This window comes from Corvus cornix, chromosome 1A (assembly GCF_000738735.6).
Source record: "Corvus cornix cornix isolate S_Up_H32 chromosome 1A, ASM73873v5, whole genome shotgun sequence".
Classification (NCBI taxonomy): domain Eukaryota; kingdom Metazoa; phylum Chordata; class Aves; order Passeriformes; family Corvidae; genus Corvus; species Corvus cornix.
In genome coordinates this window covers 3,593,188-3,881,545 of record NC_047057.1, presented here as the reverse complement: position 1 = coordinate 3,881,545, position 288,358 = coordinate 3,593,188, and the positions used below count along the sequence as shown (strand labels likewise).

Here is a 288,358-nt window from a genome sequence, read left to right as displayed (position 1 = left end):
CAGGGCTACAAACCAGCTGGTTCTTGCCAAGATCTCAGACTCATCCCAGCTGCTCTTGTGTCACTGTGCTGCACACACAAATTCATCCACTGCACCTTTACATTTTCCCTACTCATGAGTCAAACTACCAAAGGCACAGAACAAAAGAACAAGGAGGCTGCTCCACCTTGCACAAGCTGCAAAAGAAAATAAATGCCAGCCACTCTCCCATCAGCTGAGAAGGGGAAATACATTATTTTCTTTCTTCAGCAATGCTTCTCCTGCCACTACAGATCTTGCTATTCACCACTGGGTAAAAGCTGTTCCCAGCAGCAGAGACAAGTTATCCAACAGCCCCCAGCCAGCTGTGCATTTCCCTCATAATAAACCTGGTAATAGCTGAGGGTCTGGCGAAGGATGCTGACCTCAGAAAATTCTTTGCAAACCAACCTGTACAATGGCAGTGATGTATTGCTGGAAGTGCAGTTTTGTGTTTGGGAGGAAGTCACGACTACTAAAAGCTCTGACACCTGATTTGCCTGCAAACAATGCAGCTCCTTCTGCAAGGAATGTCCCCGTGCCTGTGCTGGAGGGGAGACAGACAGGGGGAGAGCTGTGACACAGTGAGCAAGCTGAGGAAACCAGCAAGGAAACCGAGAGCTGGAACATGAAAGAGTTCGAACAAAGGACAAGGGCTGGGCAAAATGCCTTCAGAGTCGTCAAAACCAGGCAGCCCCACAGGACTCCTCACAGGCTCCGAATCAAATTGGGAAAGGATCATTTCAAAGTATTTTAATTTTGTTGTTGTTCTTCTTTGTCATTTTCAGATGGGGTTTTCCTATCAAACTGGATGCAGATATTTATTTGTGATTGTTATTAAATATAGCATTCAGTTGTTTAGCATAAATACACCGGAAAATTTCCTCATGCTCAAACTGCATGTCTGTGGGTTGAAGACCCAAGCACTTTTCACTTCCTTTCATCTCATTGACAAAAAGCACTAGTTTTTGTTTGAGATTACCTGAAGGTGATTCTTAGAATAATCTGGTTGATCTATCCCCTCCTACCAAATTTCTTTATTCATACATTTTAGTAATAATTTCTGGTGGTCTCAGAATTCATATCTTTTGCTTTGAAAATTTTTACCATCTACTTCTAGGAAAACTGCCTGTAAACTACTAGTAGACAAGATCACAATGAGATGTTTCCTTCTCTGGTGTTTCTTTTTTACATTTCCTACAGTACCAGTAATGCTGCTTCCTTTTGGGTCTGTGTCCTGAAAAAACAGTACAGCTAAGAGAAAATCATTTTCGAAAAGGAAGTGAAAACTGTTTCCCATATTTAAACCTGGAGCTGAGCAGGATAATAAAAAGAGGACACAACAGACTATAAATAAACACTCAGTGCTATTCTGATTAGGCCACTCATGCAATTATTTCTGTATCCTGTTTGGGATGTTAATAGGAATAATTTGTGAATAGGAACTAATAGAAGGTTAATAAGACTAAAGGTTATAATGATGGATGCAAATAATTGTAAATTGTTCAGAAATCTTCCATCTTTGTTCATTAAGTAGAAATTTGCTTATACCATCAATTTTTTATAATCTTCCTAAATTTATTCTCTGTTCACCTGTGTGTCACCCTTGCCTCAGATAATAATGTGAAGAGCTTTATAAGAAGTCATCATGACTTATGGGGTAGTAACCATTTTTCTACTGGGGAAACATTAGCTGAGATTTGGTATCTTAAAATAGTCCCATTTCTTTCCCCTTTAAATCACAAAAGAGGGTTCACTATTTGCACCTCAACTGAGGCCTCTTGACTTCTGGCATTAGCTGGTCAAGCTTGCAGTAACACAACCTGGTTTATGAAATAATTATTTCTTTGTGGCATTTAGTTTTCATTTTATTCCTTCTAGACCTTGGTCTTTGTGAGGAATATGACTCTTGGTCTCCAGGAGGAATAGGGCTGGGATAAGAAGTCCAATGTCCATCCCATCACATGGCTATCATGTGACAGCTCACTGCAGAGAATATATTTTCTTTGATCTATTTTAAACTTTATCCTTTTTTTTATTATTATTTCTGAAAGTCCCCTTGTTTAACTGAGGTCATAGAGGAGACACAGCTCACTTTGGTTATCCAACACCTATCAGACATGATTGCCTCTGGGCATTGACAGATGGGTGAGTGGATAATGTCCAGGACTACACAACCAGAGAGGGATTAAAGGAGGAGAAACAGACAGGAGAATGTAGATTCCCATGTCAGACCTTCCCTGGACATGACCATCCCAACCCATGGCCAAAGACAGCCAGATGAAGCTGGCCAGTGGAACAAGCTTTTGGGGTCAAGGACGTAGGGAGATCATAGACGTGTGCCAGAACACCATGAGCTCTCAATTTGGCTGGGGGAAGATATGAAGCTGGATATTTATGTGGTTATGAGCCTCACAGAACTTCCTTTGTGTAATTTCATCTGAAAACACAAGTTCTCATCTGAAAATGCAAGAGCCTGTATGAGCACTGCAGAAGGGCAAGCAGAGGACTTATTCTAATGAAAGGCAAGCCAGCGATTATGCGCCAGTCTCAGTTTCACTTTGAAGCCTAGAAACACACTGAAAGACATTGCTCCCTGAACCATTTGTAAGCGAGCCAGGTAGTAATAAGATAGAACATGAAACATGAGTTTGTGAAGAACAAGTCATGTCAAATCAATCTAATGCCTTTTAATGCCAGGATAGTTGGCATAATGGATGGAGGAACATAAAAATCTGCTATAACAAAACTATTCTAAGGTTTGTAGCACATTCCCATGAGTCATTCTTATCAGCAAACATGCTTCTGAAGCCTGGGTATGATCACTGAAAAGCAGGTGCAGAACTAGTTGCAGAAAGTACTCGAAGTAGTGTGGCAGAGATGCCCAAGAGTTTGAAAACCACTCAATGACAGACTGCGCAGTAGCTGTATAGAATCAGCATACAATGCTATTGAGAGAGAGCTTTCAGAAACTCCAGAAAAGATCAGGATTCATGTTTTCTTGGTAAACTGAAGAAATGGTCAGCAATACCAAGAAATTCTGTTTAGCCCAGGTAAGCATGGAACTGGCCTGGTAGGACATGGCCTTGAGCAACCTGGTCTTGTGAAAGGTGCCCCTGCTTATGGCAAGGGTGTTGGCACGAGATAGTCCTTAAGGTCTCTTCCAACCCAAACCATTCTATGGCTCTATGAAAAGTATACTTGGGAGCTCAGAGACATAAATTCCTAACGTGGGAGCTTTCCAGCAGGCGAGGTATAGATGTACTGAAGAGAGATGCCAGTAGAAAGCATCACCTGAAGGGACAGTTTTCAGGAATAAGATTTCTTTGGTCAAGAAAGAACGAGGTTAATGAGAACAATCAAGCTTTCCTCCCATGCAGAAAAGGCTGTTTTAGTGATGATGGTAATCTTTGTTTCCCAGTGGCACTGAGGATGGGACAGGGAAAAAAAATTGTTCAATCTGCTGCAGGAAGGATTTTGGTTATCTATTCAGAGTGCATGCTGAATAACAAGTCCCATAATCACAGAGTCTGGATATTAAGAGAGGTTGTGGAATCTTGCTCCATAACCTTTAAGACCACAGTAGATGGCTATCAGATGGATATCAGCCTAGGTATGTCTACCACCCACTTTTGAGCAGAGTGGGACTAATGTCATCTTGTCTGCCTGGACAAAAGCACAAACCATCTACACGGAGGGAAGACAACACACCCTGTATTTAAATTATCCACTTTTTCTCCAGCATGAAGATGAGGCTTTGCTTCAGATTCCTGTAATATTCTAACAGCTTTCATATTAATTTTGTTCATGTTAGACAAGTTTCATCAGGAACTATGGTGATAGAACAAGGAGTAGTGGGTTCAAACTGAAAGAGGGGAAAATTAGGTTAGATATAAGGAAGAAATTCTTTACTGTGAAGGTGGCAAGGCCCTGGCACAAGTTCCCCAGAGTAGTTATGGATGTCCCATCCCTGGAAGTGTTCAAGACCAGATTGGATGGGCTTGGAGGAATCTGGTCTAGTGAAAGGTGACCCTGCTCATGGCAGAGATGTTGGCACTAAGTGAGCTCTAAGGTCCCTTCCAACTCATTCTCTGATTCTATGATTCTATTAAATTGTGCTTGTCTTTTGGATTTTTACTTAAAAGCAGTGGGAAAACTAGAGGTAGTGGGGCCCTTACAGAATTTATTCGTATATGAGCTCTTTTGAATGGTAGAAGGGAATTTTCATTACTCCTATCCCATATAAACCTGTGAGAAATCCACCTCAGCACTTAGTCCAAGTTTGTTAGGTGAAGCATCATGGATTTCAGAAAGGTATTTAACCATATTATGAGAAACATGAGAAGGAAAAAAAATACTTTATCAATTTAGCAATTTGTGCTGAAGTTGGTCTCACTGACTAAAACACAAGTGAGATTTGTGAGGCTTCATTTTTCAGCTGTGGCTTTTTCTTATGTCTCTCTCTGCTGGGCTGCTTTAGAAGACTTTTTTCCTACAGTCAAATTCACCTGGGAATCTGCTAGGAAAATAAGTTCTCAAGACTTTGTTGGTCTGGGATAAGGGCTACTGCAACCTCAGAAGTATAGTTACATTAATTTTTCATTCTTGGCTGAGGTTCTATCTAAGTTGTAGTGGCTGGAGGCAAGTAAAATTCCCTCCATGTGTTCAATGAAAAGAATCCATTGGAAGACTGTCACTCCCTTGGCACATGACTTTTTTTTTCACTCTGTGATACCATGAGGTCTTTCGTTCCATTTCACTTCACAGTCTCTCCATTGAGAAGCTGCGATTTATTGGCACAGGCAAACACAATATAAATAATGCCTTTATGCTTTCTCATCTGACATGTAACTGAGAAGTTTGATATGGTGCTTAGAAATTCTGCATTTTCACACCAGATCACCCAACAAAATGTTCCCACGAAGTGCTGGAATGTCATTTAAACTGAGTCAGTGAAAGACAGAAAAAGAAGAGGAGATGAGAGGAGAGGAGAGGAGAGAACAGGACAGGACAGGACAGGAGACTGGTGCACCAGAGGTTGGTTGGGCACTGGAAGAGATTCTCCAGGGAAGTAGTCACGGCACCAAGGCTGCCAGAGCCCAAGGAGTGTTTGGACAATGCTCTTGAGCACATGGTGGGATTGTTGGGGTGTCCTGTGCAGGGCTAAGAGTTGGTCTTGATGATCCTTGTGGGTCCCTTCCAACTCAGGATATTCTGTGATTCCATAATGCTACAGATTTTCCCTTGCTAATCAAAAAGATAACCTTTTATGTTCTTTGTGGATATTACAGATACACAACAGTGTATGTATATATATATATATATATATATATATATATATATATATATATAATATAAGAAATGGCTATTGCATATGAAGTCTGGATGCCTGTAACAAACAGATTATACCTGTGACATGCACATCAATCTGTAATTTGAGTTTACTTTTAGAATGTCTTGTCATTCTGAGACACAGCATGAACTTCTCCAGAACCCAGGGGATCCCACCATGTTTTAATGGAATGTCTTCATTACATTTTGGTGTCTTGAGAACAAGGGATAGGGAAAGGGGGAAGAATGGGCCCACTGATGATTCCCAGAAATGGTGTATACTATCTATGACAGAAGCATGCTACTTCCTCGAACTGAAAAGTTTTAGGGAAAAAAATCAATTCATCCTGAAAGAATTAATACTAAGGGGCAAATCTGTTATTTCTGGTACCATTTCTGTGGAACATGTGTTCCAGTTACTTTTCTGTGTCATTTCTGGAGTGTGAAATTGAGAGCACGAAATGATTAGTTTGGTGGCCTGCGCATCAGGAAAGGGATGAAATCTGCATGATAACTGTCCAGAAAATTGGCCTCTTTCACTATGAGGTTGTTTGTAGAGAGGAATTTAGAAGGGTAAAAAAAAATTCCAGACTGCCAATTAAATCAAACCTTGAAATCAAGATGCACTTACTGCCAATGAGGGTGAAACCCTCTCATTTAATTTTGCTACACTTGCAGGGTTTGGAAACATGAATGAGACTTGAACATCTTTGGAAACGAAGTGGGAAAGATAACAAGGGAGCAGGAGGGATGTGATACTTGGGGTAAAGAAAATCCTGTGAGCTCAAGCTCAAGTTGGCTGACAAAGTAGTGGTGTCCATTGGTGAGGTTCTACAAGGTTCATTGGTTCATTGGTTCTTCAAGGCTCATGCACAGTTATTCTCCGCTGAGATACAGCAGCCAAGGGTCCCAGCTCTGCCCTCAGCCACACCACCCAGTGATTTAATAAGAGACCCAAGAAATGACCTACAGGCCTGTGAGAGGCTTTGTTTTCAAAAGAAAGTATTTCAGGTGCTGCTTGTATTTCTGGTGAAAATGGAAGCTTTGAAGTGTGAATAATTCAGCTAGATTGTGACCTGCCGCTGTCAGGGATTTGGAAGGGTCTGGAGATCAGAAATGTAAGCCCTGGCTGGACCAGCTCTCTCAGGGATTAAGAGTGATGCCTATGCCCTACACTACAGGAGTTGTACTCAGAGTTCTGCACTGCAAACCCATTCCTAAGTGGCACTTTGCATGCAAAGGGCTCAGTCTCCCCAGGACACCCCATGAGAACTGTGTCCTGGAGCCAGTTCTCCGTGTGCTTCACACAAGGACGGGCATAATCGGACTGTGAGTAATTTAAAATACAGAAACAAGCCAGGAGCTTGGCTAGCCTTGGCTTCTGGGGCTCCTTCAGAGCAAGAGACCTTAATGCATGTCTAAATCCTCTGGTGCTCCAGTCTTTAATCTCCATGGGTCTCTTTTCCCCACCCATCAGATGAAGATGCCTTTGCTCTTCAGTTTATCTATTTAAAATTTAGTCCTTATGTATCTCTAGTGCTTGCTCTGGAATTAGTTTCATTTTATGCCAGAGCTAGAAGATAATTATACTCTACCTGTATTTGTCTACCTGGTTATGTATCCTAAATACTTATCCCTCAAAGAAAGCTTGACAGCTTCTGCTCTCCTATCTTCTAGTCAAACTAAGGGACATAAATGTTTTCCTGTCCTTTCTGTTTTCTTTTTCTTTTTTTTTTTCAGCCTTTCATTCTGAGTAACAAAGAGAGAAGGAAATGATGACATCCATACCTTCAGAAAAGGACAAATGAGCATTTCCTGCCTCAGAAAATCACCTTCTTCACAAGTTCTGTTTAAGCACCCATTTGACAGCTGTGAGTTGTCTACATAAAACAAGAGAGTTGGAAGAAACAAATATATTCTTGGTCTTTAGTGGTGTGGTATTTATACACAAGAAAAAATATCTGGTCATTTATGTTGACACCTACAAAAACTGCAATTTCCTTGTTAACAAATGACATGAGAAGAAAAAATTGTGAAATACATTAAGTAGCAGAGAAGTGTCCTTACGTAATGCTTCTTAAATGTTTTTGAGTCATAAATACCTACTAGTAAAAGTTTAAAAAATACTCATCTTTAATTCAGGTACAAGAAACTAAACCAGATACCTTTGGATTTCTCTTTTTCTATGAAAATGACTAAGAAAGAAGAAATATTTCCATCTTAGGGACAAAGTTCAGTACAGAGTAATGTCAACATAGTCACCTGGAATTGTTCTTATTCCCTAATGGGTCTTGGCTGTGTAATTAGCCAAGGCTATTTTAACCTCAATTGCTTAAAATAGCCTGCCAAAACCAGACAATGAAAACTGTAAAGTAACGCTGATATGTAACTACAATTAGTTTCAAGGGAAGCTGTAAAAACAAGGGGAGAATGGAGCTCTGGCCTAGTTTTGGCTGAGATAGAGTTAATTTTCTTCCTAGTAGCTGGTTAAGCACTGTGTTTTAAATTTAGTATGAAAATAATGTTGATAACACCTTGACATTTTAGTTGTTGCTTAGTGCTTACCCTAAATCAAGGACTTTCAGTTTCCCAGGCTCTGCCAGTGAAGAGCTGCACAAGAAGCTGGAAAGAAGCATGGCCAGAACAGCAGACCCAAACTGGCCAAAGCGATATTCCATGCCATAGACTGTCATGCTCAATATATAAACTGGGAGGAGTTGTCCAGGAGGGGCCAATCACTGCTCAGGATGGACTGGGCTTTGGTCAGCAGGTGGTAAGCAATTGTGTTGGGCATCACTTGTCTTACTTGGATTTTATTCCTTTTTTTGTTACCTCCCTTTTCAGTGTAATTATTATTATTGTTGCTGCTATTGTTATTATGATTATTATTGCTATATTGTACTTTTTTTTCAATTATGAAACCGCTCTTATCTCAACCTGCACATTTTACCTTTTTCTAACTTTCCTCCCCATCCCTCCAAGGGCCATTGACTGAACAGCTGTGTGGTACTTACTTGTTGTCTGGACTTAAACCATGGCAAGCTCATCTTGGCTCTCATCTCCTGTCTGATAAAAAGAAACATAACTATCAACTAGGCAAGCTACCAGCCACAGATCTTTCCCTACTCTAATATTCAAAGAACCTTGATTAACAAGAGAGGTGGTAGAAACAATACCAGCAGCAGAGCTGGTGAAGTATGATCATGATCCCTCTGTATTCAGCAGAGCCTTAATGGAAAGCTGTAATGACACCTCTGATCATAACATCCTTACCACTTCTCCGGCAGAAATTTGCCTCCTTCCCTGCAGACATACACATTTCCCACTGTATATCCCTTCCAGCACTTTATAAGCAAGATGACATTACATGTAAGATTCACAGCCTTTGGTTGATACAGAATTTAGTTATCTAGTCAAAACCATTTCTGTGGGATCTGTCTAAACTTAGAGAAAGAAAAGGTCATTCATGCAATCAGTAGGTGTTTCCCACAGAAGAAAGAATTTCCCTACTGAAGTGTCTGAAGTGTCTGAATACAGGAGGTTAGTTTCCCTGCTGAAGAGCTTGACTGTGGGAGACAAATATGCTTGGACAGGTTTGTGTAGTCAGAGACTGGGTAGACACTGTGTGGCTCAAAACTAGGGCCCGAATCCTTTGATTTAAACCTGTGTTTCATGGGTCCTCTAACTTGAAGCAGTTAATCAGAGGTAGATATGAACAGGAAGAGCACGGTGATGACACTGCACAAAGGTGACAATTCAACAGGAACTATTTCTGCAGAGCAAGCAGGTCATGAAGCACACCATCCCACAGTGATCTACAGTACAGAAGTCTCAAACATATCCACCAATATTGTTGATTAGGGTGTCATGGGGTTTGTAAAAAACACTGCGTGTTTCGTGCTCTGAGATCCTAAGTTCTTTTCAACCATTATCTTTAGTTCTGTAATAAGTTTTCTAGAATCATTACCCATTTAGACTTTCAGGACTGGGGTTCCCCTGAGGTTGGATTTGTCCTCTTATCTTAAAGCATCTATAACACAGATGCCTACATCTAAGCTAGTCATCCTCAGTTCCCTTTACAGTGAATAGAGAGGAAGAGGCATCTGGAGAAGGTGATTCATCTCATCCTAATACAGATATCAAACAAGTATCAGATTAATTGCTCTCTAGAGATACCTGTTTATCTCTATTGACAATAAAAGCAGCCTAGAGTGACTAACTCAGACTTACCTGCCTATATGTTGGTTGCCTACAGTTAGCTGAGATAAATCCCAGCCAGAGCTTCCTTTGATCAAGCAATTCAACCACTATCATGAAATGTAACAGATAAGAAGGGCAAGAGTGGATGAACAGGAAGGACAGAGTAATTGTGTGTTACGTGATCAGGAATAAACACACCAGTGAAGGGATTCAAAATCTTACACTAGCCTGAAGATATCTTCCTTTCCATTTGTCCGAAGTGAACCTGAGGGGAACGCTCTATCTGTGCTCCGGAACATGCTCCTATCTCTTCATGGTAGCCTGTTTTGTAGATCAGAGCTGAGGATTCCCTCAGCTGACTGGACTCATCAAAGCCTCTCTCAGCAAGTGTGAACATTATGAATTACAGCCACCTGAAGACCTCACCCTTGACCTTCTGCTTCAGGACTTGAGTGATTTGCTCTTGCAGTTCAGATTTCATCGATGATCCAGCCTCATTGTACTGTTACTCAGATGAGGGAAAAAAAGAAATCTGAGAAATATGGAGACAGAATGTGGGTTTCCCCTTCTTTCGCTTGTTTTTACACCAGTATTTTCCCTGCCACGATTTGAAAATGATGCTGCACCAAAACAGGATAAAGCTAATGCTCATTTCACGTAGTTGCTCCTAAACTTACAAGTTACTCTGTCCAGTCTTGGACCAAACCAGATCCAAGATCAGTGAGAATCTCTACTTCAAATGCTTTTTCAGCTCTCTAGGAAAATCTGCTGTTTACCTGTCTTTTCCTGAATTTGATTTTTTTTTTAATTTCTTCTTATCCTACAAGAAAAAAAAAATCAAACCAAATACCCTCAGGCTGTGTTGGCTGTTAGAAAGAAGGGAGAAGGAATAAATCTGGCTTCAAAAATTTTTTACAGTTGGCGTGGTAATGAGCCCATTCTGACTGAAATGACCTCATTGCTGCTCAATTTTCCTGGCTACCAATCGATTTATGAAGCTCTTTTAACATCTAGAGAAGTGTTAATGAATCAAGTGTTTAAAAATAACATACACCAGGAGGTTGTAAATAACAGCCCCAACATCCTTTGAATGAATTCACATCCCACATTGCCAACACTCACCTGGTACCCGTCTGCTGCAGCATGGGTGTTCATTCAAGGTCTGAATTTATTATCCACAAATATGTGTTTGGGGTTCCACCAAGCCTTGACTCATCAGCATCCAGCTCAGCTGTCAGTTCTGACACAGCAGAAGAAGGGGGAGAGAAAACAATGGTCATGAGGGGGTGTCATTGCCTTAAGGAAATGAAGCAGATGGAGAACCAAGGCCAGCTCTGGCCATCCTGAAGGAATGTTAGAGGAATAGCACAGTGGTCAGTGCTGAATCAGTGCACCTCACACATTTCAGGCTCTCTTTGGAGGTGGATCAGGTACCATTTAGTGTGGTTAACTAAAGCACCACCACTGGCATGGTGTTGGTATGGACTTTTTCTAGAGAATTCAGTTTGCCTGGCTGTCAGCAGACCTAAGGAGAGGTCAGCTCACAGCCTGAGACATCAGTAACTTGATGTTGTAGCAAAAAAGAATATATTTTTTCTGGACATCAACATGCCTGTTGTGTGTAACTGAAAGTAGCAGCAATGCAACTGTACTCAGGCCACAAGACTTGGGGTTTTGCTTTCAGGCTGAGCATCATTCTTCAAAAATAACACTGACAGAGAGGAAGGAGTCAAGAGAAGAACAAAAAGAAAGGTTAAAAATTAAAAGAACCAACCATAACAAAGGTTGATGGGGCAGAGTTTCTAAGGCCCGTGGTCATCTCACCTATTCACCCTGTAGCTGTGACATGGAGTTGCAAGTGTAGGTTTCAGCTGGGTTTAAATAAGGTCTGGGCACAGCCATGTGGAACACATTCTTTTCACCCTGCTTCTCCAAGGGCTCTTTAGGAAGCAAATTTTATAAATAGGAACAGTGTGATGCTTGAAAGCCAACTCTTGCCTGTCCTTCTGTCCCATCAAACTAGGCAAATCTTATGGGTTCAGCCCAGCCCAAAGTAAGGATAAATCAAGACTGAAAAATTATTCTGTAGGACTCCTGGGAATGATCAAGTCAGTCCTTCTCCTAATGATGTCAATGGTAAAGCACGCAATGACTGAGGTGCCAAGGAACTAGGCTTTAAATCTCTTTAATTAGAATATAAGAGTAATTTTTGTTAACACTTTTCTTAGTAGTGTATATATATATATATATATATGTGTCTACTTCTTAATGAAGTAGTTGCATTCCCATTCAAAACCAGCATGCTGGCACTCAGGAAGGCAGAATACATTAGAAATGTTACCAAGATTAAAAAACAAAACCAAATCCAAAAAAAAAAGAACAAAAAAAGAAAATGGGTAACAACTGAATTTTGTGATTCAGTGATAACATTTACACATCTCATCTCTTAGCCCTGAAGATTAGTGCTTTTTCTCCCAGCAGGCACTTTGTTCCATCTTAAAATGTAATGGTAATCAGGGAGTTGAAGCAAACGGCCATCACTCACTCATTTGAGTTGGAATTCCCTTGGCCACCAAATAAAGCTCATGCTATTGAAATATCCAGAAGATCTAGGATTGCATGTAAATGAGTGAGGAGCCCAACACAAACCACTTTATTGTTCTCTGGTTCATACCTGAAAAACTCCTGGTTCCAGACTGTGAGCAAAACTCTTATCTCAAAGAAAAATAATTATTCCTAAGCCCACAAAAAAGAAAGGAGATCTATAAAAACCGGGATAGACTAGATTCCATGCAAAGTGTCAAAAGAGATTTTGTTTCTGTCCAAAAGAATCTTCTGCTTTTGTGCAGATAGGTGGAAATGCTGAAAAGTTCTCTCTGTTTTCATGACTTTACTCCAGGTTTACAGAGGTGTAGTCAAGGACTGAATTAAACTCATCGTGTTATTATTTTTCAATCCAAACCACTCTTAGTAAAATAAATGCATTGAAAATCTCACTGTGGGACAAACATTACCTGTCAACCAAAAGGGTTTTCTGAAACGTAAAAAAGGGTCTTACGTTTTTTACTAAAGTCGACAAAATTTAGGTCGTTGGTTAAAATGCCAAGACATCTTCGATAACACATTTACACACCTATAAAAACAAAAGTTCACTCAAAAATTCCAATAAATGGTCCTTAGGTTGTATAAGAGCCATACAGCTGCAAAAACATCAAATATGTCTCTGATAGATTTTAAAGCAACAGTCAAAGAAAATTCTTGTATACAACTTCTAACTCAGTTTTAATTTGTCCTTTTAAATTTGAACTCCTCATTAATTAAAAAACAAATATTCGGATTTTGAAGGGGAGACATCACTCTGTCCTCAGTCTGAAGTTTCCATGTAGATCCCAAGATGTGCCCAACTAAATTTCTTCTTTAACTAGACAAATACGAGACAGAAAAAAGAAATAAAAGAGGGGGAAAAATTATGGGTGAAAATGGTCTAAAAACACATCCTCAGCTGATGTAAATCTGCTTGGTGCTAATGAAGTGTGCAGGGTTACATCAGCTGAGGGATTAATCCAGGTCTCACACTGAACGCAAATTGAAAGCTGAGAAATGCCAAATGCCATCATGATATGAACACATTGAGAAAATAAAAAGGTAAACTGAAATAATGAGGGAAATCAAGGCTCCACATTAAACAAGGCCCCATCACACACTCTGTGAAATCCAAGCCAAATAATAGATTCCAACACAGCTTGTTAGGTGCACAACAGTTTTCCAAACATTTACATTCACATTTTACTGGACAATGTATGGCCGGAGTTTCTATTAAGCCATTATTACATTTTGCAGACATCATTTTGACACATTTTTGAGCGGGCTGGAAGCCCTTGTTTATTCAGCTTTACCCTTGGGCACTTCAAGAAGTTATTCTCCTGTAATTCCAGTTCTGCTTTGCCTAGGTACACCTTTCACAGTCACAGTTGTGTTATTAACTCAATGACTGACTGACAGAAGTGACTGGATTTTGAAACCTTGCCATCAAAGCCACTCCGTCCACACAATGATGACATACAAGTCCATATAAGGGAAATGTAAAGGGCACAAAAGACTTTTTAAGCAAGGGTGTGAATTTGCCCACACCTTCAAAACTAATTTCTTGTCAAAACAACAAAAAAAAATTGTAGATAGACTACCAAAAATCTCATCAGTGTTCCCACATAATAAGCCTTATGTTTTCTCTCCTTGGTGCTTCTTTGTGCCTGTATAATGGAGATAGACTGACCATCAAAGATCACCTGACTTCCATAGACCTCAGTCAGATTAGAATTCACAGTGTTTAAAATATTGATAGTCATCCAGAGGATTTATTGTCATCAGTAATAGCTCAGAGGGACTTATTGTACAAGCATGCTGTCTGGAATAGATGAAGACAAAATAATAAAGTGTCTTCTAGGGTTATAAGATTTGAACTAACTTCAGCATGTGTACACAAGGCGAAAGTCTTCTTGAAGGCAAAGACAAGAACATGGCATGAAAATGGCCATACCATGTGAAACCAAAGGTCTAGCTGGTGTTAACCCTGTCTTCAGCAAAGTTCAACAGGAAGTGCCAAGCAGAAGGTATGAGCAAGAAAAAGTGAGACCTATATTCTTAGAAGACTGTTTTCTGTGCTTCTAACAAACTGGTTCAAGGCCCTACCTGGCTAGAACTAAACAACCTCAGAAGGACTTTGATCAGATTGTGAGTGTATCATCTGCAAGGTCCTGTGGAGGACACTCCCATGGTTCAGCCACATGTTGTAAGAGTAATCTTTTCTTTCTGTTTTTGTTGTGGTTGGCACTAACTCATTTTATTTTACACAGTCTGCTTCTTTTATTGGAAAAAAAAAAAAAAGAGATAAAAAGATTCCTTATTTTGCTTCTCCAAAAATGGAGAAGTAACCTCTCTTACATCAGCTCTTTTGACAGGTGAACAGTTTTTGCCTAGTTGTTCTAGTTTTTCTATTTTCTTTTTTCAGTCCTGTCATATTTTCTTTGAAATGAAGAAAACCATCACTGCACACAATATTCAAAGTGTGGGAACCAGACTGGCTCAAGGCCAGGTTGGACAAGGCCCTGAGAAACATGATCTAGTGAGAGGCATCCCTGCCCATGATGGGGTGAGAACCAAATGATTTTTGAGGTTCCTTCCAACCCAAATCATTCTATGATTTTATTCCATGATTTTATTACTATAGATTTATTCAGAGACATATTGATGTTTTCTAGTTTGTTCTCTGTTGTTTTCTTAGGAGGTATCAAAACTTAAATTTTTTTTTGACATCTATCAAGCTTTGATCTGATATTTCCATCAAAATACAGCTCCGAGTTCTATATTTCTGAGTAATAAAAAGTCAGTCTCAAGGTGGAACCTGAATATAAATTTTCATCATATCCCAAGACCTGCATTTAATGCAGCTCTGAATTTCTCAGAGGAGCCATATCCACCTCCAGAGACAGAAAACCAAAATCCTGGATACAAAGCCCAACAAATTAGTGACCGAATGCAAGATCTGCAGAGCTACAGATCTCAGTTTAAAGGCTCTTGTCAATATTTAAAGAATATTACTGCTGTCCTCTTGTAAGCTAAGACACAATATTAATATTCAATTAATGACTGACAAAATATGTATTTCTCCTCAAAAACATATAAGCAGAAACTAAGTAAAGTTTCAGAGTGTACAATTTAATTTTTACCTTTATTTGTCACCCTCTCTCAGCAAAGCCATAGAAAGAAGCTTCTGACTGACCTTTTCCACAGGAAGATTCCAGCTTCTGGAAAGAATCATTAAAGACTATTCCTCACTATGCTACAAATGCTGGGCTCAGTTATATTCACACTGTGTCCTTTATGATACATGTCTGCAAGAAGGCCTTGGAATGGGTATAAACCTGATGGAATATTTCCCTTTCAAACTGAACACTATGCAAGGCAGAACTTAAGAGCATGTAAAACAGGACTTTTTAATGTTTTCTGGGTTTTTTTCTGAACTACATAGCAATACTTACGAAACACTTTGATTCTTTTTGTGCCATGAAACCTATTCAGAAGTATGTGTAAAATTTTCCTTACCATTGCTTAAAGAGATTAGAAAGAAACTTGCTCCTTATATTATAATACGTTTTACTCTAACATTGGTCAAGTTTTGCTGACTGAAGTGGAATAATCTTATAAGTGGAACTATCCTGGATGGTGCATATTCATTTTGATATCAAGGCAAAAAGATAAAGATGGCAAAAGATCCTGAAATATGAATTAAAAGGGCTATACTCAGAATTAGGCTTCACATGGCCAGAAGAAAAAGTTTACAACAGAGGTATCTATAGCCCATCTGGAGTGTCTAGTCTCCCTAGTAAATCAATGAAGAGAAGAGAATTAGGCACTTCCAGGCTGAAATTCACTGCATCATTCTAAGCAAGGAATATAAAATTAGTGATATGAATCATGCTCTAAAATTAATTTTTTTTATCCAGTCTATATAAAGAATCTGAAAGTGATGAGCTCAGATGAGGGCTCTACTCCGGAAATACTTCAAGTTAGCTAGGATGATTTCAGTTCCTCTTTTATTGCTATCTTAAAATATTTTAGATTGGCAGCATCCTGATTTAGGGAGTTACATAAATAAAATATTCATGACAGATGATGTGATTGCCATCTAAGTCATTGGAATTGCTGTCTTTGACTTTAAAGGCACAGGTTTCACCTGGGATGGAGCCTCTCCCTCCTCAGTGTAGCTGACTAAAGGTTCGATATTAAGCAAAACTTGTAGTCAAGGTCCCTGTGAAGTCCGTGGAGTGGCACAACCATGGTTTTAGTCACTCTGTACTGAAAAGCCATCAAAGGAACACAACTGCTGGCACCCATGTCTCCCAGCAAGAATAGCAGGCGTCCAGAGAATTAGTTTATATCAAACTCCTAATTTTTAGAAAGCTAAAATTAATTGTGATGAATTCTGGTCTCTGTTTTATTCACTGCATTTCTTCTTTTTCTAGTTTTAGAGAAAATAAGTAATAATAGTTGTAATATTTGGAAAGAAATGGAATCATAAAACCACAGAATGGTTTGGGTTGGAAGAGACCTTAAAGATCATCTCATTCCATCCTCCTGCCATGGGCAGGGACACCTTCCACTAGATCAGGTTAGTCCAAACCCCATCCAACCTGGCCTTGGACACTTCCAAGGATGGGGCTTCCACAGCTTCTCTGGGAATCCTATTCCATTGCCTCATGACCCTCACAGTAAAGAATTTTTTCCTAATATCTAATATAAACTTAGTCTCTTTCAGATTGCAGCCATTCCCCCTTGTCCTGTCACTACATGCTCTTTATTGGGAAAATGTTTCTCTGTTTCCACTGAATTAAATTGTTTGAAACTGAAACAGAAAGTCTCTATAACTGTTAATTTACAGAATGTTTCCCACTGGGTTAGAAAGTCACCCATTAAAGATACTCTCTTGTTCTCTTGGCCTTTAGAACTCTATGTCAGAAATAACAGCCCAGCCCAGTGCAGCAACTGGTTCAGAAAGCTTGATTAGACATGTACACCTCTACAAATCACTTCTCCTTCTTCCCTAAGTCATGGACACATTTGAAGAGCTCTACTTCCTAAAGAAGTCATTCCAAGCTGAAAGATCGGTCTTCCATTTTTTTTCTATTTTTAGCCTGTTTTTTTTTTTTCCTGTGCAAGTTTGGAGCAAAACCTGGAGGGTAACATACACTACATGTAATATTTAGTCATTTTGTCTTCTCCCCTCACAGGCAATATATTCAGCAAGGCACTTCTTCCCTCTGTCTCTTATAGATCAATATTTTCACTAATGCTAGAATTATTTTTTCCCTAGATTCAATAGCAAAGCTAAAGCTCCCTCGGGACTTCTTGGGACACCATGAAATTTTTATTACTCTTATATTATGAATATATTCATTTATTACACCGATGCATTTCAAGATAAAGGTCAATATTTACTGCAGGGAAGGAAGAGAGGAGTATCACTGTAGGAGTGCAGTTTTTACTGAGAAAGTATGTTTCGGGTTTTTTTTATTTGGAAGGATTTTCAGTCCTTTGTAAAGACTGTTAATCTAAATTCTTAGGAAATATTTTAAGGGGTGTTAATTTGATTTCTTTAAGCTCCTTAAGAGAAAATTAAAACCAAGAAAAAAAGAAATCAAAGATTTCAACAAGAGGCAATACATAAATGATGAGCAAATTTAACTTCACAGTTCCATTAGAAGGTTGTGGCATTAACCCAGGAAGTTGTGTATGAAGGATTCATTTTCAGGCTCACCACAGACATTTTTGTGTCCATAAATCTTCCCTGTCCTTATGTAAAATGAAGATAAATGTGCTTTGGTCCTTCCTGGAACCTGAAGTTAGCAGTTTTTTCAAGTATTCTGGTGAAGAAGAACACGTTACTCTCTTAGATTTGAGCTATTCAATGATTTTCCATTGAAATTATCTTCTGATGGAAGATACATGTTTTGTTAATGTTAAAACACCACAACTTCCTTACGAAGCAAAATTCCAAATTTCTTCCATCTGTTTGTTTTAGTCAGATGTCAACCCAGATTTTTGGGCCTTTACTCCCTTTTCAGAGGTTTCTAATAAATCAGCTACACAATTGTAATCAATATATGAGGCACTTGGATAATTCAACAAGCTTCAACAGAGCAGACATTTGTTTTACACTTCCCCACATAAGACAGATGGTTTATTTGCCATTCTTGGTTAGTGGCCATCCTTTAGTTAAGATAATCCAGAACAGACCCTCCTATAGATGGGATGACCAGAGACTTCAAAAATGCTTTCAACAGATACAGAATTAGAATAACACTGCACTTCCCCACATTTGTAAGGGTAAGCAACTGGAATGTCATCATTAAGTGGGCATTGGTGGAAGTCGTGGAAACATTTCCTTGGGACAGATCCCATGAAGTCTCCAGTGCAATGCAAGCAGCTGCTTGTCCCTGAAACTTCCCATGTTCAACAGAAAGACTGAAGCATCACAGCGAAGCAGTTCCACATTAAAATCACAAGACCACCTCTGCAGTCCCTTCAGACTGGAAGCACACTGCGTCAAATGTTCCCATTTGCCTCATATTATTACAGCCAGTGGAGTAAAGCCAAAATGGGAATTTGGCCTAGGAACCGAAGCATATGGCATTGTTCTATTACACTTGCACAAATCACTGGATGTTATTACTGAGAACGTACCAGGCCCTTATTTGAGTGCTGGAGGAGAAGGGGTTTGAGCACAGGGCTATGAGCCAAGAATTCCTGAGTTCAATGCTGGGCTCTATCAAATAAGCCACACAATTCCTTGTATTTCCTTGCATGTGAAATACAGGGGTAGGAGGATGAGAGTACCCAAATTATTCACAACATTAATTTTGGCCTGGAAAAACCATCACCCTGGATGTTTTCCACAGTCTTTGGAGAAAGACAGCCTCCACCATAGCAGGCCTCAGCGAATTACCAGGTGTTGATATACCCTCAGTGATCAAAAGAAATGATCCTGTAAAGGAACATATTTGTCCTATCTGGCTAACTTTGAAAACTGATAGCATTCATGTTCAAAGAGCCAGAATGGCAGGATTTATATACCAGCACATTTCCACGTTAGCTTGAAGCTAGAATTCCTGTGAGAATGTGTAGGTGATCTTGCTAGCAGAGTCAGTATGAAAGCTCAGTTGAAATTTGTACAGCTCTTGAAAGACTGGAGACATTACTTAATGTCAGAATTACTGTAGCCACACGTAGGATATTCTTAGAGGTCACGTAGGATAGTGAGTGCTGGAGCATTAGCCAACATATTCAAGAGGTTTCCAAGTGCTTAAGGCCAAGCAGAACCACTAGAAGGGCTTGTGGAATCTCATTTCTTGCATCTTCCTCAGTTTTTTACAGTTGCCCATAATTAAGGCAAACAGATTCCAGCCTAGAGGGCTAAATGATGCTGTGGGTTACATTTCACACAACCAGACAGTGAATGTCATGTTTGACTCACAGGTCGGATTCCCCATTGCTCCCAGTGTCTGACGTGGCAAAGTTCAGGGATGGCAAAGGAAGCAGCTGAAATTTCCAGCCTCAGACACCTGCACAGCCCCGGCCCCAGCACAATCTGCAGCAGCTCCAACGTGGTGTGGGTGGAATAGTAAATAGCAGAAGAGAAGGGGGTGAGGCAGCATCTGCTGAATTTAGGAGTATTTTATTTGAGCAGGCCTGGACACCTACCCCAGGAGTCTGACAGGAACAAGCTAAATAACTTTTTGAAGTACTACTGTTATTTTTTAGGAAGTCTGAGAAAACTACAGAGTCTCAGATAGCTGGAAAGGTAGCTCTAACATCCTTTAGAAGATCTAGCATTTTCTACATAAGACTGTCAGAAATTTTCTGGCAGAGGCTCAAAGGCTCATTTTTGCAGGTGTCAAGGGAATAGTCATTCTGTGAAGCCCCCCCAAAAACTCCTCTTCCTTTATGTGTCATATGTAGTATAAAAATCTGTTCTTTGCCCTAAACATTTTACCAGATTTTAAAGGTGACCACATGGTAAAGGATCAATGTGCAGAGCTTCAGTTAGCTGACATAAATAGTCATGAAGAATCAAAATCCCCACCTTTTTCCTGATTTACCTGGGATGAATTGAAGGAGTTCCCTTCTGAAAATATCCATCTTTCTGGAAAAAAAAAAAAAATCCAGATGTAGACAGACCAGTCAAGTCAGGTGCCAGGACAGCCACCACTCTGCCTTTCTGTCATGTCCCCAGGTCTCCTCTCCCATTCTTCAAAGCACGTTGGCTGAAGCAAATTCCCCAGTTATTGAGGCTGAATAAAGTGTAAACACTCCTTGCAAAGTCTGAGAAGAGGTGTGCTGACACACAGCAAAGAAAGCACATTTCAGCAAACACTTTTGCATTCAGCATTGCTGGTGTGGGCCAAACATGCCCAACAAACACTGCAGATGACGGTTCTCCAGTGTTGAGGAGCCATTTGTTTTATTACAAGACAATTATAGAATTGTTTAGGCTGGAAAAGACCTCTAAGGTCATTGAGTCCAACTGTTAACCCAGCACTGCCAGGTCCAACACTAAACAATGCTCCCAGGTGCTACATGTACATGTTTTTTGAACATTTCCAGAAATGGTGATTTCACCACCTCCCTGGGTAGTATTTTCCATTGCTTGATCACTCTTTCAATTAAGAAATTTTTCCTGACATCCAATCTAACCCTTCCCTGGCAGAACTTGAGGCCAAAGACTCCTCCATGCAGTGTGCAAGGACAGTGTTGGGAAAAACAAAGAGGAGTATCACGTTTATAACCATCCAAGGGTCCTATCCTATTTATCTCACCTCTACCTCTTCACTTGAGCGTTTGGACCTGCTCAGAGTGAGGTACTGGCTACTGGGCCAGCCATGAGGGCAGCACAGGGCAGGTCAGGAGCAGAAACAGGTAGCAACCTGAAACACCAGCTGGTTTTGTTACAAGATACAGGCTCACTTTCATCTTGGGAGAAGAGTCAATTCACCCTAACTCAAACCACACACACCTGGCAAGCTCCCAGTTGGTCTTCACCCGGATACCCCCAGCTCCCACACTATGCCTTACTAGGCAGTTTCGCTGCTGCAAACTATCTGATAAGCCTTCCTGATCTTCCCACATGCGCAGCTTCTGGTCCAACAGGCAGCTGCCAATGTGCTCCATCTGCTCTCCATGGCTCCCTGCCTGCTCCAAGGAGGATCTGCAAGCAGCAAGTAGAGCCTGGAGCAGCTGGGGATGGGGAGGTCTTGCAGCATTTCTTTTGTTATTCCTAGACCACCATGTCCTCCCCACAGATAACCTTCATGCCGCTCTCCAGCTCAATCTCCTCAGTCTCTTGTGGCTCTTCTCCAGTAGTGTTATATCTGTGCATTTGAGGGGCTTGGGAAATTCAGACCTTTGAGATTTGGGGTTTCTCAGAGGTGGGTGACTTGCAGCTTGCCCACCCAGGAGCACGGCAGCATGGTGACCTTCCCACTGCTGTCTCCAACATCTCCCCCACTACCCACATTTTTCCCCACTCCTCACCTCAGACTCACTCCAACTCCAGGGAAAATTCCCTCTGAAGCCAACAGGAACATCACTCTAGGGAGGGCTACAGGGCTTCATTAATTATTTGTTAATTGCTGTGGAAGGCACTGGGGTGACAGATAACTATCCGTAAGTGGGATGCAGGTTGCATTTTTTCCCCTAGTCTTCCACGGCTTTGTGAGACAGCTTGGATGCCCCGAATGTCAGCCTAGCCTCCAACAATGGGATTTGTGAGATCCCTTTGTTGTCTAAATTCCCTTAAGTGGAAATATGTTTTCTAACAGCACAGAAACTCTCCCCAAGGCTTCTGTTGTACCAGGTTAATCAACCATACATGACAGCAGAATTAGAGGTGCTAGTATTTTATGTTCTGCATCTAAAGTATGTTTCTTCGTGTGTACTTAACAGGCTTTAATTTCATAAAACATTGCGCAACAAGGCACCTTGGGGAAGAGCAATTAACTCAGATTATGTTTTCGTTTCAGTGAATACCAAATGAGAAACTCAAATACTGATTTATGTAGCCACAAAGTCAAATCATGCTCCTTAATACTGCCTGATTTTTCAATGTGGCCGTCTTTGGTCACAGACAACCCTTTTAGTCCTGACATGCAATTAAGAAGTTGCTCAAACTGAACTCTCCCTTAAAAATATATCAAGATATGTTATAATCACGATACACAGACAACCAGTCCTGTTTGAAGTTAATTATGAGACTCCTATCATCTTCAGTGAGAGCAGGAATAAACTTACAGAGGACATTTTGGTATAATTTTCCTGTTGATGACTATCACAGCCAGTTTATGTTAATTATGGATGGGGATAGGCACTGCTAAACAATTCGAAGGATGAAGGTACTAATTTAGGATCCAATCTAGCTCTCATTAAAGTCAATGGAAAGATTCCTATTGACTCCAATGGAAGCTGGTTCAAGCCCATAAAGACCGAATGAGCTCATGTGAACCTTCTCATCCAATTTCTCACTACAGAAAAGAAACGATGCATCAGCACCCTCGAACCACTATTCATACAGAGGGCTTAATTTGGTCACCTTGAGTCACACACAGCAGCTCCTTAATGCACTGGCCATTCCCTTGGGATCAAGAGGTCTGTGGACAACATGCAGTGATTTGGGCTGATTCAGGATCCTGCTGCCTAAAGGATTTTCAATTGGAAATGTTCTGCTGTGGGTTGCAACAAGGGTATAGGTGGAAAAGGAAAGGAAAAAGGAAAAAGGAAAGGAAAAAGGGAAAAGGGAAAAGGAAAAAGGAAAAAGGAAAAAGGAAAAAGGAAAGGAAAGGAAAGGAAAGGAGAATTTCCATCATAAAACCAGAAACAGCCTCAGTCACCATTTTCACACCTTTCAGGTGAGATGCAAGGAGCAAGCCCCTGACATTATTTTCCCCAGGGCATCAGGAGCATTCCTCCCCATCTCTGCTGTGGGAAACCAACCTGATCCCAACAGCACAGCAGGAGGGGGTTCATGGACCCCACTTCTCTCTCAGCTCCTCTCCAAGGCAGTCCAGCCTCCTCTGCTCTTAAGCACTGATTCCTTTGCTCCCTCACTGGCAGCTGCCTGCCTGGCAGCCTGAAGTGGGGAGGCCAAACTGATGCTGAGGTCAGGCAAAGCAGAAAACAGAAAATTCTGCCTCCCTGCCTGCAAGGGTTCTCTCAAGAGTCAGGCAGCCAGAGAGCCAGAACCTTCCATTCAATTCTCCCAAAGGGGAGAAAATTCCTCCCCATGCAAAAGATATAATTTTTTTCTTTTTTCTGTGTTATAAATCCTATGAAGTAGGTTTTATTTTTTTCTCTTCACAAGATCCACAGTACCAAGAATACCACCTTTACCAAAAAAAATTTATTAATGAGGTATTTTCTTTCACTACAGTAGAAAAAGAATTAATTCTTTCTGGCCCAATCAGTAGGAAAATGTCATTCAGTGTAAATAAGGTTGTCATTACTGCTTACTAAGAGATAGGATTTCTTTAGACACAAATATATTTAGTCTGTGAAAAGTTCATGAAAATTGAAATGTGATTCCATCAAACAGAAGTAGAGATACATTTTCATAGCCTTTTCCAGGACACCTAATTCTTATGCATGTCCTTCTCTGACAGATAGCTCTTTTACACCCTATTACCTGTGTTCATTGCTCTAGGTTTGGGTTGGGTTTTTTTCCCTTCTGCCTACCCCACTCATTAATAAATGTCTTACTACTTTTAGTTAGCATGCCAGTGTCAGCACAGCTAGGGAAAAGAAGCTGGATTGCCATCTGTGTGCTGTACTTACAGAGGAATCATTAACTAACTTCCAGCTGCAATTCCTACCTACCAATAATGTTCCAGCCAAAAGGAAATAAGATTGAATTTATGATTCCAGTCTGAATCTCTGAGAATAATGATGGTAAAACAAAATAACATTTTTGATACCAAGGAGTTTTGATGTATTTTTTGAAATAGAAAAGAATTGTTCTGGTTTAGGCTCTTTCAGGGCAGAGCTGATGGTTAAGCACAAAATGGAGAATTTGTTGGGCTTTCCCACTCCAGTCTTCCAGGTGCAAAAGGAAAAAAAAAAAAAAAAGCTGCTATATCATGAGTACTTACTTCTCTGCGACAGGATATTAACTGTCAGCCAAGCAGCCCATCAGATAGCTTGGCTTGCCGTCTCTGGGCCAGGAATTAAGATTCCTATGGCCCTTAGTCAGCACTGCTACCAGGGAAGGCAGAGAGAGCCCTCCCCCATTGCCAAGACAGTAGCAGTGCTGGTGAGCTCGTCCCTGACAGAAGTCACTCTTTGCATATCTTCCACCCATCAGTCTGGGAATTAAGAGATAAGGAGCATTTCCGTACATAAATAACCTCTGAGCTGTCTTTGAAAATAGAGCTCTGCGTTTTTCAGCTTACCACTGGCGATGGCATTCCTGCTTATGCAAGACTTGTTCATCACAGCCCTGACTCAGCCTTGCAAGAAGAATGAAGGCCACCCCCGACCCCTGTGCTGCCAGGGTGACTGGATGCCCAGGGCAGAAATCTGCCCTGCTCCTCCCTCTCCCACAAAATGCAGAAAAGTCTGAATTTTCTGCCTTCCCCAGGGGGCTAGGGCTGCTCCCTAAGGAAGGGTAATTCCACCTGTGGGGTCAGTTCCAGATCTGCCCATGTTGGCTGAAAAAAATCTCCATTCTCATCTAGCATGTCACAGTTCCCCCTGTCCTGTGAGTGTTTCCTTCTTCCATCGGCTGACTGCAGACACCCTCCTCTGCTTCAGCCTGAAAAACACCTGCTATTTAAGCTGCCTGCACCAATCTCACTCAGGAAGATCCTACACTGATGGTTTGGCCAGCAGATCATATGGGGCTGTCACCAAAGCGAGCAGGACAAAGAAATGGCAGCCTGCTGTCCCCTTGCAGCTGCCTGCACCTGTGATGTCCCCCCCTGAGATGCTGGGGGAGCCCTGGGGTGCTCTGTGGAGTCAGGAGGGGATGGGTGGAGGGAGAAGCACAAGGCACTGTCTGCTGCAAATTTGAGTTTGCAGTGGTCACACTATTGCAGCAAGATGCAGACCCATGCTGGAGCTGTAAGGAGACTTCTTGGCACAGAAGGTGCCATACCCCTTTCCATAGCCCTCCCATAAATCCTCTCTCCTTCCCCTGGTGCACATCCCCAGATTCCTTTTCTGGATGTAGAGAGGCAAAAGCAAAGGAAGGATTCTAGCATATTTTGTTTCAGTTAGCATATCCTGCTGCATGTGGAAAAATGCAGTGTACTTAGAGCATCATTCCACCTCCTCCTTATCACAGCCCTGTGGCACTTGCACAGACAACCAGCAAGAGAGACCAGAGAAAAGGACCTAATCTGCAATTCTGCAAACTGGCTGAGGACAATGGCCAGAGAGACACAGATATCTTATCTCTCTCTGATTTCCCCCTGGCTGTTTCCAGGATGCCACTCACAGAGTAGCTGTTACCCCCAAAATTGCTGGAGGTCATATTCTGATCTCTGTTGTTTCCCATCTACACCCAGCTCTGCTGGCTGTGAGGCAGATGGTCCCACATTGTGATGAGAGCAGCAAAATAAATCCCCTCACACCCCTGGCCAGGTCACACAGTCCTTTCCACTACTTTGTGCACACAGTTTCCTCCATATAAACCATTTTTTTTTAAATCTCTGGACACATGTAATAATTTCTCTTGGTTTCTTCCCCTGCTCTGCACTCTGGGCAAATGTGGGTTCTTCAGTTGCATCACACCCTCCAGGCATTCCACCAACTTACACTGTCCAAGGATTTTCCTCTCATTGCTGTGGCCTTCATTCCCTGAGACACACAGGTCTTGCCATGCCACCATAGGCCTTACCTTGCGTAAAGCAGGTGTGGACAAATGAAATGCTTCCGCTGCTTTTTCTCAGGCCCTTCTCAAGCCTCGCTGAGCTACTCCAGGACATTGGTTTTCTGTCCTCCCCCCTTCCCAGTCCATTCTGAAAGGTCTCATCTGTTTAGAAATGCCAGCATAAATAAAAGAACCATAGAAACCACTCAAAACACCCACATTCATTAAAAACTAGGGCTGATCTTAGGGCAATATATTGGGCCAAAGACAGGTAACTGACCTTAAACACTCTAGAAGTCTTATAAAATATACCCATGTTCAAAGAAATCCCAAGAAAAATTCTTTCATTGGGAAATATCAACCCTCCTACGCTCCTGTGCTACTCCCAAAGAGAATTTTTTCCTGACCTAAAGAGGATACTCTTTCCTCCCTGCCTCACCCTCAATCAGCCATGTTTTCCCATGCCCTCTGCTATTCTTTGGGGAAGAAGACAGAGCAGCACTCTAACCCAGGTTTATCCTAAGAGAGATACCTCAGTGAGGAACGAGAGGGAGCTCCCACTGGAGGATGGTTTAGATCTTAATTTTATTGACTTGACTCTTTCAATCCATGGCAATGGAAGGATCAGAAGATAAACTACCACCTCAGTGGATATTTTGTTTTCATGGCTGAAGGCACTCTGAGACCATGATGAATGATGTTGAATTTCTGTTCCAGTTTTTGATTTTGGTGAGCAAGGGCAATTTCCAGTTCTATTCCAAACTAAAAATTATATAAATAACCATTATCTTATTATATGTAAAACAGGCAAAATTCAGGGTAAAAAACACAGAACCATTTATAATCTGAATTTAGACTCCACTTCTACCACTTGAAGGTAGAATCAATACTTCTTTAGTTCTCCCACCCACTTCTCTAAAATCCCATGGCTTCAGTGAGTACTTCCAGCACAAACTGAGGTAAATTTTAGGGCAGTATTGTTAAAAAGAAGAAAAAAAAAAAAGTTCTCCTAAAGTACTCCAGTAAGGCATTTCCTTTCTTTCATGCAACACTCCTTGTCACAGATTTTGTTCTCCATATTTTCCATCCCACAGAACCCAGCATTCCCAACATAGCTGAGGAACTGGACTTGGCCATGCAGGCAAAGCTATAACTATAACTATGGTGTGTTCCCAGCTAAGAACAGAAACAACATTTAGGCTTTAAAGCAATCTTGTCAGAGAGGCAGATCAAATAATGATGGCTAACACAGCAACATCTCTGCCCACAAGAGACACAACACACAGCAAGTGTTTGTGAAAAGATCTCCCACTGACTCCCAGAGATATGCATCATCACAGCCAGAGCATGGGTGGGGTGAGAAGGACAAGCCGCATGAGGGTAAATATGTACAAATATGAGGGTAAATATGTGCTATCTATCTCTTACTACCACCAACAGCCAGGATAAAAGAGCTGGAATCATGAAGGAGGAGCAGGAGGAGGAGGCTGAAAAGTCTGGTGAGAAGGATAAGGAATTAGGGAGACAGCCAAGATGACTGATAGATGCTTTTCACTGTTGTTCTGGACATTTTTGGCTGTAACCAAAGAGTCTCCAACCTGCATTGGGGCTTTCTGTTCTTTCACAGTCCCTGAAAGATTTTGATAGGAGGACTTTCCTGAATTTTCTGTCCTTCAAATCACACCAAGAGCACAAGTGGGCATACACACATCTCCATCGCACCCCAGTATGGAAAGAATAAACATTTCAAAACCACAGGCAGAGTGGGAAAGGTACCAGAGGTCAATCAGCCAGGAAAACAGGTTGCAATGGAAAGATTAACTCATGAATGGCGTGACACAGTGAAGGATCTTCATAACTTCCCCAGAAAGAATTTCATCACCTTCAACTGCAAAACATTAATGACACCACCATTCATTTTCCCACCAATGTACACTGTTCCAGTTTTCTTGGGTCGTTTTTCTCTACAGCCACCAATAAAAAGGCCCTGGAAGAGGCCATCTTCAGCAAATGGATACCTTAAAACAGGATCTCACTGTGGCCTTCAGAAGGCCTGGTTTAGCTCTGCTCCTGATGAATCATTGGGAGTCACTGTCAGCAAATTTGATAGTGGAGTTCAGCCAACACTGAACACTTTGGAAAATCCCAGCCCAAAATGCTCTCAGGTGTAAGGGACAGGCTGAGAGGAGATTGGGTGGCTCCTCCTGAAGAATCATCTTCAGCCATGACATTGGGAGATATCACTGACTTCTCTGCTTTAGGAACTCAGGTCATTTGTCATATTTTTTCACATACTTGTGAACATCAGTTGCACCCATGTGCCATGGCCATGTTCACTGCAAGGTATTGAGAGACATCAGAACAAAAATCTGAGGTTTCTGCTGTGGATTAAGACTGGGAAAGTTTTGACAGATTTTATGCTGACAAATATGGCATTCCACATCCAAAATCTTGAAAGTTCTTAGGGACAAGAAATCTCCATGGAGAAGAAAACGAAGGACTTTTTGTTATTTTTATCCATTTCTAAAGAGGGACGCAGCATCCTAAATTTAGGTCCCCACTTGAAAACAAAATTCCTGATTCAAGTGGTTTCACAAACACATTCGCATAAGAAGCCCGGGGGGGAAAAAAAAGTAATGCAGACCCACACTGGAAGCAGGAGATGGCCATTCCACGCCTTTGTTTTGCAATCTTTACTTGTGGCTAAAAGCAAAGCCAATTAAAGTAAACAGGAATCTGGAATCTGCTGTTGACACCAAGGCCTTGGAACAAGAATTTCAGCCAAAACATTATACTGAATCAACATCTCAAGGCCTGTTTCAGTGGAAATAAATTAATTAATTAATTAATTTTAAAAAATTAAGGAGGAAAAAGAAAAAAAAATTTTAAAAGAGGAAGATTCTTAACTTGCATGGCCAACCAGATTCAGTAAAGCAAACAAGAAAATGTGGCTCAAGACGCTCCCAGAAACAAATTCTGGAAACAAAGTTTCTCCATCTGTATCTGGACTGGATTGTCACAAGCCATTCCCATAATCAAACTCTTGGTGGAGGCTTCCAATACAAGCTGGAGTTCTCCATTTGAATCTACTTCTACTTCGGAACTGATCAAGATTGGGGCATTTTCAGATCAACTCTAACAACTAATTCACATTCAGCATCCAAGCCCCCTCTATGTTTTAATCTGTTCCTTCTAACTTTAATCTAGATAAAAACAAAGTTACTATGCCTATATGGATTTTTGTCTGAATTAACTAACTCGAGTAAGTCAATACAAGAGCAAGAAGCACTTCATGTAATCCTACCTCTGCTTTATCAAAGTATTTACATATGCTCCTGTCTTTAAGCTCAACTATAAGTGTATTTCTGTGCTTTCAGGAACTGAGACATACGGTTTTAATGACATGAAATCAGAGACTTCTTCCTATCTGAAATAGCACCTCTACCTTCCCCTGAGCATTAGAGTTTAAACAGTAAATTGCTTTGATCTCAGCTACCCTTTATTTTGGTTGGGGAGTTGCAAAATGAAAACCCACATGACAAGACTATACCAAACAAATTAACACACCTCTCTGCCCGTCTCTGCTGAACCCCCAGCCTGTGAATATGAGACAGAGATTTAGAGTAGTCTAAGTACTACTGAGAGTTAAAATACATTAAATGGAATAGAATATCACGCCCTTAGGCCTAGTGAGACTTTTTTTAGTGTTTTGGTCCTTTACAAGGACATGCAGGGAGAAGAGGATGTGCGAGGTATCTGAGAGTGTTTTCCAAAAGGAGAATTGGTGGAAAAGATCTGATGTTCTTTTCGCATTCCGTGCTACCCAAAATAAAATAGAGCATAGTCTCATGTTCAGAAGGAGTAACAAAGTCAACTATGAAGGTAAAACTCCTAGAAATGATGTGTGAAATTGTGCTGAGGAGATCTCCCTCTGACTCTGCTTCTTATCAAGTTCCCTTCATTGTAGTAAACTGGAGCATGCCATGCTCCACTCCTGGGTGTCCCACCCTGATGCACAGCCTGGCATTTCAAGTATAAGTTTTGCTAAGTATGTCAGGCATCTGGTAGATATTAACTGTCCAGCACACAAGCTGGAAGGTGGGTTGGAGTTTGGTCTTCCACTCAGTGTGCTCCATGGCACCAACGATTTTCTGTTGACTGTGTACAACGAACAGGACTGCCTCAACCACATCCATGGCCTTCTCTCACTCCCATCATCTCCCTCGGACTGACAGTGGATCTCATGTTGACAGAGTGCTGAAAAAATTGAGGCTTTAGGTTTTTTTATTAGGGGTTTTTTGTTTGCTTGTTTGTTTTCCGTTTTTGGCCAACTGAGTTTATGGCCAGATCAGTTCCCTGATCTGTATCAGCATGCAGACCCATGAACACTAGTGTAAGCTCAAAGGGAATGAGTGGCTCTGGGGAAAAGGGAACTCAAAGGACCCTTCCAGTACCTCTTTCCAGCAGATTTTTCAAGAGCTATGCCAGATTAAAGCAATGACTTAATCACAGCATTAAACAGTCAGCCTTTACTCAGGCAAATTTTCCATTATCAAAGGACCATTTATGTTAGTGGGAAAAATACCTATTCTCAAAGGACTCTGGAAGTGCAGTGACAAGAGCAGTGTAAGTATTTATAAGAGTTATCCCAGAATTTGGTTTGTACTGAAAAATATGATAAATTTCATCTTGATTTAGGTTTAAAGGCCCCAGAGCTTTCACCAGTGTCCCTGTTTTGCGCACCATTCTTAGAGCAAGAAATGTATCCTTCCCAGAAGGTTTTCCCAGGGCTGCTATGTACTGGGCCCTCATGGAGAAAATAATCAGACCCAGAAAAATCTGTCACATGCTGCCAAACATCTGAGCTTCACTATCAAAAAGGCTCCCAGCCCACCAAACACAAGGCCAACAGAAATGGGAAAGTGGCTTTTCCTTAGACTCCCAGTGAAGGGTTTTGTGCCGTCCCTGACAAGCTCTGTGTGTGTAATCCCAGGGCAAGTGTGTGTCATGGGACAAGAGGCTGTTTATGCCCCAGGACCATACGCGCTGAACTCAACCAAGGGGAAACTTCCCCACAACAGAGGCAGCTTTTTTGTGGAAACAACAAAACAAAAGGGAGTGCTGGGACTGGCTACCCCCTCAATTGGAGGAGTGGAGGGTGTTGTTTCCAGCAATCTACCTTCATGCTCATATCTGTCTCATTTGCATGCGTTTGTTTAAGCTTTTTAATTAGCAGAAGGCCAGATCCTGATTACATACACACGCGGGTACTACTCAATTGATCCCGACGCTGGCCCATCTTGCTGACCTTACAAACCATCTACCAACACCTTTCATTCAGCCCAGAGACAGAAGACATGTATCAGGCACATCAGAGAGTGAAGGGAGGGAGAGCAGCAGGAGTGGTTCGCTGAGGAGATAACAACAGCTCTCCTCCGTCTCTCTGCACCACTGTGGGATGGGATGGGGCTGGGCATGACCTGGCAAGCCCTGCTGATTTGCTTCATCCCACAGATTACCCAGCAGCCCAGCATTGGTGCAGTCCCACTGCCGATCACATGATATCACCCAGCATAAATGCACTTAAATTGCTCAAGAGCCATATGCAGCCCAAGAGCCCCCATGGGTATAAAGTATCTCTCTTTCCCATGCTGCGAGATCAGAATCAGGCGCAGTATTGGGTTAGGGAGCGGCAATAGCTGTTCCATAATTAACTTTGAAACTGGGTTCTCATTATACCTTGCTTTTCATAAACACCCTTCCCTCCACACATGCCTAATTTCCTACTACTCATCAGGGAGGTTAATAGGGACTGAAGTCAGTCGTAAAACTCCCATGGGTTCCACTAATGTAGATTCACACCCACATAAGAAAGGGCAGTGAACTGGGTGCATCTCTTTAACTATCTTTTTTTTCCTAGATATATGCACAGCACCTTGCAGTGCGAAGAGCAAGCTGGGCTGCTGCTGCCAATGAATGTTAAATACGTGTCACAGTGACACTCTGAAAGGGCAGGATATTATATCACCCTCCACATTGTGCAGAGTGTTTGCTCAGTGTCAGCTCTATTCAAAACTACTGTCACATATCTCTTGGATTTTTTTTATTGTCACTCAGTGCTGTTGTTCCTAGGGCCTGTGCATGCTCCCTCCTTTATTCATGGTGCCCTGTATCTGCAAAACAATAAATGTGGGCAGGTGTCTTGTCGCATACAGAACAGAACTTTTCTTATGTGTCAGGATCAGGCCCATCTTATCTTGTTCTGAAATGGGAGTTTTGCCAAAGCAAAGAGACGGGGAAGGACAGATGCAGCTAAAGCAGAGGTGAGAAAGTGGGAGAAATGGGGGTAGGACACAAAGTGGAGCTCCTCTCCAGGGAGATAACTCCAGCTCCATTTCCTTTTGGGGCGCAGGATTAGTGTCACCATTGAAGAAAGGATGGGCACTCACCCTGAGTGTCTGAACTGGATGGATCTTAGCCCCTTGTTGCAATAGGATGTTTTTCTCCATGAGGTGCCTGTTCCCCCCATCTGCCTGGGGAATGTTCTATAACCCATCTGGTTTTCCCCAGGTGTCTAAAATCAACCTGCTCAACATTAGGCAAGCTTCATCGCACTCCTGGTGCCTGCCCAGTGGCAGGGTGCTACCCACAGGCAGGGAGGAGCAGGAGTCAAGGAGATCACAGTTATGCTCCCAGTGCCTCTCCCCCTCCACCCCAGCCAGCAAATCCACACCCTGCTCACCAAGGGGGAGATTATATTTTTGAGCCTCTTGAAAATTAATTAACCTTCCACAAACTGAGCAAGTTTTACCTGAGGGATGGCTTCTTAGCTGATTTCCAGCCTAAGAACCAGTGAAGGGGGTCAAAAAGCAGTTTGAGAGCTCAGCACAAAGCAGAAATGTGCTCATGAATGGAGAGGGATATCCAAGGCCACATTTCCAAGTCCTTCGGTCACTCATCTCATGGTGCCAGAAGAGAAAAGGACTTTGCCTCACTGCAGTCATCCATGATGTCTCTCCACTCACTAGGTTTTGGGACTTTCAGATGATTCCATCTTTCATTTTCCCATCTTGTGAGGAACCTTTCTCCTGCTCCATATCTGCTGCTCTCCACCTTAGCCCCCCTCTCCTCCCCAGCTGCCTCCTGCTCGTCAGCCTGAAAACCAACCACAAAAATGCAAGGAAAGTTTCTTCATCTAGGTGGTGATGAGCGGCACAGCCAAGCAATTGCCTGGCTGTGGAGGGAGAAATGCAATTGGAGAGAGGCTTCCCCATTCCTCCTGCCAAATCAGCAAAAGGCAAAATTCAAAAGCAAGCTCAGGGCAATTAAGTCTTCTGGCCAGTTTCAGCAGCACTCAACAACTGGGGAAGGCATCATCCCAACTGGGGACATGGCAGAGATGAAAGACCCCTTTTGGCCAGCAGTCCAATGTGTAGAGGAAGAATGATCTCCTCAACAAAACGATGTACTCAACAAGGACAGAGAGGAAAAAAACCCAGAGGTGAAATGACGCCCCAGGCCCTATGGAGAGCAAGTGGCAGAGCCCAGCAAAGCACCAGGAGCTGCTGTACAGTCATTTCAAGCCTCCCTGACACCCCCCAGGAAGTCAGCTGAGGAACCCCAGGAGTGCTGCTCCTGTAGACCTCGGGGGCTTCTTGACCCAAAGGCCCCAGGCCCAGGATCCAACATCACTGTGGGATGTTGCAGCAGCCACGAGCAGGTGTGTTTCTATTGGGCACAGTGAAGTTTCTGTCTTCCAGGACATCTCCAAATTATTCAGTCGAGAAAGCATGGCAGAACTCTTTTCACTTTCAAGGAAATAACTGCGGTATTTGACTTTTGATGAGAACAATTGCTTGGCAAGAACAGATTCCCCTTTTTTGTTGAACCACACCTAAGGGGGTTCATTAGCTGTGCTCCACAGGTCAGCCCAGGACCAGATTTTTGGAGAACTGATGGACTTGGGAATGGGTCCCAGCATGTTTGTGAGGATTCCTTTGGACCAGGAATCTCCAGCTGGGAGGTAGACCCATGGCCAGCTGTCTGCCGGCCCCTGCCAGCTCTCACCTGCCTGGGCAGCAAAGCCTGCCATGAAATGCCACAATTTCCAGCCAGTATCACACCCAAAGGGCCATCAGAACTAGTCAGGGCAAGCCAGAACAACCCTAAGGCTGTTTGATGGCATGTTTGCAGAGTCACTTCACGGTGCAGAGGCACAAGAAGGCAGAGAGGTGGTTTAAAGCATCCCTGTAGTGAGCTAACTCTGGACTGTGGCACTAAGGTGTGTGCACACTTGTGTGTGTGTGAGTGAATGTACCAATGTGAAATATGGCTGATATATGTGAGTGAGTTCAGAGCCAACATTACAGCTTCGGGGGAGCCAATCCAACATTGTTACTCATCTAATTCCAAAGAGCAGTTATTCCTTTTAGTCTAAGTTTTATTTTTATTTCAAATGTGATGTGGTTACAAACTCATTCCCTTGTATAATTTTGCTTTCCAAGTTAATTACAAGATGTTCTAATTAATTATATTTAATGATTAACGTACAAACTCACAAGGAATGAACATAGCTTAGAGAACATTTGCTCTCAAAAGATATGTCTAGACTAGTTTGGTTTATCAGGAAAAGGTTGAAAAAATTAAAATGAGAGAGAGCCAGGGAGAGAGAGAGAGAGCAAAAATACACTGTGGAAGAAAAAATAACAATAAAAAAAGAAATCAAATTATGTCCAAACAAGAGCATATTTTTCTTTTGAGTTCAAACACCACCTTTAACCATCTCCCCACCCAGGATCTGATTACTTTTAATGGGACTCTGCTTGTGATTTAAGTTGTTGTTCATTTGTACAGTAATTAAGTTGAGTTGAGTTGGTGTCTATTACATCATGGTTTATATTATGAATTCACACTGCAATTATGTGCATGTGTGCAAGGGTAAGTGAGCAGAAAAAGGACCTTCTAGTTAAGATCACAACTGATAACTCCGGCAGGCTGGGCTTAGCCAAGCTCCGCCACTCTCTTCTTCTCCAGCCTTAACCATGTCACCTCCAGACACCCAAATGACACATACAGACATCCTAGTAACACATACGCCAGAGAGAAATGCCCATGAGGAAGCGGGATCCTGAGAAGAGGCTGTGAGGCTGATCCTTCACCCCTCGGGCCAGATGACTGCTGACACCTGAGCGCTCATCACTGAGCAGCCATGTGTCTAAGCCCAGCAGGAGCATGGTTTTAAACCATTCCTGCCACAGGAATCAGGGGTTATAACGTGATGTATCCACCCAGTGATAAAGAATACACACACATATCTATTACACACACCTCTGTTTGTGATACACACACACACACCACCTGTGCATGTATAATAGACACCTAATTTCTAATGCAAGAAACTTAGATTTTATATAGGCAGAAATTTGAGTGGATAAAGTCAAAATAAGTTCCAAGTCAGAATTTAAAAGCTTCTTTTTTTTTTTCCTTCTCTAGTACTTTTTCCGATTCAGCAAATTACCAATGGGCTGAGAAACTCCCCTAAATGTTAATATCAAGATGATTGCAGCAAAGGTTTTCAAGCAGAGACCTCCAGCTTGAAGCATGTGGGTGCTCTGTTGGGTTCAATGCTTGTGGTGTCACATTGCTTGGTGAGCTGGCTGGGGACAAGGACACCCCTCCATGAGGTGCTGCACACGGGCTCCATTGCTCACCCAGGAAGCTGAGTGCTCGTGGCAAGGGGTAGAGATATACCAACTTTCATTTTGTGCTATGAGAGTTGGGCCAGTGTCATCTCCTCATATTTATTCTCACCAGCACCACTGAGGTCTTATTACAACTTTCCACCCAGTATTTCACTGGAGAAGATTGGAAGGAGTGAAAAATCTTGTTTCACCACGTTATGACAGAGGCATCAAACACTCCTGACAAGAGCCTGAAGGAAAACACCAGAACACCTTGTTTGAGCTAAAAAATTCACTTCCATTCTAGTATTAAATAACCCTAACTTGCTACCCTCATTGTCCACCTTCATGGCTTTTATACTGTTTTATCCAGGAAGTGCCCACAAGTGAATTGTGATTGTACAAGAAAACAGCAGCAGCAGAAAAGAGCAATGAGGAATCTGGTCCCTTTTGGGATTTCTGGAAATGAAGTTGTGCACAGCAGATCTGCAGGAAGGAACTTGTTAATATTTGCAAAAACCAATCACCACTTTTACCCCCTTTTCTTTTTCAGCGCTAGGATCCCATCTATGCTCCCAAGTCCCTATTCATCATCTCAGGCTACATTCTTGGAAGCATTTAACTTCATCTATTCTAGTAAATAAGACATGCATGGGACTGTTCTCTGGCCCAGAGGCCAATTGGCACAGACCAGTTTGCGTCCGTGCTGATAAGAGTCTTTCCTTCCAAAACTGGGGGGCTGCATCTGAACCGCCTGTGGTGATGCTCCTTGGCCCAGGCTGTCCCTGGACCATGCCCAGGCATTGTCTGGGAGAGTGCTAGTTGGAACAGGACAAAACTATCACCAGGGACCATGCTAAAGGTTGGATAGTCTGGGAGATCATGTGCCAATACCTGGGCTTGAGCCCTGGCCCTGTTTAGTTTATCAACACAGCCATAGATTTAGGTGCATAAGTGTAATTATGTAGGGACCTGATTCCCGTGAATGTCCCTGTAGAATCCACCTCAAAACACATTTCAAAGCAGTCTGCCTGCACACAGTCAGGACCTTGCCTAAATTAACCAATAGAGAACGCCAAGGGGAAAAGAGAAAAAATTAAATGCTTTAAATCCTGTCTCCCTATAGGATACAAGTACCATATTCTGGACAGCAAGAGGACATCTCCCTTCCCAGAGAATTCATGGCCCTGAGTCCTCTCCTGGAGTTAAGCAAAGATTTTTCTCTGAGAAACCAAAGGAAGGGACATGCACTTTCCTCTTCCCCACCTCTTTTATCCATCTTCTGAAGGACCTCACAATAGGTGTGTAAGTACTGAGTGAGCTCAGTCCTTCTTCTGAAAGGATTTGAACTGTCTTTCCAAGACAGTGCATGAAAAAAAAGTGGAAGGAGGAAGTTCTGGGAAGCTGAAGGAGGAGGACAAATAGAAAGTGCTGAGAGACACTAGCCAGGAGGGGTTGTTATTGACATGTGAGATTTTATTATTAATTAATTAGGAGGAGGAGGAAGAAAAAATAAAAAGAAATAAAGATTGGAAGAGAATCTAAAATACTGTAGTAAAACAAAAGTTTGCTTTACTGTTAATCCCACTGAAGTCTCTAGCCTGGTGTTGTCTCAGCAGAACATATTCTGTGAGCAACTTGGGAAGTAATTTGAGCGTCTCTGAAGTCTTTCATTGGCTCATCCAGTATTAAATCATCTGGCAATGAGGAAAAGTGTTTAAAGTTAACTTCCATACATAACAAATTCCCCTGGAAAACTCTTGTCATTCAGCCCGGTTTACCCAAAGTGTGGTAGCATTGATTAGACTGGGGCTGGGTTTGAAATGTTTTATGTGTTCTCATTTTTTCTGTTTAAAAAAAATGCAATTAAAAAAGAGTGCTGCAAACTTCTATGGACTTAGCCTCTTAGTGGAAAACTTAGATGGCAAATGTTTGAGTTGGTGAAGAGGAAGCTGGTGAGAGGCTTGTGACATGCTTGTCTGTCATCCCTGGACAATGAAACTGCTATTGCAGCTTCTCTAGGACACTGGGGATTAATAGCCTTGTGTAGGTGACACTGCAGACCCAGGGAAGAAAGAAGCATCCCTTCTTACTACTGCCGGCTAACCAAGGGCTTTGCAACTCAGAGCTGGTGCTAAAAGTATCTCGATACTCCCACTCCGGGGTGGTGTAGCAGGACCCCCCACCTCCAATTCCACACATGGGGATTTTGCATCCACACTGGTCTTTTCCCCTCTACTTTCTAAATGCCAGTGAGGCAGTGAAGCCTTTGATGTTCCCAGGAGTCCTGCTTCAGTGCCTTTCTCCGTGCACCCTCCCACCAGCATCCAGCCAACCCAAGGAGATCCTCATCTGCAGGCAGTGTGGTGTGTCCTCCCAAAGGGCCAGTGCCGTGTCTCCACACACCCACCCTAGGTGGCTTGACACCTGCCACTTGCTCCCAGCTGCCTCCATCTACTTTAATGCAGGTCATCTCAGCTTTTTTCCCCTGTTTCCAACCCAATCCCCCATTCTCACTAGCTACGCTGACAGTCCTGCTCATCTCTTCCTACCCGCAGGCTTGGGAAGCTGAAACACCCCGTCAAGTAACACACCTAGTTAACTGTGCAATGCTGTACCTATGGGGCAATTCCATCCCAGCACCTGCAGGGATCCTGATTACACCCTAAAACATGATATTTCAATTTCATTATCTGATTGGGCATCAGCAACGAGCACCACTAATGAGTATATTAGTCAGTTCCTTTATTAAACTAGCGGCAGCATTTGATGCAATGACCTCCTGATGTAGCTCTTTGATGCCATGTGATTTGATTTTTATTTCTTCTTTTTTTTTTCTTTTAATTGAGAAAGATACAGCAAAGCAAATAAAAAAAAACTGTGAGGAACAGAATTAGCACATTGGCAAAACAGGCAAATACATGTTCAGCAAGAAGAATAAATTTTATTGTAACTGCAGAAGAGGCAAGTGGCGAGCTCTAGCTAGCTAACATTTGAATATAACCATTCATTACTCCTGCCATTATTATTATGAATTTGTTGTTGTTATTCTGTTACACAGCCAGTCCCGAGGACTGGTTTTGCCATCTGTAACCTGGCGATCTTTCACCCTTAGCAATTGTTGTTTGGCCGTGTTACCACAGGGCTCTTGTGCAAGAGGCTTCACAAGCCCTGAACAAAAAGGGGATACCAGCCCCAGGGCATTTCCAGTGTAAGTGACAGATAAGTGACAACAGGCAGGTGCTAATGGACAGAGGAGCATGAGAAAACAGGGTCACACGTGTGGTTGGATGCAGGGTGAAGTTTTGGAGCAAGCTTCAGGTTCAGCCAGCTACCAACTCCATCAGTGAAGAATTGCATTCAGGCACTTAAATTCCTATGTCCTGGCCAAACTCCAGCCTGGGGAATAATACAGAACATCCTACCAAAACTCCCATTATTGTTTTCACTAGAGAAATCATCACACTTTTTCTTCCAAGAAACTCTGATACCACAGTCACAGCCCTGGATGACTCCTGCAACCCTTTCCAAACATGACTGCATTTTCACAGATTTCATCTCAGGTCCAGTTCTAACCTGATATTTAATCATGAGAGTGTTCAGAGCTCCTTCAGATAATTACTGAAGGTATTAAGCCATCCCAAACTGAAGTATCAGGTGCTTTGCACCCAGGCAAACGGCTTGCATGGGCTTACTTAAGAAGCATTTGCACTGGCCATAGATCATTTGTGGCCCTGCTCTGGCATGTTGTGACATGGAACACCATCATACCACCCACCTGGCTTTGGGACTTTGAGGCCAGCTCGCTCAGGCTGCTGGAAGTAAGACGGGAAGTTCACAGGAGATTTTAACAGAATTATTTCTCCAGCCATTTTTCTTCAGGAATCCAAGGACCAAAAAACAAACTGAGAACATGAGGACAGAAAAAATATCTCTATTGGTATGGTAAGGGTTGGAAGGCCCAACCTGCCTGCTTCCTGCATGATCTTGTATCCAACAGGTTAAAATATTACTGCCACTGTGCCAGGAATGTAGTCTAAACCTAACAGTCATGTGCCACCAAGCTGTTGTCCTCTTCCCCATCAGTAGTATACTTGCTCCCCCCTTCCTTGGAGCATGTGCCTGCATTGGCCCTACTTATAGTAACCAGAGGTGGGTTTCTGCTGGGTCCAGAGGGCTGATTCAGATTTCTCTTCAAGGGAAACAGGGCCCTACATCAAGGTTCAGGATCAAAATCCTGCCCAGAAATAATGCCAAATCCTCAGCAATTCAAGCAATAATTCCATGACTTCCCTTAACCAGGACTGGCAAGTGAGCCCTTCACTGCCCATCTTCATGGTGGCTGGGAACTGGGCATTTTTGGGGGATACCTACAGAAGACCAAACAGGAGCTGGGGACCCCTCTCCTCCCAGTATGCTGGAGTAGCTCAGCCAAACTGGGCCCTGTTGTGTCTTTTTAAGCAGATCCTCTGCCACAAATCCTGCAGCCAAGCTCTGTGTCCACACATCCCTGGCAGGCCTCCCAGCACACCCGGGTCTGTAATGGGCCTGCCTCCATCTGACTGCCCAGTTAACATCCTCCTGCTGCCTCCTTAATTATAATCCCTTTATTTTATCTAACCCTAGTTGTAGCAGTTGGTGAGTCACCAGGCTCCATAACAAGATGATCAGGACACATTTCATATTACACTGCAGTTTTCATTCCAGGGCGTGGGCTGAGGCGTTGTTTATTTATTTTAATTTGGTTCGGTTTGGGGTTTTCTCACAGGTGATGGAGTACAGAGATTTAAGCAGGGGGTAGAAGGGTGGAAGGGGTAAAAAACAAAAACAACCTCAATCCATCTGGATCAATTAAACCTTGTTGAAAAGTTTTCAACCTCAGGGTTGCCTGAAGTAGGTCTAATAGTCACTCTCTTTGGCATTTAATGAAAATGCTAATGATTTCTCCTTTGGAATATATTTTCACTTCTAGTTTGAACAAGATGCATCTCTCCTCCAACCAATTCCACAAGCTCTTAATTTTTTTTCTCCCCATCTATGTTCATGCCCCTTCAGGGCAAATTAAGAAATTATTGCCTCTATCCAAAAAGCAGCTGAAATGTGCAGCCTTATGCTTCATGTCACAGGGGTGGGGAAGAAAAAAATCTTTACATGGGAGCAACAATCCTGTTTGTGTCTGACTTGTGTAGGAAAAATATGGCGTCAAACCTTTTTCATCCTGGTTCTCCAGGGAAAGCTGCAAGCACAGGTCTCAGCCTGTGAAAATCACCATTGATCCATCAGAGTTGCCTTTGGATTGAAGACCTTGCCTACAAGGTTCAATTTTTTTGTTAGTAGTCCATTGTAGTGAGAATAAGAGTGAGCAAATAAAGAGAGGGGTGTTTAAATATAGGACAAGACTTTACCCCCACCCCCCCAGCTTCTAAGGGATCAGAATGGAGATGAGTGCTTCAGGTCATCTATAGACTCTGGAGAGAGACAGGTTTGCCCCCATCCCAAACTAGACACTGAAATTTTTAATGGCTGAAATATGATGGCTGAGACAAAGACATCGAGTGGAAGAATTGCCACAAGTCAAATCCACTTAGAATTTGCAAAGGAAATTCAAACAAATCACAAAAGTTTCCAGTAAAGGATGGGAATGCTGAACACAGGCTTAGAGGCATAAAGGCTAATGGAAAAGAAGGATGGGAGTATGAAGTGTTTTCTTGGAATTGCCATCGGCTCAAGGGAAAAATAAACAATCTCCCTGCAGAGGTCTGAGAAAAGGCACAAAGAATCATTAGTTTTGCCTAAACTAGCATATTAAACAAGTCCAGGACATGTGATTGCCCTGCTCTTAGCTCTGTCCCTAGCAAGTTTTGTCCTGTGGCGCCTGATATGCTGAGGGGTGGTTGAGAAGATATCATGTGCATTATTCCCAGTACACAGTACCCATGGGACAACTCTTTTTTGGTGGGAAGTTGGATTTTAAAGTGTAGGTGTACTGTCTCAAGTCATGCCCTGCCATGATTTTTGGGATCAGGGAATAAACGCTGGACCATTTTATTGACTTGTCTAAACATAGACACAAAATCTGACTGTGAATAATTTTAAAAGGTCTACAAAGTCCTAAGCTGAAGGAGTTAAACCAGAAGATGTGGGCTGGCATCAGCAATAAGTCAGATTATAGAATACATTCAGCAATAAAGAATAATTAAAGGCATGGATGTAAATGAATATTGCAATAAAACACGTGTTTTAGAAAAGATAGATCATTCTGAACTGACCTGATAATTTGCTTTGATAGATCACTGATTTTCTAATGAAGGAAATGTAGTAGATCTAATCTCTCTGGACTTCAGTAAAACCTTTGATATGGTACCTCATGAGAAATTATTAAGTGGTAGAATATGGAGATCAGGAGAGGAATTTTATGATGGAAAGGGGAGTCACTACATAGGAAATTACAACAGGTGGTGTTGAGAGAGGAAGTACTGAGCTGGAAGGAAGTTATGACTGCAGTTCTTCAGAAATCAGTTTGGGGACTGAATTTATTTCTGAAAAGTGGGATGCATGGATCACAGAATCATAGAACCATTTAGTTTGGAAAAGACCTTTAAGATCATCGAGTCCAACCATTAACCCAGCACTGCCAGGGACACCACTAACCTGTATCCCCACACACCACATCTACATGTTTTTTAAATTCCTCCAGGAATGGTGACTCCAGTGCTTGCCTGGGCAACATGTTCAAGTGCTGAAGACACTGGTGAAGACATTTTTCCTCATATTCAATCTAAACCTTCATTGTCATGACTTGAGGCCACTTGTTACTTAGGAGAAAAATCAAACCCCACCTCACTACAGCCTCCTTCCAGGTAGTTGTAGAGGGCAATAAGGTCCCCCCTAATCCTTCTTTATTCCAGACTAAACGACCCCAGTTCCCTCAGCTGCTCCTTATGTGACTTACTCTCCAGACCCTTCACCAGCTTCTTTTCCCTTCTCTGGACATGCTCCAGCACCGCAATGTCTTTTGTTATAGAATTATAGGTTAGTTTATCTTGGAAGAGACTTTCAAAGTTCATCTAATCCAGGAGCCCAAAACTGAACACAGGACTTGAGGTGTGTCCTCACCAGTGAGGAGTTCAGAGGAACGATCACTGCCCTGGTCCTCCTGGCCACACTATTTTTGATCCAAGCCATGATGCCATTGGCCTTCTTGGCCACCTGGGCACAGCTGGCTCAGCTGGCGACCAACGCCTCCAGGTTCTGTTCAGACACTCTTCCCCAGGCCTGTAGCACTGCAAGGGGTTGTTGTGACCCAAGGGCAGGACCCAACATTTTGCCTTATTGAACTTCATCCAACTGGCTCTCAGCCCATGGATCCAGCCTGTCCAGATCCCCCCACAGAGCCTTCCCACCCTCCAGCTGGTCAACACTCCCTCCCCACTTAGTGTCATCTGTGAACTTACTGAGGATGCACTCAATCCCCTCATGAAGATCATTGATATGGTATTAACCAGAATTGGATCAAGCATTAAAAGAGAGCATGTGACATGGCTGCCGAAAATGTGCCTCATAAAGTATTTCCCATAAGGAGAGGGGAGTTTCTGTCTTGTTCTGCACAAAGCACGTGGAGGACAACCTCCAAAGCAACAAAACAGATCCTAGTTACCTGTATTTAGGAGAGATGAACTCCGAGTACAAAGCTAAAGTGCTGAGATGGGTCAGAAAAAGAAGATACAGCTTGGTTTGTTTAGCTGAACAAAGTGAGGACTGGGACAGCAGTGCTGATTAATATATAAATACATCAGAGAGCAAATAGGGAGAAAAAAAGATCTATTTAAACTAAAAGATAGCATGGGCCCAACAAACAGCATAAACTAAAACTAAATAAACACAGGCTGGTGAAAGACCTGAACAACTTCCAGTTGGTGCAGTGAGACCAAAAACATACCAACAAGAAAGTTCCTTCCCTATGAACCATTTTCAGATCATGGAAGAGTTTGTAACAGAGAGAAGAGATACAGCTTAGAGAATCAAGAGGTGCCGTCCAGTTTTACGTGTCTGTATGTGAGAAAGAACAAGTAAACTTCTTGAAGACAGAAAAACCTGTCTGGTATGCTACACCAAAAACTGTCTGGTTGTCGTTTTAGCACCTGGTACTTCCTTTTTCTCACCAGGCTGCTGGTGTTTCACTTGTAACAATAAACTAATTGAATAGCCCATTGACAGATTTGCATGCCACAGTCCTCCAGCTTCTGATTTCTTTGTTGCATTTGTGTACATCTAAGACCAGAAAAAAGAAAAGGAAAAAAACCCAACTACAACTAGCAGGAGAAACAAAGCAAACACACATGCACACAGCACTTCCAAAGTGGTCTTGAGAGCAAACAATAGTAGGAAGGGATAACTACCACTCTCAGGGCTCTCAGATGATCAGGTCAGCCAAGCAGACACAAGGAAAGGGGATTTTGAGAAACAAATAATACCTGCGCCTGAAATGGGAGCTTTGCTGTAAAGAGAAAAGAAACATATGCTTTTCAGCTGGAGTGGATTTCTTATGTTGCTCAGAAGTGACTGGCTCATCTTCAGTGTAAAGGACCGGTGTTGTATTAACCGTTCTGTATCAGTTTCCCTCTCGAGTCCCCTGCCTGAGCCGCTGGGTTATTTCATTTCTGACAGGCAGCACAAACAGGAGCCTGGGGTAACTCAAGTCCCTGATGGTGCTGAGCAGACATCCATCTGTGCTTCCTGGGATGCATATCTATACCCTGTCAGGGCTGGATTGTCTGGGCAGCACTGGTCAGGAGCTGGGACAAGTGGTGACAGTGGACTGACAAATACAAGGCTCTAGTGTTCACAGGGTACCACATCAGCTGGAGGTTCTTGATAGGATCCCTGATGTCCTGCCCCGTCTTCTCTGTGAGCTGACCTTGTCCAAAAGGGAACAACGCAGTCTCAACATCCTTCTCATTGAGAGCAGAAAGTCCCCTGGAAGCACGTGGGCCTCAGGAAGCTCTCTGAGAAGCCTGATTGTCAGAGCACAGGCAAAATGTGTGCTCTGCAAGTAGTTTAACAAATTTTGGGTCCATCATCATTCTCCCTGTTCTCATGTGGTATTGTTTATGCTTAAGCCAGCATTCTGAAACAGGCACTGCCAGGTTCTGCATTATGACGGCAACAGAGCTGGCTCCTTTATTATGTATCCATTCCTAACTGAAAATAAGGCATTTGCCCCCGGGGAAGAGGGAGGTGAGCTACCGTCTGAGTTTTTCTCTGTACCACCCTCTACCTCACATGGTTTCAGAGCCAACATACACACAGTTCCTTTTGCCTTCAACCTACGTACCTGAACACAGTCCCACTCCCAACTATTCCCTCCCTGCAGTTGTTTGCCCACTTCTCGGAATTGTATTTCAGCTGTCTATGGCCTCGATCCAGTGGAAAAAAAAAGATCTCCCAACACCAGAGCTGTTATTTACCATAGACCTAGATTCCTTTGGTACAGCAGGATTTGCTTCCTTGAAAGACCAAGACTCACAGCTGAAAGGTAGGAGATTTTCCTGAAACTAGAGCTGGGAATTATCCCCAAATCCTACATTTAAGCACAATAACGTCAGGGGAGTCTGGACCTGCTTTGATCTTTACAGCATCAGCCCCTCTCTCTCCAAGCTCAAAGCAAAGCAGATTGGGACTTGCCATCTTGGCCCAAATGAACATCAAGATAGATGCTGAAGACTTCTTTGTTCCTTGAATGTCAACTGTAAGTGTGAGTCATTGTAGCTTCAGGAAGGAGGGAACCTCTCAGACAAGGTCTTTCTGAGGGAGAGATGGGAATTGATAGCTGATGCAGAAGATCCAGTTTTAAAGATACAAAGCTAGATTCTCAAGGGCACTTGTCTCCCATTGATTCCTAAGTGCCTTATGACATCCAACCATAATGAGTGAATCTGAAAATAATTAATTTCAAGGGAAACCAAGTGCATCGTTCCACCTTGTTGCAGTGCTTAATAAAACTAAATATCCTTGTATTGCCCAGATAACAGCTTAAAGTTCAGTTGTACTCTTTATCTCCTGATAAACCTTTCCCCGCAACCAGATCAACTTTCTTGGGCTGCAGGTGTGATCATTCCCCTCTCAGTACAGCTCTGTATTTTCTTCTCATTAAGTGAATTCAATGGGGTTTCTTACACGAGGGTGGAGCAACTTAACAATGAACAACTTGGCAAAATTGGGCTTTATGTAATTACTTGAGGATTTGGCCCAACATACTGGTACAACATGAGATGTATCTCATGATCTTTCACTTGCGTAACCCTCTTCCTCTTGTTGTTTATTGTCATCCCTTGCTGGGTTAGTTCCTTGGGGCAGAGACCTTTTATTTAATTAGTCTGGAAAGGGCCTGGCACACCTACAGAGCCATATTAATAATGAGAAACAGTACTAACCTACCCACAAGAAGATGTGAGCTTCCTTGCAAGATATGTGACAGGGTACAACCACAGTGATCAGTCACATTCTGACCCAATAGGGCTCACCTTGGTTTGTCTTGGGTGGGAAACTTATCACTGTCCTGTCTCCAGGCTTTTTCTCCTCTTATATTCGGAAAATGTCATTATGACAGATCACATGCTGATTAGATTTACCTCAAATAATGAGCTAATAAGTGTTTCTTACACCTTCTGGAACTCCCTTTCCAAGCATTAGAAGAGGGAAAAAATAGTAGGTGGACAGCAGGTCTCGTGGAGCTCTTGTCCAAGTGATTTTTATCTGCTGGTTGGTTGACTTCTAACAGGGTAGCACTGAGGCTGCAGCAGGAGCTCCCTGATTAGTGAAAAAGAGAGAAAGAAAAAGAAAGAGAGAAAGAAAGAGAGAAAGAGAGAAAGAGAGAAAGAAAGAGAGAAAGAGAGAGAGAAAGAGAGAGAGAAAGAGAGAGAGAAAGAGAGAAAGAAAGAAAGAAAGAAAGAAAGAAAGAAAGAAAGAAAGAAAGAAAGAAAAAGAAAGAAAGAAAGAAAGAAAGAAAGAAAGAAAGAAAGAAAGAGAAAGAAAGAAAGAAAGAAAGAAAGAAAGAAAGAAAAGAAAGAAAGAAAAAGAAAGAAAGAAAGAAAGAAAGAAAGAAAGAAAGAAAGAAAGAAAGAAAGAAAGAAAGAAAGAAAGAAAGAAAGGAGACAAAGAGAAGAATACAAAGAAGAGAAAAAAGAGAAAAGAGGAGAAGAAGAGAGAAGAGAAGAGAAGAGAAGAGAAGAGAAGAGAAGAGAAGAGAAGAGAAGAGAAGAGAAGAGAAGAGAAGAGAAGAGAAAAAGGAGAGAAAGCTTATGCATGTGTTTGTGATTTATTAGATGCCACAGAGAAAACAGAAGCAGGCAGTGATTTCTGTGGTATCTGATAGGGCATAAACCGATTAAAGCTGTTTCTACAGGTAGGGCATTCAAAACATCATTCCTGTGTGGATTCTCTAATGTCTTACATAAGGGTGGACCTAACATTGCTGTCTTTCTGTCAACAAAATCTCCAGCTCCAGTACAGTACTATTTTCCTGCAGCTTAGAAGAGCTGCATATCTTTAAATCTACAGTCCTGATGTCAAAGATGATTGAATTTGGCTAATGGCTTCCAGAGTTACCAGGCAGACAGACACACAGACGTGCACACACATCCTGCCACACAGTATCGTCTCATGAGCCAAATTTCCATCAGAAAGGAACCTTATGGAAAGCAACATGGCCAACTCCCCGTTGATCACACCCCAGGTGTGAAACACTGGTCTGCAACCACATGGAAGACCAGACTTTGCCAAGAGCCCAGCGATAGGCAGCCCAACAGTCCTCATTTAGCCATGCGTCATGTAGTGCCAAAAGCAGCATGTTTTCCTTTGTCACTGCTTAAGGAAGAGTCTAGAGGTGTCATTGACTTTCCCTTTTTGTCCCATCTAGCAAAGCCAGCATGGCAAAACAAAACTGGAAGAGCATGCTATATGTGTGGTCTTTTGTTGTACCTATGGCACAGCCTGAATTTCAGAGGCCATGTTTTGGAGGCTTTCTCTACTCTTGGGAGAAATGTAGGCACCTCGAAAAGGCAATTTGGATGTTACATGAACTAAACACAGGTTTTTCAGTCAGATGCCAGAAGGAAGAAGAGTTGAATCCTGCTCAGAATGTGGGGGTTTGGCATTTTTTTTAAGCTGAAGAGGGCCCCAAAGTCATCAAACCCTGCCACGTTTCCTCAGCTCACCTGATTCTTTTGATAGCTCCCAGGCTGTGGATGTCAGCTTTTATCAGAGACAAAAGACAATCTGAATGGCAACAAAACTATGCTGGGAATAAAACTTAAGTCTATTAAAAAGAAAAAAAAATACAGGAGGAGGAAGAAAAACCAACAATGCACACTAAAATATTCCATATGCACTTATGGTGCATTGCCCTCGGCACATAGAGAAAGATTGTAACTAGGCACAATCTGATAAGACAGAATGCAACTGCGAGCTACTAGGCAACCACCAAAAAAAGAGGAAGAAAAAGGACAGAATCAGCATACACACAAAAAAGAATAAGGTAGAAGATGGAGGTGAAACTGAGTTTCTGTGCATAAAATATCACTGTTCGTGGAGGACCAGATGTTAATAAAAGTTTGCAGGGGTTTCCAAGTGAGGCCATGACTGAGGCTGCAGTCTGGATGCTGCACAACGATGCCGGTTGTAGCCTAGCTGGTTTTCTTTCCCTTTTCCTTGCATGGTGGAGAAACACACGCCAACCACATAATCACAAGACACCCTCAGCACCTCCTTCTCCCTCTCTTTGTAGGTCTCACCCCACTGTCAAGCCTTGTCATTAATAGAAGCCTTGATCCTGCAATGTGAAGCACGCATGGGATGGCCGGTTGGTTCTCACACAGGGAGCTTCTCTTCACATGGAGAGCAGCTTTTTATCAGGATGTCGAGGAAGGGTGTTGCACTGCAAAGATGTCAGCCAAGGTCTGCAAAGCTAGTTTTGTTCCCAAACTTATGGCTTCCCAATAAAACTCATGTATGTTAGCACATAATTAGAAGCTAAGCTCTGGTGGATCTAGACCTGAGATTGTGAAGGACAATTGCTCTTTCCTAGCACAACAAGTCTGATTGCTGATTAGGAATTTGACACACTACTGCAATGAATATAAGTAATAATAATAATAATATTAATTATAATAATAATAATAATTCACTAGATCTAGGCTTGCAGCTCTGTTTCAAGCAGACTTCGTATTGAAATTAAGCAGACTTCCATGCATCCTGAGAAAGCGTGTCTCCTTACAAAATGGAAATGTGATCCTGCAGTCCTACCCTATGGTAGCAGTCAGGCCCAGGAACAGCGCCAAAAAGCTCAGCAAGATGAGCCTGTACAAGGGCCATTTTACATAAAGCAGGAGTAATCATGGAAACATGGCTCTCTGGATTGGAACCAAGCCCCTGAGTCATGGAGCAGGACCCCCCTGTTGTAGTTTCTGTAGAAACATAGAGCAACGTGGGAGCACAGCCTCATTTGAAGAGACAAAGGGCAAAATCCCTTATTCTGGATTTTTAGGGCAAGCTCTTTCACACCAACCTGCTCTTTGGCTTTGAGCAAATCACTTTGCTTGCTTAAGTTTGTTTTTTTTTTAAATTAGTACCGAAAATGGGTTTCGACACATTTTTCCTCACGGGGGTGTTGGGAGGCTGAGTTAATAACTGCTTGCCAAGCAGTAGGAGATTCTCAGATGAATTTCACTTCCCCTGGATGTGTACCATGCTCATTGTGGCCGTGTCTGAACACTTACGCATGTATAATTAAGAAGGACCATGATAACAGAAAGTGCAAAGTGTTGCTCCTTTCTCACTGCATAATCATGTCTTGGAGGTGGGTGGCCCAAGAGGGAAGCATTGCATCAGGTGCGACAGAGCTTGCTGCTGAGGTATGTTCTGAGAACAGTCAGTTTTTGTCTTTCACTGAATTGGGGCTCAGTATAACCTTTAGATTTTTCACTATATGCTAATTAAACCTTCCCTGGGCACTCAGCTATTCCCTCCAGCCCCTGCTTGCTTTCTGTGCACAAACCCTCTACAAGCCTACACAAGCACCCATCAGCTTTCATTATAATTTACCTGCAAAATCCACACGCTCCTGCTTTCATGTAAAAAAAAAACACTAAAAAAAAAACGACTAAGATATAAAAACCATCGTGAAAGCCAGTGAAATAATCTGTTGCCTACAAATCAGGGCTGTGATGGTAGGAATTAGACCTCCCACATCACATTAGCTTGGAGGGCTCTCCCTTCCCCTTAGCCTGCAGTGGAATTCCCATTCCTACCACCATGGTGGAAGCCAGCCCTGGCCCGGTGTCTGCATACCACCCGTCCTGTAGCTGCAGCATGTTTACTTCAGGTTTAAAAAATCAGGAGTGGGGGAAATGGCTGTGAACTAACAGCAGTCTCTTTGTTGTGTGTGGTATACACAGGGCAGGTGGAAGAATCCCACCTTGGTCAAAGGGCAGGCTGCATGGCCTCTCCGTCTATTGTCACCAATAGCTGGGTGATTTCAGGTGAGGAAACACATTACAAAGAAGGAAAAGGAAGGCTAGATAAGGCAATCCAATGAGATGGGATTAGTACATCCCTGGCTTTAAATGCTCTATATGATACCGTCCCCACTTTTCTGTGATAACTGCTCCACTGCCCCTAAGGTCTCACGGCAAAGAAGGTTCTTTATGATATGTAGGCCCCATCATTAGTTATTATAATACATAGCTGTGTCATTGTATCCTCTCAGTGCTGCTGGTTTCACATTTTGCATTGCCAAAGATAACCCCACACTTGTGTAGACAGCTCTAGATAGTTATCATGACATGCTTGCAAAGTGGGGATAAATCCCAGATGAGTGGTACAATTCAAACCTACAACGTCCTCTCAGAGATGAGGGCCTTGCATGGCCCAGTGGCTGTCCCAATGATGTGAGAAGCACTGGGTTGTTCTTGCCACCTGGATGTTGTTTCCTTTTCCTCATTCATGTCACCAAGATGGTCACCATCCCAAAGGCTCCCATCAGCATCCTCTGCCCTCATGCACCAAGCCTCCTGATGGAAGAGAGGAAGGAGGAAAAAGACCTTGTCCTGAGCAGAGGCAGTACTTCAGGTTCCACCATCTGCAAAAATGCAAGCTTGAAAATTCTGACTCAAGTCAGAGGGTGCCAACTCACCAAATCCTGCGCCGCACCCTCTCTTTTTGGCATACCTGAAGCAAACACCAAGGAGCCTTCAAAATGAGGGCTGTGCAGTCATTAGGACCTAAGAAATGGCTTGCAGCACTCTGCCAAACTGGGTACTGCAGCAAGAGCTTGGGGAAGGCTGGAGTCAGCAGAATGTTTTTGGAGAAAAGGTGCAGTAGGATCTCAGATATCTGGGCGTTTCACACACTGAGCCTTCCGAGGGAGTATGGCAAGGAGTAGGTGGATGGACAGACAAGCAGCTGCCAGAGCCACATGAACTCATTGCCTCCTGCACGTTCATCCACTGCAGATAGAGCTTTGCAACAAAACCCTGAGGCGGGTATTCAGTGGTGAAGCTAATTAGCCCCCCAGAATTCTTGGTCCAAATAGTCCCCCAAATATACAGCTACTTAGATTGCACGGTGAGTTCAGTAGTAGCTTTTTTGCTAGAATCTTCCTAAGTAAAGAAGACTGAGAAAAGCAGAGCAGGAGCACCCAAAGAAGGATAAACAATTCCCTTTAAGATGTGGAATGGGGTACAGAAAATCCAGTGAAGGAAGAGTTTAAACAGCTTCAGGCTCCCTGAGCTAAGTGGGGACCCACTTCAATCAGGAACGGGTCACACAGAGACACAGGTTCCCATCCAGAGCCATCTAGGATCTCTCTAGGGCCTGGAAGGGAATCTTGGAGAACATACCACAAAAGGGATTACAAGTCTACTGAGCCCTATTATGTTCACTAATGCAGTAGTTAATTAAGGAATTATTTTGAAGAATCCCAGAGACTGTCAACAGGATATCAATATGCCAAAATCAGTCAGTTGCAGTCTTCCCACTGTACATGTTCACATCATGGAGAGGAGGACAATACACACCATCACATCTGGGTGAAAAACAAAAGGACAGACCTCCTCTCCTTGGAAACTCCTGGGCAGAGAGGATATACAGAACGTGGCCATGTGTAAAGTCACTTATAAAAATGTCAGACACTTGTGTCTCATGGATATAATGGGTCTACAAGGGCAAAGATGCCTGTCAGCTTTTTTGTGCACAGCTGATGATTTTGGTAACGGTTATGAAGAGTCAAAAGCTGTACTCAGACTTGTTGACAAGGCAAGGTTTTATAGTTCTTCCCATTGAAGATCCAAGTCCTCACTCAGCCTACACTCTAATTCAGAGCTCATATCTCATTGATCTCATTGGATATTCCATAGGGTAAGAGGTCAGAAGGCTGCCAATGCCCAGTGGAAAAGCAGCAATCCCAGCAATGTATCGAGGTTCATGAACCCATTTCACAGCTGCATATTTTTCCCTTGTGGTTTGCCAGCAAAGGAGATACCGTCTCTGTGAACCATTCCCAGCTATGAAATGGTTGGCAGTTCTCTGACAAATCAAGCTCCTCGCTTATAATCCTCCCCTTTTCAGTTATCCAAAAGTCAAATCATTATTTGCCGTAATGGGTAATGGCTGCTTGCCCAAGGGGCAACTTGTGATTACCATGCAACTAATAAGTAATTGGTGGTTTAGGGATACTATGAAGTCTTCTGCTTTTCCTGGGAGACATCAAGCAAGACAAGAGAAATTATATCTAATGGTGAGTGTATTAATTACTGGAAGAGAAGATTTTAAGAACTGCTGACAAAAATCAACCTGTAAAGAGAAGAGCTGACACCTCAAGGAGTGAAGGATTTACTTCCCTCACCTGAGAAGTTCCTTCTCATGTTATTTTCTACATTTTCTATTTTTTTCAGGAAAATATTATACTTCCGTCCATTCTGCTCTCTACACATTCCTGTACCACCTCCATCTGGAGGTGTTCAGATAGCTTTCAATAATCCTGGGAGGACTGTGACCAGTATCTCCCCATTCAGTGGCTTCAGCCAGCAGCAAGCTAAAGGTAGGCAGCAAAGGCAGCTGCCTTCATAGATACCCAGCTCAGCAACCTGGGGGGCTCACATAATCTCCAGCTAGAAACACTGCAGTGCTTCTGAGCCACCCAGGACCTTGTCAGGGTAGGGTTTGCTGAGGGTTTTCTGCGGTCTTTTGCCACCTTGCCGTACATAAATCAAACATAATTAAAGACATAATCAAATGGATTCCTGAAAACAAGCCCTGACTGTAAAGTTTCATTACAACCCCTAACACACCTGCTAGCGCAGCTATTGCCCGGCTATGCGCTATCAAAGGTGTAATAACACGGCCGTATCCTGCAAAAGCTCCAGGGGAAAGCTTGAACAGAAAAGCCTTCATAGTCTTAAGGCAAGGAAAATATTATTGCACTTCTACAAAGCAGCTTCTTTTCCTCCAGAACAACCACCTCAGGACTTTCATCTCAGTGAGCTCTTGCCATTTATTATTTTAGAGCTTTTTCACATCGAGAAATGATTATTTTCTTTCTTGCTCCAAGATCACTCTTTATTGTTAGTTAAATAAATAAAACTGATGGAGAAAAGAGCAAATGCTTAGCAAAAGTGTGTTTCATCAAACTGTCTGATCCTGGGGATCCCAGGTATTTATTCAACATGAAAAACCTACTCAGCTGGATTTATATATATATTATACACACACATATAAATGCATGCTTACACACACATATATATCTCATAAATGTTTGTACATTCATGTGATGGCTAATATCAAGTCTCTCTCTCTTTGCTGCTGAACGTGATCATGTTTCTTGAGTACAGACCTAAAGTCTGTCTCTTTCATAGGTAACAAAGAGGGAAAGTCCCAGAGACTTCCATTGATTTCATTTCCCTTGGGAAATTTAAGTTTTGTCTGCAAGAGTGGCAAGCACTTCACTGGGAAAGGAAAGGAAATGAGATCATGTTCCCATCTGCCTCACTCTGTTCTTCTCTAGCAAAACTTCTCTGACAAAATCTGAGGAGATTTATGTGGATTGCAAACTCTGAAAAAAATAATGATCTTAGGTTTTCAGGAATTTATAATAATCCCACACACATCCCTGGATATACCACCACTTCTGGAGCGTCACTTAGTGCCAGGTTGAAGGCTCCCTGATGCTTTTCAAACCCAAGGGCTGCAGTTTCATGGAGCAGAGGAATCTCTGCTTCTTATTCACCCTTTGATCAAGACCAGCTCCAGCAGCAGCAGGCAGTGGGTTCTGACAGCTTCCCTTTTGGATCTGACCCATTTTGGGTACTAGTTTCTGCAGTAACTATCCATGCATGCTTTAAGGCATGTTTTTGTTCCTCATCTATCTATTCACTCAACAAATTAGCACAGTCTAGTCTTATGCAAATCAGAGGTTCGATTTCCTTGTGTACGTTGAAACTCTTCCTCTGCCTTTACCAGCCAATGCACAGCTACTGCTATTTCCCTGCCCAGATGGGTTTTCATGGCTCGCTGCAGGCTGTAGAAGTTAATACATGGGAACACAATCCAAGTAAGCTAAGCATGTGTTTTACCACATACAGAGAGTAAAACATGGGGACAACAAAGAGACAGAGGATGGGGGGAGAAGAGAAAGGATCAGATTCATTTGCTTTCAGATGACAGAAAGCAAAACATAAATAAAGAATAAAAAATTTGATAGTTGGAGAGGAGAGAGTACTACCAATTACCCACACTCAAATACAAATGCAAAATGACAGCTCCACACTCAATGCCCTTAAAGAGAAATGGAGGGTACCCTTCATAGGTGAGAGCAGAGTAGAGGGAAAACAACATGTAATTTCCTTTCAGTAGCACCTAGAGATCATAGAATCATATAGGTGGGAAAAGACCTTTAGAATCATCAAGTCCAACCACTGCCAATCCCACAAAACCATGTCCCTCCCTAAGTGTCACATCTACATGTGCCAAAATGCCCATGGATCAGTTTTCCAGACAAAAAATAGAAACCTGTTTATGGTGCTCACAGAAGGCCTTGAGAGTGTAGAAATGAGAAAAAAAAATTGAGGAGAATTTTATGAGGGCAAAAGAGGGATTACAAGGAGATTCCCACAGCAGACCATGGACTAGGTCCTACAGCCCCTAAACTCTGTCTCCAGACTCTGACCACTGGACAATAAAACCTGCTGTCCAACTGCTGTTTTAACTTGATTTCAGTCAAGGTAAACTGGGGCCTGACTTCCATAAAACTATAATTGTGTCAAGGGAACTGTAATGTGTCCTTTGCCAGCATAGTTAAAACACCCTAACAGATGTTATTCTGATGACAGACGTCAAAATAAGTAGATAGATTAACTGACAGATAGACAGAAAGAGATTGAAATAAGGAAAATACATACAGGGAGATAGTGAGAGAGATTGATAGATACACAGATGAGCAGGAAGAGCTGGGAATATAAAAGATTATATAGATAGATAGACAGATCTTGGCATAAAGCACTCACATCAAGCTGCAGTTGGCAGCCCTGATTTAATGCATCATTTGCTCAAAGTGCTCATCTCCCTCCCTCTAAGTAAAACGAAGTTGTTTGTTATGTGTTATGGAACAAATCTGTGTGTGGGCTCCCTCAGGGTCATAGGATTGCATGAGGTGAAGGACCTGATCCTGCCAAGTTCCCAGCACCCTCTCTCCTCTCTGAAGCACAGGGAGAAGGGATGATGCTCAGCATCAGCACCCAAAATGCCAAACGCCCTGAGAGCCCTAACTGGAATGTGTTCCAGGACTCGGGGAGGAAGGAAGGAGGGTGGATCATGACTTACCCGCATCATCTCATAACCTGCCTCAAGATGTATTCAAATTATAAATAAGTAGTAAGATTCCTTCTGTCAACACATTTCAATTTAGGACTTCTGGTTTGGCAAACAGTTTCACAAGAAAGCTTCTTACAATACCCAGGACAGTGTGAACACAGAGGACTCATGGCCACTCTTCTGCATCACAGAGCACCCTTTCCAATTTCACCTGAGAAATACTTCTTGTAATTTGTTTAAACTTTGAGGCTCTCAGGAGGCTGCCTGCCCTTGATTTTCATTTAAAGCAACTATACCTTGTTTTTGCACTGCATTAAACCCCAGCATTAAGGCCTTTTTTCCAATCCAAGACTGTAGCCTAACACAATGTTTTAACAAAGACAGCTTTATGCAAAGCTTGGAGCTGGGGAAAAGAAACAATGCAAATAAAAGACTGTGATTCTCCTATTAAATAATCTTGCTTCATTCTGCCTGACTCCTCTGCTGTTGGTCCCTTCTGCTTTGTTCTAAGGTTGGTGTAAAATGTACCTTGATTTCAATGAGAACAGAAATTTTTGCAGCCTCAATAAAAACTTCAGGGCTGAACTAACATTAGCTCTTTACCCAGAGGGTGGTTGGGCACTGGAACAGTCTCGCCAGGGAAGTGGTCATGGCCCCAAGGCTGCCAGAGCCCAAGGAGTGTTTGGAAAATGTTCTCAGGCACATGGTGGGATTCTTGGTGTTGTCCTGTGCAAGGCCAGGAGCTGGATTTGATGATCCTTGTGGGTCCTTTCCTACTCAGGATATCCTATGATTTTGTGATCCTAGTTTAGGAATGATGATTTATTTTGCCCTCTTTGTATCCATAAGCCAGACCCATTCTTTGCACTTAGGACGGCGAGGCTGGGGGAACATTTCGACTCACAGGAAAGGCCCCACCTCCAAACCCACTCATGAACAAGAGCCATCCTGAGCCCTGCCAAAGCGTGCTGGAAACCTACCCAGACCAGGCGGCCCTTTGTGGTATTTCAGCACATCCTGCTTCTTGTCCTACCTTGAAGGAGTGAAAATGAAAATATGAATATACTTTCCAAAACCTCAACATAGTTTTGGTGCAAGGGTGCAGAAGGCAAAGTTGTGGTTTTGTTTGCATTGCACATCCACAGAAAGTTCAGTTGGTTTTTTCTTCTTTATTTTCGCACCAGTGTCTCATTACCCTTTTTGAAATGTCCCAGACAAGGCAACACTGAGGCTTGGAGAGTGTCATTTATTCATAGAAAAAAGTCATAATTTCTTAGCCATAGTTACCTCTGGCTGTATTCTTGACCACTTTGCATGGACAGACAACCCCAGCGGTGATGTAGAATCACCTATTGTGGTTTGAAGAGGAAAGACTCCAAGAATTTCATTTTTACTCCTTGCTTGGAAAAAATGATGGTCCTGATATCTTCAATGGGGTCACATAAAATCTTGCATTCATTTTATGGTAATAGCTTTCTTCCCTTGGCACTGTGTGGCAATGCTTAATTAACAAATGCTCAGAGCTGAGGAAAGACATGAAAGATTGGAGATATTTGAGGTGTATCACCAAAACTATTTTCAAAGAGGTCACCAGTGGTGATTCACTTCAGAGAATTACTGCATTTTCCAGCTGCAGGGCCAAGCATAATAAGTGCAGAGGAAAAAAATTACAAGAGTCAAAGCAAAGCAAAATGGGAAGTTTGAAGGTTTTCATTTGGTTTTAATGAAACAAACAACAAAAAAAAATTGTTTGAGTCAGCTCAAAACATTTTCCTCATCTGAAAATGAAATGCTGAGTACCATTTGGAAGTAATTTAAAAGTTTTCTTTCTTATCTCTTTCTTTTAATATAAATTAGGTCAATCCTTCAAGGAAAATGCCATTTGGAAATGAAAAATGCAGAAAGCTTCAAATAGTTTTTTTTCATAAAGGAAGTATTTTACCCTAAAAATACCCATGTGCCATGATTTTTAAACACTTCCCTTATTTATTTTGGTGACAAATTTCTTCAGCAAATTCAAGCAGCGTTTAGTCCCTGGTAAAAATGTTCTGATTATTAAAATATATATATTGCCCTCCACATCACAGATTACAAAGTGCTAATTGCTTGTCACCAAAAGCTGAATTCAGTAAGTGAGCATGAAACAAGACAGTGATCCCAATCATCACCAGTGCTCTGGTGAAAATACCCAGCAAGTAACAGGCCTGTATTAGACCAGACCAGAACAAGAGTGTGTTTTGTGACCATTATCCTTGGGAAGGGGCTCACAGACCTCATGTTACAGGAATTCAAGCAGGAATTCAGGTTCACCACTGAGCTTGTACAGGTCTACAACAGCATCTGCACACTAAGAAACTGGTCAAGTGTCAAAAGAATGCTACAGCCCACTCCCCTCACATTTTCTCTGGTCATTCTTATAGCAGTAAAGGCTAGAGGAGGTCACAAGGATGATTAAAGGGATGAAACTCCTCTCCTGTGAGAAAAGATTTAGACAATTGAGTTTGTTCAGACTGGAGAAGAGGAGGCTCCAGGTTGACCTTTTTGCAGCCTCTTGATACTTGAAGGGGCTACAAGAGCTGGAGAGGAGCTGTTTACAAGGGCATGGAGTGATAGGACAAGGAGGAGTGGCTTTAAAGTGACAGAGGGCAGGTTTAGATATTGGGAGGAAGAAATTCTTTACTGTGAGGATGGTGAGGCCCTGACACAGGCTGCCCAGAGACGTTGTAGCAGCCCCATCCCTGGAAGTGTCCAAGGCCAGGTTGGACAGGGCTTGGAGCAGCCTGAGATAGTGGAAGGTGTCCCTGCACATGGCAGGAAGACTGTAACTAGATGGTCTTTAAGGACCTTTCCAGCCCAAATCAATCTATGAAAGTTTGGAAATGTAACAAGAATATCTCTCATCCTATGGCCATTGGGACATTGCTTCTAATAGAAGCATCTCTCAGCTTAGTAACTAGGTATTTGCCTACTTAAAAAAGTGGTGATGGGTACAGGAAATATTGGAGTGTTGGGAGGTTTTATCTTTTTCTTGAAACCTTGGGGTCAAATCATGCCTTTCCCACTTCTATACACCATTAAAAATACGACTTTTTTTAATACCAAGTGCTGTTACTCGGAATGTTCCATGCAAGGTAAGGTTTATTCTTTCTAAGGGCTTTGGAGTGCTTTTGGCTGAATGGCCACGTGTGTGTCATGTTGGATGCTGGATATTTTGCCCCCGGGGTAAGGGGCACAACCCACGTATTCATGCATGTGCTAAAGCACAGTAACCCTGACCACCCTATCAGCCTATCTCGCTATCAGCACCTCCATCTGCCCATATATTTTATCTCATCCTTCTCTATTTATTTATATTGCCATGATATCTGAGATCCTGCCTACACTCAGCTGCCAACGGCTCAAGCTCGTGTGCTGCACGGGAGGGGAAGGCACGAGGAGAGGGTGCAAGGCTCAGCCTGGCCAGACATAGTTGTATAATGAAGGCAGATTTGCCTCTACAAAGTGTAAAATCTCTGTGGGTTTGCCCTTTTTTTTTTTTTTTTTGGCTGAGGTGTTGTTTTTTTGCAAGGTGGTCATGTGGGGAGGTGCAAAAAGGTATTCAGCTCACTTCCAAACAAGCTCAAATTCACCCAAGTGGTGTCAGAGTTGATTGGGTTTTTTTTTTCTCTCTGATATTTGTTTTTCAAGCGTTCGTTCCCCAGCCATGTTGTTTGCTCGTCTCTGAGTGTTAAATACAGGGAGGCAACATCTAATTGTGGTTTTCCTGAGGGTGCTGAAACACATAAAATGCACACAGGCTCGAGGTCAGTGTCCTGGAAGTGTCAGCTTTCTCCCTTGGAGGAAACCGGTGCAAGTGGTACCTCGTGAATCACTCTCCCAAGGCTGTATACCTGAGATTCTCAAATTCTGCCTGAAGGAGGGGAGAAACGTGGCTCAAATGCTATTTATCACCCCTGTCTTTCAACAGCTCAAGCAGAGTCATCCAACATCTGCAGCACTGCTGAAAGGCTCCCGTCCATGTTTGCAAGGAAGGTCACGCAGAGGTAACTGAGTACTGCTGCACTTAACCATTTCTCTTGACCTGATGGGTTGTTCCCCTTTTAAATCAAACTTTGGGCACAGCCTGCCTATGTTCCCAAGGGATTTATTCTTTTTTAACAGTGTTTTTAGAAATGGGGGATAAAAGATAAGGTATGAAAAATTTTGTGGGCTCTCCTCTGGGGTTCTCCTGTCAGGAACGCCCATTTCCAGGCTGGCAAGACCCCTGTTAGCAAAACTTAGAAATGTCAGCACTGTTTTTGTTACAGAACATTTGATTCATAGTGTATCTTACTTGTAAGACCCAGATGGCCTTACAAATGTCAGTGAGTTATGCCCCGTGTCTAGTAGGTGGAGCTATTCTTAGTAGTAGAACAAACATAACCACGATATTAGATTGGGATTTACACCCCTACGTTCCTGGATTATAGGGGAGCAGCTGAAGGACTTGTGAAAATACACAGCTTTGGCTCATGTGGGCTGACTTCTCTTTCCCCACCACTACCTGATGTCTTGGAAGAATCTGTTGCATCACAATATTTTAGCATCCTTCCAAAAGTCTGTCCTAAAGAACTAAGACAATGCACATTCCATGAACCTGGCAAGACACCTACCCTTCAGGATGAGGTTTCTGAAACCTTTTGAGACTGATTCCCTGCATTGACAGGAACCTACTGCTGTCCTTGGAGTCTCTGTGTTGAGATATTTAACTTATCTTGGAAAGGCAGTGGAGAGAAAAGAGAAGAGAAGAGAAGAGAGAAGAGAAGAGAAGAGAAGAGAAGAGAAGAGAAGAGAAGAGAAGAGAAGAGAAGAGAAGAGAAGAGAAGAGAAGAGAAGAGAAGAGAAGAGAAGAGAAGAGAAGAGAAGAGAAGAGAAGAGCTTTTCTTACACTGGCTATCTCTATAGGGTGTCTAAAAAGAGCAGTAAAATGTCACGATCCCTGTTAATGATGGGATTTCTGAAGTTGGGCTGTGTTGGCCTGGTTTGATTACTGATCACAAAGAGAACAGATTAAGACCAAGAATAACCTGGGGGTGGAAAAAATTACCCTTTGCTAGAGGCGTCCCTCCCATTGGAGAGATTCCATTTAGAAACTGAATACAAAAAATTGAAGAAGGTTAACATTCATTTTTCATTTTGTGCTGAATTATTTTTAAATGCATTATAGGTCAAGGCAAAATATTTTCTTCAACTAGACCCCAAAATTTTCACATTAATTTACCCTATTAGTATATTTTTTTGGTTGGTTGGTTGGTTGGTTGTTTTTTATGTCAGTCCATTTTTTATGCAAAGTGCTTTTACAAAATAAAATATCAAACTTTTTGCTTTTTAAGCCTGAAAGCAAATACATTTGAAAAGAGAAACATTTTGAAAATGTTGAAATTATATACCTGGGGACTAAATTTTCCCGACAGCTTTTTTCTGTCACCTTCAAGCTCAGTTCTGAAATGAGTCTACATCCCTTTAACGGTTTTTTTTAGTAAAATTAACTTGAAAACAAAACCCAGCTTCAGGGATACTACAAACTTAATTGATTCACCAGGAACTTAGCTCCTGTGAGAAGAACCGATGCAGTGCCATAATCTAACACTGTCTTTAGTAGCCAAAATTGTTTTTCATGCTATTAATGTCTAACTTTTTAAGAGTGACAACTGAAACAACCACTGGTTTGGTTTTTTGTTTTTTTTTTTTTGCACGGCCATTCTTTGTGTGTTGGCATGGTTGCAGATTTAGAAGATCTATCAGGATTTTAATCCCAGAAAACAATATTTCTCAGACAGAGCATCACCTTGCTCCTGCCATGGCAAAGTACTGCAATAGTAGGTTTGCTGTAAAGGGGATTTCAGCATTTCTGAGGTCACTGATTAGAGTTGGATGGGGCTGGTACTATTATGGCAGTGACTTTACTCTTTTCTTTTAGCTTTGAAACTTTTAACCTCACCCTCAGAAGCGTATTGATATTCTTGCATAGTGAAGGAGATAAAGTACTTTGCATCTCAAATGCTTTCACAATGTTTGATGACATGAGGCTAATTAGCTCCATTTTTCAGATGTACAAAAAGATGAGAACCTAATAATTTACAGAAATAGGCATTGGAGCCTAAAGCTCTCTGTCACCTTCCCAGATAAAGTCAAAGCTAATGCGGGCAGGGAAAAATAATTTTTTAAGGGCCACTTCATAGATTTGTGTCTACATAACCATAATTTTACAACAGGTTAAATGAACAAGTTAAAATAGGCCTCAGTAGTCCTGACTTGATTTTAGAGCTTTAACAATGCTTTACCAGTGAAATAACACCCCCTTAAGATGTGTGAAGCATTAACTCTATGTAGCTGAGAATCAAAGTATTTATGTGTTTGTTTATTTACCTACACAATGGCATTTCAAGCTTCTTTAACATCATTGCTGTGTCTGGGTGCCCTCCAAATACATGCTTAGATGTTAGATAAGATAAATATTTTAAATTATTTGTGTCTATAATTATTACTCTTACTGCCAGGAGCCCTTTTGATACCAAGAAGAAAACCTGATTAATGCAAATTAGTTGATCATAATAAACATAAAAACGAATCACTGCAGCACTGAGCACAGTTTTGACATAAAAACATAGACATGCAGATCTGAAAAGGTTTGGGCCTCAGAGACTTCACTGGGATGCCATTTTGGGTGGAAGTTTTTAGAAGAGGAGCAATAGGAATATCTGTCCTAATCTACCTGCTGTATTCCTTGGAAAATCCTTTGCAGTGCAATAGTGCATGGCCACTTCCAAACTCACCAGAAAATCTTCAGTGGGAAGGTCAAAGGCCAGCAAAGTCATCCTTGCTTTGCATGAGGTCACTTCTGGCTGAGACTTATCTCTCTCATTTCCAGATATTGGCAAAGCCCACATCTTCAGTAGAGCTACCCCATGAAAAAGAGTGGGCCTCTCGAGGATGTGGATAGCATCTTGTGAAGGCTGTCTAAAATATGTATAAGATTTAAACTTTTGAACTGCCTTTTTCTCTCTACTTACTGTCGAGAAGCTCCAGACAACTACTGGTAAGTAAACCTTGTATTTGTAGCCTGAGAAAACCTTAAGCCTGAGGACACATATTTGATTAGATACACCTGAAAAGGTCATGTCTACACCTGGACATTTAGCCTGGTCTAAGGACCTAATACCAAGCCTGAGGAGGTAGAGAAACAAGCAAAATGGTCCAGGTAATGGAGCAAGAACAGTCAGAAATTTGTTGCAAGAGACCTCAAGAGGAAACCTTGGTTATTTTCAGTGTCCCCAGTGAGTCACGGCCCAGCTCTCATGAGCACCGATGCAGGTTTTGGGGATCAGAGGATTCTAAATAAAAGCCTTTTCTCAAAACCAGGAATATTGTTACTGGATACTCACTGCAAAGACAGTTTGAACACAAATGTTGCTCCTATTTCACAAAGGGAAACTAATGGCTGTAATTCAGACATAACTTCCTGGATTAAGTCCAGCCTTGGTCTCACAGCTCTGACACCACCAAAATCAATTACCCTGATACAACTGAGGGCAGAGATAGGCTTCTCCTGAACACCTAAAATTTTAAAGGACCAGCCCAAATGATGACTTCATGACAGGGGTAATTCCACTTTCCCTATGTATAAAGGAGGAAAAAAATATATTGGGATACTGGTGCACAAAAAAAACAAAAACAAAAAAAAAACCAAAAAAACAGTGACAGAGAAAGATCAGACAACCCTTTTCCATCCGTTTTTTTCATTGCCTGAGGCACATGTGCTGTGAACATTTGGAAGGAAGACTGCCACCTTCATGAACACCTCTCACTGAATGTCGGCTGAGTGTGGTCAAGATTACATCCCAGGCTTGAATCTCCCCCTGGGAGTTTCTTTTTGAAAAGCCTCACTCTCCAGGGCAGGCAATGGCATCTATTGATCACCTGTGACAGGTTGTCTGTTCCTTTGAGGACCAAGAATGGCTGACAGCCCACGAAATCCAACCCCCACTCAGGGCTCTGCCAAAGCCGACAAATGAGGCAGGAGGCTTTCCATCAACACCTCAAGGGAGAGGAGAGGGGCTTTTCAGAAGCCACCTATTCCATAAGATCAGGATTTGAGTTGATTCATATATTTCTGAATCAACTGCTGAATCAACTGAATCTATCCAGCTGCACTTAATGCTTCAAGGTGCATTGCTGAACACAAGTAGCAAATCTAGCAAAGACTAGAGGCCTTAAGGATGTATTATATGAGACAGGGGAATTCTCTCAGAAATTAAGAAGCAGACACTTGAATTCAGGATCTTTTGAAACAAGACCATGTCTTTTTAAACACAGTAAAAGTTTCTCTTTGGTTTAGCAGAAGGGATGCAGAATAAATTATTTTGAAGGTCAGTCTGATAGATTATATTTGTGGGTGCCCACCCCATCACCTGATATGTTGCAATGTGCTATAGCTCGTGTGTGAGTCTCACACCGCTCTTACTCCCATACTACAGGTAATGGGAACACAAATGTCTCTATACCCATAAACTGTGGGTTTATGTGGAGAAGGCACATCCCCCACCCAGGTAACGTAATCTACCCATGTTCCTAAGCTAAAGTCAGTCACCAAACTGAAAAATTGTCAAAGGTTATGTTTAAAATACATTACAGAACTATCTAAAAGCACCTGGAAATTTTTCTGATAATCCTGCAACAGTAGGAATATGTTTGTATGGATCGATCTTGACCAAAGCACTTATCAAAATCAATAAACTTCTATAGGCATGATAGATGTTTTCCGTTCCATGTCCCTGGATTGTCAGTGACTACAGATTTCCACTGCCTTAAAGGAAAAATGGCTCATGTTCCTAACCCGGGAGATTTATGGTGGAGAAGAGAGAAAATTTTGTTGTCCAATAGCCTGAAGGGAGAACTTAGCCAAAGAAACTCAGTAATTCCTGAGAGTGAGCAGAGAATGAGACCTGGCAATTGATTTTAGCAAAACTGGGATGAAGGTCTGGTGGTCAAAGTTTGAAGACAGATTTGATTTGGAGAGCTATTAACTCTACATGCGCAGTGAAGATGCATGACATCATGTCAGAGAGGTGGATCAAGTAGACCAGAGGGAATGGAAAGAAAAGTCAGTGAAAACACGGGATTTCCTCATCTCTCCAAACATCATAAATCATGTCTGAGCTGCATAGTCACTCTATGCTGATCTATCATACCCCAGTAAAGCAAGCACTTAAATGCTTGAATATCCTGAGGTCTTCAAGAATGCAGGAGGCTTGAAAAGCTTGTTGCCTCCTACCTCTCTTCTGTCTCAATTCTTAAAAAAAACTAAAGAAATCTTCCAGACACCAACTCCTTTCACTCAGACAGGTCAAGAACAGTTTGGGCAGATTTCTTCTGCACCACAGGCAAGCGAAATCTGAGACCCACTGCTAAAGCCAGAAGCCAAGGAAGACCTGGGTGTTGTCCACTCCAAAGGCAAGAGCTGAGAGACAGGACACTGAAACAGCAACTCAGAGCAGAGATATAGAACTTGCTGCTCAAGGTTCGTGTGATAAAGCTTCCAGTCAATTTTCCAATGAAGTGATAAGGAGAGACGTCCCCAGCAGAGCCTGCACTCCAGTTTTACATGCCTTGATGCAAAAGGACAGCTCTGCAGAACAAAAAACAACCATTCCTGTATGACATCCATGAAGCACCTATGCAGAGACAACAGAGACAAATATCCATCATCAAATCCATAGGCTTTCACCTTCCTCTCCCATGACCCCTTTGGAAAAGGTCTCCGAAACACAAATAAGGTTGGCAGGAGTACATGGAAGCATAACTCTTTTTGGATGTCCAGGATTTTATAGAAAAGCCACCCTACGGAAATTAATAGACAAGAATATCCCTGTTCTGTCCATGCATGCAGCACACAGAATGAAAATCCTTATAGAAAGGTTATCAGCGTCCGACAAACTTAATTGGGTTTTCATAAAGGAAAACATCCTGCTTGCTATTAATGGAAAGACCCTGGGTGACTGTTCAGAAATCCATCATATGTTCAGTCCCTCCTTCCTCATTTTTGGCTTTCCCATGGGTCTTGTTCCATTCCTACTTGAGGATCCTCCTTTCTCTGGGCTCAGCATAATTTTATATTCCCCTCCACTTCCTGTTCCATACTGATACTTTAAAAAAAGTCTATTACGAAGCAGCTGCAATCAAGAATAACAGTTCAGGACCTGCGTCTATTCATTGCTGTTTCCTCAGAGTCCCTAAATATAGTTTAAAATTTATCACAGAATCTATAAATCTGCTCCAGTGCGACGCTGCAGGAAGTAAATTCATCAACCATCATTTCTGCATGCATGGAGAACAGGGATGACCTTCTGCAACTGGCTTGAGGTTTTGCAAGGGAGGCAACTTCACCTCTTACAGAGAGGGATCCTCTGCCCTCCCTGGTCATGGGCAATCTTGGGATCTGGGGAAACAAACCAAAAGTGTCAAAAACAGGTCATCAACACCCATCACCATTCACAGCAGTCCATCCTGCTTTCTTCTGACTTTGTAATTTTTCATGATGGTTCCAGCTGAGAGAAGAAGCTCTTCTATGAATGGTGAATATCAGGTAAGAGGGCAATTAAAAGCAGAACTGGAGCTGAAGGATTGTATTCTGACTTGGAATAAAGAAATCCAGGTCTGCAGACAGCAGTGCTACCTGCAACCATGTTATGCACTGGGTGATTTGTGGCTTAGCAGGAAGAGAGTTATCCACTCAAGTGTAAGAAGGTTAATGTGATTTTAACACAGAAACAGTGAAATAAACAGTTGCACTGTAATATTGCAATGCAATATTAATTGGGAATTAAAATGGTCATGGGCTAAGTCTAAATATGCATGCAGGTGGTTCACTAATTATCCACATTAACATGAACACCAGCATGTGAGGCTTGCAAGCAAACTTTCCCTGAGTGTTTCAGTCACTTCTGTCTTCCCAGAGGACAGGTTTTCATTAATTATTTCAGTGCCTCTGGAGTCGACAGTAACCCAGAGTGGAAATGTAAAAGGACAGGTTAAATAACCAGGTGTTTTGTACCTTGAGAGAAAAAAAATGAGTTGAGCTTCAGGTCAAAGCCTTAATTTAAACTTATAACAAGGGAAATATACTTCTAAGATAGAGTGATCCAACATCCACCGGGGAGTCTGCATAGCCTCAGGGCATTGTGTGAAACAGGTATAAATTTGCTATACATTTGTGTTGTGCCTTGGTTTCTGCAGAGCTGTAGCTTAGATATCCACACAGGCACACACACAACCAGAAAAGACAGGCAGGTGACACAGGGGCCCTCCAGGTCTCTGGGCATAAACACACTCATGCACAGGCACAACACACGTTGCATTTCCTTTGTGACAAAGTATGAAGTCCATACCACCCATAAGCACCCACCTATACCTGTATGTTGTATTTCTACAGAAGAATGCAACCAAAAATTTCATTGAAAACAGTGTGAAGATTGAAAAATCAGCCACCAAAATGTTAGGAAACACCAGACTGAATTATTCACCCTTTCTCCACCTCTGTTGTTCCTTCTACATATGATAATCACACCTTTTTATTTTCCTTTGCCTCATTCGGGGCACAGGGAGGACTTTGCCTTTCCCAAGCCATGGCCCTGTATTTTGCTTACTCCTCCCTCCTGCTTTCTTGCAGACCCATTGAAGCTGATGAGTTTTCCATGGTGCTCATCAACCTGCATCCAAGCTCTGCACAAGTGATGGCTTTATCTTCACAACATATCTTTTCTCCAGATTTAGGGTTGGGAGGAAGTGGAAGAAATTAAACACTGGATTTGCAGTTCAGGTTGAGATGAGCATTGTATTTTTGAAGAATTTGATATTTGATATTCTGAAGGATAAATACAGGCATGAGACTCTCTGGCTTTAAGTAGCAGCGAGAGTTCTGCACCCATAAAGGAGAGTTCAGGGTGTGAAATTTGGCATCGTAATGATGATCACACATTTAGTACCTGTTTCCACGTGACAAGACTGGGTTGACTTTTCCAATGCCATATAGAACCTCTATGAAAAGAGGTAGGGGTAAATAGGATATTTTTAAAGGCTTAGTTTACAGGGTTTTTTCAATAAGAACTTCTTTATGTTTGTTATCCTAAACATCTCCTAAACTTTAAAAAAACCAAAATGGGTTCCCTCTTGTCCCTTCATCACTCTCCCTGATTTTTCCCCAGATTAGAACTCATCTAGAGTGAATCAAGAGTTTCAGTGACCAAAACTGAGTATGAGAACATGTGGTCTATGATTCTGTGGACATTAGAAATACAAGTGATTCTGGAGGGGAAAATAACCCATGCTGAGGACTGAAAGATCATATTTTGTGGGGTAACTTCAGCGTAGTTTTATTCTGGCCCTGAGCCTGAGTTTCCATGAGTGTAGTAGGTGGAGGTCCAAGGAAACCATGGTGCATGAGCCAAGATAAAATCTCATCACTCCAAAGTGGAACTACCACCTTGGAGGAAATCAGTTCAAAAACACATTGCTAATCTGAACCTAAATGCAGCTCTAGATGCATCCTAAGTCAACTCATAATTCAAAAGCACAGGATAAAAATTAAAAGTTTGCAGACTGTGTTAATTGCAACATTTCTATTTTCTTCAACCTCAAAGCACTGAGGTTGGTAATCCTAAAAATATCCCTTCAATATCCCTACAACATCTCTGTGCACATGTGTACCACTATGGGAACAACAGAGCTAAAACATTATCTGAGATCCTAGAATCCCAGAATTTCCTGAGTCAGAGAGGACCCACAAGGATCGTTGAGTCCATCTCCTGGCTCTGCACAGGTCAGCCCCAAGAGTTACACCACGTGCCTTGAGAGCATTGTCCAAACACTCCTTGAGCTCTGTCAGGGTTGGTGCTGTGACCACTTTCCCTGGGGAGCCTTTTCCAGTGCCCAAACACACTCTGAGTGAAGAATCTTTTTCTAATATCCAACCTAAACCTGCCCTGACTCAGCTTCAGGCCATTCTCTCAGGTCTTGTCATTGGTCACCAGAGAAGAGACATCAGTTCCGGCCACTGCACATCCCCTTTAGCTGAGGAAGATGTAGACTGCGGTGAGGTCTCTCCTCAGTCTCCTCTTCTGTAGGCTGGATAAATCAAGGTGATAAGGTTGAAAATAATACATAGGATGTCTTGATTCAAGTCTCCTTGCATTACCCATTAGGAGTCTTTCCACTGATGTCAGTGGAGTTTTGCTTGGAGTAAAATGTAGCTGCAATGGACACATCAGCACAGCATCTATTACTCACTCAAATTCCCAAAAGGAATTTTGCCTGCAAAAAGACCACAAGATGTGACCCCACTAATGACTTCCATGGTGTTTTCTGCACAATTTATATTGCCAAAGTGGATCCATGACTCAGAGGGTTTTCCTGGTCCAACCTGCCCATCGTCAGCTCTTCCCTGCAATCTCAGCAATGAAGAAAGGCAGAGTGGCCATTCACAAGGTGTTTGCCCAAAAACAACAGTCCTCAGCCTTTCTGTAAACCAGATTTTACTCATTAAAGAGAAGGAAAGAAGGAATAAAAGCCCACCCAAGCAAGCAAACAAACAAAACAAAGCAAACACAAAACATAAGCACAAACACACAAACAAAACCCTTCAAGACATTAAAATTCTGGAATATTTCCTCAAAGAGAATAAAATTTTTTTTAAAAATTAATTGAGAAATTGATAGAACACTAATGTCAATTTAGCATCTTATGCAGTAGTTGGGGGGATGTGATCTTAGGGATTCTGTTCATCCTCTTCCTGACATTGAAATATAAGATAATTGATGTAAGAAGTCTCTAGACAAAATCTATATATTTCCTAGAGTATATGCAGACAGAGTGTCTCCATTTGTGTCCTTTTCACGATGCTCATTCTCTGGGCTCACCCCAGTCCTGCTGAATTTCACTCAATGCTCCTAAGACCTGTGAAACAACATCAGAAGGAAACTGCAAGAAGGTGTTTCCACTTTTAAGGATAAAAAGAGTTAGAGACAGAAACTCAGGAGTCAGTTCCAGCTAAAGCAAATGGAAAAAATCCCCCACAAAAATTGCCAACTGCAAAATTCTGCCATGCAAATCCCCCTCTAAGTTTTGCTATTTCTGTGGTCCTGGAATCAATATTTTAGTCCAACTGCAATCTGCTGATGAGCAAAAGGAGGGAAAGGTTGTAGCATCGCGAATTAAAAAATAATAATCTCTCAAGCTTAATATCAGCAAAGATGATTATTTCCTTTGATTTGTCAGGCTAATTGAAAATAGCTTTATAGTTCGCAGATGATTAATTAGGAGCCAACAAGATCTCCATTTGCATCTTGGTAATTCTTCACTGTTTTATTTAGACATTTAGTCTTTATGCTTAAAATATTCTTTGAGAAAGCAGAAAGGTGATTAACATAAGATTTTAAATGTGTACCATTTGTTCTGACTTTTCCTCTTTCACACATTTTTGTCAACAGAGAAGAAAGGAAAGAATATACAACATTACAAACGATTACTGCATGTTCCGCTTCCATCTGCCAAATCCTCCTTTATGGTAGACATAGTTTAACTAGGTTCATTTTGAAACGGGGGAGAAAGAGCCCAAATAAAGGTCAATCCTCTGCCCCTCCTCCCTCATTCCCAAATCGCTGACTATTTGACCTCTGCATAACCATCCTGAAAGTTTTGAAGAGTTTTCCTTCTTACATGAAATACCCTCACTCATGTGAACCATCCTGCAGCAAAAGATTAGACCATGCCACTGTTACCCCTCCCTCCGGAGATCACCCAAGAGAAAGAGGGTTCAAACAGATGTGACAGATATGATGATATTTTTCCATCCACCTGGCCCTGAAAAGCAGGAGTACACTTATTTCTGGGTGAAATATTTCACTCAGCATTAAAAAAAAAGTAAAAATAATTTGCAGGTCACGTCTGTTGAGGTTTTTACATTTGGGGGTTGTATTTTTGTTTGGGATTTTTTAAGTATTTTCTCACAGCCTTGGCAACCTCTGTCTTATCACACCGTGCTTAAATCCCCAGAAAATGGAGTGGTTTGATAAGAAGTTTAACTCTTCATTTGGAAGGTGAATTCCCAACCCTTATGATAGTATAAAGAAGCTGGATGAGTAAACTCTGAAAACTAAAAAAAATTATAGATTCTTAAGGATTAAACCACCAGAAATCAAATTATAAGAGCCAAACTTTGTTGTTATCAATATTAATATTAATTAAAATTGCACTATTTCAAAGAGAGCTCTTGCAGGATGGGACTTGCTAAAGGCCTTTGAATTTCTGTGAATTTTCCTCTATCATCAAATCCAGCCTTTCAGAATGGATTCTGCCATTCCTCCAAGCACAAGGACAGACCTGGTCCCTCCTGATTTCACACAAAGATCTCAACTCACAAGGTGTTTGCCCAAGAACAACAGTTCTCAGCCCTTTCTGTAAACCAGATTTTACTCATTAAATTGTTTGATCTACCACTGAGTACCCAATGAGACAGAGCAGAATGTGCTTTTCTAGCTCCTGTCCAAAACCTTTCCTTTTTTTCAAAAAGATGCCAGGATCATAAGGACCCTGCTGTACCTTTGCACTTATCCCAGTCCTGAATTGTCCTCAACACCAGTTTGTCCATGTTGCCTGAGACCCAAAGGGACCCATCCCACATGGGAGCCCGAAATCACATAGGAGCAGCAGCTGGGCTGCAATTCAAGGGACAGGGAGCACACAGCGGACAGTGGGGTTACACTAACATGCAGTCCATTTATTTTTGAGGGTTTTTTTCCTTTGTTCTGTGATTTATCTTTTTTTTATCAAGCCACTGCAAACATTGCTTCGGCTGTCAGCATGAGCGCAGAGACAGACATTCCCGTACCCGTGGTAACTATGCAATAAATACCATCCAAGCAAATGTTAAGAAAAATTAATAAAAAAGAAAAATACTCCTTTTCCCAACCCCAAGCACAAAACACTGTTAAGTCAACAGAATTTAATCTAGTTTATTCTCAAAAAAAAAAAAAAAACAAAGGAGGAAAAAATATGAAAACAAAAACAAAAAAAAAAAAAGCAGGTCTTATCACTAGCAGTAAATAAATTTGTACAACCATTCAGTCTGTATAATAGGATGAAATAAATCTACATCTTTCTTATTTTGGTGCGTTGAATTATACATACAAACAACAATTACAGGAACTTGTTCACAATGCATATAGACCTGGAGAATGGCTATCTGAAACCCCCTTGTTGGCAATGTCCGCATGTTAACACTGATTGCCTGACACCATTGGTACTTCCTATGTAAAAGGCCCATGGCCCAAAATGAATGATCTCCCTACAGGTTTTATTTATTTAGTTATTTAGTTAGTTAGTTAGTTAGTTAATGCATCATCAAAACCGTTCTAGCCAGCCCCCTCCCCCTCCCCGGAAAGAAAAAAAAAGAAACTGGAAAAAAAACCAACCGAAAAAAAACCAAAATAAAAATAAAATAAAAGGAGAAGACATGACTGGCAGTTGGTCCATTTGTTCATAAGACCGCGTTTCCTCTTGGTCTGCATTGTTTGTTTTTCTGGTTTTAAATTGTCGTCCCATCTTCTTTTTTTTTTTTCTTTTCCTTTAAAAAAAATTCTCTCAGAGTCCTTCATGCCTTTTTCTTTACAGCTCCTCAGATGCAATAAAGTCTTCCTCAAATGTACAGTATTTCTTACAATATAAGTTATATGCAATGTTCAGCGTTTTTTATTTTATTTTATTTTATTTTCTCACAGCACTAGAGATCCTGTCCAATAGGGAATGCAAGTTCTGAATGGCTTATTCACAAATGGTATCCAGATTCAGTGGGTAAGAATACATAGACGCCATAGTGAGTTCCTTTAAAAAGTGGCAAACATCACTTTTTTAAAACTTTTTTTTTTACTATTTTCTCTTTTTTTCTTTTTTTTTTCCTTTTTTGTGCTTTTTGTAGTTTTTTTCTGCTTTTTTAAATTTTTTTTCTCTCTCTCTCTCTTACACCTTCAAATAACTTTTTTTTTTTTTTTAATTTTTTAAATTCTTTTTTTTTCCCCCCTCCCATTTGTTTTGGGACGTCAGACCCATAACCACACGCCTGCAAAAATGCAAGTAGTATATAAAGTAAATCTCACTTTGAGACTGTAAGCATTCAGCAGGGGAGTCTCTTGCTAACCCATGGCAGTGACCATACTGGAAGGGTGGTGAGGTCCGAAGGAGAGGCTGGATGGAGGATGCATCGGTGTCGGTGTGGTCAGCATGTGGCTGGAGTGACTGAAAGGTGAAATGTGGCTGATGGAGGACATGTGTCTGGAGAGGGCGGCGGGGTTAAAGGAGCTGCTCTTGGGAAAGTCTTCAAGGTTGTCATGGACCTTTTTGCACTTTTTGGATTTGCTAGACATTTTTCGGTTTCTGGTCTGAATTCCTTCTTTCTTCATAGTCAGGGGTCTGTTAATCTAAACAAAAATCAATTATTTTTTTGTGCTTCCATCCCTTCTCCCCAAAGCACCATGGGATCCACGTACCCCATGCCTCAGCCCAGCAGGACCAGCTGCTCATACCCCCCCTCCTCCCCTGTGTGCCATGGCTACCCAGCCTCTCCATTTCCATCCCAAAATTCAGATCCCTCCAGGAAATCCCAAGTTCAGTTGAGATTTCTGAAGACAAGATGACAGAAAATTGCTGGCAGAGCCACACAGGAGCAAAACATACCCGAATAATTCACAGCAGCTGAAAAATTTCAACTATCTGCACATTAGGTAATTGTACCGTGTTTAGGTATGAAACCAATCATTACCTCCTGGAAATATTCCCCACAGACACCGTCTCACCCTGAGGCTTCCTGTCTGATCTAAAACCATTAGCAGCAAGAACTGCTGGCATTTCAGTGCTATGAGGAGTCTCAAGCTTTCACAGCTACATTAGGGAGCTGGGCAACTCTTCACAAGAGGGACAGGCATTTGTTTTATTTTTCCTCTTTCTAAAGATTTTGCTCTGATCATCCTTTCTGGTTTACTTTAGCTAATCTGATTTTATTTCTAAAGCCTCCCAGTTGTTTTGGGTTTGTTTTTTTTTTTTTTTTGGGGGGGGGGGGCCTGAAACAGGTATCTGTGCTGCCCAGCAAATCATTTTCTACATCCATACAAAAGTATCTGTAGGAAAACTGAACATTAAATTCTCCCCCGGAAACTACACAGCAGAAATGATCATCCATTCTGATGATCAGGGTTAGGAAATGGTAGCAAAAGATCTGTCGGACCTCCTGTAAGAAACTCTTATTACTCTTATTACTTGAGGCTGTCCTGTACAGGGCCTGGAGTTGGACTTTGATGATTCTAGCGGGTCTCTTCCAACTCAGGATATTCCATGATTTTGTGATTCAATACTGCATAGAGAGCCAGCATCACAACATACACTAGCACAGATGACATGAAACCCCTGCAAACCACACTCAGGAAGAGATTTATGCATCCAATGTCCATAAACAACCTTAAAAATCTGGAGCTGGGTGTCTACATGGGTCTTGCTCTGGCTCCTCTGCAGGATTTCACCTATAGCAGAAGGCAGCAAATCACCCTGAGGCTGAACCACTTTTTGTAATAAATGTGAGCACATGATGGTGCTGATGGACATTCTGGAAAAGGGAGAAAATGGAGAAAAAATGGATCCACTGTCTACCAGGATCTACTGTGAAGGACAATGAAAAGATGTCCCTGCAAGGGTCCTGAGCAGGTCTTTGTCCATAAAGCCTTAAATCAGCACAAGGAACAAAGCATTCCCTTCTTCCAGATCGCAGCAAAGTTTCACTTGCTGCTCCTCAGCTCCTTCCTGGGCCCTTTCCCACAGCATGGGAATCATTCCTGGATTTCTCTCTCCAGGGAGGCTGGGATAAAATAGTTCCCTGTTACATGCAAAGATGGAACTATGGGGAGAGGAAGGACCAGGCTCATCTCTGGTTTAGGCATCCCAAAATTTGTAATCCCAGTCTGGATTTGTGACCCCAGGTTCTTTTTACCAGCAGTCACAGGAGTCTTCACCTGACCTGAAAATGGGTGAATAAAAGGTTGATTTCTCTGCCTCTGGATAAAGGGAGCTGGAGGGAGCAGCCCTGCTTGCCAGCAGCTTAAGGTAGGAAGGAAGAATCTTCCCATGAGCAGCACAACAACAGCAGCAACAAGCAAAATTAAAAATGTCCTGGGCTCCAAACACAACATAACCTGTCTCCCTGGCTTTCTGTCCTCACTGAGCTAATGAGGATGCACACACAAGGATGGCCCTCTGCTCCAGATCAACGACTGGGATGGGAAAGCTTTGCCTGGCCTGTTTTAAGTTTTTTACAGGGATGTATTGCCCAGGTTCAAAGCCAGGAAGAAGTCCCAAGTGAGCTCCACCAGGCAGCGATGTTAGAGGAGACCAGGAGGTGTCAATCCCTGATGAATCCAGCTCAGATTTGGGGAGGCATACACAGCCCCAGCCACACCAGCTTCAAATGAGGATCTGTATCATGACACAAAGGCTCAGGAGAAGCCAGACCCAATTTCCAGCTGAAGCAGCAAAGGTGCAAGCTTGGGAGCTGGTTGTGGCAAAGTGATATAAGCCTGGTGGTGGGATTGGGGCTGTGCTGGGTCTTGGAACAAGCACAGGGTCCTGACCCTTGCCTGGGGTCGTGTCCCAGAGGATAGTGAACACTTCCCCAAAGCAACATCTCTCCTGTTTCACTCAATCACTAAGAACAGGTTGGCCCAGGCCATGATTTGATGTGAAACTCAAGGATAGGAACACCAGCTCTGCATCAGGATGGTGACAAAGCCATGGCCAGCCCCACAGCTGGGGTCAGAGCTGCCATCCAAGCTGTTGGCTGGTCACATCATGGCCTCACACTTCAAGCAGGTTACTAACCCGAGAGCCAAACAGATAAGGACTCAGATAAATGTCAGGAACCAGCACAGACAAAGCAGCAAGCTGGAAAATTTTTCCAGTGACTTCAAAGACCAGTCACAGCAGGGTTAAAGTGGTCCCCAAAACATCAAAGCTAAGAACCCATCTCTGTTTCTGGGGTAGAGGAATTAAAGACCCGGAGGGAAGACCCTCTCCGTGAAAATTCATTCTGATAAAAATGACAAACACATGCTAAATTAAAATTAAACCAGCCCAATGCATGTATATGAAATTCATTAATTTCAGATGGAGCCAATTAATTATGGGCAGGAATTATGCTCTTTGTTTTATCATATACAAAATACTGACTGCTCTGCTCTCGGGACACATAGCCCTGCATTAGGGTATTGTGAAAGGGGCCTTTTCTGGTGAATTTTACCAAAAATAATGGCAAATCACTCACTTCTGTGGGCATAGGCCAGCCTGCTCTGCACCTCCAACCAGGTACACTCCCACCCATCCCTGAAGGGTGAGAAGGCTCATCCCACTTCTAAGGACTAAAATAACAAGGATGAGAACCTCATATTCAACAGATCAAATCCAGGGGATAGTCTTAACCATTATAGGTCTGATCTTGCTCTGACTGAAGACAATGGGATTTTGCCATTGACCTCAATAAGGTCCTGTCACTGAAGCGGATTTATCCTTCAGACATAGTCATTACAATGTTGGGTTAATCTTCCAGGCTGGCTGTATCTTAGAAAGCACTCTGGGATGCCACGGGATGAAAGGCACCGTATCAATGTGAAATATTAGTCATTGTTAATACTGCTGTTAATGGAGCCGGCTGTTGTTGAAGTCAGTGGGAGGAATGCCAACAGCTTCACTAAATGCACCCCAAGACTATTATGATTATTGCTTATATCCTACTGACAAATGGGTTTGCTTAAGCTGTGGGAATCAACAGTAAAACAAACTGATATAGCTCCATGAAAAAATTAACACCATGAAAAAAATTAGCCTTTTCACTGCAATCATTCCCGGTGTGGACATAAAAAAATCTGGGTAAGTTTCAACTGCAGATCAATCCATTAAAATATCCTAATGATGTTAAGGTCCCAGAAAATTTCATTAAACCCAAAGAAAAGAAAAAATGGGAAGGGGGAATGGAAAAAAAGCTGACAGCTTAGACTGAAACAGAGTTAAGTCGTCTTCCGAGCACCCAAAGACCTTCCACTGGTACTGGCACAACATCTATGCTGACAGCTGTTTGGGAGGGACATGCTACAATCAGCCTCTCTATTTCTGACCCCTCTCCTGATGGTAATCAGGAGATAATATACACACAGGGAGCAGGACCACACTTCTCACCACAGTCATAACTAAATGCTTTAAGAAAATTAAAAAAAAAAAAAAGGTTCTACCCACTTATATCTGGATTTTAGTCTCCTAGCCTGGTTATGTTGCTACACAGAGGATCTCAGTCCTCTGGAGGTTTCATTTAAGCCGGAACCATTAATGGCGCTGCTCATAAGGCAAGATATTGCTTGACTTTGGTAAGTAGCTGTGCTGAGCTTTTAAGCAGCTGTTGGTGTTTTTAATGAATATAAAAATGGTTCCAATGTGCTCAAGGCCTGCCCCATGTCACAAATTTCACAGCTGGATCGGCATTTCCCTAAACAATGGATCTAGAGGTCAATTCAGGCCAAGTAGGTTTGCAGTGTTAGTGCAAAAAAGAAAAGGATGAGGTCTTGCAGGCACATTTCTGGAGAACCTCAGCACCCAGACACCATTCTAGACATTTCAGGGGGAGATTCCTCCAGTCAGATACATACAGTGGAAGTAGACAAATTGTAACTCATCATCCTGCTATCTTTTGCAGTCGTGGGGAGGAATTACACTGTCTTTAAGGGTACAGGTCATCCCATTGAAACACAGGCATCCACCAACATCAACTGAGACGAGCCTGTTTTCTTCAAAGAGCTTTGCTGGCTACAGGAGGAGCAGCTCCTTAGAGGTTTCCCAAACTACACAATTTAAGTCCTACCACTGGTGGTTACAAGGCCAAAAAGGAAGCAGAGCACAAGCACAGATCCCCCCTTCAATGAAGCTGTCTGACCTTGATCCCTTCTTACTAAGGAAATAACAAACAGTATTTTTTGTGATATTCTCAGAGTTTTCACTCTGGGTCCAACCTGTTTGTTTGCAGTGATCACACAGAGTTTGATGACAATCTTTGCTTGATACATGAGACTCAAAGCATGCTGAGATACCTGCCTACTAAAGGGTAAACACATTTTCCTTTTTTCCAAGAGAGATGCCTCCCATGAAACAGGTGAAAAATTAGCCTGGTTGTTTGTTGGGGTTTTCTTCTACTTAATCCAAACTTGTTTACTCATCCTAAGAAACCAAACAGCTTGAAATAACAAATGGAAGGGACTGAGATACCACAAGGGTTGGATGCCCCGTGAAACCCGATACGTCTTTGATGTGTTTGCATGAGTGGACATAAGGGCAAAACATAGCCCCAGATTTCCAAACCAAACACAAAGCAATCAACCACTACTGGAAAAAAAAATATATCAAAGCAGAGAAATTGCAAGTCTTTTCCTTCTTCTGACATAATAATTATTCTAATGCCACATGTGGAATGAGAGTAACAGGAGTAGCTTTAAGTCTCCTTTATTAGCAGTATTATTCAGCAGAAGACTTTTCAGATCCCTTTAGATCTTTCCCTGGGGCACATATCACTGGTTCCTGCAAGCTGGCTTTGCATGGAGATATTAGATTAAATCTGCCAGCCATTTCATTTCGTTTCTCCTTCCCTTCCATGACAGATACTTTAAAATTCACATCACAGGTTGAGCATACTCTGTCCCCTGCTAACTAAATCAAGTCCTTTTTTGGTTTGGGACTCACTTGCGTCAACCAGGGCAAACACAAGGCCTAAATAAATCATCTTTGGGGACAGGACAAAGGCAGCCACAAACCCAAGAATGATTTAAATAGTTTCTGGCATGCTATTTCTTTTTTTCCAGAGTTTGTATTTGCTGGAGGAACCAAGCTACGCATAGGAGGGGTATCAGCTTGCCGGACAGTGTGTTGTCTTTTCCAACACTCTGAGCCCAATCAGCAGCAGATAATGTCTCTCTGTGTTGATCCACCCATCCTTTCTTGGCTGAGGCATGGAAAAGCTCTAAGATTACCCATGGACAACCTTGTTTTATACCTCCCCAAGTTGGATAGGCTACATTTGAAAGGCTGACAACTCATCGCTCCAAACCCCCAAGGTCCCCAAAGGGATAACAGAGGTCCAGCACCACCCAAGACTGGAAATCCTCAAGTCAAGGAAGAGTTTGGATCATTGAGCACCAAAGTTGAGGCCCCATTATTGAGTATTACAGTCACACTTACATTGTGCAGCTTGTAGTAGAGCCCACAGGCATTACAGACAGGATCGCCGTTGGCATTTCTCCTCCACAGGGTGGTAGTGGTGGTCTGACAGTTTGCACAGGATGTGCCCGCCCTCCTGGCTGCAGACTGTGGGAAGGAGGGAAAGAGAAGGAGAGGAAGAGAAAAACACCCGTGTTAAAAAAAAAAAAAAAAAAAAATTCAATCAGCAAAATTTCTGAGAAAGAAAACATCAACCCTGCAAGACTGACGCACATCAGCAGAGGCCTCCAGAAACTGACTTGTGAGAACAAATAATAATTGTGAAAAAAAATCCCCAAGGTACTTTAATCCCAAATTATATGTAAACTGAATCAGGTGCCAAAGGGCATCCTAAAAGTGAGTGCTAAACCTCTGATAGAACTCATCAAAATTAGCAGTGCTGGCACAGCCCATTCCAGAGGGGAAAATGTTATTTAAATGCCAACATGTCTTTCCATCTTAATTCTCCCAGACCCCCCAGGGGTCTAATTCTGCAGTCAGGGCCTGAACCGACAATTGCTGGAGTCAAGGACGTGAGTCACTCCGGCTCCGGCGAGCGCCGGGTGAGACCCGGGTGGGCAGCTGCTCGCCGGGCCCGACCGCAAGCACAGCCCGGTCCTGTAAATTCAGCTCAGCTTCAAAGGAGACAGGCTCCAGATCGGAAATAACACTGTGGCAAAGAGCAAGAATCCCAACTTTTTAATTACACCCTTTTCTCAGCCCAAACCTTCATGTTTATTTAAGGATTGGTAACAAGCCTGAAAGAAGAATTTACTATTTCATAAAGGGGTAGGAACAAGAAAAAAAATCTACGTGTCAAAGTGAATACAGAAGCTTTTTTTGTTAGCTGTGATAATGACTTAGCAAAGTCAAATTTAGTAAAGTTACCCTTCTTTCACGTGCATAAATTCGTACTTATCATTTAAAAACTGTAACTTTAGCAAACAAATTGTCCTTCTGCCACTGAAGGAGGAACAGTTTTCAGATCGCTGTGTGAGCGCGTATGCGTGTTTGCATGTGTGCAAGTGCCTACAGCTCCTAAAAAAAAAAAAAGACCTTTAGATCCCCATCCTATCTCTTCTTCATCAATATGACACGGTCCCAGAGCTCTGATTTCATCCCAGTGCGTTGCTTTCAATGGGACTGCTCATGTGCTTAAAGTTAAAACATGTGCTTAAGCGATTTGCCAGATCATAGCAATGCTTGGCACCTTGCAGAACTGAGCCTCTAATGCTCTCTTTTGTGCTCTTACTGTTTCAAATTTACCCCTCACCCCACACAGCCGCACACTGTAGCACATCCAGCATTCAAAAAAAAAAAGGAAAATACCACATCTTTGGATACTGTACAACAAACCCAAAATGCAAACATGGACACTGGCACAGCTTTAGCGTTAATACCAACTCTTGTTAGGTCATGTTGCAATTTTAATCATAATTGAATGCGGCGTAGGTGGAGAGAGGACGGGTTGGTTTTGCTTTAGATAGAGGAGGATTTTTTTTTTCTTTTAATTAGACAAAAAGAACTGTCTAAAAAATAAATAAGACAATGCCCATGAGCACTAGGAAGCATCACAGAGTGGCTGATCATACAGCAAGTGGCTCTCTCAGGCTGCCCGTAGGGACAGTTCCATTTTGCCTGACCATAAACCACTGTGAACCAAGTCAGTCCCAAGGAGGCCTTTAGCTGACTTTGTGCTGATGACAAGCAGGACCTGGGGACAGCACATGGGACTTGAAAAAATCCCAGGACCAGCAGAGAAGATGACGCATCCCACCATGAAGAGCAGAGCCCTGAACTGATGCCCGCACACCTCCTAACCACATGGGCCCAAATTTGGTTCCTTTCAAAATCACCAGGATAATGAAATAATGACTGTGTTTCAAATGCAGCATGGAGAGAACAGCTTGCAAAGCCAGGTTCTCGTTAAGAGCTGGAGAAGAGTCTGCAGCTCTCTGCCCCCAACTCCCGCCAGTCAGCACGCGTGGCTCGGAGGGGCACAAGCCTGGATTGAGTCTCTTGGTGGCAGCTTTGCCCTTATCAGACCCAAAAATCAAGCCTAGGGAAATTTCTAAAAACCAGTGATATTTGACTCAGCCCACACAGGGGAAACATCCCCTTTGAAGATATTTGGGGTTTCTACACAGCACTCACTGTAATTTCTCTTACAGCAAGCGCGTTCAAAAGACACGCCTGGTCACCGCCTCGCTGCCTTCAAACAAACTCTGACATTAAATAAGCAAATAAATCACAACATCTACTATCTTCTCAAAAGCTATTTCCAACTACTGTGTTTCATTTACGAAAATTCAGCATCATTAGCTGAATATTTTAAGCTCTTTCGGTCCCAGGCTGTACCTTTTATGCTGTACCAACTTCTAGCAGAGACACCAGCAGCAGGCAGGAAACAATGAATAACAACGCTATTGTAAAGCTCCCAGCAATGGCATCCACTGACGCTAATCTCGGGCCTGGCCATGTCAGTAATGGGATGACTAATTAGTTGCCCCATATAATCTATAGGACCAGAGCCCATGGCACAGCTGCCAGTGAGCGAGGGCACAATTTCAGAAGCGCTAGTAGTGATGAGAAGGTGAAATTGAGGAGGTTGGAGGAACCAAGTACTAATAAAGATGCTTAATTAAGGGGTATTTTCAGTGTCTGGATTTACCCACAAAGCTCCAAGCATCATTTTCCTAAAATAAGATTGCACGTGCATGGACCTGCTGAGAAATTGCCTATAATCCTTCCAAAACCAGCTTGGCTCAACATGGAAACAGAGAGCTCTACATCTGCATGGGCAGGGGATAGGAGAAAATCTAAAGGAAGGTTTTATCTCAGCAGTGATGGGGCTGCCACTGGCTGTGACAGGGACAGGAATGGCCTCCAAGAGGGCTGAAAACTTTTTAGGCAGTGATCGTGCGGTACCACCTGCCTGTTCTTGATCCCCCTGCCAACATCTCCAGGTCTTTCACCTTCCCCCTCGAGAAGAAGGAGAGCTATCTGAGCCCCCTTAGCCGGCAGGACTCCATCCCTGTCACCCAAAGGACACCCTCACGAAGACGCCCATTGACTTTAATAAGGCTAGGGCTGGGTTCTCAGCATCTAAGAACCTCTTTGCCTCCTCTCTCCCACCCATCGAATCCTATCATTAGTTTCAGTGCAGCTGTGATCAGAGCCTACGAAACCAGCCCAAGGTCACGCAGGAAACTTGTGGCAGAGGGAAGGAGCTGGATCCCCACCCTGAGCCTCCATCCACAGTCTTGCCCAGTCCGCCTGCCTTCACAGCAGGAGAGATCCAGTCAAGCCACAGCCACACACACATCCACATCCAGGCACACAAAATGCAAATGCAGGCCCAGATTTGGTGCCTTCTGATTCTTTTTTTTTTTCAAAGGTTAGCAAAGGAAATAAATATAGGTGCAAACAGCATTAGGGATGTTTTTCTTTTTCCCAGGCAGAGCTGGGGGGAGGGAAAAAAGTAGAAAAATCAAATTTCACGTTTAGCAAAGGCTGCATTTAAAGAAGGGGAACTTTTTGTAACTTTAACTAAAATGCCCGAAGATTGGAATGATAATGCAAGACAAGGTCTCTCTTTACTTCTTTTCTTTCTTCCTCTTTTTTTTCCCCCAAGAATGACCTTTTACTATGTATTTATTTATATAGTTCATTTTACATGTGCCGGGCTCAGGGTGACTCGGGACATTCTTTCATGGTTCCATCAGACACTTTTTGAAAGCTCTCCCCCTCTTTCCAGCCGCTTTCCTATTCTGCCTCCCCCTCCACTTGTTTGGATATGCTCAAGCTCCTGTGTGTTTGGACTGGGGAAGCAGAGCTGTTGTTTAGGAGTTATCTCCAGGGCTCAGATATCCGGCAGCTTTTTCCTAGGAAGTTAACTTTACACATAAAGAGAGAACGAGGGAAAAAAAATAAAGAAAATGAGGGCTCTGTGTTTAAGACAGAAGGACCAAGGGGAGGAGGAGAAGAGAACAAGAGAGCTGCCCAAAAAAATCAAAATTCCAGCCTGTACTTCCCTCCCTAGAAAGCTTTTCCTTTTTTCTAACAAGGCTATGAAAGATGAGAGAGGCAAGTATTTTCCTGTACAGGAAAAGCCCATATAGGAGGGCACGGAGAGGTTTCACATGCAGGAAGTTTGGCGGGGTAGAGGAGCAAACCCACATCTTCCCCAAAACTCACACGGCCAGACAGAGCTGTCACCACTGCCCCTTGCAGCGTAGCCCTTCCTGGGAATGTACCCTGCAAATGCTTCCTGGAGCCAGAGGGAATAAAGGTGATACAATTTTATGGGTGTCTCACAGGTGAGGAAGCTGATCCCTACTAAGAGCTGTGGGACAGAGCTGTGAGCACCTTCAAGGGGAACACAAATGAACCAGCTCTGTCCTGCCTGCAGGATCTGGCCATGCCAGGCACAAGCCTCACCAAACTGGCCAGATCCATCCATCAGCTCGGAAATTCCACAGAAAGGCAAGAGCCACTTTTCCTTCACATTTTGAGCAGCCCGCAGGAGTCCTTCCACATCTTTAATCCTGACAAAACCAAATGTGCCTCAATTCAAAACATTCAATAACTTCCCAAGCAGGGACCATAATTTTTTTTTCCCCGCTTGATATATTTTTTCCCCTTGTGGTCTGTCTGATTATTTGCCAAATACACTTCAACACATTTATTAGCCATCGCCACAGCTTCCAGACCTTTTTGTGGCTTCCAGGGAAATGCATGAACAGATCACTGGGGATGCTGTAACATATTGCCTATGCTTAGAACAGTCACCAGTCTTGTAACTATTATTTCAAACATTCACCCACACATTTCATCTTCCTCCAACTTCTGTAGCCTGGGCACATGCTTGGCTTTGCACACTCACCATCCCCTGCCTTGTGTCCTTGTTGGAGACCCAGATGGCACAGGCACAAATGACCACCCCAGGCACCAGTGGCACCAGGACCTGTTGGCTCCAGCTCTTTGCAGGACCAAGGTGACACCTGGGACACAGTTTGGGTCCCTTCTCCATGATACCACCAGCCAACGGGGATAGAGACTCACTTAAGAAGGGGAGGGGAGCAGTTTGGAGATCCCTGGAGAAATCCTGTATTCCTGATAATCTCTTTGGTCACTGGGAAATTATTATTCTGCCCTTAGGCCCTGGAAAGTGTCACTGTCCTCAGGTTGCCATCCAGAAGCACTCTGTGGAGTTGAAAACTCAGTTCTGGTTTGCAAGAAGCCCTGGATCTTGATTTTTAAACCTGTTTTGCAGTTTGCAAGAGGACCAGAAAACTGAGGCCCTCAGCAGCTGGGACCATCTCTCCAAACATCCCTCTGTCCCAGCCCTCTGATGCAGTGGGACCAGCGGGAGCTGGCTGAGGTTCCCTGTCCATCCCGAGCTGCAGATAGAAAGCAAAAGTTGCAGAAGAAGAAGAAGAAAGAATAAAATAGCAGGAGACTCACCAGTCTTCTCTTGGGTTTGATTAGGGGCCGGTTCTGCCCATTCATTTTGTGATAGAGTCCACAGGCGTTACACAAATAGTGCCCAGTGCCATCTCTTCTCCACAGAGGGGTTGAGGTAGCCCCACAATTTACACACTCCCTGCCTTCTGGAAACAAGAGAGCACATAGTTCACTTAGGGAAAGCAGAGGTAAAAGAGGCTGGAGAAAGCCCCCCCTCCCCAAAAAAACCCCACAACCTCCCCAGCCATGCCAGACCCTGGCAGGCCTCCCCAAGCTCAGGATTTCCAATGAAGGGTCCAAAGCCATGACAGAATGGTGTCCCTGGCACAGGTTGACAGGAGTCTGCTGAGGTCTGATCCTGTTCCCCTCCCCAGCAGCACTGCACAGGCAGCATCAGGCCTCTGTCCCAGCAGCAGGGAGGAGGGAAGGTGACAACGACAACCCGAATGCCATGGTGGTTCAAGGGGCTTCCCGGAGAAGCTCTCACTCCTCCCACAGGTCCCTCCTTTGGGGGAGTGAGGGGGCTGATAGTTTCCCCTCACCTTTGGATTAAGGGCTTCTACAACTCTGCGGACCCCGTGTTGTCATATAGTCCAGAAAAACCTTGGCAGGCTTTGCAAGAAGCCTCCAGCCCTCTACACCCAAAGGATACAGAGTTTAAGTCCATGCCCCCCTTTCTGATGTGTATGAGGACCCCACTGTCACTCCTGGAGCACTCTTCCAGCTCCCAGGGGTGTTCGTGAACCTGGGGGGCTCTTCCTCTGGCCTCAGGTCAAACCACATCAAGGACCCCCAAAATAATCACAGATAACCACCAAAACATCTCCCCGGCTTCAGCCAATATACAACAACTCCGACAATATCCGCTATTGATTAATTTGAAATTAAGCTCCCACCACCCAAAACTTTCAGAAACTCCCCTGGTTTCCGCACCACATCTGCAGCCTGATGGTCCATCCTGGTTTTATGGGACAGCAAACAGCCCAAACCTGCCTGAACCCCCATAAGTTCTTTCCCTCCTTCTTCTCCTTTTGGGCATCTCTTTATCCTCTCCCTAGCTATTGCAGGGGAGGATCTCCCCCAGCCCGCCAGTTCCCAGCTTGGAGGAGGGAACTGGGAGGGTGCAGACCTGCGTCTCAGCTACTTTCAGAGGGTTGAGGGGTTTTATGTTGCATTTTTGGTTTACTGGAGGAAGTTTTTACGTACCTAACATCAGTCGTGCCCCACCTGAGAGCAGTGGCAGACCTCAGCTGGGCAGAGCAGAGCCAGCTCAGCACAGAGCTGGCTCCGCGCTGCCCCAGCCCGTGCTGCCTTCGAGCAAGAGGCATCCGTGCCCTAACCACAAACAGCAACCGTTTTTCCAGAGCCTTTGCGCTGAACCCCTCTTCTCTCACACCCCCCCAACAACTACAACAACAACAAAGTACATTTGCAGCAGTTTCTCCCTCTTTTATCCTGCAAAATCACCCCCTCCCTCCTTTTTCTCCAGCTCTAACCCTCTTCGTCTGAGAGCTCCTAGCTTGCTAAGATCAACTTTTAAAGGGAAAAAAAAAGAGAGAGAGAAAGAAAAAAAAATAGGTGTTGCTGCTGGGGTTGGTTTATCACGAACCGCAGATGTCTTTCTAGAAGGTAAAGTAACAGAAAGTGGCAAAAGGAAAACAAGAGGGGAGGGTGGAGGGGGGCCGAGACGGTTTGAAAATACCGCGCAGCCGGTGGGTGCCCCGGCGGGAGCTGCGGCTCGGCGGGCGCCGGGGCGGCCGGGGGATGCTCAGCACCGCCCGGGGCGAGAACAAACCGGTCCCTACCCCGGACATAGCACCCGGTCCGTACTGGGGCCAGGCGGGGAGCCGCTCCCGTTAATACCCAGGTCGTTTTGTTCCCCTCCGGTTGAACGGGGCAGCGGCTCCCGGGCTGTTTGAGTCTCTGTCCCTCTCTTTTGTTTCACTCCATCTCTCTCTCTCTCCTGCTTTCATGTACAAAACATACAGGTCTGGGTTTTTTTGTCACTCTAACCGCATCCGGACTCTATTAAAGTTCCTGGCGCTGGATAAACAATGCAACTGTCGCGTGCAGCAGTCTGAAAATAATTGGATTAGCTCAAACATATCAGCTAAATAGAGACAGTCCCTGCTCAGACAGACAGAGTAAATGTCACCCTGGAAAAACCCTGAAAACTGATCTCATTCATGCCAGGCAACCCTGCAGCAGCCTCCTCGGGGAAAAAAAAAAAAAAAAAAAAAAAAAAAAAAAAAAAAAAAAAAAAAAAAAAAAAAAAAAAGAAAAAGAAAAGGGGAAAAAAGAGTTTTGACTAATCGCCCTTTCCTCTGCTCACAAGCACACTCCCCTCGGCTCACTCGCATCCCTCCGTGCACACAAACGTCCAAGCCCGGTGCGTTCAGCCGTCGGGAGCTGGAGCCGCGCAGCCCCTCGCACCCCATTCCGCGGGGTGCGCAGAGAGCAGGGACCCTCCAGCTCCCCCCGAGAAAGGCGATCAGGGGGACACTTTGGGGACTTTCATTGTGGGTGATCCAAAGCCCCTGGCACGGGGCTGGCTGGGGCTGGGGGCTGCGTGGGCGAACTCTCCTCACCGCCCCGGGGAAAACCCTCTCCGCATCCCCGGCGCCGCATGGGAAGAGGCCCTGGGAAGAGCGAGGCGGAGGGCGGGCGGGGGAAGTTGGCCGGGATTTAGCACCATTATTAAAATACAGAGAGATCACTAATGCTGCGGTTCCCTCGGTTTCGCTTCCTCCCCGGGCGCCGCCGCTGAGCGCACCGTGGGCGCTGGAGGGGCTGGGTCGCCCCCGGGACTGGAGCCCCGCGGCACCGGCTGGGTGGTTTGGGTTCCTGGGCCTGGTTCTATCCCCAGCCCGGGTTGGACAAGGGGGAATTTGGTTATAAACCCAGCAGAGCAACCTGTGGGAAAGGTGAAGTGTCGTGTGTGTCCCCCACGAGGGCTTCATCCCCTGCTTCTCATCACACGGATGCTTGAGCGCATCTCTCTGCGTGCAGAGAGGAGCGAGGGGTCAGCCCCATCACTTTTCCCCCCACTTTTCCCCCCACAGCTTCCTCTCCCGAGCAACGGGGATGAAGAAGCCAAAAGCCCTACCTGTGCTTGACCGTGCTTTTGGTCGTGATTTACACCCAAACCCGGTTGGCGATCCTCCTAAGAGGCTACTGGGGGGAAAAAGTCCAGAGCCATATTCTGGGACATACGGTGGGTAGGTAGTGATGGGGTGATGAGCGGAGGAGGTGGCTCCTCCTAAAGAGGCCATGCTGCTCCGAGAGTGAGAGGACTCCAGCTTCATGGTATCGGCCAGGGACACCTGGTATTTGATGCATTCCTTCTCGTCCTGCCGGGTGGAGCCGGTGGAGCCGGGGGTAGAGATGGACGGATCCGGGGACACATCTTTAGGAGGGGTCGGCGGGAAGGTGAAAAGGTGCGGGCTGGAGTGGCCGGCGGATAAAGTGGAAGAAGAGGCGGGTGGGTAGACGGAAAGGGGTCCCGGTGAGCTGTGATGGATGGAGGTCTTGGAGAAGGGGCTGAGGTTCCAGGGGGAAGCGCTGTGATGGCTGCTCAGCGCCTTGCTCCCGTCCAGCCAGGGCAGCGAGCCGTGCAGCAGCGGGGGGCGGCACACCTGGCTCCCTGATCGGAGAAAACACGGAGACACGTCGGTCACATCCCTCTGCCACCCTGGAAATGCCCCCCGTGGGGGTCCCGGGACGTGTTTCCCCCACCACCACCCCTTCTCCTTCCCAAAGAGCTCAGAATCCGAGGGGAGCAAGCAAAATTACATCTGATGCGAACCCCCGCTCCTCTTTAAAAATTAAGTCTTAAAAGCTACAAGAGCACAGGGTGGCAGCTCCGGTCCTGTTGAGGAACGGTTTTTGGGGTCGGGACCCTCCGAGCAGGGTGCCAGCCCTGTGACACGGGATTTGGCGAGATCTGGTTCACTCTCTCCCTTTTCCAGGCAATCCCGCAAAGACTTTGAAGCAAAGATCCTGCGTGAAATTGCCAAGTCCCAACTGCAGAAATAATTTTTTTTCTTAGCTGGAAAATGATTTCCCGAACAGAGCCGTGGGCTATAAACCCTGGGAATTCTCTGGTCAAACGAAGAAGACCAGAAAATGCCCACAGACATTATAATAACCTTTGCAATAGGGCTGATAAACTTTGCAAACCACTCAGTTTGTCTTTTCTTCTTCCATGAGGCTGCACAGAAATGTTAGACGGCTTTTTCGCGGTGATATGACACAGGCAGAGGGTAACAACTGCCTCGAAAGAAACACTTCATACCCTTTTTGTGACAAGAGACACTTCACTTGTCTTTTAAAATACAGACCTGGACCTCGTGGGGGGAAAAAATCCACTCGATTTCCGCAGTCAAATCTTTTTCCCTTTGGTTATAAATGTTCCTAAGGGCTTGTACCTCATATTTTTAATTAATCCCGGCCCTTGCTAAACAAATAGAAAAATATATCCAAAGAAGCAAATCTAGCCAAATCCACAGCAACTTGGGCAAATGGCTCTAACATGGAAAATACAGTTATTCAGCTGGAAGGGAGCAAGTTTGTGCCTGCTAATAAAGCCCTGGAAAGTCACTGACATCTAGAGATCCTTAACCTCTGTAGGCATCGTGATATGTGTACAGAGATTGCTAAATACACACAAGGAGACATGCAAACGCAGATGTATAGAGGCACAGATAGCCATAGGGTGGACACCTATGTTTGCCTGGGAGCTCGCGTGTGTCTAGAAAAGCTCCAAACTGGTTTTCACCATAGCAGGCATTCGTGAACAATACTGAAAGTCGCTGCTCGAAAGGAAGGGAAGGTGGGTTATACGAATAGAAAGGGTCAAGATTCATTATCTTCTCCAGGAAGTAGCATAGTAAATAATATTCAGGCTAGATCAGAGAGACCGCATTTCCACTTTCTGCTGATATATTGGGAAAAAAAAGAAATGAAAAGGGAAGAAAAGAAAGAAAGGACAAAGGCTGCTGATCCTTAAAAATAATTGTTTTAAAGGGACTAATAGCAGAACAATGCAGTTACTGAGCGGAGCCTAATGCAGGCTCGCACTCAACAAGTTGCTGAGGGCTGGGAGTAGCCTCCTGAACCCGCTCGGCTCCATCTCCACTCCACTCATCCCACTTTCTCCAAGATTTTGGGGTTATTTCCACTGCAAATCTCAGGGATTTATGTTTTGCCACGACAGAGATCACTGTCCGGCTTCACAAACCACCCTCTGTTCTTTTCCCTCCTTTTTTATTTGTATTTTTTCCCTATTTTTTAACCACCCAGGTAAACTCCAGCTATAAATACTTAATCTCTCCACTTCTTCATAAAAGATGGCACCAAAGTACACATCCCTCCGTGGACCTGGGCCCCATCGGCCCCAGGTGTTTCACCTCCTTTCTAAGAGCTGTGACCCAGGAACAAAATTCACATTGTGGCTCATTAGTTTCCTGCAGGACCCTCAGGACAGCACACCATGTCTGATACCTAATTACACTACGGGCTATACTTTTTGAGTTCCTTTCTTATTTTAAACCCGCGCCATGGTGCTGCCCTGGGTATATGTGCAAAACCTTCGTCCCAAGCCTAACAAGCTCACCAAGTGTGAATTAAATAGCCCAAGCGTGAGGACAGCAGGGTCATTTTCACAGCCCTGCTCTCCAGCTTGCTTTGCTTCCCCAGAGCAGCTTAATCGTGCAAAAACTAAACACAGTATGAAAACACTAACTATTAACCTAATTAAAGCGAGGGGGGAGAAACCAAAGCGAAACAGAAGGGGGCAAGAGGAAGAAAACAAGAGGAAGATGAAAAAGAAAGAAATAGAAGGAAGGCGAGCAAGAGCGAGAGGGAAAGACATAAGAGAGGGAACAGGGACGTGAGATAAAAAGAGAGGACGAAAGAGAAAAAGAAGTAGAAAGAAAGAAAGAGAAAAGAGAGAGAAAAAGAAATATAAAAGCTATAGAGAAAGAGAAAAGAGAAAAAGAAATATTTAAAAAAAAAAAAAAGACAGAAAGTGAAAGAAAGAAAGGAAGGAAGCCTGAATTTTTATTTATTTCCAATAAGACAACCCCAAAATCCACCCGTGACGTAGTTTCCCCGCCAGCAGGAGAGGGTCTGCCCGACAGCAGCGGGGGGCTCGGGGAAGTGCAGAGCCACCGGCCCCGGGGCAGGACCGGGACCGGCCAGTGGGAGCCAGGGCTCGGCGTGGGGCTTGGGCACTCACCGTGGTGGGCCGTGGGGTATCTCTGCACCGTGGCTCTCACGGAGTTGCCGTAATACGGTGGGACGGGGTTGCCTTGTCCGTCGATATTAAAAAGTACATCCACTTCCTCGGCGAGAGGATACTGCGTGGGGTCCATGTAGGTATGGCCAAGCGTGGGGTGATGCGAGTCCGGGTGCTGCCCATTGAGCACGGCCGGGTGGTGGTGGCTCACCCACCGCGGCTGGTCCGTGGAGACCTCCATCTTCCGCGCTCGCTGCTCTGCCGCTGCTCTTCCTCCTCCTCCTCCTCCTCCTCAGCAAGGAGCGGAGGGTTTGAGATGGGAGCGGGAGACGCTGCCGGAGTTATGCAGGGCGGGGAAAGGTGCTCGGCGAGTTTGGGGATGTTTCTGGTTAGGTTTGGTTTAAAGTGGAGGGAGTAGGGGTTATGGTGATAAACGATCGATTCCAAAAAAAAAAAAAAAAAAAGGAAAAAAAAAAAGGAAAAAAAAGGAAAAATAATAAAATAAAAAGGGAGAAAAAAAGGGAAAACAAATTTTAAAAAAAAAATCTCGGGGTAAAAATTTCTCTACGAAGCGAGATCCCCCCGTATCTTCCGCTCTGTTGCAGATGTTTCTCTTCTTTGATCACCTGTAACGAGAAAGAGGAAAGGGAAGGAGCAGAGACAGAGAGAGAGAGAGAGAGAGAGGCAGGGAGAGAAACGTACTTGAGAAGTTCTGAACTTTAGCACCTGACTTTTTAGGCAGGAGAAAACCCATCCCATCCCTCGGCAGCCATCCCTGGGAAGCGCCTGCTCTGCCCTGGACCCACCTCTCCCAGCGCCTCTTTCTCTTTCGCTCTCTCCCGGCTCGGAGCTGAGCCCAGCAGCTCCCACCGTGCTCCTGCCGCCCAGCTCTTACTTTTCCTTGGGTCTGGGGTTTTTTTGGCTTTTCTTTTCTTTCTTTCTTTTCTTTTTTTTTTTTTTTTTTTGGTCGTCGCGGTTGTTTGTTTATTTTTTTATTTGCTCCATTTGCACCTGAGAAGCTCCAGTGGCTTAAGCCGGTGAGAACTTGTGCCATTCGCTGCTGCACAGCCCAGAGTCACTTTGATTGCTCATTAATTATTATGCAACCGAGAAAGGGGGGAACAGGGGGAAAAAAGAAGGGGGGGGGAACCGAGGAGGGGGTAAAGTGATGGGAGAAGAGGGTGGGGGTGAAAGGAAGGAGCAAGGAGAAAAGGAGGGTGGTGAGAGGGAGGAAAAAGAAAAATTTAAAAAGCTACAAGTTGCTAAAGAAATTCCGCACAAACCTTGGTGGAGAAGCAGTATGTGACCCAGGAGGGATGAAGCTGAAAGTGCTTGATCAGATCAGATTGTGCTCGCTCGCCCTATTTTTTTTTCCCTACTTTTTTTTCCTCCCTCTCTGTCCCTTTCTTTCTTTTTTTTTTTTTTCTTTCTTTTTTTTTTTTTTTTTTTTTTTTTTTTTTTTTTTTTTACAGGGAAGGCATTCTTTCTGAAAGGAGCAGGATGGCGCCAGCCGGCTCAGTGCTTACAGACAGCTGTGGCGAGACGCAACTTAAGGAGGTTCCAGTGTCATAAGCTCGGGGGAGGCGGAGCCTGAGGAGGGGACAGGCCGGGCGCTCCGGCCGCCCCCGCGCTACCCCCGCGGGAACCCCCGGCAACAACTTCTGTTAATTCCCCCCCCCCCCGATTTTTGTTTATTTATTTTTGAGATTTTTCTACTTTTTTTAAGGGGAAATTAGGTTTTCCCTCTGTCCCAGAAACTCTGCGAGTGGCCAGCCCGGAGAGTTGGTGCGTGGAGGGGACGGGTTGGCTTCTCCGGCGGACAGCCCGGGGGATGCCAGTGGGCTTGGAGCCCCCCGGGAGCGAGGATGTGCCGGCAGGTGCAGGACCTGGGGGGCTCCCCCCTGGAATAAAGCTGCCCGCTCCGGCGGCGCGGCTCAGAAAGGATTTAATTATTGTCATTTTTAAGGATATAAGCGCACCGCAACGGCCAAGTTCGGACACATGATTTGAGGAGGTTTAGGGGTTTTTTTCCCCCCTTCCCGCCCCCACTGGGGACCCAGGATGGGCAGGACGCGGCGGCAGCGCCGTGAGGGGCCGGGGCGGGGGCCGCGGGACGGCACCGACGGGACCCCCGGGCGCCGCGCGCGGCCCCGCCCCCTCGCGGGCTCGGCCAATGGGCGGCGAGCAGGAACCGGGGCGCCGGCCTCGAGCGGCGCTGATTGGCTGCGGGCCCGCGCCTCGCCGACCCCGAGCGGCGCTGATTGGCTGCGGGCCCGCGCCCCGGCAGCCGCGCCGGGCGCTGCGTTGAGCCAGGGCATCCCCTAGCGGCACCCCGGGGTCATCCCGGCGGGAACGGCAGCGGGACACGGGGACGGGGGACTGAGGGACTGGGACAGGGCAGGGGGAGAGGGAGAACGAGGGAGAGCGGGTGGGAAGAGAGAGGGAGAGACAAAAGACGCGGACAGAAAGGAAAGGCAGGAGGAAAAAAAGGAAAGAAGGGAAGAAAGAAGGGAAGAAAGAAAGGAGGAAAGAAGGGAAGAAAGAAAGGAGGAAAGAAGGGAAGAAAGAAGGGAAGAAAGAAAGGAGGAAAGAAGGGAAGAAAGAAGGGAAGAAAGAAAGGAGGAAAGAAGGGAAGAAAGAAGGGAAGATAGAAAGGAGGAAAGAAGGGAAGAAGGGAGGAAAGAGAGGAAGAGGGAAAGAGAGAAAGAAAGAGAGAAAGAGAGAAAGAAAGAAAGAAAGAAAGAAAAAGAAAAATGGGGGAGGAAAAAAAGGGATAATATTAATTTTTTTGAAAGCACTAGAACAAGTCACTCACTGGGTGCTCTGCACGCTGTCTCCCCACGCCGGCCAGAGCGCGTCAGCCCGGGTGCGGGAGGAAGCGCCTCTACGGAGTTTTTATACCGGGGGGTCCCATTAAAATCCGAGGCTCCGCAGCTCCGGGGCCAGTGCCCCGCCGGGGCCGCCTCCGGTCAGCGGGGCTGGGCTGGGATCAACGTGGGGCCAGGAGCTGGCTCCGCTCCTCGACGGCCGGCAGAGTCGAGCCTCCCGTCAGAGGGATGAATGGATGGATGGATGGATGGATGGATGGATGGATGGATGGATGGATGGATGGATGGATTCCTCGATCCTCGAGGGCGCCCGTTTAAAGCCCGGGTCTCAGCCCCCGCTGCAGCCCATCACCGTTGGGCGTGGGGACAGAGGTTTCACGAGTGAAAGATGCGCCGTGGGCACGCTTATTTTTTTTTTTAAAGAAGCCGACCAGGACAGGTACAAGAGCCGTGAACGAGCCACGCGTTAGGGTCGGTGCAGCCCAACCAGGGAGGAACCGGGGAAACGTGCCGGGTGGGGAGTACCGAGGAGGGTGGACGAGCCGGGTTGGGGGTTCCAGGTCGCCCCACCCAGAACTGTCCGGGGGACCGGGCCTCGGCGCTCCCCGGCCCTGTCCAGCCTCGCCGACGCCGCCGTGGCCGAGCGCCGAGCCCGGGGGCAGCGGGAGCCGCTCCCTGCAGCCCATTAGGGGGATAGGGGAAGGGAGAGACAGGAGGGGGATGCTCATGGCCCTCCCCGAGCCGGGGGCTTTAACCCGCTGCGGGAAAGCTCGTGTCTCCTCTCTCCCCTCAGAGGAGTCGCTTTGCCTTCAGGGGTTTTTATTTTGCGGGGTGCTCCCTCCTTTCCGTACTCCAGGAACTGGGGCGCACTGGAGGGGAGAAACGGAGGGCAAAACAGCGCGATCTCTCCCGATGCACATTCCGGGATGCCCCGCCGGCTCCCTCCGCACCGGGAGGCCCCACGGCTGCCCCCGGTGTGTGGGGGCCGGGATGCCCCAGCACCAGGGTGGTCTCCTGCCCACCCCTCCTCCTCCGGGAGTGGGGGATTTCTTTGAGAGGAGGAGGACAGTGAAGAGGGGAGCACCATTCAGGAGCACAAACTTCCCTCTTCCCTCCATCCCCCTCCCGAACTTTAAGCGTTGTATGGATGTGAGCACAAAGGGTCTCCCCGGAATCCCCGGGATCTGCCTCTTTATCCCCGCTCCCCAAATTTCCTCACACCACGAGCACATCCTGCGGGGGAGAGGGGTTTCCAACACTTGGGAAAAGTCACTGTGTCTTTTAACATTTGGGGGGGGTAGGGGGAGGCTTAATGCGAGCTGAGATCTTTGGGCAGGTGAGCTGAGATTCCCACCCCCGCTCCCTCCGGCACTTACAGCCCTGAGACCTACAGCCGTGGGATCACAGGAGGGGAATTTCCATCCAGAGGTCACAAAATTGCTAAACCATTTTAGCCCTGTCCGGAGTTAGTGAGGAAACCACTTTCCTTCTGCTGTTTGGAGGGCAGGGAATTATTAATACAAAATAAAATTTAAAAAGTAAAAAAAAGAAAGAAATGTAAAAATCAAAATAAATAAAATGAAATAAATCATCAGCTACATCAAGTTCCATCAGTGGCAGGGGGGAAAAAGAAATGGGAACAGCCCTGAGGGCTCCGTCCTGCCCCGACAGGGGTGGCACGGCGGGACCCTGTTCCCCTCCTGTCCCTCACAGACACAACCCCGGTTGCGGCAGGAGGACACCCGCTTTGAAATCCAGTTTGTTCAGGCTGTCCTTTTATTTTCAACCCGTCCTCAATGGACTCGATCTTCCTATCCCCCTCCCAGCCGCGAGGAAGTCGTGGTGGGGAGGGCAAAAACACCCCCTACCAAAAAACCAAACCAAACCAAACCAAACTAAACCAAACCAAAACAAGAATATTAAAAAGAAAAATAAAAGAGGAAACCCATCATTTTCCCCGTCTCCTCGGATTATCCTGTGATCCCCAGGGGTTTTGAGAGGAGCGCTGGCCTTGACCGTCCTTTTCCTAGGCTGTGGCTGCAGATCCATCACCTCGCCCCCCCCCGGCAGCCCCCAGCAGGGTTTCCAGTGACAGCTCGGCGTTAATAGGAGCCCATTGTTGGAGCAATTAGCCCCAAGCTCACCACCAGCCGCCAGATAAGGGTCGGGGGTTAATTCTGACGGGGGGGGGGGGGGGAGGGGGAGGGGGCTGCGGGGAGCGGGACTCCAGCATCCTCCTAGCTAGGGAAGGGATGGGGGGAATGGGAATAACTCTGCCTCTAAAAGGTCACGAGGAAACGCTTTGGACACTTTATTGTCACTTAGAGACTCAAAACCGGGGGAATTGGGGAAAAAAAAAAAAAAAAAAAAGCTAAAATCAACATCAAGAAAATCCCAAACTCGGTAGGATGGGTCGGCCACCCAGCCTACCGCTCCCCTAAAAAATGACCAGTCAAAGGGCCCTAAAGCTGCCGCCCCCATCCCTTTTTTTTTTTCTTTCCTTCCGGTCTTCCTGCTAAAATAGGTGCAGGCAAAGTTGTTCTGGAGCCGGGACCCGGGGCCAGTCGCTCCTCCGTCCTCGTTGATGCCCATCGCCGCGACTGGCACCTCGGGGCGGGGACAGGCAGCCTCCCCCTTCTCCCCCCCTTCTCCTTTAGCCCCCTTAAACGACAATTGACTGAAAGGGGATTAAGTTACGTTTGTCGGGCTGGGCCTTTTTTTTTCAGGGTACCAGAATAGTACAGGTAAAGCTGTACAAACAGCCCGGAGCGAGGAATCGGGGGGTTATGGAGAGGACACGGCCCAGGGCAGAGCTCCGAAGATTATTATTAATTTTTTTTTTGCCTGTGTACAGCAACTTGCTCTCTTGCCGAGGGAGAGAGACCCGGGGTTGTGAGCCCATTGCCACCTCCCCGACTGGGGCAGCCCCTCCCGGGGCACGGAGCCTGCCAGTCCCCGGGATGGCCCAGCCGGGAGGGTACCAGGCCCTGGTCAGGCTACTGAGATAATCTCGGGTTAAACAAAGGCGCAGAGAAGAGGGAATATTTTGTTTTCCTCTTTTCTTTTTTTTTTTTTCTTTTTGCTCCCTTCGTGAATCAGGCAGGAATTATGATCCCTTTCCCCAAGGCCACCCCCCCTTTATCATTTAAACGGTAATCAGCATCCCTCCAGCTAGGAGCTGGCAAATTAATAACAATAATAATAATAATAGTCAAAGACAAAGAGAAACTGGCATTTCTGCCTCTCCCTTTCCCATCGCACATGAGTCTCCCCCTCCACTTCGAAACCAACCACATGGGTGGTTTTCCTTTTCTTTTTTTTTTTTTTATCTCTCGCTCTCTCTCCTTTTTTTTTTTTTTTTTTTAACATATGCGTACATATTTCCGTTCTTTTCTAATAATTCAGTTATCTCCCCTTCGTGAAGATCGGGAGGAAACATAAACACGCACACAAAGAAGTGCCGAGCCATGCAAATTCAAAGAGAGAACAAATCATCCGCTGATTACACCGGGTCCAATTTTCTCTCCCTTCGTGCACCACCAGCCACCACAGACGCACACACTTTTTTTTTTCAGAGCAAATGATGCTATTTGATGGAGGGGTGGGAAGAGAGGGGAAAAACCCTGCTCTGCCGTAGAAAAGAAATTCGAAGAATTAAAATTGGGAGGAGAGAAACTGGGACTTTTCTTTCCCCTCCTCCCCCCCTTCTTTGAAGCTGAGAGAAGGGCGACTGCCCCGGGACACTGCAGGAGTAAAAAAAAAAAAAAGAAGGAAAAAAAAAAAGGTCTGAGAAAGATCAAAAACCGGCTCCGCAAGTCCCAGGGGCGACCTCTCCCCCCGACACATTCCCCAAACTGCGCGGCAGAGGCGCGGAGAGGAGCCGGGCAAAGCGGAGAAGGGGAGGGGGACTCGTGTCACCCCTGCTCCGGGTGTCAGGACCCAGGCAGGACCCAGCTCCCTTCCCTCCTTCCTTTCCTACCTCCACGGACAGCCACGGTTCAAGCTCAACCCGGTGAGTCCCTATTCTCCCTTCCCCCCCACCTTTTCCTTTCTCAGACAGCAAAAGTGTACTTTGGCAAGGGATTCTCCTTCTCCCTTTTATTCCACCTCCCCATTTTACCCTATTCTCCCCTTTTCTCCCCTCTCCAGGCTGCAGGAGAGGCTCCCGACCCTGGAGCGGGTCTCCGCCGCGGCACCGGGCACCGCTCCCACCGCAGGGCGCTGGGCAGCCCTCCCGAAAGGCTTCGACCCCACAAATTAAAAAATAAGGAAAGAGGAAAGCCAGCAAACAGCCTGAACAGCCACTCCAAATTACGGAGAGGTTAAAGAAGTGCTCAGTAGGGAAAAATAATTTTTAAAATAAATAAATAAAAAAAGGAGGGAGGAGGGGAGCCGGCTTATTTCGGGTTTCTCGATTTTGCTTTATCTCCCTCGTTTTGAGCGAGAGATTTGCAGGCGAATTGAAGCATCTTGCGGGCTTTAAACCCGGCAAGTGCCGTTTTCCTCGCACTCCACGAAGAAGGCGAAGCTGCCGATGTGTTTAAGGATTCTTTTTTGTCTTTTTTTTTTTTTTTTTTCTTTTTTCTCCGAAAGCAGAAATTACCCCGGGACTTAAAGAAGAAAACACAAATCGCCCGGCGGCTGGCGTAAGAGGCGGCGGCAGAATTAACACCAGCTCCTCGGTGAGACGCAGGGGCAGATCCCGACCTCCCAGGATTAAAACCGGAGCGATTTACTCCGGGAAGCGGCCGGCTGCTGTTAATTTAAAGCCCTCCTTGCACCCCCCAAAACAAATCCCCCGTGCCCACAGACCCCACCGGCTGTAACCCCGCACGACGCGGCCGCCCCGCATGGTGACAACCCACTCCCTAACCGTGGGGCTCGTATTTACCGTCAGAGGCTCCAAAATTCAAATAATGTCGAGGGTGTCGGAGTGTGCACGATTTCTTTCCGACCTAAAGAGACGGCTACCGCACCCCAAATTCCCCTGAGGAGCACGTACAGGCACCCCGAGATGCTGTCCCGCCCCCGTCCAAGCGCAAGGCGATGCCCTTCGCATCCCGGGGGGCGAGAGCAGCCCCCAGCCGGGTGTTCCCCCTCCTCCTCGTCCCACTCCCAACCTGCCCCTGCCGGGAAAAACCTTCTCGTCTTATTTTCCACCTTGAAATTAAAACACCCCCCTCGGCTCTGTAAAAAAAATTCACATCCCCGGGAGAAGGAAGCGCTTCGCCCCAGCCGGGAGCAAAATGCAGCGGCGGGGTGAGGGTAGACCTTCCCTCCTCCCTCCTTCCTTTCCGAGAGCCTGTTTCTCCTTTCCCGGGGCCCCCAGGTTGCCGGGACCCTTTCTTTCCCCCCTGTCTGTCCGGGGACTCCTCCCGGTGCAGCCGGGGAGCTGGGACCTGTGTCCGCCTCGGCGGAGCAGCAGCCCCTGCCCGCGGCACCGACGGGTCCCGGCTCCCTCGCTCCGCACCTGCGGCCCATAAATAATGGAGAAAACAAGCAGGGCCGGTGGTTATTAATTATCCGGTTTCATTAAAATCCGTCACCCGGAGCCTGCTGCCTGTGTACGGACACGTGAAGGTAAGAGGAGCTGGGATGGATGGATGGATGGATGGATGGATGGATGGATGGATGGATGGATGGATGGATGGATGGATAGATGGATGGATGGATTTTCTCCCCTTTCTGTTCTCAAAACGCTCGATGGCAGATAACGTGGATTTTTTGACAGCACGAGCCATTCCCACTGCTCCCTCCCGAAACATCCTCTGCACGGTTTGGAGGGTGAAAAATTCTCCTACAAGGCGGGGAAGGAGGAGAGAGACTTCAGTGCAGGGATGCCGGGAGAGAGAGGAAACTCTCTTCTCGTCCCTCGGCCCCCAGTCCTGCCGGAGCCCACGACGGCCCAGCCCGGCCCGGCCCGGCCCGGCCCGCGGATCTCCGCAGCGGGACCAGGAGCCGCCGGGAAGGTGCGGGTCCGGCCCCGGAGCAGAGCCATCTCCCTCCTCATCCCAGCCTGCCTTAACCACACACCTCTGGGGTAGCTCTGCTCTGCGTTTCTAAGGTAAAAACGGAGAAATATCTGCGGAAAATCGTCTTAAGCAGATTCTGTTAGAAGCATAATATTCTAGTTATGTATTATATACCAGATATTTTTAACCTGAATATACAGAGTTCTACATACACAGTGTATATTTTATATTATGCAGCACAGATCGACCGAACAGAATCAAATCAAATCAAATCGGAGTTATTCGTGGGAAGAGCACAGAACCACAGCCATTGGCACATGCCTGCCCGCATGAATATCGCTGTACACAGAGTGATACACAGAGTATGTGAGTCCGGATATACAATATAAATATATACGAATATATATATTTTTTCATATGCGCATAGGTATGAAGCCAGGCACAGAAAGGCCCCGCATATCCCGCAGATAAATATTCCTTCCAGTCCTGAGATTAATATTTGCTTAATATTTCACATCCCAGCTATGTCAACACCGTGTCCCATCTCCCAGCCCCCGCCGCCCCAGACTCACTCCTTTGCCCCCAATACCTACAGGTAAAACACCTTCTTCTCCCCAGCTTCCCAAAATTCATTGCCTCCCGGATCAGGGGGGCTTTCCCCAAGGTCACCGGGAAAACTCAACTCTTCCTTCCATCCACCCCAAGCAATAAAGGGGGATCGGGGCTGAGTTTCAAGCCCTTTGAGCCGAGCTTCCCATCCTAATGCCCTCCACGTGGAGAAGGAGTAAAAGGAGGATGAATTTTAAAAATAATTTTAAAAAAAATTAAAAGAGGGGAAAAAAAAAAAAAAAAGGAGGAGGAGGGTGGGGTGGGGGACACACGGCCAGACAAATCGGTGTTCACTGACCTGGGCAGATGCTTTTGATTTTGTCCGGTTCCGCTGGAGCGCTCAGAGCAGGAGTGCGGGAGGAGCGGAGCCGCTGCTGGCATGTCGCAAGCTCCCACCGAGGGGGAAAACCTGGGGGAGCCGCATCCTCCGAACGCCCACCCTTGACCTCCTCCTCCTCCGGGCTGGGCTGAAGATCAGAGCTCTTCCGGGTTGGGAAAGGGCAGAGCAGGAGTGAGAGGAATATGATGGGCCATTTCTTTACACACCCATCGATGGGGCGGGGAGGTGGAGGTGGGGGGGACAGGGGCAGGGCCAGGGGGACGCGCCAGGTACAGCGGTGTGAGCGTGATGTAACCCGTCCCGGGAGCGACTGTCAGTGCCGGGAGCCGGGAACGCCGGGAAGAGAGAGGGGGAAAATATAATTAGGCGTATGATCACACAAATAACGCCGGGGCTCGCTCCGCTGCATCGAAAGCTTTCGAGGAAAAGTGGTGACATTAGCGACAAGGGGCTGGTTCTTCTCCTCTGTGCCCCCTTCTCCTCCGGGGGGATTTTTAATGGCCCTATTTCCCTTTCTTTATTTTTTTTTTAATTTTTATTTTGATTATGTATCTGTGTAAGGCTCCACGGTACAGACAGAAAAAAAAAAAATGGACGCGCATCCCCTGGCACTCCGAGAACGGGGTGGGAGGAGGATTGTGCCCCCTGTCTCCCGCTCCTCCTCGGGACGAGGAAGGCTCCCGACCGCGGGCAGCAGCGCAGCACCTCTACAGGGAGGCACCGACCGTAGGGGTCGGTCCCAGCCCTGGGGGTCCCCTGTGTCCCCCTCTCTGTCCCGTCTGAGCTGAACGGGCTTGAACCCGGGGCCGATGCGGAGCGAAAGGGACGGGCCGGGGGGATCTGCAGCCCCCTGCCCGCCCCTCAGTCCCCTTTCCCCGGGAATACCCGGGGAGTTTCGAGGGCTGGGGAGTGGAGGCAAGATAAACACCCCCCCTAAAGCGCTGTAGGGGCAGGAGAAGCCAGGGAGCCGGGCTGTGGCCACGCCGCAGGCTCCGGAGGATGCCCCAGATCTTTCAGCGATGAGGAGGTGGATGAACCGACGGGGGAAGGGGCGGGGGGGGGGCTCTGATTTTCCACATTTAACCCCCCACTCATGTCCCTGCCCAAAACCTAATGCTGCAGCCTCAGCCTTCTCCCCCGCTACCCTTGATCCGTGGACACTTTTACCTTCAAGGAAACTTCCCCAGGTTTTGGTGATGATATTTTGGGGTGGGTGCCCACTTCGGAGTGGGTGGGTGGGTGTCCTGCCACCAAAACCACACAAGACATGGAGGACCAGCCTGAGGGAGGGGGCTTATCCACGAAAAACACGTCCGGGAATGGCCATTCTCGTCTTACCGGGATGGGCAGCCACGTCCGAGTGGGAGAAATGAGAAGGGGTCAAAACACGCCTCACATCCACCCTTGGTGTGAAATGCTCCCTCGGGAATAAATCTGGAAAAAAGCTTTATTTCCGGGGCTAAACAAGGTGCGTGGGGCAGATCCCAGGCCCCACGAGTGGGAGCCCCACTGGTGCTGGGGGGATCAGAGCCGCCCTCCCCAGCCTGGCTCCGCGGTACCCCGGACACCCCGAGGCCGCATCCCGGCAGCGCTGAGTCCCGGCGATTCAGAAAGTGGGGCGAAAATTGGTCACTTGGGGGGGAAAAAAAAAAAAAAATATATATATATATATATGTATATACACACACTCCTGGTCCTGGAGGGATATTGTTGGGTTTTTCTGCTGACGTTGGGAGTTCGCTATCGCTGCTTCTAGAGTGACTCTCTGTGAGGTGAAAGGTAACGCGATCGCCTCCCAATTCTATCTTTAGAAAACACATTCAATTAAGGTAATAACTTAAAGCTCATTAGAGCCACGAAGGGAACGTTCCCAGCGCCAAACACCGGTGCAAACAGCTCGGCACCCCGACGGCGGAGGGAGGAGGGTTGAGCCCATCTACCATCGACAAGAAATGTGCCTTTTGCTAAGAAAAGGCTTCGAAAAAGAGGGTTTTAAAGCCACGAGGCTTGTGTGGTTTGGACTGAGCCGTGTGGACGAGCCAGGGATAAATCCTTGCGGGGTACGGGATAAAAAAATAAAGGAGAATAGAGCTGAAATCACTCGGGGGTGTGTTCCTCATCACAGGGCTGGGAAAATCCCTGCGGAACCTTCTGCTCCCCAAAACAGTGCTGCAGGAGGGAGACGAGATCAACCTGGAAGATGATGCCGGATCCCTCCAAAACTGCTCAGAAAAAGAAAAAAAAAAATAAATAAACGAGGGGGGAGGGAGGGAGCTGGATCTGGGCTGTCTGAGCACATCGTGGAAGTGGGGGGGCGAGGTGGGGAAACGAAAAATCAAGGATCCTCCTGCAAAAACCTCTTGAGAAGACAGCGGAGATGGAGTCCCCGCACTATGGTCTCTGTTCCTCCGGCTGGGGCTTGCTGGGGGGCGGGAGGGGAGAGAGGGAATTTGGGCACAGGCGCAGGCGCATCCGCACTCATCCCCCCCTCCCGCATCCAGCCCGCACCGCGAAGTTCATTTCCAGCCACGGTGGCCGGTGATTCAAAGGTTAAACATAACTAATGAGGCTTTAAATGGCACCCGGGGTTTATCATAAATATCACAGACCCGCCTCGAAGCCTGCGGTTGAGGTCCGAATATACATTCAAAGCAGTAGTCAGATACCCAGAGGTCATTTAAATAAATAAATATATAGGCGGGGGAAAAAATACACACATATTTTTCCATGTGTGTGTATATATATATATGGAATATATCTATGTGGAATATTTATATGGTGTGTGTGTATATATACATATATATATATGCCATATATAAATATATATATGGAATAAATTTTTTCCTTGTGTTTTCCAACTTGCTAGGGGAGCCTGTGATTCTCCCACTGCATGTGCTTGATCCCACCTCTTGCTCTCCTCCTGGCACACATTTAGACGGGTATTCACCGAAATAAATACCTACACATACACACACACACACACACACACACACACACAATCGATTTCGGCTCCGCCTGAACCAAGATTTGCAGTCGAACCCTCCCTAAATAAAATCCATACGTTATTGTTAGGGATAACCGCTCTGCCGGCTGCAGAGAGGAGGTTGGGGATGTTTTATTTGCTGTAATTAAACTGCCTCGTCTGCTCTGGAAAGAAAACCTTCTCTGCCCCTCCACCCCGAGGAAAAGTTGCCAATAATCAATAATTTCCCCCTTCCCCGGCTGTGAAAACACAATCTCAGGGAGGTTATTTTTTAATATCACCGTTGCAATCTACGTTTCAAGGAGGGAAGTAAGCACCCTCCGTCTTGATCTCCCCAAATCAGGCGCTTTGGCATTGATCCTGCGCTTTGTGTGCGCAGAGTATATTCGCTTTAAAACGATTTCCATTAAACGCGGCCGCCTACTTTGGTAGGATCGACCTAATGACTTTGTGGGAGCGCTGGGGAGGGAGAGCGGGGCAGGGGGGGACCCTCGGAAATTAAAAGAATCGCCCCCCCACACTCCTTTCCCCCTTCGTCCCCGTCTTCCATTCACCCAAATCAGGGACTTGGGAATAAAGTCAAAATCAGACCCCAAAAGACAGCCGCAATTGTAAATTCCTATTCGTTACTACCAAGGTGCAAAATATATTTATAAAAATATATAAAGCACGTGGAAGAGGAGAATTTTAATTAAATCTTACTGCGGCTCTAACAACATCGAAGTGATATTTCATTCGGAGCCCGCCTCTTGCTTGTGTTTTATAGCGTTTTCTTGCCTCTGACTTTTTTTTAAAATATTAGACGAGGTACAGAATTATAAATGACTCTTTCCTTATCTGTGCTGCTCACATATCCAGGATCAGAGGAGCTGATTAAGAAAGAAGTCAGAGGCAACGTTGGATTCATAATGATTCGGAATAATGAATCCTTATCTCTGCTTTCCAGATTATCACCCTTTCAGCTCCCAATGTTTTGTTACATGGGATAATTTATTGCATCTAATACATCACAATGAATCTGATGGCGGAAAGCGATGGGCAACGTTGGGGGAAAAAAATTCGTGGGTCCTTATTTTAGTTTAGTTTCATCCTGGGGGCAGCGAAACTGATTTTTTTTTTTTTAATTGGGAAAATATAAGGTAAATCTGATAATAATAATAAAAAGAAGTTGGAGGGGGATGATGAGGCGCTTTAATTAGTGTGTCACTTTCAGACTGAAATTAAGAAAATCGACCGGAGCTTCTCCTCTCGGTGGCTCCGAGATCCTAATTTTACATGATTTATTTTTTATTTAAGGGGGAGATAATGCATCATAAACATTGAATAAAGCACGGAGCCGGCTTAAGATGAAATACAATTTGCATCTTTCTTTTTTTCCCTTTTTTTTTTTTTTTTTTTTGAAAGGGAGGGCTGCCAATAATGTTCTTTTTTTTTTTTCTCCCCGCCCCGTTGCCAAATAAATACATGCACAGCAAAAAATCGATAAGATTTCTGCGAGGAGTCTCTCCCCACTCTCTCCCAGTGTCTCTGCCTCCTTTTTTTTCTTTTCTTTCTTTTCTTTTTTTTTTTTTTAAGGCATTTCTCATATACTGGAGAAACTCCGCGTGTTGCTTTGTATGCAAATGAAGGCTGCGCTGTGTTTCTGGCTGCAGAAATGAAATAGGGGATGGAGGGCGGGGAGGGGGGAAACATTCACCTGAAATTATTGATATTCGTGTGCCTGAGGAGGGGAAGATCTGCTGATATTTTGCTGGATTTGAATGTATTCGTTCGAATCCTTGAAGGGAAGCAGCAGCCGGGCTCTGCCTCCTCACCTGCGCAGGGAAAAGCTGCATTTCAAACATTTTCTGTGGCTAATAAAGCCCTTTTGCTCCATTCTGAGGGATGGGGGGAGGAGGGAGGAATTCCCACAGCCCTAACAACTCAGCCCAAAACTTGAGCTCAACAAAAATCACCGCAAGGGTCAAACCCGATAACGGGTTTTGGGATAACCCTCTCAAAAGCCTGCGACGGGCTGGGGGATGCTCCCGACCCGTGCTAGAGCATCCCCGCCTCTGAGAAAATGGTGCCTAAAAGCCTCTTCGTGGTCAATTTGCTGCGTCTGGATTGGGCTTTTTTGTTTAGGTGGGTTTTTTTCCTTTTTAGTTTCCCTTTGTGTGCAGGCACTCCTGGTGCTAAAATTTCTGGGGACAGGTGCTGGCAGCTCTGTTCTGCCTTGGTTTAAGTTTCTCTGGCTCCCTCTCATCCCTTCTTGGCTCTCACGGCACAGGGACGGTGTTTAATCATTAACCAGGTCTAGCACGGTCCTTTTTTCCAGGAAGCGAGAGCTGTTTCTAAAATGAGGTTGAAAAATAACTTGGTTTTCCCCTTTGCCTAAAGGGAAAGGTTCCCACCTGGGGTCTGGAATGGGGGGGACCCCACGCCGCCCCCTCCCCGCTATAGGTTTTACATGCGGTGTTTCACAAATCCCATCCAGACGCTAATCTCGGCTTCCCTACTCTTCCTCCACCGTATATTCTGTGCAATATTTGTCAAGGAATTTCAAGTATCAATTATAACCGCAATTTTTGATATGCTCCCCCAATCTGAAGTGTAGATGATTCGATAGGAATATACATATATATAATACCGGTTCTCCCTCAGATGAATTTATTGGACCGCGTCCCACCCTTAGCTGAACATTCAATATTCCAGCATTATCTCCACACTTAAACTCGCTTTCTCCATTTCTGTGCCAAGATAAATTTGCATAATATTTGCAGTTGTAATTAGCTGATGAACATCTCCCAGCCTTCCCCTTTGTTTTCCGCGCGTTTGGTCTTCAATTGATGCCACTTTTGATCTTTAATATTACAGGATCCCGATAGAGCATTTTATATCTTATCTGCAGCGCATGAAAGTCGCGCAGAAAGGGAGTGAGAAGGGAAAAGAAATGGGGAGAAAGGAGAGGGAGGAAAAGGTACTGAACGAAGCTGAACTAATCAGAGTTTCGAAAGGTTGTTTCAGATGCCTGCATCCGCAGTTACGGGCCAAATGAGATAAATGGTGAAATTAGAGCCATTTAAAATAATATAGGGCTCGATCAGGTGAGGTACCGCCAGCATCTCCAGCATCTCCGCATCACCCGAGAAGGGCGCTGGGAGCTCTGGTGGTGGAGCCGGGCTGGGGATGGCCGGGGTGGGGGTGGCAGCGTGTGTGTGTCCCCCTCCAGGTTTGGGGACCCCGGCGGGAGGCGCCCTGCGGACTTTTAGGGACGCGAGCACCAAAGTTGAGCTCTTTCTTTTTTTTTTTGCTTGGGCGGGGGGTGGTGAGGGGAAGATGCTTTTCCTCACCCAACAATTGGATCGGGAGTAGCCGGTACCCCCGACCCCCCGCCTCCCGGAGCACCTCGAGCGAGCAGCCCACCCCCAGGGTCACCTCCGCTCGCAGAGCCGGGAGTAAAGGATGTTATCACTTCGGGAGGGTTATTAAACCGTTAATGAATGAGTGTCTGTGAGACTCTGGACGGGCTGGAGAGACTGCGGGAGGGGGGGGTCAGGGGGAGAGGAGGCAGAAAGGCTCGATCTTCATGCCAATCTCTGGAACAAATAGCTAACATTTAACGTTTACACCCTGCTTGGCGACGAACTGGCGCTCCACGGACCCCTGATCCAGGCTAAAATGTCCAGAAAGCCTTTGGAGAGAACAAGTTCCTAGCTATCAGGTTCTTCTGATCTCTCTCCTCCTTTCATAGGGCTTTGGTTTCAGGCTGGACTTGTCCAATGTCTGCTTTACCGCTGCGCGCTCCTAAATGAGTGTCAAGGAGGCGAATATCAAATAGCAGAGAGGTCAAGGCGATTTGGTTAACCGTTGGCTGGGCTGATGGCTTTAAACTTGTGTGGGAGGCTGGGGACGTGGCAGGGGGGAGGGAAGGGAAGGGGGAAGGACTGGGAGCAGAAGGGAAGTAAACCCGAGAGAAAGGAAAGCCAGGAGGGGGGAAGGAAGAGGGTGGCGGCTTGGAGAGCCCCAAAAAAGCCAGGGTCAAGGGTTTCACCATGGTGGAGGGCTGTGGAAACCCTGGGTAGAGGATTTATTGGTGGCCCTGGCTAGACTGGGGTGTCCCTGTCTGTCAGAGGGGATTGTGTGTGTTTGGGAGCACTTGGGAGCATTTGGGCGATGGATGAGTTTTGATGGCATCCACATTTGGGCTCGTGCAGGCTGGATTCCAGGTGTTTCTTCTGTGGGAAGCTGCAGGGCGTGGGTGGGTGCACCCCAGAGGAGTGGGTGCAGCCATAGGGGGTGGGAAACACGGGGGATTTTGTAGTGTGTGTTTGGGGGGGGGGGGTCACACTGAGCTTGTGTTGGGGGAAAACCCACAGGTGTATCTGAGAAGGGGCTGTCACGCAAAGGGTGAGCGAGGGAAGGGCTGAGCCTGGGTGGGGTTTGTGGTCCTGGGGGTGATGTTGGGCACGAGGGCTCTATGGGCAGGTAGGACAATGCCCAGGTAGGACAATGCCATTGGTGCTGGGAAAAAGAGGGATGTGTGGAAGTGTTTGCCTGTGGTGATGGGGGAATGGCAGGATGGGGCAGGAGAAGAGTCCATGCGTGGATGGAACATAAAGGGGAGGTTGTAAAGTGACTGTGGCTGTAGCTGCAGAGTGTGGGATGAGCTGTGAGTGTGGGATGAGCTATGGGTGTGGGATGAGCTGTGCAGGGATGCAGGACCAATGTGAGGGGCCAGGTGTGAGCGGGACATGCTGGGTGATGAGCACAGGGTAAACCTGGGGCTGTGGTGGCCCAGTAATGCTTTCAGGGGGCAAATCCCTTCCCTTCATGCTCTCACACTGCCCAGCATGAGAGCACAGCAAGCAGTGAAGAAACCAGTGAGAAATTTTACTTTGCTTGTAATAATCATCTGCTCAAAAATAAAAAAATACTAGGGGGAGAGAGAGAGAGAATTTCCTGAAAGAAAAACTTTTCTGTTACTGAAGTGGCCAACGAACAGAACAAATACTCAAGGCCTTTTCCAGCCACACTCCTCAGCTGTGAAGCCACACAAGCCCTCCCTTCCCAGCAATCACATTTTGCTCCAGACATTAGCAGAAAACTCACTCTAGTCCCAGGTAATGTAAAGCTCGTCAGCTGAATCAAGGCAAACAATCGCCATAGGAAATGTGTGCACAGCCACACACGGCTGAGCAGCGCCAGCGCTTGTAACCACCACAGAGTTTGCAGTAGCTAAAACCAAGAGGGAGTTAACTGTGGGTTGAGTTCCCATGCCCTTGACCTACAAGTTGCAGAGCTCTGGAGTACAGCACTGGCAGAAGAAATCCAGGTGAAGCCACCGAGGCTCTCAGGATAAAGCTGGAGTCTCCACATTGCCCTGGATTTTGCATTTTGAACGTGTTATAGGGGAACTCATTTCCTTCTGGTCTCCCTCTCAGAGGTGCAAGAGGGACTTCAGGGGGTTCAGCCCCTGGGCTGTCCTACAGGAACAAGGGATGCCATCAGGGACACTTCAGCGAAGCCTGGTGAGGACAGGAGAGAGGATGAGAAAATTTCAGGATCAAATATGCATTTTGGATTATTAAAAAAGAATTTTTTTTGAATTATTATGGGTTTCATTGACTTGGCTGCTTGGGGCAGCATGGAGCCCAGCGAGTGTGGGCATCACTAAGGTGTGTCCCTACAGAGAGGTGCCTCGTGTGTGAGTTTGGACATGAATGCACAGGCAATGTGTGTGCAGGGAGTGCTTGTGCATGTGCACACCAGTGATCTTAGATATCTTGTGTTTTATATACACACACACACACATATATATATAAATATATATATATTCCATAGGAGGCTGAGAGCCATAGGTCTCTCCATCACGCCGGCATACATCCACATACATACACCCACCGAGGTTGCGTTTCCGGAGACATTCTCAAATAGAGCAGTGTAATTTCTCCGCTGATTTTGATTGACATGCTGTCCCTGGGATCATGTGTTAATCCCTTCTTCACTCAAGCCTTTTCATAACTCATTTCTCTCTGCTAGATGGAGACTCTGATGGTTACCGAGGCAACGATGATAGCACTAAGCCATTTCCCTCTCTGCACGGAGACCATTATTCCGCATGCATAGGCCATTTGCAACAAAGGTCGCCACAAAGTCATCCACAACACAGCACACGTTTATTAAACTTTTATTCTTTTTTTTTTATTATTTTTCTCCCTCCCCCTAACAGAGAAACTAGTCAGCATGTGTACAATATCTCTCTTTTTTTTTTTTTTTTGAGATCTTTGTAATATAGGTAATAATAACTGTAGCAGATGTTATTGTACCCAAACTATATATCGCACAGATCAGGGGCTTAGAGTTCCTGGTCTAGAAAGATCATGCTTAGATGGTGAGGTTTTGAACCAATGATTCCTATTTGTCTTTTGTTCTCCTATCAAATAGCAACTTTAATAGCAGTTGGAGGAAAAAACAGCTGACAGCAATGATATGAGAGCGGTGTGAGGTGAATATCTGAATGTAAAACCCACACGGAGCTTTGCCCTGCAGAACCAAACACCTCCCAAAACCGAATAACCATCAGCAATGACCACCCCTTTAAATTTAATTTCTGCCTGGCTCCTTACCTGGGCTTCCTGGCTCTGGGCATAAGTTAAAGGGCGTCTGTCTTGTGGAGCTGGCCCAGGAGTGTTAAAAGCCAGCTCTGGCTCTATGAGGACAGAGGGTTAAAGTGCAGCTGGAAAGGGCCCCCACTAACCTGAGGTGCTCCCTCCCCACCAGCGAGGCTTTGCCCATATGGGGCCACACTGCTGGATTTTATTTCAGCCCCATCCTTCTCCTCTGGAGACTGAACGCGATGCGATGCTCTGGGATGGCTTTTAGCGAGCAGCCCTTTCCCACTGGGAACGGCACGGATGGAGGCACAAATGCCCCTTCATGGATTCACGGATTTAGCGCTGGAGTCAGCCTCAGCAATGTTACAGATCTCTGGAGTCTGTGTTTCCACAGCCCCCCACCCTGCTCTGGTGGGTCTTGCAGCCACGGTGCCTGACGGCAGCGGGGCTGGGCGAGGGCTGGGCGGCTGCTCGGACAGTCCTGTGGCACCAGGGCTGCTTCGGATGTGAAAGAGGAGGAGAAGATGGCCCACGGTGATAAGCTCCCAGGAAATTTCTACGGTGCCTCCTACTCTTCCCTGTCCAGACAGCTCCAGCTCCGCTCTGGGCTCTTATCTCTGTATTGCTGCACCTCTCTGGCCTTCCTCCTACAGTGTCCTGCTCATCTTGGTGCAAACACACTCCTAATTGCACTGGCCTGCCCCAAAGCCCTGATCCCATCTGCCCTCTCTGACTCCCATCACTGGCTTCACTGGTTTTAACACCTATTTAATTTAAATGCTCAATGCCGCCTCTTCAAAGCCCAGCCCTGGATACTCCACTGCTCCTTCCTTTATTTTCAGTTTGGAAATTTTAAAACATTATAAATTGACAACCTTTAAACATTCAGTTTACTCTCTTGGATACATGGAGACACTTAAATGACTGGGAAATCCACAAGAGCCCAACTTCTGCAAGTGCATGAAGTAAGTCCTGTGCTCGGAGATACATCTAAAGGAAAACACCTTCTGTGAGTAACCATCTCCTGGAGACAGCCACTGTGGTTTCCAAACCAGCCCCTGTGCTTGTTTACAAAGTTTCTGTTTTGCAAGACATTCACGTAGTCAGAGACAAACAGGAGTTGGGGTTAAACCTCCCAATCTGCCCTTTATCTGGAGAATCACTTTCCCACTGCGATACAGCCACCGCCGAGCGGGGTGAAACGCCACCAGTCCAGCTGACACACGGGGGGGTGTTTATGGTGTGGGGTTGATGCCTTCCAGTGCAGGGTGAAGTGGCTCCTCTGCCAAGGTGCTGATTTAGCAGAGGTGTTTGGAGAAAGCAGCTGCCCTGGATCCACAGGGGTTGCTGTCCAAGGCCTGTCACTTCCATCCTTTTGAGCTGATGTGGAGCCAGAGTGAGAATTGTTCCACTAGTGCCACATGGCAGTGGGGGGATCTGAAAGGGACTCATCCTGCAGCTCAGGTCCTGCTGTCAGGAGGATGCACTGTCTCATGGCACTCACTGTTCCCTGTACTCCCAAACCACATCCAGCCATTCTGAATAAAAGCCTGTTACCTGTTAGACCCTTTCCCCATCCCCTGCACCATCCAGTGCCTCGGCTGCTCTTGCATCACTCTTTCTAAGGAAAGTCTCCAGTATACATGCCTTGATATCAAAAAAAAAAGGGTGGAAAAAATCTGTTTATCATTATTTCTGCTCATAATGAGCTCTCCTATCCCATTCAGGGGTGCTTGAGGCCAGGAATTGCACAGGGATATTTACTCATGATGCAACCCTGGGACAGTGCTGGGACTTTTGAGCGAAGCGTGGCAGGTATTTCCAAGCCCCCTGCACTAATTGATGGGCTCTCTATATATCATGCCAGATAAAGGGCTCTTGCACAGTAAATGCTGATGTTTAGAACATCCTGATAGCGTTTTGTTAACAAGAAGATAACAGGAGAGCAAGATACGTTTGTTTAGCTGCCTATAGATAAACCAAATAGGGTCTTTGTTAAGTTTTCATGACTGATGGCAGGTACTAAATGCGATAAATAATACCCCAGGTCCTGATTTGAGCTACTGTAGCACAAATTCTAACCCATGGCACTGACCTGTGGGGGGGGGGATGGAGGGGTTAAAGGCTACAGGAGTGAAAACCTGGGATTTTTTTAGGGTGGCAACCCTTTTTTTCTGGACTGACAGTGGCCCGCTATGGCTTTTGCAACATTCCAGCGAAGTGGTACTCACCAGAAAAGCAGGGAATGAAAAAGAGGTTGGTAATAAGGTATTTATGGAAGCAGAAAGGCAGAGACAATACAAAAATTTACAAGGAGAGGGTGGCACTGGATGGCACCAGCCTAAGACCAGTGGTGATCTGTCCTCTGAGGCTCTTCACCGGCTCATCTAGGATGGGATGCCCCCAGAATCTTTGGAAATGGAGGCAAGGCTGTGTTTCAAACCCCACTGAGCAGATCCAGAGCATCCTTCTCCCCCCACCCCAGGAGGACGCTGAGTCAAGGCAGCACCCGCCTCCCTCCCAGGTTTGCCTTCCCAGGGTGCTTATTAGCAGTTCTCCCCAAACCACCTGCTAATTGCAAGGTGGGTCACTGCCAGCCCTCTTACAAAAGACAGAAGTGTTATTGAGAGGTGACGGGGTGGCCCTGAGTCATGGGAGAAGAGGGGCCACGGGGTCTGCCCACGATGCTCCCCAGTGGTGTCCCAGAGGCGTCCCCGTGGATGCTCCAACCTGCCAAGGCCAGTGACAGATTACCAGCAGGGGGAGAGCTGCTCAGCCCGGCTTCCAAAGCTTACAGCTGCAAAACCTGCCCAGGTTTGGAAGCCAGGCCATGAAACACCCGAATTCCTCTCAGCTGTTGAAAAGGGTTATAATTACAGTATCTTCAGCACCACCTTCCCTGAGAAGTCAGTAATTTGCTCCCCTTTCGTTTGTTTTCTTCTTCTTGTCTCATGGTTTTTTTCCTTCTTCTTGTGCCTTTTGGGACAGGAGGCTGCAGGAGCTGCACTGGGTGATGCTAAAAGCACCCATGACCCTCAGGCTCGTGCCTTCCTGGTCCATACTGCTGAGGAAAGGGATGGAGAAGGCTTCGAGCTTGACTCCATGGCTGAAAACCTCTGTGACGCTGTGATTCTCAGCTCCTGTTCTGCCAGAGGTGAAAGCAGAAAGCAGCTGTGGCACCCCTAAGCTGGTGCTGGGTTTGCACCAGGGCTTTGATATCCAGCCCAGGGTCATGGTTTGGCTCCCTAAGAACTGGGAATGAGGAGCTCAGTGTCCTGCTTTTCACTTAAGAATGAGATGAGTCCATGAGGAGGCTGTGCAGTTTGGGTTTTGTTTTTCTATCCCAGCTGCTCACATGGGTATTTATTTGCTGGGGGTTTTAAAAAAAAATTAAGGAGATGCAAAGGGCTGGAGAAGAAAGCACAGAACTGCATTTGTGTGGTGTTTCAAATTATTTACAAAAATACCTGGACTAGCACTGCTCCTCTCCCAGGGATGATCAGAAGATGCTGATTTCTACTGCTTCATGCACTTCTCTCCCACCCAGAACCAGGGCCATACCAAACCCATACTAAATCCAGAAAAACCCTGAAAGAGGATGGAAACTTTGCACTCAAGGCTGGACTATACACCCTTAAACACTCAAAGCTTGAAAATTGATGGATGGAGTAGAAACTCTGCCCCATAACTCATTGGGAAGAGCCTAAATTTGCATTTCACAACAACGGGCAATGTGGGACTCATGCTGTGCTTCCAAGCGAGCGCTCGGCATCAGAGCCAGCCCAGAGCGATGGAGAGATGTAAATGAAAAGCTAGTGGATCTTCCTGAGACAACTTTGAACAGGCATCCAAAAAATGAATGTGTTTTCTTCTAATTAGGAGTGTTCGTTATATCTCGTGGTGATCTACAAAACAAGCCACATGCCAGTTATTGCTGGTACAAGCACAACAATTCTGACTGTGGGAAAAAAGTATTTCCAGGCATGTAGGACACAAAACGTACTAAAGGCATTTTAATGACACTTTAATTAATCTCTAGGCATAGGTTAAACAGAGACTATCTAAAAAGGTGTGTATGTGTGTGGGGGGTAATAACGAAAGTTAGGACTCAAATCAAAAGATGCTTTAGTACCTGCATATGTTATTAAATATAATTATATTCATTTAAAATATCCCCCCACACAAAAAATGGTAAACTGGAATGAAGGTTGCAAGCAAATCTCAGTAAATCAAGGCTGACAAAAAAATGTATCAAAAGAATGTTGTGATTATCATATGAACAAAAACAAACCTGAATAAATTTAGAGTTAAGGTGAGACTTATAAAAAGAAATCCAAAGGAGCTAGGTGTGGAAAATTACCCAGTGAAGGCAGCTAAACCACTTCATCTCAGAGATGGGTTGCAATAACCTAAAGAAAAAGCAAGTGTGGATATAGAAACACATTATCCTGACCCAGGACCACAGAAATGGAAATGCCTCTCTCAGATATCTGTTGGCTGATGGAGTTTATTGCAACCATTTGGGAGACTCTCACTTCCAGTTTGCTCACCAGACCACAGTCCTGTCTGTGTAGACACCTGTGACAAAGCAACTGGGGTCTCTGCAGAGGTGCACCTTTTGGTCCAGGAAGAAATAAACCTGATTTTATCCCAGATCACCACTTCCTGCCCAATTCTTGCAAGGGCTTTGCTGAGCTCTTCTTGCATCGTATCCTGGCTGTGGTTAGAGGTGCGCCAGGCAGCCTCGAGGGGAGCCCATGCACAGACATCTCCCCATGCCTTTGGTCTGGAAGGCCCTCGCAGAGGGATCCAGACTTTTGCACGTCTATTACAGGGAGATCTTGGCAGCTGAGTCCCACTTTTGTGATAAAAACTCAACACAAACTCATGCCCCCACTGACAGGCTCATACAATGGTGCCTGGAAAAGTACATGGATAGGTACCCAAGGATGGAGGAGGCTCAAAGGTGTATTCTGCAACAAATGTCGCTATTAAAGTGGGGATTATCTGCCAGAGGGGACCTCAGGCTTAGAAAGCAGAGGAAAGTTTCCCTTCTTGTACCATCAGGTGACCCCTCTGCAGACACTGACCCCCTTGGCCTCAGACAGCTCCGGCACCAGTCGTCTGCTTGGCGTCGATGGGAGCTCAGAGGTGCCTGTTCCCATCCTGGCTGTGCCCCCGACGTGCTCTGTGACCTGGCACAAATCACGTCACCGCCCTGCTTTGGTTTCGCTGCTCCTAACGCCAGCAGAAAACAAATCAGCCCTTGTTCACAGAAAGTGAGTGACGTTTGCCTGGCCCCAGGGTTTCTCCAGGCACATCTGATGGGAACTGCCACAGCTTTTGAGTCCCTAAGCCATTAAACTCATACCAACGCTGAATAGCTACCTGGTTTTATTACCCTCTTCCAGCAATCACTGGGGACACCCAGCTGCCTTGCCCAAATACATGTACAGGAATGGCAAGGTGGGATGTGCTGCATTGGGATGGGAAATCTGACTGGATATCTCAGAAGGTCATAGAGGCATCAAATTATTTGGGTTGGATCCTGTTCCAAGGCCCCTGCCATGGGCAGGGACACTTTCCACTATCCCAGGTTGCTCCAAGCCCCGTCCAGCCTGGCCTTGGACACTTCCAGGGATGGGGCATCAATAACTTTTCTGGGCAGCTTGTGCCAGGAGCTCACCAACCTCACAATCAAGAATAATATCCTAATATCCAATCTAAATCTACCTGCTTTCAGGGTAGAAAGTCTGGAAGATCCACTTCCAGAAAATGATTGACAGGCACTCGTCTTGCACAGAGGGGAAACACGGTGTCAGATAAGTAAAAGTGAGGGACCCATTGCAAGCAGTAGGGTAATTCTGATTGAGATAAGGATAACTCAAAATGCAAGTAAACAGCCAAATTACCACATTGCTGCAGAAAATCAGAGTTCTTTGGGGGAGGCAACGCCAAGAGCACGCTCAACTCTGAAACTATTTTGCAACTTGTGCATCCAAGGCTGGATTCATACCAGAGGCCTGAGCAATGCGATTTGGCAAGTGTTAACTCCATGACCAGTGCATGCCATCCAGAATCCAGAAGAAAAACAAAGATGTGATGCAGCTCTGCAGCCATTTAAGCACGGCTTTGGTAAACAGAGCAGGTTTAACACTCACCAGAGCCTCGGGCACAGGCTAAGGCAATGGCTCCTCCCTCCACCCACGTGCACACTCATGACTTGTACAAAACTTGGCCTAGTGGGAGTCCTGGAAATTAATCTGGTCCCCCCCGTGTCTCCCCACCACCCTCCTTCCCTGCTACCGAACCAGCACGCTTGGTTCTGCTTGTAAACACCACCAGACCACCAACCAAGACCAACTGAAAATGAGGATCCAGGCAGGTATCCCAAGATCTGTACCCTGTTAAAATCCCAGGGAATGCTTTCCAGCGAGCTGGTGGAGCGTAGCTTTGCCAACATGGGCACCTGGGTGTGGGAAGAATGCTGGCAGGGCAATGAACTCATTAAGGTGGAGCTCTGTCACCACCTCCTGCAGGAATCTGAGATGAGTCCATCGCTGTGCTGGATCCTTGTGCAAGTGGGTGTAGGAAGGATCAGTCACTGGAGCTCTGTGCTGCCCGGCTCCACACACCAGAGCCAATGCCACCAGGAGAAATAGGAGCCCTTTCCATGTAAGTGAACTGATCCTGCTGATATCAAGTGACTCATTAAGGGCTTACAAAACTTAAGTAGACCATAGTGTTGCTCTCTAGTAGTGGGAACTTCTTGGCTTGAGAGGAGGATTTGATACCTGCCAAAAGCTCACCTTGGGCCTCGCTGGCATTAGCAACAGCAGGTCTGCCCTGGGAGGTGCTTGCAAGAAGTTGCAAGCTGCTCCTGGTTTTATTCTAAAGAATTAAGTTTTTCAAAGATCCTGAGCAGAAGATCTGGCCCTGCCCTTGGCAAGTGGTGAACACCAAAGCCTGAAATGGAGGAGATGAGGGCTGAAGGTGGAATTAAGCTCTTAAGATGGAAAAATATATTTTACTCTGTGTTCTTAGTAGCTCAAAACATTTCCCCCTCTGCTCTCGCATTCATCCTTTTCCCATCCAAGCTCTTTGAAAGAATGAAAGTATCTCATGTTGGTTTGATTAATTAGAGACAAATGCACATGCATATAGTGACAGGACATGGGGGAATGGCTTTAAACTAAGAGAGGAGAGACTTAGATTAGATTTTAGGAAGAAAATTCTTGACTGTGAGGATGCTGAGGCCCTGGCACAAGTTGCCCAGAGAAGATGTGGCTGCCCCATCCCTGAAGTGTCCAAGGCCAGGTTGGACGGGGCTTGGAGCAACCTGGGATAGTGGAAGGTGTCCCTGCCCATGGCAGAGGGTTGGAATGAGATGATTTTTAAGGACTCTTCCAACCCAAACCATTCTATGATTCTGTGATTCTATGATCTTCCAAAGAGCCAAATATCCATCTTAAACACATCTGAGTTGGAATCACTGTAACTTGGATGCACAGGGCAAAAATAGCCCATCCTTATGGCCCCCACAGAAGTGTTTTTGTAGCCAGAATTTGCAGATGAGAGAAACCACAGACACAGAGAATCAAATGGATCCACTTCTAAAGGGGTTGGTGTGCAGGAAATGCTTTTCCCAATTCTAAGGGACACAAAGGTTTTCTGAAATAGATCCTTGTGATCTGATTAACATAAGTAAATGAAGTCTTAATAAAGGTTAAGTGGGTGCACAGCAATAGCTGCTTGAGCTTTGCCATGTTTGCTGTGAAACCTCCAGGTAGACTTAAAAATCATCCCAGACAGGACAGGTGTGTGGCACCTGAAGATTAGGTTCAGTGAAGTTGGAAGACATTTCTCCATTGCAAACTGCCCCCAAATTAAAGCATTTTCACGTGACTCTCTTGCTGGTTCAGCTCAAGACCTTGCACAGGTCATGGTGATATTCCCTAAACATCATCTCATGTATTAGAGAGATTCCGTGGAATCCTCAGCATGAAACTGAGGAACATCCTTGCTTTGGGAATCTCTCTTTTTTTTTTTTTTTTTTTTTTTTTTCTGGCCAGCAATGCTGAAAACAAAAAATGCAGCATTCAGCCAGACAACTGCGAGGGCTGGAGCGATGTGGTTCCTCCTGAGCCGTGGCACTGCAAATCCAGCCTTTTAGAGAGTAGGTGGCACTGAGAGCCAATGGTTGGGCTGGGTTATTAGATACCGAGGCAAAGGCGTGGATTTTGGGCTTGACTGAGCATCTGTCTTTGCAGAAAATATAGAGAACAACAGCATCACTTCATCCACAGCATCTTAATACATGGCAGCTCCAAGCACCAACGCAGACATTTCACAGCCCACAAAGCCCAGAGAAGGCAGCTATTGTATGAATTATGAGAGGCGTTTTTTGACATCCCTGAAGTAATTTTAAGCAAGAAGCTGTTTCTCAGATAAACCCCACCAGATATCCCCGGAAGGAAAGAAGAGCTAGTAGGAAAATAAGGTCTTAATGTGAGCTTAGCCTGGCTCCTTTCACAGAAAGGCTCGAAATCAGTGGAGGAAAAGAGAGTTGGTTTCATGCTGGAAAAGTTATTGGAAGAGGGTCAAGTAAAGCCTGCAAAGCCAAAGGATCTCCCTGGATCTGGAGGGTCATCGATGGTTTCCAGCTCCCAACCTCAATGAAAACACATTTTCAGGTGAGGAGCAGGTTCAAGGACAGATCTGTCACTGGGGAAGCTCCCAATGGCTCTGTATTTTATCCAGCCCCTGTGAAGGGTGTTACCATTATTTAACCCGTGGGAAGGTCTGGGCTTCACAGAGCAGGAAACGTTATCCTCCTCCTGTGGATGGAAACTGGGACACGCTCTGATCCTGCACCTAAACACACCACAGCAGAACTGAGAACTGTGCCCAGCTTTCTTGATAACAAGACCAAGTTTCTCCCTTTGAATCCATGCAAAGGACCATGAGGACAAGAAAAACCCGCAAGCCAATGTGTACTCCTAAAAAGACAATTCTTAACAGCATTTACCAAAAAAAGAGCTGTAAATTACAACTCAGTTAAAAATAAACAACTGCACACTATCCCCTGTCCCTATTTCCTAATTAATGTAAAAGAACAATTCTATTTTTTTTTCCAAATCTAGATGCCAAGTTAAAAGAATCCACAGCAAACTGTGTTCAGTTCCACACCTGGGGAGGGATCAGCCTGAAGGAAGAAGCCTGAAGGTCACCTGCACACAGTAAAGCAGTGGTATTGGAGCCCCAGGTGACACCAGGTGTCGGGCTGGTGACACGCCATCACACTTGTCATTAGTCCCACAGTAAGCAAATGACAGGCACAGCAAGATACAGGCTTAGGGAGGAACTGACAGGCAAGACTTTGGAATTTGTAAACCAAATTCCTGCTCATGACAGTTGATGAAACCTAAATTTTTGTATATGTGTTCTAAGTCTCATTCTCCTTCATCCCCTCATTTAGGCAATAAAATCACCTAATTATTTTCTGTTTGGTTTTGTAGAACTGTTTCGAAGTCATTATGGGAGCATTCACACTGAAATCATAACAGGGAGTTGTGTTCATATGAAATGACTTTCTCACTGTGTTTTACAAATTGCCTGGAAAATCTTCCTTCTATCCTGGGTTTACTTGACATTTTGTTTTTTGAAGAAAATTTGCTTTCCTGGTCAAAGCTTGAGATAGCAATCACTGAATAATAGAAAGGTTGGAAGGGACTTTAAAGATCATCTATTTCCAACCAATATCACACCAAATCTCAAGTGTCAGCATGTTTAGTGTCACCATGCTGGAATGGAAATCCCCACTTGCTCAAGGCACCCAGCAGCTGCTGAGCTGTGCTGGCTTTGGCATAGGCCACCAGACACCTGAGTTAAGGGGTCAGGACCCTGGAGCAGACAAGGACTAGAAAGAAAATTTAAGGGGCAACAGCCAAGGGGGAACAAATAGTCTGGAAGCCCTCAGCTCTCCTCCTCTCTCCCTGTGAGAAGAATCACAGGACTTAAAGTCCTGGTGCAAAAGGTCACTCCATAAGCATCTTAGAATCACAGAACCCTAGGATGGCTTAGTTTGGAAGGGACCTTAAACATCATCTCATTCCAATCCCTCTGCCACGTGCAAGGACACCTTCCACTAGACCAGGTTGCTCCAAGCTCTGTCCAACCTGACCTTGAAAGTTTCCAGGAATGGGGCATTCACAGCTTCTCTGGGCAACCTGTTCTAGTGTTTCACCACCCTCACAATAAAAAACCTCTTCCTTACACCTGCTCTGAATCAACCCTCTCTTTGTTTTGTCCTACCACCACAGGCCCTGCTAAATAAAAATTCCGACCCCCTCCTTCACCCAGTGCAAACCTTGAAGAGGCTGAAGCAGCACCTTGGAGGGAAAGAACCCTTGGCTCGGCTGCCACAGCTCACGATTAATGGTTTCTGCTCACAAGAGCCAGGTATGAGCTGTTTGCTGGCTGTAAATCTCCCGTTACAGCCTCCTCTGCCATACAGCACACATGGATTAATAGCAGCTTTCTACTTTTGAGGTTACAGCTGATCCAAAAGTCCCCAGAAGAAAGGGCGAGTTTCCTAAGCAGCATGACTGACAAGACGGCAAAGAGGGAGTTTATTCAGAGCATTATCTAATTCATTCCCCAGTGAAGGAAACTCATCTACTTTCGAGACTTAAAACTTCTAAAGAAAACTGCTATGATCTAAAGAGATTGGCCATAAAACTATTTGTATTGAAAACTTAGCCAGCATGCCTTTAGTGAACTTCATTCATTAACATTCTTCCTGGCAAGGTTTCCATATCTCAGCGTTCATTTTATACTTTAATTTGGTTAGTAGGTCTTTGTTTAATCGTCCTATTGAAAGGAGAACAAAGAAGGTTTAGGTGATACAGTGAAGTAATACACTATATTTTATCTCTGTAAAGCCCAGACAAAGTCAGCAGGCTCTGATACCCTCCGATTTGGTTTTTTTTTTATTCCCTTTCTCTTCCAGGACATTTGGAATCACAAATCAGTTGCAGAGCATAAAGATCCTCACTGTACTTAGCTGCGGACACCTTCAGAAGAGAAACACCTTGTCAAGCAGAGAAATGATGCTCTGAGCACAAAACAGCCCCAAAGGAAGATTATCTCGGGAAAAGTGCATTCCCATTACTTTGGGGATGGATACTCTGCTTTTATATCTATGTCCTCCAGTAAAAATCAGTAGTCAAAGTAGTTTCTTTCCTCTCAGAGCTTTGTGCTTACTGTCTCGATACCAACTTCATGTTTTTTTCTGGGTGCAAAACTCATTAACAAGCTGCAATTCTGCCTAATGACTAACCTGCTTCGCAGCCAGCACCCAGCATAGTGACCCGCAGGCACAGGCTGCCCTGGAGGAGGATTTGCAGGATAAAAAGGATAAAAAACTCTCCAAACAGAGCTGCTCCCCAGCCCCAACACTGGCTGTGCGAGTGGCAGCTCCTGGGCTGCTGTAAACTGACACAGCTCCAACTGACTCCCAACTGACTCCAGATAAAAATCTGGCCCCAGAGTAACGGCAGGATTCAACAAGCTTTTCTCACGGAATAGTTTTTACGCTCTTTTCTTGAATATTTACGACCCATCCTCACTGTCCTGCTTAAATCCACTCCACACGGTGTGTCCGCAAAGGGGGAAAATTGTACCTGTCTACTCTTTATAGTGCAGCAGATGGTGAGTTGTCTCCTCACTGAAAACTCTTTAATTCTTTCTTTTCTAAACCCTACACCAGTTCTACTCCAACCACCCATGGAAACACGTGTTTTCTAGAGGCAGCGCTCCCAATTGATGCTCCTCTTGATGAAGCTGCACTTCAAGGCAGGAAAACCATTCAGAGACTTGGATGCTCTCCCATGACATCCAACGAGCAAACCAACCTGCAGCCCACCCACCGTGCCCCCATCTCATGGATGGTGGTGTCCAAAATCCAAATAAAAGGATTCAGATGAACACAAATCCCAACACTAAAATCAAGCAACGAATCAAGGGAGCTGCCCTAACTGCTCCCTAACTTTCCATACACAAAGTTCATGGAGAAGAAACCTAACCTGTGAAGTTACAGCAGCAATTACAAAGGTCTGGGGAAGGAGCTGGGCTTGCTCAGCATTGGGTGGGGCCAGGGGCTGTAAAGAAGGTCCAAGCCCCATGGCTGCTCAGGGATAACTATTTCTGGAATGATAATTCATTTATGCCACAGATTCCTGATAAACACCAGCATAAGTGGAAGGGAGGCAGGCTCAGCACCAAGCCTGGCTTCAAACTGACGACCCGGAGGTGAAGGGCCCCTTCTCCCGTTACTAATCCCCTCAGCCACACAAGCCTCCTGAAAATGATGCTTTGGTTTTATTGCCACAAGGGTCATTTATAAAACCATAAAAGCCAGGGTAAGAAACCAACCCAGCAGCAGCAAGGCCAAGCATGCAGAGAAAGAGCTGAACAGCCATCGAAAGGGGCAAGTTCAGCCCTCCCATGGCATCCTGAGTAATTCAGTTGATTAAATGTGAGAAGTTCTGATTCATGGAGAGGAGGAGGAAATGCATAAACAACTTACCAAAAGCTAATTTCTTTATTATTGCAACCAGAAATGACCAAAGACGGCGTATTTCGTATGTCTGCACATTACACATGGAAAAAACCCAAGAATCAGCATTGCAACATCCAACAATTCAAAAGAAAATAAAGAATCAAACCCAAGAACTTTCTTGACTGGTAATTAACAGGGACGGAATATAAACGAGATGGCATTGAACAAAGCAGGTAACAGTGCACTTTTAATAAACCAATTTCATCCATATCTCCACTGATTTGCAATTTAACAGTTCTATCAGCAAAGCCTCATTTCCCTAACTAGACCGGTACTTTTTAAAACATGACTAATTCATTCTCATTAATATCAATTTGGATGTGTTTAAAAAATAACTCTTAATATCTGCACAACAGGCTAAAGGGCCGTATTTCTCCAACACCAGACATTCTCACTGCATTGGTTCAAAATACAAATATCCCCAAATTAACCAATGCAGTCTCAAATTGATTAGAAAGAAAAGGCATACATTTTTTTCAAGATTTATTCTTATTTAGCTCTGAGACCCATTGCACTACAACATCTAACACTGACTTTTATTTCAGTTTCTCTGCACTTTCCCCTCACATTTTCAACGGGGAATGCGACTGGGATTCACTTTACTGGTCTTTCCAAGGTGATACACAAAGCAGAGGAACACACCTGCATCTCCTCTACCTAAACACGATCCTTTTGGCAAAGTCACTAACCACTTGTTAAAAAAAAAAAAAAAGAAAAAAAAAAGAGAGAAAAAAGTCCATTCCAGCTACAGATTAACACGCTGTAGCTGCCACCAGAAGTGCAGAGCCCCCCTGGCCTAAGCTCCCAATGCAGAAGGCATTTAAGCACATGTACAACCAAGTGTGGGAACAGGCTCCTTGAAGGCAATAGGATTACTCACTTCTTAAGAAGTTACCACATGTTTAAGTATCTGAATTGAGGCCTAATTACGGTGCTGGCCACCTCCTCGTGCACGCACAGCTGGGGCAGAGCTCACCAATCCCTCATAGCCATGAGGACAGGCGTTTGTCACACGGGCTTTTAGTAGCTGCTAGGTTTGTATTCACGGGCAAATGACAACAAAAATCCTCAAGGCCTAAAAAATAATTAAAAAAAAATTTACTTTATAAATATCAGGTATTTACACGTGTGAAAATCTTTTAATGGGAAGTGTTTTTACACACCGATGAAATGTACAAGCAATGAAAAGGTACGTTGACAAACACTTAAAAAAAAAAAAAACAAACAAACCAAAAATCAAAGTATAAAATATATTACAGGTCCACCGAAAGAAATTCACACGGAAGAAAACAATTGACACAATAGAAACTTTTTTTTTAAAAAATAGAAGATATATCACAAAAGCTTGAACATGTTTATTTTATGTTAGTACTAAAAATCAAGGAAAAAAGCTTCATATATTCTCGTCACAAAAATATTTACCAGCCACTTTTTATTTCCACATTATGATTATCTGGCTCAGCAAGAGTCGAGGCTGAACTGTATCCAGACTACAGAAATCATTCCAGAAGGTTGTCTCAGTTTACAACTTACTGCAATTTACATTTTCTCCTCCTCTCAGCACCTTACTGCAAAGGTTCAAGAGGGATTAATAACAAACCGAGAAAGAATAGGACAGATATCTGTATTTACAACATTCATCCGTGCTGCTGCCGAGCCACAGGAGCGGGAGCGGTCCCAGGAACCACCGAAGTCTTCACAGCGCTCTGTGCAAATTCCCCTTGGCAAGGGAAAGAAACAGCATCAGAATGTACCCAAATCCAATGCCACGGGCTCGGACGGTCCGTGAAAGCCAACAGCCCCTGACTGAGAGCATCTCCTCGCCCCTGAGCCACTGCAGAGACACAGCCCCGGCAGCCGCAGGGGCACGCGGGCAGGCTGGATCCCTCCTGCAGCAGAGTCGGGGCAGGAGCTGCCGTGGTGACCGCACGACTTCAGTCCCCTGCCAAGTCTTCAATGTGCCCTGTGCTTCCTCTTCTTGTGTTTTTTATCCTTCCTTTTGTTGGCACACTTGGAGCAGAACCATTGCATCTCTTCTGGGGGTGCAGCCGTAAGCCCAACGCAAGGCCTGCGAGGGACAGGAAAATATCACATCATCTCAGTGGAGTAACATGGCTTCTGCTTCTTACCCCTAAAAATGCTACTTGTCAGTGGGAGACAGGATCTGGCCTTCAAATTAATATAGCAATTATCACTATCTTAATGAATATAACTATTGAAACTTAAAAAACAATCGAAACCTAAAAACTCTTGCTTTGAAACAAAAGAGAAATATCAAAAGGATACTCAAATAAAAAGTGTTATTTTAGTAGAAAATATGCGTGCACTTTCAGGTGTAATAGACTAGATTTAAAATAATTTCAAATGTTTCTTTAACACATCTGCAAAAACCCTTATGATTTTATGTAGCTTTTAAAAAAAATGCCTAAAAAGTGATTAATTCCCCCCAACCTTTTCATAAGAGCTGACATTTATATTACTGTTCATACAATGCTTCATAATTTGAACTGTCTATCTGTATACACTGTGTTCATAATCCTGTAGTTCTCACAAAATTACCAGAATCAGCAATATTTCCCAGCAGTTTCAAAAACAACCGTTATCACCAATGCCCATTAATTAAAAAGTAACTCTCCTTCACAGTTTAAAATCTGCTTTTTCAAATTTCAGAGCAAAGGAGATAAAAATATCTTCCAGATTATTAAATTGGACACAGCAAAGCTATTTAAATATTCCCAACGTCACAAACTATTAGAAAAAAAAGGCTTTTTACTAATATAGCCCCAATCTGCCAGGCACTGGCAGAGGAGGATGGATGAGAGGAACTCACCAGTGATACCAGTCATCGCAGTCGTCACAACCTATCATTGGACTGCCATCATCTGGCTTGTTACAGCCAGGACAGATCCAGATCTGGTTACCCCACTCGTCTCGGATCTGGTGCAAAGGAAAGCAAAGTTAGCTGGTTTTCAGGGCTAAGCAGGCAGGAAAATTGACATTAAAACAAACAACAACAAAAAAAGGTTCCTTCCTTATCTGGCTAAGCCATTCAGCAGCCCCTGTTGTTATGTGTGAATTCTCTGATCATGAGAGCTCAGTGTTACGTCTTAATTGATTTTCCTACACTGCTCATGACAACAAAATCATGTATTTTTCTGCACTGTCCTGTAAACCAGTAAAGCCAGTTACACCACCCGACCTCAGCACGGGCATTCACACACAGAACCAGGGCTTAAGGACACAATTCCTTCTCTGTCTATACTTTTAAAATTCGACCCTGTTAATGGCAAGCAGGAGCCACGGCAGCCTCCTGCATAAGATAACAGTTCTTATGTGCATGTAAAATATACAGTGCCGTGTGTATATATTGCTGCATTACTTATTAGCCAAAGTCTTCAACTCCAACGAGCTGATAAGATCAGGATATAAAAAAAGTTGTTACTGAGTAACTTTCCATTCCCCTTATGACATTTATGCCACAGTACAATTTACTAAAGGGTAAATGAAACAAGAAAGGCAGCTCACTTACAGTACTGGGCAGCTGCTCACCGGGTTCATCATATGCATTTTTTTAATGTTTATATCCTGCTTGACCCACTGTTTGTATTTTTAAATTTCCAGTGGCTCTTGAACAGCTCTTTGCTAAAAACATACACGTAAAATGTCACAGAATCCACCTAAAGGAGTGCAATTAACAATACAAAGTACAAAATGTCTGGGGCATTACCCTGACTCCATCACTCCTTTATGAAGATTTGCACATTATCACTGAATCTCAAAACCAGAAACTGTTTTGTTCCCTGCTTTTGTGCATTTACACATATCTCAGGCAATAACTTTTTGCTATCTGTACAGCTTATAAACATGATATTAAAAAGTAGCAGATGAAAAGCCCCAAACATTCTCAGTAAAAAAAAAAAGCCACTACACGGTGGTCTGTACATCTTAACAGCACTTCGTGAAAAATCAATAGGAATGTACCAGAGCTGCAACCAACACATCACTCTTCCCTGATTCCTCTTAAAGCCCTGAATGTTTCCGTGGTTTAAAACTAGAAAATACAAGGCCCAGAAATACTAACCAGGAACAATCCCCTTCCCAACAGAGATACAGAGTAGGCACCGTCATAAAATTAACTCGATTTCCAAGCTGATTGATTGCAATAATCATTCCTATCTACCATCTAATCTCACATCTGCAAAGTCATTTTAAGTTGCTGGAGAAGCATCTGCTGCCCAGGTGAAGTGTCTGGGATCAGAGTGAAGAGGTCCAGAGGCATTTTGGTGGGATGCTGGGGAGGGAGGGGATGCTGTGCCATGGTGCTGCAGAGAATGGGTGCTGGGGGATGTTGGGCTGAGGGCTACAAAACCTGCCTGAACACCTGGCTGCACCTCCATCATTCCCCAGCACGGGCACCCCATTTCTGGTGCTGCCTGGTTTGGGCACTGGCCCTGCCAGGTATAGGCAGCACTGCCTGGTGTTGCCCCATCGGAAAATAGACACCCTAACTTTTCCAAACTTAGTTTTTCAGGTTTTCTTTTTCTCCCCTGCAGAATGCCTGCCTCAGGCTCTCAGGGGCTGGAGAGGGGCAGGGTGGTCTATAATCACAGAAACCTCTGCCTGTTTGTTAAACAAGAACTTGGGCTGCTGAATAAATATATTAAAAATATTGCGTAACTTCTCATTCCTCAATGAGCCAAGGGTCGTGGAAGAAGGGATGGAGTGGGATTGCTGACTGCTGTGCTAGTACAAACCACTGAGAGCTAATGAGCAGAGCACATGCACTGAGATGCTATCCAACAGGGAGATGTGTATCCTCTTTTTTTTTAAACTATAAAATCACCCTCCTCTCCTCCCCTGCAGAAGGGAGTTGTGCACCTCTCCCTCACTGGCTCCACTCTTATCTCTAGCACAGCTTTCCCATGTGACCTGAGCAAAATCATGTCATCATTCTGTGTCCTGGATTTCCTTCATACAAGAGGCTAATAGTTATTAATTATTTTCTTCTTCTCCAACCTCTCTCTGAGCATTTTGATTTATAAATGTCTCACATCAGGTGTCTCTCTGCCTGTGCACATAGCTGGGTCCTAATGAAGTAAAGCCTTGGTTTCAACTATAATGTTGTAAACCACCACTTTTCACAAGGGCATGGAGAAATAGGACAAGGGGGCATAGTCTTAAGTTGAAGGTGAGTAGGTTTAGACTACATACTAGGAAAAAAATACAATAAGGGTGGTGAGACACTGTACAGGTTGTCAAGAGAGGACTTCCCATTCCTGGAAGTGTTCAGGGCCAGGCTGGGCAGAGCTTGGAACAACCTGGTTAAGTGGAAGGTATCCCTGCCCATGGCAGGGGATGGAACAAGATGGTCTTTAAGTTTCCTTCCAACCCAAACCATTCTGTGATTCTGTGGTTCTGTGAAAAGCAAAAATAACCTGAAGCCTCCGTATCCTCTGAATTCTCCATTAAGGCGCTAAGAGTGTTACCACTGGAAGTATGTAGGGAAAGTTCTAGGTTTTCCTTCTTAAAACTAACATAATCTCTAAATTATTTCTTTCCTTAATGACAGAAGAAAATGGGCTGTAGTACAGTATTTAGGAAATGTTTCTCTCTTAAATTTGAAACTTTAGGGCACTACTATAGCAATAGAAATAACAGTAATAATAATAATAATAATAATAATAATAATAATGGCAATAATAATAGTGACCAAATACCAAAATACCAAATACCAAAGGTGAGGCTGTGTGTCCTGCACCTTAAGGATATGCAGAGCCTGTGTGATGTTGTCCAGTGCTGTAACTAACTCGGGAGTGAAAAGTAGCAGCTGTTTAAATAGAGACCAGTAACATGATACAGCGGTTTAAGTCCAGCAGGGAAGCACCTTTCCATTAGAAATGCAGGGTAGATCTATATTAGAAATCAATACTAAAACAGAATCATTTAAAAAAAAAAAAAAGTCATGCACAAGTTGCAATTCAAGCATGGCAAACTCTGTAATAAAAGTAAATTTTAGGTGTTTTAAATGGTGAGATTTTTAAACTGCAGCTAAGCAAGGTGTCACCAATCAAGCTGGAATTTAGCCAGGACAGGGAGGATAACAACACTGCTACCCTTGTGCTGCTTTTCAAGGATCAGGAATGCTCAGGACTTCATTTCATACAGCATCTAAAGCAGAAATTCTCAGCAGCACAGCAAGCCTTGCCCTACCCAGACATATATCCACATTCTTTTAGGGAATGGAGTTCCTACACCATGTTACACAATAGACTTTTCCAAAAGAATGAAGAATGCTGCCAGACAGAGGCCAAGTTCAGAGCACGTGTCAAACACGCAAATGAAGCGTAGACTAATGAACAATCTACAGACTTCTGAGATGCACAAATGTCTACAATTTCTGTATGTCGAGGAAACCAGGAAAGAGATTAGTGGACTCTACACATTTCAAATGAGGGCTAAGTCAAGTTCTTGATGTTGTATGAGGGTTTTGTACTTTACCTGACTGACAGCAAAATCTATGGTGAGTTTGACATTTGAGGTTTCAATTCAGCACTTTTGAAAGCACCTATAAAAAAACCTCCACCTCCAAAAATAAGTGCTCTAGCTCAGTTAGCAGAAAACATCATGTGGGATATAATTGGACTTGTTAGAAGGAACTTAAATTTGGAACTGGCAACTGATGAAAAATTCAGTCCAAGTTGTAGCGTTTTAAATAAGTTATTAACCCCTCAAAACACGTGCGTGGAAACAAGGGTTGGACAAGCAGCAGCTTAAAAGAGAGCAACATCAGGAATTCAGGAACCATCAGTTTGAGATCATGAGTCACCCAGGAGCTCATCACTTTCAGCAAGGAATGCCCCTGGCACTGTGACAGAGCACAGCAGTGGCATGTGTTACCTACCACGTAAGTACTGACGGTCTCGGTCACCACGCTCCGAACAGGAGCTTTGGAGCCTCCAGCTGCTGACACAGCTGGGGAGGGTGGTGGGATCAGGACTGGTGAGATGGTGGCCTGTGGAAGAGGAGGAGCTGGAGCCGGAGGAGGGGTGACGTGAACGGGAGCTGGCACCGGTGACGGCACAGGCGGAGGTGTCTTGGGCCGCGCTGCGGGAGTGGAAGGTTTGGCCTCTGGAGCTGACACCACTTTGCTGATGACTCTGTAGGACCAACATTGAGAATCGTTAGAGCTGATGGGAGAGAAAGCAACCATCCATCACCGGTTAGAGAGAAAGAAAATACAGAGCAGCTAATTCACATCACCCTGGAGTCACTGAAGAGGCTGTTTCAACAAGGACTGTTGCTAGTGCTGCACCCATCCATTTACAGGATAAAGCACAGAGCCATTACAAAGTGAATGCCAGGACAGTCTGAGCCACTCTGTACCTCGCTGTCGTATAAATATTCTCTGGGGCTTTACTAAACCTTGTTTCGTTAAGTTTTATTGCATTAGCTCAATTTGTGGGAAATATTAGAAAGGAAAGTTAATCAGCTGTGAACAGGACTGATTTTAATCTTCAAACTGAGAGACGATATCATCCTGTTCAGATCCTACATTAGGGGGTTCTGCAAATATTTGCTAGTTTGGTATTTCTTTCCCCAAATGTTTATGAAATCAGCAGTGGATCTAGTCAGGACAAATAAATGACGCACACTATACACTCAGCAGTTAAAATATTGCTACTTACTCGAGTAGCTGAAGTAGACAGGATGTAGCTCTAGTAAATACACTGTATAGAACAATTGTGCCCAGGAAGGGGGATACATAGAGAACCCAACGTTTATTAATGACTGTTGATACACAATGTTATTGATGTGCATGCAATTTAACAGTCAAGCCAGAAAAAGCCCTTACTACAAGGCTCTAGGTTAGAAACGTAAAGAGAAGGAAAAGGATGTTTTAAAAAACAGAACAAAAAACCCCCCCAAAACAACCACAACCTCAAACAAAACACAGGATAGGTCTATTTGTTCTACCACATTTTGGTAAATAATTTAACTAATTTATTTACATTTGAATGGTAACTGTGGGAGTGCAATTGATTTGTGATGGGACCTTACGAAGAGGGTGATTTAAGGAAAGGTTAGACGTTCCAGGGAGAAGGATCGCTTAAGAAAGCAAAATATGGAGACATCAGTAGAGAAACCACGACAAAAATCAAATTGGATCAAACCCTGAAAACCAGGAATGTCCAGCTCCACTGTCAATGGGAATTTTACATTCAACTTCAGAGCTTATTGCAACTCTTATGATATTCCAAAGGCGGTATCACTACAATTTGAGACACTGTCTGAATTTCAAGTCAATAACCCAAGGATCATTTGAGAAAGGCTTGAAATTATACAGTACGTAATGTCTGGCTGAGATAATGGTGCTTTTACTCACAAGATATGCCACTTGCACTACAAAATCAGAACTATGGCAAGTTATAGTAAAAACAGACTTAGTAAAAGGAAACAAGAGCAATGAGTTTGGCAATCCTGCATCACATCTACAATGAGTGAACAGGAGAAGAAAAATCAAAGAGTGCAGTGGAATCTAAAAGGTGATAGATGATTTTTTCATCAGCAATGCTGAAGACATTCACACCATTTATGTCCCAGTGATTGCTTCAGGTACCTAATGTGGGAGCTAAGGCTTTTTAAGCGTCAGTAAGGTGCTAGACTGTGAGTCAAACTGCAGGAGTCTTAATTTACGTTGTCTGTGACTTGCAGAAGGAAGGAAGCCCTACTATCAGACCATCTTGGGAGCAACCTACGCATGAAAACCAGCCTCCTTCTCCTGTTAGTAGAGAACATCCAAAACCCCACAGTTATTTTCCACCAAGGAAGTTTTCTCTTTGGCTCACGTTGTGTTTCTGGTTCAGTGAAAGTCTCCTGGGGCTCCTGCCAGACTGACCACCCCAACTCAGATGCCTCGTCTGTGTCTTCCTCCTTCCACTGCTCCCACAAAGAGCCCTGGCTCCCAAAGCTGAATGCCCAAGAGTTTGGTTGGTGCCAGTACTTCCATGGTTTGTAAAATCACCCTCATGACTTGAGAGCCAACTCTCAATAAACAAACTCTTAGCAATAATAAAAGTGAGCATAGGGACAGACAGCAAAATATTGGCACAGCAGAAGTCATTTGGATGGTTTCAAACATCACTGCCCCTTCTTTCCCCACCTCTCTCTCCTACCTCCTGCAAGTAAACAAAGTCCTGCTATGAGTTCTTCAGGGAGTCAACCCTCCCCAAGTCTAGACTAGGAAATGTATTAGCTAATAGGGCTTTAAACACAACTTTGCACACAGGGTAAACAGTTTGAAAGAAGTATTAGCTAATACAATTTGAATAAGACTGACCATGCCCAGCTAACACACGAAATTAAATCACAGTTTCTTGGTCTAAAGCCAGGTTCTCCTCCTGCACAGGGTCTTCGAAGCCACTCTGATAGTAACTGCAGAAGCTGCAAGGAACACCACATGTGAAATCTTCCAAAACTACAAATATTCATTAGTGAGCAACACATGCTCATTGATTGGCTGGCATGCCTGAAGTGTGCAATTAGGACATGTTCAGTATATAGGGCAGCTTGTTTATCTTGATTTTAGAGCTCAGTTATCAGAACAGGAGATCGGCATTTTGGAGCACACTTGGTCCTACCACTCCCTTGGGCTAATGAAGTTCAGAGACTTTAGACTCCAGAGTGGAGAAATGAATGGTTTTGTGCTACACCATTAGAGGTGATGGAGTAATCTCAGCAAGAGTGGTTTAGCCTGTCCTGAAGAAGGGGCTGCACACATGGCAATATGGAGGTGGGGAGAAATCAAAGGGAAATAGCAGTCCCACGACTAATAATTACTGTTACTTCAGACTTGGAGAGAAACCTGATATCAAAACACTATGTAAATGATGGCAAGATTTATGAGCTCTGTTTCATAGACAGGAAAATTGAGGCACAGAGCACACTGCAAGTAGGCGGCTCTCACTGCAGCAGAGCCTCGATCCACCTGGTACCTGAGTCCTGCTGGGATTTAAACTCTTCCTCGGGACATCACCATACATATATTGTTACTTTCTTTCCCAAATGTGTTTTCATGTTTCCAAAATCATCACTTAGTCTGCAAGTACAATACTATATTAAAAAAACCATTCACCTCCTTCTCCACACCAATCCAAGAATTCTAAAACTGAGGCTGAATGAGTATTTTTTGCAGAAATCAAACACAAATGAATATCACCCACCACCAACACAATCAGAGTCCTGAGATGAGAACTGCATTTCTCTGGAGGCTGCTTGCCTCGCAGTGCATCACAAACAGATAAAAGGTCAATTAGAAGTTGTTTTTCAATCAAAACAGTTCCTCCAGAATAAAGGGGTGTGAGAAAACCTTTGGAATAGATGTGGTAATAAGAGCCTCCACAAATTGTCACTACAGGTTACCACTCCCTGTGAAAAAGTCCCAGAATTAATGTAAATACCATGCATTTGGTTGTGTCCAACCTAAATTCACTCTGGATTTCTTTCTACATGCCAGCAGGAGCCGTCCTGCTCACAGAACCTCAGTGTATGTATGACTGAAGGCATGTGTTGATTTGTCAGAGAGTGCCCAGTAGTAGCCAAGAAAACATATCTAAATATAATAAAAAGGGAAAAAACCTAAGGGATGTGAAATTTAAAGTGGAAGGACAGAAAGTCAGAAAAATCCTCAAATAGCGTGATTACAAACTAAAAATATTATTTTTCCATGTTGTTTTTTTATGACCCCTTTGCTAAAAGGGCAGAACATAAAGCTTCCTGACAAAGGCATTTTTAAGTTATTTTTCTTCCTCACAATCTGTTCCAGTGCAAACACAACTTCAACCCAATATGAGAACTTAGTAAGATCTTCCACTGCCATTCCTGCTCAAGTACATCAAGGCTGCATTGGGCCAAGACAACAGCGTGTCATATCCAAATCTCAGCTGAGAAGTCAGGCCTCATGGAATCATAGAATGGATTGGGCTGGAAAGGACCTTAAAGATCTTCCAGTTCCAACCCCTCTGCCAAGGGCAGGCACACCTTCCTCTAGACCAGGTTGTTCACAGCCCCATCCAACCTGGTCTTGAACACTTCCAGGATGGGAAGTCCATCACCTCTCTGGCCAACCTGTGCCAGTGTCTCATCACCCTTACAGCAAAGAATCAATGCTTATCTACTGGTGTAAAACTGTGCCCAACACTGCACCCAGGGGAAGGAAGAAAAGAACACTTCAGTGAAGTTTTTCTGTTTCTCAGGAGGGCAGAGTGAATGAAAACCCATTTTAATCATCACTCCAAGGCAATCACTCCATTCACAGTTAATAGTTGCAAACCCAAACAGGATGAAAACCGTCAGCTTGCAGGCAAAGTGCAAATTCTACCCAGATTTGAAGTGTCGCAACAGGTCAGTTGGTTTCAAATCAGCTCTAAGTGGCATGAGCTGTAACATGCTACATCTGGAGCAAAATGAAGCTCCAAGGTGTGAAATAGCTTCCTATCTTTGGAAGTAATTTATTTGATTTCATTCTGATCCTTACGGCTGAAAGCCCCATTGACTGCTTCACATAAACACAGGGGAAAGACGTGCACCAAAAGGAAATGGCTTTTCAAAAATAGGATATGGGCCACAGGGTGGAATGATTGCTATGGGCAATGAGCTCCAAAAAAATGCTGTACCAGTACTTCGAAAGGTCTAGTAAAAAAATCACAGTAATCTTTGTTTCTCAGAGGCAGAGCTCCCAAGGAGCTGTTTCTCTGCCCAGAGGAAAAAAGTAACATTTGAAAAGTCCTAATTCTTTTCTGAACCCATGACTCATTTTTAAGCAAGGAGAAGGAGTTAAATGGGTCTTTGTATGTAGGAAAATGACACCAACAACTGCATTGACATACCTGAAACTGGTGCAATTCACTTGGATTATCAATCATCACATTATCTATTAGCTTTGATATTCCCTTATTGATATAAATTCCTTGAAGCTAGAAAGTGATGTAACTATTTTGTTACTGAAAAATCTCACACCTGGAACTGGGATTGTTGCACCAGAAAAAACCTAGCACTCTAAGACCTATGGGTAAGAGTGTCAAAAACACCTAAGGAAATCAAGAAATTTCCATATGGTTTAGATTCTTCAAATATTAGAGGTGATTGTGAAAATTTTGTTCCAGCTCTGGAGGAGAATCAGTATGATTTAAGCTCTGTAATGTAGGCTAATTCCCATATTACTTTTAGAAAGAGAAATTTATTTGCTGTTTTATGCCTTGCTGAATATTTTGTTCTGTGCAAACAAGTCACATTGCAAACAGAAGCTCCACAAGCACAGGCTGTGACCAACTTGTGAGTTTGTAGAGTGCCAGAATGCACCAAACCTCCAGTGGAGCCCCAAGCAATTTTGCAAGTGAAAAGCCTTCAGCACTTAAATATCACCTGCCATGTGATATTCTTCTGTATCAAGAAAAATGAACTTTGAGCATGTATTCCAAAATAACATCCACTTTTGTGGGTGCCTGCCTGTTCCACGTAAAGTGTGTTGACCTTCACTGGTGCACACGGAGATCAACAGCCCATTCTCCACTTCAACAGAGCTGGGGAAGGGTCCCCACCATCACCCTGTTCCAAAATCTCACTGTCCTGGTGTCACAGCAACCTCTGCTAATTTCCAGCCTACATTCATAGTCAATTAAGTCCCATCTGCTTTTGTGCCAGCATTGCTCTTTAGCTTAAATTGCTTTCTCCCTCCAAAATATTTACTTGTCTGAGGTACTTCTAGCCAGCAATCATAACCTCTCTTCATAAGCCAGACTAAACACACCAAGTTGCTCTCCTCTTCCAACACTGACCCCTAACAGTGCTCCAAGCCCTCCTCTGCACCTGCTCTTCCCCATTCACACCATCCCAGAATGGGTCCAGCTGGGAGGGATCACAGGGGGTTGGTCATCTGGTCCAATCTCCCTGCTCAAGCAGGGCCATGCCAGAGCACATGGCACAGGATTGAGTCCAGCTGATTTTCGAGTATCTCCAGTGGAGACTCCACACTCCCTCTGGACAATCTGTTCCCATGCTCGGTTCGGTCACTGCACAGGACAGAAGTTCTTCCTCATGTTCAGGTGGAACTTCCTGTGCATCAGTTTCTGCCCACTGCTTCTTGTCCTATTGCTGGCATTGGTGATGGAAACAGATACCCAAGATCCATGTCAGGAAAACAGCAGGAAAACCCCATCTCCTGCAGGGACTGTCAAATGGACTATACTAACCCAGAGAATCACTTGCTTTATCAAAGATTGATAAAAAACGTACTCATATGGCACACTTCTGTTTTAATTCCTTCACTTCTGAGCCTTTAATTGGATCTTCATCCAAAATTTGCCTTATATTTATGTATAATGCTGTCACCAGGTTCCTTTCTTCCCTTCTTTAGCACCTCTATTTTTAACTACTGTTTATTAAAATGGATTTGAAAAACATTGCATTTTAAAATAACAATAAATGTGTTAAAAATTTCTTGTCACTGAGTCTGCAAATTTACCATCCAGTTCTTCTAGAACTCGGGAAAAAGTGTATTTCAGTGTATAAAGGTCCCAGTATTTTCCTTCCCAATTTATTATGGCAATTTCCACTACAGTCAACGTGCTGCTGTTACCCATCTTGTCCTAGTCCTCAGGAAAGGACTGAATGCACATGTAACCAGAAGGAATGTGTTCTTTCAGGTCTTGGCTCATACCTGTATTATTCTTCATCATCTCCCTGTCTTCATTTTCATGGTCTTTCTTCTCTTCTCTTTTCCTATTTGCTCAATAACCTTTAGAACATTTAATTCACTTGGATTTCACCTCCACAGTCTTCAGCCTTGGACACATTAACTCTCTTTTTTCCTAGAGATATGATGCTGAATCCTGATATTCTTTCAGAAGGAGCTATTAATACAATTCACTGTAGTCATTTTGCTACAAGTGCCCCGTTCCCACTGTCAGAAAACACCATTTTTGAATCCATTAGGTGTTCAGTCCAGCTGACATTTCCAGCTGACTCCTTTGGTTTATGGACATTTGCACTGTTGAAATTGAGTTACAGGTTTTCTACTGTTTATTTTCCCATTATTTTAAGTGAAACAGAGTTCTGTCCTTGGTCTTCACCCTCTGTATCTGTTACACCCAGAGATTTTCCCCAACAACCATAGACACCTTTCTGTTGATGACTCCTAAATTTCCCTCCCATTTTCTCACCATTCTGACTTCCACCTTTGCATGGTTCACTGCCAGTCTGACAAAACAAAACTGAGCTGCTAGCGTGGCATCTTGGTATCTTTCATCTTTTTTTTTTCTCTCTTATCATCAATAACAAACATCTTCAATGTTAAAACCACCTGGCACCAACTCCTTCTGCTGAGTTCTCAAGAGCAAAACCATAAGCTGGTAAAACATGTTTATGTCAATGAGCTCTTTGCAAACTTTCTCTTCTATGTTCCCTGCAAACTGCCTTTTATTGTCATTTGTTTTGGGAAATGTTATGGGATGCACAATCTATGTGTTATGCTTGCCCATAAACCAGTCCTATATCCACCCTTTTTGGAGGGAACTGGTATAGAACATGAATTTTACTAACTACCAGAAAGTTGTACCAGCACGGGTTTAGAAGATCTTTAAAGCTGTGATTTTCAGCTTGTTACCAAGCTTGTTTTTGAAAGAGACAAGTAAGACAGTCAGTCCTGGACTTGGAGACTCTGTACAGCTAAAGATCAATTGCTAACAAGACAACTTCATTCAATTCAGGTAGGACCATCTGCTCTTTTGAGGCTATTTCTTTATGGTCTTCTTGTCCACATCCAGCTCCCAGGAACCACCCCACAAATCCTCAGGTCTATGGAGTTTCCTCACTTTTGTTTAAAAACCTCAATAAAAGAGTGAATAGAAAGAAGCACCTCTGTCAAAGACAAGACCAAATCAGTGCCCTTCTCTTGCAGTCATCCTCTATGGAAAGTCTATTTTTGAAACAAAGGCCCATCTGCCTTTCTAATCTTTCACACATATTTGATCAGTTTCTGTTGTGCTTCATAAGGGCAGCTGCTCATGGCCATTTACACAAGCAATTCCCTCATGTGTCTAAACCTGCCTGAAGTTGTTTTTTTTTTTTTAAATTGTGGTATACAGTATACATTTTTTTTTTAAACTCTTGAGCAATAAGCAGCAAAATCAAAGTATCTCACAGTAAGTTGTTTTGTTTTCTAATGACTCAAGCCTTTTTATGGATTCACTTTTGGAGTCATCACCCAATGTGGCCAGCAGCAAAATGAAAATAACTTGCCACCAACTACTACCTACCATAAACAGGATGAATAATTAGTTGGGATGGCTGCAGTAATTAAAAAAAAAAAAGGAAGAAAAAAGCTAAGGACTACATCTGAAGTTGTAAATTTAATTCACGTTCAAGGAAGAAAAAGCTGTCCTAAATCACCTCTAGAAATATAAACAAAAATTATAATTTACTTGGTTTGGTAAAAGGGATATGGTATTTTTCACTTTTTTTTCATGTAAAAGCTGCAATCCTGCAACAAGGGAGAGGGTGGGGAACCTCCACCAAAGTCAAAAAGCCTTTTGGATGGATACAGGACCACACATGGGGATTTTACTGCAGGATTTGGGCCAATATGTTACACTACAAAAGAACAATTGGGAAAGGAATATGAATCATAGCTGAGACAGTATCTTCATTAAAATACATTCAGAATTTAAAAAGGCACTAAAAATCAGTCCTCCAGCTCTTATAATTTAAAGGACCACAGAACAGAGAAATGTGGGTATGTCAGTAAATACACTCGCAAAGATTGATGAAAGCTGTAAAGATCACTGGAATTCCTTCAGCACACCTTGGAGAGGAGCAAGATCATTTTTCATTACTCTGTCTCCTCACTTAGGTGGTCTATTGATCATATCAAAAATGATTTCACCATTACAAGCTCTTTTACAGCAGAAGTTGGATCGGCACCCAGAGCAGCAGTTGTGTCAATGCACAGTTAACACAGCCTTTCCCTGCTAAAATAATTGGGATGCCCATTAGCACAGCAATAAACACAGACTTTTACTGCCTGCACTCTATCGTTTAATTTTCCCAAACAGTGGTTCACCCTTCTCCATTTTTCTCCCTGAAGTATCACTTTTTTCCCCTCCTCTTTAATTCCTCAATGAGTTCTCCTCTGGAGCTTTCCCCTGAATAAGGAAGGTCTCTCAGGGTAACCAACACCGCCCACAGCTGTCCCCCACAACAGCCCCATGCTGCTGCCGCTCCGTCTGCCCAAGGCTTTGGTCACGGTGCCTTAACTGCTCCAAACACTGCCCTTATTCATCGAAACGTGCAGGAGGAGGGGCTTCCAGCAGGATTCCTTTACCTGTTTCCCCACCACAAAACAGTGCAATAAATGGAATGGGTCATGAGCTACTTGGCTGGTAATGCAAACCTAAGGCTTGACAAGTCAATAAAAAGCCAATCCTTCCCTCCCCAGCCACACTTAGAGAGCCAAGGCTGGAAGCAAACAATTTGTATATGCCTGTACAGGGAGCTCAACTGATGCCTTTTCCTGGTCTTAAAATCAAGAGTCAAACACGGTTAGAAGGGGAAAAGGGATTTTACCTTGGTATTTATTTTAAGGATCCTTAGGTGCACACGTCCAGGCCATATGCATCGAGATGCACCCCACTGAGTGCGTGTCCCCCCAACATTGGGTGTAACATTATAGGTGTTACTAATTAGCAGATCTATCAAAGATTCCCCAATGAGAGGCTCAAGTGAGCCCCCCTCCCCAAGGAGCCTTCCCCTGGATGGTTCTATCTTGGTTTACAGAATGTGTTCTGGAGAGGACCTTGGGGTCTGGGGCACACTGATCCCTAGCTACCAAGCTTCTAAGATGTTTAGCCTCTTAGCTTGACAAACAAGTCCAAGAATGTAGGCAAAAACTATTAGGAATACAGAAATTGTAAAAAGGTATAACAGGGGTATAAAAGGAAAGGCAAAAATCTTCATGGCATCATAACGAACCCCATTATTCAGCTTTTGTGGGCAAACACTATGAAGACAGTAATGTAAATTATCGAAGTCTGAGTAGTGCTCCACTAAACAGCACCCAAAGTTCAAAAGTCTGTTCACACCCTCTGATTTATCTGTATGAGAACAACCCTATTAAAAATTGAAGCTCCTGAACATACACCAAAGATGATTCTGTAACAATCAGATGCATTCTTGGAAACTGCATAGGGCAGGATTCTAGTTTAACTAGCAGCAAACTCTTGGATATCCAGCTGTTCTTCCACAACTCAAATAGAGCTTGAACAGTTTTAAAAGAACACATATTCATGTTACAGCAGCAACTCTGATCCCCAGTGAGTTTTGGGGAGCACCAACACAGTCCTTGCCTAATTTCTTGTCTTGAGCCAGGTCAATAAGAAGCATATGGATATATTTGTTAAAACCTTCTTCTCTCCTCCCTTGGTGCCATGACCTTTTAAAGTCTGATTGTGCATGTGTGTGTGAAGTTTTCGCAAGAAAGTTCAATCTCTGGAGAGTTTTCAACTCAACTCTTCTGTAAATTAAGCTTGTTGCAGGTAGAAGACCCATCATTAAGACATCTCTTTTTTTGGTGAACACACACTTGATGCACTCTGCATGCTATAGGTGAGATTATATAGTTCTGCAGGATTTCAAAAAGTATGGGTGAAGAACTGCTTTACTGAAATTTTGTGTTGCACTTAAAATAACAAATTCTTGAGCAAATACCACTGAAAAAGGGCAGGGTTAGATTGGATATTGGGAATCAATTCTTCCCTGTTAGTGTGGTAGAAGTTCTTAGATGGATAAACAAGAAACTTGGTGTAATAAACCAGGTTCTCCTGTCCTCTTACTCCCAAAAATATTCTTTTGGGTCACTGATATTACACAGGGAGGTCACATCTATGATCATAGGATGATTTCTCTACCTTGACCCTTGGTTTTGAGATACCCTACACAGGATGTCAGCTGGTTGTGCTGGTGGCTTTCGTCAAGGGGATATCATGCAGCTGAATGAGCCTCCACAGGAAAATAACTTGCCCTTGGACTGATAATATCCTACCAAGTAATAAAGAATTGTAGTGGGGCCAATTAAGTATCTGGGTAACAAAACTTTTTTATCTCTTAATCCTTTTAGGATTTTATCTTACAATCCACAGGTTATTTACTATACATTTTTATAGGCACACATGCATACATATCTGAGCATGTGCATGATTTGTTTTTGGAAAGTCACATATCTGCTCACTTAAAAATTACAGAAGACAAGGGGCAATTTCATTAGAGCAGCAGGTCAGGTTTACCATAAACATTGTTAAAATGCCTGCCTTTCCCCTTCTCCTGTCTGCTTTCCAGGTTCCCTGCTGACGGCAGAGTTATGATACGAGTCTGGAGCAAAAGTCTGAAATTTTAAAGGTAAATTTGGAGACCTGATTTCACAAAAAACATATATCCTGCTTCCAGGGCATAGAAACACTGAAACAGCACCCAGTGAGTAGTACTGTGCTTTGTGTTCCAGCATTAGTGTCAGCAGCCATGTGTTTTTTCTTAAAAGTTGTATTTAAATGTAGAATAAGTTTATCAGAAGTATCAAACATTACAGCATGTAATTTTGCTGAAGTTTATGTCAGCTGTAGTAGCAGCTGGAATGTCAACACCTTATCAATAGATACGATTTTAAAAAACTTATGTGTTTGAAAAATGATAGTGCTTAGGAAAAATAACAAGACAAAAAGAAGCCATGATGTAATTGAATAAAAGTATTAAACTCTACTCATCATTTGCAGTTCATTTAAAATTTAAAAGTCTACACTAGCTGTGTTTTTTGTTTTACTTGTTTTGTTTTGAAAAAAGATAGTATCTCTAGTTCCTTCCTATACTAACTCAGTTAGCAATCTACCTTGATAATACTGGAATGGAAAAAAAAGAAGTGAAAACCCCTTCCAACATATCATTCAAATCATATCTAAAAAGGTGGTCATAAATATTTTAGAACCCAAGCAAACCAATAAGAGCAAGGCCCATTAAGGATAAGATCTTTTACAACAAATTAAATAAAACAATTTATTGAAGCCTGGACTTGAGATAAACTAGATTTACTAGCTGACCTTTTATTCATTTAAAGAACAAAATTAGCTCTAATTGCATTAGAATGGAATCCAGTAAATTTCTTCTAATGTGGCATCCATGCAAGTATTGCTGTAATTGTTTACAACTAAGATGGAAATGGTTTGATAATAATCTTCTTTCTTCTTGTTTTACTGTGCAGTTAAAACACTTGCAAAAAAACTCCTAAGTAGTACCATCTTTCCAATATTGGTTTGTCCATCCTTCAGCAATAGTACATTTTCATGTCTATTAACCCAATGTTATTGACAGCCATTTCTTTTGAACTCATGTGTGTTGTAAGAACGTTTGCACTCCAGACAAGCCTGAATGCAGGTATTACTTTGAATCTGGGAGGAATGTGTACTTTTTTTCACAAACCCAAGAGAGAAGACTTTCCTGCTGCTGACATCACTGCTCTGTATACTGGTTCAAGCAGAGGAGTCAAGAAGTGAAATTATAAAATCATACAATGATTTGGGTTAGAAGGGACCTTAAAGATCATCCAGTTCTAACCCCCTGCCATGTGCAGGAGCACCTTTTGCTAGACCAGGTTGCTCCAAGCCCCGTCCAACCTGGCCTTGGACACTTCCACGGATGGGGCAGCCACAGCTTCTCTGGGCAACCTGTGCCAGGGCCTCAGCACCCTCACAGGGAAGAATTTCTTCCTCATATCCAATCTAACTGTGCCCTCTGTCAGTTTGAAGCCATTTCCCCCTGTCCTGTCACTCCATGCCCTTGTAGAAAGCCCCTCTCCAGCTCTCCTGGAGCCCCTTAGGCACTGGAAGGGGCTCTAAGGTCTCTCCAGAGCCTTGACTTCTCCAGGCTGAAGAGCCCCAACTGCTCACTGCACTGCAAAGGCATTTTCCTCACCACCGCTCTGCTACTCAGCCAATTTATGCCGGGGTTGTGCTGATTTTATGGTGTGATGAGAATCTCTATTCCATGCACCATCAATCTGACACTTTTGCTTCAGACACCTGAAAGCCCCGTGGCCTCATGAAGATCTGTACGTGCTTCCATTCAAGATGTTTTATACCAAGTTCCCCCAAACAAATGAACTTCCAACTGAACAGGTACTTGAGTACCTCCAAAAGCCTCCAAACAGCTCTTCCACTAACAGAGAAATTGAAATAACCAATTTCTCCATCTAGTTTCCACTCATCAAATTCTCTGAATCCCTAAAAATTTTCCTTGCACCTTTCCACGGAGATTCATGGTATCCTCAAACAATTCCATGCCAGTAAACTCTATAGACAGGCTAATTCAAACACATTTCTATATGATAATTGCCAGATATTCAGAACCTCATTACCAACACAGATGAAACGTAAGTTTAACTTCCCCTTACCATAACACATCAAAAAGCTTTTCTTTCTGCCTGTTATGAGGTCCTCAGACGGGGGCCAAGGTGCCGCTAAAGATGCAAAAATGAATCTGGAATAGAAGTGAGTTTCCCAAAAGGCCATGAAACAAGATGTCAGTATCTCAGACCCACTAATGGTGGGCAGGGATGACAATGATGCCCCCACATGATTTGTAGCAAACAGATGGAGTCGGAAGTCCCCTCTCAAAATGTGTATGGGTATGAGAAAGACTGGAGTGAGATAAGCTTGGAAGCAAAGTCAGCTCTTTGGTGCTAAAATATGGCTTCAGAACTTTAATTGACAAGTTCTGCCTTGAAAATCTGAGTTAATTTACCTCATATAAACACTCTAGAGTCCTTGAAAAAGCAGAATTCAAAAGTATCCACGGCTCCTCAAGGAGGAAAATGGACGTGTGGGCTTTCCAGGGACAGCATGTCCAGCCATGCACATTCAAATCATGCTCAGCAGGACAGGCAAGTATTCCGAGAAAGCTGGAACTTTGTACAGCAATATGAGGCACAGAAATTTTAGATCACACTCAAATACTGTGAAAGGCAGAAGGCAAAAATGGTTAATAATTGGGGTGGGGGTGTTCCTTAGACACCAAGGAAAGACTGAAGTCCCCTTAACAGCTTCAAATCACTAAAAGCCATAGTTACCTACTGGGGAGGAGTAGGACAGCAGAGAAAAAGACAATAACCATCAAAATCCCATTTAACTTCTAAAGCAGAAAAATTAGTGATTAGGGGTTTTAATTCATAATGGCTTTATGAAAGAAACAACTGCATTAGCAATATTTAATGTGAGGAATGGACATGAGAGATCTGTGTGGTACTCATGTTTACCATCAGACATGAAAGTGTGCTTTGTGCCATGAAATCAACACGAAAAACCTGATTAAAAGAAACCCTTCACATACAGCACACGACCAGCCTAAGTGATGCATGGTTTCCCCAGCCTCTCCAGCCTTCTGTTTATGCTGGATGATCTCAGGATAGGGATCATCCTACTTATGCTCATCCAGTACAAAGTAACAATTATTTGTACAACAGCACCCAATAATTAGGGAGCTAATGAACCAGCACTTGAAACGCGTTAGGTACACTCATGAATAATCATCAACAGTTATAATAAAACAGATGTGTATAAAGGAATTCCAACTGTTATGTTTTAAAGCATAAAACAACTGTTAGCTGGGGAGTGTTGTGAAACTTAGCTGTAGGTTATACTCAGGAGAGAACCATCCATTACAGAAACCTCACTAAATGTCACTGGAGGCATCATAGCAGTGTAGATGGAGTCTTGTAATCCATGCCCTAGAAAGATATGGAATGGGACACACAGTAGGATGGATGGAAGGTGATGGGTCCCACTTGGAGAACACACTTGGCTGTATAATTTGCTAACTTTGAAGTGCTTTCCACTGAAAAGAAGAGCTCCCACAAGTGCCAGAGGATGGACTGTGGTGAGCATACACCTCACAGATGGATTTATTCGTACTTACATCTTGTCTTGGCCTGCACCCACTCTTAAAGTCAGCCGAGGAATAACCGGTGATGGAGCCGGAACAACTGGTTCCACCTTTATCTGTACAGGGGAACACAATCATCAATCAAAGACTGCAAGCAGACTCCCAAAATATATTAATTACATGAAAGCACTGATGCAGTTAACCAGAGTATATCAACTTAATGAGACAAAACTATGACAGACTAATCACTGCTCTCTCACTCTTCATCCCATGGCGTGGACAGTCTCAGTCTGCTGGAGGCCCAGCCATGACAATTCACAAATACAAACTCTAAGCCAAAAAAACCAACTTGAAATTTTGCTGCATTTGTACCTGCTCATACAATTTGTGAGCATATCTTCCTGATTAAGTATTGTTCTAGAGACACAAAACTTCCCAGCTTGCTTCTAAACAATGACATGAAATGCTTTGACCTTAGTACTCAAACTTGTCAGGCACCCATTGGTGTTTGCACTTTTTTCTGAGATTCAAATTAAATTATTTCCCAGGTTCATCGCATAAATGTACCATGACTCTCTTGAATCAAAAGGAGAGACAAAGGAAGCAAATAAACTCCAAGCTGAATTCACCGACACCAAATACTTTATTAATAAAGTGCTTATCCACACAAGCATAACAGCCACTGCATTTTACCGCAATTAGGCTGAGGTTTTTAATGACTATTTTTCAAGTGGCCTGGGATTCCAATCTTGGTATCTGGTGGAGTTTAGACCACTTGAATGCGTCCTTGAACTTATGGAACTAGTATGTGCCAAAATTACCAACTCCCATTGAGCTACTGGTTTGCAAAACCTGTACAGAATGACCACAGATGCTACAGCTGACACTGTAATGCTTCTCCAGGCATACATTACTCAACTTACATCCATATATGACAAGTGTATATACATTATATATAGTGAGAGATATATATATGAAGAGAGATGGAGACTGATCTCATTTTGTGCATGTGTGTCATCACACTTAATAAAATAACCACTTGGCTGAATCTGCTCCAGGAACTTAAGAGACAAAACTAATATGCAGACACTAAATGGAAACCTGACCAAATCTCCAGTTTCATAAAGCTTTCACAGAAAAAGGAAGGGCAGACAATCAATGCAAAGCACAGAAAGCAGTGGGGGAGAGAGCAGGCCAGAGTGGGAGGGCTCAGGTGGGGCTTATATTGAGAAAGGTAATAGCAAAATCTCTTGCCACACATTTTGGCCAAAGAATTGGACCTGCTCTCCAGTTGATGTCTAGGCCAGAGCGAGGAGGAGTGCAGCATGAGAGGTGTTCCTGTTCTGACACAGTGAACTGTGCTTTGCAATACAGCTTTCCATGGATATGGATTAGCTGATTTCACAGGCCTCTCTCTGCTCTTTTGTTTATGCAGCACCATTTTTTTTGTTACATCATTGCCCCAGAATGATGTAAAAGCTTCCTCTGAAGCTTTTAATGCCTGCAACAATTTCACTGTTACCTTCCATAGGTGAGTCTCTCCTCTGTTTTCCCATCATCTTAACCTGTAACATCACCCATGAGACATGGAACTGAACCCTGGGTACTAGAGGCTCAGGAACATGGCTTTGCACAGGCTATCCTGCCTCTTTTCCTCCAGGTTTCTCCTTCTTCTGTAGTGCCTGGTTTGAATACAAAGCACCTTAGGACAGGCACTGCTGCTGTAGCTTTCAGCACACAGCACAGAGAGATGCCCATGTCGTTTATAAAGGTCCTTGGTACTATTCTAAACAACGGCGGTGTGGGCTCATGTGGCAGAAGCACATAAACCACTTCTTTATGCTCAAATACCAGTCTGCTGGGAGAGGAAAACAGGGCCACACCACAATCCCAAATCTTATCCTTTGATACAAGAGGAGAGGAAGCATCTTTCTACAATGTGGGTTTGTGTGTAGGGTTTACATGATTAGAGCAGTGAGAAAACTTAGGAGCATTCACAGCTATATCCTGTGGAGCTTGGTCTTCCTCTACACTGATATCAGGATTTTGATACAGGAGCAAAAGTAGCTTACTTTGGGGGAGCTCTGGCAAGCTCTGCTCTGATGCAAGGATGGCTCCATTTCTCATGAAGCAGTTCCTCAACTACTTTAGTTTCCAGCTCAGCGTATTAAGGCTAGCTGAAACTGGGTCAGCACTGTTCCCTGAGCTGCTCAGTCACTCCTATAGCACGCCCGGTAATCTCTGGCGTACAGGACGGGTGTAACTGCTCCAAGTGTTTGTTTTCCATTTGGTGGAGCTTGCAAGGCAGTGCCCCAGATCTCCTTTTCTGGCTCTGAGGGCAGCACCCAACACCACTGCAGGGCATGGGGCAGGCAAGCCCTGAGACAAAGCTTCTCCTCCTTGATGCCACCACCAAACACTCCCATCACGAAGCCCTCAGCTTCTGTTTTCTGCCATTTGTGCAGTGTTCTATTTGCTGCTCTGTATCTTTCAGCAGCCTGGGGCAAAATTCCAGGAAAAACTTGATAAAAAGCCTCAATCACGCAACAGGACGGGATGTGCACTTAGCTAATAACTACAAGGCTCAAAAATGGGAACATTACAGCTGAGTCACTCTTTTGTTTAACTATAGCAATATTAGGAATCTGGTATTTTCTCCTGGCCATCAGCAGCTGAAACTGCAGCGAGCCCACGAACTCATCTCCCGGGCTGTGCTTACACCTCCGAGGCGGACGCGCCGTGGCAGATTAAACGTCCAAGCTGTAACTCGATCATTTGCTCTTGCAGCACAACTGCTGGCTAAATAAGTCATTGTGTGATCTAAAAGCTAAATTAAGGAAACATGTACTTTTAGGGGTTAAAACGAAAGAGCAGCATTCGGGAGTAATACTGGGAATTGGGGCCAGCAGAAGAGCATTTACAGTGGATTACTAAGCTTCCCAAATCACCAAAGAGGTAAAGTCCAGCAATATAAGACTCCTTTGTAGCTAACTAAAAATACATTGTCAGTGGATTTGTCCAGTTTTATGTATAAGCAATACTTCTTTCACCTGAACTAATACTAGTAGTCATATAAGCCCCTTATTGCCATGTGCTGCATTTTTTTTGCTAATCTTCAAGGATTTAGCTTCTTTGCCACATACCTCAGGGCACCAACTGATAAAGCTCTAACTCTCCATTTTTCCAGGACACCAGCAGTGCGGCCTTGCAAAAAATGAAAATCGCTCAAGAGATTTAAAGGGGAAATTTATTTTTAAAATCCTGACTTGCAGCAAAGAGGCGGATTTAAAAAAAAGCTTATCTCTCAAGAATCAGTTTAAATTTTAATTCTATCTGGGGACTCTTTCATGCATTCTAGCTTTAAAGTTTATCTTTTGACAGGGACTTTTTGCCAAGGTAATGGGCAGCTTTGTCAATTTAATTTGTCCAAGTTTTTATTAGTGTTGAACTCCTTTTCCTAATATATATATATATATGGTCAGTCTATACTGAAGCTTTACCAGTTTGTATTTGTTTATGTGTCTGTTATATCACTCTAAAGCAAACTCGATACAGACAACTGCACAAGAAATGCAAAACTGAATGTATGGAAAACAAGCAATTCATTGCCTCTGTTTTACATACACCCATACTTAAAAAGAAATCTCTGCAGAAATTCTCAATGAAATACTGCCAAAATAGCTCAGGCACAGGGGGCAGAAAGATAAAATGGGGAATCTGTGGAAGTGCTGCTGCAGTCTAAAACAAGACATGAAACTATCACGGACAACTGGGCCATCACCCTGTCGATCACCAACTCATCCACAGCAGACAAACATTAGTTCTCCACAGCACCCAGATTCTGCATGGAAAAACCATTTGTAAGCTTAAAAAAATATATCAAGTTTTGAAATCAGCACTTTGTTGCAAGTCCAGCAGATAATGTAAGAGTGGCAAGAAAAGGAGAGTGAGGAATGTCCCAAACCTGAGCTTGTACAAATCGAGTATTACACTCAAAGCAGGATGTAAAGACCATCTTGGTAAAACTGGAACTCCCACAGTGCTTCCTAAAGCTAAGAACAGAGATTTAGGAACTCTTGTATCCAAGGTTATCACATAGGAAGACTATCTCTTTCTTTTCTTCTTTCTTTTCAATAATAACAATTTAATGCGTATTATAAGGTGAAGTGACAAAAAAATTAGAGCAAATTCTGTATTAGGGGAGCTGCTTCTAATGGGATTTCAAATCTGATAACATGCAAATATGCTGGTTTCATTTCTTAAATATTAAATGTATTCTCAAGATTAGGTGATATTGGACGGAAGAAATTATCTTTGGCTGATGTAAATCAGCAAGAGTTACAGGAATGGAAGGAGCTCAAACCCCTTGAAAATTAGCTCTCCCCTTCTGTCTCTCAAGCATAAGACTCAAAACGAAAGGTGACATCTGAACACTTAGACCATAATTTGACACTAATTTTCTTACTTCAAACAAATTGGAGCAACAAGGGGACAGATATGCTAAGAGAAGACTCAGCAGCTCTTTTGAGCATCTGAGATAACATTTATTTGAAGGCAGTCTGCTCCTCACTTCTGTCCACCTGGGAATTTCCAGGCTTATACAAACTTTGAAACAGCAGACTTCTAGAAACTAAATTTTAAGTTTTTATGAAAGGTATAGGGTTGCTGCCCTTCTAGTGGAAACCTACAGAACAAACTCTCTGCATCACAACACTGCATCCCTTTGCTGTGTGTGTGCTGTTGTTGAGTCTGAGCCTCAGCTTTTCCAAGTGAAAAGTGAGTTGAGAAAAGCCAGGACAATTTCACATTTCAAATTAACGGAATTGAAATTCCATTGCTTTGTTTTCCAAGGAGGGGGGACAATTCCTGAAGCTCTGGTGGACATCTTCCTTGGAGCTGTTATTATTAAGAAACACCAAACCTGTAACCACATTTCTCCTCAAAGCTCTCAGACAGTGCTCAGCAGCAAACACAGGAATCCACGTGCATTTTTCAAGCAAGTGTGCCATCTCAACTCATCCAACCAGCTTACCTTTTCATGTTTGTGTTTCTCCTTTTCTTTCTCTTTCTTTTCTCTTTCTTTCCTCTCCTTTTCCTTCTCCTTCTTTTCCTTTTCTTTGTCCTTCTCCCTTTCTTTCTTTTTCTTCTTCTCTTTTTTGTCTTTCTTCTTCTCTTTTGGTTTCTCTTTGTCCTCAAACAGTTTTTCAGGTAGCATGGGAGACAAGGAAGGTAACATGCTGGGAAGCCTCATGGCAGATGGTGTGCTGAACAAGGGCATAGACATTTCTTTGGGAGGTAACACAAGAGGTGCTGATGGCACCTTTATCTTATCTTCCTTACCCTTATCTTTGAGTTTCTCTTTGTCCTTTTTATCTTTGTCTTTCTTGCCTTTCTCTTTCTCTTTCTTTTTATCTTTATGTTTTTCTCTCTCTTTTTTGGTATTGCCATCTTTCAACTTTACTTTTGTGTCAGCATCCTCAAAGTCCTTTAGTTTGAATTTATAGGGATCAAGATCCTCTTCTTTGAGTAGTTCCTTCCACTGAAACTTTGCTTCTTTGTTTCCTTCCTTGTCTTTATCTTTCTCCTTGTTCTTTTCCTTCTCCTTATTTTTCTCTTTGTTCTTCTCTTTATCTTTTTCTTTTTGTTTTTCTTTCTTCTTCATTTTAGTTTTCAGCTCTTTTTTCAATTTCTTTTTCACTTCTGTCGATGAAGCCAACTTGGTTTTCTCCTCATAGATTTTGAGAAGAGGCTCAGGAGTTGGCGGTGAAGCAGAAGGAGAGGAGAAGTAAGTGAAGTTGGTAGGTGGATTAGAAGGTGTCCCCATGTTTGCCTTCCGAATGACCTCATCAATTGAGTCATCCATTGTCCATGAAATGTCTGAACTTGAAGTCCCACCTGAGGCAGGTATTGGAGTTGCTCCTGCCTTATTTGCATTATTGGTGGGAACAGAAGGTTTAGGAGTTGTAGACTCTGAAATAGAAAGTCTTTTAGGACTGGTAAAAATTTCTCCTTCTGATTCGGACCCAGAGGAAAACTCGAAGGGATCTGGTTCTCGTTCTGCACACGCACGAGCAATCACAGCATCGATTGAATCATCAATGGTCTTGTCCATGACCGGGACTTTCTTTACCTGGTTGTCCATATTTGGCTTGGGGGCAGGCTCGGGTGGTGTTTGTCCCTGTTTCACTTGAATATTTTCCTTTCCTATCTTGTCATTCAATGCAGGCAGAGGGGTTCTACTCGGTGTTTCAGTCTTCACAGGAGGTTGTGGAACATGAGCAGGAACCTTTGGACTTTTAGGACTTTTTGGGCTCTTGGCGCGACCTGGTGACTTTTTTTCTTTGGATCCAGGTTTTGGTGAACGAATGGGACTCCCAGCTACCACTGGTGAGGGTGTAGTTTTCGGTGATTTTGTCTTCTGTCCTGGAGAACTTGTTTTGGACTTCGTTTTGGGTAAAAACGGCTTTGCCTCTAAAGTTTTGGGAGTCGGCACTTGGGATTTAATGGGAGCCAACATTGGTGGTTCTGGCGAAGGGGGGACTAAGTCTGTACTGTCCTGAACGTGAACTGGAGAAAGCATTGGTGGCACTTTTTGTGTATTTATTGAGCTAAGAGGCTCACGTGGTTCCACAGTTCCATCCAAGGCGTCCCCTTTGGAAACAGACAGTTTTGGCCGTTTCACAGGTGGGAATTCCTCGGCATCGGGACTCTCTAATGGTCTCTTGCTCAAGTAGTTCTCATCATTAATTGCCTCATCGTCTTCCATATCTCCTTCTTCTTCCAGTGGGACCTGCATGGCCTCTGCAGATGTACCTCCATCAGTAGGAACCTGCTCCTCTTCCTCTTCTGTAACAAAGAACATTTAGAAAAGCATTAGGATAATTGAAATGTGTTTTACAGAAACAAACAAGCACCAGAGCAAATATTCATGTGCATCTCAGCCCAGAAGAGACAACTGGCCACCTAAGGGCTTCTTACCGGTCTGCTTGGAAGGAACATGTGGCACCTCCTGTCTCACATCAGCCGCCACTGGAACTGGCAGATGCCCTCACTGCAGTGTAACACTGAACCCATGAGCAAAGGAGAGGAAGGTAGAGCTCTCCAATGGCAGAGCTTGCAGAGCAGGTCCAAAGTGTCAGTTCTACCCAAACCACCAGAATAACTTCTTTATTCATTTTTAAATGAAGGGAAAGAGGTTGAAGCACTTTTTTGCTGTAACACAGTGTCAAAGCAAAGTGTCAAAGTAAAATTAACCAGAACTGTCTTTCTTGCCTATATATCACACAATTTTGATCGCATATTAACTACTAGGAAAACATCTTCCTAAACCTAGTTTATTCTTCCTGAAGCAGCGCAGACTGAAGGTTAAAGCAGAGTTAGACTAAGCCCCATTCAACCTGCCAGGTTCTCTCTCTGATAACCATCTTAAGAGCTGCTGCAGGTGGACATAATCTGCTGTGACTGTATGGGAATGCCCCAGCATTGCGTGTGTGGGTTGGTTCAGATCAGGAACATGCCTCTGAAATACATTTCCCCATCATCTCCCATACTGTTGTTTTGTTTGCATCATGGGACAATCCTGGAGTGCATATGCCGGCTTCCTGCAGCCATGAAACCAAAATGAAGGAGGAATCCACCTAACACACTCCAGAGCAGGTGGGCATTTTAGCTGTGAGACCAAAAACCAGCTTTTGAAATCAAGATAAACCTGAAACCTGCACAGTGTGGCCATCAGACATCAACTGTTTCAAACCAGTATGGATAACACCTGTATCTGGCTTTTTGCTTCATAACAATTTTTTCTTCAATACAACACCATCTTTGGACCCACATATGACATTATGGTGCAGAGAAAGGAGAAAATTCACTTGAGATCTCCCAACAAATCCACAGTAGGTTTAAAAAGAGAACCTCTGATCTCCACAACCACAGCCAAGCACTTTATCCTCTTGGATACACTTCCTCACTTTCAAAATGGAATTATCCGAGCAGGAAAAAGGATTCTTAGTCCTGAATAAGAATATCTACACAGGCATTAACCTTACACATTTATATTTGCAGTAATTACATCATTACACCTATGCTGGTTAACATTCCTGCAAAGACAACCTCATTTCACTTTACCCCAAGTCTCTGTTTACCCACCTGCAAAAATTCAAGACATTTTGTCTACCAGGGTTTCTGAGGAAAGATATCCGGTGCCCCAAGATTCTCGCATGAAATATGTAGTAAAAAACATTTATGAGGACAGTGGCTAAAACCCAACTTCTTAATGAGCAAGTGGTTTTAAAGAAGAAAACACCAAGAAATTTGAAACATTCCACTAAACACTATTTAAAACCCAGTAAGACAGCATCTTTCTGAACTATCTGTTTTCAAGGAGTTTATTTTCAGGTTTTCTGCACTGGTGTTTCTCTACTGTAATGTGTCAATGCTCTGATTTAGGAGAGTTGAGTCAAGAGCCCTGGGCTGCAGCACAAATCTTGCCAGCATCACAAATTAAGTAAAATGAGCTAGCAAGTCTGGTTTTCGCCAGGGCCCAGAGGATTTACAGCAGCCAGCCTAGAGAGGAGACTTTGCCTGAGGATAAAGTCTTAGCCTTCCGTGAAAAACAGAAATGTTAGGGAGTTAGGTTTTGCCTGGCTGGGCACTGACATTAAATTTTTTAAACTGCAAAGTTAGAGTATAACTGAGAAATCAGTATGGACTGAACCTGCACCTGCTATGGGGGAAAAAAATCTGCTTCCCCATCATGGAAGCAATTTCAATCTCTGTTTAAACTGCTGCAGAATTCAGCTGCCTTCACCTGCTCAGAAGGGTTTTCAGGATGAAAAATCAGCATTCATCAGATGTCACACAGTACCAGTTGCTACTGAGCAATTCCCTCCCAACCCCATTCCACCTACTTCACCACTGAGAGTTTGTTTTCATTTAAAAGTAGGAGATAAAATTTAAAACAAACATCATACTTTAAAATCAGGATTTAGAGAAATATTCTGCCTCAGCCACAAGATGAAAAGTGTAGCCAAATTAAAATATTAGGAAAGATAGGGTTTGATGATGCAGACTTCAGAAACAGGAACATAAACCATTTTAATACAAGAAACACAGGGATAAGAAGAGTCAATAAAGTGGAAAATAAACTACCGCAACAGTAAAAAAATTTACATTTAGTAGAAAAATCAGAACATTTATTTGCTAAAGATTTCTGCACGGTGTCCATTTAAACAACCCCTCTCTTACACTGTGTCTCACGGATGGGCAATGCAATATTTCATATTTTTATAACTCCTTCCCATCCCAAGGTGCTTCTCATGTTTTACCTACTCAGGATTGCAGAATACCAGCAGCTGCCGGATCAAAGGCAAAAAAACAATTTCAGAGGAGCTTTGGAGAACAGGGACTGGAGTTCTGTACAAAAAAAAAAAAGAGCAATGCTTATTTTTTTTTTAATAAGGCCAAGTAAAGTTTGCAGCAGGCCCACAAAGTTTCTGTGATCTTGTGTGGAGGTGCCAGGGAAGGGCAAAAGGTTAAAGTGCAGTTTGTAGAGGTGAGACAAGAAATCGGGGTGTCTTGGCTCCAGCTTTCATGCACATTCCTGCAAGCCACAAAGACAACTTAGTAAGGAAGCAGAAGCATTACCATCCCTTTTATATGGACTTGGATTCCCCAAAACATCTGGAAAAAATTGCCTGGGTCAGTCCTGAACAATCCAGGGACTAAGGAAGTTCACGAGCACTTAACTACTGACACACATTCACCACTTTTCAGACATGCTCAGATGACAATCTGGAATCCTATAGTGGTCAAATGAAATCCAAATTTCTCTTGGAACAAGGCCACAGTCTGATCCTTAGTAAGGACTGGTTTTCTGCCAGGCAGTGCCTTTCAAACCTGAGCCACCACAGCTGTGGCAGAAAACAATGAAGCACTTTTTTTCTTTTTTTTTTTTTTTTGGGGGGGGAGGGGTAGGGGAGGAGGGAAAGTTAATTAGAGAAAGTGAAATTTCTATCTTGAGTTCAACACCTATGGCTTTTTTTCCTCCTGAAGTATTCACATCAGAGCAGGAACTAAATATGGGAAAACATCAGCTTTTAAGTGTTTGCTGCCTGACTTGGTGATGAGCATTTACAACCACACGGTCACTTCCTCACCTCTGTCCATCTCATTCACCACCTGGCACTTCTGGGTGCACCATCCTTTGTGCACAGGATTGCTTTTTAACTCTCTTTACTGCCATTTCTCCCTATCTCTGGCCACCTTATTAATGATCCAGCCCAAGTTAGCATCTACAGGTCAAATGGATATCACTTCAGCCATCTGCCCTCATAACTCTCCCCTGTAATGAAAGGAGACTAGAGCTGTTTGGGAGGTTTCTCAAGATAACAGATTCACTTTTTTTTGGTCGTTAGAGAAGTCAGTGATGGATCAATATTAATGCTCACATTACTAAAGCTATAGAGAGCAATTGTTTATTATATCAGTGGGCTCCTGTGCAGAGCCCGGGTTACAGGAGAGCTGAGTTCAGCCATTGCAGCACTGAATTTGTCCATCACTGAAATAAAACAAGCTGAGAGCTGTCAGCATGCTGCCTAGATAGGAGAAATCTGGTTAGTAAGCCAGCATTTCTTACTTGAGAATATTAGGCTGTACCAGGGAAGTGGTGGAATCATTGTCCCTGGAAGTGTTCAAACATGTGGACGTGTCACTCGGGGACATGGATTTAGTGGTGACTTGGCAGCGTTGGGTTAATGGTCGGACTCAATGATCTGAGAGGGTTTTTCCAACCTAAGTGATTCAATGGGTAACAACATCACCTGTGTCTATGTCAGAAGGCAAATTCACTATCATGAAAGGATGATTCTGAAGTTAGGGTAGGAAGGAATCCACTACTCTCTTGACACAGGTCTGCAGAGTGATTTGGGGCAGGTCACTCCACATCCTGCTGCCTTCCCATCTGACAAATGATGATAATTCCATCTCACAGAAGTGCTGTAAAAGCTGAACTTGATAAATACACAGCACCTCAGGATTTCTGGACGTAAAGCATCAGAATCCCAAATGCAAACCACAGGGATCTGTCCCCGCTTCAAATGCTGGAAAATTTCTTAAGCTGAACAGTACAAGCAAGAAACTGAAACTCCTGCACCTTTTTTACAGAAAAACCACAAAAAAAGCTCAAACTCTATTTCTTGGTACATCATGTTCCTGTAGCACAGCAGGGACTCCAAACCAAAGGGTTATTGAATATATACCTTCTTAATTTGGCCACAGCTCAGTTTCAGGACAGCAATACTCAACACTTCAGTAATGAATTTCCAGGTTCACAAAAATTGAGGGACTGTTTGTCCCTAAAACTGACACAAGGGTACAAAGGAACAGAAATTCTGCCTTTATTGAAGAAAAAGAAGTGCAATCACCTGTACCACATTATCATGCTCACCTGGCTGCCTAGTCAGAGGAGGCAGCATAACAGGTCAGATAAAAGTGAAGGCATGAAAGATAGATGCAAAACTCATCTGATTAATTAGACAGGCACCTATGTATGGGCATTCTTCAAGCAAGAAAACCTATCATATATAAATAAATCTATAAAATTAAAATTGTCATCATCTTGTTTGTCACCAGACTTTTTATTTGGTAGCTTCAGTGAGAAAACCATACGCACTGACAGCTAGATGGTGTCCTAGAAAACATGGCACAGACTGGGACAGATGAAATCTCTGCTCAGCTCCTGGCCCTGCCAAAAACTTAGCCTGTCTGTTCGCTGGTATTTAATTTAAGCAAAGTTCCAGTCTCTCTTCTGAAAACTGGATTAATATTTCACTCTGTCACAGGGTGGTGACAGGATAAAACCATCTGGGTAAGACATGCAGATTTAAGAATAAATCAATATTTCTCATGTACAAGATGAAGCAGAGTCAGACATGCTGGCCTAAAACTGGACACCACTTTCTGAAGAAAGAATAACTTGATTTTAGTAACAGCAGCTCTTACCTCCAACGCCACATCTAATGAATTAATTGCACAAAGCTCTGGGAGGTAACAGTTCCTGTGGAAGCCAACTCTTGTTATTATAATAATGCAAGATTTTGGCATTTGGCATCTGATATTAACTGTAGTACGGCAGATAAACAGTATCAACTATCAGAGTAAACCCATTAAGGATACAATTCTCAAAAAGCAGATGTTTCCATGCAATTCATACATACCTATTTTCAACTATTAAATTTCTTCCATAATCCTTTTCTTTTTAAACAGAACTTAAACATTTTCTTCTCTAACAGAATGCAAAATGCCCAAGTAAGATCTGCCTGTAGACCATGGAATTCTTTCACACATAGTTCTGTTCAGATCAGTTTCTCTGCTCCTTTGCACTGAATGGTACCAAGTACCTACGAATGGGAGTTGGAAATATCAGGGTTTTTAAGGAAAATTAGGGTTTGGGAAAGAAAGTGATATGGCAGTGCATGCCCTGAAATCTTCAATCCATCTTTGTTTCCAAGCATATCCTCCTTAGGACCACACAGATACCAAGGCTGATGGTTTTATACACAGCCAGCTCAGCCTCTCAAATGCAAGAAGGAAGGGATCATTCCCACCCAACATATGAAACATTTCAGTGAGAAAAATAATAGAAAAAAACTTCCTGAAGACTTCCAGAATAATTTTCCTATTGTCTAGTTAAAGCATGAGATGAAGCCAAAGATAAGTTTTTGGAAATTTTAAGTCATTAAGTCAAGAGCTTACATCCCTATCATATCCTAATAAGCAGGAGCTTTTGATTTCTGTTAAAATTGAAGTCTTTTTCTTGTGCCATGATATGTTTTATCTCTTTAACTTGTAATAACAATGGCCTTTTCCCAAAACAAACAGAAAGTGTGCTTGTAGTCCATAAAGGAAATTAATGGAAGAGGGACAAAATTCAATCCTGATATCCTACAGGCCAATATCCTGATACCTTAATGCAAAATGAACACACTAAGGTACCTGTGACACATCTGGAGCTTGGAATACTGGATTTTATATAGATACTTGTGTATATGTTACATATATATATATAAAATTGTATATATAATTTCTCTGCTGTATGAAACAACTGATCACTGATGTGACCTGTTTACCAAACAGGCAATAAACCAACAGATTTCTCCTTTACTGTATAAAGATCAACCAACCTATTACCAAACCCTGACATTTTCCAGTTGATAAGTTTCTATGGGAAGAGAGCTGGGAAGAGAGCACCACCAAGGTGCTCATCTTCCACGTCTCAAATTTTTCCACTGACACTGCCAGCAAGTTCATCGCAGTGCCTTCTCAGCATGTTATCAAATGCAGAAAGCACATTACAAACATGCATTAAAAACAACAACATCAAAAAAAGAAGAGCTTTCAGCTATGGCAAGTGATTTTGTAAAACACTGTAAGGAAGATGTGAAAGGTGCTTGAAGTTAAATATCTCAACTTGTTAACCACATTGGAAAATGTTGCCCCAAATGGCTGGGTGGTCCTTACTATTAGCCAGGACTGAACTTGGAGGTGTTCAGCAGGACTGAGACTTGGTGTATACATTTATCAATCACTCTGGAAACCCTTATTAACCTGTGCAAGCAGCTAAAAGTAGTCCACAAAACACTCCTCCATCCCTAATGACATAATGACAATCATCTGGAAATATGGATGATAGCAATAATCTGGTTCTGGACTCAAAAATTTCCAGATTGATTCAGTTACCTCTCCACTCTGTTAAACAACTGCTTCAGCTCCTGATTTGGCATTTCTTGGTATGAAGCCATTGGAGATGAACTATTGAGCACCAGCAGGAGAAGAGAATATTGACAGTTTGCCAGGAGCAAAACATAACTCCTAAACCTGTAGTTCTACATTTAAAAGGAAATTGTCCCATCCTTTCTTTTGTCCTGTTTCAAGCACTTGTGCAGGAGAATGAAGAACTAATCAAGGCTAAACCAAGAAAGATTATCTGCAAGTTTGGGCCAGAAGAAGCCAGAAGAAAGTCCTGCAGTTCCTTTCTTACATCATCATCTTGCCCCCTCTCCATGCTGAAATGACTTAATGGGATAGCACAAATGGAAATATATCTGAGGATGGAAGAAAAAAAAACCAGAGAGAAAGTATTTTTATGTCCAGTTGGCAAAGTAAAAATCCCGCCTCAGGGTGACACAAGCCTAAGGGAGTAGGAAAGAAGAGGAGAGCTGTGAGGAGCATCACTGGGCATCAGATCTTGGCTTAGGGTATAATGCGAGATTTTGACTTCCAGTGCTGCCTTAGGATACCACATGGAATGAGAGTAACACTTCTACGTAGTTACTAGTGGCTGTCCTCATTCTAATATTTTTTAAAAATATGCAATTTTACGAAGCCAAATTAGACAGGATTCTTAAAATGACACAGCCAGGTCCTGCTGAAGACAGAAAAACAGAGCTGGAAGATTGTTATCTGCTACACCCACAATCCCTCTCTGACCTGACAAAATATTAGTCCAGAATTTGTGCTGCTACAGCAAGCAAAAACGTGTTTCTATCTAAATACAACAAGGGAGACTTTATTTTTGCTTTGACTTTTAGGCAGTGGCTCAACAGTTTTTGTAGCTCACACACACGAACACACGGCAGTGCTCGGCTAATGGGTCTGGGGAGTAGAAACAACCCAGAAGCATCTTTAGGAAGTGATGGAATGAGAAATGTGTGGGATCCAGCCAGCTCCCTGTCAGCAGGGCAGCCTTGGCTCAGTCACTTTGGTGTTGCTCTGAATTACTTGTGATGGAGTCTCTCCCCTGAAATCTCCAAAGTGTAATGTGAAAACCACTGCAGTTAGATCAAAACATAGAGCCAGGGAGAGAAAACCTCTACAAAAAAATTTGGCTTTGTCTCCACGCTTTTTATTTCACTTTTTACTCCCTCTGGGGTGTATGATCCTTAACAGAATCGAGAACTTGTCCCAAAGTATGTGTGCAGCCGCAAAGGTTTTCTCTTTAAAGGAACATTTTGACTTCTAAAAAATAAAATTATTAGCAAAGACAAGGTAATTAGGCAATGACAATTCATAGAGTACAACCAATCAATAACAGAGTACATTAGCAAGACTGACAGAGGTGTGAAGCCGATACATTATAAATGGCTCTATACTGACCTGTAAAAATGCAGCGTTTCCCTAACATTCGGCACAATAAAAAACTAAAATGCTATATAAGCAAGCCAACCTGAAATGACACCTAGTATTATAAATGGCCTAATCTATATGTTAATACTGTTGTATCACATAACTGCAGCAAGACTAAGATAACAATATGACTTTGGGGTTTCTATGGCTACATCCTGGGCTAACGTGCCTGAAAGGGCTTGCTGCTGACACCACACAAGCTTTCTGAGTGCTTCTCTTTGGTTATTTATGATATGATTTATGATAACGACAACATCTCCTATTTTCTCCCCTCGTCAGATACAATAAATTGCCATCGTTAATCACCGTTCTTGCTTCAGCTATGATTACAATAGTATAATAGGGCCTAGCTATGGTAATACTGTGTATTAAGGTGTTTTTTCCCCCCCTTTAAAGAAATATGCACAAGTAGATCTTTGTAGCCGATGTCAGTACCTGTAGTATTTTAATAATCTTCCCAGGAGTATTCCTGGATAAGAATTTCTGTTACAACTGAGATTCGGCTTTGCTCCTCTTGCAAAGATCAAATTTACCATCTAAAGACTCAAAATCCACATCATATTATCTGTATCTAAGAATTCTCAAATGTAGTATTAGGGGTTTATATGTATTTTTCTTGAGAAAAGGAAAGCAGACCATCAGTCTTTTCACTTTGCATGTCTGTATCTAATCTTCCTGGCTGAGCTTTCCGAACCAGCTTTTCAAGTATCACAAATCTTACTAAAAACAAAAACACTGAACCTATATAAACATCTGGAAGAATTTTTACAGTGCTTTTCCTTTTCTATACTATGGTCTTGTATAAGAAAATATACTGGTTTACCTTGAATAAAATCCTAGCTTGAAAACCCCCAGGCTTTTACAAATATTTTAGGAAGCAACTATTTGTACCTCCTGGCAAAGGAACAGACTACGTATTTATTGCACTGGGGTACCTGTACTTCTTCCATACTAATAATTTTTACCTGGCACTGCAGATTTTTAGTCCTCCACAGATTTGCAACCTACATGTGCATTTGGGTACTTGGACTCAGCACTGAGAAAATACTGTGATTATTTAATGTCTTATTTTGCAATTGAGCTAAATAACTCCAGAAATAGGAAGGCTTAACTGTCCCATAGACATCACATATTTCTTTCACTATATTACTTCAGATCCCACTCTTTCTCCCCAGAAGCTCAAAATTTAACCCCAAAAAGCTTTAGGCTTTTTGTGTAATGCACCTGTGAGAGCAGAAATATGCTTTAAGGCCCAGGTGTTAGAATTTAAGAGTCGCATTTCTCATCATCATGAGTCCCAGACACAGCAAGTAAGAGACAGACACGATGGCATGATGGGCTATTTTGGATTGTAGCAATAAGCATATCTGTATTTCTATTGCTGCTATAAATAGCTAAGGTGTCCCTCAGCCCAGAGTGACCCAACTCATTACTGGTTTTGTGGCAAAGGTAGAGGAGATGGGAGGGGATACCGTGGCAATTCTGATCAGCACAGAGAAGAGGCTTGGCATGGAAGAAATGGCAACATGAAGACAGTGGCCTCCTATTAAATGATGAGCTCATCTCCAAATTCACAGGATAAACACAGACACTGCCAGGTGTGGCAAAAAATCCACATGGAGAGAGAATTCCTCTGGCAGGCAAGGTCTGTGATCAGCTACAATTACCTGTGTCTGCCTCTGACTCGCTTTACTCCCTCAAAAGTAGACCTGGGCTATTTTGGGTCTTAATCTCTTACATTCTTGTTCACATGAGGGAGCTTCTGCAAAAATGCATTCCCAGAAGGAAGTCTTGGCTCAACACAGCTTAAAGACCATCATCACTCTGGCTATGCAGGACAAAGATGTAATTTTGCTGTCGTAAAAAAAGGCTCTGAGTGTTTAAATCACCTTCAAATAACTTTTTAGTTCAACAACTCATTTGGCCATTAATTGCCTTCCCTCTTCTCCTCTTGTGCATCACTTGAAATTGCAAGGGCATGTTTGAATCCCAATGATAAGCTGCTCAGGGCAAGAACCGTATCTGTGTTTTCCAAAGTGCTTTGGTTACTTCTGGCACTATAAGAAAAACAAACAGAGTACGTATTCAGAGACTCTTCCATCCATCTTTTTGTCTTAATTGGGTAAGAAAGAGAAATACAGTATTTTCTCAACAACTGAAAAAAAAAATTTCTAAAAATGAGAAAGACTGGGATAGGGAGAAGTTTATTTTCAATAGATTAATTGAGAGGTATAAAAAAAGCTAACCAGGCTCTGTGCTCTAGAATAAATTGGAAAAACTCTTGTCTACCCTGTTAGGTGAAATCCTGATCTGTGGTATTGATCCACAGTGGCACAAATTACGGGAAGTCACTGAAATTAGATTAAAAAATAAAAAAAAGGCTCTGCTATTGAATGGAAACTCTCACTAATGCAAATGGAATTACTAAAGAGTAAAAACAAAACAGGCATGTGTTCACCCTCTGCCTTAATAAATGTACACACACCATATACAGAACGGTTTACCAAATATTCCAGCTGTTGGGAATGGGTTGGGAATATTCCAGCTGTTGGGAATCCACTCATTTCTTTAATGATACCAGTGGCAATTAGGAACGCTTTTGCTATGCGGAACAGCGAGTTTATTCTCACAGTTGCTAACTCAGAAACACAACTGCAGTTACAAGTCTGTCCAAACAGCATCCAAAGCCTTCAGGAAGATGTGATGACTACGCACATCCCGGGACTTCAGTGCTCTGAACTGGCACTGGTGTGTCCTGGTACATCTATGAACCCCCCTCTTCTTTGCTGGGATGAATTCTGAGCCACAATACGAATCCCATAACAAATACAATCTTCTTGATCTAGCAGAGAAGGAAATCACTGATGATAAGGTTTTAATAAAGCTTGACAAGCCTCAAAATTAAATTTGCTGGGAAGGGTTCACCCCCGAAACAGATACTTTCAAGCGGTCTTCACGAAAGAAGCCATGGAAAGCCTTAAAGAGAGGAAAATGTTTACTTTAAGAGTTTTTTTTCTTACAGCTACAAATCCAATTAGTGACTCTCTTTGTCTTCCAGCCTCTCTGCTGTATTCCGTACAGGAGCACATGTGTGTCCAGGCCCTGCCTGTAACCTTGCCCTGCAAAAGGTGCCCATAGGCAGAGAGAAAACGAATCAGGGCAGTGTGATCACCTATCCAGCAGCACTTCGCCGGCGACACTCCACAGCCATTTGAAACCGGCTCGGGCGGCCTGACGCCACAGAGGGTTCAAAATGCTGCTGTCAGCACCGCTGGGAAAAAAGTGCTCCGAGAGCATGGGGTGACTGTGCTGAGCAATAATTCTGTGGGCAGCTTCCCACTCCAGCAAGGAGCCTGATTCAGGAGGCCGTAGGAAAATTTAAAGCACATCCAATTAAAAACCTCTGCTTTCTTTCCCGTGACCTTATAATTTTTCAGGGACAGCTGCTAAAATCTATTGCTTCTTTCCATAGGACCTCATGGATCACAACAACATCTTCAAATAAATCTCACTTCCAAGGGAGCTCAGAGGCTGAAAACAGAGTACAGGAGTCTGTTAGATGCTCTCACTGTACAAGAGCTTTTTTGGGGAGACAACCGGAAAGACCTCCTGGGCTTTTACAAGGCCACAGCCACAAAACAATGCTGCACTTCTGAGGTTGCTGCAAGACTTTGTAGGACAATTAAGCTAAGCAAAAGCAGTGAAAAACATCAGAGCAAAAAATAAAAGGGAGATTCACAGATACCAGAGTCCTGCATTTGCAGAAGTAGAGCTGGGCACGGAGGTGAAATGATTGTGATACACTTCTCGTGGTGTCACTTGCAAAGGACACACAGTAAGAGAGGATAATACCCTTTTACAAGAGTATGTAGTGATAGAACAAGGAGGAATGGCTTCAAACTGACAGAGAGTAGGTTTAGATTGGATATTGGGTAGAAAGTGCTTACTGTGAGGGTGGGGTGGCCCTGACACAGGTTGCCCAGAGAAGTTAATGCCCCATCCCTGGAAGTGTCCAAGGCCAGGTTGGACAGGGCTTGAAGCAACCTGGTCTAGTGGAAGGTGTCCCTGCCCCTGGCAGGGGAGTGGCACAAGATGAGCTTTAGGGTCCCTTCCATTCTCTGATTCTTTGACTTTTGTGGAAGCATTAAGCAAGTTTTAGAATATTGTCTCTGTTTAGAAACATTCCAATCCATTTTTTAAAACAAAAACTCACAGCTCTGACAAGGACTTCAAGGCCCACACTGTGTGATGCTGCACTTTAGAGTCAACTCCCTCTTTATGCTGAAGCCTTCATTTGGATGCAAGGGCTGCCCCCTGTGCTCCCAATGACCTTGGCAAGATTCTTAAAACAAAACAAAAACAAAACAGAAAAAACCACACTAAAAAACCTTCAGGACCTCAGGCTCTAAAGCTATTTTAGAATTAGCTTTGAATAATTGTCCCACAATAGGAGTTTTCTTGATTAATTGCTTAAGATAAGGCCTCCTTTTCCTTGCTGGCCTCCAGTGACTCCCTCCACTTCCCATAATCACTTTTGTCTCAGTCTCCTGTTCACTGGGAACAGCTAAGAGAAAAATCAGAGATACACCAACTCCATTACCTGAGGATTAGCCAGGAGATAACCCTATGTATTCCATTACTGACCATTATTTGAGTAATTATTCAATCAAGTTTAGACCATGTGAAAGATGCACTAATTGTTTTGCAGAGCTTGCCCAAGCTGTTTATCTAAAGGGATGCAACTTGTGTCCTTTAACAAAACAAAAATGATGTGCTGATTGCAAAGGAAAATGAGAAGTGGGTTTGTATTGAACTCTGTATCCTAATTAGGTTTAACCAAGAGTTAAGGATCTATTTTGATCAAGTTTCTGCATGAGCTGGATTGGGTACATACTTGATTACAGAAATTCTGCAGCATATTGCTTTTCCATCTGAATTATTTAAAAATTGGTACATGACCACTATTTTTCTAGCAGTTTATGAGATAAGCATCCTGAATACCGAGAAAACAGGGATAGTGGAGAAACAAACAAGCCAGTAACCAGCAGGCTTAATTTAAACAAGAAACTTGTGCACACATCAGTACTAGAGTCAGAGGGCTTGATACTCTGATTGAAACTGAATTAATGCCTTTTAGCTAAGCAATATTTTTCTTGGACACACGGGAGGAATGAAAAAAATCCAATGAAAACAAATTCAGTGAAGGAATTGGCTTCAGTAGGCAGTTTTACGTAACATTAACTTTCCACTCAGACATAAAAAAATATAAAACCCTTTCATTTTAGAGTTGTCAGATTCCCATGTAACCTTCCCGTCTCACGGACCTCAGGCTGGTTCACTACCAGGTGACTCCCTGCTGAGAGGGAACTGCAATTCCCAGGGACACTTTGATGATCCACAAAGACCCCAAGGAACACACAGACTGAAGACAACTTCTTCATCTTGAGATACAAAACTTCCCTTACAAAACATTGCAAAAGCATTTGCAGCTGATGCAGTTCATCTGTAACTATTTATTTGCTCTGCTGCTCATTGCCACTCTTCCTAACCCCCCGTTCCATAAACTCAGGCCTTTACCACCTCTGTTTTTGTGAGTTTTGGAGGGTGCAGGGGAGATTTATCTTCGAGAGTGAGCACAAACTGTTGGTATGCTCGGGATTCAGGCAGAACGAAGTGCGCTCAGCCGTGGCGATGGAGCTCCTTCCAAGCCAGGATTAAAGCCAGTGGTGGGGAAGCTGGAGTTTTAATGGATAAATTGTTGCAGAATACGCTCAGCCAAACATCTTTGCTGATGAAGGGGACTCGGAATTGGGTGGGGAAGGGATTATCGTCCTGCTGTGCCATGTCATTTTTGAGAACACCCCCCTATTAATTTAGTTACGTGCCAAACAGTGAGCAGCAGTTTGACCCAAATCCTATTAGCAACAACAATCTGTTGTTCCCTCCTCTCCCCAAAATGGAATATGCTCTAGGATGCGTTACAGAGAAATAAATTGAAATGGGGGAGGTTTTCCCCATTAATTTCTTCCACTTCCCAATTCAAGCTGTAAATTCATGGGACAGGGACCTGAATTAGGTTTGTAAAGCAGGGACTTCACCCATGCTGCTGCCTGGATAAATCAGGAACAGAAAAACACTTAAGTTTTTCCTTCACATTTCTTTGTTTCTTTCTTTTTGTTCTGATTTTCTGTTTTCTTTCATCCTTGTATTTTTCTCTTTTCCACCTCTTCATTGCAGGTGTCCCTGCCCATGGCAGGGGGTTGGAACTGGACAATCTTTAAGACCCCTTCCAACCCAAACCACTCCAGGATTCTGTGATTTTACAATTCATTAACTGCCCCTTCCAAAACCCAGAAAATAATAGCTTTTCTGTATTACAGATTTTTTCTGCTTTTTCTTGTCCCTCACTCTGAGCTTTCCGGAGCTTTCTCTTTGTCTAGAATTTAGCAGGAAGATAAAAACTAGAAGAGGGAAGAACACATTTGCTTTTTGCATCACTCAGGATATATTCATGAAGGAAACCAATGGCCAAAGGGCAGACTGAAGCAAAAGGCAAAGGACAAAACACCCAGAAAGCCCATGAAACATGGAACTACAAGAAGCAGTAAGAAGAGGAAGAGGAGGTAAAGAGGAGTTACACTAAATGAACAATTTCCAGGCCAAAATAAGGAAGAAGGGGTAAGTAGGTACATCGTGGACACATGCTCGAAGTGGCTGTGGGACAAGCCAGAATGTAAATGGGCAGCAATTGATTGCTGGTTTGGTTTTTGCATCACATGATGTTAAATGCTGCAAGTTTTGGTCCTCAGGGTCTTGTTTAGGCAGAGTCTCTTCACTCCTGAGTTCTTCCATCTCACACCTGTCACTGTAGCTACTGGGGCTTCATTTCTTGTGCACATCCATAAAAATAAAAAATGCCTGAGGATACTCCTAGATAAAAAGCTGCTCAGATGTGACGTAACCCAGCAATTATTATCTCTAACTCTGCAGTATGGCAGAGGATTCTTTTTCCAGCTGTGATAGGAGGTATCTTTATTTCTCTTGAATGGCATCTCTGACTCAGCAGAGATCACTCCTCAATTCACCTTCTAAGCTTTTTCTTTCCCTCTCTTCAGGAGCTGGACTTTGATGATCATTATGGGTCCCTTCCAACTAAGAATATTCTATGATACAATGATTATTTTTACACCATATTATTCCCTAATAAAGTGGGAAATGGCAAACCCTTTCCTCTCTCCCTCCCACCACGAACTGTCACTGCTCCCAGTGGCAAGAAAGACAGCAGAACTTCAGACAATGCCTAGAAATCTCTCTCAAATATGAAACATCACTGAAACGTACAAAAAAGACCTGCCACCACTTCTGCAAGGAGGTGAAGAGTCTTTAATAAGGAATTTCAAATCCAGAAACAGATCTGAATTTGTTTCAAGCACTAAATAAGACTCTGGCAGACATCAGATTCTTGTTGTATTTTGGAGCTTCTCCCCCTCCCTCCAGCATTTCTGGGCTAGAGAATTAAACCCAAAAGATTGCTGTGCTCTGCGTACACCCAGGAACTCATTAAGTTCAACCAAAATGGCCTCCAGAACCCTGGGACTAAGTAACAAGAAAAATGAAGCATTAGAAATTTTAACATGGTAACAACTTGCTTCCTTTTGCCACAAATTCTTTATGGTCTCTAAATTACATCTGCTACCACAGGATAAATATCTTGTACTCTGGCTATTAAAGGTTTCCTACAAAAATTTAAGATTTAGTAAGATTTCCTACTTAAATCTAAGATTTTACTTATCTGCACAGAAAGCTGTTTAAAAAGACTAGGTACCTTACAGGGAGAAAGAAATCTAACCATAAAAAAGCAAGAACAAGGACATTGTCTTAATCCTCCAAGTAAGAAGGGTGTGTTGTCAGGACTTGCATCTGTGCCTTCTGCAAATTAAAAGGGAAAAAAAAAAAGTCAGTGATGGTCAAAAGCATAGGGAACTGGGAGGAGAAAAGACAAGTTAAATTTTAGTCAGGATATCTGAGAAACTGTAAAGATATTATTTCCATTTTCAATATACTACAGCACCATGAGAGAATACTACCCTTGACATACACCAGACATGCTGAATGACAGAGTGGCCAAAAATATCATTTATCATGAGCAATATGATTAACAAGCTCTCTGACTGCTCAAGAACAGCAGGTATTTAGGGATACAAGATATCCAATTCAGAATAAAAGTCTAAATAAATTCATTCTTACTCAGGAGTAAGATTTTTGCCAAGCCACTGTTTGGGGGATTTTCTATTACCAAGACCAGATATTTCAGGACAACCTGTTCAGGGCATGGCCACATACTTTTACAGGCTCTTTATCCACAGAAAGAATTTGCACAGACAACCAAAATCATTGAATCATATAATGATTTGGGTTAGAAAGGACCTTAAAGATGATCTTGTTCCAAACCCCCTGCTATGGGCAGGGACACCTCCCACTACACCAGGTATCTCATCTACAGAGGAAAAAACAAGCAGGGCTCAGCAATAACAAATTATTGATGCATGGTCATTGTCACACAAAATACTCATGGCAAGGATGAAAATTCAAAGTCTAGGATGAGTTTGGAAATCTAATACTGAACCTACCAGATCACTTTTTGCTTTAGAGAAGGTGTAATCTGGCTAATCAGATATTTTAAATATATGGTCAGAAGAAGAAAGAGGCCGTGTCTCTCACTCCTTGGATTAGGAGAGACATCTTGTTCATCTGCATTATGATCCTGCATCTCTCCTTAGGAGAGGTAAGCTCCTCCTGGCACTGAAACTGCTGGTTTCTCCTGGCAGAAAGAGTAGTTCAATTCCTTGTAATGCACTTATGACTGATTTGGGAATGACCATCACTTTATGGCTGATGCGAATCCAGAAAAGGTATAATTTTTAATTTCAAAATAAATCACAAAAGGTCTGAGAGATTTCAACCTTCGGTTTTTGCACCACATCCTCTTCCTTGCCTCCATCCCCGCTCAGTGAGGATTAGGATGGAGAGAGGGATGAATTATCTCTGGAGAACTATGAAAGAATTGATTTTTGGTAAGAACTCCAAGGAAGTTCTTAATACCTCCTTATCTTTTTGAGTAATACAGCAATGTTCCTCTGCTGAGTGAGCGCCTATCTTTGGAGCTATCCTTGCCAATGTTATCTCTACAGAAAAGCAGCTTTGAAGGACAGAAAATAATATATGTTCCCCATTGGTCGCAAAGGAGTTGTGTCAAAACTTGTAATACAGAGTGTAGGTTCTACACCAAGTATTTCCATAACTGAGGGGAATTCAACAAGTTTGCTGCTGTGACGCCAGCATGAGGCAGAGAAAAGATCTGCCCATCTTGCATTGTGAAATTAAATAACTGGGAAGCACTTCAGAGCACCTGCACAAACCTAATGATGTGATGTTGCCCAGACTCACTGTCTTACATGTTAGTATTTTTATTACAGTGCAAATTCGTGAATCTTCTTTAAATAAATTTTTAAAAGCCATCATGTTTAAATATTTCTTGAAGAAAGGCAGCAAATTCTAGGTTTATAAGGGGAAGCAATTTCCTCTCAGACAAGTAAGGAGGGATGGAAAAAACAGACATAGTTTTGGATGCACAAGCTATTTGCCAGGACAGAGGCTCACGTACTACTGCTTTTTTCCTGACCACAATAATTTGTCTAAGAGGAGATCCCACCTTCTCTTACAAACTATCTGATCCTGGCTGCAACATTAACAACATAAATATTGGACTGTTCCACCCCTAATAATTTTGGGTTAGTCCCCTACAACTTCTGAGCTTTTAGGTCAAATGGTTGATTTTCTGAGGAAGTGAAGCCTTGGATTCAAAAGTTCCTATTTCTAGAGAGACGCATTTAAATGTGCATGGATCTCCACACGCCACCTCCTTGTCAGTCCAGGGTTATGTGTAATAATTTCCTCTTTATTTTCAGCCCTTGACACGTAGCAAGGAGAACACATGCAGAAAGCGTCATGCAGCTCCTTTAAAAACAATCCTCTGCTGCAGCTGAACAGCCTCTCCCCAGAGAAAGAAGAACTTTTTGGTCATCTACCGAAGCCAGTAATTCTGTTCTTGGGACTCGCAGGCTTTCTGCTATCTGATGGAATATTTAAGCGGAGACTTCACTCCCCCGGTGGAGCGCCGACGGCTCAGCCACTCCACTCCGGTGTTCAATGAGCTCTTGTGTTCTATTACAGAATAAATGCGATTTTCTGCCCAGCTGGAAAATGATACTTCTTCCTAGTGCAGAGATTTGTACCCTACTCCAACCCGTCTAAATAGGTCACAGTCACATTTTCACAATACTACGAATATATCCCTTCAGAAAATGCAAAAGCTTTGTGCACCCAGGGCAAAGACTATCTAATGTTGAGTACTGCACACTCTCTCCTTAGCAAAGAAAAATAAATCAAACTAAGGAACACGTTATATCTCTCTATAAACCCTCTCCCCGCCTTGGAGGGTTGGAGGAGCCCTTCCATATCTCTCTGTCTCATCAGCTTTCCTATTTCAAGCAGATTTGAAGGCCCTGCTCTGCCAGTGACCAGCTTGGCATTGCTTGACAAGAGACAGCTCCATGCCTGACTCCCACCCTCTATCAAATGAGGATTACTGATATTTTTTCCCCAAGTCCCTTCAGCTCTCTCAGTGTACCAAGAAGGCTTATTTATTCATTTGCCTGCTCCAAATAAAACCTCTGTCAATCCTACCAGCACTACTCTACATGGTGCAAGTCTCCCAAAAATATGGAGTCTGAGGTCGAGTGAGATGACTTGAGAAAGAAAAAAGTGTGATTTTGCTGCTTAATTTCTTCTTCAGCTGCCTCCTGTGCATGCTTTTCTTAGGCTGTTTCACCAGTCAAATGACGGTTGGATGTGAGGATCTTAAAGGTATTTTACAACCTTAACAACTACACGATTCTTTAAAGTAATTAAGCACTAGATAATGTTAATCAAAATCACATGTTTTTTCCAGCCACTGTGGTATAACTCTGGAGTAAGCTCAAAAAAAACCAGGAGAGTTAAACCCTGCATGTGGACAGACTGAAACTTCCAGTGTCAAAATACATTCAAAGTAAAATGAATCAAAATGTGGAGAAAGGAGATGCTCAGAATTGATTTTTCCAACAAGGCATTTCCAGGCACTCCAAACACGATCTCCACTTCAAACATAAAATAGTCATTGTGCTGATTTGTTACTGTACGACTTGCTAACGTATTTGATTCCACATTATCTGAAACTCCAAGTTATCCGAGGTCTCATCTTCTTAATGGAAGGAATGTACAAAAGCGGAGCACTCACTTGAACACACAATATATTATCTATACAAATTGGGACTCATTCAACAGACAAACTTAAAAACCAAATTATGGTTGACTATCAATTTGATACTCTGCAGCAGAAAGCACCACTTAAAGCCTGATGGTTTTTAAAGCCTTTTAACAACACATCTTGGCATTATAAAACATCAGATCTTGACCATGTGCTAGAACTTGCTAGAAAGCTCCCAAGAGAAGAACATTTTGCTAGTTGATTGTTGCAGCTGAGACCTTACCAAATATTAAACAAATGCAGTACTGTGGGCTAAAATATGAATATTCCAAAAATGCTTCTTGGCGTAACACCCCAGTGCAGTGTCAAAAGCAGATTTCTGCTGAAGCAACAAGCTGGGTATCCCAAAGGAAATTCTGAAAGCAAAAAACACAGAAAGCCTGCCTGAGACATCGATCCAGGAGACAGTGAATTTTAACTTTTATCTTTGCTTCACCACAGCTACCTCTAAACTAAGTCATCTGCAAAATAAATTCAGAGACTTGCCTCAGTTTCTCCACTTTTAGAGGCTGGAGAAGCTACTTGAGAATGGTGAATTCAAAGTCAAACACAGAAACATAATCTGCCAAATACAAACGCAGAAATGCAAACTGCTTTTCTATTCAAAGTCAGATGCTAAAGATGTCACTTTTTATTGAGATGTTTCTATGTGGTAATAAATATTTCCTAAAGCACATGGAATTTTTGCCTTCAGCACAGATATTTTTGAACTCGTATTTTCAGCAGCACCTCAAAGATCATCCAGTTCCAATTCTCCAGCCATGGGCAGGGACACCTTCCACTAGAGCAGACTGCCCAAAGCCCCATCCAGCCTGGCCTTAAACACTTCCAGGGATGGCACGTCCACAACCTCTCCCGGCAACCTGTGCCAGGGCCTGACCACCCTCACAGTAAAGAATTTCTTCTTCATATCCAATCTAAATCTACCCTCCTTCAGTTTAAGGGCATTCTCCCATGTCCTATCATTCCACGCCCCCGTGAAAAGTGCCCCTCCAGCCTTCTTGTAAGCCCCCTTTATGTACATTTTGTGGTATTTTAGAAAAAAGCCCAACAAACTTCAGTAAATTAAGAGTAAGTATCCCAACAGCTTTCAGCAGAAATATTATTTTTTATTTCTTACTCACGCAGGAAAAAAACCCTTAATTTGCCAACTCCTTTAATTAAAAATTTTTAAAAGCTCTAACTTGCAATCAGAATTCTGTAACAAAATAGTAACCCCCACATCTCATTCTGCAGCTTTTCATCACATGAGCCAGACTTGAGCCATATAGCACCAGACACACTATGAACAACACAGCACAGTATGGTTCACCAAATAAAAATTCAAGTCCACAGTGCAGTGACAGATACTTGGATGCTACTGGGCAGTTCATGTTATAAACAGAGGCATTTCTCTTGAAAGTTCAATAAGGTTGAAAGCCAAAACAGTGATACGGCATCAGGGATTTATCATCTAATAATAAAAGAGTGTTTGTTCCTCTGGATCTGCTTCGAACAAGTGGAGTCTCATGCTGAAAGAGCAGGTTCAGTAGGCATGCAGCTCTTCAATTGCACTCCTTATTGTATGCTTTATATTAAAGAAAGCAATTTAACTTTTGAGGACAAGAAAATTATCTTGAAACTGAAGTCCTGCCTAAGCTCAAGGCCAAGCTAGTAAAGAACATATAAAATTATTAAAAGGTCTTCAATTATTAAGATAGCTGGAACGCTCGCAACAGCTGTAATTCAGGGTGCCTACACATTTTAATTATATCCCCCAGTGTCAGCAGGTTATAGCTTTCCCTCTCTATCATGCTAAAATTTATCAGGCCTGGCCTGTCATAGCCTTTACAAAAAAAAAAGTTTAGGCCACATTGCTCACTCCTGCTCAAATCAGAGGAAAGCAGAACAAAAGTGGAAGTAACTGCAGTTTTGCTGCACCACTGGTGATGAAGCGGAAGTGGAAACACCCTCTCTTAATGGTGCCTTGGAGATTTTTGGTGAAAATTAGGTATGGTATGACTGAATCCACTCATGTTACTCAATAAAGTACAAAATAATGTGAGAATTTACAAGACTATCAAAGCAATGCAAAACAGAGGGGCACCATCGTCCAAGAATTGTAGAATGATTTGGGTTGGAAGGGACATCAAAGATCATCTCATTCCAACCCCTGCCATGGGCAGGGACACCTTCCATTAGACCAGGCTGCTCAGAGCCCTGTCCAGCCTGGCCTTGGCTGAAGCTGTGCTGTAGCAGGTATATACATAGATTAATTGGCCCCACTTCCACAAACAAACAGGGTTTCCTACTTTAAAAAGTCAAGGCTTTTGGATCTTTGCCTTGCTCCTTATCAAACTCAAGTGAACACAACTGAACTCTGCAGAAACGATCTGGGGCAGTATTTTCTGGACCTCAAATTCCTACTCATGGATTTTGCTACAGCAGTAAACCCCTTCTCCACCCATGCAAGCTTTGATGCAAGGCACAACTCTGGCCATGTACAGAACAGGCAATCTGCTGGTGTGCACCTAAAATTAATACTCTCTCTCTATTTCTTTTAAATATTCAACAAATTTAAAGCAAAACCATCCCAAGACAGTGACAGGGATGTCTACTAACTCTTGAAAGACTGAAGGAGCTTTGACAGTGGATGGGCTGAACTGCTGATCCACTGGTTCTGTATGTCCTGCCAGAACAGAAAAACCAATCATGGCTCCTTCATATGACGTACACTGATTCTTCTAAAATGCTTCTCTGGACTGTAAAGTATAATGTAAATGTACATGTAAAGTATAATATTACAAGTGAGTAAAATTCAAGGAGACAAAAATCTCATATATACACAAGTACCCACAAAACTACACACCAGTGACTAAAGCAGATATTAGGATGTAAATACTAAGCAAGACTAATACAGTGTAGTTTTGTAGATCCAGATTTGCCAAATCAAGCTACAGCAAAACACTGCTCTGAGCGCAGAACCTCATGCACCATCATTTCCTGTTTGCAGAGTTAGGATAAATCAAATATTAATGATGTGGTGCACTCAAAAAATAAATTGTGATGAAACACCGTCATGCAATGACATGTGAGGATTCTATGTCCAACCTCACCTGAACATTTTTGAGCTTAACAAGTGCAACCTCATATGTGTCAATGTTTAAAAGAAGTATACAACATAGTAGTAGCACTGAATTTATGACCGCTTTTATTAAAGAGACATCTTGGAAACCCCAACTAACAACAGAACTCCGTTGTGGTAAATGCTGTCCAGACTTAACCTGAAAAGCCCTCAGTCAGAACAGTTTACAAATCAAATATGGAAGACATACCTAAGCTGAAGGACAGGAAATATTACTGTAATAATACTGATTTATGGAGGAACTGACCTACCTAAGGTCACAAAGCAAGTGTGACCCTCATCTCCCGAATCCCAGTCCATTAACTGCAAACTGTTCTTTGTCTTCCTCCTGAGGTGAGGAGTTGGCACAGCAAGGAAAGCACAGCTCCAACATTCTGTGTAGGATCTCAAAGGACTTTTTAAATGTCTTTATCCTTGGTGGATTAAAAAGGTTTATTCTCACACAATACTTAAGAACACAGTTTACTGTCCCTCCTACACCATCTGTGTTCAGAAAATTTAGCACATACCACTGTCCTACCACCCAACAGCAAGTTCTCTCTACTTAATATTCTATTTATTTGCAGGATACACTGGTGTACTAAGTGCATTTTTAAAGTATTACATCACACTAAGATGTTGAAAACACCCATTTCACAGGTGAACGAACTGAGATTAAATGATACAAGAAGCCTGTTTGCTGGATCAGCTGAAGGCTTGACACAAGGAGCTCTTGAAGTAAGATTCTATTCACAATAATAAACTTCCAAGATGTGCAGAGAAACCCGTTTAAAATTCATTTAACAGTTTCCACCCAACAGAAAACAGTCACTGCAAAGCTAAGTGTTCCAAGACCTCCAACTTACACTGCCTGAAGCTGATGAAGGACAGCAAAACAGGTAATTTCTAGCCTAGTGCAGAAGCAGCTGCCCCTTCAGTGGTTCTAAGCTCTCCTGGATGCTGAAGAGAGTTTTTTAATATTTTAAATACAACATCTGTATTTAAAATACAAAATTCCAAGATACTCTAGGTCAGTCCTAAGGAATTTAAGCAGAGGTTTAGTTATGGTTTCACTGGGAAGTTTTATGTATTTAACCTGCTAGTGTAAATCATCATTATGGATGGTTAAACCATAAGCATCACAATGTCCTTTCAGCAGACACAGTCGGAAAACACCCAGAGCCTGGAAGATGACAGGTGTCCTTGTCTGCTTATTTTTGTCTCAATCTCTCTGAAAGAAAGCAAAAAGCTCCCATTCTGGGCTAGCACAGGACCAATAAAGAATCTATTTTAATTGAGTGGAAGCCAAGCTTTCCTCCAGAGCTCTATGGGTGTTGTATTCACTGGCCAGAGGAATTTCTCCCTTCAGGAAAGTGTGACTCTTCAGGAAAGTTTCTTGTGTGTACACAGGAGCTGGAGAGGCTCAGATGTCAAACCTTAATTGTTAGGCCACATTTTTCTTTAAGATGATTTTTAGGTACCTTTAAACTTTTAATTTAAAGCACTAAAACCAAATAAGAGGTCAACTCTTCAAACATGGCCCATGTTAAACAAGAGCATTTATAGGGTTACAACTAAGGAAACAAGTGCATTTATAGGGCTGCAAGAGAAAAGCAACTTGAGCTTCTGTTAGAGGTGAAAGGGGTGGGAGGGAAGGGAATATAAAGAAAGTTTCAGGCAGTTTTTGCCTGACCTGCATATTTTGACTTCTGATTTTTCTGCCTATGAAACAGTAACACACAGACTCAACAAGTAACACTCATCAGGGATTGAAATCTCTGCAGGAAAAAAGTCCTCAAAGGACCAGCTTGTGTTGGAGCAGCTCGACTAGAAGATGCTGACATGAGGGAGAAGGATGGACCACCAGGGTTAGAAACCCACAGCAAGTAATGCCTCAACCTCCACTTCAGCTGCAACTGGTCTGCAAGCCCCGCACCTCCCTAAACCAGGAAAGCACCAGGACAACCTTCCCGTTACCTGCAATAAACCCATTTTACCTATGACTATTACAGTACAAAACAAGATAAAAAACACAAAAGCAAATGCATTGTTCCTGTGAAATCCACGAGAAGAAGTTTTGCTTTTCCCTCCTGTGCTTGCAGCCTGGCGCCAGGGAACAAAACCCAGGTCCCAAGGATGGATGCTGTCAGAGATGATCCAATTGATGACACACAGCCATGAATGCCTTCTCCTCTTACTGTAAGGAATGAGGGGTGGGTGGGTGGTGTTATTGTTCTCCTCCAATTCCATCCTCAAGCCTGTCATCGGGTACAGAAGCAGCCTTTATGCTGCAGTTGTACCGTCCTGTTTCCTGGCTTCTGTCAAGCTTAACAAAACCCAAGTACTAAACACATTTTATGCCTTGGAGTATCAAATGTTCTTTGCTATCAGTCGAAATGGAGCTCTGTTAATTTTCATTATTGCTTCATATGAAAATGTTAGTTCTATTCATATTCCATATTCAAGATGTTTAACCTGGGTTCACTGTATGAAAAGTCAATCATGTGTGCATAAATTCAATATATTTTCCCTATTTACTGCAGTACAATGAATATCTTACAGAGCGATGTTTATGTCCTGATTCAAAAATACTATCTCTTTCTTTTGCCCAATTTATTTTGTATTTATTTGAGGTGAGGCAGGTATACTTGGGTTAAATAAGCTTTATCATAGCTCAGGGTTTATTATGCTTAGCTCAAGAAAGAAATGTGGTGTAAGAGAAGGAAATAAAAAATCCATCTTCGAAATCATGCCAGCAAGTGGGAAGAAACACTTTTGCTGATAAACAGGAAATCTTTTATTTCTAAAGTTAACATTCTTAAGTAAAAAAACAAACACTTCAGCTAAATTTGTGGGTTTTAAAACAAACCGTGGCAAACATTAAGGGAACTAAATAGAAACCATCTTTCAAGATGGTAAAACTAGGACAACTGCAAACAGGAGGTATTAAACAAGCCACAACAACCAACACACACAACAGCCAATTTTAACACCAATTAAACATATCTGTGATCAAAACCTGGAAAAAACAAACCTAGAGAAATGCCAATCAAATTATTATGTAATAATATAAAGCCTCTACTATTATTTATATTTCAGGAAGTTGCACATACTCCAACCAGTGTCCAGTGTGCTCAATGTACCCTACAACCTCCAAAAAAGATAAATGAAGAGAAACCTTGCTCCAGAAAATGCAGGGCACGGTCCATGACTACAGAAAGTGGGGGTAGAAGTGTGAAAGAACAATTAATTGATTCAGCTCAGCTTGGAAAACCAGCCAATATTGGTGACATTCTGCTGGGGTTCTGCTCTACCTCTGCGAAAGCACCAGTTTTGTGCTGATCATGGGGATTTTTATACACTTCTCTAAATTTAAAAAAAAAAAGTAAAAGCAGAAAACATCAATCCTTGACTTTCTCCCTCTTCCCCTTTCCTTTCTGCAAGTTTTCTCAACAATTTAAATGAGAGATCTAAAGGGAATTTTGCATCTCTGTGCCCTGTGCTGAAAGTGAAAGCTGGGTTTCAGATACTTTAATAGCAGAACGGTAAAGTTTCCTTCCAAAATGAAAAAGCAACTTTGATGTATTTTTTTTTTTTAAACAAAAAAAAAATCCACTACACACAGAGTCTCCTTTCATCAGTCTCTCTGTTCTCTCAAGTTTTTCACCTATTGGGAAAACAGACTGAGCCCAATTAGCAGATTAACACGCAACATGCGGTGACAGCAAGGACTGCCCATACCAGACACAGGTTTCTTATGGGCAAACATGTTTTTTCCTGCAGGTAAAATTAAGATTTTTATAGTTGGTGAAATACAACATGTGCTAGGAGGGTAATAAGCACTGGTGACCGATGTCCATCAGGTTGCTACCCAGCAGTGCACTCACTCCGGGCATGCTGCTGTACAGCAGCGAGTACTGGGCAGACTGGGATGCTGGGGAGATCAGTTAATGCGTGCAAAGTGCTTTGAAGCTGAAAAGCAAGAAGTGCTAAGTATTATATCTTATTTCAGCAGCTGATCAAGCTTATGATAAATGCAATATATCTTTAAAAAATGGCACACGGGTAAGGAAAATAGAAATTCAGCTCCAATATTGCTACCTGCAAAATATTCCACATGATGACACAGACATTGGAACCAGTTCCTACTGTACAGAAGGAATGCAAGCACCCGAACAAGAACTAAACTTTTCTTCAAAATACGGGTTGAGACAGCAGCCCTGCATTTCACTTAAGCGTGGAGCATTAAAAGGAACTTAATATTCCTGCAAAGAGGCGATCTGGAGGAAGCCCTGCTCTAATTTCTCTCTTCTATTTCGATTCATAAACCAACGCCAAAACGCCAACAACTAAATCGACGCCAATATTGGGCTATCAAATTATTTACCTTTGGTGGGGGGAGATAAAGAGTTTTAATGGAGTGAAAGCAAGGAAGAAAAACTCGACTTCAAAGCAAAAACTAATTATGTGTTTTACTAATTACATTTTAGAAAGATACACAGGGCATTACCAACGAACCCTGCAAAACTGAAAACACAACTGTGTCTCAGGCTGCCTTGGCCTGGAAAAGAGCTCCTGAGAATTACCAAGGGATTCCTGCTTCCCGCAAACACAGCGCCACTAATATTCTCCAGATTTGCTGGCCCTGCTACGAACCATCTCAAGAAAATGTTTACATTAAAGTCGGGTTCAGCGAGGAGGTCAGCTAACTTTAAGGCTTTAAGAAATCAGCAGCCGTCTTGTCTCCAGAGCAGTGCAGGGGGATGGGGAAACTTTTTTTTTTTGAAAAGAAAATCATTAACTTGCTACATGGACAAAACCTCAGTTTTTCAGCCTCTTTCATTTGCTGTCAGTGATGTGAAAGTTTTGGGGTTTTGTTTGGTTTTTTTCCCCCTCCATCTTTAGGCGTCCATCAATAAACTGTCAGACACATGGTGTGACTGTTGGGGCTGTCCTGTGCAGGGCCAGGAGTTGAACTCTATGTTTCTTGTGGGTTCCTTCCAACTCAGGACTATGATTCTATGATTTCCAAAGTTTCTGTGTACTCTGAAGCTGCTTTTAGCCCAAGCCACACCTCACATTTTAAACCTATAATGAAAATAACCAGCACTGTCTCACGCAATTAGCCACAATTTATATCAGGTTTCTGACTTGCAAACTACACATGTACATCAAGTAAACAAGATAAGGAATTTATACTGTACGTATTCAGCTTTTATTCTTTAAAAATTGCTTTGATGAGCACTGATTGGCTGTCAGATGATTTTCCATTTCATTCTGTACCACACAAGAATCAATACAATCTGGTTTTATTTGAGCCAGGCTCCTAAGCTTACATCTTATTTGCATCTCGCCACTGATAAATGATAGCAATAAAAGTGTGGCATTCCACAGGAAGAAGGTGAGATTACACTCCATCTAATTGTTTAAAGTAGGAGAAACAGTATTCCCTCGGAAATAAATGCCTTAAAGGCTTCCACTGGTATAATTGTATTGCAAAGGTCTAACAGCTCTATGCTGAGCGAGAATGGCTGCAAATACAACAATAAAGTCAGTTTTTCCTGTTCTTTATTTTTTTATAGCTATGTATACATGTAAACACATCAGAAAAACACAGCCTTGGTTAGAGGTTCTTATAAATAATCAAAACCCCTCGCTGGTGGTTCTGCGTAAGAGACTTTGTGTGCGCTGTTAAATGAAATCAGCTGTGCCGCAACGAAGAGCACGAAGGCAGCTGGTGATATTTGCTTCTCCCACAAAACACGTTTAGCAGATCAGGGTTATACACAGACTACAAAAATCCCAGAACCAGTTCCTAACAGCACACAAACAGAGGGAAGGTAAATACCTGTGCCGTGTTCTGGTTCTGTCTCATTAACTTTAATTTATCTCTGTACTAAGTGCAACTACTTTATCAAGTTAAAAAGCACAAGCACGCACGTGAGAGCTACACAGGGAAAAAGAGAGGTAGAGACAGACAAGTAAAACCCCAATTAGAAATAATTGGTGTAGAGAAATTATTTGATTAAGTTAAAAGTCTGAGTTAGCACAGGGAATGGATGCAGAAAACTTTCAGAAGGGAATTGCTACTGTCCCTTTTTAACTTGGGAAGTCAGCTTTTCTGCAGGGTCTGACTCTTTTGAGCAACTCCTTTTCCTGCTCAGTGAATCCCAAAATGATTTCCAAAGCCTTCACTCATTTTGACACAAAGGATACAGGAGACTGTTTAGACTCCTAATAAGCCTGGAGCCGTTAAAGCTGCACAGTCCTGTTAAACATGGGATGGCGGCAGCCAAGAAAACAATTCCTTGGAGAGGAAAACAGCCAGCATGTGCCCTCATGTAAAAATCACATTCCAGAGGAAAAGAACTTCTTTGGGCTGGTGTGTGACGTGACTGTAAGATGCTTATTGTGCATGGAGGGGCTCCATTTCCCTGGAAAAGGGACATTTAATTCACCCACCCAACCTGGCCATCATCACCTGCTGAAGAGCTCAGTGCTTGGCAAGTGCTGGTATTGCTGTCATCTGGCAATTGGTAATAGATATTAGGGATATATTAACATGGAATCTTCTGAAAATTAGGCAGGAAGTTTTTAAAATTCTGCAAGAAATGTTCATGGTTTTTTTTCTCTTCTACCAGGAAAAGCACCCCTTACGAGCTCCTCACAGGTAAATATAAAAAATATAAAATTACACACGTTAAGTCCAGTAATCTCAAACTATACCATAACAAGGGAAAGAGCACAACTCAGTAATTAACACATCACCACATATTTCTTTCAATTCAGCAAATTTACAGCTGAAAACAATTCCACAGAACCCAATTTAATTACATTAAAAATTATGCAACTTATTTTATTAAAAGGGGATTGATTGCTCTACAAAGAATTTAGATCCAACAATGACCTTCTGTGCTAGTGTAAAAGGTGTTCAGAACCCAATGAACACACAATAAGGCTCTAAACCAGAAACTAATTAGCTCACACACAAAGTATTAAATCTGTTTCACAAATTATGTAAATCATATAAAAAATGAGGTATAATACCAATGGCAAACTTTATAGTGCCAAAATGGAATAAGCTGTATGTATACCTGCCTTCAAATTAACTAAAGCAATTATACTGTAAAATCATTAGCCCAAGACATAGTTTAAAGTCAAGGTTTAATAACTTAATGCTACATGTATTTTCTAACCACAGAAAAAGCATTACATACATTTACACTTCCCACTAAATTTAGAGGAGGTTATGCTGCATTAAACAGAGCAGGAAAAATAAAGTATTAAAAAAAGTCAGGAAAAAAAAAGCGCCAATAATGTTTACTGCAGAAAATATGCACAAAATCAAACCATCATTTCCTCTAGAGCTCTGTCTCCCCATAAAAACAATACATTATTATGCTTTTTGTAACACTAGCACATTTATTCTAACTGTTCCCACAAAAAAACCAAACCAAACCAAACAAAAACCTCTTCTGAACGATGAGAAAATAAAGCATCATTCGACATGATCAAATGCCAATTATCTGGTCTCATGGTTCTGCATTTCCTATGGCCAAAAAAATCTTTTACTACTTCACTTCAGAGTAGGTGGAACAGCTGCTCACGGTCCAAGCGTCTCTCTCCACAAGGAGCGGTGCTGCCTCCACAATCCCAAGGGATGGGCTGAAATGTTGAATTTTTTTTGCAGCTGGGGAGCGCTCAGAGACCCTCGCTGGAAACCCTAATGGGATTTCCAACTTGCTTTTCATCCTTTTTAATGTAACTGCCCTAGGGCTTGATGCATCTATGCAAATAAGGCATAAATAAACAAGTTTTCTTACTCTGCTCGAAAGTTATACTTGTTATTGCCATTTTCACAGCACTGGGGTGTATAACAGAAAATTCTTTGTGCCATAGTGCAGGAGGACAAAGTTTAGGCAGAGGGGTGTGAATCATCTACCTGTTACTTTTCATACAGGTGGCTCTACTGTTTCTTCATGTAGCCTCCTCAGGCATGACTTTTCAGATGCTTTGGGATTCCCTCAGCACAAAACCAAGATACTGTGTGCATGATTTATGTCTGCAAATGTGCACATAAAAAACACCTGCGTAACAGTTCTCCTGGCCTCATGTGAGATGAATGCATTTTTTTGGGGTGAAACTAAAAGATGGAGGACAACTGTGATGCTGTGTGTGTGTTTAGAAATAAAGATTATACTTCAGCTTAAACAAAGATTCAGACCATTTCAAATCTCTCCTAGCTGTGCACAGCCAAGTGTCACTGTCAAACTTTTAACAAACAGAAACACTTCTTGGATTGCTACAATTTATTTTTTTTTAATTTGCATTTAAAGAAAACTAGATTTTTTTGTGTATCAGAATTGTTTGATACATCATGAACTAGGCAAGCTCAAATTTGGCGCTTCATACCCCTTCCGATTAATGCTCTGTCAGAATACACAAAGCCTAAACACTGCTCCAGGAATGGACATGACTTTGTTGTGTCAGAGAGGAGGAACTGCAGAAGATCTTTCAAAAATTAAGTGAGAAAGGTAAGAAATTTTCCTGTTTCCAGAATAACGAGTAATTTAAATGCAACTTTCTGAATTTGTTACAGAACTTCTAAATACTACAAATCTAATGGGAGATTGATCAGCAGCGAGGTCAAGTGGCTAGAGGTGTACAAACAAGTATTTTTATGTGTCTGCATATCTGCAATCACTAATCCCATGTAAACAATACACACAGACTCCACATTTACTAGGGGCTGCTATAATACTGTTTTAATATCACCTTCCTACAAACAGTACAAAAATGATGAGCGTATGCAGGGAAGAATTACTTGGGATGAAGGAGGGAATGGAAAGAACCACAGAAGGTAGAAACTGGGAAAATCTGGGCCATATCTGCGTTAACCTGTGGTGAAAGCCAGTGACATCAAAGCAGCCAAGTGAGAAAGGAGGACTGCAACACAGGATCAAGGATTGAATCTTCTAATAAAATGCATTTGACTGGAAAAAGAATTTCCTTGCCTCAGAGTAGTATTCCCACGGTGATCACACCACGATAGAAATTGTCCCCTAAATATCAGCTGCCTCTTGATGTTGCATGACCACCTCCCTTCCCTCTCCCAAACAGAATGTAACCACTGTGGTAATTAGAGTGACTGATGACATGTAAACATTTCATACAGTTTAGGTTTTGTCTTTAAAATGCGTTTTCGAAAGCAAAGTCAATCAGTCTCCAGATCTGACTCCAGAACTTAGTTATGGAGCATAAGTATTGAAAAGGAGACTGTCAAGGCAAGTCAATTTGTCTGCCTGGAACCCTAAATTTAAGGGAAAAAAATATTTGCTGCTGTAAACTGCATTTCTAATTTGTCAAAATAATTCAAAATTAGATCTTCATCATCAAAAGAGATGCAACAAAGCCAATTCCCTGACATTATTTAATCTGTGCCTTTCTGATTTACTGTTCGAATCCCCACACGTGCCAAACACACAGCACTTGTGAATCACTTAATCTGCTTCCTTTGAAACCTATCATCAAATGCTCATTTCTGCACAGTTAACGGCAGGGTCTTTGTAACGTGTTTTCTTTTTTAAATGTAAATCCAGTGTCTTGGGAAGGTTGGGGATTTTTGGTTATGTTTGTTTTTAGTTTTTTCTAAACACAAACCTATGAAGTCTTGTTCCATGTTTTTAAACAGCAATGCTAAGTATAACATGTTAAAGGGAAAAGATGTCATGGATTTGAAAATTCCTTAGACTGTCATATTTCCCCTTTTATACACCTGTAATTATTTAAAAATATTTTTAAAAGAACAAAATTATATTTCTGATATTTCTGTATGTTGTTTCACCGCCACTAAACCCCTTTTTATCATCAGCTTTGAGATATTTATATTTTTAAGACAAAACAGACAGAGAATGAATTAATGAATAGGTCATAAAATACCCTAAAAACAAACAGCAAGAAAAACATCATTTCAACTGCATTACAGCTCAAATTACTACTTACACCCCACTTTCCTGGGTTAGACTGTATCTTGATCAATGATATCCCAGCTGGTTTTAGTTGAAAAAGTTTCCATTTCTATCTCTACTAATGGTGCCACTGATAAAGAGGGAGAAATCCATCGCGTCTGCCGCAGAACTGAAACTCCATCGAGGGATATATATTCATTAACACATGCAGGAACTGAAACCGTCAGGGAACATATATATTTATGAACCCTTGCCCATACACATACTATTTTAGAAGTATGGAAATCCAAACAGGGAAGTAGAGTGCAAGAAGCATACCAGCATTAAAAAATACGCCAGGGAAAGGACGGCAGATCTTCCATCTCTAAACGCTGAATAAAAGATCAGAGGGAAGCAAAGTTGCATGAGAAACTCTCAGCTTTGCCCTATCACCCTCTACTACCATATTTAATTCCCACTTTTAATTTTATTAAGAGCACACTGTCTGCAGCTACAGATATACCAGTTAGACCAAAAGAAAATAAAATATGCAAGGTTAAGCACCCTCAGAAGTCACTGCTGTAGCTCAGCTGAACCTTGCACTGTTCCTTCCCCTTTTTTTATTGCTCTTCCGATTTATGCTGACGTGCAGGCTTAAAAATGCCCTCAGAAAGGTGGCAGGAGGATATTCTCACTCCCTGCTTCTATACAACTTTGGCAGGGAACGAAGGCACAGCAAAACCATGGCAGCCTGTTTTAAACAACCAGTTCCCCTTTCTACACAAGCTGAGAACACAACTGAGCCGATTTCTGCTGTGCCAGGACCAAAAGCCCAGCCAGGGACCTGCAGCCCAACCCCATGAGTCCCAGCATCCCATCCCCATCCATGAGCCCACAGGGAGCTCAGCACAATTCCCCACAGGCTACTCCAGCTGGAAATTAGCTACAACATTGTCACAGGAAAAAAACCTTAAACTGTAATGAAAACTCATCTGAATTTTGCTCATTTTGCTTCCCTCTGCTTGCATGGAGGGTTTTGTTCCCTTGTTTTGGAGAGGGGGCACAGGGGAAGGCTTGGAAACGGTACATAAACCACTAAAAGATCCCAACACATGCACCAAGGCTGCAAACTTTTTGTTTTCTTACATATTGCTTCTTCATGCTTAAAAGACAAAACAGAGGAGCGTGAAGCAAAGCTCTGGCTAAAAGGAGTAACTGTAAAGCCCAATTCCTTTGATAAGATCCTTTTCAAATTCCCATTCATCTTCCAAGGAAAGCCAGTCTGGCATCAAGGATTCAACAAGTTATATGTTGAATCAAGTTATAATACAAGTTATATGTAACAGAGTCCTTGTGTGTTCTTAAAATAAACATTTCATCTCTTTGCGTGGAAATGGCATCTCTTTCAATTTACATCTCTGGAAACAAAAGGCCCTGAAAAAGTATACAGAAAAAGCTGGAAAAACCCCATCCTAGTTTGCAAAACCGAAGTAAGATATACAAAGGAAATGAACCTGTGATACTATTGCTGTAACACAAACACTCGCTGGTCACCACCACCATTTAATTCACATTACGTGCTTTTTATTAATCCTGGGTTCTTCAATTTAGCAATGATGAGCCACATTAAAAACAAAAACTTAAATAATTGCATTTTTGTAGATTGTGCTGTGTTTAAGGCCAAAACCATCTGCAAAAGTAAGCAGGAAAAAGCCGGGTTTTTTTAGTAATGGATTAGTGTAAATGTCTGTTGGAAGAACAGGGTGGAGAGGAAAAGAAGGGAGAATCCAAGGTATTTATATAATTTTCTTTAGGCACCCAGTTTAGATACCCAGCATTTTGAATCATCTTCCTTGAGGTGTCTGTCTGTCTGTTCAATGGATTTATTGGGAACTTTGATTCCTATTTGTAACTACTTGCCAAACAACTTCAGTGCCTGTGTTAGCCAGTGTAAATATTCCCATACGTTTTTAAAGTGGGTCCTGAACCAAATCCCTCAATTTTGATTTGATTTTTTTTTAATATTTAGACATAAAAGAGCTTAAGTCTGCCTCCATATTAAATTTTAAAAGTTAATGAGATTATAGCCAAGCAACCATAAAAAGGCCTGAAAATACGCTTTGTAGCAGAAATTACTTTGTTCTGGGTTAGTTTTTGAATACAACTGCAACATGAACTCTCCTGTACTGGCAGTACATCCCCATCAATCCATCCCCAGTGTTTTGTGTTCTGTGCACGGCTCTTCCACAGCCAAAACCAGATTTCCAGAGGCCAGTGTACCAAAATCCATATTCATGCTACAACCAAAGCACACAATTTAATTTGTGGACATTTTATGAACTATGCCAAATTAAAAGAGCTACCAAAAACCCAAGCCCGATTTCCTGCCTTTTCTGTCTCTGTATTTCTACTGCACCATGTTAGTAATCAATTTTGCCACTGGACTTCCTCCTGTCTAAGGAAGGGACTGACCTCCTACTGATCAGCTCTTTAGACAGAACTTATTTAAATGGGCAACATGAAATTGGAATGGAGGCACAGGCTACGTCTGAATGTCCTCACACACTGAAATAAGCACAGATGGGGAAAATGTTGGTGCGCTGAGCACTCCAAAACCACACTCCCATTACACTAGAGGGGAAGATCTGGAAGGCTACATAAAAAGCCATCGCTTGGTGAGGTGGGAAATAGGCCCCACAAGCAATCTGTAAATACACAGTTTAGAATTAGTGAAAAGCTGGCTAAAACCTGGGAAAAGCCACTGTTTAGAGCCCCATGCCATCAAAATGCTCACAGAGAGGAGACTTTGAGGTTAATAATAAAGAAGTGGATTTCAAGTGTTCTCCTTCTGCCATTCAAATCAAGTTTTTATTGTCTTAAAAATGCATTGTAAAACAGGGTTCCTCCACCACAGTGACAGAGCCACATTGCTTTGGCACAAGCCAGACAAGCACAGGAATAATGTAACAAAAAAATACTTCAACTGAGTTATCCCAACTCCAAACTTCTGGGAATTGACTGACACTTTGTACTGCTACAGAAAAAAAAGCCCAAACACACAGACATATACCTCTTACCATTCCAAGGTCCATGAAAACCCAATTTTATGGTTGTATGGGTAGCTAAGGTATTTTTCCCATCTCCATTCCCAGGCAGGATGCAGCTCCAACCTGGCTGATATGGAGAACAGCCACACACTAGAGCCATTGGAGGGAAATCTGTGGCAGTCCATTGCTATAGCAACTGCCAATATCATAGAACATCAACAAAGTTGATTCATTTATTATAACTTGGATTTTGTTTGTTTGGGCTGAAGGCTCTGACCAGATGACTGTCCAAATGAAAAATGGGTAATTTTTTTTCTCATTAAAATCCCTAAGAAAATACCAATTATTGTGCTCTTTAACGTCAGGTGAGAGGAAAGGAATGGAAGTCCATGCAGAGAACCCAGGTGAGGAAGAGAAGGCAAAGGAGTCAACCCAGCAACATCACAGCAGCATTTCCAAATGGAAACTGGTTTCTCCTGTGAAAAGCTTTTGCTGTATTAGTGTTTGGCAAAACTCACAATTTCCTGGAAAAAGCCAATATAATTTCCTCCTGCTTTCCCTCCTCTTGCCCTACATGTTTTTAAATGTTTTAGGTTGCTGCTGCAAGTGGTACCAACAAGCACAGCTTCAGAGAGAAGGCAGGAAAGCACTGAAGCAGCTAACGCTCTCAGTAACAACTCTGGAGGCAAAAATACCTGGCATATATATTTTATTTAATTTTCTTCCTCTTCTGGGGTATGGAGAAAGGATAAAATAGCAAGGACCTTTTCTAGCTTTCAATAAACCTCACATAATGGTGATAGTTTAGCATTTAGTTTCCTTAGGAGTGATGAGAAAAAATTCTAAGTGGTCTTTGCTATCTCTGCATTTTAAAGCTGGTCAGAAAATGGTTTTATGCAAAAACTCTTCCCTAGAAGGTCAAAAAAAAAATTCTGGTCTACCACAAAAAGGCAGTTTTCTACAGAAAGCAGAAGCTGTTTCAAGGAAAGTATTAATGCAATTGAGAACTCCATTTTCTGTTCAAGAACAGACTGTAAAATTTTTTAACCAGCTGTTATAGTTAAAACTGTTCAGAATTGGTCAGTGTTTACTGCTTCCTGCATTATCAAATCCAGCATCTGATGCCTCAAGACTAAGGTTTTCAGGGCAAAAACTGCCCCTTTGTGTGCACAAAGCACCCAGCAAAGGCTGCTGTAGCATTAAGTTAGGGAACTAATGAAGTTATGGAAATATGTAGATAATGAACTCTTTCAAGTGCTATCTAAATTTTTTCTGCCATACAAAACATTTATGTATGTTCTAAAACTCTATCACCTATAACTCTACACCAAAATATTAAACTGTTAACATTTTGTCTATAATAGAAGTCAGCTACCTGTAATGAAAAATACACAGAACAGTCACATTTACAGTAACAGTCCTTAAATCCTCACTGAAAGCTTCACCCTCTGAAGAAACACCTTCTGAAATGCCAGTACAGAATATTAGTTTCATGGCACTAACATGCCATGAAAAATACCCACACTGTGTAATCTGATGCATTATCATCTCAGAAGCTAAACCTGGTGTCAAATTTACTGAGCCAATTTCAATCTGCAGGAAACCAGAACATTATTATTGTTATTATTGCTTCATTTTGGTGCACGTTTCAAGCTCTGTGGCATATTTAAGGTCCCCTCATACAGGTGAACAGCAAATGCTTTGGAAAGGAGTCAGTGGCAGAGAGAAGGTGGCATTTTGGTGGTTTCAATTCCCAGGATAAGCAAAGAAATGGTTTAAACCCAATGGAGTGCTGATTTCTTTGCTGAAACACCTGTGTGTCTCTCTTCCCACACCTCCTCTGAGAGACATGGCTCCATTTGGCTAATCACTGTTGTTGTCTGGGCAATTCAAGGGACATGCCAACATGGAGAGAAAGGTAATTTCATTAGTGGCAGCATTAACTTTACACCTGGATCTCCACACATGGATGAAGGAGGTGCATCAATTTACTGTCCAACCTTTCCCCCCCCCGGCAAAGCTTCCCTGTGCTTTTGAAGGGAGCAGAGCAGAGGACCCCATGTCCATGACTAGGTCACTTCTTCAAAAAAGGCTTCTTCTGTAAAATAAACAGTTATCAAAAGCAACTCCAACACATCTCAAGCTGAGAAAATAATTAATTCATGCTACAATTGCTACAAAAATGAAGAGGGAATAAATGACCGAACACAGCTCTGCACATGCATTGCTCCAACAGCTGCAATCGTGAAAAATATTCCTCACACTCCTTAGCCCACCATTAACCAGCAGCAGAAGAGGTAAAATGACAAATATTTCAAGAAAATATATACACTGAGGAAATAGGCTTCACTTACAGTGCTGAGGTGTTCTTATATGAATTTGATGATGTCTCTTTTTATTTGGAGTACAGAACTCTGGTCCCACTGCCAGAGGATCATTTAAATGTCAAATGGAAACAAAACAGTCACAAGATTGTCTCATCTTGGTAACACAAGGATGTTACATGTGCTTATATATAGATGTGTGTGTGTATTTCTGTGTGAACATGTTTTATTTTACCATAAAAGACTGGTTACACCGTCAGCCCATCGGGGAAAAATCAGGTTCAAGTCACTCAAACTTCATATTTGGTATCTCAGCTCCCCTGCAAACACAGCAGGGTACAGCAAGGCCTCAGTGCTGCCTGCAGCCCTGGGCACTGCCCTGCTGTTGTTTTTTAGGAAAGTAAAACAACTGGAAAGTTGTTAATTCTCTTACAATTCATTTTTAAACACCCATGAGGCCAAAGGCCTCTAAACACTAATGCAAAATGCAAAACATATCCAAGCAAAACCAAGGGGAGTTTGACTCAGACTCTTCTACAGAGTTTTCATCAAGGAAACATCCAAGGAGCAGTTTAGTCTTTGGGGTGAGATGCCTGTGCCACCACACCTGGGTGGTTTTAGCAGCTTGGGATCAGAGACTGCTTGGAGACTTAGCTGGAAAATGAGATACAGAGTGGAATCCCGACTGGAGATCTGAACAGCAGAGCTGTGGCAGAGCAGGGAGCAGCTCCCACCTGCACAGCTCCGTTTCACCCAGCTGAGGAGGGAACACGGTGCTGCACTATGTGGATCAGCTTTCTGGAGCTAAAAGGCCAAATCTTGACCCAAACCACAATTATCAAAGAGCAGGGGAATGAAGAATGCTGTGTATGGGTAAGGGGGAGGCGCAGGACTCGGTGTATTTGGGCAAACTTGTGGACCCAAGGAATGGTGCTGACGAGCTCCCTGCTCTCTGAAGCAGCCTGGTGTTTCTTTCAGGCTCAGAGCAGGGGCACAACACAAAGGTGGAAAGGACCAGGAGGGGGAGAGGAGCCTTGAAGTCAGAGGAAATAAGCAAAAAATGAGAAAAAGCCAAACACGTAGGAGTAAACGACGGAGTCACTGAAGTGGCTTCAGTGGAAGGTGATCACCACCTTCTCCCAGCAGCACCTTTAATCATCCCTGATGCAATTTCACTAAAGCAAATTCTATTTAATTTCATTGTGCCTGACCAAGCAGTGCAATTCCTACTAGCTGGACACTTTCTAGCCTTCATCAGGCTTTTGCAATAGCACTCATTCCCTCGAATTTATCAGTGCATTTATCACAGCAGTTCCAAAAGCGCCAGCTCCATGAGGCAGAACCTGGTGCTCAATACTTTATTTGTATTCAGCAGATCGACCTTTGCATTCTGTCCTGGTACGCTGATAATTTCCCCTGTTTCCAAGAGAACTCCTACTGCCCTGCCACACAATCACTCCCTCGTTTGACGAGCAGAGCACTTCCCTTCACATCAGCTTTGGCCCTGCATATTTATACAGCATTTAGCAGCTCAACCAAGTTTAACCCATAGATATTTAATTTGTTTTGCTACAAGAACAAAAAAACCCAGCTTTTTAGTTTAACTCCAAATTTCACAATGTTAGTGATCCTAGTGATCCTTTTGAGAAAAAAAAAATAAATTCAATTATAACAATCAAAGATCAATTTCAGAATCTTTACATACAGGATGCACTTGAAAAAAATTGATACATATATATATATATATATATATATATATATATATATAGTAGCAGTGTGATTTTTACTGTTAATCTAAAAGACATTACACACACAATAAAAATCCAAGAGAATCTTTTCCTTCCAATTGTTTTAGCACATAATCACTTGCTAGTAGAGCAGTAGGAGATTAATGATGAAAGGAGATTATAAATTATACCAATATACACAGAAATAGGTAAAAGTTCTACAAACACAGTTATTCAAGTTCTTCTCATGCGTTATTCTTAAAATATATCCATCATCATGTCAGTTCTTCCTTCGGAAGTCAACATTTCTTGAAGTTTGGGGTTTACACTTGCACTGCTGGATATTTTAACAGTAGAAAATGTGATCTATGTGGCATAATTCATCTTTGGCTTGGACTTGATCCAGGTCAAAGAGCTCCATATTTTCAGCCCATTAGTCATGGGAATTACAAGTATGATACAGTTGCTTTTAATTGGTAGTTCATGCTCAACCACTGCAAACCAGTCTATGATTGCAAAACTAGCTAAATTATATTCTCAATAAAACATCATTCAGCCTGCAAAGAAATAACCAAAACAACCCTGTCCCAAAGCAAATTACATCTCACATGCATAAGTAAAATATAACTAGCTCCACACTCAACGATCATGGGAAAAATGTTGATGACCAGCACCGACTGGCCAGCGGAGCAGAGCTCCAGCCCAATGCCACGTTCCACCCCAGATCCCTCTCAAAGGAAAGTCGTTCTCAATGCTCGAGTGGTCAAACACAACATTAAGTAGCAAGCACTAAAAAGTTAATTGAATGTTTGCCAGGAGACGTATGTCCCATTCTTATATTGGATAATTAATTTCTTTGTTTTTATAAGAATTTTAAAGAGTGACCAACATGCACCCTGAGGGTAATGATCTTCATTCAAGGGAGACTTCTGACTTTTTGTGGCACAGGACTTATTTGTAACGGGAAATGCTCCAAGATTGTTCTCCTGTAGGTGCTCACTTTTAACATTACACAAACTCTTGCATCTATTTTATCTTAAGCAGCTGGTATCTTTGCACACCTTTCCTAAGAGATGATCATTTTAGTTCAAGGATCTCAAAAATAAATTTGTTCTTAACACTGTTTAGAAGCCAGGTGAGAGAAGCACAGGTGAAGCACCTCAGGACGGAGGCTCAGTGGAAGGGACTATCTCTACTTCAAGTCATGTATTTTCAAATTACAAGACCTGTCCGTTCTCATCATGATAGTCTCTAAACCCTATTACACACAGTAGCAGGGCTTTGCTGTTGACAGTGTGAGCTACTCATTAAGATAAACTGCAGTTTTGGGGTTTAAAAATGTTTTTCTTAAGTTACTATCAACCCTGTCAAGATTAATCGCTTTACAGTATACTTAAACTGTCAAAACAGTTCCATATTTAGAGCCAGAAAGGAAACATGGACTATTAGCATCTCACAACACAGGCCAAAGATTCAACTTACCCACAGACTTCTGGTCTACTACTGTTTTGGAATAAAAATCCAGAATTATATTTACCACAATTATGCTTTTGCTGTTTACAATGAGTGTTGCTGTAAGTTAAAACTTTAATCGTTCCCATGCTGTTGCCATCTGTAAGTAACTTTTATTGTCTCTGCAAACAAGGTCTTTGGTCTTTAAACAGTCAGCCCCCTATACTAAAGAAAATACTGACAAGTAAACAAGCAATATTGTGCCTCTCTCTTCAAACCCTCCCTGTGATGACTGCAGGAACTACTGCTGACTATAGCTGTCAGAAAATGTACTGGCTATGTATCTGGCATTTAAGTTCCTTGGGCCTTGCCATTAAACATGACCAACCATCAGAATGACCACAGAAACAAAAAACTCCTGAACAAGTGAACTCTAAAACTTATTACTGTTTGTGCAGTTTTTGGACTGTGGTATTTGACTGTCATTCCAACTGCTGTGTCATCTAAAATTATCTCAGTTAACGTAAAGAGATGTTTCTTATCATCAGTAAAAACAGAACTAGGACAGGAGTCTGGAAGAGTGACAGGGCGATTACATGGTTTAGCTGCTCACCTGGGCTGGTTCCTGCAGGTCTGAGCACATTTCCACTCCAAAAGAATCAACAGGCATTCACTCTGCACAGCCACCTCCAAGCTCCTGACTGCTATCACTACTGTAAGATCTTTAAAGAAGTTTTTTTCACTGCCTAAGTATCTGTATAAGAGCAAATTTTAAACTATCTGCATCGTAAAAGACAACCTGGTGTAAAGGTGAAGCATCTTTCTACTGCCAGCTGGACCTTCTTCTAACTCTCATTTGAGTTGATGGCAACAGGAGAGTGCCAGGAAAACAAATTCTGCCATCCACCTCCCTTCAATCTGCTCACCCTGCAAGTTACCTGCGTGCTGGTTTGGGGTACAAACACTCACACTGTCATGTCACCTTTCAATTTTACTCCTGGACTGCAGTTTTCCTGCTTGAATGAAACTCAAGAGATTCACAAAATAGTTTGGATTGAAAGGGACCTTAAAGATCATCCAGATCCAGCCCTGTTCCATAGGCAGGAACACCTTCCACTAGACCAGGTTGTTCAGAGCCCCATCCAACCTGGCCTTGGACACTTCCAGGGATGGGGCAGCCACAGCTTCTCTGGACAACTGTGCCAGGGCCTTGCCACTGTCACAGTAAAAAATTTCTTCCTTGCATCTAATTATCCTCAACCTAGACACTGCAGCTCCAAGTAAGCTCCACTGGGGAGACTCAGGTGATGGGCACAAAGGCTGGTGTGGATATTCCTATCAGGAAGACTTATCTTTGTGTCCTCCTTTGCATCTGGAAATGCATGTATGCATTTATGTATGTTGAGAGTTTAGGGCTCAGCAAACTCAGCTGAGGGGAACTTGTTTGTCCTCCAGGGAGAGCAGTGGGATGTACTGGGGCACCACCAGCACATGGATTGCTGCCTGCAGCTCATGGACATGTCCACACATCCCAGCTGGAGTGAAGGCAGCGCCTACCCCTCAGAAGAGAGGCCCAGGCCAGGGCAAAACCACCTACAGATCAGATCTGCAGGTCTTCTGCAGATCGATGGAACAGATTTCACTTTCAATCCAAGTAAGGCAAACTAGAAGGAAAACCTCCTCTCTTCACACTAGCAAAATGACAGAGAAGATGTAAAATGAGTGTTCTTTTTGCAGAGCAAGAAAAACCTGCACTCTGCTCCCTCCCAGATCTTTGTTGACATGGTGACTAATAAAAGAGAAAACCTATTGTTTCTTGTGGAAGTAAAAATATGTCTAACAACATGTGCACACACAAATATTTAGGAGCAGACAAAGCTGCAGTGATGATGAGGGGCTTCCCATGTCCTACCAGCAGCCCACAGCAATAACTCACTTTATCATAACAGATCAAGTGGAAAGGCTGGAGAAGCTCTTAGGTCCTGAGAGAATGGCATGAAGATGTGTCAGGAGAGATTTAGGTTGGATATTACAAAAAATGTTGTTCCCCCAGAGGGTGGTTGGGCACTGGAACAGGCTCGTCAGGGAAGTGGTCAGAGCACCAAGCCTGACAGAGCTCAAGAAGCATTTGGACAACGCTCTCTGCCACAGGGTGGGATTCCTGCCCTGTGCAGGGCCAGGAGCTGGACTCAATGATCCATGGACTTCATGATCCCTCCTAACTCAGGATATTCTATGATTTTAAGCTACTGGGCTGGTGACATCTGCCTGAGATTGTAATAAGCTCAGGTTTATACACTCTCTTCTGTTCTAAAATAAAGCACATATTTATTGATCAAATAAGAATTAAATGCAAATTATTTCATAGCTGTAGCCTTTCCAGATCATGTACCACCACACTACAACACTGCCATAGTCAAATTAAAGCCAATATTCCACTCACACTGGCAATTTTCCACTAACAACAAACCCAAGTCTAGTAGATGCAACATTTCAAAACGCATGTAAACTATTTAGATGAATTCTTTTTATTGACAATCCCAGGGGAATGGAGAGAAAATGATTTGTTTTACCCTCAGAGCTCACAGCTCTCTTGGGAGGTAATTCAATTGAAATTTCACATTCAGTCTAGCCAGGCCGTGATAAACAGATGCTTAAATTAGCTGCATTACACCATAATCAAATATCTTAAGACGGGGGAAAAGTTTCCAATAAACAATGGAGGTGGAGGGAGCTTCCCAGTATTTTTAGAAGGAATGTTTTTCATACCTCTCTGAAGCTCCTGCAGCAGCCCCACTCCTACAGCCGCAGAGACATCTGACAATGCAGGGAATAAACACACAAACACAAACCCAAACACAACTGGCATTTCCCTGAGATCTCTGGCATATTAGGCGACCTGCACCCCCATCACTTCCTTTACCTACTACACTTAGAGATTTCTAGTCTGATATCCTGCTACACAGCACCATCCCTTCTCCAAAAATGCTTTACAAAAATGCTGCTCTTGTTTTCATTTAAACAAACTGTTGCATAAAACATCCTCACACAAGGGAGGCAGAAGTAACCAGACCGGTGCTGCCGTTCAGCATTTGCTGCTCAGATCCAAACCCTCCCTATGGTCCAAACAACACCAGGTATCTCCATCCCTTGCTCCCAACACCTGAGCCATTTCCTCTCCCTTTCCTTCTTGGTCCTTCCCTACCTACTAAGCAAAAAGGCAGCAAGAAGCAGAAAATCTGTGTTTTGTTCCTGCTCCAACTGTTGGGAAGGAAAAATTTCTACAAAAATAACTGAAGGTTGAAATAAATGTCACAAGGATTCCTCTGGCTTAAAAAACCAACTCCATGATACCTATTGAAGGTTCAGTCTGATTGAATCACCCTGTGCATTATCACAACTGTAAAATCCAAAGTGTAAATGGCTCCTTGCATTTGTAATGCTCAAAAACCAAAGCTCCCATTTCACAAAATCCTGGGTTTTTTATTGGTCTTCTAGTCTAATTTAAGCTTTTAGTAAGCCCAAATAGAAATACTGGGAGGACATTCTTAAAAAGACAATTTGTCTGTTCTCCAGGTCAGCTACCACCCAAGTTTTTCAAGTACCTTTTTGAACCAAGGATGTGTTTAGTAAATGGATCCTGTAAAAGAGCCATTCCTACAAAGACCAGATTGTATTTTAAAGCAGTATGGAGCACCACAATCTGAAAAATGAGGCTAAGAGCTGGCAGTTACTTAGAGAAAACTGATTTGAACGCTAAGTGAGCACCAAAAACGTATTTGCTGGATCAAATGAAATGTGAAATGTTGCATCAAGTTTTTTGGTCTGTGATAAAAACAGGCTACACGTTAGACACTAACAACTCCTACTGTAAGATAAACCTGGCATGTTTAAACATTTCTCTCTTTAAATGGCATTACTTCCATCACAACAGCTCAGGAAAAGTTGTCAGCGGTGTGAAACGGGAAGGTAAAAGCTCCTTTTGCCTGGAGAAGGCAAAGTGGGTGACAAGTATCCCTCTTCTCTTCCGTGCCAAATGCACCAGGAAGGAGCTGCTTGGAAAACTCAGCAGCAGCATGGGAGCCGCAGGCAGCAGCACGGGGAGCGCCAGCTCACAGGAAAAGCTTGATAGGCTTCACAACAGCCCTAGTGCTGCAGTTCAAGTTTGCCTGACCCCCAGGTTACCACCACACTGCAGGTGATGCCAGGGGCGTCTCTCACTGAAACCCAATGCATCAAAGTTGTTGCGTTTTTTCTTTTTAGGGGATAGCTGACTTTCCAACTTGTTTTTACTTACAGGGTTAAGAACGTACAGTAATTGCAGCAGATTAAAAAGCAGCAAGGAAAGGGTCTTGAATCTGTCCTTCATGTCTTACTTCTTTGCTTTCATAAACTAGACAGACACATCTTCTAAAAAAACAGTAATAAAACCCCCTAAACCCACAGCTTTCTGGCACCCAATGCTTTCTAGTGCTAATATTTTCACATAGAATTCATGGCTTTAAAAGGCTCCATGAATTAGAATGATGCCATGAAATCAGTAATTTAAATAAAGTAGTATTTTAATTGATTCTGACATTCAGAAACATTTTTCAGCATTGCCACCTCTTTCTGACCTTTCACCCCAAGTGGGTTTCACTCCAATGATGGGGACCAGAGATTTATTGCTGTCTTTGAAGTATAAATGCATAGTAGCAAGATCTGCCCCCAAAGAAATAAGGATGACATTTCCTACTGATCTTACAGAGAACAAGATTTGGCCATGAGAAGTGTCATAAAAATTACTCAAAAATACTAAAGTAACATATACAACACACCCAGCGACAGGGCTGCAGAATCAGAGACCACTTCAATTATTGTGGTTTTTCTTTATAGGAGGGTCAGGAAAAAAAAAATAGGTGTCTGTTACATAACAGTATAAAACAGGGCAATAAAACAGGGCACATAACTAGACCTGCAAGGGCAGAACTCCCTGGCCAAAGTTGTGACACAGGCATCTGGTTATCTTACATGCTTACTTAAAAAAAAAGGACAAAAGAAGAGTCGTATAGGTAGAGGTACAGAGAAGATAAAGAAAAATTAGGCATTTAATTCCCAAAGACAACAATATAAAAAGGCATTTTTAACTCCCCACATCCCAAAAGCATACTACTAAATTCAGGAAATGTATTGTGAAAAACCTCTAAAGTTTGTTAAAAACTTGAACACAATTTCAGATATTTAATAAGATCAGCCAAAGCTCTAATAAAAAGAAAATTTCTATGTCCTTATGATTCATCAAGCCTTACAGAGAGAGGTAAGGGAAAACATTAGTTTTATGAGGGGTAGGATACTCTAGAGTTGCCTTCTAAAGGAAGGACATTTCATACTGTTCTGTGATACACTTGGAATTTACCCACCACACAGAGGATAACACAGCAAATCCAACAGACCCAACATTACAACACCCGGATTTCTGCATTCTTAAAAGCTGTTAGAGATTTTTGTCATTTCAGCTCCTGTTGACTCCTATTTTCACTTATGTTAATTACCAAATTCTGAAGAACTTGTTGGCTTCTGACTCATCCTTTACTACTTCCTCCTCCAACCTTCATACAACACACCTTCTTTAGAGCTGTCTAATGATTTATCATTTTTCTGATCAGCTCTCTGGAAAGCACAGAACTATCTATAATCACACACGGCAGTATGAACATTTTAATTTAGTAGCCTGTATGTACAATATTTCAAGTGGTTCAGGTCATAACACAGTACCACCTTCAGCAGATTATTCCTAGAGCAAAATAACCAAAAGACAAATAATATTCCCGTGTTTTCCCAGAGTGAATGCATAAACATTTTCTGAGTGCAGTACATTATTGGGAAATCGGACAACAGGGGCAAGAATTCATGCAACATGCATGAGAGTGTGAAGAATGTGAAGGTCTGTCTGACAAAACCATGAATGCAAAAGAATATGTGAAATGTAAGAAGCTCCATGCAAAGCTTCACAACTCTCCTTTGCTCCCACATAAAAATAAAGATTATTTTGAAAACTTTGGGTTTCTGTACTATCTGTTGATTGTAAGATCAACTGTTTATTTAAGCAACATCAAGTTATAATCCTAAATCATTTATCTGTAGCCATTAGAGTACTTTTATAAACTTATTATTATTTACAGTTCTACTTTGTTTTCTTAAACTTCATTTTCCAAAGCTGTGCAACATACATTTTAAATCAAGCACACTTAGTTTCATGTCAATTAAATATAAGCAGTCCTGAAATGAATAGATGAGCACAGAAACCCTTTTACTCCTACCACACTATGACTGATGTAACCACTGCTGAATGAAGAAGAAAGTTTCTCACCCTATCACACTTCTACCCCGTTTCTCACTGCTTTTTGAGTATCACAAGTTGTTCCATCTATTCAAGCAATATCAACACATTCATTTCCACAAATTTGTGACCCAAAGAGGCACTTGAACAATTTTACTTTATATTTCTTTTATCCAAAACTGCCAGCAGCACACCTTTGAAACACAGGATTAAAAACAACCGTAAAAGAGAAAACAACACAATGTAATTTATTTGTATATCCCATCCACATGACAACGTACCTCCTTTGTCTAATCGAGTCCCAGGGAAAAAAAAGGAGGTCAGGAGGTGAGATCTGAAGAGAGGATGGAGCTCAGTGGGACAGAGGAGAGCAGAAAGCTCCCCAGACCCGGGCAACACAAGTGAGATACTGTGGAACCACAGGAAGGGGAAAAGGAGAGACTAGAGGTCAGATCCTGGTGGTTTTGCACATCAAACTCGCGCCAAGGCTGGTATTTTGCACTACCAGTCTCAGGCTGCAATCCCAGGACACCAGAGGCGAGGCTGGGATTTGAACAAGGCATGGGGCTGTGTTAGGGGAGCCGAGTATCTCGGCGGCTGCCCGAGCCTGGCCCTAAAGGGCTCCGCAGCCAGGGCACAAAAAATGGACGAGAAATCAAACAAGGATGAGAATGGAGAAAATGAAACACAAGAGCAGTTTGGCTCTTGCTTTCTGGCCTCATAAATTCTTAGTTGCAGAAGAGAAGTCAGATGGAACAAAGCATAAATAAAGTAGGAGGTGAGTTTTAACCATTTTTCAGGGCAGGGAGAAGGAAAGCTAAACAGACTGCACCTCTCCACCCTCATTGAGATGCAAACCACACAATGGAGAAAAACTCATCTTGATGCACTGGTAGTTACGCATGTAAATTCCAACGCAGGGAGCAAGATAAGCCCAAAGAATGCAGTTTCTCTCACCAGAAAGATTCAGCTTTGTGCATAATGCTGTAGTCTAACTACTGTAACCATCAGGACAACTCTGTTTAATATCAATAAAGTGAGCAATGTGTTCACCTCATGCTAAACGAGCTGAAAACTCGAAGCAACAAATTCCCACAACCTAGAAACACCCATACGTGAAACAGCATCCAACTTTGCTTTGATACAAAAAAACCCTTCTTTCCACTTCAGTCTCTTCTTTCTTAACCGGAGCAGAGCAGCAGAGAGGAGTCTGAAATGAGAGCCCACCTGAGCAGCGCAATGTGAACCTCAGTCTCCTCTCCTAGTGGAAAATAAAGTTTTATTTTAATAAGACAGGCCTGTGACGTGCCCTTGTAGGAGGCCTGTACGATAACATTGACAATACCACTTGGCATCCTCTTTCTCTTTCCTCTGCCTCATCTCTGGCTAATTTTGTTTTGTTTTTAGTTATTTTGGCAGCTGCAGAACACACAAATCTTCACACTGCAGAACACTAGTTCAGTTATCTAGATGCAAAATTTTTTTTAATTTTAATCATTAACAGCAATGATGAAGCGTTGCTTTTGAAAGGCCATAATTAGGGATGACAGACAAACAGTGGATGTGGCAGGAAAAGATAGTACCACTTCTTTGATAGTACAAAGCAAACCACCAAGGCAGCGTGATAGTACTAGTTTCATTCCTTTTGGAGTTCATCAGTTGCGAGCGATTGAATTCTGCCTCGTGACTGATAAATGCATATTTTGATTTGTTTCCCCTTGAAAGCCAAGTACTCTTTTATTGGCAGGCTGATTAAAGTGGAATTAAAATGTTCTCTGAGGAAAGAGGTGAAAACTTGTCACCTTTTCTGCAATGCTCTTTTTTCCCCCCTTAGTAGATAAGGGTTTTTCAGAGTCACAGACACCGGATACTTGGGGGTAAATTAACCAAACTAGTCATGTTTTAAAAGGACAATTGTTCTATTTTTAAAGCTGTCATTTTCTGAATATTTGATTAGGGCTGCGTTACAAAAGATAACTTTTGCAAACAGTCTGCTCTCCCCCAACCCCCCCCCTTATTAATTTTACATTAGATTTCCACTCTGTTCCAGCAACGCCCGTGGTGACTCCCTGCTCCGTAGAGGATTCCTTCCTACAGCGATCTCTGCAGGATTTCAGCATGGCAGAGTTCAGCTACATCAGCAAACGGGCAGCCAGAAACCTCAGGCCCTGAGCTGAAGTGCAGCTAAGCTTGAAAGAAACACAAATATTTAAAGACAGTGCAGAGAACCAATAAAAAGCAGAAAAAAAAATTCTGCGAAGTATTTACACGACATAAAGCTACTAGACCAAAATAAATGTGACCCTGGTGAATTTGCTATACTAGAAGTTTATGCTTCCCTCAATTTAAAATTTTCAAATAAAGAGACTAAGTACAAAGCCCTGGAGAGAAAAATAGTAGAAAGTAATACAGTTATGAGAGCAACAGCAGCCATTGCGAGTGATATTGTTATTCTCCATCAAGGAAGCAATAACTTTGATGAATAATCCCCTTAATGAACACCAAGATGGGGTTCTGCCTCCCTAATTAAATTAAATTAAAAGTGTCAGGTATCAAACCTCTGCGGTAAAGACGAAGAGAAGCTACACAGCAGCTTCCCAACACGGTATTATCAATTCTGATTTTGAATCTCAAAGTATTAACAATAAAAATAAGCAGTCTCTGGTGCTCTGGAGACAGGAGGGGTAGAAAACAGACCTATGAAAGATGACAGATTAATAAAAGACCCAAAAGTAGGTGACTGTGATAAAGGTGGAAACTTTCTCCTCAACTTAGCCCTTCCCATGGTTGTGTCATGTGGCTTAAAAGATCAACTAGAGAAAGCAGAGAAAGCAAAATGAGTTTAAGCAAGCCATGGAGTCTTATCAACAAATTATCTTTACCAGATAGAAGGCAGATCTTCATTATTACTTCAGCAGGATTTTTTGTGGGTTAATTTTCTTACTCTCTATCTGATGCAACAGAAAAATACAAAGCCTGAAGGAAAATAATCCCTATAATTTGCATTTTTAAATGCCCCTACATAAAATACATATTTAAGCAGATGCATCATAATGGCTGGAATTATTAAGTTACATAAGTATTTAGAGAGATTATGAAATACTTATTGATTTAACTGCATAAATATGTACCTAGGGAAATTTATATCACAAATGATATTGGCCAAAGCCACTCTGTCAAAGCCAAAACAAAGACAATTATCTTGTCAATAAAAAATTGAAGGTAAAATTCAAAAACCCCCCACATTAGTGTGCTAAAAATAGAGTAATTTTATCATCATAACAAGTAAGTAGGGGACAAACCCCATAAATCCCTATACAGACACCCAGGTGAATGGAAAGTAAATACTTTTTTTGATGGTGCCCTAAGAATCTGTTAGGATTTGGGGGAGGAGGAACATAAAGCTTTACCTTGTCAAAAACCATGAAGTTGTACAATTTTTTATTTTCAAGAAGTATTTAATTGTGTAATTACATAGGCCCTGTTATAAACAACCATTTAGGGCATCCTCACTCCACTGACAGAGTCCTCCAAGCTTTAAAAATTCATTAGGATCTTGGCAATAAATATTGCCAATGTATTTTACTGTAACTGTATTGATCCTAATGCACTTGACTTATCTATAGAGATAAAACTTATCTTGACCTTGTCGAATACAAACAGTCTGGACTAAAAACCTGCGATAGCCTCTCGTGGGGAAAACACACAGCAGATAACAGCTACAGGGATGATACAGGAGCAGAACATCAGTATTAATGTTACAGACAAAACAGAAATTTGCCTGAATATTACCCTACCAAGCTCATGTAAGGAGACACTAATAGGAAATGATATGAAAGAAGGCTGTAAAAAACAAATATGTACATTTAATTAGAGTCTTCTTGGGCACTGTATTAGCCCCCTTAGAAAATACATGACAGGGATGGTTATAACCCGCTGCATGGCAGTATTACTGACTATGCTTTTGTTCTTTGAGGCAATCACCTCTCTTTTTGAAAGTCAAAGCCAGTTACCTTGCACTGTACTAAGAAGGAACCCAACCAACTTTTGCCTTTATTATTTAAAGTTGCTGTTTCCAGCTGCAACCCCAGAGGTGACTGCAGACAGCGGCACTGGCCTTGAGACATGAACCCCGCTGCAGGCAGGGACAGACCCTGCCCTGCCATCCCTATGGATCCTACAACACCACCAGGGCACAGAGCCCGCAGCAGAATCAGGATCAGGCTCCAATCCCGGGATTTCCCCTCGAAGCAAACAGCTGTACAGACCCACACTGAACGCTTTCGTTTCAAACTCTTTGGTGCTCCTTCCCTCGCAATCTGCCTGCCTCCAGCTGCCGATAACTTAATTAACATTTTCAAGTAGGGAAAAAAAAATATTCCCCGCTATTTCTAAGGCAACAGAGGTTTTTGCAGAAGATGTCTTCTGTGGTTGATTTTGAAATTAATGCAAGCGTATCCTTCCAGTCGGCAGCAGAGCGTATCCCTCGATCTTTAACGCAAACTTCTCCAGGTTGTTCGTGCAACTCAACCAGTTACGGACAAAGAGGCACTTTCTGAAAGAAACCTACAACGTGGTTTTGCAATTAATGCTCTATGTATTTGCCAATTCAAGAGCCAAACACATCAGACTTCCATCTTCCAAATATCTCCTCTTTACAAGCGGTAAGAGCAGTCTAATGTAACGTCGGTGTTAAGTACTCTAGTACCTCAGAAAATTATTTCTTTCTGACACAATGTTTTGTAGCTGATCCTCATAAATTATAAAAAAATTAGGATGTTTACAGGAATTTGGACAAGGAAACTATTTCTAGGTCACAGTAATTACTTTGCATTTGTAATTAATGAAAAATAACTATGCCTGATCACTCTAATTAATATTTCAATATGCTAAACAGCACCAATACAGGACAAGTTGTTGCAAAGATCCAGAGGAAAACAAACTAAAGAAGAAAACAAAATCTGCCAAATAAAATCAATAGGTTTCACACAGAATTAAATATTAAGTGTTTCATATATATTTTTGACAAACTGCAAGTAGTGACAATTCAAAAATACTATAATACACACTCAGATACAAATGTAAAATTATTGTGGCACATTAACTCTGCTCCTTCCTGAGCCACGAGCAGGAATTTTAAAGGTTTCCTATTTACTCTGAGCAACTAAATGAAAGTAACTCCATAGTTTTCTATTTCTACCTTTAAATATTACTTAGCTTTGGGAGATAGCAATAAAACTTTCTACCTTTTGATAGGCAACAGTATTTTGCATTGACTGAAGGCAAATAGAGACAAAAATAATACTATCCACAGCAGTGGCACAAAGAATAAGGCTCCATTGCTAATTATACAGGGAACTGAATTTAATTACATGGAGAACATTAAACACTTTCCAAACAGGAAAAAAAAAATCAAGAAAAGCTGGAGATGAGCCTTTCAAGTGCCTTTAATGCTCCAACAGTGCCCTCTGCCGAGGCTCCCAAATACTGCTGGATCAGTTCTCCAGCACCAAATACCGCACACAACCAGGCATCACTAGTTTGGGATCGTTTCTGCCTAAAAATAAGCACCTCACAAAACCCAATTAAGCCATCTTCCTGCAGGATGAATATGTCACATATGCAGTGCAGCACTACATTCAGCGTGTGTTTTGCAGTGAGATGGCAACTAATAATTTCAAAGACTGCTGTAGCTCAAAGACATCCAAAAAGCAACATCTGAGGTCTGAATCGCTTTGGTCTCACTTACAAGATCCATCTAACGAGGATATTCCCAAAGATGAATCTGTTTAGGATCCCACACTAAAGCACTGTTATTATTAAAATCCAACTTAGTTTGCTTTTGCATTGTGACAGATAGGACTGGGTGATACCAGAAACATTTTTGAAAGCAAATACGCTCCAAAATAACCTAAAGCAAATAAAAAAAAAAAAAAATCTGTTTCATTACTCAATACATTTTAGTGTGAATTTTTTCAGGTGGTAACTATATCCCAAAATATTGCTGTCTGGCTCCTGAAAACAAACCAGTGAACTAAATGGTGTCCTAAGCACCGAGGAAAGACTGGACGGTATGTTTCAAAACTCCAGTTTCAGGTGACCAAGTGAAAAAGGGAAAGGGCAAAGAAAACAGGAGGCAAAGGATCTTAGCACAACTGAAAAGTATAGCACAGAAATTCCTGACAGCTCCCTCACCGTTCCTTTTTTCTAAAGAAAACACAGTTGTTTTTTTCTTAAGTCACCCTTCAGCTTTCCTACCTTAATTTGTGAGAATAAAAGAGTAAAGAGCTATTTGTTTCCACTTTAATATGTTTTCTTTTTCTTTAACCAATTTTTAGAATTTCCACTAATACAAATGAACCACACTTTTGAAAGTCTGAGCCTTGCCTTTTCCCCAAATTCACAAGTTATTCCATAGCTCTAATGATTAACTGGCAAATAGTTTATCACCTGAAAAAAACCTACAGCCACAAGCACCTAGATATATCAGATTAGATTGTAGCCATAGAATTTAGATAATTTTATGGCTGCAGGAAGCAGACAATGCCAAAATGGTCATGAATTGTATTAGCCCGTTTCATACCAGCAGCTCCCTGAAACTCGGCTCCTCTGCACAGCAGACTGCGCTCTCCGGGTACTCAGAGGAGCACGGGGCAAACAGACTCAGTTAAAACTCACACCTTCCTACCTCAGTGACACCTTTTATAAAACTGGGGGGGAATCTTCCTACTTTCATTTTAAAATTAGAAATTCAAAAAGCTCCCCTATTCTTGAGGTATCTTAAATGTATGTGGTTTAAAATAACGGGGAGCATTCAGTGTAAAAACCAAACACAGGCTGGCAGTCCTGAGGTGAGGGTTTTTTGCACATCCTGCGGATCACAGCAACTTTTCCACCACCTCACAAGCGCCCTGGGAAGTGGCAAACTATCAGATCCTCATCCAGATGGTGATGCTGGAGAACGGGAGCAGGATGCTCGTTCAGCCGTTGATATGGACACCGATTTCCACAACCTTTATCGAGCACAGTGGCTCGAAATCAGGCTGCCAAAACTGGGTGTAAACATTCAGGGTTGAGAGTACCTAAAGGTGCTGCTAATTTCAAAGAAATATGTGAGTTCTTAGCAACCCAATCAGCCTTTTTATTTACTACACACTACGACAAACCCTGAGCTTCCTCCATCCAGCTCTGCCTCTGTTTGGCCTCTGTTTTATGTCAGCAAAGCTGGAATATTTTGTTCAACTGTGTTGAAAAATTAACTGCTTAAACACACTAGTACAGAAAAGGCTGAGATCAAAAGTGTGCCTTTTTCAGGAGTCTGGTACCTCTCCTCACACACCACTTCAATTTCACATCTGTGTTGTGAGCCTAATTTTTATAAATCTCTCTAACCCCCACCAGAGAGACGACTGCACAGATGTAGCAGGTGAGCCTCCACTCACTTCATATATTTAAGTATATGTAAGAATATATAATTTTATACATATATATATATACACACACATATATCAATATATATACTTACAGTAATATACACCAAAGGTTAAATGGAGGTGATAAAATTACTTCAAGCCACATCAGTGCAGTAACAACAATAAAAAAAGCACATATTAATAAAGCCTTATCAAGGATGTGTAATATTACCCTAAGTTCAAGCTAGACAAAAACATTTAACAACATGCTTACTCAAAATACAATGCAAATGATGCCAGATTTACTGCTGCTGTTGGATCCTAAAGGTCCATTTTCTGCCTGTTTAAAACTGTAGCCTTAAAGCAATATCCTGCTTGTAGATGGCTTGTTTTGGCTTTCTAAAAGGAATGCTAATTTTGCAGGACAGTTGTACAATCTAAAATCTTAACTGTTGCCTTCCAGTTGTATTAGACAGGTAGTGCCAGGAGTGATTAACTGCATTAAGTTATTCCTTTTCATTCCCTAAAGGGAGACTTTTAAATTCAGTATGTATTTCTAAGAAAATCCAACACATTGTGATTCACAGAAGTTCTCCAGTATAAACTTATCTCCTTGTCAACAAAACTTCAGAGATGATTGCACAATCTTCTGAATAATCACAATAATGAAGACAGCTCAGGGTGCAAAATACACAGATGCAGCAGGCAATAAAGGCAAAAAGCATTTTCTTCCTCTAGGGGTTAAACTAGGAATTTTGTAAGCAACATGGTAGCTAGAAGTGGGAAGATCTGTCCACCTTTTGTCCCCACAGAGAGTTTAAGCAGGTTAGTAAAATCAAAACAGCAACCAAATGATCAAACAGCAAACACATAATCAATTTACTACAGATCTATCTGTTCACTAATCTGAAAATCCAGATTTTCAGGAATTCTTAATTCAGATGCCATGGAAGGACATTCCCTGAACTTTGAGATCCATCTCGGGAGACACCAGGCTCTCTCCCTTCCTCAATATCCGCTGCCAGTCATTACAATAAGGAGAAAAGGAATTCTGGAGGCAGCAGAGGGGAGGAAAGGGGAAGGAGAATGAAGCAGAAGTGCCTGGCATCCCCCAAATGATCAGTGCTGACCAAACAAACTTGAAGCTATCTGCAAATTCAAGTCATTTCTAGAATGAGGGAGCCCCTTTCAGGAACAATATTTTTCTTTTCCCCCCAACAAACACAACTGGTTTTTTTTAATCAGGAAAAAAAATGAAACCATATTTTACTCAGAAGCAATCCGTCCACAGATTCCTATGAAAAGGCAGAGAGGATGTACAGACGTTAAAGCAAGCTAAAATTGGGGAGTACAAATCCATCTTCCCCTGAGTGCCCCACACGTTCTGCTGTACCTATGGCACAGACTTCACAGCACATAAAAGGCACTTTGCAAAGCAGTTTTCCCCAAATCACAAAAATCCTGGCTTCTGCCCTAAAAGTGTTTTTTTTAGTGTTCAGTCAGGATATTTGTCTCTCTGCTCAATAAAAATGAGAGAGAATGCCTTAATTTCTGTGTGTAAGCTATCCCAAACAGCCAGTTGCCAATAGCTGGGATGTACATTGTAGCTTTTGTGATTAATATTTATTGTGATGGTGAATTCAGGCTTAAATATGAAAAGCAGGGCTTTTTCCAGGAGTAAATTTATGTTTTTACCAGAGATTCATGCATTGCCTCAAACAAAATTTTTAGTTACATCTTCTACAACATGGAAATCAGTGACAGAATACTAGATTTGATCTTCCAGAAACCCGTTTGTACATTCAGTAAAGGAATTTAAGGAACATCTTCCAAAACAGTGCACTAAAAGGAGAACTTTTTACCCACAGATTGCTCCCATAAAAGGTTATGGAGTCAGCACATTTAAACTTTGGTCAGCAAAGGAAACCAAGTTTTCTCTATGCATGTAATTTTAGCCCAAAGAGATGCTCTAAGTTGGGTGATTTAAAAATTATTGAAATGCACTGGAATTTCATCTCTCCTCCCTCCAAAAAAACTCAGCCTAAAACAGGGCACCTAATAAAAAGGAACTAGAAGAGCTTATTATTTTCAAATTAAATTGTTAGCCAAACTCAGGAAATAATGTAACTCCAAAAACGCTCATTTCAGAGTAAAAATAAACTTGCATATATAGACAGAAGATTCTTGCTAAATAGTGATGCCTATCAAACAAATGCAAACTGCATCATTCTTCTATGAAAGATTTCTACAATATCAGAAAAAAATTTGAAAGTTGAGAAAACAGAGAAGAATCATCACAAATATAAAAAAGTAACTGGAAGAGGGAAAACTAATTGTGACTGTGAGAACTTTGTTAAGAGGCACTTACAGGGAACATTTTGCCTTTTGGGTACCTTAATATTATATTTGTCCTTTTAGATTTACACACAGCAGCAACAAACGCTGTTAACAACAGTCTGTTCATCAGACCAAACTACTCTCAGCAATGCAGATACAGTGAGAACAGCAAGAAAAGATGCTCAGGAAGATCATGAGCACCAGGGGTGAAATCGACCTTTGAAGGCCACATCCAGCTTTTTGCATTCTTACTATCTGAGCCTCAGAAAACTCACCTAAGGACCTGATTGAGGTGATTAAATAGGCTGCTCCACTGGCAAAATCATCACATTTTTCTCCCCTTTTACTCATCTGCACAAAAGTTCCTTATAAAAATTAAGCCAACTGTTCATTAAAAAAAAAACAAAAACAAACCAACAAGAAAACAACAAAACCATTTGCTGCTGTAACTTTTTATTTCCAGTAAAAATGACCTCTCAGCATTTTCAGCCATTCTTCCTTATTAGTTTTGTTCCTTGTATCCTCTATATCTCACATGGGGCTGTACTAAGGAAACTGATGAATCTTACTGAAAGGATAAGGGGCACGTAAGCCAAGATAAGCACATTTAATAGGGGAAAATAACAGGCTATAATAGTAAATCTGTTATTTGATTTTTAAAAAATGCAGTTAACACTGATGCAAGTGTCAACATCCATGTCAAAACTTTTTTCATATTAAGGAAACATAAACATTCAAATGTTTTAGACCTGGGCCACAGCAGCCATTGAGTTTGGGTATAAAACCAGCCAGACAAATTAACAGCCAAAGACTCCTGCTCTGTCCAGCTCTGCAAGGAAAACCCTTTTGCCTTTTCAGGCAAACACAAACTAGGGAAATAAAATGAAGTTCTAATGAAAGTAGACTGAAAATTATTTTCTTTTTATTCTTTAGCAAGAACTCTAGGGAAAAATATTTCTGTGTGGGTTACAGCAACACACAGCTGGTCCCAAGTACAAATCCAGGGCAAGCTTCCCCAACAGCAAACACGGATGGAAATACAAACTGCAAACACTTTAAGCCTCCTTCTTTCTCTGCACTTTATGCTGACTTTTTTGAACTTCTTGAACAGCTTCCCTTTTTGGAAGAAAACTGCTTCAGCTCACTTAATAATAGCTTTACATTTCTGTACTAAAACTTGTAGAGAAGAAAAGCTTTCCCAGTGATATAAACCCAACATCTTTTATTTTTGTTTCACCTTTTATTCACTCGCAGTAGTCTCAGATTTTAACCATCACTACCAAATTTTAGAATTATGAACTGCCAGTCGGTATCACATGTGTGTATCCCAAAACAAGAAATATGTACATAGCATGAAACCTTCCTTTAGTACTGAAACAAAGAGCATCTGGATAATTTTGTCTTTCTGTTTGATACAATTAATGTCTCAAACTATTGTGCTGTCTCTATCAGGATTTCACTAATTCCTAAAGCTACTTGTTATTACATGTATCTAATTATTACTATCAGTAAGTCCAGAATATAGACACACTTCAAAAGAGTGACCCTAACAACTACCACTTCTACCCACAACAGATTAGGATGTATTAAGAAAAAAACCCCAGTAGAAGATTACACAAGGAAAAAAAAGATTATTTGATCAATTTTCAGATTCTTCTGAAAGAACTACAGAAATAATCGACAACTGGAAACCATAATAGAAGCTTTAAAGTTCGACATCCGACAATATCACAAAATCTTACTTGGAAAGTCTTGGACAAAAAATTAAACATGCTGAAAGACGGCAGGCAAGTGGTAATGAACAAGTGGGGAGAGCTAGAAAGGAACTGAAAGAATATTATTTAGGCATGGTGTTATTGTGGCATATTCCAAAAACAAGGGTGATCCCACTGAATGGAACTTGTCAGAAAGCATCACACTGCAAACGTGGCACAAATGTTCACGGAAAATGACAGCTCTGAGAAACAGATGTATAAATAAACTACTATGCTTAGAACAATGTAAGCCAATCTTGGCATACAGGAAAGATATTTAGTGTATTTCAAGAAATTTGTTAATTAGGAATAGAATCATGGAATACTTAGGAGTGGGAACTACTAGTCAGAGGCTCTGGCAAAGAAAAGGCAGAGCACATTTGACCATAGCATTTAGGTCAGTCTCAGTATTAAAAGATCCACAACAGAGCATAGAAACAGCATAGAACTGTTTGTCAAAAGCAGCTTCCACTTCCATCTGGGAAAACGGCACATAAATTTGAAGTGGCTTAGCAAAATTAGAAATTCCAGAATGCTGGAAAGACTGAACTTTAAGGGAGAAAAAAAAAATGCTAAACATGCCAGTTTTGCAAAGTAATATATGAGATAGGGGAAAGAATACATGAGGTTTGCAAAAACATGAGTTAATAGAGAAACCAAAACTCACTGAGCACCAACACTATTTAGTCTCTTTAGTCCCCTTCAGTAACATCACAGGCACATATATACATGCTCTCTTTGCATTAGGAGTAAAGCACATTTAAACAGAAAGCCTGTGAGATCCTATCTGATAGCTCCACTGTATCTATTTCATCTCCCCAAATGGTTTAACTCTAGAAAATTACACAGTAATGTGACAGTGAAGGCTCCGATGCTATTTCCATTTTAAATCATTCCTCAAACATTTGTATTCCTCAGGGAAAAAAAAACCAAACACAACCGTATCTATTAGAAATACAACATCTTATGCCTGGATTCCACTTAGAAGCTGAATTTCTGTGAGAAAGTTACCATAATACTTAAGCTATTCGAGTTCACAAAATATTTCCTTCCACATTCCTTTTTTTATTAGCAAAATGCACCTAAAATATCAAAAATGTTTTAAATCAAAGTTAATTGAATATGGTATTGTGCATAATAACCAGACCTTTTGTTGCACGTGAAGAAGTGTTTGAAAATAGCAGAACTTGCAGCTGTCTGAAAATTACAAGTCCAATAGCCTTAAGTCATAACTTCTCTCAACTTGAGGCTTGGAACGATGCTGTAAAATTTCTGCACGTGTGGTATCTGAAGGGAGAGGAGCGATAGAGACCTTTTGGGCTTTTACACCTTGGGATCTTCTAGCTCATATAAAGCTCACCATGCTTTCAAGTTGGAAATTCCTCTAAAAACAGAGTGCAACCTATGCCTTTCTGCAGAGATTTGTAAAACATTACTGTTTAAACAGTGATGTTAAAACTGTGTAAGCCTGAACCAATATGATTATTGAATTTGCATTAAGTAGTTAATGAGATATGATAACTAGGGTGAAAAACCACAGCTGTGTTTTTGGAAAACACCTAATCTCATCTGATTGAGTTTTAAGAGGGAAGAGGAAAATATCTAATTTTCCAGGATATCTAAAAGATCGATGAAGAAAAAAAATAGTGGAACAAAGATTTTCTGTACGACTGGTTCATTAACAGACTCCTAACACTGACCAAATGCCTTGTTTTGCAGGGAGAAAGGACATCTGCAAACCCATTTAAACTGAGTGGTGTCTCTGTAACCCAAATCCTGGCTCAGCTAGCAGCCTGGTATAGTTCTTTAACACGGCACTTCACCTGGACTGATGTATTCTGCTTCTCAGCAGAGATTCCTGCTCTTCCTTAGGTGATCCAGAAAGGAAAATTGAGCAATAAAGCAATAAATGTGGATGTAGCCTCTGAATAATGAAGTCCAAGCAGACATCTTTACATGCGCTACCATAAGTTTTTGGGAAGAGCTTGGCTCTCTCCAAGGCATTATCTCCTGTCACCCAGCATCACCATGTCCTTGGCACCCCAAATTGATTAGGGTGCAACTGGGGACAGACCATGGTCCTGTGCTCCTCCCAGAGCTGCAGCAGGAAGGGCACTGACACTGCCCTGATGGCTCTGGTTTTAACTCGACAGTGTGCATTAGTGCTTCAGTTATTTTTCTTTTCCCCAAACTCTAGCATCTGATACAGCCCCTCTGTGGCTCCACTGTGGTGTCTCTCTTTTTTTTGTCTCCCAAGGACTGCCAGGAGCAAACCTCTGGATGTCGTGCTCCAAACTGTGCCAGGTGTATCACACACCAAGCCCTTGTTCTTCAGTAGAGATTACTGCAGAGGAACTACTAATACCACCTCCAAGAAGATACACCACAAGTGCAGTTACCTGATCTCCACTGCTCAGATCGTCCTGAAACGTTTAATTTTCCTTGCATGTGCTCATTCGGCTCCTCTCGGCTTCCCTCCTGAAGTTTCCATTCTGAGAGCAAGCAATCCCTCCCTCTGGATATATGCTCTTGTGTTTTCTTTTTGGATGCTAGCAAGCAATTTCAAGTAAACTTAGAAATGAACACATTTAATTAGTTTTAATTAAAATATATTAAACATTACTAAATTTTTTGTAATACTAAATTTTTAAAAATGGCTAATAATTTATTAATTGCATATATACAATCATTTAAAATAGTCCACTTGTGCAATGCATTTTATAGCCACATAACACATAGCAATATAAGATGCTATATGGACTCAGATTAGGGTAAATCTAGATTTTTCATCTGTATTATTTCCTTTGCCATATGTAACCAGATTATGCTGTTGTCATTTAAAGAACACATACTTTGCTGTAAATGAGACATGAACATAAAAGGAAAAATAAAAACTGGAGAGAAATTACTTGGGTTTTGCAGAATAAAAGTTGCAACTTTGATACAGCACAGTGAAGGTAGGTAGGTAGTTCAATACAGAGCTAACATTCAAGAAATATAAATCCTTGGTAAGTATAGCAATAATATACCCTCAAATAGAAGTGTGAGGGTAAAAAACCTTGAAATCTCCACTTATATCTCTAACTTTCCCTACATTACATCAGAAGGTGTGATGACAGGACAGCTCAGGTGCCTCACTCTGCAGCAGGAGGCAATGAGGCTCAATAGTGCTCTGGATTTTTGCCAAATGTCATTCTTTGTCAGCTCTGTGGTAATTAGGAATCTGTCTCTTTGCATGAGGAAGCAAGACTTCTCCTTGCATAGTGTTTCTTATAGAAATCAAACTGCCTTAGATATGTTCATGTATCATGTACCTCTGGCCAGGAAAGGTTCCAGGTTTAACAAAGCTTTGGCTCATTAAAATGACAAGGTTACAGCTCCTTCCTAATGCCACAGAAAGGAATGACCTACCCTTCACAGGCAGAATGGCACTAATGTAGCTGTTCAAAAAGCAACCCCGACCTCTGTGGGATGCTGGGACACCAAATGCAGGGAAGGAAACAAAGTCATCTAATTCTGGAGAATAGTGTTTAGGTGTTACCTGATCACTGGCGTGTTCTCCCGTTAATTTGATACTAAGTGGACATGACTTATTGCCGGGATCTCTCCCTCTGGAGTTCGCTTGTTCCCTCATCTCTCTTGTCCTTTCAGAAAAGATTATCAGGGAAAGCCAAACTTACACCAATTAAGGCAGCAAAGAAACTGCAAAACTGGACATGGAGAGGCTTCAGTAACTCTGAGGAGTCTGAGCTGCAGTCAGCTTGAGACAAGCAAAAGCAGGTTTTTAATCCACATCTAAGCTTTTCCTCAGAAAAACAGCATCTAGAGTCTTCCCCTTGAGATACTACCAGTATATTTCATCTCTTCTAAATGACATTAAAAGGTAATAACAGCTTAATGCAAAGATGTGCTGCACTGAGAAACAGATCTAAGACAATGAGGCTCTAGCAGAAAGCTCCTCTGCCACTTAACAATAGAGAGTGAGAATATTTTCATTTATTTTCACTTAAAAAGGAAGTCAGAGTCCTGTGACTGCATTGATAGGAACGATGTACACACACTTCTTTGCCTTGAACTAAGGAAAAAGGAGCTGGTTCTTTCAGATGGAGTGGCAGTGCACAGAAGTCTTCAGCTCTGCCTCCCTTTGCTCCCGATAAAAGCTTGGAGCAACGAACTCTCAGGAGATTAGCGCACACACACGCCAGCTCCAAAAACTTTAGCAGCATACATGTTCCTTTGAGTCTTGTACATGTGTTGTGTATAATGTGCTCTTTTTGATATTAAAAAGTTGCTAAGTTGTTCTCAAGCTGGAAAGGGTTTTCCATTTAGATAAGGCCAAAGCTACTGCACAGCACAAGCACATGTCTAACACTGGAGTCTGAGAGCAGCACAAGTGCTGGCCGTTCCACCAGGCACTGATAAGAATGATTCCATTTTATACAAATCCTACTGGAAGTTATTTAACCCCAACGTTCTCCTGGTGGCACTGTCAGCATCACCTTCCCACATCCCACACCTTTCTTTCATAGCAGATGGTAACCAGTTATCCTGTCCCTCTGTTTGGCTCCTTGCATTTAATCACTCTAAAAGTTCACGTCTTTTCTATACGTTGACTGCTAAAAATACCACATGGACATTACTGTCTGTATTATGCACAGAGTCAGCCCTCACATATATGAGAAAGGAAGAAAACTATTGAGATTAAAAAACCAAACATTTCTATTTGTCTCAGTTTCTCCACTGTCTTGGCAGCACCTTTGGATCAAACATGGTTCTCCCCTCTGCAAACACAGATTTGACACCAGGATGGGCTCTACCCCCTGACATGAAAGAGTGTAACAATCTTGCATTTATTTATCATCATTCACACATACAGGTCCAACACCAAGCTAGAAAACACACATGCACTGCTGGATTTACCCTGAAAAAAATAAACAGAGGCTTGCTGAATGCTTTCAGTGAATGGGACTGGCCTAAGCACAGCATCCCTTCAGCTGCTGCTGAAACACAGGAATTGTGGTGGGAGGATGTGGCGGCTACTCAGCAGCACAGAACAGCATCGAGTGGTTTCTCCTCCATGAATTTGAAACTGCTCAGGGCATTTAAGTTGGCAGAACTCTATAACCCAACTGGAACCATGCCAGCAGGGTTCACATGCTGCTCTTGAAAAGTGAGCCACCGAGGCTTTAATCACCACAAGTGGCAAGGACTTAATTTTTCATCTCATTTGAAATATGCCAGGGCTCAACAGCAGACCGAGCCTCTTACAAAATGCCATCTACTAATCAACACTGTCTCCTGCTTCACTGGATAGCCTTGGATGTCTCCTGTTAGGAGTCCTGCAGCAACCCTGCTAGGCTTAGCCTGTAACCTAGGAAAATCTTAGCCCACCACAGCAGGGCACAGGACACATCCCACACACAGAGCATATGGACCACTGATACCGCAAAATTCAATCTCCAATTTCATCTGACATTCTTCACTTCCCACACCAGTGACAGCATTCTGCCTTTGGCCAGGCAGCAGGGCTAGATTTTAGGACCACAGCTGTAGCCTGGCATCCCATCTGTGTGACATTCCACCAGGAGATGTAGGAGATGTGATGGGAGCTCATCTCAGCAGAGATGGTCCAAACATACCAGCAAGGAGCTCAGCTCAGTGAGCTCATGTCAGAAGGAATATCTGTGTAAAGGAAAAACTCCTTAAATAGATGTGCTCCTTGTAAAACTGAAGTTTACACTGAGGTTTTGAGGAAATTCAGTGTTTCAGCCTGAATCACTGGCAATTTTAAACAGATACTACACATAAACTGTACTCTGTGAAAATCAGCTCATCTAATGGAATTTTGTTGTTTGCAACATCAGTATTAAGATACTTATCACTTTTTAATTCACATGAAGTTTACTTTTCCCAAGAGTCCTAAAAAAATACTGAATTGTGTCAATACACGCAATATTGTGATAAACCCTTCACATGCATTCAGTTTTTAAGTGTAACCGAACTATATAGCAACACCATTACAATAAAATTCCATTTTGTTTTTTCAGCTCATCACAACCAATGTGATTTAATATCATGGTTTTAAGGGCTTTGGAAAAAAAGTAAGGTCTGATGCTACGGGAGGATAAATGAATGCCTAAATCTTACCAAAATCTAAATAGATTCTTACTTGTAATTCTAAAGTTTCTTAAACCACCCCCCTGCCCCCCTCTCCTGCCCAAATATCCCAACTGAAGTTCCCTGGTCAAGGGTATGTGATTTTAACTGTACTTTTTATCTTTAAAGATCCCAAAGAATATATGTACATGTTTTGATCAAGCCGAAAATATTTGTTTGTAGAATATTTTATACACACCCCAGTAAAAGGTAACTGAATGTAAACTTTGCTGTTCTGAAATGTAAAGCCTGTAATACAGAAAATTAAAAATGTATGACAAAAACACATCGATTTTTTTTAACACAGCAAAAGAAATTAGTTATTTCTGAAAGCTTCCAGATGATCTACACCTCCAGCAGTATTGTGATTTAAAATACTCAGAGCAGAGAGAAAGCCTCTTGAGTGACTGTGTTAAAAAGTTTCCCATGCAAAACCAAATGCATCCTTGTTTCATATTTAATTTGCAATAGGATCCCCAGCAGCTGAGCTGTGAGAGCTCTCCTGGCTGGTGCCTTGCTGCCTGCTGAGACAGGCTCCACACGAAGGGAGCACACGATTGAAGCCTAAATTCTCAGAGCTGCACCTCAGCTCCCTTTAAAGTTAATCTGAACACACTGGACTCCAAAGGAAATGAAAAGTGAGTTTCTCTCCCTTCCTATGGCACCGGGACTTCCTGTGTTTTAGCGATTGGTCAAGAACTATTATTTCCTCCATGCTATTCCCAATTGTGACTGTCAGACGTAATTAGCGTTGTCCGCACACAAGCGCAAAATATTTGTTTAAATAAGCTTGGAACCAAAGTCCAACATGCACAGAAACCTGGAGAAACTTGGAGAATATTAAAATTCAAATATGCTGTGCCTGAACGAACATGCTGCTCTAAATATTTAGAAATGCAAAGTTCATTTGCTGAGATGAATATCCATAAAAATCTATGCAAGATAAGGGGTATTAAAATTATTCACTCTCCAGTTCAGCATGGATTATTTGGCCAATCTGTTAAGCTGTACCTCTGAGACACCCAGAATCAGTACCATCCTCCTCCCCTCAGGGAAAAGAGCTCATAACGTTTGAAGAAAAGTATGCTCCATCCCAACCGTAGGAATACACATGAAACACAGAGTCTTCCTTTAACACAACCCTTTGGAATGGGAAAGTAGCAGACATCAACAGTGAGAATGCAGAGGGCAAACAAGTTCACCAGAGAAAATAAATTAAGCAGAATGTTGCAGATTGTACAGTGGCCAGAATAAAGGCCATTTAAGTTGTTCTCGACCTCTTTCAAACACACACATGCAGAGCTGAACTTCAATTTATCTCTCCATATAAAATACCACCCCTGGCAGCGTGGCGTCATCACTTATAACTATCATTGAAACATTAATCTCAAACCAAGTCAGAGAAATTTGTGACTTACTCTGTTACCACCTCAAGACCCACTGTTTTCCAGCCTTGGGCTAAGTACAAGCCAGATCCAGCCCTGCTCAAGTTTGACATTGCTCCTTAAAAACACAGGTATGCTACGGTAGGCTTTGCTTAACCGACCCAAACAATGCACATTTATACACAACATGCACACAGGGTTACATTTTACCCAGTCAAGTCGTTCAAAGAAACGGAATCCAAACTAGAGAAATACAGAAAAATACAGCCTTGTCAAGCCATCAGAAAACCATTAATGTTTCTAATGAGTGCAATTACAAAAATGAAAGATTCTGAAAAAAACACAGCTAAAGATGAAGTTTAATTATCCATGCACCTGGATACATGAACCGGGGTTATGTCTCCAAATGCCTTCGCATTTGAACTCTCCCTGTTATCCATCCAACTTTGCATTTCTCCAAGTCTTGCAGAATTAACTGGAATTGCCTACACACAAAAATGAGTTATCCCTTCCTAATGACTTACCCAGTCACTAGAATTCTCTTTAGCTGAGAGTTGGAGAAAACAGGAGCATGTACCAAAGGCGAAGACTGGAAGAAGATGATCTCTAACGTCCCTTTCAACCCTAATTCCAAGAAGATACTGAAGTCAAGAGCTGTACGGTAAAGTGCTTATCTGTGTGTGGCAAAAGACAAATAATTCAAATGAGCTTTCTTAGTCATAATTTTAAAAATTAGAAGGCAGAATTCCTTACTCTTAACCTGGACTGTACCACATGCAGAAGTTTATAATGAGTCATTCCCCTGATTAATGCAAGGGAGATACGGGGTCCCGTAATCCACTCGTGATCTTTGTCTAGACAATGATTTTTTTCTGATGCTAAGATCAAGGTTAGGCTCAGCCATGCTTGAAAAAGTTCACACAAACACCAAGCAGTATCTATTCCCAAATAGCTCCAAGCATGGGTATTTTTCACAGGAGGTAAGAAACACCTCTGACACTTCAGAAGTGTTTAACTGAGAAAAGTTACTCCGCAAGTAACACTTCTCTGGGCAGTTGTGTAATTCAGAACAACTACCTGGAGGGCCAGCTCCTGGATTCCAGGTGTGAACCATTCCCTGTGTCCACATAAATGCCACAGTCACTAAATAAGCAGCAGGAGGATGCTGGCATTGCTTAAGGATACATGTCTCAAAATCAGACACAAGTATGAGGTCTCAACCAACATATTCTACATCCTAGTACAAAATTAAGGCTTGCTTGGGCTATGAGACATTTCTCCAAAAGTTTGGCACAAATTCCTGTGCAGGGAGGTAACAATCAAATTTGTGGCTTTGCTCCCAGTAGCTAAACTGACTTTCGTTTGTTTTTTAAGTGCCAGGAATTGTTAGCTATCACTAACATTTTCATTAAGTTAAAGCATCCTTGGTGTCAGAAGTCAGAGGAAGAAAGAAAAGTTTGATTAAAGAAAAATATGAAAGGCTCCTGCATGAAAACACTGAAAATATAAAAAGTTACCTTGCAATAAAGTTACAAGGCCAGCCCTTAAAAAAGGCCAGTTGTTCTTCTCTTTTATCCTGCTTAAAGAATCAGCCAGACTTTCCATTTCCCACTCTCCTCCCTCAAGTCCCCAAAACCACTCAGGGCTGTAAGGGAAAGTCTGAAAGGCCTGAGAACAGTAACACCCAGCTATCAGACGATAACCTAATTTGAAACTTATGCTTTCCAAGGCACAAAGGTGTCTGATGATCCAGCTGAAATAAAATCCTTGAGCATAGCTGCAGTAGACAGTGCAGGAAGCAACACAGGCACTAAACAAAGTCACACATTGTCAGAAAAGGGAAAAAAATGATCTGACGTGACGAGTCAAGACAAGTGACAAAAGTTTTGCTGAAAAAGGATCAGTAGGAAATTAAAATCATGACAGCATTTCTGTTCAAAATACACAAGACAATAGAATCCTTTTATCACAAAGTCCCATTTTCTCCTCCAGTTTTATTCTAACCAAAATTGCAATTTGCACATCACAATGCAGTGAAAGGATCCATGACTTTCACTCCCATTCCATGTAAATAATTTACTGCAAAAGGCTGGCTTTTATCAGTCAACTTCTGCATTTTGCTGTTTTTATTTTTGAATCCTTAAGAATCACTAACAACTTGTAAGTTATCTAAACAGGTCAGAAAAACAGAGAAATCTTTGTGGGAAGGTTTGAAAAGGATGATATCCCCTTGAAGTCACATTAGCTTCATTTCAATTGCTGTATGCAGCAAATAAAACTAGATAGCTTAAGAAGCTAAAACAATAAATTTTCACAATGCTGAATTTTTAGAGTTAGTTTTACTAACTTCTTACTATTACTTGTAAAAAAATGGAGGCAGCATCTTTATGAAATTTATTTTCTGATTTGCTTCTTCATGTATAGCCAGGTTCCACCTGGTTTATTTATTTTGAGGGATAAAGCACTTAAAAGACCCCAAAAACAAAAACATGGAAATCCATCACAAGCCTCTCCTACAATTAAAAAAACCCATTTTTAATCTGTTTCCTCCGTTTCCCACTTCCAGCTGCCATTAAGTTTCTTAAAAAATAGCAAGCGTTTTGGGGTTTTTTTCCAAAGACATCAATTATTAGGAGAAGTTAGGTACTAGTCTCCTAGACAATATAAAATAGTGCCTGTCTCTGTCTCCACAGTCTACGGATCCCAACTATGTGATTTAGTTCCTGTCACAGATTAAGTTTTACTATGGCACTTATTACGTTGATTTTTTTTTTTTTCTCCAAGTGCTGCAAACTAAAGAAGCTCTCCTGTGAAAGTCTATTTAACTCCACATTTAAAAAACCCAACTTCATTAAATCCTTACTTGCAGGATTTCACTGGAAATTATGGTTTCGATTATGATACAACTTCTTAAGAAAAGGTGAAGATACAGTTGTCCTCCCAATTACAGCTTTATCAGCACGCCTTCCAGGAAAGTTATTTTTCTGTCTAATGGCAAGATTTAAACCAGGCACATTTTCTGTACACTTTTTTTTGTTCCTGTCTCGTATTTTCCTTTTTTCCTTTGAAACCTCCCTCTCCTATTGGCTCTTTCCCAATGCCTTTCTTCTAGCTGCATCTCAAGCTTGGCTGCTTTTCTCATTTTGTCTGTTTCTCCTGTTGCTCCTTCCTTGCTGGGCTGCTGCAGACGTGAGGATCACTCCTCACAAAAGCAATCAGAGTCTGACTCTCTGAACACACTGCACACACAGCTAAAGGATGCCTGCGAGTATCAGCAACCAGGCACGGTGAGCAACCAGGAGCAAAATCTTCACAGCCTGGCAGGGCTTTAACTCTTCAAACTGCTTGAATACACAGTACCTGTTTGTCGAGGAGTGGTGCTTTCCTAACCACCTATACTGAAAAAGCTCTGTTGAAAAGATCATTGCTGCTTTAAAATCGTCAGTGCAGCTGCTAGAATGAGGGAGAGTTAGCCTGTGGGGTTAAACTAGACCTGGGGAAAGGCAGAAAGGTTTAAAAGTGCCGTCAGTGAGACCTGTGTTACCAAAACGGCAAAGCGGATACCCCAGGATCCCTTTAAAAGCCCATCACACGCTGATTTACAAAGAGAGATTGGCTTCGTTCAACACTTGGAGAAACCAGAGATTGAAATCACTGTGGTCTGAGATCCACAACTTGCTACATTCAGTTCTGGCCACAGAAAGCACCGCCAGACTGAAGGGGCAGTGATAATTCTGAAGTTCTCATCTATTTCCCACTGGAGCTCGACACTTACACTTTTTGTCACCCTGATGCTTAATGCTTTATACAATCACAATTCTAGCACTGGTAGAACCTAGACACAAAAATGTGTTCTTTTGATTAGCACCTGGCTTCACCAGCACCTCCGATTCTCATCAATTCAAACAAGATCAGCAGCTACCATGGCAAACACTAGAGATGTGCTGAGATGAGCTGTAATTTGACAGCTAGGTTTCCATGCTTCCAGATGTCTGGAAACATCAGGTTTTGGTAGGTAACAGGTTCTAACATCACATAAGCAGCAAAGAGGGGAAAAGGCAGGACTGTAAGAAGATCAGCAATTTTATGCTTTGATCTGACAGGGAAATAAAATGCTCTGACAGGAAAGGCTACAAATAAATCTGAATTTGTAAACTGTGCCAAGAACTTGTCCTGACTCAATGATCAGAAATACAATGCCAGTGCTTAAGCACACATTACCAGGAATGAAAGACAACAAAATGTAGTGCCTGGTAAAAATTACATTCATTTCCAGATCATTTTTAAGGGAAAGGAGCTGAACACCTCTAGGAGTGGGAGTGAAGTGGTACGAAGCAGAGGGCAGAAAAAAATGCAGCTGGAACTGAGGAGAAAGTCTGACTCTCTAAAAGCTACCCTTCTCCCCACAAAATACCTAAACTAGTGGGAAAAGACTCTCATGTCTTCTGCCTCATATCCCGCTCATGTGCCCCAGCACAATTACGGTGTAAAAGAGGAACGAGGGTCTAATGCAGACACCACGGACTATGAACAGCATTGCACACACAAAAGCAACGTGCTTTCTTCAGTTTTCCAGACAGAGAAGTAGGGATGAAGTCTGCGACTTCAAAAAGTCACAAAAAGAGAGCAGTTGACATAGAGTGGTTATTTAAAACAAAAACAAATAATTTTTTTTTTTTTAAACGAGGTAATAAAAAGGGGCAGCAAGCACAAGTAGAAATTAATTCCAGGAAGTTTAAAAATAAGGATACTGTGGCACATGCAGGAATCCCACCTCACTTTTCTTTGTTTTAATCATGGAGAATGCTACATGTTCTTACAGCACCAGGACTCAGGGCTCTCAACATTATCACAAAATGTAATTGTGATTATTATTAGCTGTGGAGAAGTATCTGGGCTTTCTCAGCTGGCCTAGTTTCAGCATGAACTGTTTTGCTTCAAATGCAATCAACAAATTCCATGAAGTTGATTTATTATTGCAAAATGTATGTTCTCTTGCATTAAAGCACAAGAAATAAAGCATGACCATCATGTTTTGTAACTAATTTATTTTTTTCTCCTTTTTAAATCTGTCTTACAAGTTTACCATGACATTTTAGTGACAACAGTGCTAAACTAACTCAAAAACAAAAAGGAGACTAATTAAAAATAGGCAGACAGCTAACATCATGATACATTGGCATAAAATTATCCCTTCAGTGTCCTTTGTAAAAGTACTGCTAAAAATCCAACATCTTCCATGGCAATACTGAGTCAGATTGTTTTATAATATACAGAATTATATATGCAGATCGTCACAGCTCCAGCATTTGGTTAGAGTTTGCACTCCATATTAAAGGCAAGATACATTTTCTGCTTTCTTGGAACAAAACATGTATCATTGAACTGAACTCCCGACTGACACAAATTAGAGATCTTGAAAACTTATTTGCCTTCCTCCCTTTTCCCTACAATTTCAGGAATCACTCGGGGCTCTTTCAGAATTTCTTACTACTGAGTACAATGAAGGAGATGGCTCCTCTCGGGCTGGATGGGTTTTTTGCTCTTATGGATTCTCTGGCAATGATAACTAAGACATCTCTTGAGCTGCTGGGCAGCCTCTGCATAGCCTGAACCACCACCAGTTCTGGAGTAAGTGGAAATAAGGAGTTGGTTACATGTGCAGAACTAAAGGACTTTTGGGAAGGAGGGTAGCAACACCTACTGGTCGTGGCGCAGACTGAACACTGCTTTGGTTTGGTTTTTAAATTAACAATACTGAAAAAAGAGCTTTTTTTTTTTACTAAAAGTCGTGGCTACATTATTACTAAAATATATCAGCACTCGTAATTTCTGACCCCTAACAGTAAACAAATACTTGTACCTGAGCTGAGCTTTAGGTTTCTATATAAAATGGGACATAACGGGTCCTGCTAACGACTCCTTTAAGTCACAGAAAGATTTACATCACACACCCTAATGTGCACAAAGCCTTCCTCCATTACTAATTATTGCCTACTCAAAGCAACTCAAATATTATGGACTGCACAATCTGAGCAGCTGCATATTTTTTTTCTACACTATAAAATATTGCAAAGTATTTAAATGGCTTCTGCAATTCTTCAGTATTTCTACAATGCAGTCCTTTAATTTGCAAAAGTAGGTTTTTCTTCCAAATTTTACTTGGAATAACATAGAACAAAACATATACAGCAGTTTTGTAATCCACCTCGTCCCTTTCAAAAACAAACCACAGCACACGAACACCATTTTCAGAAAACACTTAATTCAAAATTAAAACGTCCTCAACTGTAAATCTTTTAAATCAAGTATAACAAATATGCATTCAGCAACTGTTATTTAATGCTTCCTTTAAATTTCCATTAAAAAAAATATTTTATTCATTTTTACAAGTTGTGTGTGTCTATAGGTCCTCTGATATACTACCCTTAGGCATCAGAAGTTTTCCTGGTTCTCATCCAACTTTGGAAATAATATCTTCTTGCTTCAGGTGTTAAAAGGATTCATACATTATTTATAAGGACTGCTAAAATCTAACTCCTGGATCTAACTTGCCAGAGAAAGAGTATAAAAAGTTACATATAGAAAAAAAAGAAAAAGCACAGCTGTCCCCATTTCAATTTTTAGCCTCTCTTTGTGTGTATTGTCAGGCTGAGTCTGTAACTCTCATCTCTCCCTCCCCATGCTCAGATATTTGTCTACAGCTGCTTTGAGCCTCGCTGGATTTGACTTTTCTTGCATATTTTAAAGTATGATTTTCCAAGGGAAAAAAACCTATAACAAGTGCAGAACTGCTGGGCAACTTGTTACACTTCAAAGATGCCAGATTTCTCTGACAGAATGGTGTTTGTTTACTTCCTGAAAAATCAGGCTAAAGAAAGTAGCCAGAACAGGGCAGCTAAAATCCCTATTCACTTCTCAAAGTCTTCTTCCTCTGTACTCTTCTTCTATATACACTGTGCACATATATGATATTTACATTTTGTTTGCCTCTTCCTGGTTTGAGAGAGCTCATTGTTAGATTTTTAAGACAACCCTTTTAACAAACTTCACAAGGGTGAGAATTTAGGATCTCCTTACCAAGTTAAGAAAGTATTTCTGTTTTGAACAGCAGTCCCATTTCCTGGGTTGTATTAAGGCAAGAAACACTGAAATGCTATTGCTCTATAAAACACAACTAAAGGAAACAGAAATCTGAAGTCTACGGAGCCTCAGAAATACTCACCAGGATAAGTAAGTCCTCACCTTGTTACTGGAATAAGCGTATTTGTTCAGAACACACAAAACTCAGTACCTGTTCCTCAGATACCTGTTCCTTATCACAATTTCACTTGGTCTAACTGGAGCATGCAGCAACTGCATCCTTGTAGCTGAACATGATGTAAGAAAGCCTGAACTCACACTTTCTAAATCACTGGAATACTGCCTCGTGCCACATTTGTAGCAGCACAGCAATGGATTTCTTTATTCAATAAGGTGATGTTGTTTATGTTAATCCTTACACCAGGTAGAATTTTTACACCTATTTCAACGGGCAGACTTTGAGACCTTAGTTCTTAAAAAAAAGAATATGCAAATAGAGCATGATAGACGTTCTGTTCCCAAAAAATTCTCAATTAACTATCTTGTGCAAGTTGCACCTGTTCCTTAGACTCTTTCGGAAAATTAAGTTCTTCTGCCTGGGATTTTTATACCCACAAGCTTATATATATTTATTTCCACACAAAGTACAGTTGTGTGCTGTTCACTATTCAAACAGAGAGTCAGACTGGGACATATATCTTAAAGGTTTATCTTATTAGCAATCAAGTCTCAAACAGCTGAAAAATAGAGAAAACAATTTTGTTTTTTCCCCTGCCACAGTCAAAATTCTCAGGTTAGTTCCAGCTCATAGCACTTTTATAGTTGGCTTCACTGCTTCCTCAACCTTTGCCTCTGTGGGACAAGAAAGGGAAGGAGCAGCTGGAACAGTGAAGATGAAACCCTAATCAACATTAGCAATCAGAATTAGAAGCCAGTACAATGCCTCTAAAATACTCTTACTTCCATATTTTGAAGCTGAATTCATTTTAACTTGAAAATGAGGTTTTTTTGGTCGGTTGGTTTTGGGTTTTTTAGTGAAATTTGTTACAAGTAAGGAGAAATAGCTGTCAGGAGCAGGAAATGCTGTGCCAATCTCACCAGCTCTTCCTTTTCCTACCTTTACCAAATTACAGAAGCTCTTGCAGGATGCACAAGGGGGAGGCTAACACATAAAAGGTAATGCAAAGCACTCATTTCTACTGTCATCTGAAAACTTAAAATTTAGAATGCATTATAGAAACAAGGGTTAACACGGTGAATTTTTGGCACAAGTTAATCTGGAAAGTGAAAAGAGTGGAAAACAAACTTGCCACAGCACTGCTATCTGTTTTGCAACCTTGCTTGTGTAACACCCCCCAGGTCCTTCCTGAGCCACTGCCGTGGGGCAGCACAGCTCGAGCTCCTGGGGGATGCCCACAAATACCCAAACACACCAAAACTGAAAGCAGAGGATTAATTTCGCACCTTCTTGAGAGGAGACAATAGGTGGCAGGTAGTCAGGGATGTACTCCTTCCTCTCTTCCGCATCCTTACTTCCCGGCTGGGGGAACTGTAGGACATTGTTCTTGCTGACAGGGAACGAAGGGATTTGATGTGCAAAAGTGACAGGTTCAATATTGTGTATGTAATCTTCCAGCTCATGCAGGTTAACCCCCATAAGCTTGAAAGCATCGCCTACGTCATCCAAAATTGGATCTGTGCGGCCATCTGGAACAAAAAAAACAACAGAAGAACAATATTTTCACAAAAATCGAGGTTAAAATATTTGACCTGAAGATGCTTCGAGACTAGTGAGTCCCCCAGCTCACCACCAGTAAGACAGATGGATTTACCACCCCACAGTTCTACCAGGTTTACTTTCAGAAGGGTTTTGTTTTGAGCCATCACTTTGTTTCAAATCATACCATTAAAGAACTGCACTCCAAGAAGCAAATCAAGCCAAAACGAGGGAACAGCAACAGACAGCTTTACCTGGCAACAGTCAATTAACACTACATGACCCCCATATGCAGAAAGTGCTCTTTACCAGTATGGAACAGATCAAACATTGTTTCTCAACTTACAAGAGGAACAATTTCATTTTTTTGAACTGACTATAGTTTACAAGGAGAAAAAAAAAGTCTTTTGATAAATAAGAAACCTTCACAAAGTATCTTTCCACCAGATGAAATCTACAGGCTTCAGAAACTATGAGCCCCTTTACCTACTGGTTAGCTATACCTCCTGGATAAAAGAGAGGAATATTAAGTAGTGGTCTGATGAGGAGAGAATATTTACACTAAACTTCGGGGGCTGATTTCCTGGGGTGCAACTTAAGTTTGATTCGACAGCAAAAATCTTACTTTCTTCACAAAAAGCACAGTGAAACCTCACTGGCTAGGCAGTTGGGATTCTTATTTAATATGATCTCCAAGAAAACAGTTCAACAGAGGATGCAGTTTGTGCTACACAATTAACTTGGCTCAAAGCTTTAAATTACACTTGCAGAAAGTCCTCCAAGTACCTTAGTTTCCCTGACTTGACAAAGGAAAATCCCTCGAAAGGCCTCTGGAGGGAGAACTGGACACCTGGCTTTGACAGCCAAGGCACCACTTCAAGTCTCTCCTTGACTTTTTGTAACTACAATAACCCAAAACCAATGCTGTAAACCACAAACATGATTTTTAATTCAATAAAATGAGATACTGAATTATTACAATTCTGTAGAATTGGCTTATGAAGCTATTCCATCCCTACATGATGATAAGATGTGATTTACTTCAAAAAGGAATTATGGAAAAGCAGCCTGTGCTTATTGAAGGAACACAATGGCTATTGTGGAGCCCTGGCTTCAGATAACGGGGGGATGCTCTTTTGTTTGTCCTTTAACCTAATCTCTTCTTGGTTTATCTTGAAGCCAAGGCAGCTGAGGGGGCTGGTTCTCACATCACTGCATGAATTCCACCCCCCAGCCACCTCATGCCTGCAGGTACATTTAGAAAATGAGAATCTTGTTCTAGAATTTCCCTTCTTAAGTCTTGTGGTGAAGATAAGGGTAATGCTCAGATTATGGGGTTGATTCTCAGTTCTCCAACACTGGCCTCTTGTGTGACTCTGGGTAAGTCTCGCCTGCATTTTAATTCTTTCCACAGCTAAAAGGGAGATCAGACCAAGTTACTGCCAGTTTTACCCTGCTGTATCTGGAATGTGAACAGGGTGAGAACCACCGCGGAGTTTGTGTTTGGGTAATACCTGGTACATGTGCAATACCAGTTTCCTCTGCAAACTCCAGACCTGTATCCACATAATTACATGAGGATATCACCACTCCAGAGTAGTTGAGATCCTTATAGTTATTAGGGGGGAAAAAAAACATGTTTTATGCTTAAAAAATTAAATTCAGATAGTTGACACCACTAAGAAATTTTGAGTTGTTGTTTTTAGTTGCTCTTCAGGCTATGAAGGAACCTGTGAATTCACTGAAGCATCTTCTAAGGTGTCAAGATTGAACAGGTACAAGTTTGACAGGTGAAAAGAAAAACTTGGGGAAAACTTTTCAAAGGCCTTTTCCTAGATCTGCACATGATCTATCTTTAACCTCCAGAAAAGTGTGCTGACATGATTAGCAAGTGATAAATGCTAAAAAGGAATTCCTTCAACAACTGCTTTTTAAGAACACGTGGCAAAGAAGCAGCTACTAACTGTAACTGAAGCATGGAAATATTTAACAACTGTATCATGAAACAATTATGTGTGTTAGAAACTGGGTTCAAAAGGTGACCAAAAAAACCCCAAAGAAGATTCAATTTTCCCACAGCTTTGACATTTGCCTCCAAAAAGACAATGCCAAGTCATAAGATTGATTGAAAGCTAAAAACAGTGTTTAAACCTGCAACTGTCAGAGGGATGAAAGGATGGAGCAGTTAACCCTTCTTTTCAAGACAGAGTGTCCTCAGTGACAGAAGTGTTCAAAAAAGTTTCAGGTCTGTATTCATATCTGTATTTAAAGTCAAACCTATTATCAATTGGAAATTATCACAGCACAAAAACGTGTTAAATGTAATTCCTCAAATAAAGACTTTACACTCATTTCAACAACTTAGCATTTCTCTTCACTCTCTGGCTTAATAAAAAAATCAGTAAAATAGCAGAAGCCAGACAAATGAAAGGGAATGCTGACAAACATGTAACCTCTCCTGCTGTTTCATTTAGTCTTAGGCTTTTTTCTGTAAGCAAATGATGCCAAGAAAAAAGTTTAATCTGTGCCTACTGAACTTATCTCACTATTCTTCAGATATCTGTGCTATCCTCAGTTTAAAAACTCAGATGCTGAAGCCTCCCAGTGAAATAATTAATCCAATGTCACACCGCAAGTCAGTGCCAGATCACAAGCACTTCAGAGCTTTGGTTTCCAGTCTCTTGCTGTTCTTTATACCACAACGCTTTAAATACTATCATTGTTCAGGACTGGGAAGAGGTGGAAGGAGTTGGGAACAGTTTATCCAGCAAGTTAAAACTCTCCTCCTTATACCCCATCAACAATGAACTAGGAAAATACCTTTCTCACAAGCTTTTAAGCTGCACTGTCTCCCTGAATGGGAACTGAGTGCTCCAAAACTGGTAAAACTGTGGCAGCAGCAGAGCTAAATTAAGACCACTTGGTCTCAAAACAGCTCACCAGAAACCTGTGGGAATGGCTATGCTACTACAATACTCTCAGCTTCCCTGGGCAAGCACCAGCTGAGGAGGAATCTGCACATGGAATTACATCCCAAAAACATACTGGACTGAAATGACGGGCAAAGAGAATCCAGGCAGACAGAGTATGTGTGGAAAGTTATCCAGCCCTGAGCCCCACTGCTCAGCATCACCTGCAGATGAACCAACCTGTCCACAACGAAAACCAAACCAAACAGAAGGAGGAAGATGAAGCACTAAACTCCCCTACAAACAAGGGTTTGGGCTGTGGGGAAAAGGAATTTTCAGAAGCTCCTAAAGCCTAGTTATTTTTGCAAAAGTCACAAGAATTCCTCCAGCAAACAAGCTGGCCAGTGCTCATGTCATCCAAAGGCACTGTGAGGGGGTGTGTGGGAGTTAGGGAACTGTCTTACTTTCCTTAAATTCAGTCTCAGGAATAGCTGATTTCCTTTTGTCAAACTCGCCCCCATCACCTCCTCCTCCCTGGCCGAAAGTTCGTATGAATGAGTGAATATTTAACAGGCGAGTAAGTACAGAACAGAAGAGCTTTTAATTTCATGCCAGGTTTCTTAAAGGAAGCAACTACAGTTCTGTAATAAATATACTGAGAAAAATTAATGAGTCACCACCCATGCAACATGTAGACGTGTTATAAATAGCTCAGCATTCCCCCTTACGGCTGCTATAAAAGAGATTTTTTTAAAATTTTATTTTAACCAGCAAATTATTAGGTATAGCTCCTTGGTATTTTAATTACAGGCTCTATCACAGATTCCTTGTGCTCCAGCACATCACAAGAAGTTACTCCAGGATAACTGTTTCAAGGAGACAACACTGCTTCCATCCAGTAGAGTCCTAACAGGTTATTCAGAAAGTATAGATGCCTTACTTAAATGCACTTAAGTAGGGAAAAAATGGTCCTATTAATGTAGTTACCAGACAGACAAAAGCATCTTCTTTTGATGCTCAGAGTCTGCTCCTTCTCCCAGTAACCTCAGAAACGTCAAGCAAAAAAAAACGTGTTGTCTTTCTTTATATTAGTAGCCAGTAAGAAGTTAATTAGGTCAAAAACATCAACACTTAAGGTTATCAGGACAAAAAATGTACACTTGTAATGAATGTTATGGGCCCAAGATAGATCCTTGTTACGAAGTCATTCAAAGACCAGCAGAGGGAATCAGCTCATTTAAATTGATCACCAAAATCTAACCCTTTGATAGAGATTATTATTGTATAGTGATAAGAATGAAGTAACTAAAAAAAAGAACAAAACCAAAGAAAACATATGAGGTAACTTTGACATTACAAAGAAATAAAAAAATTGGCTGATGCCAGGTGAACTCTCTCCTCTGTGGTAATTGCCAATGAAAATATTGGTCTGCTGTTTGCATTCTCCCTTTGCTATAATCAAGTTTACAGGAGAGACTGTGCAGACACTGAAGCAGTTTTGGAGCCAGTTCTGCCTTGGAAAACATTTTGCAATATCGGCAATTTTTCCTTTCAGTTAAAATATTGTGCTCACCAGATCAGAACCTGCCTTTCAATAAAAATGCAGTTGCATTAATAATACCAATTTCAATATAGTCACTAATATTTTTATATGTATATATAATTAGTATTTAGTCCTGCAAAGAGCAGAGACTTGGACTCAATGATCCATATGGGTCCCTTCCAACTTGAGATATTCTACAATTCTATGTTTGCATAAAAATAATCTTCAAAAAAGTAGTCAAACAATATGAAACTAAAGACCAACTTTTAAACTTTATTTCCTAACTGTCAGCAAATCTCAGGAGGAAAAGAAATATAAAAGCACAATATATCCAAGCATATGCTCAGCACTCAAAATTGAAGGAAAGAGTATTGTAAAATCCACTTCTAGATTCAAAATGTTAATTATCCAGTTTATTACACTTCTTGATTTAGCAGCAGATAATCTAAATCTGTCCTGTTGAAATATGCCCAGGTGCCCTCAGTGATAGAAGCCAAGTAGCTTCTATCTGACTGGTTTTTAGAGCAATGTAACAGGAAAATGAGGCTTTGCGGGGCATGAGCCACAATTCCCCTCCTCATCCCTCCCATGAACTGCACCACCCACATAAATATAATGGAAACTGAACTCCCTCACTGGTATGTTAAGTTAAGAGGTAAAATATGATATATTCTGCATGTCTATAACCCACCACCCCACTGCCAAGCTACAATATCTAAATTCATGGCAAACAAAGCAGATTCTGATCTGTCCTCATGGACAGCTCCCCAGTATAAAAAAACCCAACCTATACAATCCAGAGCAGATAACCCAAAGCACCAGCTCTGCCACACCTCTATCAAACCTGTGAAACAGGAGTGCAAAACAAAGTGGCACCTAACAGGGAGCTTTTCCCTTTTCACCTCTGCTTAAAACCAACAACAACAATGCAGAACTCTGCTCTCAGAAACCACACTACATCAGTTTGTTTTGCAGCCTGATGCCCTAATTACATACTCCAACACTGGTTTTCAAATATTTAATTTAAATTTTAGGATAAAACAGCACCCAGCACATTGAATGGTGCTCCTCTGACAAGCTTTCCACAAATTTGAGCAGCATAATATGGTGTACCTTAAGAGGAAAACCCTGATTTTCTCCCTGTAAGTTCAGCCTCTCCTCCACCCCCAACATAGCATTCAGAAGCATTTCACGGCATCAAACACATCTCAAACCCGCTTTGCAAATCCTTTTGCCTTCTCTTTGCAGCCACAGAAGCTCCCATCAACTACAGCTACTGCAAATGCAAAGAAACAACAGCAGAAAAGTAATGAAAATCTTGAATGCAGCTCTCCTAATGGGATGTAACAGCTGGAACAAAGATCTAACCCAGCTGGGAGAGCCATCATTTTCTTCTGCAAGTGAGAGAACACGTGAGCAGCGATGACAGGCTTTTCACAACGATACCACGGTGTCTCAACTACGTCAGAGTAAATCCATTCAGTTTGGAACACAAAGATTATGTCCCTCAGCTGACAGCCCTGCTAACTCAAACCCCACTGGTTTGACTCCGAGATAACGCCCTGACAATAAAGATGCTACAATTGGAATTTAATTAATTCTACTTATGCAAAACCATGGCAGAATTCAACTCATTCATCCAGAGCTGGGTTTGTGCAGTAACTTATTTTAGGAGCAAAAGGAAACAATTCTGAAATCGCAGGGAGATGTCAGCTCGGTATTAAGATGTCGTTTTACAAACCTTTTTAAAGAAAGAAATACAGGGATCATTTAAAGAGAGGCAATACAAAAAATACCACATCACTGGCATGAAAACAGCATATTCCCCGTCTCTGGAAAAAAAAACAACAACAACAAAAAAACACCAAACAAAAAGATTGTGATACTTGTGATACTTCCTTCCCCATTCCTAGAGTGGAAAAATGCCTTTCCCCACCTTCGGTAAGGAAACCCAAAGCAAGAGAGGGATAACCGAGCTCTGCAAACCTCCAATCCACAGCATCAGAAGGAGAAAGTTTTATTTGCATCATCTCTGTGTCTTTTCTTCTCAGTTGTACAAACATCTTCCCCAATATTTGTACTAACCCTATCAAAGGACAGCTCTGACCAAGCCCACATGAGTTTCTTTTTCACCCCATAACTCCATCCTCCCAAACCCTCTCTGTGGTCTCCTTTAATTGCTTTAAAGATCATTTCTATGTGGATTGGCCTACAAACTTCAGAGCTGCAGCAGCTGCACTTGTGCTGCTCAGAGATACGGGTTAATATTGCACGGTCCCATTTCTGGATGAACTTGCTCTCAAATTTGGGGAAAGCTTGTACAAGTAAACCTATTCAACCTGAGAAATCCAGTTTGCAGCACCAAGTCCCTCCTAAGCTTGGTGACACTGGCAGTGCCAGACTCAATCTCAATTATTCCTGAAATGATGGAGCAGAGACAGGACCAGGTACACTCAGCTCATCACTTGCTTCATGGGAGATCCCTGCAGCAGTGAAAACTTCTCTTCCCTTCTTCAGAGAAGGTACACAACTTCCAGCAACAGCACTTTTAGCCTGTGGCTGCTCCTCTCCTGACCAAGCCACCCACACTGAGCTTCCCAGCTCCGCACACTCTCCCAACTCACCCCTGCAGAGCAATCCAACACACACAGGCCTCACAGTTCCTTGGATCTTGAAGCTGCATCCAACCCTCCACCAGCTTGCCTCTGATTTTCCTCTCACCTGTGGCTGTGACACCTCATTAGCACAGTTCCCACAGCTTGGACAGAAGTGCTGGCAAATGTTCCCACTGGTGCTGCCATCCCTGTTACCTCTCCAGTAAACTCCTGCAGGCCCCAGCACATTCTCTGAACTGGTGGTGGCTATAGCAGCCCCAAATCCACCATCAGTGAGTCACCTTCTCCCTACCCAGCACTTCAGGCAAGCAATCAATTATCCATTCCAGCTCCAACCCCTGCCAGACCCAACTACTCTGACCTCTGCCCCAGGGGCTCTCCAGGACTTTCCCCTCCACAAGTACAGGACACATGCAGCAGCTGCCCCCAATGCCACAGCTCTCCAGCATGCCAAAGGAAGGGGGAACATGTCCCTTTTGGCACAGGAGGCACAAGCAGCCCTGTTTTTCCAGGCACAGGCGGCCTATACCCACCTCTCCAGGGTACCCTTGCTCCCCGAAGTCCCTCTGCTATGGAGATTTCCCTTCATTTGCCTCCTAAAACTTACAGATCCAGCAGGACCTCTCTGCATACCAATCTCTGCCCCATGACACCCTCCCTGCCCCACACGTAGGGCAGCAAAGGCCTCCTCCACACACACAGACTCATGACCCTCCAACCACACTGACAGCCTGAGCCTTGCTCCACATTCTCCACAACATCTCCGGTGTTTACACCCAGCAGTGACCCTGACAGCCTCCCTCTCCTGCCAGACTGCCACCTCCCCCCACCCTTCTGACCCACCAGCACCCCTTCCTGACACTCCCAGACCCAGCACACCCCTACCACCCTCTCATCCCCACTTGCAGCATTACTGACCCAGCAAGGAACTGGACATCCCGTCCTCCCACACCCCATGTTCTTCAAGTACCAGCAGGACATCCAACCCCTCAGTACCTCCACCGCAGGCTCTGCAGGGACACTCACAATCCCAAGGGACACACAACTGCATCCTATACTGTAGACCCAGACCCAGCAGTGGTACTCCCTTCCCAATCTCATCAACACTCACATACCACACTCCTGTGTGACACAGCCAGCAGTCCTTGGCATTGATTCCCAGACTTCTCTTCTTTCTCTTCTCCCACTTGCTGTAAACTTACCCCTTCCACACTCCCACTCCAGCACCATCTCACCCCAAACCCAGTGAGGCCCTGGGCATCCTGCCCCCCACCATCACATCCAGCTCCTTCTGCAGCACCTCAATGGCAGCATTGGCTAACTCCAGTCCCCCACATATGCAGCCAAACCTCTTCCACTGCATCCACATGAGGACGCTCACACCTCATGCCATGTGCACTAAACTATCCCCAGCCGAATCCACCCCTTCTGCACACACATACTCCACACCCATCATGTGCAGCCCTGTCACACTCCCACATCCTATGCACTACAGCTCCACTTCCCCCAAGAAACATGTTAGTGCATCCCTGCCTTCCCACATTCCCCATACACATGTTCCCAGTCCCACAGTACCACTGCTTCCCCCCTCTATAGACACATTCCCAACCCAAAGCACTCCAGCCCCAGCAATAGGACTTCCAGCCACACCTCTCCCTACCCACGCAGGAGGGAGTCCAAACTTTGCACCCTCCAACCTCAGCACTTCCCCTTGTGCCAGAACAATGAACCCTACACACACATCCCCACCTGCAGTGGGCCCCGTCCCCACTGCCCCCAGGGCACAAAAGATAACCCAAAGATGAGCCACAACAACACAGCACCACATCCTCCCATGCACACATCCCACCAGGAAAAGGGAACTGGCTGCCCCTTCTCCCCCCAGTTCACCCCCCTCCCAGATTCAGAACAGCCCAGCAACGGGGCCAACAGGCCCCTCTCCCCCTCCCCAGCACCCTACACACTGTAGCCGAAGACCGGGACAGCAGCCCCATGTCCCCACACCCCAGACCCACAGCCACAGAGCCTCCTTTCCTCCACCTCCAGCCCCACAGTCCCAACTCCTCGCCGATACCCAGACCCACTGCACCACAGTCCTCCCCGGCATCAGGGCTCTCTTGCGCCCCAGCAGTGCCCCACGGCTTCCCTCCCCATCCCCTCAGTCCTGTGCACTGCTCCACAGCCTGGTCCCCCTTCCCCATAGCCCCTAGCCCCGGCCCATGGACTGATCTTCCCCAAATCCACACCTCGCACCCACTGACCCACAGACCCCAGCACTGCCCAAACCCCACCTCCCCGCACTCTCCTACCCTACCCAAATGACCACACCTCCATGACCCTCCCCTGCCAAGCACCCCCAGCTCCTGGCACTGCCTGACAAGCAGCTTCCAGCTGCCCCTCCCATGCCTCCACGGATACCCCACCGCCTTCCCCCACAGACCCCCTCCCAGGGCCCCCAGGACTGCCCAAACCCCCCTCCCTGTACCCTGCTGCCCTGTCCCCCAGAGCCCTGCCCAAATCCCACCTCCCTGTACCCTCCTGCCCTGTCCCCCAGAGCCCTGCCCAAATCCCACCTCCCTGTGCGCTCCTGCCCTCCTCAAATCCCACCTCCCCGTACTCTCCTGCACTGTCGCCCAAACCCCAGCACTACCGAAATCCCACTTCCCCGTGCCCTCCTGCCCTGACCCCCAGACCCCAGCACTGCCCAAACCACTCCCTTGTGCCCTCCTGCCCTGCCCAGATCCCACCTCCCCGCTGCTCCTGCCCTCGCCCGGCAGCCCCCAGCGCTGCTTCCTTGGCGGGATGGCCGAGATTGTCAGGGCTCACAGAGCTCACTCAGTCTGGGCTCTGCTCAGCAGGGCCACTTCACAGTGGCCTCCCAGGACCGGTGTTCCAGCCGCATTCCCCCGGCCCAGCCCCAGCCCGCACTCACAGAAGCTCGCAGTAGCCTGGTGGCAGCCCCGGCCCAGCCCCTGCAGGTACCGCTGCAGCACGTCCGGTGAGGAGGTCGCAGCCGAGACCTGCCACCGAGTCCCAGCCGAGGGCCTGGCAGATCTGCGCCACCGACACCCGCAGCAGCCAGCGGGAGTAGGTCTCGCACATCCCGCCGGGGCCGGGGGCCGCGGAGCTCTCACGCACCGCCCGCCACCGCCGCCATCGCCGCCGCCATCTTGGCGCCGCCCCGCCCCCGCCAGGCAGCGCCGCTCCAGCGCCGAGCGCATCGAGCGGGGCGGGGCGCGGAGCGCGGAAACAGCGCCCAGTCGCCAAACGCCGCGTCCCGCAGCGCTGCGGGGACCCGCTGGGGTCGGGATAATATAAATAATCAATATCAGTATCTCAGTATCGCCAGATGTCTCCCCGTGCCTGAAGGGAACTTACAGGAAGGTTGTGGCAAGACTATTTACAAGTGCACGCGGTGACAGGACAAGGCGGAATGGCTTCAAACTGAGAGTAGTTTTAGATGGGATATGGGGAAGAAATTCTTCACTGGGAGGGTGGTGAAACACTGGGCACAGGTTGCCCAGAGAAGCTGTGGATGCCCCAATCCTGGCAATATTCAAAGTCAGGTTGGATGGGGCTCTGAGTAACCTGGGTTAGTGAAGTGTCCCTGTCCCTTGCAGCGGGTGCAGCAAGATGATCCCTTCTAACCCAAAGACCAGCCCGTGAGTCTATGATCTCTATACATAATCTCAATACCTCTAAATAGATATAAATATCCCAATATATCCCAGTGACAGCTGTCAAGACGATGGTGCCAGACTCTTCTAAGTGGTGTCCAGTGACAGGACACAGAGCAATGGTCATCAACTAAAACACACGAAGTTTCACCTCATCACGAGGAAGAACTTCCTTACGTGGAGGGTGGCAGAGCACTGGAACAGGCTGCCCAAGAAGGTTTTCTCATTTTTTCTTTCCAGCTGGATGGAGGAGGCAGATGTCAGTGCTTGCCCTCGCTGTGTTTCCCCTCACTGCACGGTTGTCTCCTCAGGCAGATCACACCTACAGCCATCAGGTGTTCAGTCAGGACCTTGGCATTAAACTTTCTGGGTGAAGACCCTTAATTAAATAACTGGACAGCAGATCGAGGGAGGCTATTCCTCCCCTCTGCTCTGCCCTCTGACTGCAGCTGGAGTCCTGCATCCAGTTCTGGGGAACTCAGAACTCAAAGAAGATGGAGCTGCCAGAGCAAGGCCAGCAGAGGTCACAAATATGCCCCAAGGAGTGAAATACCTCTGCCCTGGACACAGACTGAGCGAGCTGGGGTTGTGGAGTCTGAGGAAGGCTTCAGGGGGAACTTGGAGCCCCTTCCAATACTTGAAGGGGACTCGCAAGATCACCTGTAAGCAGACAGGTATGTAAATGATGATATTTAAGGCCAAGATTACCTGGGCAGTAGAAACATTAGCATGAGAACACCAAAGCAATGAGGAAAAAGTGTTTCTGGGTGAGTTGTTTAATTGGGAAAAAAAAACCAAGTAGGGAAAGGATGGAACTACAGTGGCAAAAAGGATCCAGAAACAAAATTTACAGTAACTGAGTGGTGTAGGAGGCACAAGGAGAAGCAGCAGAGCTGTTACTCAGTGGTGGCTGTGGAGATACACAAGGGCTAAACTGTAACTCAGTAGTTGCATGTAACTAATCAGAGCACAGAGGACAGAACTGTAAATAATAGAAGTCTAGTACTAGAACTTAATTAGTTCACAAATTTGCGCTTTCGTTTATTAGTAGTCTGTTGATCAGTCAGTCAAGAGCCCAGTCTGTTGTATCAGTCACACTCACATCTCACATCTGTAGCCTGAAGAGCAGGACCTGGACCCAGAACAAAGTCCTGAAGCTCCTGGTCTGGTCAACAGCTCAAGGTCCTGAGGGTGGTGGCCCTCAGGCCTCCATACTGGGACCAGTATGAGCTTCTCTGGGCAACCTGTGCCAGGGGCCTCACCACCCTCACAGTAAAAAACTCCTTCCCAATAGCCCCTCTAACCCTGCCCTCTGTCAGTTGAAAGCCACTCCCCCTTGTCCTGTCACTCCATGCCCTTGTCCAAAGTCCCTTTCCAGCTCTCCTGGAGCTCCTTCAGGTGCTGGAAGGTCTCCCTGGAACCTTCTCCAGGCTGAACAAAATTCTCAGGTTGTCTCCACAGCAGAGATGCCCCAGCCCTCTGACATACATATTTCTATACACACACTGACCATGCTGTAAACAGTGGGCATTCTAAATATAGTTACTCACCTAATGAGATCAGTTAATTTTACAACGTGAACATCTGGAAATAGTAGCAATACAAAATTCAAATAAGAGAGATCAGTGTTGCAACTGTGTGATGAAGAGGTTATTCTAGTATCTTCCTTCAGCCTATAATACAATGTACCTGTCAAAGCAGGTCACTTCACTTTCAAAGACCGCATGAAGTCAGAAAATCTCTTCCACTCTTCAAAAGAAACATCCACTTACACATTTCACATGGCAAATAAATCAAAAATGTAGAGCACAGCCTTTTAAAAAATAAAGTTTCAAGGCACACCAAACCCAACCCAGATATTTAGACTCCAAGAGCATTTGCTCCACAGACAACCAAAAGGATCTGTTTCATGGAGGTGGTTTATTGTAAGAATTTACAGATTTCTGGGGCTTTTCCACTTCTTCACAACAGAGCAGTCTTGTTAACACAGACACAGGCAGACACATATGCTCAGAACAGCTCCTCTTCACCTGTGAGGAAAATTGAAACAAATTAAAACCCTGTCATTTATTTATGTATTTATTTTAAACTGTTATCTCCCCCAGTTTGAATACTTCACTAATATTCCTTACCACCCCCTAAACTATTCATCAAATCTATTTTTTTTCTTACATTTTAGATTTTGAATTTTTCCTTGCATTTTAAATTTTGAAGATGTTCACTTTGCTACAGAAACCTCTTTAGGTACATCTTACATACAGACATTTTTAAGTCATTGCATTAAGTCAGGGCTCTATGCAAAATTCAAACAGTAATTGCACATGAATCCAATAATACAGAAAAAAAAAACCCAGAGAATATTATATCTAATGTGGGTTTATGCTCCATACATGGACATATTTTCCTTAGAATTACTGAAAATTAAGAACTCTTTGTTCAGGCATTCAAACTAGAAATGGGCAATTTCACAGCTCTTTAGGAAGAAGTTTTTGTCTGACCAAGACCACCGAATTCTGACTTCCTCATTTGACTTCAGATTTTCTGTGTTAATTCATTTTAAAACACAATGCAGTTTCTATGACATAACTTTACCTCTTGGATTTGGCTGAACCGCTTTTTCCGATTAATCCCTGGTTATGGTATTATGAGAAAAAACAGAACAAGCAGGTTAGGAAGCAACTCATGCAAATTCAGGCAAAACTCTGCACGGATTTATGACCACGAATGTATTGTGAGGAGCACAATACAGCACACCAAAATAATATAATACATATTCCAGGCATTCTGTAAATACACAGGATATGAACACATGTATTTCCATACAGAGCACGAATTTTTAACTGTTACAGTAATACACATGAGCTACATGCAGTTACAAATTGTGGTCTCAAGCCCACGAATTTGTAACCTGCAGCACACACGTGCATAAAACCTCAGTCTTAGGCAAACAAGCAAAATACTGAACTTCAAGCAAAATACATATTCCATAACAATAGATTCTGGAAATTCCCTCCTTGCAAACACACCCCCAAACTCTCAGCTTCTGAACACTTGATTTATCCAAAATCATTTCAGTCACCCCATTTGCTCTCTCCCACTCAACACTACTGGACTATTTGACCAGGCAAAGTAGGAAATGTCCAGGTAAAAGGGAGGAGGGGGAAAATCCACCAAAGGCCAAAAAAGAGGAAAACCCTCACCTGGCTAAGCAAGGATATGTGTTGAGGCTGAAGATCTATTTTACCAGCGGTTTAACTCTATCTGGTCAGAAAGAACTGCCAAACTTTGCTCTGGTTAGTAGAACTGCACAAGTTGAAAAGCTTGGCAGCCATGCCACAGACTGTCTTCCCTCTGGTTTTAGGGTCTACAATCCCAAACTTTGCCCATCACCCTGGCACACAAGCAGGACATGACTGCAACAGCTCTGACTGCATGTTCATACAAATACTCACAGAGCAGCAGCACCAGAGATGATCTCAATAAGCTCCTTGGTGATGACGGCTTGACGGGTGCGGTTGAATGTCAAGGTCAACTTGTCAATCATCTCGGCTGGAAAAAGTAAGATTGGAGTTTAAACACAAAATGATGTTCAAATGCAGATAAAGAAGAAGCTGCATGGGCAGAATATCCAACTGTCTTGTAAACCACTGCAAAAATCAAGAGGCTTAGTGCACCTGACATTTTTTCCCTACAGGTAATATTAGCAGTAGACAATCTAGGAACCTGAGAATTCGCCTTGTCAGTGAAACATCTGCAGAACAGCTGGCAGACTTGTAAATACCAGGTATGACATAGCTTATTGTAACATAACACAAGCATGCATCATTTGCTTTGAAATTAGATTTCACTGTCAATTAGCTACATTGTTATTTCCTTCAAGTTGAGGCAAAAGGAGACAGATTTTCCTGAATTATTATTTTTTTCTCAATTATTTTTAAACACAGAAGGTATCACCTCTTTCTTTCAAGCTGGTCATCAGAGCCATGCCTACCCTTCCAGGCAGCTCAGTTGCACATCACATCAGCTTCACACAATCACCAGTATCCTTCCAAGGAATACTCATATATTCTCTACTTGCTCCATGACAGGTGGTATTTAACTATTATTCAAATTCCCCACCTTTCATTGTGCTGCACTAATTATATTTGGTGAACCGGTAGGTACAGATTCATAAAAATTCAGGAAATCCTCAGAGCAGCCACAAGAGAGGAGCATAGAGAATATTCAGCCATTACAAAATTAGTTTAGTATTTCATATGCCTTTTAAATAATCTGTTATTTCACTTCCAGTCCTGGGCTTCTTTCTTGACAGCAATTCCTCTTTCCAGGGGCTAAATATAATTCACGTTTGAAATAGAATCTCAGCTGAATTGGCTCAAAAAAAACCTACTCAAAATGGAATTAAGAGAGAAAATAGCTGATTTTTGAAGCACAGAATTACACAAAGGGACGTCAGCACTTTCCTGTTGAACAACTGAAGTCCTGGAAAACCCAGGGAGTAGCTTACAAGCATTCTTGCTGGCATTGTCCATGGCAGTCATCCTGGCGCTCTGCTCGCTGGTGGTGGATTCTTTCAGGGAGTAGTACAGAATGTTTGCTAGTGTGAACTCCTGGTAGTTTCTCAGCACATCAGCATCAATATCATCATAGATACTTAGGCTTTCTGCAAAACATGAAAGAGCAGACTTAGAGACACCCAAGATTTACTACTTCCAGCAAAATACAGTGACATGGAGAAGACTACTTGGCTGGGCTGTTTCAATACTTAAGGCAGCACAGAGGGATTTTCTTCATATATTATGTGTACCTTCAGAATCTCTCTGCTAGTAATAATTTTGTTATGTATTTTATGTGTTTTAATTCAATTTAACATTAGGAAAGTCAAGTTCTGACCAAAACAAAATACATTATTGCCATATTAAGTTTAATCTTCCCATACAATGCTGCAGAAACATTCTGGGGTATTTTCAGCCAGCAGTGCAAAGTCACTCAGTACTCAGGTTGTTCATGCTGGAAGTAATAAACTGACAGAGTTTACATATGCACAGTTCTTGTTTGAGACAGAATCTCAAACCAGAATTAGTACCACCTTTCCTTTTAACCTCCTTGCCCCACAGAACCTTTGTAAGTCAGCCTTGAACTGATCTTGGCCAAGATAAAACCATCTGTTAAACTTATGATACAAGCACCATAATAAGATGTTTTAATACCATATTCCCATTTTCAGAGTACTTTTCCTGTGATTTAGCACTGCATATGACTGGTGGTTTCTAGTTCCCTACTTACCAGAGCCAGCCACAGTTTCAAAGGAGAAGATTGGCTTTTCATCGGTCTTGTAAGAGATGACAGACCTGTACAAAAAGAGCAAAATAGGCTCTTCAGTTCAACTAACTCTAAACTGAATGGTTAAAATCAAATTAGAATACACAACTTCTGGCTTTCTAATGCCACAAAGTTTTGTGATAACCCTGATGAAAAGTCTCAGATACCACATGGACACAACGATGTGCTGACTGTAAATAGAACAGCTTTCACTATACACAAGTCAAAAGGGCGTTCCAACCACAGCCACTAGAAACAACAACCCAGAAGTTCCTCACACACAACAAGATCAAGAAGTAAAGTGAACATGCCAAATCACAGTCAGTTTTCATATAACTTCATCTGGCCAATATACTCTTTGAAGCATTCTACCAAATATTTTTCTACTGAAGTTTCAGTTCAACCTTACCTGAAACGATTGTAGATGACAGAACCTTCATCAAATTCATAGCCAGAGTTTAACAGCTCTAAAGCAATGACTGAAGCATCTCCAAAGCTCGGAGGTCTCCGTCCTACCTCTTTGAATGTCAGCAGGAAATAGTTGCCATGTGTCCTGCAGCAACAACAAACCTGTGTTAGAACCAAGTGGATGCTCCACAGTATAAGAAGGCAGGAAGACTGACTTACTAGGAATAACTGTCTGTAACTTAGGAGCATTCAGAACTAAAAGTTTTATTGAATTAAGGTCTGAAAGAAACTTTGCCTTTAGTTAAATTACAATAGCTTCAAAAGTTGCCAGCTTTCAGACTTTTATTTCAAGAATATAATAGTGCTGTGCAGCAGTTTCCCAAATTGTGAGATGATCAAAACCACTTTTAGGGTATTTGCAGATTTTTTTTTTTTTACAGGAACTTGAATTTAGCACAGTTCCCTTATACAGAATTTCCTGCCAGTGGCACACAATCTTCTAAATGGCCTTGAAACTTCTGCCACAGACAAACAAATAAAACTCCAAACAAAACTCTTTTGTGGTGTGAGTTCTGGGCCCCATCCTTTTTACCTCTGAAGCAGGCCTCTGATCTTGTCACCCACTCCAACCACCATAACCTCTTTCCCTGCATTTGAGAGGTTAGTAATCTCATTCTTCAAGGTTTTAGCAATGGACGTATGGATAGCACCACACAGGCCTCGGTCAGAGGACACACCAATAAGGAGGTGTTTCTTCTTGTCCTCAGGTGCCTTTATTTCTGCTTTCTCATAGAGAGCTGGGAAAAAAAAAAAAAAACATGATTAAGTTTCTCAAGGGTGCCAAAAAAAGCAAGTAAGTAATAAAAAATACCCTGAATTATTCTAACTAAAAACAATTCCAAAGGGCCTTCAGACCTCAGCCAGATTAATTTTATCTCCCTCACGATTGTTCCAAGTTTGCACATGGTCAGACCAGATGTGAGCGAGAAACAGTACAAAGCCAGACACAGCTCTGATCAGATGTCACTCAGTGAAGTTCACTGTGCAAATTCTTTTGGAAATAGACTACTGGAAGGTTAAAAAGCCTCAGCATTTTATCACCACTGTGAAAACCTCCTCTTCTGCTCCCACATGACAAAGTGCAAGAACGTTCTCTCACACAGAGCCCCTATTCCATAGACCCTCGCAGGCTTCAGTTCCCTCTCAGCTCTTGCGTATTTGGCTGCAGAAACCATCTTCATGGACTTGGTGATCTTCTGGATGTTCTTGATGGACTTCAAACGCCTGGTGACTGCAAGGTTAAGAGTTGAAGGTCACAGACTGTACTGGGCATAATGACTCAAACCCAAACAACAAAATGCCAGCAAGAGCCATCCAAAACTATTTTGCCATGTTCCTCAAAGAAGAAAAATAAATAGTGCACAAATAAACCTCAAAAAAGACCTCAGTATTTACTCTAAGAAAGCAGTAAAAATGTGGCTAACACAAATTCATCTTTACAACAGAGATGTTACTTCCTTCAGACATAGCATTCATTTAATATTTATCCCAACATGGAGTCTATTTACAATTCTCTTTGCTTCCACAACCACCTGTTTCACAAATATATCATTTGAGGTATAATATAATCTTTCACAGATGACAAGCAGAGGAAACAAACAAAAAAAGTCTCTGTAGTGTGAAGACAGAATAAATTTCCTCCTCTGTTTAGACTGTGGTAAAATGACATTTATAAAAACACTAATGAAAAAAGAAACCAAAACAGGTATCCCACAGACAACCACAACTCCAAGGCAATATCCTTATATAAGAACTACGAGGAATGGTTTAAGAAAGTATTACCAAACTAGACCCATTCAGTCAACCCTTTCTCCCCCCAAATGCTGCATAAAAGCACAAGGAAATAAACATAAGAGAAACTAAATTAATTCTTAGAGATAAACAAAAATCTGTTTCAGCACATATGATACAGTTATTTTTAAAATAACTGAAATGACATTAGATTAGTGCCAAAACCCCTTCAAGCAATTCTGTTTCTGAAGGACAGTTGTTTAATGTAATTAGGACTGCAGGCCTATATATCGTTGTTATGTATCACAACCATTTTACCCAACAGAGGTTAAGCAGAATTACGTTTTAACATATGGTTGTCCTGCAATGTTCTTCTTCTCTTAAAAGCAAACAAAATCTTTACTTACTGTCTTTTAGCGTTGCCATATTCCTGACTTGGCCCCTGAAAAGGAATGCAGGATAAATTAGGATAATTCACTAGCTCTCCAGCAAACCAACACCTGCCAAGGGCAAGTCCCCTTCAGAACAATGAAAATTCAAGATTTGCTGTTTCTTAAAAAACATCTGTGGTGGAGACAAGCCACTCTGACCTGTGGCTTGTATGCACACCTTCATCCTTCCCTCATTTATACAATTTCACAGAATCAATTAGGTAGGAAAAGACCTCTGAGATCATCAAGTCCAACCTGTGACCGAACACCACTTTATCAACTAAACCACGGCACTGAGTGCCACATCCAGTCTTTCTTTAGACACCTCCAGGTGATGTGATACCTTGATGATTTCTTGCCTTTTTTTTTACCCGTTATACCTTTTTACAGCTTCTGTATTCTTAGTGCTTTTTGCCTACATACTTGGACTTGTTTGTTCAGCCAGGAGACGAAACATCTTAGAAGCTTCGTAGGTAGGGATCAGTGTGCCCCAGACCCCAAGGTCCTCTCCAGAACACATTCTGTAAACTGAGATAGAACCATCCAGGGGAAGGCTCCTTGGGGAGGGGGGGGGCTCATTCAAGCCTCTCATTGGGGAATTTTTGATAGATATGCTAATTAGTAACACCTATAATGATATACCAGGATCTTTTGAAGGTGTGCATTGAGGTGTGCATTGAGGTGCATTTGACCTGGACGTGGTGCACCTATGGATCCTTAAAATAAATACCAAGGTAAAATACCTTTTTCCCTTCTAACCGTGTTTGACTCTTGATTTTAAGACCAGGAAAAGGCATCACAGGGACGGTGACTCCACCACCTCCCTGGGCTGCCCATTCCAATGTCTAATCACGCTTTGTGTGAAGAAGTTGCTCCTAATGTCCATCCTACACCTGTGTCCTCGTGTCCTGTCGCTGGCTGCCTGGCAGAAGAGGCCAACTCCCACCTGACTGCACTCTCCTGTCACGGAGTTGTGAAGTGATATGGTCACCCCCGAGCCTCCTTTTCTCCAGGCTGAGCTTCCCCAGCTCCCTCAGCCACTCTTCAGAGGACTTGGGCTTCAGACCCTTCCCCAGTTCCACTGCCCTTCTCCCGACTCGCTCCACCACCCCAATGTCCTTCCCGAATTGAGGGGCCCCGAACGGGCCACAGGACTCGAGGCGGCGCCTCAGCACTGCCGAGTAAAGTGGGAGATTTAATGCATTATCCACCACCTCGGGCAATGGCACGAAGCAAACGAGGGCATTAGAAGGGCAAGTTAGAAATAAAAAAAATAATTTTAAACAAAGCTGCATATAATGCAATTAGTTTCTAAAACCATTAAAATGAAGCAAAGAAGGCCGCACTAATTCCCGTCCAGAGCAGGGTCTCCTGCCATGTACAAACCTGTCCTTTAACCCTTGCCTGTCCCATTCACCCACCCCGGCCAAGCGCTCCCTCTCACGGCGGACGAACCCTCCATCCCTGCGGGTTCCCGCTGCCCTCATCTCCCGGTGCCCGCTCCGCCACCACCCCTCAGAGCCCACAGCCCTTCACGGGCCGCCCAGGGCCACGACCCCGCCGCCCCCAGGCACCGCACGGCCGAAGGAAACCATTCCCCCCTCACCCCGTAGAGCCGCCCCGGCCATCGGGACGCGTTCCCCCGTCCCCACAGCGCCCGTCCCAGCCCGTGCGGGTACCATTGCGGCTGGACCAGCGCGACCGCGGCGCCCCGGGCGAACATGGCGGCGCCTCCACCACAGCCCCGCTGAAGGTCAGCGCGCCCGCACCGCGCCTGCGCCGCCCCGCCGGGATCCGCTTCCAGGGCGCCGCCGCCATTTCCGGAGGGGGCGGGAGCGGGCCCGGGGCCTCGTCGGGAGCGGGATTGGGACGGGACCGCCGTCATGGGGAAGTCGGATTTCCTCAGCCCCAAGGCGATCGCCAACCGCATCAAGTCCAAGGGGCTGCAGAAGCTGCGCTGGTACTGCCAGATGTGCCAGAAGCAGTGCCGCGATGAGGTAACTGGGGGTGCTCGGTGTGGGGGTCCCCGGTGTTTCGGGCGGCTCCGATCTCCGTCTGAGGACCCCCAGTCCAGCCGAGGGGGGCGGTTTTCCTGGGGTCAGGTCCCCTTGGTTGGGGTCAGCTCTTGTGGCAGCTCCGATCTCATGGAATCACAGGATGGTTTGGGTTGGGAGGACCTTATAGATCATCCACTTCCAACGCCCTGCCACGGGCAGGGACCCCTTCCACTGTCCCAGGCTGCTCCAAGCCCCATGCAACCTGGCCTTGGACACTTCCAGGGATCCAGGGGCGGCCACAGCTTCTCTGGGCAACCTGTGCCTGGGGCTCACCACCCTCACGGGGAAGAATTGCTTCCCAATATCTAATCTAACCCTACCCTCTGTCGTTTTAAAGCCATTGTCCCTTGTCCTGTCAATCTCCCTTGTAAGTGTCCCCAGCTCTGGGGGCTGCGATCGCTATTGTAGGAGTTCCTGATCCTCCTGTGGGGGCTGCAGTTCCCTCAGGGAATATGGGGTCTGATATCCTTTGCGTGGTTCCCCAGTCGCCTTGTGGGGCGTTCAGGGCTGGCTCAGGTTCTCTTTGGGAACATCACCAGTCGTCTTGTGGGGGCTCTGATCCCATCTGTGGGGTGTGATCCTTCTAGGAAGCACCCTGGCCTCCCCTTCCAGGAGTGGGGAGAACCCCGATGCTCTTTAGGGGAGCCCTGATGTTGTTTAGGGGCTGTTTGCAGTCCCTCTCGTATGGATCATGGTCCCCTTAGGGGCAGGTTGGTGGGACATGGAGAGTTCCCAGTTGCTGTGAGTGGCGTGATCCAACTGGGATTTCCAGTCCCCCATGGGAGAAATCCTCATCCACTTTGGAGAAAGTGTGTTGGCCCTGATCCATCTTTGAGGATGTTATTTTAGTTTTCCATTCTCCATGAATAGCCTCTTTGATGTGCCTTAGGGAAGGAGAGCATCCTGTGGATGTTTATTCTTATCATTCTTCAGCTGTGCCCCTCTCCCTTTTATCCAAGAATGGCAAATCCTATTCTCTTCCCAGTGACTACAAGCAAAAAAATGTCACTGATTTACAACTACATCTTTTTGTAAGCAGTGGAGAGGTCTCCCATGGAATTAAATTTACTCTAGATTTAGTCATACTGTGCTGAATGACCAATATATTAAGAAAAAAGATAAGGGATGTAGCCAAATGTCTGATGTCATTCCACAGGGAATGAAGAGGCCTGGTGGAATGTCCTTCATAACCCTGCTTGTATTGTCTGGAGATTCTAGGCCTTGGAGGAGTTTTGATTTTGGCTTGCCTGGTCGGGAGCAACCACCCCATACCAGGCTGAGGCTGAGTTAAGGTGTTTTCTGTGAAGCCTCCAAGAAATTTCACTCATAAACCGTTATTTTTAATACTCTCTTCAGCTGTGAGTGTTGCAAATTGAGACAAAGTATTTATTTTTGCTTTATAGAATGGCTTCAAGTGTCACTGCATGTCTGAGTCCCACCAGAGGCAGTTGCTGCTGGCTTCTGAAAATCCTCAGCAATTCATGGATTACTTCTCTGAGTAAGTTTTCTGTGATTTTAGTCAAATTTGACAGTTTTATCTTGTGTCTTAATCCTGTTTAAAGTTGCTCTGTGTTACAAATACATCACCTTTTTGCCCCAGCTGAGTGACTGCCACACACACACGAGCTCAAAGAGCTGTGACAGAGAGAGAACGAGTCAGGGGAGGGACTGACATCCCCCAGCTTCTCTCAGCTTTGTCCAGCTGACCTACATGACAGCTGGGATGATTGGAGCTGTCCTCAGCATGAGTCTGAAGTGAGGCTTTATGCTTCAGCCCTGGAATTAGCAGTGAGATGAGTGATCCATCTGCTCCATCCACCCCCTCTGCCCTCTGTCCTGCCCTGTGCTCTGTGTCAGTCAGCCTGGGAAGACACCTGGTAACGAAACACCAGCAATTAGTGGGAAGTGTTGAGATTCCTTTGCTCCATTCTATCCCTTTGAGAGGCTCTTACTCTTTTGGAGATTCAAGGTGTGTGCATGTATTGTATTGTGTTTCATTCTGCATTTAATCCTGCCCTGAAAAAGGGAAACGTGTCTGAGTATCATCATGCTCAGCTCAAAAGAATAATCAGGTTTATACTGCAGATGTTTAATTGTTAATGACAACAGAGAATTGCTTCCTAGTTGTTAAAGTTTTACTAAAAATTTTTTTTTTTTCCCTAAGGGAATTCCGAAATGATTTCCTAGAATTGCTCAGGAGGCGATTTGGTAAATATTTTGCTGTCTGTTTGTTTATTTGCTGTTTTTTTTTAGTGTATTTTGTTGGTTCAGTGCAAGACACATAATAATAATAATAGTAGTAGTAATAATAATAATAATTCTTCTGTATTTTAGGAACAAAGAGAGTCCACAATAATATAGTGTACAATGAATACATCAGCCATCGAGAGCACATCCACATGAATGCCACACAATGGGAGACACTGACTGATTTTACAAAATGGCTGGGGAGGGAAGGTGAGTGTGCCTGCTCAGGACTGGGAAATCTTAAAATTATTGGGTAATTGAATTCCTGACAATTGATCAGTAGATAGTTGTGTTAGTTCTTTCTCTTTCTTCCTCTCCCCTCCTGCATATACGTGAAAAGATTTCCAAACATATTTCTGTGCTAACCATTAGGAGTTTGCTTATGAAAAATGTCAGAAGTCTGGGATAAGTACATCAGTTGTGAGCCTTTCCTTGTTTCATCTGCTGGTCTGTATTTACTGGATGCATTGCTAAATTCTAAATCAACTTCCAACAGTTGTCATTTAAAAGTTAAAAACTAGGACATCCCTTAAGACTACAGAATATATCCACATTTGAAGTGACAAGAAGCAGGCAGTCATTTTCATTCCTGGCCTAGTGGAAGGGTTAAAGCTAGAGATCTGCAGTTCTGTGTTCAGTGGGAGGAAGAGAGATTAAATGGCAGTGTGGTGTGACAGAAAGTTTACTTTGGCTCTGGCTGCCCATGTTCTGCAGGATACATCCACCAGTCACAGAGTGTTTGGAAAGTCACTCTAGGCAGAGTCAGTAACAATAGCACAGCACTGGAATATTTCCTTTAGTATGATGCTTTGAGTGTGTATCATTTATACATGTTATATTTTTGTCTTCTTCCTTGTTAATACAGCGGGAAGGAAACATTTTCTTCAATAAGGAAAGTATTGTAAAACACTTCATGCACTTTGTGATATACACTGGCCTATGTCTAAATAGATCTGGCTAGCTGAGGGCAGAAACACACAGTACAGATAATTCAAAGTCAGTTTTAGCAGCCCAGTGAGGGTTGTGTTGTCTCTGGTAAAGTATCTGCATTGCTACAGTGAACATGGACTAAAACTGATCTTGATATTGTTAGTATTAATCTTACTTTGTCTTGCCTTGACTTGTTAGGTCTTTGCAAGGTTGATGAGACTCCAAAAGGCTGGTACATTCAGTACATCGACAGGGACCCAGAGACCATTCGCAGGCAGCAAGAACAAGAGAGGAAGAAGAAACAGGACCTTGATGATGAAGAAAAAACTGCTAAATTTATTGAACAACAAGTTAGAAGAGGTTTGGAGGGGAAAGAACTGGTGAGGAAAATTGCATTGTGTGTGAACCTTCAGCTCAAAACTCCTCGTGGTTAATTCAATGAGGAGTCTGATGCTGCTGAAATTCTTGCACTGGTATTTCCTTTGCTTCCTGACTTGGGAGTTACGTTGTACCCAGCTTGCATTAGTACTAAGGAAGTTATAATTACTGCTCTTCAAGTTATTAGTGGTTTAAAAATCACTCTTGAATTTAGGAAGGGAGAGTAAACAATCCAGTAACCAGCATCACGTGTCTTCATTTATGGTATTTCACAACTTCTCGGGCTGCAGATAACATGTACCTTGTAAACTGAGGAGGCTGAGATAAATAATCAGGGGGATCTGGCATAATCAAATAATAGTGAAAAGTTCTATTTTGGTGGTGCTGGCGTGGTTATTTGGAATCTGTTTATTTGGCATCATTCCGTGACCCCCACACATGTTGTTGCCTGGGGCTGGAATCTCCCATTTGATCCTGGGTATTGATATGTACATTTAAATGCTGTTGTAAACAATTACCTGCTTCTTAATTTAAAACTAATTGAAATTTAAATGGTCTCAGCCTTCGGTGCTAAAAAATTGGAAAGACACCAGAATTTCCTTCTTTGAGTTATCAGTCTGTCCAGAAACCAGTCTGATCATGCTGGTTCAGGTAGAGAAAACTGCTGCAGCAAGGTAACTTGCCTTTTATGCTGGAACTGAGCAAGTTTAAGCAGCATCTCTCTACAGAGTCTTAGTTGGAGAATTTTGCAGAGGAGCCTGTAATGCAATGATGTTTTCAATTTTAATCTTTTATGAATCAAGGCAGGTTGAATGTTGCAGTTACTGGTAATAATCTCACAGTAATCTGTAAGACTGAGCTAATCAATGATCACCAAGAAATGATCTCTTGACTCAGTTTTCTGTTTTATTCTTTAAATGTGCTTTGTTTTTTTTTGGCAGGAAATGCCAGTCTATACTGAACTGAACAGAGAAAACGAGGAAGAAAAAGGTAACCAGATTTTGATGGATGTAATCTTTTAGAACCTACTGGAGCTGATTTTGTGATTCAAATGAAGTAAGCATTGAAACCTGCTTGGTACTTCATAAAGTGCCTTGAGATCAGTTATAAAGAGCCCTGGAATATGGAAATGCAGAGTATTCTGTATTACAAAGTTTAATTTATTTTAAAAGCTACACCAAAATATAGAATAGTAAATATTTTCATATTTATTATTTTTTGTATTTGCAGATTTTAAAAATTGTTAACATCTTTCAGTGCAGTTATTTTTAAAGATAGAAATAGAGTAATGTGTCTTTATTTTTTAGTTACATTTAATTTAAACAAAGGAGCAAGTACTTCAGTCGCAGCATCTTCTAAAACAAGGTGAGAAAAGAATTTAAGGCCAACCCCTTACTGTTACAGAGCACTTCCATGACAATGATATTTGTATGGGCAGGAAGATATGTTTTGTTCTGAAATATTTGGAGTCTAATCTCTCATCCTCTCCTGTTATTCAGAAGGGGCTACTAGGTGACTTCATGGTTCATTTTGTGTTTAAAATGGATTAGTGGGTATATCTTAAATGCGAGCTGTGAGGAGCCTTCTTGAACTCACTGTGCTTCATGGCAGATGCCCATAAAGTTACAGGTTCCTCCATGGAGGGCGGGAAAGGGATCCAGCCAAAGCATTTGAAGTGATGCCATCTAGTCCCAGCTGCCTTCTGTGAATGGATATTTGTGACTTGTTAATTTTGGTTCCTAAAAGGTTTGATTGCCTTGTCTAATTGGAGACAATACTTTCTCTGGTCATCGTTAAAGCAGCTAAACCTACCTGAAATAAATCTTCCTAGAGCTCTGGAATTTAATTGTCACTGTGTAACCATAAGCAATGCAGGACAAAAGGGATCAATAATGCAAATCATACTGACTTACAGCAGTCTGTGGAGCTGTTTGATGAGCAGTACATCTTCTCATGTGAGGCAATATTGTAATTAAATGTATTGCAGGTAAAAAGAAAGCTTTCCCCTCATCACACTCAGCTCTTAGACAAGATATCTGATGGGATATATGCCAGGCAGAAAATGAGACAGTAAAGCAGTTCTTTGCAATAATAGATATGAATTTCAGGCTTTGAGGAAAACTTGTCAGTTATCTCTAAGCATCAAGTTGTGCTTAAGATGAATCTGAAACTTAATTCAGACTCTCACTTGAATAGTTTTAGTGAGGAATACTTCAGGTCCTTGCTAAAATTTGGCCAAATGTGAAATTATATATCAAGTAGTCTAATTCCTTCATAGCATATGAGAAATACTTATCTGTAAACTTTGAAATGGTAGTGTAGTAACTTCACAGCTAGATATGTTCATCTTCTTAAATATAGGCACTGCAGTTGTTATGTTTTAATTGTATGTTACCTTTTATGAGATGTTATTTTAAGTACTTGCTCTTTGATATGTGAATTAATGTGCTAATTCTTCTAAAACTCTGCTGTGATTATTCAGACTTCCTCTGAAATACAGTTTTTCTCTCACAGTTGCTTCTATTGCAATTTCTGTATCTTCATTCCCACGGGGTATCTTCCCTGTGGGAGTGTATCCAACATCCTCACCCCAGACAGAACATGCAATTTGTCCTAAGGCCATATAATAATTGCATCAGTGTTCACCTCAGAGCAGCTGCCTTCATCTTTTGGGTTGAAACAATACCTACATTTTTTTATTGTGTTCAAATGTCTGTTACAAAAATGGCTGAACTGAAGCTGCCCATGGGCAGTTCTCACTTTACCTAGATGTTTCCTCATCCCTGAGTTGCAACTTTTTGTGCTGATTTCTCTTTTCTTTCGCAATTTTTAGGCTATTTGCCTATTTTGGTTATGGGTTGTGAAGGTGGCATTTGTTTGCTGGGTGTGGAGCTCTTTTCTACAGATTCCCAGGTGTTTCCTCCCATTGCCAGATAGGCTCAATATCTCTGTCTGGAAAGAATTCTAGATATCTGCCATGTCTGGGAGTTCCTGTCCGGATGGCTTCTCTAAAATTTGTCCTTTCAAATTTGAAAATGTTATTTGCAGACCAGCCTTTCTCTTCTTCATTGAACTCAAGTCCTTGATCAACTCTTTGCTTGTGCAGTGGTGAACTGGTTGTTAGGTTGTGTCCATTCTGCTGGACTGCCAGCAGTGACCCTCAGTGGACATGGAGTTTGCACCCCAAGAAGATCAGTTCTAGAGGAGGAGGTGTGCAGGGTCTGGAAGGGGACTGGGACAACTGAAATTAAGCAGAGCAACAGGCCTTTTTGCACAGCCAGTTCATCAAATACGTCTTGGTAGAGGAAAAAAATGTAAGATCTGCTGTGAAAATACCACCTTACTCTTCCAGCAGTGTCCTTGGACAGAATGCACTGAAGATGGTGGAGGGAGCAGTTAAAAGAAAAGAAGCAGCTCATAGCTCTGGTCAGCCCAAAGAGAAGAAGAAGAAATCTGCATTGGATGAGATCATGGAGGTAATAATCAGGCAGGATCTGTTTCTGTGTGCCCCTGTACCTGTGACAATGTCCACTTCACCAGGGTGTGCCTTTGAAGTGACCTCAGACCTTCGGTTCATACAGAATTCCAACTTTCACATCTTACCAGGCAAAATAATTTCATTTCCCCATAAAATTGGTTTCATTTCCTCATAAAACTGGCTGCTCAACTCTGCCTATTCCCCAGATGACTGAGGTGTTGGAAGTAAAGGAATACAGATTTTGCAAGAGAAGAAAATACCTAGAAACACTTGCCAAAAAAAATGCAAATCACCATCATTTTATCATGAGTTCCTGGATTCATCAAATTGATTTTTATGAGGCAAGACCATACTGACTTACCCTTGTTTAGGGTTTTGGGATTTTTTTGTTCCCCATATGACATGGGGCTGGAGAATTGGTTCAGCTTTTCAAAGGCTTGGGAAAGCTTCAGTGGAAGGAGGAAGTAAATGGTGATTATTTGTTGTTCTGTAGCTTGAAGAGGAGAAGAAAAGAACATCTCGAAGAGACTACTGGTTACAGCCTGTAAGTGACTTGAAAGTAATTATTGTTATTACTATTACTATTATACCAAATATAGCAAATCCTGCCTTTCTAAAGCCACTATTGATTGGTGTAAAGATCCAAAAGCAGATTCCAAACTAAATCCACATTTATTTTCCTTTTCCTGCTCTTGACTCGTTGAGGGCTGTCACATTAGATCGTGAATTCAAGTGTAACTGTATTTGTCAAAGAAACCCCAGAAAGTCTTGAGAGATGCTACTTTGAGCCAATAATTTGACAATATACACAAATTCCTGAAAGCCACATCTTTACTGTTGTTGCTTCCTGCACTATTCAGCACTAATAGTGCTGTACTATTAATTTAGATTATAGAGTTGTTCGCACATTTTGGGCCTTTATTTTAGTTTTTCTCTCCTTTCAAATCTCCCAGGAAATCATTGTAAAAATTGTAACCAAAAAGCTTGGAGAGAAGTACCACAAGAAGAAGGCAGTTGTTAAGGTAAGGTGGGCCATGGGGGACATGTGGCATTGGTTTGGCTTTTCTGGAATGAGGTGAGTTACAAAGATTTGTTTCATTGTGCAGGTTGTTCTGCCTTAAGGCAACACTGTTGGGGGCTGAAATGTCACCTCACCTATATTGGGACCTATTCTGGGCAGGGAGTGAACCTCTGAATTGGTTTAATGTCATTTTTTCAGTGATCCTTTCTTAAGCATGCTTTTGTCCTGTGTAGTTTGTCCCTATTTACACATCCATCTTGGAGAACAGTCACTGTGTCCATGGGATGGGACCAAGAAGAGTGCGGTTGGATTTTAATCTGAGGCTAGTCAATTCTGCTCTGATATTTAAGCTGCAGGATCTCATTTGCACACAGAATCTCCAGGCTGGACCCCTTGCCTTTTTGCTGCTTTTGAAAATGTAAAATTGCAGAGTCACAATGCCAAAGTTTGTTAACTTTGAAATGCAAATTTAGAGAAAAATGTTTAGTTTTTCTGATCAGCCTCTGCCTTTCACAACAGGAAGTGATTGACAAATACACAGCAGTTGTGAAGGTGATTGACTCTGGGGACAAACTGAAGCTTGATCAGACACATCTAGAAACTGTAATACCAGCACCAGGTACAGCTCTTTTCTTCTGTTTTCAGCTTCTGCCACTGCAAAACTTACATTTCAGTTCTTGTAAACTATAATTCATCCATTTGAGGGTACCATAACCTCTCCTGAGAAGACAGGCTGAGAGAGTTGGGGTTGTTCAGCCTGGAAAGGGGAAGGTGCTCTGAAGACCTTAGAGCACCTTCAAATACTTAAAGGGGGTTTATAGGAAAGATGATAGGACAAACTTTTTAGCAGAAGTTTGGAACCCTGTTGTGTAACTCTTTTCCTATTTTTATTTCAGGCAAGAAAGTGGTGGTGTTAAACGGTGGGTACAGGGGAAATGAAGGCATCTTGGAATCCATCAATGAGAAGAGGTTCTCAGTGACAATAACCATCGACTCTGTAAGTATCAAACACTGCAAGGTCTTGTTTGCAGAGAGCTTTCCATCTGCACATGGAGAGCTTTCACAAAGAACCATGTTATCCTTAATCCTTTTTGTGGATTTGTGGAATGCAAAATTCTGTGGACAGCCCCCACCTATTCCCAAGCAGTAGGAAACACATATTCCCCATCACAGACTATTTCTCCACTGTTTGCCTTCAAAAAGATGCCAGGGTGCTGAATTAAGCAAGTTTTGAACTTGAAAGAGACTTGGAAAATATTTCGTGTGTTTTATTTTGAACATGGCTGTTGCGGTGCTGTTTTGTGGGAAGGTAAAAAATACAAAATCTGCAAGGATATGAATTTTCTCCTGCCTTTTCCAGACTGAATGTGGGGCTTTATGTGCTTATTTGTTGTCTTGTTTATGGTTAACAGTTATGGTTAACAATCAGTCCATGCCACCATGTCTATGTGGCTCTTTCCTTGTTCTCCTCTGCAAAACCGATCTTGAAACTCATTGATAAAGCACAGAGGATATTGGCTCAAAGTCAAACTTCTTAAACAGAGCTTGCAAGAGGGAGACCCTCTTAGATCCCATTCAAAGAAGGGCTACAGAAACCCAGCCCAGACTGGATTCTGGAGAATTTGGGAAGAGACTCTGCAGATGCCCTGATGACAGGAGGAACTTTGGTGCTAAAAGTATCCTGAAAGTGAAAGGATTTCTGAGACAGTGTTGAGGCCCTGTCACATTCTCTGATCAGGTTGTAAATAATGAAACAGGAAACATTGTGCCGTGAATAGATCCTCTTTATCTCTCCTACTAATAAACTCCCTGTTGGTAATTGAAGAAACAAACAATTTTATGTTGTGATCGTAGTTTTTTTCTCTGTTATTTTCCAGGGACCTTTAAAAGGGCGCAGAGTCGAAGATATCCAGTATGAAGATGTTTCCAAACTCGCCTGAGGTGCTAAATCATGGATCAGAGAAGATTTTGATTCTCAAAACCTTCTTTCTGACATCTTTCAGGCAGACACAAGACTCTACCATGTCAGGGTTTTAATTGTATATGTATGTATTTATAATGTATATGGACATTAACAACAGCAAACTTGATTTATTTAAAGATAGATATCGATTTGTTACATAAAATGTTTATGGAAATATTGTCAGTGGAAATTTTTCATCTGATTTTATATCAAAGTTACAATGTTTGCTTCAATTTCATTTTGTAAAATGTAGCAGAGAGCTGCAAACTGAAGTATGTGGGCAAGTCCTGAAGAGAGAACTACCTGCAGGTAGGCAGTGTGTGTTTCAACAGTGCCAGTGGAGTTTCAACAACACACTCCTCAATCCACAGCCAAAATGGAGTTCTGGCTGCAGGAACAAGGGAAGGGATTAAGGGAATAGCAGGAGGATACCAGTGCTGCAAAGGGATTATTTTTGAATGCTGTAAGAATGGTCTGGTTTATTAAGTGCAGTCACCAGTTGGTTTTTGATCAGCACATTGGTGGCAGTAGAATGCAAGTCATTGCTCTTCCAGCAGGTTTGTCAGGGCTCCTGATAATACTGATAGGCAATTTATCTTCATATGGACTCCATATTGAGCTGCTCCATGGATGTCACCTGTGGAGTGTCTTGGGATGCCAGCTGAAGTGTGTGCAGATATGAGCTGGGGGTTGCTCTTCCGGTTTTTCAAAGCTTTTCCTTTCTTCCATTGTTGCTCTGCTACATGAGTAGTGTTAGTCATGCTAAATGATATAGCATTACTTGTTTTATTTTTTTAGAAGCGGCACATTTTGTACAGTGTTTAATTTCTAAGGCGCTTCAGGAATAAACAAACCTTTCTTAGGCCGGTGTGTTTCTTACCAATCTTTCCAACGTGTGAGGCAGCTGTTGATTTAAATCCAAAGAGCACAGTGAAGTGCTGGGTTGGTGAACCACATTATTTGGGTAAAAAAATATGCAGGTTGTCCTGGGCAAAATAAAACCTATCACCTGAAGGTTGTGTGTCTTGAACCTTTTCCCTTTCTTTGCCTTGAAAGGTCTTGTTGATTTGTGATTTCCAGGGGAAACCTGCACAAAACTGGAAGCCAGCAGAGATTTAATGAAACAGCTGCTGTCTGAGGTAGCCTGGAACAACTTCACACAGGACATCAGCTGTCTTTTCAAACGTAAAGAGTGGAGAGTTATGAGAACTGGGGGCAGAAAACACACTTGTCTGTAAATTCTGTGCAACCTGGGCTGTGTAAATAGCTCTGCCCTTTCTCAGAGAACAGGTACTGAGGGAGAGGAGGTTTGTAGGAGGGTAATGAGGGCAAATTACAGAACAGAACAATCTCTGTATCACTGAAAATAATTATGCTTGACAAATTAGAGTGAATATAGTAGACAAGTTAAAAGTTGTTCAGAGAAGACCAGAGAATGGTAACTCACTGCTTGGTTGAACTGGGGAAGTGGCTGCTGCAGGATGTTGTGGAGGCCAGAACTGATAGGTGAGTTCAAAGAAGTAATAAATGATTTGTAGGAAGTTGCTGACACTTTGGAGAGTAACTCTGAGGAGACATTTCAAAACCACATTGATCCTGTCACTCCTGACACAGCTGCAGGAAAGATCCTTGATCAGCTTTTAGTGCATTAGTGAAGGAAACCAAAGTTGAGAAGGGCAAGGAGACTGCTTGAGTTCCTTTCCTAGGACTGCTGAAAAGGATATGGCCAATGGTTTTAATAAGGTGTTCAAAAAGTAGAGTTTTAAATCCAGCTTTTGGTACCCACACAGGTATATTTGTTTCACCGCTGATCTCATTCATTGCTGAATGCTCCCGAAAAGTAAGTGATCTTTTGGGAGCTAAGCCCCCTGGAAAGGAAACGTTTAGTACTGATGGTTATTTCTATATAGTCTGTATGTTTCCTGCTTTCCTGGGTTTGTATCTGCATGAAGTCCATTCTGATGATGAAATTTTCACCAAAATTGGGCTGGCTGAGACTCATCTACTTAATTTCCTGGCAATATGGCAGCATCAATTTTATTTCAAGAACCCTCCTCACCACTGGTTAATCCATCTTTAAATACTGGAGACTGCTCATGATACCCATTCCAGACCCATGTTCCTTTTCTGTTAAATCTCCTTTGTTCAATGAACATCCTTTTTTTTTTGCCCAGTCCAACATTGTATGAACTTACATTTTCCCAGCAGTCTGAAAACACAAAGGTGTAAGTATGAAATACTTATTAAATCTGGTCATGTGTGTTAAGCACAGCAGGAGCCACAATGCTGTTACACCTCTACTATGAAATGGGTATTAGAAAACAGTAGAAGTTTTTAATGGAGTTTACAGCCCATTAAATCAGACACAGCAAGAGGAAGACACCTCCTCCAACCCAGCGTGTCACTTTATTACAGATTTCATTTCTTAGCAGAAAAGGGAGTTTACATGTCTTTGAAACACTGATAAAACAAGGCAAACAGTGGTTGGGGTTGCCTCCAGTCACCCTGGTGTGACAGGCTGACTGCTGCTCAGAGGACTCGTTTGGGCACGAAGGAGCAGATAGGAATTTTTTGTAATAAACTGGAACATTCAGGGTTTCTTCATGAAGCTGTAGAGGTGGGGGACCAGGTAGTCTCTGTAGTGGCCGTCTATGAAGCCTTTGCCGCTGTTGTGCACAAACCAGCACAGCACATCAGTGCCCAGCACACGGTCTGTCCTGTAGTCCTTCTGCACACCCCTGCAGGGAGAGGACACCCAAAGCAGGGTCACAACATGGCAAGAAGACAAGGAGATACTGGGCATCCTGCTCAATATTGGTGCTGCTCTGCCAAAGCAGGGAGATGTGTCTTCCGCCAGCAGGAAGCAGAAATAACCACAAAACACAATTAATTTTACAGTTCTGTGACCTCAGGGGCCTTTCTGTGGAGGTTCCAGTCACGTTTTGAACCTGACAAAATCAGATGCTGAGCAGCTCTAAGAACAGAGCTGATTTAGAAAGAGAGTAATGAAGCACATGATTCCTACCTGGTAACAGTGAACTTGTTGCCCTTCACTTCCATGATGGCTTGTGGTTTCTCTGGAGCTTGCCCAGGTGTTTGGTGGTGGATTGACACTTCTGGTTCAGATGCAAACTGACCTGATCAGGGAGAGGTTTAAAGCTGTTTGTGTGTCCTGACCTTTGAAGTTCCATGTCAGCTGCTGCCAGGCACTTTTGGAAAATCAGAGTAGCTCCAGCAGGCAAACCAATCCTGCATGGATCATGGGGCACTCTGTCTGTCACTAATTGGGAAAACAACCTCTGCTCCTCAAAAGGAGCCCTGCATGTCCAGGACTCAGGAGGTTGATTTTCCCTATGAACTGAGGCCTTGCTCTTGTATTATACCACTGCCAGAAAGGGCTGTCACTTAGGGAAGAGCTGAATTACAGATGTTTGTGCAGAAATCTTCTCAGAAAGGTTTGAGGGGTTTGTTTTGGTCTTTTTATTTTCAACCTGCACCAGTTTAGCCAGGCAGTGAAAGCCCTGTTTCTGTGCCACCAAGTCTAGTCAGGTCTGTTTTGAAAACACCCTCCCCATCTGGAATAAGGAATAATCTCCTGGTCCCTGATGTTCCACAGTGTCCTTGGGGCTTCCAGGACATTACAGGAGTTTCCCTATTCTCTTTTTCACTTATTTCCACACCTTTTCCATCAGGACATAGTCACCAACAAATTAACAGCATGAAGATATTCCAGGAGATGTTTAGGCTGGATTTTAGGAAAAGGTTCTTCACCCAGGGAGTGGTTGGACACAGCAACAGGCTCCCCAGGGAAATGGTCACAGCACCAAACCAGAGTTAAGGAGCATTTGGAAAATGCTCCCAGGAACATGGGGAGATTATTGGGAGTGTCCTGTGCAGGAGCTGGACTTGTTGTGGGTCCCTTCCAACTCAGGATATTTTACAGGTTTATGAGTCTATAAAATTCATGCAAAGATCTAGCAAAACCCCTTCCTAGTGCCCCACCATTCCAACTGTGCAGCCCCCAGCCCTTACCTATCAGCCCATGGGCTGCAGGAGAGAACTGGTTTTCAGGAGGAATGTAGATTCCCAGGAAATCAACATTCACCGGGTGTTTCTTCCACACGCGGTGCAGCAAAACCATGAAGGACATCTCCTCCCCCACAGTGATGGTAACATTGCTTTCTTTCTTCACAGATATGAGGAGCCTGGCACAGAGGGACCAAGGGGCAGTGTCAGTTCACCTGCCCTCACAAAAGCTCTCAGCCCCTTGAGATGCTCTCGGACATCCAGAACAATCCCATGGGGATGGCAGATATGTCAGAGGATCCATTAAAACCCCTGAGCCTTGGGAGAGGTACCCAGAGGTCTGGCAGGACAGTGCCTAACAAACAGATGCTTCCTCCCCATGTTGAGGCAACCAAATTTCCACTAAAAATTTAAGATCTTTCTACAGTGAATGGAGACTCTGGATGTGGTCCTGCTGCCTAAACAGTGCTGTAGTGTCCAGCATGGCTGATAGCTGTTAATCTGCAGGGGAAGCTCTCCTGGATGATGTGAATCACGGCATGGCAGGAACCCTCAGAGTATCTCAAACAGCATTAGGCGGGAACAGGCAAAAAAATTATCAACTCACTGTTTCCGAATGATGTGCCCTGTGTCAGCCCAGGTCAGTGTGATGGCATACGAACCATCTTTCAGTGTTATCGTTTCCGTGGTTATCTCTACTTTCAGGCCTTTCTTTTTGAAATAAAACCCAATTTTGCCAAAGTATGTGTTAAGTTTCTTATTCTTTGCTTTCTTGGCCCCGACGAGCTGCCCATTGACCACAACTCCTGTGAAGAGCAGTGAAGGAAACATTGCCTCAGTCTTGGAGCGCTGCCTGGAGGCTTGGAGTTCTGATCTCAACAGGGAGCACGACATCATCAACAGAAACAGGAACCCTTCTGACCCCCTGTTTTTCTCATTTTTCCAGCCAAGAGAAGAGAATAATTTATTAAATTGCCTCCTGATGCTGCTGTTCAATGCCTTAGCACAATAATCTGGTGGGAATTGCTGTTAGATCTTGCTGGGAGTAGGAGCAAAACCCCTTCAGGTGTAGTGTAAGGGATGCATAGGACAAGATGAAATGGCCTCAGGTTGTGCCATGGGAGGTTTAGATTGGATATTAGAGAAAATTTCTTCACTGAAAGGGTGGTCATTGGAAGAGGCTGCCCAGGGAAATGCTGGAGTCACCATCCCTGAAGATGTTCAAAAAACTTGTGCATGTGACACTTGGGGACATGGTTTTGTGGTGGGGTTGGGAGTGCTGGGTTAAAATTTGGACTTGATAATCTTTATGGTCTTTGCCAACCTCAACTGCTCTGTTATTCCATGATCTTGGCTCCTTTCCCAGTGTTTGGCCATCCTCACAGTGAAAGGATTTTTCCCAGCAGCTCTCTCCTACTCTGAGTTTCACCTGTTGCACCTTGTTTCTGTAGGCTCTTATCCCTTAGCTGTGCACCTTGGAGATGTGTGAGGTTTCACCTTCACCTTCTGATTAGGTGATTGAGAACAGCAGCAAGATCCACCATGGATCCACCATTTCTTTTCTTAAGCTTGACCAAACCCAGATGTTTCAGCCCCTCCCTCTCTGTCCTCTGTTCCAGCCCCAAAATCATCTTGATGGCTACCACTGAATTCAGTCCAGCCCAAACTGGACATGATACTCCAGATGTGGAGGGAAATAACTACTTCCCTCAGCCTGCTGGCCACACTCCTGCCAGCACACAGTCCCCCCTGTAGGCAATTCCCCTCCTCCCTCTGAACACCTTTCAGACCTGAGAGAAGAAATTTGTGCTGTAAAATAAACCGAGTTTTACTCCCTTACCAGTGCCAGGATCAGAAATCAAGTTCAGGATCTTCCCAGGCTCTGAGTTGATATTGAAGCAGACGTTCCTTTGGCTCTTGGGCAGGTGTATGATGAAATGTGGGTCATTGTCCACTGAAAAAGAAAAAAAAAACAAGTGTGAGAGGCAGGTCAGCACTAGAGGGGAGGGTCACAAAGTCTTTTCAAAAAGATTTTGAATCACTTTTTGGGACTCCTCATAGTAGAATGAGGGCTCTTTCCACCCTAAGGTAGCTAAGAAAGTTCTCAGATGCTCCTCACAAAAGCCCCTCTGACACCACCTCCTCATACAGTTCCCTGGTTTAAGGGAAGGATGTGACATTCCTGGCTTGAGGGGAGCTGCCAAATGCAGTGGACCAAACTGATGCCAGGTAAAGACACATCCTGCCCACTAATCCTACTGAGGAATACAATCCAGGACTTGTTCTCACAGTATATTTAACACCCTGGCAGGATTGGGCCCCTCTGAAAGTCGTATGTTCTTTAAAATTTGCCTCAAATGAGACAAAACACCTGCACCCATCACTGAAGGCAGCTGCTTCCAGTCTTGTCTTGCAGTGCAAAACTCTGCCCAGCTCCTGCTGGGTTGGTGGTGGCTGACATTTCCCTGTGCTGAGAAGGAGTTTGAGCGCTGTTTGTGTGATCACTACATAAATACACTAATTGCACACAGAGTTATTGTAGTAACACCGTGTTTATGGGCAGTGATTCTCACAGCTGGCTTGCTCAAATAGGCACTGAACTGTGGCAGAGGCCCAAGAATTAACAGGATCCATCAGTCACAAGTGCACTCAGAGATTTTTATCTACCGCAGAACATTTATCTGCCATTTACTACAGCAGTAACTCTACAAGAGCTTTCATCTGTCATTTACAGTGGAGGTAACTCTGCTACTGCAGAGAAGCTGAAGTTAAGCTCAGCAAAGAGCCCCAGCCTCAGGAAAGCACACAGCAGCTCATGGGGTCACTTAGATACTTCAGATTCTATTAGGATCCAAATAGTTTTGTCCTTGTAGCTTACAGCATATTTTTGCAGGTTCATCTATTCAAGGCCAAAAATGCTCCATAATTTATAAAGAAAAAGCTTAGGCTGGAAGGGACCTTAAAGACCGTATTGATCCAACCCCCCTGCCAGGGGCAGGGACACCTTCCACTAGACCAGGTTGCTCAAATGCCCATCCAGCCAGGCCTGGAACACTTCTAGGGATGGTAGTGAGTCATTGGGCAAGGAGTCTTGATGTGTCTGGTGTTCCTTTGCAGAGAAATGCTGTAGGTTTTACCTCTGTTGATGCTCAGGGAGGACACAGGTGGGCTCCTATGCTCAGGCATGAAGCTGACTGGCACATCTGTGACATTGGCCCAGCCTGGGATCCCTCTGTTGTTATTGGGTGCATTTGGAGTTAATCCCAGAGTACCTGTTAGATGACACTCACAGTTAGGGTTCTGTAAGTGCTGACATATCTAATAGTGTAATTTTTAGACTGCTGCAGTAGATCAAAGCCTGATGTTGTTGTACTAATGTAAAGCAGGTGCAACACCATTTACAACAGGTTTGTGTAATGACATAAGGTTGGATTCGCTCCAGTGTCTTCACCAGTAAAATATGACTTGGCAGGGTAGATAGCTCACCATAACTTATTGGTGAAAATATGGAGCCTGGCTTTTTATCTCTTATGCATGAGGGCAGTCCCCACTTTTGCAAAGCCTCCAATGTAAGGGCTGAAATGTTTTGCCAAGTAAAAACCTGAATTTTAAAAATTCAGCTTATGGTAAAAGCTTTGCTGACTTTGGTCCTGAGTTTGAGGTACATGAGAAAAGGCAGGACTCTTCCTGCGTGCTCTGGGATGACCCACATGAATAAAGGCTGCAAAGAAGTGCAAGTATTTAATACAACAACTGTGATCATGTTCATTTGTACTAGAGCTCTCTGTGCCTTTGCCATGATGGAGACAGGAAAAAAGAACTTGTCCTCTCTCTCCCACTCAGTTCATAAAGCAACATGATCTTAAACAATCCATGAAACTTGGTTTGTTTTAATATGCTGGGCTGACATTCACCTCTGCTGACCCTGCTCTGAAGAGGAGTAAGAGGAAACAGGAGTTGGGGGACAGCAGCAGGACAGAAGATTGCACAGGTCAAATCTCTGTCAGCATCCTCTTTCTTGTGTCCCTAATTCAGACCAGAGACTGCTTTCACACAAGATGAGAGACACAGTACGGTCAGAGTGAGACACTGACCTGGGCAGCAGCCCTTCCTGGGGTCTTTGGGCTGGTCTGCCAGCATTATCTCATCCTTTTCGGCGTTCTCTATCAGCATGGCTGTGAAGGGGGTGACGATGTGATGGTCCAGAGACATCTGCAGGATGGATTTGGTGATGTTCCTCTTCAAAGCTGCAGTGGGGGCTGCGTTTCTGTGTAGAAACAGAAGCAGAACTCCTGATTAGCAGCTGTACAGGGCACTTGCCATGGCAATTCCACCATGGAGGGGTCACAGAGCCAAGTGGTGTTGCAAGAAGGAAAGGCTGAAGGGATTAGTCCTGAACTGCTCCATGGCTCTCACTCAGGCTCTATAGGGCAAATCTCCATCATTTCATTCTCTCAGCCCCACAGCCAGGACTCTTTGAGCACATTTCTCCCCACCTCTCTGCCATCATCTGGTTGACAGTCAGATAGGCCCACAGCTTCCTGGTGAAGTCAGGATCTGCGTATTTGTCCTTCTTCATGAATCCATCCAGCTCTTCAACATCTCTCAGGGTTTCCATGACAAGCTCTGCATTTGCCTGTGGAGTCAGAGAGAGAGAAAGATAAGGGAGGGGAGCCAGGAGAACAGGGTGCTTTGAATTCACCTCTTGTTTGGGATTATGGACCCACTCTGGCTCTGCTGTTAGGCACTTCTAGATCAGAAAGTCCCAGCAGCATTGGCCTGACTGCCACGGAGAGGGAAGATGTAGCAGGAGTGTCTTCTGTTAAAGACACTTCTGTGACAGTGGCTTAAAGCAGCTCAAGGAGCTGTTAACAGTAGCCCAAGAGGTGCTGCCACATGCCAAAAGAAGATGCTCTTGACAGAGCTCTGTAATGCTCCCCTCAGGCTTTTTCACATCCAAATCCACTGAAGAACAAAAACCAAATTCTACTTTCTACCACAGACCCTTGGACTGCACTGTGTTTTGGCAGGAAAGAAGATTGAAAATGTTTGATTTTTTTCCAGCAACTAGCAAATGATAACTCCTAAGCCCTCTAAGAGTGCAGATAATTCCATTCCTCCTCAGAAAGAAAGATCTGGATGTAATATTCCCATCCCACTCCACCTGGAAGAGCAGCCCTGAAAAGTCTCATCACACAAACAAGGGCAGTGCTAAGACTTGACATGCCATAGATCCACCAGCTTGAACTCCCTGACAGTAGGAAGTTCAGACATCAAAGGAGTTACCTTAGGGGATCACTCCTGCATCTCCACAAAGCATGAAGGAAAACCGATGGTTTTGTCTCCATTGAGACAAAATTAGTACATTGATTAGAGGGAAGTTCATCTGGCAGGCTGCAGGGTGCAGGGAGTGACTATTCCTGGCTGTGCGCGAAGCTATTGTGAAACCCTATTGGAAAAATCTCCCCATGAGTTTTCCCATGTTCCCACCCATAACCCAAGCGGACACCACACTCTGCTGGCATTAACCTTCAGCAGGGAGACTGTACACAGGAGGGAATGGACCAGCCCAAATCCCTGGAGCAGGTATCCCAGGGACACCTTCACTTACTGCAGTTGCTGTGACGATGCTTTCTAAGTGCTGCAGGTTTTCCGTGTCAACCTTCCCAGCCACTACTATCTCCGAGCCACCAAAGTAGTTGTGGAAGCTGCTCTGGGTGACATCTGACACTGACTCCTGGGGGTAGTTGAACTGAATCTTCTTCAGGAGCGGGGTGGAGACCTGGTTGTAGAAATTCTGAGAGGGAAGGAGACAGAGAAGTGAGTTTGTTGTACATGAAGTGACCCTCCCGCACGTGCCACTCTTACTGAAAGGACAGAGGGTGACAGAACCTGGAGCCCTCATGAGCAAGGGGGAATTTCCTCATCTCATAGAATGCAGACTTCTTCATACTTGGACCTTAGCACACTTGTAAGGGGGTACAGCAAGAATATCTGGTCCAAATCTTGTGAAAGTTAAAGGATGGTCAGAAATCCATGGGCTGTGCTTTTCCTAGACCTAAAAGTCTTGAGCACAGTGTGGCCTCAATCCATTATCAAGTTGGTCAGCTCTGGGCTGCTGTGTAAGACACCCAGATACTTCCCACCTAATTCCTGTACAGATGGTGAAATCAGGGAATAGTAACAGTATAAGGATGTCAGAGTTTGATCAGCAGCAATTCCTGTTCACAGATTTGGAGCCAGAGCTAGAGTTGAAATTTTTCTTACATTGGCTAGGTCTGGATTATCATTTAGCATTTGTATCTAGGCTTTTTGTTAGTGAGGAAATGGCCTAAAGTAACACCAGGCCTTAATTTTAATTCAGAAAATCTTTTTGTATACTTAAGGCTGTTTTATAGAATATTATTCCTACTCAGGGAAGTAAAGTATGTGTTATAGATATTATTAAAACTGTAACTAGGACCACTTAAGCTGAAATGTGATTGATATCTTGCAGGATTCTCAGAGGAAATGGTGGGTTTTGAGACCCTCTTGCTAGTGGAGTTACAGCTGTGAACAGAACAGGAGAGTTTCAGAGGGCATGAGGCAGAAACTCACCTTCATTTGGAGAGAAGTCTCCTGATTTCCAAAAATCCTCTGGGCCATGCCACGGTTGTCAGTTGCGATTCTCTGCAGGAAATCGTAGTCTACATCAAACCCAATCCCGAGGCAGAAGAGAGAGAATTCATCCTTTATGCTCTGCTTCACGTTCTTCTGGATTGTTGTCAGCTTCAGCTCACCTTGGAGACACAGAAAGGGTGACACTCACCTGAGCAACAGAAAAGTCTCCATGGAGGTGAGCACATTCCTGCTCTCCCTTGTGTCTCTGGTTCTCTCTGGATATTAGGGAAATCTAGACAGCAAGCTCAATGCCAAATTTCCATTGCCTACAGCAACATTTGAGCTTCTTCTGGATAGAGATTAACTTGTTTTCACTGAAGACAATTCTTTTGGATGCTTTTTTTTGGTGTCTGATGCATTTTCTTTGTATATCCAGGGCTCTTAACTTTCTTGGGGATTTGTAATTCTAGCGCATCTAGAGTTCTCCCAGAATTAGTGATTCAAGACCTCTGCAGATTAAGATACCTCCATGAAGATTTTATTTATACTTTGTCATACTTAAGATGTTCTCTGTCATCATTCAGACTGGGGTTTTTTTCAGGCTTATTTTTAATGGCAGACTTTTTGAAGCGGACATCTTCAAGTCAGCAATTGCTTTGACCTCTACCAAATCCAATCCAAATTAATTTGCTTTCCACTCTTTTTTCCTGATTTTGATGTTATGTCTGTGACTGCATAGATCTGTGCAGGCTAAGGTCATGGGAAGAAGAAATTTTTGTAGAAGTGTAGAATCATAGACTCATAGAATGGTTTGTGTTGAAAGGAACTTTAAAGATCATCCAGTTCCAATCCCCCTGACCTGGGAAGGGGCAATTTCCACTAGACCAGCTTGCACAAAAGCCCAGTTTCTCTAAGGCTGTTTTGATTACCTGTCCTACACGACTTGTGCACCTCTGTAAATTGCAAGAAATTCATAACCTGCATAACAAGCTGCTCATCTTTTGAAAGCTTCTGTGCAAAGCCCCATGGCACTTCTAGCACTTGCCAAAGGGGCAGCACAAAGAATCAGAAGAAAGATGAATGGAATTTTTCTTTAACTTCCTGCCAAATTATCTACTTGTTGCCTTTCTCAGGCTTACCCCACCAGCCTTTCTTCTCACCCAAAGCAGGATCCTTACCTACTGTCGGGTCTCCATCAGACACCAGTACAATCATGGAGACTGAGTTAGGGTCCAACATGCCTAAACTTTTGGCTTCATTCAGGATGAAAGTGGCTCGGAGAAGAGCTTCATTGATATTTGTGCCTGTCAAAGACACAGTGAAGAAAACAAGTTTGATTCTTGTTGAATCCAGATCGGTTCTAAGATTCTAGTGGAGTTAACACTGACAAGAGCTGAGATCAAGGCAGCAAAACCCCTCCTCTTTGATGTTTAGGTACACCCTTCTGCACTCTGGTTCCCTTTTTCACCCAAGGCTGTCATCCTCATGAGGCCCCTCCATTGCCCCTCACTAATTCCAGTGTGACCGTTTGTGGTGTTGGGAACTATTTGCTGTGGGGAGAATTACTGGGTTTGCAGGCAGGTGATTGAATGAGAGCACGGAAAAACTTCCTTTTCTGGCTATCAGTCCACTCCTTGAACAAGAAGAGGTGTATGTTTGCTGAGCTTATCTAAGGTTTGATTTGTGGCATAGAAGGGGCAGAGTAAGAAATCAGTATGAGAGGAACAGAAATCTGAAGGCTGAGCAGTCAGAAAATAGGTATTTTCTTTGTCAAGAAAGAAAAAATCAGCAGCTTCAGAGACAAGATAGTAAAATGCTGCACTGAAACTGGCTTTGCTGGATGATAGCTGGTCTCTAAGCTTATCTGTCAATTCCTTTGGGGTAACAAAGTCAGGCACTCATATATCCAGCATGGTTTCCTATTCCCAGCCCACTGATGATTTTGGACAAATCTATAATTTCATGTTCATTCTAGTGAGAACTTCTGGAAATGAAGGTGCCACAGCACTAGAGGGCTCTGATGTTAGGGAGAGCCTCTCCACGCTATTGATGTACAAATAACTGAATAACCAAACCAGAACTGCACTTCAGAGAGAGTGCCAGATTAAAAGCATCATAAGCCTCTTCCAAAGACCTGTACAGCTAAAAAGGGCATCTGTCCTTGTTTATCAGGCAGAGAATGAAGGCACAAAAAAGATAAACAGCTTGCCCACATGGCATTTAGTAGCTCATAGAATCAACAAACCATTAAGGTCATTGAGTCCAACCATTAACCCAGCCCACCACCAAGCCATGTCCTTCAGCTGTTCTTCACAGGACTTGTGCTCCAGACCCTTTCCAGGCTCTGTTGCCCTTCACTGGATTCACTCAAGCACCTCAATGCCTTTCTTGTTGAAAGGGGCCCAAAACTGAACACAGGACTCACTCAAGGTGCTGCCTCATCAGTGCCCAGCACAGCGGGAGGGTCACTGTCCTGGTCCTGCTGGCCACACAAGTGCTGATACAAGCCAGGACACCACTGACTTTCCTGGCCACCTGGGCACACTGCGGGCTCGTATTCAGCCGGCTGTGAACCAGGGGCAAGTGATTGTGATTCCCTGCTTGGGGAATATTTCATCTGCCTGCTCATCCAGGCCTATGAGATGGACTTGATCTCTCAAGGATATCTGGGATCTCTGAGGCAGGAGGTAAGGTAGATTAAAGGCAGCTGTTCTGTGGTCTATGTTCTATCTGCCATAGAAGGAAACGTCCCCTAACACAATAAACTGCAATTCTTGCTCTTCTTTAGGCATGCTTTTTCTATCTTGAGAATCAGACTCCCTTTGAAGGAATACTCTTGACAGTCTGAAGGCTGTCTGAGGTACCCATTCCTGCGATATGGAACTTCTGTTAGCACCTTGCAATCAAAACCTCATACCCCCATTGGGATGGATTGTCTGGATGTACTTCTTAGCATCTTCCACCTGCGATGGGGTGGCTGAGACCAGATTATCTCTCCAGCACCGGACATTGTGGTTAAAGTCGATCAGGGAGAACTGGTCAGCAGCACGCAGCTCACTCAGTATTGCCTTCATGGCCTCGATGGTCTGAGGAGAAATTTAAGAGAAGACAGGTTTATGCTTCCTGCTTATGAAAGCCTCTTCTTAGCTGGTGACCACAGGCAAATAGTCACCTCTGTGGAATAAGCACATGAGCACTGAAATCCAAATTAGCATCTGCTGTCCAAATCTCTCCTTTTTTGCACTTCTTGCATAATGTCAAACATTTCACCAAACAAACACAAAAACCTGCAGTTAGGAAGAGTAAAATCAGAAGATGTGTGACTTAAACAAGTGACAATTAGCCTGTATCCCAGTTTTGCAACACTGATTTCCCCAAGGAAGCAATCTGCCAAGCCTTACTATTGTGCTCTGAAGGAAATTCAGATATACCTGGATGATCCCCAGCTAATGTTTGTCTAGTCAGTTTTTAAAACCTTTCAGTGACACATGATATGCAATCTCCCAAACTCCTCACCCAGAACTACAGAGTTTTTCCTAATATACAACATAAATCTCTCCTGCTGCAAATCCATCTGATTCCGTCTTATTCTAGTCTGGCTGGGCAGGAATGTCAGTTGATGAGTTTCCCTTTCAGAACAGTTGCTTGCATATTTGGAGGCTGATTATCTTTCTCAGAGCATTTTCTCTTGCAGACTAAAATATCTTAATTTTAGCATTTTTTTACCCCTCTATGGCTTATGTTGTCTAAACAATCTGTAGTGGTCTTCAGAGGGCTGTCAATAATTCATCCATGTTTTGAAAGCAGGGATGGAGTATCGCCACTGAGACTTTCCCAGGATTCAGTATAGAACATTATAGAAAAAGGGGGTCAGAGCCTTTGAAAAATATATTGTGATCTGTCAAATAAAATTTAAATTTAGAGTTAAAATCTGGTACCACCTCTTCCTTACAATATGGAAGAAGTGTTATAAACAAAGGGTAAAATCATTAAGTCTTTGATTCCAAATATTCTCCAAATTCAGTGGAGTAAAGTGTAAAGAACTGAGCTGGTAATTTTACATGCCAGTGTGCTACAGAATTGCATGGAAAAGCACATGAGGGAAGTTGGCAGGAGGTTCATTTTGCAACAGAGGTAAAACACTTACTTGTTTCATTTTCAGTCCCCACATTGAACCACTGACATCTATAACAAATAAGATGTTTTTGGGCAGTGGATCAAGATTTTCCGGAGCAAAGAAATGAATAAAATACCCATTAAAAATCTGCAAAATAAAAGAATTGCAGTGAAGTGAGTGATAGAAAAGATTTCAGAAAACTCAAAACAACAACAGAGCAGAAAATTCTTATTTTCTTAATGAGCCAATTATTTTTTCCTTATTGTCTTTTCCTCTTCTTTATTGGCCAATTCCAGCTTTCAGCTCTGCACATCTGTGTAGCCTTACACCATTTTTACTCAATAAAAGCAGAGTCTGGTTCTCACACAACTTCCATGCACTAGCATAGGGAGGAATGAAAAATGCTTTTAAAAAGGACTCTTCTGCCTGTAATAATTCAACCTCATAACTCAGCTTCATGTTAACATAAAAATAGTAATGTTCTGGTTGTCTCCTTGTGATGTATTGGTACAACATCCAATGGCTCCATCCTCTGATTCTACATTAAATCACCAGAGTGCTGCCAGGTATAAAGACATTGGCTTTTGGACATGACAGGAATCTTCTCCTACTATATGTAAGCCCATGTCTTAGTCATAAATTAAATAAATCCATTCTGCCCACTTAAAATCCCTCTGTTCTTTCAATTGGATACAGAGCTCGTCCTCACGCTCATTCCCCTGAAGGATGAAGTTTAGCACAGCCTGCTGAAGGGCAGCAATTCCTGTGTTCCCAGATCTCTGGTCCCAGCTGAGCAGACACACTTACTTCCAGTTCTCCCCCCGTGGTTTCTCTGTTCACATCGTACTGCACCACAAAATTTCCATCCACGGCCGTGGATGAGCACTTGGGGCATTTTCGCTGTTGAGCCATTGTTGGCTTGAAAGAAACATGAGCCTTGAAACGAGGAGAGATCATCAGTCAACCAGGAGTTGTGTGAGAGGGGGATGATTGACACAAAGAGAGTCCACCTCTCCATGAAATACCTGATTTCACTGAACAGTTTTCTGCTTTCATTATTTGTGGAAAACAGACTTCGTCACTTGAGAAGAAAAGCAGCACTAAGGTTTGCCTGGATATGTTGATTCTGTAGTAGCAACTGTGACACAAATCACATGACCCATCTACAGCACCAAATCTTTCAACTGGAGCTGTGCAAACCTTTTCTATTAGGCAATACGTTGGCTTATTTAACATTTTCCTAGTTGAAACTATCCATAATTTTATCAACATTTCTAATAGGTTTCTAATTGATTTTTTTTTCCCCCAAACAAAAGATTGGAATTTGTCTGTAGATTGAGTAGTAGGAAACATTTTCATTAGTCATGTGATTGATCATGCAGACTTTATGGCATTTTTTTTCTGTATTAACTGGATAACTTGAAATTTCCTGAGAAGATAAGGCATAATATAGACACATACTACCTCTGAAATAATTTGCTATATTAGGAATGGGGGTGAATTTGAACATCAAGAAACAATACTGCCTGGCATATTATTTAGGAAATAGAGACAGACTTTTGCTGCATTTTTGCATGCTTCCATGTACAAAAAGTGCCAGGACTGCATAGAGTGAGTGTGAAAACTGAAGATTTGTGCTTTTTCCCATCTGTGAGCGGTTACCTTTTTCTCTCCCTTGGAGATGGTGGTGATTCCATCGAAATGATCTCCGAGTGAATTAGGAACATGCACATAGCGAAGTCCCTGTGGCTCAATGATGCGGACATCCACCTAAAGGCAGGAAGGGAGGACATTTAGTGTGGAGAGCTGCCCCAGTCCTGGAGGTGTTCAAGGCCAGGTTGGACGGGGCTTGGAGCAACGTGGGATGGTGAGGAGCAAATGTGCCCTGTCTCCACTCGTAAACACAGCTGAGAATCTCCTGAATCATGTCTGACTCACGTCAGAACCACTTGGGCAAACAAGCTTTGACATTTCTATACTCTTGTGTAAACTTGACTTGACTGAAGGAAAACAAACAACACTCTCTATTTATTTGGAACAGTGCTTTTCACAAAAACTCCCAACTTCATGAGGTAGCGTCCTGTGAGATCTGATGGTCTCTGGCTGTCCCTCCACAACCATGATTTGTCTTAGAATCCCAGAATGGTTTGGGTTGTAAGCGATCCTAAAGTTTATCCAGTTCCAAGTCCCCTGCCATGGGCAGAGACACCTCCCCAAGAACTGTGGGTGCTTTCTCAGCAAGGATTCACCTACACACCCCAGCTCTGCTTTACCTCCATGTGCTTGGCCAGGCGTCCTGGCTTCACAGAGATGACGTGCTCGTAGGAGCTCAGCTTCCTTCGGATCATTTCGTGGTAGTGAAGCTGGAACTGTATTCTCATTCCTGGGGGCACGTTCACTTCTGTTTGGAAGTTTTCCATATCCAAGGCATTGCTCCTGAAAAGTCAGCTGTGGGGTTATTTTGAGAAAATACAAGGAGAGGAAAAAACTTCTTTGCACTTTGGTCTAGACTGAGGATTTTTCTGTGTGATTCTAAATGTGGCCTCTATCAGGGAGCTGCAGTTGTCTGTTAGCACAGGGTGTTTTAGCAAGCTGAAAGCAGAAACACAGTCTAAGTCCATGATAATTAAATATCAGAGTTGCTGTAAGTAAGCATTTTCCATCTCAGGATTTCCCCTCATCTATCTCTTCCTGGGATGGGTCATCTCAGTTCTCCTGTGAGTAAGTTCAGTATAAAACCCAAATGCCAAAGTGTTTATACCTGACTATTCCAGCAGCTTTGCCTTTGGCTTTTGCTTGAGCGTACATTTTTCTGGCTTCAGATTTTTCCCGAATATGGCTGGTAAACGTGATACCATTGATATCCCTAGGAGACAGAAGCACAGTCAGTTTGCAAAAGAAACAACTTTACAATCAAGGACTGTTTCGTCAGTTTACATCAGCGCAATCTAAGCTGGTGGGAAATGAAATAACAAGGCTCTTGTTTAACCCCAAAGTAATGAAGTCTGATTTTCACTAGAGCTCTATCTTTTTCCCTACCTGCTTTTTTTTTCAAGTAGCCAGAACCACTGTGCTCTGAGAAGGACCTGCTCTCCTCCACCTCCTTCACACTTTCCCCATGCTTTGGGCAGGGAAGGCACTTACCGAAGTCATGGCTGGTTTGGAATATGGATCAGGACATCTCCTGACCAGCAGGTTGGCTGCTGCCTCTCTGAATGGGTACTGAGCCAGGCCAGTTTCTGTTCAGTGAGGGCTCTAATTTGGGTCTCTCTCCCTTGATCTGGCAAGGTGAGGGCTTAGTCTATTTGAGACTTTTGTCCAGTTTCGTTGATATTGACCAACAGCTCAATAATTAGTGGAGAGGAAGACCTGGACAGACAGACTGACTGATGACATGAGCCTTTTTTCTTTGAGAAAGCCTGCAAAAATTACACCGAACCTGGAAAGTAGTAAGAGCCTTTTGCTTTTACAAATACTTCCTTTCCAGCTCATTGAATGCTTCCAGAGGGTGAGGCTGATACCTGACCACTACTTACATGGTAAAGTTGTCAATGAAAGCTCCTTTGGGGACTTGCACGTCAAATACGATGGGCTGAGGCCTCTTTGCATTGTTCACCATCTTGGCTTGGATCATTGTGTTGGCCAACCGAGATGTGATGGTGGATTGAACCTTGTAGCTGTAAAGACCTATCTTGTCATCATCCTCCACCTGCAATTGACAAAATTGCTCTATAAATTCAGGGCACTGCTGGAAAAGATGCCCTAGAGGACAATATCAATCATTTTTATAGACTCAGTGCTACTTTTTAATTGCTGCTCCTTACAGTATGGCAGCTAGAGGGGACATGAGCTCAAGTTCAGGACATCTCCATATTCTACCTGGCAATTGTGGCAGGATATTCACGTGAATAAAGTTCATTATAACTTTTCAGCTGGAAGAGGGTATTTATTAAACTGGAATGTTTTCCTTGCTTTTCACCACACAACGAGTCCTTGGAATGACTCTATGAGTGCCATCCAGCATGGAAAGCTACACAGTAATCCTGAACATCATATAATGAGGAGGAGAGAGCTCACATTTTCAATAACAGTCCTAAATAGAGGAGACTTGAAGCATTGGTTACTGACCTAGTGTTATAAATGGTTAAACCACAGCCGAGAGAAAACAGTGTTAAAGTGTTTTATTAAGACATTGTCTTTGTCTAATCACTTTTGATGCTTATTTCTTCATATTTACCATACCCTTCTCCCTCCAAGAGCAGATGTATCAACAGTATTGTGCAAACAGCTCTCTGTTTAAAGAAAATAGGTTAATACCCAACCAGCAGTAAAAACAAGGAACTGAACAAACAGAGGGATTGATTTCCAAAAAATGGTTAACTAGAAAATCACTTTGTTCAGTATTATTTACCACAGAGGAAGAAAAATACTCACCAGATCTCCAACGTAGCCCCAGTCAGATGTGCTCCTCTGGAAAAGAAGAACATGGAGGGGATATTTCAGCAAGGTGAAGAACACTGACTAGCTGTTTCAAGACAGGGATTAGTGTCTTAAAACTATCTTCTAAGATCATGAATCATAGAATCATAGAGAATCACAGAACCATTAAGGCTGGAAAAGACCTCTAAGATCAAGTACAACCATCAACCCAACACTGCCAGCACTACCACAAAACATCTACATGTTTTCTGAACACTTCCATCAATAGTGATTCCAATACTTCCATGGGAAGCCTGTCTCAATTCTTGACAACCCTTTCAGTGAAGAATTGTTCCCTAATATCCAACCTAAACCTCTCCTGGCACAACTTGAGGCTGTTTTCGCTCATCCTGTCTGTTGTTCTCTGGAAGGAGAGCCTGACCCCCATCTGATTGCCCCCTCCTGTCAGGGAGCTGTGGGGACCCAGAAGATGCCCCCTGAGCCTCCTTTTCCCCAGGCTGGGCCCCCCCAGCTCCCTCAGCTGCTCCTCATCAGACTTGTGTTGTGTTCCAGACCCTTGCTGGGTTTGCCCTTCTCTGGACATGAATGAGAATTGGTTTGAGTTCCCAGACTAAGTGTGAATATTCCTTTTGTCTTATTTTATGTATTTCTACATGGGATGTTGAAGCATGTGATCTTCCAGCTGTGCCTCAGAGCCTATCATAAACAGGACAGCTTTCTTCCTCTGTCTTTTATTTTTTTTAGAAGAAAACATTCTCTTCTAGAAAAACATTCTACCAGAATGCAAATCATGCTGGCAGAAAGTCATCCTCAGACATCCTTGTTTTTAACAGGAAAGTTCTTTTTTTTTCTATGAAAAGTGGAAAAACCTCAAACCCCAGACTTCTTTAGCTCACTTTGTTGTCATTTATATTAGAGAATATTTATTTATGTATTATGTGCAATATCTATGAATTTAAAAATCCATTGTGTAATCGATATTACATTTACATTCTTGTGCCTATGGAAGTTAGTTATGTGTGCATTACTTAGATGAAATTGCTCATTAATGATTGTGGTTCCCCCCCACCTTATGAATTGTTCCATTTTGAAATTTCTATGGCGAAGTGCTGACATCTTGTGGCCATTTGAATAATTCAGTTTAATTCCCTAAAAAATCCCCTTCACGTATGGAATATTAATATTAATCCCCTGAAAGGGAATTTGGCTCACCTAGATGCAATTGTTTAATGGAGAGATCTACGTTCATATTATCATCACAACTAGGCCAGTTCATCTCTCCAGGCAAGAGGACCCAAAACCATGGAAGATGACCATGAAAACATCTTTAATCCCATGATGCACACAAAGATTGCTCTGCAGTTGTTAACTTCATTTGAAACTAATTAATATACTGTTCTAGGGAAATCTTGTGCTGTGTAAGAGATGATGATGATGTCACAACAAGTTCATTTTAAAGACATGGTTTTAAGGGCCCTTTAAAGGCAGATGGAGACACTGCAAGATTTTTGCCTGCCTGAGAACAAAAGCAGGTTTTTGTTTTCCAGCTCTAAAGGCTCTACCTGAACCATTCTGCCTGGGATTTCAAGATCTTGAAGTTCATGGCTCTCTAGAGACCCTCTGCAAAGCTTGATGGACTGATCTTGTCTCAGTCCATCCTGACACCCCACAAACTTTACTGTACGGTGCACTGTACCTTCACACCTGATAAAGAAACAGACCATGAAGAATGATTGTTGGCCCCACACATACCCTTGGCACGGGGAACACCACCAGCTTGAATACAAATTAAAATTAGACCAACATTAACTGAAAGAAATTTAATTTTAGAAAGAGAAGACCAACACCTTAGCACAGAGGGGTTATTTTTTTTATGGGGGTACTTTTCTGGTTCTCAGCTTAGGGCTCCTGACCCACTTTAGGAATGGTGGTTAAAGCTTTCAGGATGCCCAGGTTTTTTGCCTGATTGTTCCTGGAAGAAGGGGGAGGCACTGATGGAGATGGAGCTTATCACTGGCACACATAGAGACTTCCATGGATTTGTTAGAAATCAGACATGGGGTGGGCCAGCCATACCCCTGGGAACTCAGGGGTTGACGAGGGCAGCCAACAGGTCAGGAGAACAGAGCTGTACCTTTATTTTCAGGTACCTGAACCCCAGAATCATAGAAACACAGAATCACAGGATGGTTTGGGTTGGAACGGACCCTAAATATCCTCTAATTCCACTTCCCTTGCAGGGACACTTTCCACTGGATCAGGCTGCTCCAAGCCCCATCCAACCTGGCCTTGAAGATCCTCCATTCAGGTCTGAGTGCTGATGTGATTATTGACAACAGGGACTTCTGTGGCACACGAGGCGCCTGGTGTTTCCAGCATGAGGATTCATGGCTGCTCCTTGCTTTTAAACCACATCCAGACCTGTTGATCACTGCACAAAACAGGATCTTGAGCTGTATCTCATGTGTGGCAAATTGCTAATTAGAATGAAGACAACATGTGCCTCAGGAACTGTTTGAAGGACAGATGCTGGGCTCTGTCTTCACGTACTGAGATGCATCTTCTCCTGACACCTGGGCAGGCTATGGATATTTAACCCTTCACAGCGATCTTTGTTCAAATCACTGTGCACGGACATTGTGGCTATTTAGTAAAATAAGGAGAGCAGAATCACAGATGTTCTGCATTTGACATAAATTTCTTTTCTACTGGGGCACAAAAAATGTTGAAAAGCAGATACCCAACATGAGAAACTAGATAGAAGATGTGACCTGCAAGTGTCCAAGGCCAGATTGGACAGGACTTGGAGCAACCTGGTCTACTGGAAGGTGTCCCTGACCATAGCAGGGGGTTGGAATTAGGTGATCTTTCAGGGCCCTTCCAACCTAAACCATTCCATGTTTCTGTGATTCTGTGATCTACCTGGAATGCCCTTCCAGTTCTCTGAGGTGCTGTTCCTTCATAATTCACTTGTTTTCTTGTAATTTCCTAAGCAGTTTTAAACACACTCCAAATCCATTGCAGCCTCTTCACACTCCTTTCAGGGGAGCCTCACTGTGGGATGCAAGAAGAGAAATTTCAGACCTCAGAATTGGTAGAGCTTGTCTTCATAGTGCAGCAGATGAATCCTTGTCTGTTTGGTTACATTTATATGCTGGGAGCTGGGGGAGTCTCCAACCAGCTGATTTAGGAAGAAATTCTTCACTGTGAGGGTGGTGAGGCCCTGGCAAAGGATGTGCAGAGAAGTTGTGGCTGCCCCATTTCTGGAAGTGTTCAAGGCCAGGTCAGGTGGGGCTTGGAGCAACCTGGTCTAGTGGAAGGTGTGGAAGGTGGAACAAGATGGTCTTTAAAGTCCCTTCCAACCAAAATCATTCCATGATTCTATCATTCCACCCTATCTCTTTCCATATGTCCTTCCTGTGCTGCTTCTCTTGGAGGGCAAACTAGGCAGGCAGAACAGTAAGGAAAAAGGTGTGATCTCACCTGCCTCTGGACAGTCAGAGATCAGGACCCAGATCTGGGGATTCTATTGCAGAACATCCCACCTCACAGGGTGCATCACAGGTCTAGACACATTATCTATCTCCAAAACAGAGATAACAGCTGTGCACCACCATATAGAGGTTCACAAGGTCACCTGCATTCCAGCCCATGGAACGATCTGCTGCTGTGGTCACGAGGACCATTCACATACCTGAGGCACAGCATTTTGGGAATTACTCAGGAGCAAAATAGCAGAACACCTTATCTGTACCTAGAAAACCATCCTCTGTATTTAGAGGCAATCAATAGGGCCTGCAAGGAGCTCTGTTGCCTTGTTGCCAATGAACTGGTGAGCTCTATGCAGAAAAGCATAGTGCTGAAAAAATAATATGGGAAACAGTCTTCCTTTAGCAATGAACAGTAAATAACTCTGTGCCTGCGCTGGCCAGGAGCTGCTGTCTCAAGATGATTTGCACAGTTCAGTTTAATCTCATTGGTTATATTTTACTGTGACTCAGCTAATGTAAGAGCAGCTGAGATGTTAGTTCTACTGGTTTGCAAAGATTCATTTCATAGGTAAAGGATGGGAAATAATGTATGGGAATAAAAGCAGTAACTGGTATAATGAAACCAGTGGTAGAATTGCAAATTATTGCATGCATATGTCTGTGGCTGTATGTATCCAGAAATTTTGGGAACAAAGGCAACATAACATATGTGGCACTGATACAGACACATTGGAAAGAAGTGATGCCCCGAAGAAGTGCAACAATGGGGGGATTTCATTATCATGCTTAGATCATGATTAAATTATTTGAGTACTGGACTGGCAAATGTGAGCAGGCTTGATTCATACTCATACTAATATCTGCCATTTTCTTCCACTGTTTTGCAGGTTTTAGGTATCAATAAGTTCCATCCAAAGCCTTAGGATAAAAAAAAAAAATCAGGTTTGCCTGTGTGTAATTTGAAAGATGCTGGGAAATCCAACATTACTCAAGAGGATCTTTCATTTTCACTACATTGAACAAGCTCAAGAAAAGCAGCACCAGAGCTTGGTGGAGGACGAGGTCCACTCTGATCATAATTTCTTTCATGCAGTGTAATGAAAAATTAACACATTCAAACAACTGATTTCATGAGTATTATCATTAACTGCTACTGTGTAAAACACAGAAAAACGCTTGCAATGCTGCTCTAAATGTTTCTGTTTCCCAACCCAACAGACTAAAATAACCTGCAACCCATCAGTGTGCTGGAAACAAATTTTCTTCCCAGGTCTCAGATGCCACCAGCTCATCACTGAGTGTCGCTCTTTGACCAGAGTTAAACATGAATGAATGGACTGAAAGTTTTCAGCCTACACTTGTCAGTGTCTGAAGTCCTTTTCCATTTTCTCATGGAAAAGCCTGACCAGTATCAATGGGACTTTCCCCACACATGAAGTTAGACAAGCATCTCCATTGTTTATCACCCCAGGAGCACAGATGCAGAACAAAGCCTTGTTGTGCTTAAGGGAGAGCAGAGCTTAAGAGATCCCAACCAGAGATATGGAAGTCTCAATGCCTATAAAGACCAGCTGGGCCCACCTGACTGCACACTCACAACCCTGGACATGGAACAAGATACCTGGAGAGAGCTCCCAGGCATTCTGGCTTCCCTCCTCTTTGAAGCATTTCTGGGTACTGTACCTGGTACCTGCCATTTCTCGCCTTGGAGCTTGAGGGAAATCCATCAATTTCTAGATCAATCAGGTTTTCCACTTCCTAGAGGGGAGAGAAGAAGAAAGAAAGAGTTGCTGCTGCCTTACTGTTTGATTTAATTGATTATAATTTGATTTATTATTGATTAGCACTTTACAGGAGAGTTCTAAAAGGAATTTACCTCCCCTGGATGGAAATGGGGAGCAAAAGCACAAACCATCTCAGCCCAAAATCCCCACACATTCAGTTTCCCTCAGTGGCCAACCAGTTCTATAAACTCCTATAAGATCATGACCTTTACCATCATTTTACAGCCTTTCCCTCTGAAACAAGGAGTAATATTTAACATGAAATGACCACAAAGAGCAAGAGGCAGATGATTATCATCAGGACGGGTCTAGCCATGGAAACTACAGCATTTCAGACACTGATCTCACTCAAACCAGTAAGTTCAGAGAATTTCTGCTCAAACCAGTAGAAATTTTCTCTGGTTTTATACCAATCTACCTGACAACTACATTTTTCCCACTGGCAGCAAAAGAACATCAGGTCTTTTCCAAGGGTAAAGCTGCACTGATTCATTTAGAAGTGTGGGTCACACCACAGCAATACTCTTAATTAAATTTTGTTATGAGTTTTATTTATGGAAATAAAGAAATTTAAGTGCATGAGTTCCTTTGCAACTTATGTGATAGCATACATACAAAGGCTTGCATAAAATGAATTTAAATTGTTTAAGCACATTGATGTTAAATTGATAAGGCATCTACAATTAGTAAGAACCACAGGTCTGGAATATTTTTCCTGGGAATTACAAACCTGGTTTTAAAATCTCATTGAGTCAAGAAAATGGCTGTAAAAATAAAGAAAAATAGGATATCCCAGCTCACTGAAGATTTTTATTAGTTCTGCAAAGGAAAAGAAAGCCTCATATCATCACTGCTGACTTCACAGAAACATTTCAAAACTACAACGTGGAAATGGGTGTAGACACCAAATCTAAGTTCACCTGACCCTGGGGGTTTAAATTTAGATTCAGTTTCAGAGTCAAAGCTATAACTATACTTCTTTTCATCATTGTATTATGCCAAGAAATTAGAGTCTCTTATAAATTATCTCATCCCTCTGCTGAGGAATGTAAAGTCAATAGGATATTCACTCCATATTTGAATTCCTGTTAACAATAACCCAATTCCATGCAAAGATTTTCTGAAGTTCATAGTGTTCCACACAGGAGACTCCATCCACAAAGATGTCTAGGTGCCCTGTTTCTGCTTATTCCATGGAAACAGGGTATAAAATATGCTGAAGATCTGAGTGTAGAAGCCCACTTGAATGTTTAAAGGTTAAAACCACACCAGAAAAGGCAACACTAAAGCCAAAACATGAAACCAGCTTGAAAAGAAAATTGGCATTACTCTCATACTATCCCAACTTCAGTAATATTAAAAGAACAACACTACAAATGACATTATCAGAATATTTACAGTTAAAAGTAGAAGAGAACTCTGAAGCAGTGACCCAGTTCTGCTCCCACTGCAGCTTCTGTGTGGACTTCAGCAAGCAAGGGAGCCCTGGGCCCTGCCTCCAAATACTCACATCTGGGATGTCGTCGATAACAAGATCAAAGCCTCCGACTCCACAAATGAGGAACAAAACCAGGAAGCTGCTCAGATACTTCATTTTCTTCCCACTTGTTTCCTCCTAAGAACAGCCTGCACAGGTACAGACACAAGTTCTTCCCTTCTCTGAGACAAGTTCAAGGAAACAGCCCAGGTTTTTGCAGCATTTTGAGCAAAGTTCTGAAACGCTGACTTTGTTTAGGCCGTAGGTAAATATTTGCCTTGCAACGCAAGTCTGAGCTGTGGTGCCTGAGCAAGGGTTATCCAAATAGTGTCTTCACTCACCCCTGCCCCCAATAACAGCCCTGGCTTGGATAGGGTCACTCCTTGCTTTTGTAGCTTCCCGTGATGTTTGACTAATTTCCTGCTAGGCACAGAGCTTGCAGTATCCAAAAACTTCAAAAGGTCTCAGCAAGAACTCACTCCCAGTTTGTCTGTTTATAGTAAATGAGGTGAAGTTTGGTTCTCAGCATGATGGAGGCAGCAGTGTTGGGCTTCTCCAAGGGCCCTCCCACCCAGCCAACCCACAGGGGCTGGAAGAGACCTTGGGGTTGGATCCTGACCCACACAAATACCCTTTTCTCTGTTCTGCTGGGAAAGGATCATAGCTGCTGGTGGAATAGTTCTAATTTTCCAAAATTAGTCCCATGAGAACATCTGTTGATATTTTCAGATGTACGTTCTATGGATCCTGAGTGCTTTTGAAACAGGTTTTTGGCCTCCCTAGTTCTTTGGGTACTTAAGGTGATGAGATAAAGTAAGACAGCAAAGCAAAAGGGGAGAAGAAGCGAGGAAGACACCTTTTGGCAAAAGTTGCTGGAGTATCCTTTCCACTCTTCCACAAAGAAAGGATTTTTTGAGACATCTGAGCAGCTTCAATGCAAATGACAGAATTACTATGTGAGCTCTGGGACAAAACAGCAGATAAAATTATATATTATATTATATTATATTATATTATATTATGTCATATTAGATTAGATTATATCCCATTACAGTACATTACAGGACATTACATTTTCTTGTATATTATATTGTATTACATGATATTCACTATATAATACTAAAAATACTCTGCTATCTTCCCCTATGTTATGTTTCACTTTGATGTTTCAGTAAAAGATTTCTGTGGCACAAGTCCACTGTTACTCATCCTTTCCCCATCTTTTCCACAGATTGTTTCTCAGTCTGATCCCTGAACTTACATCCAGAAGTTCACAAGGAATGCCAGCCTTTCAGCTCTCTGCCAGGTAAGAGAGGTGAGAAAAGTGATGTGTTTGGAGGAATGGAGTGTACAGGAGGAGAATAGAGAGGATGGGAGCAGGGTTTTTCAATAATCATGGAATCGTTTAGGTTGGAACAGACTTTCAAGGTCATCTAGTCCAACCATTAACCCAGCACTGCCAAGTGGTCCTCAAGTTCCACATCCATGTGTTTTTTGAATACTTCCAGGGAAGGTGATTCCACCACTGCCCTGAGCAGCCTGCTCCAGTGCTTAACACCACTTTTGGTGAAGAAATTTTCCCTAATGTACAACCTAGATCTCCCCTGGTGCAACTGGAGGCCATTTCCTCTCATCCTATTGCTGGTTACCCGGGAGCAGAGATTGACCCTCGCCTGGCTGCACCCTCCTGCCAGGGCTGTAGAGAGTGACAACTTCACCTCTGAGCCTCCTTTTCTCCAGGCTGAGCCCCCCCAGCTCCCTTATGGTGCTCCACACCCTTCCCCTGTTCTGTTCCCTTCTCTGGACATGCTCCAGCACATAAATTTCCTTCTTGTAGTGAGGGGCCCAAAACTGAACGCAGCATTCAAGCTGTGGCCTCACCACTGACAATTCAGGGGGATGGTCACTGCCCTGTCCTTCTGATTCCATTATTTGGTACAATCTGGCAGTATTTAAGCTAATGACCTCATAGTTATCTTGGGAAAACCCTGCATAGGTGGGATCACACCTACGGCTTTTCCAGGGCTGCAAGAGCAGCAGAACAGGGCAGCCAGTCTTTGCTGTGCTGATGGCACCTACTTTACTTGAATTTTGTGTATAAACTGATTTTTGTTCACACATGTGCCCCTAGTTCAGGGTGACAAGTCCTTTCTCAACAGAAACTTAAAGCTGTTCAGGAGTTATCTGTGCCCCTGGACCAGGAAGCGAATCACTGCTGCTCTGAAGAGATTAAAAAGTCCCTTTAGAACAAAAATCATTTTAAAAAACAAGTTTGTAACCCCTTATTTCAGTCCTCTCACAACCACTAAATGTGGCTTAATTTTTTTAAAAAAAGTATCATGATTGGGAAATTAGTGTGACCACTAGATGGCACAAACTGCTCAAATATACTGTTCAAAGGAGCCCCAAAAGCTAAAACCTCTCAAGAAGCTGCAGACAATATACGAGAGGAACAAGAGCTGAGGTTGCCCAGAGCCCTACCATCAGTTTAAGTGAACCTTCCCACAGTTTCATGAGGAGGACAGGATCTCATCAGGATGTTTTGTACTTTGTGTCCATTGTGCTGTTCCTTGAGTTGTCCTCTCATGGCTGGGATCCCTCTGGAAGGAAGTTTTCATGCTCTGTCCATCCTGAACCGCTTGGAATTAGTGCTGTGCAGAGCCTGTCCCTAGAAATAATTAAATTGTGTTAGTTTGGCTTCCACCCGGGGAGAAATGTCTCAATTTCTGTGTCTGATGACATAGCCAGCTTCCTCTTCCCATATTCAATTTCATATCTGGAAATTTCCAGTGATTCAGGTGAGAACAGGGTGTACCTGCAAGACAACAGACTTGGTGTGACTGCCCTGACATTAATCCCATCACCACCAGCCATTCTGGGAAATGATATATAAACATGCAGCAGTCCCCCAGCCACAGTCAGACATGCCCAGCACCAAGGCCCTTTGGCAGAGACTTCAGGCGATATTCATCAGAATAATACCAGATTTGGGGGTTTTGAAATGCTCTTCTGGGCCATGGTGCACACAGCTAATGGCAACAGGGAGATCAGCAGCCACTGGGACCCCAGAAAACACCTTTCTACTCTTCTCTGCCCTCATGGAACCCTAGCAGGGGTGCTGCATCCAGGTTTGGAGTCCTCAACATGACAAAAATGTGGACCTGTTGGAGCAAGTCCAGAGGAGGTCACGAAGATGCTCTGAGGGCTGGAGTGCCTCTGCTATGGAGGCAGGCTGGGAGAGCTGGGGCAGCCTGGAGAAGAAAATGCTCTGGAGACACCTTATTGCAGCCTTTAAGTACTTACAGGAAGCTTATAAAAAAGAGGGAGACTGACCTTTTGCCTGGGCATTTAGTGACAGGACAAGGGGTAACAGTTTTAAACTAAAAGAGGAGAGGTTTGGATTAGATATTAGGAAGAAATCGTTTATGCAGAGGGTGGTGAGGCACTGGAACAGGTTACCCAGAGAAGATGTGGATGCCCCATACCTGGAAGTGAGCAAGCCCAGGCTGGAGCAACCTGGTGGTATCCCTGCTTATGGCAGGGGGCTGGAACGAGATGGTCTTTACTGTCCCCTCCAACCCAAACCATTCTGTGATTCTTTCAGGAACACAGGCACCTCTCATTAGTGTCAGAACTGGGGACCAGCAGGTCCCATCCAGATGTTTCAGAGGAGATTGCTTAGATTAAGACATGAAGGAAGATATGGAATGCAATTCCCTGAAATTCATGGTAATTAATTTTACCTCTGGACATTTATCTATAACTACACCTGTGTAACCCTTTGGGACTCTTGCCAATTTCTTGATCCAATTGCTGGCTTTGAATGCCACTAAATGGTACAGTTTGTTGGTGCTTTGGATAGATTTAGCTGCTGGTTCAGACACTTCTGGTTGGGCATTTAACCCTGCATGAGGTCACCAAGGTGCCCATGTTTGTGTATTAACACAGAGAGACTCCTTGGTATGAGATGATCACTTTCAGGTGAGATGTGTGTGAAAGCACAGCTGTTGGATCATGCCTCTCTCTCTCTGGCTTCTCTGCTCATGCTGGCTGCAGGCATGCCAGGAAATTGAATTTGCTGAGCCCCCATCCAAAGAACAGCTGCTCATCTTGCTAAGTCTGCAAAAAATCAGCATCGAACACGTCTGATGTGAACACACCTGGGTAACTACTTGTCCTGGACTCCAGCAGCACCCCTGGAACAGTGCCTGCCATGTTCACACCCCAAACCAGGAGACTGTGTTCCAGGAGGGCAAAGAGGGGATAATGTGAACAATCAAGACCCCAGGCTCAATGTTCACTCAGCAAGCCTAACTGCATCTGAACCATGTTAAAACACACCTTGGTCTTACCCACGTGCTGTGTCCTTACGTGCCCTTGCTGAGGGGAGAATAAGCAGAACTGCTTTAGGAAGGGCAGTGCTTTTCCCAGCTCTCTCTCTCATGCCCATTGGTTATCCTGTACCTGCTTGAGGATCCTGTTTGGCCTTGAGTATCCTCCTTTCACCAGGTGTGCTTAGGCTCAGCTTTATTGCAGCATCTTTGCAGAGTCTCCCTGTTCTGATACACCCTGGCCATCAGATCCTCACCTGGGCAGTGGGAGAAGCAGAGTGGCCAAATGCTGCAGCGGGTGAGATTTGGAGGGTATTCCAAACACCTTCTGACTGTGCAATGGTTATTTCAAACTGGCAAACAGCTCCCCTTCCTGACCAGAGACTACTGCTACCCCTAGGGTTAGCAGGCTGCTTTTGACTTGCTTTTACAGAAGTGTCTTGATTCTCTTTAGGTTTTCCAGAACAGGAGGGAAATCATGCTATGTGTATTGGCTTAAATGACTGCTTTCAGCATTT

At 43.0% G+C, this 288,358-nt stretch overlaps 5 protein-coding genes and 1 long non-coding RNA gene across 11 annotated transcripts; 2 read left to right on the top strand and 4 right to left on the bottom strand.

Annotated features, from left to right (window-relative positions):
• Window positions 1–71,296: 71,296 nt before the first annotated feature.
• On the bottom strand, window positions 71,297–100,469 carry GATA3 (GATA binding protein 3). Of its 4 annotated transcripts, none has more exons than XM_019290902.3 (6): window positions 100,279–100,469; window positions 90,572–91,197; window positions 87,440–87,976; window positions 84,334–84,479; window positions 78,850–78,975; window positions 71,297–73,013 (listed from the first exon to the last, which is right to left on the bottom strand). In XM_019290902.3, exons 2-6 carry the CDS (start codon window positions 90,810–90,812, stop codon window positions 72,729–72,731), a joined length of 1,335 nt encoding a protein of 444 aa, XP_019146447.1. In that variant the 5' UTR covers window positions 90,813–91,197; window positions 100,279–100,469; the 3' UTR covers window positions 71,297–72,728. The 4 variants fall into 4 exon arrangements, with proteins under 4 accessions (XP_019146447.1, XP_010406108.1, XP_010406109.1 ...); XM_010407806.4 differs by lacking the exon at window positions 100,279–100,469 and adding an exon at window positions 91,855–91,989; XM_010407807.4 differs by lacking the exon at window positions 100,279–100,469 and adding an exon at window positions 91,855–91,989 and having other exon boundaries at window positions 84,334–84,476.
• LOC109145748 lies at window positions 96,994–102,536 on the top strand. Of its 2 annotated transcripts, XR_005604479.1 has the most exons (4): window positions 96,994–97,411; window positions 97,549–98,979; window positions 99,609–99,733; window positions 102,446–102,536. It is a non-coding gene; the product is annotated as an uncharacterized LOC109145748 (long non-coding RNA). The 2 variants fall into 2 exon arrangements; XR_002047407.2 differs by lacking the exon at window positions 102,446–102,536 and having other exon boundaries at window positions 99,609–99,938.
• Window positions 102,537–122,484: 19,948 nt separating this feature from the next.
• TAF3 (TATA-box binding protein associated factor 3) lies at window positions 122,485–237,046 on the bottom strand. Its single transcript, XM_039571165.1, is given in 9 exon segments — window positions 122,485–124,589; window positions 125,352–125,458; window positions 129,423–129,678; window positions 144,527–144,609; window positions 149,526–151,339; window positions 226,552–226,794; window positions 235,893–235,897; window positions 236,800–236,867; window positions 236,869–237,046. Coding segments are annotated over 9 exon segments (2,796 nt in total). The 5' UTR covers window positions 236,974–237,046; the 3' UTR covers window positions 122,485–124,474.
• A 2,403-nt stretch (window positions 237,047–239,449) lies between these two features.
• ATP5F1C (ATP synthase F1 subunit gamma) lies at window positions 239,450–247,276 on the bottom strand. Its single transcript, XM_039570697.1, has 10 exons — window positions 247,180–247,276; window positions 245,477–245,511; window positions 244,438–244,569; window positions 243,871–244,075; window positions 243,280–243,423; window positions 242,835–242,899; window positions 242,056–242,211; window positions 241,001–241,097; window positions 240,141–240,178; window positions 239,450–239,578 (listed from the first exon to the last, which is right to left on the bottom strand). The coding sequence occupies exons 1-9, from the start codon at window positions 247,221–247,223 to the stop codon at window positions 240,172–240,174; spliced, it is 885 nt and encodes a 294-aa protein (XP_039426631.1). The 5' UTR covers window positions 247,224–247,276; the 3' UTR covers window positions 239,450–239,578; window positions 240,141–240,171.
• A 41-nt stretch (window positions 247,277–247,317) lies between these two features.
• Window positions 247,318–258,439, top strand: KIN (Kin17 DNA and RNA binding protein). 2 transcript variants are annotated; one of them, XM_039570696.1, is made up of 13 exons: window positions 247,318–247,497; window positions 248,961–249,055; window positions 249,722–249,765; window positions 249,892–250,014; window positions 250,933–251,114; window positions 252,054–252,102; window positions 252,420–252,477; window positions 254,468–254,588; window positions 255,084–255,134; window positions 255,544–255,612; window positions 256,131–256,230; window positions 256,508–256,608; window positions 257,489–258,439. In XM_039570696.1, exons 1-13 carry the CDS (start codon window positions 247,384–247,386, stop codon window positions 257,549–257,551), a joined length of 1,170 nt encoding a protein of 389 aa, XP_039426630.1. In that variant the 5' UTR covers window positions 247,318–247,383; the 3' UTR covers window positions 257,552–258,439. The 2 variants fall into 2 exon arrangements, with proteins under 2 accessions (XP_039426630.1, XP_010406134.2); XM_010407832.4 differs by having other exon boundaries at window positions 254,465–254,588.
• A 1,519-nt stretch (window positions 258,440–259,958) lies between these two features.
• On the bottom strand, window positions 259,959–283,753 carry ITIH2 (inter-alpha-trypsin inhibitor heavy chain 2). Its single transcript, XM_010407812.4, has 21 exons — window positions 283,543–283,753; window positions 281,932–282,006; window positions 276,752–276,787; window positions 275,854–276,026; window positions 275,079–275,183; window positions 274,591–274,753; window positions 273,980–274,087; window positions 273,125–273,253; window positions 272,348–272,464; window positions 271,118–271,286; window positions 269,379–269,504; window positions 268,198–268,379; window positions 267,212–267,397; window positions 266,097–266,236; window positions 265,695–265,867; window positions 264,738–264,872; window positions 263,441–263,554; window positions 262,208–262,406; window positions 261,607–261,779; window positions 260,600–260,711; window positions 259,959–260,312 (listed from the first exon to the last, which is right to left on the bottom strand). Exons 1-21 carry the CDS (start codon window positions 283,624–283,626, stop codon window positions 260,165–260,167), a joined length of 2,847 nt encoding a protein of 948 aa, XP_010406114.3. The 5' UTR covers window positions 283,627–283,753; the 3' UTR covers window positions 259,959–260,164.
• Between the last annotated feature and the right edge of the window lie 4,605 nt (window positions 283,754–288,358).

Excerpts from the sequence above, each read along its gene's own strand:
- GATA3 (XM_019290902.3), bottom strand. The coding sequence starts at position 90,812 with ATGGAGGTCTCCACGGACCAGCCGCGGTGGGTGAGCCACCACCACCCG. Across the intron at positions 84,480-87,439 it reads AAAAGCACGGTCAAGCACAG|AAGGCAGGGAGTGTGTAAAT; the intron begins GTAGGGCTTTTG and ends TCTTGTTTCCAG. Across the intron at positions 73,014-78,849 it reads TCTACTACAAGCTGCACAAT|ATTAACAGACCCCTGACTAT; the intron begins GTAAGTGTGACT and ends ATTTTTGTTTAG.
- ATP5F1C (XM_039570697.1), bottom strand. The coding sequence starts at position 247,223 with ATGTTCGCCCGGGGCGCCGCGGTCGCGCTGGTCCAGCCGCAATG. Across the intron at positions 244,570-245,476 it reads TATGGCAACGCTAAAAGACA|TCACCAGGCGTTTGAAGTCC; the intron begins GTAAGTAAAGAT and ends TTAACCTTGCAG. Across the intron at positions 244,076-244,437 it reads CTATGGAATAGGGGCTCTGT|CTCTCTATGAGAAAGCAGAA; the intron begins GTGAGAGAACGT and ends TTTTTTTCCCAG.
- KIN (XM_010407832.4), top strand. The coding sequence starts at position 247,384 with ATGGGGAAGTCGGATTTCCTCAGCCCCAAGGCGATCGCCAACCGCATC. Across the intron at positions 249,056-249,721 it reads TTCATGGATTACTTCTCTGA|GGAATTCCGAAATGATTTCC; the intron begins GTAAGTTTTCTG and ends TTTTTCCCTAAG. Across the intron at positions 252,478-254,464 it reads GCAGCATCTTCTAAAACAAG|CAGTGTCCTTGGACAGAATG; the intron begins GTGAGAAAAGAA and ends TTACTCTTCCAG.
- ITIH2 (XM_010407812.4), bottom strand. The coding sequence starts at position 283,626 with ATGAAGTATCTGAGCAGCTTCCTGGTTTTGTTCCTCATTTGTGGAGTC. Across the intron at positions 274,088-274,590 it reads GCCTGGCCAAGCACATGGAG|GTGGATGTCCGCATCATTGA; the intron begins GTAAAGCAGAGC and ends TCCTGCCTTTAG. Across the intron at positions 261,780-262,207 it reads GGGCACATCATTCGGAAACA|GCTCCTCATATCTGTGAAGA; the intron begins GTGAGTTGATAA and ends CCTCTGTGCCAG.